Source organism: Salminus brasiliensis, chromosome 8 (genome assembly GCF_030463535.1).
Source record: "Salminus brasiliensis chromosome 8, fSalBra1.hap2, whole genome shotgun sequence".
Lineage (NCBI taxonomy): Eukaryota > Metazoa > Chordata > Actinopteri > Characiformes > Bryconidae > Salminus > Salminus brasiliensis.
Genome location: NC_132885.1, coordinates 4,511,465 through 4,799,822, shown reverse-complemented (window position 1 = coordinate 4,799,822; position 288,358 = coordinate 4,511,465). Strand labels below are relative to the sequence as shown.

Sequence of the window (288,358 nt, the reverse complement as noted above, 5' to 3'; positions counted from 1 at the left end):
CCAGCCAGCATAAAAGAGCAACCTACACAGTCCTGACTGGTTCACAAAGCCTCTTCCGATTCCAAATGCTTCATCAAAGCCCCGGCACCGCACATGGGCACCAGGCTCCGCTTATCTAAGGCATTCCTTGATTTCTTTTTAAGGAGTGCATTGATTGGAAACACATTCCTGAGTTATCACCAGCTTTTCACTGAGAAACATATGACAAGGTGGTAATATGGCAGGATGGCTTAACTTCAGAACAGTACGATCTAAATCCTATACAAGACAAATCCTTCTTTCTATTCAATCTGTCCAAGTTGAAACACATGGTTTACAGGCTGTCCTCAATAAGGTAATAGCATCAAACGTGACTTGGCCTATGACTCACTCCAGTGTGCAGACATTTCCACATAAACTTGTCTGGCATGGGAAGGATGGACACCAGTGTACGATCTGGAGCACAGCCGCTTCGTTCTAAAAAGCCCAGTCTTATAGTCTTCAAATGATTCCACCAAGGAAAAGTGCTTGAGCTCGTGTCGGGGCCCTATTTTTTAGCGGATGTGTGGGATTTGACACCTGAAGCTTTTGTATACTGTCCTGTAAAGCCCTGTCCAGATAAGACCCATTAAAAATAACACACCCAAAATGACCTGGTTTGTCATTTTACAACATTCGTTTGGGCACCCAGCCCACTAGTGAAAGCCTTTCGAGGCTAAACGCTGCTCCTACTTCAGGAGAATGTAAAAGAGAGGTTAAAATGGCTAAAAGCTAATGCTAGCCAAGCAGATAAAACACAGGTCGTAGTCGCAAGTCATGCATCACGGTGTAGAGCAAGCAGGGTGCTATCCAGGTGGTAGGCTAAAAGCTAACCCTACCAGATCCTACTACAATCTCTTTAGCTAGCTTTAGCTGCACACCTGGTCAACTGGACACAGAGAGGACACAGAGAGGACAGCAATACTATCTGGTAAGACTTGGTGACCAAAAAATGATTGCAAAAAGTTCTTGTTGCAGTCTTAAAAGCTGTGCATGGGAAAATAACAGGGTGGTAAATAGGTCTAACACTGCATCTTAGCATTTTTCACCCCAATGAAAATCACTGTCTTACTATTTGTACATCAAAGAACAACTTAAATACTCAACACATGCATTATATGCAAAATGATGGTTAATTTTCTTAATTTTCACTGCGAAAATCAAGACAACATGGGGGCCCAGGGGGCCCTAAAACAACCAGCTCTACCTGTTTATATGTGAAAACCTCAGAAATGGCTAATCTACAATAACACGAATTTCACTGCTTCCCTAACCTTTATATATATATATATATATATATATATATATATATATATATATATATATGATTTTATAACATTTTACAGATGTAATTGGAAAGGACACTGGGAGAACTGTGTCCTATTAGACACTGGCAAAGTTAAAAGCCATGTGAATTAACTGGGTTGAAAAGCACAGTCTGCGACCCACGTTACTCTTGTGATCTGTATCCAAACACAGTATCACTTCATCTAGCCATGGTATGAAAGTCTGAGTCTTTTATCACACTGTTCCTAATAGGGTTCCATTCCTCATATGAACAAAGGCCATGCTGTAGCAGATGCTGAAAAGAAAAAAGAAAAAAAAGGAAAATCCTTATATGGAACAGTAAACCACAGCCATCTAAGCCATGAAGTCCACAGGAACTCAAACCACTTTTTAAAACAAAACCCTCCCCAATATATTCCACGGATAAAATGTTATCCATTAAATCCAGCCCTGCTTGTGTTATTTTTTGATGACAGTGCAGTTTGACCTCAAGTAAGTATTTCCTGGTTGCATTAAAGAGAAATCAAACAAATGTGGATAATATGAACGATAAGAAGTGTGTTTCAGCTTAGTGTAAGAGTGCAGATTTTGTATGAACTGATTGGAAGTCAGAAGTTTACAGACGTTTTTGATCAGTTTTAAGAAATGACGGCTGCCTTTCTAGCTAATTGCAGTCTTCAGTCCGTTCTGAGGGTTGTGGGTTCTCTCAGTGGTTCTTCCTCATGATTTTAGAGAACTTCTCTTTTTTTTAAGTCTTGGTTCCTCTTAGTCTTAATTCATGATCTTCAGGAGTTTCTACTTTTGAGTCTTGGTTCCTCCCAGTGGTTCTTCATTGGTTCGTAGATTCTTCCTCATGCTCTTCAGAAGGTTCTTCTTCTCAGTCTTGATTCATCCCCATGATCTTGAGGGGTTCTCCATTTGAGTCTTGGTTCCTCTGAGTCTTGATTCATCCCCATGCTCTTAGGGGTTCTCCATTTGAGTCTTGGTTCCTCTGAGTCTTGATGCATCCCTATGCTTTTAGTGGGTTCTTCTTTAGAGTCTTGGTTCCTCTGAGTCTTGATTCATCCCCATGCTCTTAGGGGGTTCTCCATTTGAGTCTTGATTCCTCACAGTGGTCTTTCTTTCTTTTAGAGAGTTTCTCCTTCTAAATCTTGGTTCATCTCAAAGATTCTTCCTCATGCTCTTCAGAAGGTTCTTCTTCTCAGTCTTGATTCATCTCCATGCTCTTAAGAGGTTCTCCATTTGAGCCTTGGTTCCTCTCAGTCTTGATTCTTCCCTATGGTCTTAGGGGGTTCTTTTTTCGAGCTTTGGTTCCTCTCAGTCCTGATTCTTCCCTACGCTGTCAGGCAGGTTCTCCTTTTGAGTCTTGTTCCTATTAGTGTGGATTCTTTGTTGTGTTCTTAGGGACACTTTTCTTTTCTTTTTTATTCTTGATTCTTGATTCCTACTCAGGTTCTTCTGCTCCTACTCAGGAGTTTCTTCTTTTCAGTCTTGGCTTCCCCTCTGACTTAATTCTTCCTCAAGCTCTTTGGGGGGCTTCTCCTTTTGACCAGTTCTTCCTCTTGCTCTTGGAGAGCTTTTCCAGACACTGTTTTCCTCAGCAATGCTCATTTGGGTCATCTGACCCAGATTTAAAACTACTTTGTGATGATGTCAGAGACCAATAAAACTGAAGTAAGGTGAATAATACTTAGGTTTATATTTAGGACTAGTGTGGACTTTTAATTGGGTATAGAACTGTAGAGGTTGCCCAAAAGAAAAGCATTACAATAAAAAAAAGAAATAAGTGAATTAGGAAAATAAATCTGTGTATCATTAAGTTGTATGGTTTAGAGGGACAATGGGACTGGACCCCCACCCCCCAAAAAAATAGAATATGATGAGGATTTGAATGATTTGCACGTTCTTTGTCACGTCAGCCTACGGAAACTGTCATCATTCCTTAAACATGCTTCATAAGAGAGAAAGATGGAGCACATGAACCTCCAGAGGGCACTGGGAGCAAGCCAGTTGTGCTGACTCATGCCTTTCCTCTGTGCACGCAAGGAGCTCGAATCTGGCATAATTATTTTCTAGACATTCAGTTTTTATTAAAGGCTGGATACATTTCAAATCTGTTTTTTATTTTTATTTTTAGGGCAAACAGGAAAGTGGTGGCTCATGATAAGAGCTGGTTTTAAGGTTTGAATTTGTGAAAGAAGTGAATATCAAGGCATTACAGGGAGTCTCAGTTAGTCTGCTGAGGAGGTTCTGCTTTGAGCTAATTACACTGTTACAAGTAGAAGATCCTTGAGGAACTTCAAAAGTTTAAAACTGTGGAGGAACCTCTTAAGGAGCTTTGAAGAACCTTCAAGAAACCTTTTTCTTTTAAAAGAACTTCTCTTTATAGAGAAGCAAGGCAGTTCGGAAAAGTCTCGGAACATCTCTACCTTCTGAACCTAAGCAGTCCGCCTCTGGCTACACTTCTGCTAATAACTCGCCTGCAACACGCCTCAAAAGCATTGTATGAGGTCTTCAAGCTCAGGCAGTTTCCAGAACTGACACCAGAACAAACCAGTTAATTGACGGCAATCAAACACAGCCTCTTACTTAACCATCGTGGGGCGCACCGGGGTAATGCGCAGCATTATCAGGCAGCTAGATACGGCTAATGTACTCCACAAGGCAAGCCCGCATGATCTTCAGACAAATGGAAGCAGCTGTATAAACACACAAATCTTGGAAAACGGTTCAAGAGGGCTTAGCGTCAGTTTGTCTTCTGCCCACCTTTGCGTGTTTTGTACAGGCATGCTTACCATCTGTTTCAGAGTGTTATAATTCCACCAGGTTCTGGGCTTATTCCCATGGCTGTCCCTCCCACACCGAGATGGGAAGAGAAAGAAGATGGATTAGCTTCTAGCTTTTTTGGAATTTAGTTTCTGGCTTATTTGGAGAACTTGTTCCTTATAAAGGAGAGTAACGTGTTCAGCTCGTCCCTTTTGGCTGCTTACGCTACGTGCCCATGTTTTGCATGTTCTCTCAACAGTCGCTGTTCACTGACATGGTGTTTCTAACGTCAGCGATAGAACTTCCTCTATAACAGCGTTCCAGCCAAGGTTTGTTTTAATATTTTCCGAATACTGCCAAAGCAACCAGTTTCACATCTGGAAGTCATCCCCCGGCCCTGCGTTTGCTGACTGCCGTCATTTACTTTATAAGTAGTTCCCATGGAGAAGTCTCATGAGCAAGACCAACATTAAAAATCTATCATCCAAATTGCCCGTGCCGTTGAGACGTCGCGGGGTATCTCTGCAGGCTTGAGTAGACGCTGTGGATTGCACATGAAACGTTTTCCAGTTCAGGTAGAAGTAAAGGCTGTCATGTTTTCCAGACTAGGAGGCTTTTTTTTTTTTGGTTTGAGGCTGAAAGGCATGTCATCAAGTCACTGCTCAAAAATGCAGCACATGTTTTCCATCAACACACTGCTGCAAACCTGCTTGAGTTCACATATTTGGACACTCTGCCTATTTGTTGCAAAGGAACTGATATTACAACAACGGCTTTCACCAAGTTAGAGGGAAAACTCAAGGGCTGTCTGATATGTCTGTCTAATATATCATGAAAGCTGGAAACACTGTAAAGAATATTTGTAAAGAACAGATTTAAATTATATGAAAAACTGAAGTATGTCAAGAAAATGGAGATATCCCAATCTATCCCAATCTAACTCAATTAAAAGAGCTGAAACTGTACTATAGTGAAAGTATGGTACCGTATCCCAATCTAACTCCATTAAAAGAGCTGAAACTGTACTATAGTGAAAGTATGGTACCGTATCCCAATCTAACTCCATTAAAAGAGCTGAAACTGTACTATAGTGAAAGTATGTACTGTATCCTAATATAACTCAATTAAAAGAGCTGAAACTGTACTATAGTGAAAGTATGGTATTGTATCCCAATCTAACTCAATTAAAAAGCTGAAACTGTACTATAGTGAAAGTATGGTACTGTATCCCAATCTAACTCAATTAAAAAGCTGAAACTGTACTATAGTGAAAGTATGGTACTGTATCCCAATCTAACTCAATTAAAAGAGCTGAAACTGTACTATAGTGAAAGTATGGTACTGTATCCCAATCTAACTCAATTAAAGAGCTGAAACTGTACTATAGTGAAAGTATGGTACTGTATCCCAATCTAACTCAATTAAAGAGCTGAAACTGTACTATAGTGAAAGTATGGTACTGTATCCCAATCTAACTCCATTAAAAGAGCTGAAACTGTACTATAGTGAAAGTATGTACTGTATCCTAATATAACTCAATTAAAAGAGCTGAAACTGTACTATAGTGAAAGTATGGTATTGTATCCCAATCTAACTCAATTAAAAAGCTGAAACTGTACTATAGTGAAAGTATGGCACTGTATCCCAATCTAACTCAATTAAAAGAGCTGAAACTGTACTATAGTGAAAGTATGGTACTGTATCCCAATCTAACTCAATTAAAGAGCTGAAACTGTACTATAGTGAAAGTATGGTACTGTATCCCAATCTAACTCAATTAAAGAGCTGAAACTGTACTATAGTGAAAGTATGGTACTGTATCCCAATCTAACTCAATTAAAGAGCTGAAACTGTACTATAGTGAAAGTATGGTACTGTATCCCAATCTAACTCAATTAAAGAGCTGAAACTGTACTATAGTGAAAGTATGGTACTGTATCTCAATCTAACTCAATTAAAGAGCTGAAACTGTACTATAGTGAAAGTACGGTACTGTATCCCAATCTAACTCAATTAAAAGAGCCGAGAAACATGGACAGACTTTCTCTACAGCTTTACACTAAAGTGCCTGATTTTAATACATACTGTGTGCTCTGTGGTTTTGCTTTGTTAAGAGGCCAAAAGGTACAAAATTACATGTTTCCCCACACAGATCAAGCAAACCACTGCAGAAGATGAAGAGCCATTAAAGTAGTTGTAAAAGCCGTTGTTTAAAGGGTGGGGGAGTGTTTGCGCTGGTCCTCATGGGTTTCTTACTCTTAGAGCACATCCCAGAGTTTGCTAGATGGATTAGAATTCTTTCTTTTCTCATGGCCATCCCCCAAATCACTGCATGATCAAGCTGGACTATGGCTACAGTAGTACTGCTGCTGCCAGAAGAATGTTACATGGCCCAACTCTTTCTCATAAGCAGTCAAATTGCACAGCAGATTGCCCAGAGTGAGTCTGTCTTTTCCAGGCATCGTGATGAAGCCTGGAACTGGAAGTTAAAAGCATGGATAATGAATACAGTGCGAGTGCCAAATAGCAAAAAAAAAAAACTTCTGCATGAGACACTGTTTCTGATTAGGGATTCTGGTTCTATCACATGTGACATCAATCTAATAGCTGAATCAAAATAAGGCATCCAGCATATGCCTGAACAGGCTTCAGTGCAGCAGACTGCAAATCCTACGCCTATTCCACAAAAAAGCTCTCTCAGCATTTATGGAGAACACAAATGCCCACAAAGCCATTTTTTACTGGGCTGGCTTTTTTTCCCAGAACACATAAATGTTACTGTTGTGGTCCAACTTCTCAACAGCAGCTGCTGGCAGTTCTATGCTTTCGCCAACGTGGAATCAAACTCAGTTCTCGTATAAAGGCTCCGTTACTAACTTGGGTGAGAAAAGTCAAAGTCAAAAATAAAGGGGCTGCAAATGGTTCTTTGAGGGATTCCATAGAAGAAACATGTTTGTGATAGAGAAGAGCGAGTGTGAAGAACCTTTGAACTGGTAAAGACCCTTTACATCAAGTGCTGGTTCATTGGACCTTTACAGTCATGTATCTCCTTACAAACATGGTTCTCTATGGAACCAAAAGTGGTTCCTCGATGGCATCACTCATAGAACTATTTGAAGCACCACAATTTCAACTGGCATCACTTTATTATCTGTTGAGAATCCTGACGGTTCTAGACAGTAAAAGGTTCTAGATTAGAATGAGCTCAAACAAACAACAACTTTTTGTTAAGTCATTTGTCCTGCTCAGTGCACAGACGAACCTCTCAATTTGCAGCAGCTACTGAGCCAAACAGTGGAAACTGTTGAGCAACAATGGCCCTACAAGGCAGCACAGACCACGATATCATATATCACCCTCTCTACTAGTGGAACTGTGGCACTTAAGACACTGCTCTGCTTTATCAGTTCCTGTCTGGAATGGTAAAACAGCCTGCTAACATATCTGATAAATTGGATGGATGTGCCCGTGAACAGTAGGGCCTTCAGAGACACTTGATTAATGATGTACCACATAGTTTTTAGACACAGTAAAAGTGAGTAGTTCTTTGAAGAACCTCATGGCTACTCCAAGAACCTAGGGGCTCCTCCAAGAAATGTTTCTCAATGCTTTTACACTGGTCAAAGCACTTTTAAGGTGCTTTGAGGAACATTTAATTAAACCTTTTCTTCTAAAAACCTTTTCTTGAAGGTTCCTCCTAAGGTTACAGCACCTTAAGAGGTTCTTCCACAGTTTCAAATTGTAAAAACTCTAAATGTTCCTCAAGGATTGTATAATTTTAACAGTGTAGAGGTGCCTGTCAGACATTTTGGGATTCCTCAGTATGAAGCTTAGTCTAGTTCTACTATATAAGCTACTATATTTGGATCCAACTATGAGGAACTTCTTGAATTTGTCTCACAAAAGAAACATTTACAATGGATTTATTGTAAAGAATAGGTTCTTCAAAAGTGAATGTATCTGGTCCTTGTAACAGTGGAGTTGGCTCCAAATTAGTAGTCTAAAGATCCTCTGGACACCTAATTCCAATGTTTCCTTGAGAACTTTATTGCATACCGAGAGATCCCAAAAGTTCTAGCAGGCACCTCTAAAATCATTGAGGAATGTTTGAGGTTCTTCAAGGAACTACTCATTTTTACAGCATGGAAGGAAAGATGTCTTCAAGAACAGATGCATGACCCAAAAAAGTGCATACTGTATCTGGTACATTTCCTTTTTTTAATTAGCTCTCTATTTAAGTTCACCCATGCTAACTGACCCCCATTATAGCCATTAGCCACAAGGTGGCACACTTTCTGCAGTTCCCTTGCAGTTCTCTTCGGCTCCAGTGAACAAAACCTACAAATGGACCAGTGACTACAATTAGCCGTTAGCTAACACTGCACAGCACTACAGCAGAAACGTCAGTAAAATTTCGATGGGAATTCATCAAAATCCCAAACTCTGTTTAAACAGCAATGTTAAACCAAATGACATCAGCTAGGGAAAAGATGATGTCATACGTTTCAAATCCAGCAAAACACACAGTGTGACTGAGGTAATGGTGTTCAGGTGTTCGGGGCCCAGACATTTTTTTCCCCCCAACTTGCATGTTCTTATACAGCGCCTCCCCTTCTAACATCTGCCCTGAATTAGGATGCAAGCTGCGATCTCTCACAGACACGTGAGCGCAGTGTTGAAAGTGACTCCACAGATGTGAGGGGAAAGTGCTGGGAGGACAGGGATGTGTGTAGCTAACGCTTACAGGGTCTAAGAACAATGGAGAACATTGCATAGCCATGAGCACGGAGAGCGTTCCTCATCAGCCTCAAGGTGACACTGGCAATCGTGGGCAAATGATGCTACAGCAGGAGGAAGCTCTAGGAACTCACTCAGGAAACTTTAGCTAAAGACCAGAATCCCTGGTAGACCCCTGGTTGTGTCCTACAGAGATGTAAGCTCGTTTACAGTCGATTATTAATAAGGAACCAACATTAACCCCTTGAGCCCCTGTTCTTGATCAGAATGCTGAAACTATTATAAAGTATTTGGCAATATTTAGCATCTTTTGTGGAGTCCCACAGGGGTCTATTGTAGGGCCTATGATACTGATGTTAATAATGGTGGTAATGTGATTTTGAGGGTGAATACCTAAAGTCTGGGCCTATATGCAGGGATGCTTTAAGGAGTTAAAAAGAAGAAATCTGCCCAATTTTCTAACATTTCTAGCCTCAGACTTGCAAGTAGGACTCCAGAAAAGATGGCAAAACCTCACATTTCAAATTGAACCAACTTTATGAGAAGAACCAATCATTTGTCTCAATAAATTTTTTAGCCAGTGGAAATGTCTAAAATGATTTGTTAAACAATTGTCACATAAAACATCAAGTCCCTCACAAGTTCTACCCAAAGTTGAAAAGCTCCATAAGAGAAGGTCAGAGTTGCAATGTCTCAACATCTCACATTACGTCTCACAAGTTTCCTCAAACAAGGACCAGAAAGAAAACAGCAGCATTTTATCAGCTTCACCATCAGCACAATTAACAGCTCGCACTGGCTCGACTTACCACTGTTTCCGTCTTGGCATTTTGCGAACAGTACTTGTGTCAGGGATACAGCCAGAAATAGGAAAATCCTGGAATGCAGAAAGGTCATCATGTCTATATTGAAGACATGAGCCTTCTTCCGAGCAGTGTAGGGGAGAGAGGGTAAAAGAGGGTAAAAGAGTCCACAGTTATCGCTGCACCATGAAGACAGACTGAAGCTTTCCTGCTTTGAGCAGCAATCAGACCCAACCCTACTCCACTGCCTGCCTCCCTCTCTCTCCCTCCCTCTCTCTCTCTCTCTCTCTCTCTGTCTCTCTCTCTTGCTCCCTCTTTGTCTCTCTCTCTTGCTCCCACTCCCTCAGCTAACAGCTCTAAAAAAGAAGAATGCTGGCTACCCTAATTTTCCTCCCCTTTTTGTCAGTGCTCTCTTATAAGAATGCACTCAGACATGTGCAGTTGCACGGAACTACACCCATGTTCACAAAGCAGCTCTTCCTCGAGAAACCATGAGCTCTGGTGATTTATCTTTTTTATCAGTTTAAAGAGCTGAACACTTGTGAATGTTGTTTATTCTAATAGATTAGACTAACTGGAGCATTGTGAAGAGTGTCTGCTGTTTTTGAGACGTCCCGTACTGGGACGGTTGCTAAGCAGGACTATAAACTGGTTTTATGACAGTCCTAATGGCACCCACCTCAGTTGTTGTCGACAGGCTCTTTTTACAAGGGACTGAGAATAGAGTTTATGTTCCATTTGTCTTAGAGTTAAGCTAAAAAAGTTGGTGATAAAAGTGGATAAAGAAAAAAAAATTATCGGACGCTCTAAAAAAATGAAGGGGCTTTGAATGGTTCCTTGAGGGATGCCATTCAGAAAGCCTTGCTGGTTCCATATAGAAGCATATAGACACTTACAGGGTCTAAAAACAGTGGAGAACATTGCGTAGCCATGAGCACTGTAAATGTTTCATGGAGAGTGTTCCTAATCAACCTCAAGGTGATATCAGAGACATCAGGCAGGGGTAATGGGTATTCATGAGCAAATGATGCTAGAGCAGGAGGGACTACAACAAGCTTAGTCTAATTTCCAGAGCTCTAGGAACTCACTCAGAAAACTTTATCTGATAAAAAAGAAAAAAATAATCGGACGCTCTAAAGATAAAGGGACTTTGAATGGTTCATTGAGGCATACCATACAAGAAGCCCTGCTGGTTCCACATAGAAGCATGTTTGTATAATGGAGATGTGTGGACACTTACAGAGTCTAAGAACAATGAAGAACATTGCGTAGCCATGAGCATTAAGCATGTTTCATGGAGAGTGTTCCTAATCAACCTCAAGGTGACATCAGGGACATCGGGCAGGGGTAATCGGTAATCATGAGCAAATGATGCTAGAGCAGTAGGGACTACAACAAGCTTAGTCTCATTTCCAGAGCTCTATGAACTCAGAAAACTTTATCTGATAAAAAAAAAATAATAATCGGACGCTCTAAAAATAAAGGGTCTTTGAATGGTTCCTTGAGGGATGCCATACAAGAAGCCCTGCTGGTTCCATATAAAAGCATGTTGGTAATGGAGACGTGTGGAGTGTGAAGAACCTCAGTTGTTGTCGACAGGCTCTTTTTACAAGGGACTGAGAATAGAGTTTATGTCCCATTTGTCTTAGAGTTAAGCTGAAAAATTTGGTGATAAAAGTGGATAAAGAAGAAAAAATAATCTGACGCTCTAAAAAAAATTAAGGGGCTTTGAATGGTTCCTTGAGGAATGCCATTCAGAAAGCCTTGCTGGTTCCATATAGAAGCATATAGACACTTACAGGGTCTAAAAACAGTGGAGAACATTGCGTAGCCATGAGCACTGAGTGTTCCTAATCAACCTCAAGGTGATATCAGAGACATCAGGGTTGGTAATCAGTAATCATGAGCAAAATATGCTAGAGCAGGAGGGACTACAACAAGCTTAGTCTCATTTCCAGAGCTCATAGAAAACTTTATCTGATAAATAAGAAAAAAATAATCGGACGCTCTAAAAATAAAGGGTCTTTGAATGGTTCCTTAAGGGATGCCATACAAGAAGCCCTGCTGGTTCCATATAGAAGCATGTTGGTAATGGAGACGTGTGGAGTGTGAAGAACCTTCACTTGATGAAAATGTCTATTACGAGCATTGTTCTTAAAGGAACCAATTGCGGTTCTTCTATGGCGTAGCCTAACACCATTTAAAGCACCTTTATTTTTGAGAACGTACATCACAGATTAGAGAGTCTGACTTTACTCCAGCTTGTTTGTTTGCCCCAACTGTTCTAAAGGAATTGTTTCCATCGTCTGTTTTTGCCACATTTCTCACACATCGTTCAACCAATAGAAACACAGTCACTGATGGTTAAAGTTTGGGACATCATTTCCCCCGAGGACAAAAAAAGTGTAGGTCTTGTTCTTGATTTTATTGACCATATCTCACATGTGGAACAGATGTCCATGTTGATGTGTATGGTCCAGATGGAGATCAAGCGTGTAGCTGAGTTTGGTTGACCATGTGTGTGTGATTTTGTGGAATGTAGGAGGTATTGTTCCAGTTGACTGTGAAAGAAATACACAGACAAGCTGGAAAAACGTCCACTTTTCTGGACTTTAATCAAACCTGATGAAATTAATATTCTTTACTCTTAGTTTTGGAGAAGATTAACTCTGGTTAAGTTTAATTTAATTAAATCATTGACATCTAAACAAAGTCATTCAGAGTGGAGTCTGGTGTGAAATGGTTCATTGTGGAGAAATTGAGACCCTGTTCACACCTGGTATCTTATTGCGTACTGAGTATCGGGATTGGGTCTGGATAAGGCCGAGCCACATAAAATGCAAGTGAACATTAACATTGATGGCGTTTAGCGAACGCTCTTCTCCAGAGTGATTTCCAAAAGTGCTTTACTGTTCACTTTTAGAAAATACCCTTATCTCGTTTATATTGGCTAGAATCCAGAAGATCCCTCTAATCTTAGACTCTACTAAATACAGAAGTCAGTCTGAGACTGGAGCACTCTCAGAAGAGGAGGGTCTTCAGTCTGGGTTTGAAGACAGCGAGCGTTGGACTCTACATTTACATTTACATTTACGGCTGACGCTCTTATCCAGAGCGACTTCCAGGGTTACGTCAATGTAGTGTTCAAAGTCTTGCCCAAGGAACCCCAGTCTCCCACATGGGAGCTGTGGTAGCTTAGTGGCAGGTAGTGGTGTTATCTGTTGCGCCACACCAACCACAACTCTGCTGTTTGAACATCCAGGGGAAGTTCGTTCCACCACTTCGGTGCAGGACAGTCTGGACGCTCGTCTTCCTGGATCTTAAAGGATGGCGGGTCGAGCCGAGCCGTACTTGAAGCTGGAACAGATTGATCTCTTGGCTTTTGACCATCGCTATCAAGTACGGAGTGGCTGGTCCAAACACCCAAGACTCATTTAAGCCAGATACAAATCCAATCACTCAAACCACTTCAGGATGTGGTCTTACACACCTTTGAACCACATGCTATAGCAGTGTAAAGCATCCGTGTCTCCAAGATGCATTCCCCAACCAAAACTCCTCCCATGTCAACCAAAACACCAGTAATAATTGCAGTGAATCGAGCGAATTTTCATGATTTCTTTCCACTGGTAGTGAATGGAACCAGGGCTTGCCATGACACACAAATATAGGCATTCTATGTACTCTCCAAACCCACATGTGACACACTTTCACACGCCTTCTGGGTTTTATATGTAATGTTGTTGATGGTAAATCTAAGAACGTCTTGGAGGGCTACTTTTCCAACACACTTTACAACACCATGCATGTATCCCTCCACCATGTGTGGCTTTTTTAAGGGCGTTTTCACACTTGTCCCAACTACACACATTCCCACCCAGGATTGTTTGGGGGAGGAGCTCATTATCAGTGGTTTGCTTTCACACAAAAGAATTCCATATGACCGTGGATCGATTGCGCAATTCCAAACGTCACTTCTCTGCAAAACAATAGGACCTACGTTCATCCGTTTTCACTGAGCAGGAACTATTGTAAGCAATGAACCGCTCTCATAGTAAAGGTTTTTTTTGCCATGCAGGCGAAAAGTTTAAGCAGTTACATGACAAAATGAACCAATCACAGAACCCTACGCCTGAGCCATTGTAATTGATGACATCGGCCACTGGTTAAAATATGATTGCCAATTCTCTCAACACACATGTGGTTGGTGTGGCGCAACAGATAACACCACTACCTGCCGCTGAGCTACCACACCATGTGGGAGGCTGGGGTTCGATTCCCGGTCTGGGTGACTATGCTGCGCTACACCAATAAGAGTCCTTGGGCAAGGACAGCAAGGTCAGCTAAATGCCATAAATGTAAATGTATGTAAATGTAATGAATGTAAAACACTTAGCATGGTGTCAGTTTATGGATAAAGTCCCACCTTTCAACAAAATGAGCCAATCAGCTTGCTGGTTATGAGTAAAGAACCCCCCCCCCCCTTCCACATTGCTGTGGACATCTGCGCAAGCACAGTAGCCAGAACAAGCGGGAAAATCGTGTTTTTAGTGCATTAATGAGCCAAACTCTACAAACTACTGATGAGGATTTGATCAGAACGGTAATCTGACCTTCAGTTTCCAGTATTTTGGTCACTCCCTTTCCATAGAGATAGAAGCCTGGTCTCGTATGACTGGAAATAACTGCCCGGCGGCTTGAATCACACCTGCAGCAGACTGTACCAAAGTCCGCCAACTGTGAACCCCATACCACTGATTTCAGGAGGACCAGAGATTGGTTCTCTGGACCACCCCCAAGCTCAAAAACAGCTTTCCCACTTGACCAAACGTGGATTGGGCAAAAAACAAACAAAAAAAAACGCTAGTCTGGAAAAGCCCCAAAACTTTCTGAGAACTGTAGTCAAACAGTGTCTCAGGCATCAGGCAGTGTATTAGAAAACATTTGGTGTAATTACTGTCTGTGAGGGAGCTTTTAGAGGCATTAAGCTAAGTCTAGTTGGTTGTTTACTATCACTGTGAACAATTCTGAGAAGTTTATGGACGGATTAAAAAATCCATAGAATTTCTCTTTAATTTTTAATCCATGTTGAAATCTAAAGCTAAGCTTCACCTCAAAGCCAGTGGAGCTCATTCAGTTGCTGTTAACTCTGACATTGTGTCTCAGGTTAGTCCAGAAACATGCAGGCATGATTTATGGTTTACTACAGAGTTCAAAGTTTAGCTCAGAACGTGACTTATATTTCCTTTTGCTGGTGATTCTGCTGCTCTACAATGCGCAATGCTTCACAGTCTACCTGTAATTTATTCAATATAAACGGCTCAGATGGAGCACTGGATCAAACAGCCTGGATCAATCCTCCAGTAAACTGCCAAACGTGTGGAACATCTGAGCTCCCCCAGAAAGCAAATGAACACCGTGATGAAAAATCTGTATTTTTTCTTTTTTTTTTTCACCAGGAAAGCGAGCTATGCTAAATTCTCTCCCTCCCGTTCCAGGTCTTTGATGAACTGTGTGGTTGTAAGAAACACATGAGACTATTTGAATCCATTACTGTGACATCTGTGTGTGCCTGTCCAAACCTGCAGAGCTGACTTGGAGCTAACTACTGCAGTGCGGTCAAGGGCAGTGCTTTTAGGTTGGAAGTGTTGGGGAGGAGAATGAGCTGCAAAAGCACTGTGCATTTTATGACCGGTTGTTTTCTGTGCACCACAAGCAAGTGTGGGCAGTCTTGCAGTTTGTAAATTGTGGTCTCTAGTTCTTCCTTTGAGACGGCCATTGTTCTCTTCTGATTGGAGAATCACAGCTTATTATTCAAATATACAGTGTTTGTCAGTGCTTGTCTGGAAATATCTGGGTTGATTTTATTAGCAGTATTGAAGACATTTAGCAGATGCTCTTCTCCAGAGCGACTTATTGGGACTTATTCCAGAGCGTTTGAATTGGCTAGAATTCAAAAGATCCCTCAAAAGATCCCTCAAAAGATCCCTCAAAAGATCCCTCTGGTAGTATCTAAGAAGCTTAGATACTACTAAATACAGAAATCAGTCTGAAATCAGTCTCCTCTTGGACGAGGAGGGTCTTCAGTCTGGGTTTGAAGACAGCAAGCGACTCTGCTGTTTGGACACCCAGGAGAAGTTCGTTCCACCACTTAACCAGTCCTCCTCTTCCAAGAGTACTTAGGCAGAGTGTAGAGTGTGTAGAGTATTGTATCTCCAGACTGATTTCTGTATTTAGTAGTATCTAAGCTTAGAGGGATCTTTTGAATTCTAGCCAATAGAAGCGCTCTGGAATAAGTCGCAATAAGTCGCTCTGGAGAAGAGCATCAGCTAAATGCTTTCAATACTGCTGATAAAATCAACCCATGTTTCCAAAAGACAAACACTGTATTTGTATGTGTTTGTCTTGGGGACTACTTTTCCAACACACTTTACAACACCCTGCATGTATCCCTCCACCATGTGTGGCCTTTTCAGGGTGTTTTCACACTTGTCCCAACTACACACATTCCCACCCAGGATCTGGGCTTGTTTGGGGGAGGGTCTTCAGTCTGGGTTTGAAGACAGCGAGCGTTGGACTCTGCCGTTCGGACACCCAGGGGAAGTTCGTTCCACCACTTCGGTGCAGGACAGAAAAAAGCATGAATGCTTGTCTGCTGTGGATCTAGTAGAATATTAGATTAGTAGATCATGAGTTGACACAGCCATTTTTCCATTGGCTTAGTTTATCAAGGGGACATCTGTAATAAAGAAAATAATACATGTCTCCCCGGTGAAGTAATGCTCCAACCAAGTAGAAGTCCATTCAGGACTGAAAAAAGTCTAGATGCTTGTCTTTGGAGCATCTTAAAGCCGAGCAATGCTTAAAGCTGGCAGGCCTATTGGTACAGATCGGCTTTTGACCATCGCCATGGGGCTGGTCCGTTCTTGGCTTTGTAGGCCAGCGTCAAGGATAAACACAGACATGGTCGATCTGACCGGGAATAAAATCAACAAGGAACTCCACTGTAAGAGGGAATTACCCCAGGACCTCATGTGAATTTAATCCTATCCTTGTTAGCTAATATAACTTAATTAACCGTTAGCATTGTCCTCAGAAGTACAGAGATGTAGGGTCTGGTTTCACATGTCTGAAGGTTCCAGTGGTTCACACTGATAATACCTCTTTAAGAAAGTGTCATTAAACATCTTTTAAACATCATCTCTCTCTAATTATCATCTTATGAGAATTAGGCCATTACCAAACACTAATTAGGATGCGTTCTTTAGTTAACACCTACAGCAGGGTTCCTCAGTTCCAGTCCTGGATGGCCAATCTGTAGCACAGTTTGATGGGTTCTCTGGTCAAACAAACCTGGTTCAGAGTAGAGCTTTGAAATAACTGGATTTTAGGAGAAGGAACATGCTTGAAGCTTTTCTTGCTTCCAATTTAACGTCCTATACATGAACTCCATCTTTACCTTGTTCACATGTTCTGGACAAAGGCTTCACAACCCAACACCACCCGTCACCTCCATTTGTTTTGGCCATATCTCGCAGTCCTAGCTCCTCTTACCAAAGTTGCTTGACCTTCTACCATAAAGTGAAAGCCCAAAGTGAAAGCCCAGAGTTCCCACCATCTCTTACAGGCTCCTCCCATATGTATCATATGCTGATGGCGTGGTATGAACTCACAAATTATCCATTAATTACCCAAGTACCTGGGTGTGGGGTGTGCTTGAGCAGGATAATGACCAAACTTTGCTGGACACCAGCCCTTCAGGAACCAAATTGAGGACCCCTTTACAGGAACCACTGATCATAATCATAGCGATTTAGAAATGAAATGCCTATGAAAAGCATATGGTTCTGATCATTGTTGACAAACTTGTTCAGCGGTATCCCCAGTTTTCCTTTGCTTTTTGCCAGATTGCATTAAGCTCCAGTAGCAGAACAGAAACTTGACTTTAGGTTGCGTTGGGATGCTTCAGGAAAGCTTGTGTAGTCAGTGATTGATTTCAGTAAAGGATGTATTAAGTCCTGATGAATCACACAGATTCACATTGTGAATATATTCTAATCTCAGAGGTAAATGAAAGGAAACAGCTGTGAAGCATGTTTTCTGGAACCCCCGAGAGTCAGGTGATTTACTCCCGACCAGAGTGCTAGAAGGGCGTACGGGGGGAGGGGAAGGAGAGAGGGGGAGTGGCTGTGAAGAAAAAGGAAGGGAAGGGGGGGGCAGTCTAAGTGGAAAGCCAGCTGTGCTCTTGTAGCCTGCCCATAAATGGTGTGGCCTATGGCCAGTCCAAGCCTCTCTACAACATGGCCTGCAAGGAACAATCGCATTTTCTGTCTCTGCAGAAGAATGGGAGGTCGTTATTAGGGTGCTTTAGAAGGACTGCCTGGGACGGTGTCATCCGAGAAACGGCTAGAGGGCTAGAGGGCCAGAGTGCCAGAGGAAAAGTAAAGGCCATAGAGGTGGACATCAGAATGAGTTATGGAGCTTTCCCTGCTCTTCCACACGTTTGTTTGGTCCCATAGGTCACTGAAATCCAGGGGCCAGATTCACAAAGGCATTCCTAATAAAAAACAAAATCTTAGGATCAGCGTTAGACTGATGCAGTTATCAAAAAAAAACCAAACAAACAAAAAAAAAAACCTTGACAATAAAAAAGTCTCTTAAGAAAGTCCTAAAAATATATAATAAATTTATAATCCAGCCTTTTTCTAGCTTATCATAAACACTCATTTACAGCGTTTCACTGTTATCCTTATTCAGAGTGACTTACAAGTTTACTCGTATTACAGAGGTGAGTCCATGTAGTGTTAGGAGTCTTGCAAATGGACTCTCAGTCGTGTAGCATGGTGTAGTTACCCAGACTGAACCCATCTTCCACAGGGTGTGTTAGCTTGCTGGCAGGTAGGGGTATTATCCATTACGCTACACCATCAACCACTTTAGGTTTTCCTTTATTCAGTTAAATCTGTACAAAATGTAAGAAAAACAGAACCCAACAGTGTTCAGAAGTTCAGGAAACAAGATCTAGAAGTGATGGTGGAGGAAACAGCCAACCAGACATTGGATCCTCCTTGGAACACATGATCATTGAAAGCCATTATTTTTCTATTGTGGAAACTAACAGTACTTTAGGAACAATCTTCACTTTAAGACATTAATTCTGTAATTTAAACTGGATAATTTTTGAGGCTTGTCTTCTGACCTCTTACAGATATTAAGAACAAAGTTAAGAATAGGGCTGCAAGAAATGACTATTTTTGATAATCGAATAATATATTATGATTATTAAAATGATTATTCATTTTATGAATTACCAAATAATATTGAACAATGAAGACAATTAAGATGAATAACATATTCAAAAACTTTCCTGCTGATATTAAATACTCGCACCAGATTCAAAACCCTGACTCTGGCCTACAAAGCCAAGAATGGACCAGCCAGCCCCTCCGTACATGATGGAGATGGTCAAAAGCCATCTACCAAGATGTGCCATGTACCAAGAGCCCTTTCAGCTTCAAGTACAGCTCGGCTCAACCCGCCATCCTTTAAGATCCACGGAAGACAAGCATCCAGGCTTTTTTCTATCCTGGCATCGAAGTGGTGGAACGAGCTTCCCCTGGGTGTCCGAAAAGCAGAGTCGGTGAGCCTTTGTTCATAACTCGCAAGTTGATTCTCTTGTTTACACTCAGCCATTTAAGACTTCCACACCTCACACTAACAAAACTCTGCTCTTCACTCAAAATCGGGGGTAAAGATTGTGTAGTGTAACCCCAACTAGTCGCTTAGTCATTCACCCCTAACATATTTTTATAAGAATACCAAATTTTGCTGATTAAATTTTTTCTTGTTTCTTAAGTTCAGAAAAAAAACACATCTAAGAGGAATTCCTTTCTGAAGACACTTCTGAGACTTCAGCCCCAGGTTCTTTGTGAAGCTGCCATTGTAAAACCATGGTCAGTACAATGCTAATAATTCATCTGTCCATTTCTTTCCAGCCATTCTACCATATCATTCCTAAACTACTACTCAAAGTGTACATGCTCTTGGAAAATGCCAGCTGTCCTCCTAAAATTACAATGGTATATGTAGGTGTGAATACAAGCAAAGCCTGTCGGGACCCGAACCAGCCTGTAATAAAAAGCAGCGCTGCTTTATTTGTGTATACCATGGGCTGAGAGCTGTCCTGTAAAATGGCAGCAATGAAAGGATTGATGAAAGACAAAAGAAAGCCCGAGCAAACATCTACAGGCGGAATTGGGATCGGTGACAACTCCCGAACCCTGCATTGCAAAGCTCACTCTGACACAATGAAGGATTTATGCAGAGGAATGCCTCATCTGGAGAGTAGCCAGACTCGCTCAAGTACTGACTAGTTTCTTGAGTTTCCCACAGTAAACAGACAGAAACGGCGTACGCAAGCAGAAGCTCGGAAAGTGATACTGGTTTGATTGAGCTGCTGAGAGTGAGATCCAGGACTCAGCTGGAGAGGTTCGAAATCACAGTTGGAGGGGACTCAAAACAAACGGTCCTGGACTCGGAGCGCTGCACTTATGGCTCGAATGATCCATTATTTCCATGCCTGTTCCCCCCGGAGACCAAATTATTCTTAAGCAAAGTTTTAAGATAAGATAAGATAAGATAAGATAATCCTTTATTAGTCCCGCAGTGGGGAAATTTACAGTGTAGCAGCAGAAAGGGATAGCAGGACACTCAGTTACAAAAAATTTGGATAAATAATTTACACTATATACACAATATATATACACAATATAAATAAGAATTAAAAAAAAAAAAAGCAATAAACAATAAACAATATTATTTACAGTAAAAGACTCTTAATTGCACATGGGGATGGGATATTGCACATAGTATTTATCTTTGTTATTAGAAAGTTCTCACATCTTGTTCTGTGGTCTCCCGTTGTTCTGCTGAGTTTGTTCTCACATTTTTAGCACGGCTCAAACTTGTGAAACACTCTCCAACCCGGTTCATAAATATTTGAGATAAATGATATGTAGTAGATCAGTGTGACTCCTAATAAGACATTGATTGATTTTTCATATTGGAATTTTTGAACCTCAGAAATGTCCTAAATACAATTGTTTGGGCTCCAGAGCTTCGACAGTAATCAGCAAATATTCGAAGCTTCACCCTGGGGGGTGGCAGGGGTGTTTTGTGGAATTTGTGGGGGTTGTGCAGAGCATGACTAAGGAAAGACTCAACCAGGCGTTTTTCCGTTCTAGGCTCATTCGGCAGAAACGGATGAATTTCTGCCATCTCCTTAATGCAACCAACATGACGTGGACTGCTGTAAGGGTGAGCAGGCCATCAGGCAGCCCAGTTAAGATGGTTCTTTAAACGATGCCCTAGAAGAACCACTTTTGGATCCATAAAGAACCATGTTTGTAAAGGTTTTGTGTGAATGTAAAGACTTTATAATGCTTTAAAGAACCTTCACTTGATGTCAGTCAGTTTAAAGGTTTTCACACTCATCACATCTCTATTAGAAACATTGGGCCTCTTTTACTAGATTTTTTTTCCCAAGATATTTTTTAAATTTGTTTGTGAGGTAAGTTCAAACCAAAAATCAAACCGATTATGTGTTTTTGAAGTGCAGGATTATTCACAGCTCTGCTCTTATGATGAAGAATCCCATTGTCCTTGTAAACTGAACAAATCCCAAAAAAAGGGAAACACTGAAAAATTACAGATTTTTTAACAGAAATTTACATTTGGTGAATAAGGCCCATAGTTCTTAATGGAACCAAAATAGCTCTTCTATGCCATTACTTAGAAAGCTTTAAATTAAATTAAAAAAGCTTAAAGAACTTAGAGAAGAAGAGTGTTAAAAAAATGAACCAAAAATATGTAATAAACAATAATTGTGTTGACAAAATCTAAGATAAAGACATTTTGTAACAAATAAATCAATGCTATCATACATAAAACATGTATTTTATGTAGCTTTGAATAGAAATCAAAGTACAATAATAGTTTATTACAAGTAATCTAGAGCATTTATGTTGGTCCATTCATCCAGAATTTTTTGCACAGTGTACAGAAGCAGCTACAGGGTTCAAACCATGGCAAAAACTAAAGACGGGCAAAAATGTAGATACATGGTTTTAACTGGACAGCAGTGATATATGTGTGATATGTATTTTTTTATTTAAGTTTATTTGTTTTTCAGCTGTAACTTCTCAAACCCAGGGCATATGTTGGTTAATAATCCTAAAGCGAAAACTATTGTATAGCTCTTTAGTCCCACAGGGTTCTATTTTAGGGCCTCTGGAACTGATGTAAATTATAACAGTAATGAAGTATGCATGAATGCAGAGATTCAGAATTAAACTACTCTATCCAACAACAGCATACTGATAAAATACAGATGCAGAATGCATATTTTCATATTTTACTGTGGGAGTAATGAGCGTTAGTTAAAAAGGTTTCTAAAAGCCAAATCATAATATTCTTATTTTTCATGATTAATTCAGGCATCATTGTTTTAGATCCATTTTCATGTGAATAACTGCTTGAGTTTTTAAATTGTCAGCCAGCTGTTGTTCATCCAAGGTATAAAAACAGCCAGAGCAAAGCAGTAGGTTATTGAACCTCAAAGAACCTCTAAGAGAAAAGTCTTTTTGTCTGCAGGACGTCTTTGTTTGCTCTCTCCCAAAATGTGAAACAAACACAGGTCCCATGCTTGATGTGAAATTATAACTCAGCCTGGCATTTTGTTTATAGGCTGCCATGATCATCATCATTATGGCTAATGACAGAAGAGCTCAGAGAGATGTTTATGCAACAGAGGAGCAGAGAGTATACAAACTTCTTAATTTGCTGTGCACCATAAGAAACGTCCCCGGGAATGAGTAAGTAAATCAGAAAATAAATAGCTGAGACAAATAAATAAAGAGTAGTAGACTACGGTTTTGGTGAGCTTGATGGATTGGCAAATTAACTACTGAAAGTTCTTTCCGGTGGATAACTGTAATAGAATGACTATCTGATTGAACTTCCACCAGTGAACCTGCAAATACAGCTTACTGAGTCAGTCGGGGGCCAAACTGCTGATAAATCAAGGCCTCAATTCTTGAGGTCATGAAATATTTTGCATGAGACAAGGGCTTCTGTTTGCACCGTGCAGTTTGTGATAGCTTTGGCTTTGTCGGTATGGTGGTGATTCCAGGTCATCAGAAAGAGCCTGTTTTGGTCTTTAAAGAAGAGGCACCTGGGACGCATGGTTTGGATGCGGTTTAGGATGTTGTGATCTGGGGTTCCAAGAAGATCTAAGCTGTAGGACCACTGGCATTGGGTGTGTGTGTGAGGGTGGGAGGGAGTTGAATACAGTGCCTTAGGAAAGTATTCCCCCTCTGCTGCCTTTGCATTCTTCCTATTTTCTTGCCTTACAACCTGGAATTGGATGGAAATTGATTTTTGGTGGCTTTAAATCAAGACAAAAAAAACATTTGGTAATGATGGATTTAATGGTGCTCTGTGGAATGTTCAAAGTTTGGGCTAGTTTCTATATTGGGATATATTTCTATAACCCAAACCTGATGTGTACTGAGATCATGAGACAGATCAGGTGACACTTAAATTGTAAACAGGTGGACTGATTATGTGACTTCTGGGGGTAATTGGTAGGGGCTTCATAGCTATATGTATATATTTTACATATATGTAAAATATGTCATATATATATATATATATATATATATATATATATATTTTTTTTTTTTTTTTTTTTTTTTTTTTTTTTTTTCACTTCACCAGTTTTCTGTAGGTTCATTCTCATGAAATCCAAATAAAAATCAATTTAAATTCCAGGTTGTAATAAGGGGGGTAAATACTTTTGTAAGCCATGCAACTATGCTAATAAACATGAAAACATAAACATTTACATTTTACTTTTACCACCCTGTTACACAACATTTTTGATGCCTATATATCAATTCACGATTTCATTGGGCACTGTTCAGTCCTCCTGGTATGTCTGACCACTTTGTTCCACTGCGTTGAAACCACAGGATTTTTATCTAGAACTGATTGTATTTGGGCATTTAGGCTGTGGTCAAACGCCATGTGCTGTGCTTGCTAAACACACTCCTGCTCTCTCTCTCTCTTTCACTCTCTCTCTGGGAAGCAGTGTGACCAATGGCTGCACATATATGCAGGTATTATACATACAGAGTCGGTTAACACCTGGCATTAGCATGTGTTTTGGATCAGGAGAGAACCTGGATCTACTTTGACCAGATTCTGTTTACACTTGTCATTAAAATGCGTCTCCATTAAGAGCCAGTTTTATTTTCCCAGACAAATATGAACATCATTTCCCTTTAACTTTCTGGAAACAACGGTTTCTAATCAGAACTGTCCTGCTCTGGGAGACTGAGAACAGTGTAGCGGAAATGGTGGGGGTTCTTCTACATCACTGTAATTCTCACATTCCTGTAACGGCTCTATCAGAAAATGCCACAGACTATTTAAACTGCAAGGGAACAAACTCTATAATACAGCCATCATCTACCATATGACATAAGCACAAGCATGAGCGAGACAGAAGACAAGACAATTTGTCCTCAACCTTTAACCCATCTGTGCAGTAACACACACACATACACACTAGTGATCAAACTCACCCAGTAACAGGGAGCATACATGCCCAGAGCGGTGGGCTGCCATCACTGCGGTGCTTGGGGAGCAGAGATGGTGAAGGGCCTTGCTCAAAGGCAGAGGCCAACCGTTGTCGAGTCCAGGTCTCAAACCCACAACCCTGTCATCAATAGCCTGGTGATCCAACTGATGAGCCACCACTGCCCCCGAGATCCACCGTAATTATTAACGTTTTCTCAGACAGACGTATTTCCACTTGCCTGACGAAATCCGATCACAGTAAACAGGCCCATAGACTAGGTGTGGCAGTGGGAAGGCGGGGCTTAAAGAGGCCTGTTTAAAGCTGTATAAATTCAGATGCGGACTGAGTGGCGACTGTAGAAACAAACGCTGATGTGAAATCAATGCAAAATCCTGGATGGTTTGCGTTGGAAGCAGGACATGTACATGAAAAGATGACGTTGGTCACCCTTCTTCAAAGCTAACACAATTAGAATGACTATTATTAGTGACTATTGATGTTGTACAGTTACTGTACAACATCAGACTCCCAGGAGCCTCAGAATTACATGCACTGCAACACAGCTCAGTGGTTGTTTGCTGGTGGTGCTCTGCTCAATCACACAGCTTGTGCCCCTCTGCAGATGCTTTCTGCAACAAGCTTTTCAGAGAATGGAAATAATTAGTAAGGTCTAGGTCTCTATGGGAACAGCTGCCAAATATCGCTCTAAACAATTTCAGCAGCCAGAGCTTGCACTCCATTATATGGTGAAAGTGTCCTCCAGAACTGCTGCAGCGCCTGCTGTCCAGAACTCTAATTACTTTCAAATGCAGCGTCTGCAGTTTTCTCTCAAATGCTCTGTTCCTACAGTCCCTTCCTGGAAAGAAGACCTGAATGTCTCTTGTTTGTGTTCTGTCTGCAGAACTTCGGACAGAAGTGTAGGAAAAGAGAAACAGTGGCTAAATATAAAAGTGCTGGGTGAAATTACTGTAAATGTGATGATTCATGGAAATTCTTCTAGTGTAGAGGACAGCAGGGCTCAGTGTATCCATCCTCTGCTCTGCTTCTTCCTGGTCAGGGTCATGGTTCCTGGTCCAGAGCCTACCTGGAATCGTTGGGCGCAAGGTAGGAATACCACCTGGACAGGGCTTCACATTGCAGGGTACCACAAACCCACACCTAGGTGGCAATTTAGCATTATAAGCAGTGGGTGGAAACCATGGTAACCAGAGATTTTTACACTTTCAAAATTCGCAAAACCTAAGCAACAAGCAGTGACCAAAGCAAGTATTATTGGTCTTCACATTTGGCTTTAGATGCAGACAAGTGAAATCCCAACATGATCCGATCACCAAAAGATGCTGCTAATGCCAGGAGTAAACAGGCCCATAGACTAGGTGTGGCAGTGAGAGGGCGGGGCTTAAAGAGGCGTGTTTAAAGCTGTATAAATCCGTACGTGGACTGAGTGGCGACTCTAGAAGCAAGCGCTGATGTGAAATCAATGCGAAATCCCGAATGTTTTGACGTTGGTTGCCCTACCTTAAAGCTAATGTAAGACTAAATCTGGTGAAGTAAGTTGGTTGAAAGAGGGAGGTTTTCCTTGGAGGGAGGTTTTCCTTGCCACTGTCGGCGTTGGCTGCTCACTGGGGGTCCTGGATCCTTCATGTCTTCTTACGTTATTTCTTTTTTTTTCTGTCTTTTACTAATTACTGATTATGTAAAGCTGCTTTGTGGCAACAACAGTTGTAAAAAGCTATACAAATAAATTTGACTTGACTTGACTTGACCTGTAAGTGACAGTATTAAGGATTGAGAACGAACTACACTAAGAATTCAGAAATACACTAACACAGTAAGAATGACCATTAATACAAGTTACTAAACCCACCAAGTCTGTACAACATCAGACTCCCAGGAGCTTCAGAATCAGAATTACATGCAGTTACTAGGATATTGTTCAGGATTTGTCTGAAAGACCGTTGCGTTTGTTGTTGTTATTGTTGGTGTTTTTTTTTTATTATAAAGCTAACTTTTCATCATATGTGTTTTTTTTAGTTACTGAGTTCTGAGTTACTGAATTCACCCGTATACTATCCTATCTCTTACTATTGGCTATATATCACTGTTTTGCAGATAAGATAATATGTTTGAATGCTGGTTCCTAACATTGGAAGCAATGATGCTGAATATACTGGGACCAGTATACCTGACCGGGGCCGTTACAGTTGACCAGGAGATGTGACAGGGGACTCAAAACCTCAATCAGGCAATTGCAATAGACCCAAATGAACATTTACAGAAAACTCAAAGGCTTTATTGTCATTTCAGCTATATACAGAGTACACAGTGAAACAAAACAGCGATCCTCCAGGACCAACAACACACAACACAGTGCAGTACAATACATAATACAGTGTAGATGAGACACCGAGTGCAGACGAGACAGTGACAGTGTAACAGGCAGGATACAATAAACTCTAGCTGCTACTAAAAAAATGCCCAGTATATATGCAATATGTGAGTCCAGTGACGTGAGCAGGAACTGCTCTGAAGAAGGAAGAAAACATTGCATAACATAAAAATGTTATATTTCTGAGTGATTATAGGTAACTCATATCAGTTCTAACTGAAAATGTAATATTTTAAAGCACAAACTAATTTACCTTTACATTAAACTTCAGCTAAATGCCTGGCGCTGAGATTTCAGCTAGCTAGTGCTAACTAGCATGTCCTCAGCTGTTAATGAAAATGTATTACTTTTATTGCCTAGATAATGTCCGGCTTTTTTTCATGGTTAGTGTGGATAGTACGATTTGAATTAACACGAGGGAAAAAATAAACGAGCTAGGTAACATGTGGCAATGATGATCTGATTTTAATGGTTTCAACATTCTCAAGCTTCACATTTAGTTAATTAATGTAACTGTTAATGTTTGTATGGATAACTGTTTGTATTTATGCTTATATGTCAGCAAATGTTTTTCTACTGTGCTGATGTTTATTGATATTTCTAAAATATATTTTTGGACAAATTTCTTTTATTCATTTAACAAAGTTTCATTTCACTATTCTTTTTCCTATGCTGAGTTTCACAGTATGACCCTTGCTGTAAATAAAGTAGGGCAGATTAACCGTATTTTACTGCAGGAAGGATTTACATTTACATTTAAGGCATTTAGCAGAGGCTCTTATCCAGAGCGCCTTACAAAAGTGCTTTGCTATTTACCCAAGAAAAACCTCAGCTAGTTTAAATAGACTAATAATTCAAAGATCCTCTAATCTTAGACTCTACTAAACACAAGCCAGTAAGGAGACCACTCTACTATTCACCCAAGTCCTCTCAGAAGAGGAGGGTCTTCAGTCTGGGTTTGAGGACAGCGAGTGTTGGACTCTGCTGTTCCACCACTTTAAGGGGGAACAGCCCTGAGGGGAAAAAGGACGGTGGACTCAGAAGTGGTCCGCATGTGATGCCTTCCCGCCCCTGTTAGAGTGGTGGTCCCAAGAAGAGGGAAGAGAGGTGGGTGTGAAGTTTGTTCGGACGGGGATAGACTGTGAGGTTGACAACCTAGAGAAGGTGGGGTTGGGGGCGTGGCAATAAGTGACTGCTATCCATCCATGCAAGCAAATGCAACGACAGCCTTACCACACAAAACCGATCAATTAATTGATCAACTAAATCTGATAAATCTGACAGTGTGAACAAAGCCTGATACGATTAACCCCAGCTAACATTTGCAGACACTATATTTTTAGTCAGAATTGTTTATAAACACCTATGTATGTGTGTTATATGTGTTATATATGAATCATATGTAGTACAGTTGTGAGCGCTGCTTGTATTTAAGGTTTATTGGTCTTGCTCAGTCTGGCCTTGTGTGTTAGCTTGAGCTCTCCTCTCCTGTAGTTGGTGGACCATGTATTATCACCTATATTGTTCTTGGCTATTTGATACAAGGCTAGGTCTGATTATTTTGAACCATATTGCCAAAGGGTTTCCACAATTCTCAATGGACATGTAAGCTGCACAGAACCTTCCTCCACACTGAAGCCCTGCAGTGCGCCTCAAGATCACTTCCACACTAAGCTTTTCCGCACATGGTGGAGCTCCCCCACCAAGGCAGTTAACCATCCAGGACTGAAGCCTTTTACTCTGTTGCTCTGTTAAAGTCATATTCAGGCCAGCTTCTTCTGAGGGCAATGAAACTGCGGCCTAAAAGACAAAAAGTAACACAAGGAGGTGTTGGTGCAGGCTTCTCATGTTTTTCTGCACCAGATATACAGCCAAAGTGATCTTCATTTTAGCACTGTTTGATTAGCACAAAGCGCAGCTGAGAGTTAGGAACTTACTGCGAAGTGAAGAAGTGCAGCTCTGACACTAGATCATTTGTTCTGACACGACGTCTTAATCACAGAGATTACCAGCCATCCCAAGGCTACTCATGGCCTGTGGGCTGTTCTGTAATTTGCTGAAGCTTAGGTTACTTTTCACCCTGACTAATTGAAGACTTGCATCATGTGACCTGAGGACTGCTAGGTTTCACAGAATTGTTGTCTTTAACTCTAGGCATGTCACTGTGAGAGGAAGTTCTTATGATGTATGGTGGTTTGCAATGTCCGCATATGAACACCTTGGGTTTGGACTTGGTTCCTGGACGGATAACCCTCTTGTGCAAATTATGCTGTAGAAACATCACAATTAAAGGATGTTCACCATCTCAAACAACAAAATCCAGTCTGTGAAAAATCACAAATATTATCCTATGTTTATGCTAAAACAATATATGACTTAGATACACAGTTAGATATTTACAGTTAGATTTAAATATATAGCATACCAAAAAATATTGATGCTTTAACCTTATGCTCTACTAAAGTTTTCATTATATCTTATCATATATCGCTGTTTCTGTTTTCGAGATATGAGTGTTTTTTTGGCATATCACCCAGCCCTACTGTATGCTGTAAAAAGCCATTAATGGCTTTTTACTGTTCCCACTGATCAGTTATTTATCTCAGTGTTCAGGAGCTGAGTAGACTGATAAATCACTGTGCTGATCAGTTATTAATCTCCGTGTTACTGAGCTCTACTAAAGCTTGAGTAGACTGATAAATCACTGTGATCAGTTATTTATGTCAGCGTTACTGAGCTCTACTAAAGCCTAGGTAGACTGATAAATCACTGTGCTGATCAGTTATTTATCTCAGTGTTACTGAGCTCTACTAAAGCCTAGGTAGACTGATAAATCACTGAGCTGATCAGTTATTAATCTCAGTGTTACTTAGCTCTACTAAAGTCTGAGTAGACTGATAAATCACTGAGCTGATCAGTTATTAATCTCAGTGTTACTTAGCTCTACTAAAGTCTGAGTAGACTGATAAATCACTGAGCTGATCAGTTATTGATCTCAGTGTTACTTAGCTCTACTAAAGTCTGAGTAGACTGATAAATCACTGAGCTGATCAGTTATTAATCTCCGTGTTACTGAGCTCTACTAAAGCCTGAGTAGACTGATAAATCACTGTGCTGATCAGTTATTTATCTCAGTGTTACTGAGCTCTACTAAAGTCTGAGTAGACTGATAAATCACTGAGCTGATCAGTTATTTATCTCAGTGTTATTGAACTCTACTAAAGCCTGAGTAGACTGATAAATCACTGTGCTGATCAGTTATTTACCTCAGTGTTCAGGAGCTCTACTAAAGACTGAGTAGACTAATAAATCACTGAGCTGATCAGTTATTTATCTCAGTGTTACTGAGCTCTACTAAAGTCTGAGTAGACTGATAAATCACTGTGCTGATCAGTTATTTAACTCAGTGTTACTGAGCTTTACTAAAGCCTGAGTGGACTAATAAATCACTGTGCTGATCAGTTATTTATCTCAGTGTTACTGAGCTCTACTAAAGCCTGAGTAGACTGATAAATCACTGTGCTGATCAGTTATTTATCTCAGTGTTACTGAGCTCTACTAAAGCCTGAGTGGACTAATAAATCACTGTGCTGATCAGTTATTAATCTCAGTGTTATTGAACTCTACTAAAGCCTGAGTAGACTGATAAATCACTGTGCTGATCAGTTATTTATCTCAGTGTTCAGGAGCTCTACTAAAGCCTGAGTAGACTGATAAATCACTGTGCTGATCAGTTATTTATCTCAGTGTTCAGGAGCTCTACTAAGGAATACTGTAGCAATACTCTAGCAAAGAATACTGTATCTACCCCTCAATTAGGTGTACAAACCGATGCAAAGCAATGTTCTTCTTTTTTTGCTGTTACCTCAAAACCTCAAAGAAAGTAGATGTTCTATCTATTGAAATGTGCATGACATTACATTTACATTTACAGTGTTTAGTTGAGGCTTTCATCCACAGTAAATTACATGTAAATCATATCACACCAGAAGGAGAATGTATACTGTTAAACATATAAGTTCCTGAATGAGTTTCAGGTACTTTGAGGAACCTTCAAGGAATTGTTTTCCTTTTTATGAAGGTTACTTAAAGCACCTTAAGAGGTTCCTCCACAGTTTCAAATTGAAGAACTTCAATACTTTTAACAGTGTAGAGTCAGGAGCCTTGCCCAAGGTAGTGTGGTGTGTTTTCCCAGCCAAGCAATACATGATTGGAAACCCAGCAAATGAGGTTCAAACTGAGTATTACCAAGAGCAAATGAATTCTACTGGAATTGGATTGAAATCCGAACAATTGTGGAAGACCCCTACAGCGAAAACCCAGTCGAACTCAGCTCTGCTTAATGCTGGAGGGTTCATTGCGAAACAGTATGCAGTGCTCAGCTGGAAAATAAAGGAGGAGGGGGTGAATTCCTCTGAGGTTTGTGACTGAATAACCCGCAAGTGAAATTGGTTTTACATGGTTAGGGGAAATAATTTGCACCTACTGGAAAATGTTAGAAGAAGCAAGACGGCTGCCTGTGACTCACTGCTGAGATATCCTCGGTTGGGGGGAGGACGGTGGTCTTCTGGTTGAATGTTGGGCTTTAGACGTTTGTTTAGTTTCCAGACAGTGTGGACGAGAGGCTCCGAGAGGGGAGTGTGGGTGGGGGTCATGACTTTCCAGAGCATTTGAATGAAGGGAGAGGTGAGGTCAGGGGTGAAATACAGTCCTGGTTTAAAATGGACTCCGGAGACTCTGGAAAGATTACGAAAATAAGACAGAGGCTGCACGCAACGCCATGATGGCACATTTCTTCTCTTTTGACACTTATACAGCGTCTGCTGATTTCCATCCGCCCGCTGCATGAGTAGGAAACAGAGGTGGACCTTGAAAGGAGAGTGTGTGTTTCCCAGACAGACAAATAGTGCACGTCATGCACTGAGACACACTCACCGCAGAGTTATGACTAAGAGATGTGTCTCAGGATATCAACCACATTTTCACTCAGATGTCTGCAGCGCTTGTGGACTGGAAAATGTGAAGCTACGTGGATTAGCCTAGACCACTGCAGCATTGAGCCCCATTATGGCCTCTATAGAATAGCCTGTATAGAATGTGTGTCAGTTTCAGGCTAAGTGATTGAAGATAGTGGCTGAAGAACCAGAAGATGCATAAAATGCAGAACTCAAAGCAACAATTTGTAGCATTTTAACCTTAAAATAGCAGCTTTAAATTCACGCTGATTCTTCACTGGCTTGCATTAGGAAGCTACTCCTGGCTCAGCACACTGCTAACTGCACTGAGGATCTCTGGTGAAGTGTGCAGGACAACACTTCTAATTTCTGTATGGAGTGTGCAAGTAGGGAAGAAGACTTTCTTCAGGATTTTAAGGGTTAATTGCTGTGAGAATTTGACTGCATTTAGCAACAAGATCATTAGTAAGGTCCAGAAGATGGATGAACACCACCCTACCTCATCTGGTGTCCTCAAGGCACCATTAACGGACATTTCCTCCAGCCGGCTGCAGCAGCAGCAGTGTGGACGTTCTCAGTAGGTAAATTAAGGAGTTGAGGTTCTGTAGCAGTGTGGAGCTATTTTACAGTGGAACCTGAAAACAGATCATAATATCTGACCCTTTATAAAACTCTCACTGAAACGCTCTGTTTTACCAGCGGGAGAACCACAGAACCGCTCACTCACCTTTCTCTGTTTATAAACCAGCACTGAAGAACCCATTCAGAACCGAGTGGAGGCTAACGCTAATGCTAACACACACACACACACACACACACGCTATAGAAACCCCAATCACACACAAACAGCACATTCACCCACTATAAACCAGTTATTACACACCAGTAGACCAACAACCACAGATACCAGTACAGAGTGTGTACCACTACAGGAAGTGATCAGACTGCAGTGTTGTAAAGGAGCTGGGAGCTGATTGGTCAGGGAGGAGATCAGACTGGATTATAAGATATTAAACACTATAAAACATCATTTTAAGAAAAGTCTCGACTAAACTAAATCAGTCAGTCCAGAAAGTCTGATTATAGAAACTGAGACTGAAAATAAAGGATTTTACTGAACCCATTAATCAGCAGCTCGTCTGATCTAAACTGTGGAGTTGATCAGATCAGATCTGTATCAGCTGATACTCAGCGTTAATAGACTCAGATTCAGTAGGTGAATGGTGGCAAAATAACTAGATACTGTTTTACAGTTTTTCAACATATACAGTAAAAATAAGTCCTTTTTTGAAACATTAGGAAATTTGAGATTAAATTTTCACTCAAATTAGAGGAATATCAGTTTAGCTAGTCGGTAAATGTTGTGTTTATGTTTATTAAAGTGCCACAGCCGACTTTCTTTGCTATGAGTTATCAATCGCCATTTTGATACTTACACTCTTATAAATAAAGGTGCTACAAATGGTTCTTTGAGCGATGCTATAGAAGAACCCCCTTTTTGTTCCATAAAGAACCATTTTTGTAAAAGAGCTTTGTAATAATAAAGAACTTTTAAGGGCTTAAAACACCTTTTCTTGATGTAAAAGTTTAGTAAAATTGTCATTTGTAATTGTAAATTTTAACTTCACCAATCTAAACTCACATTCACATTTCTCTATTATAAAAACGGTTCTTTATGGAACCACATATGGTTCTTCTATGGCATTAAAGCACCTTTATTGGGGTCTACATTTTTACGAAGTTGAGTAACTTTTGGTTGAGCATGTGTTTCTTGCGCCAGCAGTGCCAGTGGGCCTAAATCCTACAGCCTTGAAGTAGTTAACAGTATTAACTGTGTGCAGTGGAAAAAGCACTGCTAGCAGCTCTGGTGTCCCTTAGGCCTCAAATTGAGCTTTGTCAGGGAATTGGCAGCCGGTTTGTTCTCTAACTCAGATCTTGAAAGAGACAGTGACGTGTCTCCTGAAGTAAAGATGAAGAAATGCTTGGCCTCAGATATTCTTCACCCTAATTTGACAAAACACCCCGGAGTCAGGGATGCAAAGGTTCAGTGTGCATGCAGAGACTCGGAACAGTTACATTTTCCCGTATGGAACCTTAAAGAGGAAAATTCCACTGATTCTCCACTGAATCTGCCAGTCAAATGCTTGGCGTGTAAGCAGTCACTCAGAGTGGAGGTTTGGTGTGAAATGGTCTATTGTTGAGAAGTTTAACAACTCAGATTTCTTTATAGTGCTGGCGAACTGAACAAGGCCTCGGTCACCATGACTACAAAACAAATATAGCTATATTATTTACTATCTCAAGCCACCAGTGAACTTAACACTGAGTATCAGCTGATACAGATCTGATCTGATCAGCTCCACAGTTTAGATCAGACGAGCTGCTGATTAACGGATTCAGTAAAATCCTTTATTTTCAGTCTCAGTTTCTATAATCAGACTTTCTGGACTGTCTGATTCAGTTTAGTCGAGACTTTTCTTAAAATGATGTTTTATAGTGTTTAATATCTTATAATCCAGTCTGATCTCCTCCCTGACCAATCAGCTCCCAGCTCCTTTACAACACTGCAGTCTGATCACTTCCTGTAGTGGTACACACTCTGTACTGGTATCTGTGGTTGTTGGTCTACTGGTGTGTAATAACTGGTTTATAGTGGGTGAATGTGCTGTTTGTGTGTGTTGGGGTTTCTATAGTGTGTGTGTGTGTGTGTGTGTGTGTGTGTTTGTGTGTGTGTGTTAGCATTAGCATTAGCCTCCACTCGGTTCTGAACGGGTTCTTCAGTGCTGGTTTATAAACAGAGAAAGGCGAGTGAGCGGTTCTGCGGTTCTCCCGCTGGTAAAACGGTCAGAGCGTTTCAGTGAGAGTTTTATAAAGGGTCAGATATTATGGTCTGTTTTCAGGTTCCACTGTAAAATAGCTCCACATTCCTGCTGGCTGGGCAGTAATGTCCGATAATGGTGCCTTGAGGGCACCAGATGATGTTGATGATGGTAAAACAGTTTCTTCTGGAACTACTTTTCCTCAAAACTCCCATCATGAGTGCATTAAAAGTACATTATGTGCAATAACCTAATGACCATTTGTTTGTTTGTGATGTAGAGGCCTGTTGAAGTTTCATTCATTTCTCAAGTCTGACTGGGTAAGTTTCTCTACACTGGAGCATTTTTAGACCAAACCACACATGGTTAAATTCCTTGTTTTATCACACAACAACTTCCACAGTAACTGAGAGCTTTTATATTGTATCATAAAATGAGCTGTAGACCCAGTGGAAGGTTTCAAAGATGGCTTGGTTTGGTTTATGGACCTTGGTATACAGTAGATAGCTTCTTTCAAAGGAAATAGAGGGAGATAGAGGGAGGCAGGGAGGGATTTGCGCTTGCATTGTGTAGAAAACCACACGACTCTGAACTTGCAGGAGGGAGAAAACAAACCCCAGGCTAAAGCAAAAGGTCTCTCTCAATAATCCGGATTAATCACAGGTTATAAAACAATCCAGCGTGATGCCATGATGCTGATGTCATGCTTTTACAGTGGAAGAACTGAACTAGTAGGCTTTTTTCCTCTCCCTCCCTCTCTCTTCAGGAAAACGTGGACTGCTTTATCCCAGATGCACCCCCTGACCGCCTCCCCACATGTCTGATGAGGGCGGAGAGTGTGGTTGCATCCCATTGGAGCACTGGAGTCGGGGTATGGTTAATCACTCAGAGCGGTATGGGGTTTTAAAGCAAAAAACAATATGCTGGGCGTGGCGCCATGGCATTACTGTCCACATCCCCCCTCCACCAACTCACCCTCCTCGCATCTCTGTTAGGTGAACTGAAGATTTATTAACCCATGGGAGGGAAGGAAAGGAAAGTTTCTGAATTAGATTCCATATGGTTCCAGTATAAGCATACATCAAACCAGGGGCCCAAGCATTCTGAGCACAACTTGTTCATGTACTGCTTCAGATGTTCCTCAAAGTCCTCATTTCTGGCCTGGTCTTATCTGAGCTGATCTTAAGGTTCTTTGGTTACTTTGACCTTTCTGAACTCTGCACAACCAGAGCTCAGAGCTTGATGTTTATCTCCTGGAGTGTCTTACATGTCTCTACAGACACGCCTAATGCATTCAAAAATGTGACTGTCTTCAGCTATCTAATGTTGTTTCTTCCTGCGATGGGCTGATTGATGGGCTGATTGCGTAGAGACGCAGGAAAGGTGGCCCCGAGCAGATTATCTACAAATATCTGATGGCTGAGTAATGGCAGCCAAGTGTAGCATTATTTATACAGGTTTGCACGGCCTCTGTTTCTACAAGTTAAGCATGTCAAAGTACGCTGGCTCTAGCAGGGGCTCTTTCTTCTATCTTCAGGCCTGTTCTGTGAAGTTCTGCGTGACCGATTTGGCATAAAACAACAGAACTTGTTTTGCAATTGCCCAGAAAATTAGCATTTTTTGGTTCTTTCCTGTTGCTTGAGCTGGCCTTCCATGGACCTCTGTTCTGCTTCTACGGGGCTGCTTGACATGTAAGATGTAAAGTGTTTGAAGAGGCCTTCACTGCTCTTCTAATTGCAAGAACATGGCAGAGCTATTCACTTCCAAACATTCTCAGTGGTGGGTGAAACTATTGCAAGAAAATGAAGTGAACCATATGCTTCTGGTTCTCTCAGTATGTTCTGCCCTTTTACTGTTATTTTCTGGTTTATATCATGTTCAAAACCTGTGGTCTCCTTTAGACATCGGGCTCTTCTCCATTGCGGGGCCAAATGGTCCCTAGGGCCGTTCTGTGTCCAGGAACAGAAAATGCTCACTTGCCATCTCTCATAGTAATTAAGCGACAGTTTCGTTACATAGTCTTGCACTACAACTACAAGGCTAATGGAGCTAGCTAGTGCTAGCTAACTTACTAAAGCCATAATTTGTGGCCGGGCCGTACTAATGGCTTGCTAGCAGGTATTGGACGAGTCTTGCCTGTAAAATAAGCCACCGGAACGGTTAACCCAATCATGGCCACTGTTTGCCCAATATCCAGAACATGGAGGGATGGCCTACTTAAACAAGCACAGCACAGAGTTTGGCTTTTTGTGTTTTCAAAGGCTGAATAGAATGAAGACTTATGTGAAATGGCCCTTCTGGTCATCCTTTATTAGATACCCCAATCATAAGTCATCGGTACTGTCACCAAAAATCTCGTATCTCCATTTCTGCCGTTTTTCAGTTTTTAACATAATGTGAATCTGTTGTCCAATAGAAATGCTCCAAAATGACACATTAAAAGTTAAGAAGGTTTTTTTCCTTCTCCTGTAAAGCTGCCGTTTGTTTTGCCTTACAGCAACGCTGTGCTCCTTCTCCCTCAGCATTGGAGTAGGTGGGGGGTGGGAGGCTGGGCCAGGCGGTCTTTAGGCTGCGGGTGGGGTGTAAAAGGCTGCAGCCATGATGAATGTCTGAAAGGATGACCTCAGCGCTTGCTCAGATCTGCTCTGCACATTGGGCTCAAGATGTCGGCCTAATTAAACTGCTTCCTGGAAGACGTGAACTCTCCTCATGGGCAAAAAGAGGGCCTGCAGTGCAGGGTGGTGCTGCTAAAATATCACATTAAATATGTCATAGAAGTGTAATTAATAAATTCATTACTATAAACAGAGACATTAGTGACAGCACAAATTGTTCTATGCTGTTGATGCATTTTGCTAGTTTAGCCCTATTAACTCTATGTAGTTCCAGACTGATCCACTGCTTGTGCTTTTGTGTGATTAACTGCAATCAACCAAACCAAATAATGTGATTAATTGTGATTAAGCAGCACAATGTAATTAATTGTGATTAAGAACATGTAACAATGTGATTCATTGATATTAACTAAAAACAAATTATTCATGACTATTATTCAGTATACAAACTAGTGCAATAAATCATGATTAACTAAAAAAATTAAATTTATTTTATTTTATTAAAATTATACTTTATTTTACGTAATGCATCATTATTAAATACATAATACAGTCTGATCAATTGAATTAGGTCTGTTAAAATGTTTGATTAATTGAAAAACTGCACAAGTCAATGATATTAATCATGACTAAGTACACAAAACATGTGATTTCCCGTAATTAAATACATAAAGGTTTGTGTACACAAAATACTGTTTGTTTACTTGTCAGATTTTGTTTACTTTTGTTTACAGAGTTTGTTTACTTGTTGAATTCTGAATTCTCAGTGTTTAAAAGGACATTCAATTACACCACCTCAAAAGTTGGTCATTAATGTTTTCAGTAAAATACACTCAGGCAGCTCAGAATCTGAAAAACAGAAACAGATGTGTTCAATATGATGAACAGAGCAGATAACAGTTCATTCTAAAATGACTGAGAAAGAACATTAATGAGAAATAATTTAATAAATTAATATTCAGAATTCATGTTTCAAAACTAGTGATCCAATCCTGAGGCACAAAAATGTAGCTAAAGCAGTAGCAATGTTTATTGTAGTATATTGTTTAACCCCTTCTCCCCATTACTTTTATAACACACTAAGGATTACTAATCAATAACTACATGCAAAGCAATGTAGCAATGCAAACTGCAAAGCTGAGTTGGTCCTAACTTATAACAGGGGTTGAGTATAACAGATTATGAGTTGATGTTCAATATAAAATAAGAAACATAATTAACCTCTTAAACAGTCTATGCCGAAAGTGTTATTAAAACCTTCTATTACCAGAGAACAGCCCCACCAGTTAGTATAGAAGTCCCTGTAGTTACTGAGTAATACACCTTAGTGTGTAATAAGCTAACGTGCCAATGTTAAGAGGTTAATACCTTAAGTAATTCCACATTTCTGTAGAGTGAGTCATTTCATCCTCACATCACTGCATGACTATGCTTCTGACTGTTTATATGCATGGACTTTATGATCTCACTCACATTTTCATCTTGTTTGGCTTGATGCCACATTTACCATTTTATTTTTCTTAATTAATTTTTATTTTATTGTTGTTTTTATTGCTGTTTTGATTTGTATTATTATCCAGTGTCAACCTGAGAAGGATTGGCTCCTCTCAAGGTTTCTTCCTCTCGACCCGAGGGAGTTTTTCCTTGCCACTGTCACCACTAGCTTGCTCAAATGAGGCTCGAACCTGGATCTCCAGCCTATATAAACTAATTTTAATTGAACTGAATTGTATTAAAATGTCTATTAACATTTTCCTTCACCTTTACACTGTCCCTATACTTTACCTGAACCTCAACCCAGGGCATAACTGTAATTCTAACCCAAAACCTGGTTATACTCCTAACTGTACCCCTTCTTCTTTGAACTATCCCATAGAAGAACCAATATTGTAATGTTTAAAATGAACGAGACATAACTCCCGCTCAAAGAACCCTTGGGAGCACCTTTATTTTGAGAAGTGCAACCCTAAGACTGTTGAGAATCAGTTGAAACATCTAAAGATCATCCGTCAAGGCCTATCGAAACTGTGGTCTCAACATTTCCTCTTGTGAACTATACAAAGCATAATGCTGAAACAAACACCGCTGCACCATGCCACCTATAGCGCTAATGAAGGAGCCAGCCGGGTCATTTACTGTGTTTAGATGTGGTATCCTGTTACAAACACTTACAAACAAATAGTGATGATGAAAGAAGGAAACAAGGGCTTTTACTGCAGAGCAAACCCCAGTATTTATCTAGAGCCCTCTTATTGTTTTTCTAAGCCATACCCCCCTCCCATGTAGCCACGTCTTTCTAGGTGTTTACGCAAGGCCAGCCGCTTTCTGTTGCTGTCCTAATAAAGACCTGTCAATGGCCAAACATGCAGACTTGATCTATGGTCCACATGTGTCAAAATAAAGCACTTGTAAACTGACAGACACCTACATGCAGCTGCTGTTTACTGAAATAACAGGATGCAGAATGTGAGCTCGAACTGGTGTCACTGTTAGTGAAGGCAAATCACTAAGATACACAAAATCAAGAGCTTGAATGGTTGTATATTCAGGGGTGGACGAAGTCCAACAGTTCTGTACTGCACTGTTGGCAAAATAGTACTTGAGTAAAGGTTAAAGTGTTCTGTCTACAAGCAGTGTAATAGGAAGGCCTGTACCCTTACGTATCCATGCAATTATCTGATCAGCAGTGCAGTGCATAAAGGAAACAGATATGGACCGGCAGCTTTAGGTAATGTTCACTTTGACCATCACAATTTGCTTAGTGTTGGTGTCAGAAGGGCTGGTTTGGGTATTTCTAGAACTCAGAATGGTCTAATAAGGAAAACACACCCAGTGAGCGGCAGATCTACAGTTCTGCATATGGAAACATCTTGTTTGAGACAGGCCAAGAAAGCCTGACAGAAAGGCTACAGTAACTCAGCTAAGCACTCTGTGCTATTATGGTGAGCAGATAAGCATCTCAGAATGACCAACATGTCCAACCTTGAGGAGGATGGGCTATAACAGAAGATTGACCCTGTCGGGTTCCACTTCTGTCAGCCAAGACCAGAAAGCTGAGGCTGCAGTGCCTCAGCACAGGCTCACCAACACTGAACAGTGAATGTTTAAAGACCAAATTCTTCACAAGTGGAGAACATTTAAAATTACTGCCAACGTGACCAGATCAGGCTGTCTCAGCAAGTCTTCATCAAACCTAAAGTGTCATCATGGGGCCTATAGGTAGCTCTCACCACAGCTCTTGTCAAGGTACAACATCTACCATCAGATAGAGGCCAAACAAGTTAATTTTTAGGGGATGGATTTTCTTCAGGGCTAGCCTAAAGACTCATCTGTTCAAAGCCCATCGTTCAAGAAGTCCTGGTCCTTGTGTAGGGGTTCTCTGGCAAACGTTAGTCTTGCCCTGATATTTTTTTGACAGCAAGGGGTTTCTCCTAGTGACTGAGTGACACCATGTAAAAATTGACAAAAGGCTGCCAAAACTGATCTACTACAGCAGTCGAATGGAATCTGTGTGGTTGTTGTGGCATGTGGAAGCTGGAATCATTTAGAACGGTCGTGTTCAAAGTCTGTTATCCTGGACTTGGAGCGAGCTGAAGTGTGTTAGTGTAGCTCTCATGTGAAGCACAACCCCTAGGGTACAAAAGTTGTTTTCTCTCTTGGCTTGTATTGTTGTGGTTCGTCTGCTGCTGCATCTCTTTGCCTTTTCATTTCCCCTACATCTCAACTGGGAAATTTCTTCTTCATCATGTGGCCTTCACCTCATGTTAAAGGGTTCTTTCTTCAAGCAATATGTAGATTATATATATCCTCTAACATTAAAGAACTATCCTAAACAAGGAGCTACATATTTTATATATTGTTTAGCATTGTTCTTTAATGTTAGAGAATTGGTGTTTTGCCTCATCATAGCCTGAAGGACTACTTTAGTCCACAACAGTCAGAGCGCACCCTTCATTTATTTGATTTCCTGTCAAAACAGTCATTAAGTAAGTTCTTCATTTTCCAGAGATGTTTCTGAGGAGATCTGACTTATACAATGCAGGAGAAAGTCAAAGCAAAATAAGTGAAAAATTAAGAGTTTCCAAAACTTAAGAGTTTCCAAAAACTTCAGCAACTGATTTAAAAATACAGGAAGGAAATAAAGGAAATGGGATCCCTAACAACCATGCAAGATCTGGTAGACCACCAACACTGCCCCATCAGATAAACAGCACTTAAAGCTTGCATCTTTTAGAGAGAGAGAAAAATCAAGCTTTGCTCTCACTTCAGATCTGAAAAAATCGACAGGTTTTTGTGTCCGCCCTCATACTGTGAGAAAGGACATGGAGATGATTAACGATCATAAGCTCTTACTGAAATAGGAGAAGAGACCAATCAAGCTGCCGAAGCTGATGATGTTTCAGAGTCCAGACCTCAATGTCTTTGAATGTGTTTGTAAGAACTTGGGTGCTGAGAAGCAGACAATGTTCTTAAACCTTATTGACTGGTCTTTTGATTTGTGGATAAATTAACCTGAAAGTGCAACATTTTATTAAATTTGTTCATATACCTCTAAAATGCACCCCAAGAAATCTGTAACATTAGCATGAACATGTACTCAAAGAAGAATTGAGAAAACAGCAGGGCCTGTCACTACCCAATTTGGAACCGAGATCCGATTTGGACTACACATGTTACTGCCCAACATTCTCTGCCCTCCATAAAATTCCTCTCAGTACTAACTCTCTCTTTTTACCTTCTCTGAGTAAATGGCCACCCAGCCCGACCTGCTGGAAGATTGCCCGCTGAGGTCCCCTCTACCTGCGTCAAACCAGCTGCCACCTACCAGTACAACCAGCAGGCCCCCCACCCACCACCACCCATAGCAGACCAGCGGCTCACCCGCCTACCACTGCTACTGCTAGATTTGACCTATCTGCCACTATTTATATCACCATTATTAACTATCTGTTGTATCTGGTTTGGTCATTTTTATCATTAATGTTTAAATAATTCTGATCAGAGGATGATGGGTCAGGTCCCCCTTGTGAGTCTTGGATCCTCCCAAGGTTTCTTCCTCCAGCTCTGAGGGAGTTTTTCCTTGCCACTGTTGCCGTTGGGGCTCACTGGGGGTCTTTGATCCATCATGTCTTACGTTATTTCTTCTTTTTGTCTTTTATTAATCACTAATTATATAAAGCTGCTTTGTGACGACAACAGTTGTAAAAAGCTATACAAACAAATCTGACTTGACTTGACTTGACATGTTCAGCTAAAGTACGTCTATCCTTCTTCAATCCTTGTACAACTTTCAGAACATGTTTATGATGCTGTAAATAAAAACAGTTGTTGCAGCCAGTGTGATGCCCTTAAGGCATTTAGTTCATCTTTTCATTTTTTCTTTCTAGTATTTAAAGATTTGTTGTTGCTTATGTTTGTCTTAAGTTAGACAGAAAAGTTAATAGATAATCTTAAGTTTAAAAAGCTTTTTTTGTAAAATTAATTTTGGTGTGTAATTTGAGGTGCTGTCACTTCCGGTTTGGACTTCCATGGTTTCCAGGGGTTATGCGGCCAAACAAAACAAGGCTGACATGAGTGAATGTTCTGAAACTAGTCTCCTAGTATCTAGAAGCATCAAAGAGGCAATGTCGTAAATTCATCTAGAATTAAAACATAATACAGTCATAGATTAGCAGTTGAGAATAAAATATATTTTAAGTTAGTTAAGAAAAGAGAAGAAACTGTTTACAGTTGTGTATCAGCTAATATATTTTAGCAGCCATGGTAACTTCTACCTACCTACAGCAAATGTTTACAACTAAGCACATTGTATTATAAAATAACTCAGATGCTGAACAAGTTTTGCTTTGTTTATTTACAGTATTTACCTGCATGCTAATGAGGAGGAGTGACAGTAAATGGTCAACCTTACTATGACTCTGTCTTCATTGGATGGTTTAGCTTGGTGTTCAGTCAGAGTTTCCACACACTGCACGAGAACACTACAGCGAGGCTGGAGTATTCACCAGCTTCTTACTGGAACTTTTCGTCCAACCTTAAATGGAGGCCGAATTTTTTGTCTTTTACACCACCAGCACTGCTACTGATGCAGGGCTGTTTGTGTTGCCATGGTGATTGACACTGCAGATTATTCTGCAATCAGTTCTTACTGAATTATTAAGAACATACATCATTCAAATAAGTGATAAATAAATATAGCTATATAACAAATGTGCAGTCAAGGCCCTAAAGGGCTGCAATGTCCATTTTCTGCAGTTCTGGTGTGATCTAGAACCGTCTCACACATGCCTTGTCTAAATCTGCAGCAGCCGTTAAACAGAAGTGGAAATAACATAAATTTAAGTGCTTGCTCGTCCAAATCAGGTGTCTGATTTAAATCGGGTCCTGACAGCACCACAGCGTTCTGCGCTCTCCTTTATGGAGCTGAAACTCCTGCAGAAACAGTAAGAACTTCACATTCTACTAAGGGATATGTTTAGGGTTAAGGTTAAGGATTAAGCCTTTAAGCATTTAGGTCAGAATTAGATTTTAGGGCTAGTAGGTTAAGTAGTAGGGTTAAATTGAGGTGTAGATTAGAATTAGGTTCAGGTGTAGTAGGTTAAGTTTAGATTGAGGTTAAGGTTAGAATTAGGTTCAGGTGTAGTAGGTTAAGTTTAGATTGAGGTGTAGGTTAGGTTTAGTTTAAGTTAAGGTTAGAATTAGGTTTAGGTGTAGGTTAGGTTTAGGTTGAGGTGTAGGTTAGGTTTAGATGTAGTAGGTTATGTGTAGGTTGAGTTAAGGTTAGAATTTGGTTTAGGTTTAGTAGGTCAGGTTTAGTTTAGGTTAAAGTTTAGGTGTAGTAGGTTAGGTTTTTGTTAAGGTTAGAATTAGGTTTAGTAGGTTAGGTTAAGTGTAGGTTAAGTTTAGAATTCAATTTAGTTGTAGTAGGTTATGTTTAGGTTAAGGTGTAGGTTAGAATTAGGTTTAGGTGTAGGAGATTAGGTTTAGATTGAGGTGTAGGTTAAGTTTAAGTTAAGGTTAGAATGTGGTTTAGGTTTAGTGGGTCAGGTTTAGTTTAGGTTAAGGTTAGAATTAGATTTAGGTGTAGGTTAGGCTTAGTTTAGGTTAAGGTTAGATTTAGTAGGTTAAGTTTAAGTTAAGGTTAGAATTTGGTTTAGTAGGTTAGGTTAAGTTTAGGGTGTTAGAATTAAGTTTAGGTTTAGTAGGTTAGGTTAAGTTTAAGTTAAGGTTAGAATTAGGTTTAGGTTTAGTATGTTAAGTCAAGTCAAGTCAAATTTATTTGTATAGCAGTTTTTTTTTTACAACTGTTGTCGTCACAAAGCAGCTTTACATAATTAGTAATTTTATAAAAGACCAAAAAAATAACATAAGAAGACATGAAGGTGTTAAGTTTAGGTTCAGGTAATAAAATCTCACTGGTTGCTTTGTAATATTCTCTGTTCAGATGGTTTGATTGCTGTGTGTCTGGGTTGTGTGTCTTTCTTTAGTACAGACTGAACGAATCTCAAAATGCTCTTTTTGTCACCAATGTAGAAATTCCTCTTGAGGCCAGTCTGGACAGTGAGTCTCCTGAACATAATAGAGGCTGTAAAAAGGTACGGTTGGAGCTCTAAACACTCAAACATCTGATATTAGAGTTAGTTGGTGCGTTAGTATAATATTCTGTTAAATTTGTGTTTTCTGATTTCTTTCCCAGACACTAAAAAAATGAAGAACTTGGACATAAGAGCTGTTTTGACTGGGATGAAATAGATGAAGGCTTTCTGACTTTTACATTGCACTGAAAATATGTTGGAGTTATAAGAGCAGCTCTTTGCCTCATCCTTTTTTGCAGCATGTAGAATCGTCCCAGTTCTCGAGGGACATGTTTTTTCAGCGACTGCACATTTGCAGTCAAACTTGCCAATTTTCCCCAAAAGAAACTGGCCTCGTCCTTGTTTTCCCTGTTCGTCCACCGAAGGCATGTTCTGTACTTTTACTGCATTCTACTGTGTTCTAGCAAATGTCAGAGCAATGCATTGTACCTAAAATACAGTATACCTTTATATCTCTACACTTAGAATGCACTAAATGTCCAAATGTTTGTGGACACTTTTAATGAATGTGTTCAGCTACATGAAGTTGCAGCCATTCCTGACACAGATGTGCACCTGGCTCATCTAGTCCCTGTAGAGAAGTATTGCCAATTGCCTTTGGACTCTCTGGAGCAGATAAACATGAACCTATTGGCACCATGCCACCTAATGCCAGGCCTAGACGGATATAAAGCCCCCCAGCATTGTGGAGCTGTAGAGCAGTGGAAGAACTCTTGTGTTCTCTCAAATGATGGTTGGAGCTCCATCCAATACTTTTGGGATGAGTGGGGGATGATGAGGTGGGGTGGTGATTATCCCCCACATCAACATCCTGAGCTCAGTAACACTTTACTGCTGAATGCAATCAAATCATCACAGCAATGCTACTCCAAAATGTGGTAGGAAGCCTTCTTCTCGGGGCAGCTGAGATAGTTAGTCCAACAATAGCTGGATAAACCCTTTTTTGACAGTAAATGAACAGGTGTCCCAATACTTTTGTCCATATAGTGTATGTCATTATACTTTCTCTCTCTTTAGGACTTAAAGGTGCACCAAAGCATTCTTTGAGTGATCCCATAGAATATCCAGTTTTGGTTCCATACAGAACCATTTGGGTTGAGGAGCTGTGAGTATGAAGAACCTTTACATTGAGGGAAGAAGGGGTTCACACCTGTAGCTCTTTTATGAAAATGCTACATATGTTGAAATAATAGTGGTTCTACTGTCAATAGCATTTCTTAATAAACCTGTAAAGACCCAAGAACAGGTTCTTCACACATCTCCTCTCCAAAAATGAGTCCTCCATGGCAAGAACCCTTTGTACATGCTCAAAAATAAAGGGGCTACAAAGGGTTCCTGCCTTAGAAGACCCATCTATTGAGAGGAGATGCGTGTGAAGAACCTGTAGGACATTTAAAGAAGTCAAAGTAAAGGTTCTCCACCTATTGAAAGGTTCTCCACATTCACAAGTTGCTTCGTCTTGTTGGTAAGTTCAGTAAAGGAGTAATGGAGGCTGAGTACAGTACTGCACAGCTATGTTTGAGCTTGTTACAGAAGCTGTGTTGAGGCTTAGCGCACAATGGACATGTTCATGCTCACACAAAGACACTCTGTGATAATGCAACAGACTTCCTGGGATTTCTGTAAATGCTATGGGGGACTACAACTTCAACACATCCTGCAGCTCGTGAATTCTCAAAGTTCAAGAATGTGTCTGTACAAGCCTCCCTCTCCCAAACGCTCTGGAGGCCATCCTCTAGATCATCTGAACTGCTAGAAGGAGATAGTTCAGCCTCCTGGAATATTAATGCTGTGACCAAATTGTTGTCATAGATGTGTTCTGTAGTCCTGAAATAACGACACTGTAAGACAACACCAAACTACGCCCATGAGATCCTGTGGTGTCTAAAGAGCAGCGTGAAGCCAATGCTCTCCTTTAACCCAGCGCCCTCCTGGTGGTCTTTAACCAGCATGTACTTTGTGAGACCTGTAATCAAGACAACCACTGGATATCCACACATCCCACAGGACAACCGTACCTCATAGACCAGTGACCGAGGAGGTTAAAAGGTAACGTGGATCTGAACTGCGCAGAGTGGTGGTGACTGGAACTGGCTGTCTTCACTATATGTCCAAATATTTGTGGACAGCCCTTCTAATTAATGATTGCATTCAGCTGTACTCATTGCTGGCACAGATGTGCAAATACATACATACATACATACATACATACACAGCTTGTCTAGTGCCTTTTCCAGTGTAGAGAGTACTGCCAATAGATTAGGACCCTCTGGAGCAGATCAACATGAACCTATTGGCACCGTGCTGCCTAATGCGTAGCTAAGGCGTGGGCAAGAGGAAGGGTATAAAGCCCCCCCAGCATTGTGGAGCTGTGGAGCAGTGCATATGCTATTGGCACCATGCTGCCTAATGCATAGCTAAGGCATGGGCTAGAGGAAGGGTATAAAGCCCCCCAGCATTGAGCTGTGGAGCAGTGGAAGAACTGTGTTCTCTGGAACTTTGGGCGCTTTTGGGATTAAAATCCTGACTTTGCTAATGCTCTAGTCGTTGAGTGCAATCAAATACTCACAGCAGAGGTCCTCCAAAGTAGACATCTAGTAGACAGCTATACCCTGGACTGCAGAGACAGTCACTCCAACATAAGTAGGATAAACTCTTTTTAAAACCCTTGATTTAGGGAAAAAAACAAGGCATGGTGTGCAGGTGTCCCAATACTTTTGTCCATATAGTGTAACTCCCAGAAAGTTATCACTGTCTGAGGCCTGTACTAGGCACTATTCTACCAGTTTCCAGAAGCTTTTGGCCTAAAATTCATGTCATTCATGGTGGAGGGATACATGGAAGGTGCTATGGGGAAAAATAGTCCCAGGAGAAAACTCTATTTTACCATCTTTAACATCACAAATAAAACTCAGAAGACACGTGGAGGTGCACTGGTGACCCTTGCTCTTATCACCACCACTGTAAAGAACTCGGGAATTGGTAAGTTGCTTCACAGTGACCCATTTCACACCAAACCCCACTCTGTATGACTCTGTTTATATCTCCAAGACTGAATTATGGATAACTGCTGTAATTCAGAGGAATTCCCCTTTAAATCGGAGCACAGGAATTCTATCAGGATGATGTTTCTGCTGCATTAGTAGAACCAAACACATGCAGCTAGATACTTTCCACCTGCATGGGGGTTAATTATACTAAAATACAGTCTCGTCAAGGAGTTTCTTGCTAAGGCATGCCCTAGATTGTTTAATTGGCATTCAAACTGAAGTATGCTCACTGCATGTCAATGTTTTTTCCATCCTTTTAGGACAACCCTCCCCCATCCCTCCTGTCTGGCTCTGCTCAGAGTTGGCCTGGACATGGCTTATGTCATACCTTTGGTTCGTGTAGTGGGGAAAGGGAAGGGGTCTGGAGATTTACTTACATGCAGAGAACCCAAGCTTAAACCAGGGGTTCTGGTGATGATGGGCTTGCTAAGCTGTGACTGGACAAGATTGCTTATTAACATGTCTACCATGTTCCTTGTCCCTGAAACAATGAAGGGGGGGGGGGGGGTTCTCTTCTGGCTAAAAGAGTACTTTCTGTCCAGAGGAGAACAGTCTAAGATGAAGGATCATGTTTCTTGGAGGAGTGGGAGAACATGGTCATAGCAAAGGAAAAAAGCCAGGAAATGTTCTGAATTAAAAAAAAAAAAAAAAAGGTTGAGTTTAAAGTCTCTCTCTCTCTCTCTCTCTCTCACACACACACACACACACACATACACACACACACATTCAGCAGCTGTAACCCATTGAATGTTCAACATATCCCTAGTGGATCAGATCAGGGTCAGCTCACCTGATAGCATCTATTGTATTAGAGCGCCTCCTAGTGATTTGTATGAATATTGTGCCGTGGAGAATGTACAATGTTTCTGAACTGAAAAGTGAACTATTCACTTATTAGATTAATATTATGTTCATATTTTCATGTTTCATGTTCATGTTATTTTATGTTATACAAACAAGAATGTATTATTATTATTATTATTATTATTGCATACTGTCAGTATTTATTGACTTTATCTATTTACAGTATCTATTTAATGTTTTGTCAAATTGTCTTAAGATGTAATCACTTCTGCTACAGTAGCAGTAGTAGTAATAGTAGCTGCTTTGCAACATCATTCAGTGGTAGAAATGGTGGTAGTTGTAGTAGCAGCAGCAGTAGTAGTAGTAGTAGTAGTAGTTAGTAATAGTAGCAGTGGAAATGGTAGCAGTAGTAGCAGCAGTAGTTAGTACTAATAGTATTAGTAATAACGGATAAAAATGTTTGCAGATGACTAAACTACTAAAATCACAGTCTACCGCCATCCTCTTATCCACTGCTTCCTGATCAGGGTTGCAGTGGGTCCAGAGCCCACCCGGGATCATTGGACGTAAGGCAGGAATACCTCCTGGACAGGATGCCAGAACATCACAGGGTACCACACACAACTATTCACTCACACCTAGGGCCTATTTAGCATAGCCAAGCACACCTACCATGTTTGGCTATGCTAAATTGGCTCTGGGTGTGAATTGCCCCTACCATGCATGTTTGGCTATGCTAAATATTCCCTACATGTGAGTTGTACCCTTTGATGGACTGGCATTCTGTCCAGGTGTGTCTTTTTGAGAGCTCAGAGGATACTAGATCACCCGGAGGGAACATAAGGATAAGAGACCAAACCCCTCACAGGCAGCGACCGGAGTGAGGATTGAGTGTGTTAGTCCTACCAGGAGACTCAGCATCACCTGTCTGTAGCCAATCACGGCCTCCACCTGCTTAAAAGTATACTCTAATTACACATGGATTTTTTACTGCTTTCAGAAGTAACTCCACATCTCTCCCTCCTTCCTCCTCACTGTCACCAGTTTGGTTCCGATGGCAGCCTGGGGATAGGCTCCGCCCCTTATAGGGTTGCAAAATTCCAGGAATTTGGGAAATTTACCATGGATACCATGAATTTTCAATTATTATGGGAATTAATGGGAATAAAATGGAAATATTAGAAGCTAAATGTGAGAAACTTATATATAGTTGGTTAAAAAATATACAGAAGCAGAATCTTGGCTAAAATAATGAGATAAGATACCAAAACAGTTACACAGCAAAGCTGCTCCTCAATCCCAGACACATGGCCCATTACACACTGCAGGGCTATTGCGAAGACCACACCCCCTGCATTCAGGTATTCTTTTATATGTCCAGATGATTTCTAGAAACCGGACACTCACCACTACTGAAAGCACACATTTGGATCGAAGGACTTCCTAAATTTTGGTAATATTTTGACGAGATTTATATTTTTATTGACAGTAATAGCACTGAAACATTAGTTACTAATGCAATTATTAATGATTTTCAGTAATGTAGAATTTATTATATAAATTGTTTATTCTCTATGTATTGTGATTAGTTCATTCTTTTATTAGACCCTTAGTAAACCTCTAATTTGCATTTCTTAAAATTAAATGTTACCAAGCAAAGCTATGTTGCTTGGCAACCATTGCCTACTGTTATTGATCAGAATTACTCGGGGGAAGGATTGATTATTGCCGATACTGTTATTTATTAAATGTTAGCATATTTATGATACCATTTTATAACATCAGCTATCTGGTATATCTGGTAAATGAGCAATTTGGCTAGCAGGCTAGCAAGAGGTTAGCTTACCAAGGCTAGCTTAGGCTAGCTACCTATATATTTTGCCTCAACCTTGTAACCATGAATTAATACTTATTAATACTAACATTAATTAATATGAATTATTTATTTAACATTTTGAAGACCATAAGAATGCTCTTTTTATTGTTCAATAAAAGAATTAAGCATTCATAAAATTCTGCTTGCAACTAACTATGTGCCTTTTATGCTTTCATGTCTGCTGTTGACAAGAAAAACAGTACATTGATGACAGGGTATGATATAGTTCCTTTAAATGATCTAATACTTCCTATTAATTCTAACACCTTCCTATGGAACGTTTACATTTTGGAATATTTCCAAAGTTTCAAAGCTACTTCCCAAGGTCCTACATAAAAAGGTTACCAGTAATTTACTGGATATTCCTCCCCTTTGCAACCTTAGCCCCTTGCCTCTAAGTTCGGCAGGATCTGCAAGAGTCCCGATGTTGCAAGACCTGGGCTGACGATGGGGCCTACGTCAAAGATTTTACCTATCTGCCACTATTAATATCACCACTATTAACTATCTGTTGTATCTGGTTTGGTCATTTTTATCAATAATTAATAAATAGTTCTGATCAGAGGAGGACGGGTCGGGTCCCTCTTGTGAGTCTTGGTTCCTCCCAAGGTTTCTTCCTCCAGCTCTGAGGGAGGTTCTCCTTGCCACTGTCGCCGTTGGGGCTCACTGGAGGTCTTTGATCCTTCATGTCTTACATTATTTCTTTTTTGTCTCTGTCTTTTATTAATTATTAATTATGTAAAGCTGCTTTGTGACAACAGTTGTAAAAAGCTATACAAATAAATCTGACTTGACTCAACACAGTTTTAACCTGCTAACATCGATCCCATCTCAACATTTCTCAAGATTCAATTCACACTTCGGATGTTTCCCAGCATTAAATAGATTTGTTCCAATCCACCATTAGTAGCATCTGATTTGAATTGTGTTACAGTCAGTTCTTGAGTCAGGAGACTAGAGATACATATATTAAAGAATATCCATCAAACCTAATGAAGAACTGATGAACCAAACCAGATTCAGCAACCCTGGACCTTCTCCTGGAGAGGTTTGGAAATACTACCTGTATTAATAAAATTTGTATTTATGTTCAGTGATGTTATGAAAGACCAAAAAGGTGGGAGAAGGAACATGTCTGAAGCCCCGCCTCCCAAACTAACATCCTATAAATACCATCTCTACCTTGATCATGTGTCCACCACAAGCCTTCAGCCTCTTCCCAAACCACCACATGCTGAGGGCACGGTGCGATCTATCAACTACGTCTGCTGGCCAGATAAATCTAAAATGTGTCTGAAATGTTTACCAGTACGATACAAACACAACCAGGTACCAAAAAACGTGTTTATTAAAAGCTTTAGTGGTGTTTATTATTAGACATCTGCTCCTCCTGAAGGTCCACAGCACACAGAGTGCATAAAGAAAAATGTCTGTAAGTTAGAGCAGGTTCTCGTGGCAGCTACAGCTCATCGTGCTCATAGACGTTATACTCCTTTACAGACAGAGTCCCGTCCTCGTCTTGGTCGTTCCTGCGGAACACATCAGTGACAACATCCTGGAAGTAGGACTCTTCCTTCTTCACGTTTAACTTCTTCGCTTCCATCTTCAAGTGCTGATACACCTGGACATCAAGAACAAGAGGACAATGAGAACAACTGCCATTGGCAAGACGCTCACATTCAGTCACTCACATGTTTTGGAGTGAAGGAGTGTAAATGTGCACATCGCAGAAGCTTAACAGCTTCTAAAACTTCTTAACTTTCAATGGACATTTTATTCCAGTCATTTCGGAGCATTTCTATTGGTCCACTCATCATAAAAAAAACACCTGACAAATTATATCCTGTTAAAAAGTGTAAAATAACAAAAATAGAGATATATATAACAAAGCTTGGTTCCAGGTTTCTCCTGGACGCCCCCCAGTCCAGCCAGCACAGCGTGGAGGATGTGTTCAACTCCATCATCATCATCAGCAGCAGCAGCAGCTCACCTGATTTACCATCATTAAGTCCTGATTTACCACCAAACCAGGTGTTGATCTGAGGAGAACTCTAAATAACACTAGACTCCATGAGACAGGAGAACTTTGGAGATGTTCTAATGATGAACACAGTGATGGAGAACCACCACCACCTTCTGTAGGAGTGTTATTATTAGTGTTTATTCTAATATGCTATTATTCTAACTGCCTGTAATTATGCTTTAGATGTGCAGGTGTCTAAACCCATTTCTCTACAGCCAGCCAGACACCAGGTGATTTTCAGCCCAATTCAGTCCAAATTTGAGCTAGATTGGCTGATGTTTGGCATGCTGTGTGAGAGGGGAAGCAATGATTAATGCCTAAATGAGCTCCCAGTGAGCAGTCGGACAACCTGATGGACTTCTGACGTCACAAATCTTGGTCTTGAGGGCCAAGCAGTCTCATAAGATGATTTTTTAAGCTGCACGCTGTAGGTTGTATTGGTTACAGACAACTACACACACACACACACACACACACACACACACAGATATATACACACACACACATACATACATATACATATATATAGCCAGTAAATGAGTGTATATATATATATATATATATATATATATATATACTCATTTACTGGCTGATAACCCCCATCTGAGAGTCACAGACTACACAGAGGGAGCTTTAGTCTTATTGTTATTGCTTTTTTGATACTGGTGACTGTCCAAAGTGTTAATGGATGTAGAATATCATTTGGGGTGAAGAGTAGAGTATTGTGGTCTCCATACTGACTAGTGTTCAGTTATTAGTTTAGTTTAGTATGTAAGCTTAGAGGTATCTCTGAATTCTAGTCTATTTAAACTATTTATACTGTGTCTATGTTGCACCATGGTCCTGGAGGAACGTAAATGTAATATTTGTGTAGTTCTTTCAGACTTGTGTTATTACTCATGCAAAAGTGGTCCTAAGAATCTGAGCCCAAATGTCAGCAATGACTGTAACCGAGACCATTGTGTGACCTATATTACCTCATCTTTTGTAAGTGTCCGGTCATTATTGAGGTCCATTTCTTTAAAGGCTTCAATGCTGCGAGGTCCTCGTCTGACATGCAGAAGCTCCACATTAAAGATGATGGTTGCATTGGGTGGCACGGGATCTGTGGCATCAAACAGAAAATGATTGAGATGAGTGAACGCTTGGAGTTTAAAAGCAGTAATGAAAGAAGAAATGTAATAATCTCTCAGTTTCACCAAACATTTATTCATTTATTTAACACTTTCCTTTGCCAGCCAACTGTGGTTGCTTTCTAGGTGCTCAACCAACGAACCTTGACCTCAATTTCAATCCTAAAACTGCCCTTACGATGCTGAGAACCAACTAAGAAATTGAGGCATTTGGCTGATGCTCTTATCCAGAGTTATTTTGAGGGAAGAATAAATGTACACTGTTATATAAGCTGGTGGTAGTGGTTGGTGTGGCGCAACAGATAATACCACTACCTGCTAGTGAGCTACCTCACCACGTGGGAGACTGGGGTTCGATTCCCAGTCTGGGTGACTATGCTGCGCTACCCCAACAAGAGTCCTTGGGCAAGACTCCTAACACTACATTGGCCCACCTCTGTAATATGAGTAACCCTCGCTCTGGATAAGAGCGTCAGCTAAATGCCATAAATGTAAATGTAAATATAAGCTGCACACAGACGACTTTTCATTGTGTCAAAGTGTCATTTTGTCAGTGTTGTCCCATGAAAAGATCATCATTATCAACATCATTCATTTTTACATCATTCAGCCCATTTTTACATTTCCCAACCTCGGGTTATCAACTTTATTCTCAAGGTTATTGCAAAGGAGGCCATTCAACTAGGCAAGCTACACCTGGTACCCTTATTACACCAGCAAAATGACATTTTTCAAACTAACGAATGAGAGAAAAAACTCACACAGTGAGTCTGGACACAATTAGCAGCTCAGTTGATTGCAAAAAGCTACATATCACTGGAGAAGAGCTTTGGGAAATACTCAAGTAAGTACTCGCCCATCTTTGTCTCATTTTAAACAGCAGGACTGCATTCACAAATAAATCTGCTGGGGTCAGTGGGATCCTACCATGACTAGTTAAGCTGGACTGTGGTAAACTGCTATAGGATGAATGGGGGGGGGGGGGGGGGTTGAATCATTTATTATATAATAAATTATTATATTATTTAATCATTTAAAGCAGCTACTGAATACATGTTACTGGATACATTTGCAGTAGTTACTGAATAACTAATAGCAGTCACAGAATTGTTGACAGTAGTTATTAAATAATGTATAGTAGGTCTAGCATATTATGATGATATCATCAGCACACCTGAGCAGTAGAACAGTCTTACGCAGTGGTTTAGTGACTTTTATCAATACTTTATATAAATAGTTCTGATCAGAGGAGGACGGGTCGGGTCCACCTTGTGAGTCTTGATTCCTCCCAAGGTTTCTTCCTCCAGCTCTGAGGGAGTTTCTCCTTGCCACTGTGGTCTTTAGCTGCTCACTGGGGGTCTTGGGGTTTTGTTTCTTGCTGATCTCCTGTCCTCTTAATGTTTACTGATTCTGTAAAGCTGCTAATGCCAGTGATAATGCCAGTAATATAAAAGCTGATATACAAATACATTTCATTTACGTAATTATTTACAGTAGATACTGAATCTTATATCATCACTGAACATTTATAATAATTATCTATATGATTTACATTTAAAATAAGCCTAGGGTTCAGATAGTTCAATCTAACATGCCTGGACTCAACAAAACGAGCACAACAGCTCCCCTCTCGACTGGGAGACAGTAGGCTAGTATAAGGCTATAAGTATCAGGCTGGTGTGTTGTGTGTGTGCTAATTATAGGATCTGGATTGGGCCTAGGGCTTCAAATGTACATTTCTGAGGTTTTAAACAAAGGATCCTTCACAATCATGCAGTTATTTTGGGCATCTATAAAAAAGGCAGGCTAGAAAAGCTGTGTTTATTCTTTTCACAGTTTAAATGTGAATTTAACTGATAAGTTATGATAAAGAGTTCACACTGAAAGCCACTGTACTGCAGAGTAACGTCACACACTCCTGCTGCTACTCTGAGCCAGGCGTTCGTCTAGGGTGAGGCAAACTTACGCTTCCCCTGTTCTCCGAAGGCCAGAGAGGGAGGTATTGTGATTTTGCGCTTCTCGCCAGGACACATGTCCTTCAGCCCCAAGTCCAGACCTTTGATCACCTCTCCAACACCCATGACAAACCAGTGGGGTTCACCGCTTTTAGCAGATCGGCTGGAAAAAAGAGGAAGAGGTGGAAACGTTAGATCCTCTAGCAGATTATGACATTTTCTCAATAACGTCCACATTATTACAGACAGATCATAATATTTTATCGTATCGTGATAACAATAAGCTTCTCTAAGTGTATGGAGGAGACTTTTGGTGCTTAATAAACACTGATCAGCTGTAGGTTTCATTACTAACAGTGTAATTAGACTGGATTAATTAGATAAAGAGCAGCAGATGTTGAGTAGAAATCACTGTATTCAGTACAGGAGAGGATCTGAATCTGTCCCTGCTGATGTATTTAGTCTGTGATTACATAAATATCATGTATCATGAAAAAAAAAATCTTTAAATATCGTGATATAGTATTTTTACCATATCGCCCAGCCCTAATTACAGAACTCTGCATTTGACTGTACATAATATGTACATACTTCTATACATCTATATAACATTCAGTACTGCACATCTGTGGAAATTAGAGAATGGAGAGCTGCTGATCTGGGCAGTAAGTGTTTATATCCTCAGTAAATCACTGATATTAGAATAAACACTAATAATAATAACACTCCTACAGAAAGTGGAGGTGGAGGTTCTTCATTACTGTGTTCATCATTAGAACATCTCCAAAGTTCTCCTCTCTCATGGAGTCTAGTGTTATTTAGAGTTCTCCTCAGATCAACACCTGGTTTGATGGTAAATCAGGGCTTAATGATGGTAAATCAGGTGAGCTGCTGCTGCTGCTGGACTGGGGAGGGGGCGTCCAGGAGAACCCTGGAGGAGCCAAGCTCTGTTCTTCAGACTAAAGATCTCACAAGATCTCACTACTTTCTTTCTTCAGGATATATATTCATGTTCTGATGTGATCTGGAGATTTTTACAGTAATTATAAGTAAGTACAGTCATTGCTGAGAGACATGGCTTTAAATAATGTGGTTATGTGCCTATACATATACATGCATATATGCATATTTGATTCTGGTAGTTGATCTTTATATTATGCCAACATTTCTTGCAGAATGGACCAAAAGAAATGCTCCAAAATTAAAACAACTGAAAGTTATAAAGTTTTTTTTTTTCTTCTCCATTAAAATGATAATTTTTAAGGATATTTTGCATGACAACCACCCTATACTATCTAATATCTGAAATGCTGTGGGTTTGCAGACTACAGCTTTACCTGCAGTAGAACTGAGAGCCGTCCTTGGCGAGATATCCATCATAGTGTGCATTCAGCAGATCTCCTTTTTTGGCTTTCTGGGTGCAGTTCTCGGGTTTGAACACCACCTGAATCTTAACCTCATCGTTTGATTCACTCGCATAAATGAAGTCAAAGAAGGAGGCGAGGATTTGAAGGTAAAAGATGAGGTAAATGATGGACCTCTCAGACATCTTGAGCGTCGGTCTGTCTGCGTGGCAAAACTCTCCAAGCCTGGCGCCGCCCTGTTCCGGAACACCCCAAAGTTTCAGCCTCCAGCCTGGAGCGAGTCGCGAACCAACCGAGTCCTTCCTTTGAACCGTTATTTTACTTCGTTTCGCTGGAACCGATTCCCAAGTCTCGCCTGAATCGAAGTTGTAGTTACTAGCTACGTCAGCGGTCACCAACCCTTTAAACCTACTCCTCCTGCAGTTTTACCTCCAACCCACCAACCCGGAGCACCACCCCAAATATTTAACCTCCCAGTCTGGAGCGAGTCGTGAAACGAATGATTCTTTTCATCTGAGTCGGTTCTTTAACTGTGTATCGTTGGAACCGATTCCGAAGCCTCACCTGAATCAATGTTGTCACAACTACGTCAGCGGTCACCAACCCCTCAAACCTACTCCTCCTGCAGTTTTACCTCCAACCCCCCAACCCCTAGCACCACCCCAAATATTTAACCTCCCAGTCTGGAGCGAGTCGTGAAACGAATGATTCTTTTCATTTGAGTCGGTTCTTTAACTGTGTATCGTTGGAACCGATTCCCAAATCTCACTTAAATCGATGATGTCGCAACTAAGTCAGCGATCACCAACCCTTCAAACCTACTCCTCCTGCAGTTTTACCTCCAACCCACAAACCCGGAGCACCACCCCAAATATTTAACCTCCCAGTCTGGAGCGAGTCGTGAAACGACTGATTCTTTGAACCGGTTCTTTAACTGTAAACTCACAAGTCTTACCTGAATCGAAGTTGTAGCATCTACGCCAGTGGTCACCGGGCCTCCTCACGAGTGATTTAACTGACTAACCTGAAGCACCCCAAACATTTAGCTCCCACCCTGGACCGAGTCGTAAAACTACTGATTCTTTGAACCGATTCTTTAACTGGCTATCGTAGGAATCGGATCCACAATCTCACCTAAATCGAAGTTGTAACAACTGTCAGTGTTCACCAACTCTCCAACCCTCCAGGCCTACTCCACCTCCAATCAGCAGCACCCCAAATATTTAGCCTCCCAGTCTGGACTGAGTCTTAAACGACTGATTCTTTGAACCGGTTCTTCAACTGTATCGTTCAAATCCGTGTATTCAAGGTTCACTTAAATCGAAATTGTCGAAACTACGTCGGTGGTCTCCAACCCTCCAACCCTGCTTTTGCAGTTTTTCCTCCAACACACCAACCCGGAACACCCCAACATTTCTAATACTACCCATGATCTGAATCTTTTGAACCGGTTCTTTTAGTGAATTTCAGAGTTACTGTGCATAAGTAAAAGGTTACGATGTAGAAATGCTCATTCCCCCATTACTTTCCATCTTTTACCATTATTCAGCTTCTGTCCATGTGCTCAGTTTAACTGCTCCATCCAATACTTTTGAAGTGGTGATCATCATCCAACATCCTGACCTCACTAACACTCTTGTTGTTGAATGCAATCAAATCCTCACAGCAATGCTTCTCCAAAATCTAGTAGAAAGCCTTCTTACCTGGACAGTAGAGACAGTTCCTCCAACTTCTTTTTAATACCCTTGATTTTAAAAGAAATAATAAACGAGCAGGTGTCCGAATACTTTTGTCATTATAGTGTATGTATATATATATATATATATATATATATATATATATATATATATATATATATATATATAATGACAAAAGTATTCAGACACCTGCTCGTTTATTGTTTCTTTTAAAGTAAATGAGCAGGTGTCTGAATACTTTTGTCAATATAGTGTTTTTTTTATATATATATATATATATATATATATATATATATATATATATATATATATATATAACACTGCTTATGTACTGCTTATGTACTGTATATATATTTTCAGTCATACCAATATTTTATATATATTTAAATATATTTGTACATATACATATTTAGTGCCATTGAGAGTATCTCCTTAATACTGTATCAGACAAAATTCTTTATTTTCCATTTTTATTAGTTCAGTTTTTCCTGCAGCTCATTTAAGCTCAACATCTGGAGGAGAATAAGGACCAGGCACTTTCATGCAATTTACATTGACACACTGAATAAAGGAAGGAGTGCAGAGTTGCCTGTGATACATGGTGTACAGATACTGTATACAGTAAGTAACCCATGCTTTGGGTGAAGATGCTGCAGTATGTCAGTAGCATGTGCAGTGTGTGATGCAAACATCTGGATGCATTCATTTGAGGTGTAGCCTTGTCGTTTTGGTTGAGTGCCCCACATTACTTCCTTTAGGTTCTGACCCACTGAATAGAGAACCAGAGTGACCCAGAGTGAACCACCTTTTTAAAACTATCCTTTTTTAAATATATATATAAATACATATCCTTCAGCAGACGAGGCGACCTATGAAGCCGTAGATCCCTGCAGACACAGGAAACATTTCTTTTAGGATTTTGAAATTGATGGTTGGTCATTTATCTCATCGTGAAACACACTTACCTGGACTCTTGTCCATTCAGAGCTTGTGAAGACGTGAAGAGTGTGTGTGTCTCGTCTTAATACAACCATGTTTTCTGTTGTAAACTCTGACATATCCTCCTCATTGTCCACAATATAGATCTGCTGCAAGATCAAATGGAGCACTGTCATGGAGGAGATGTGAGCATTTATGAAAGTCTACAGTGATATAAGCTTAAACAAGTCAGAACTGGAGGCCAATCAACCAGTCCTTCGTTTATAGAATTACTAATATCTATATTTACAGAAAACAACATTCATAACTAACAAAATTTAATGAGTACAACGCTTCATTAGTCTAGCCTTTCAGTTAAGAGTCCGATCAAATATGACCATCACTGTAAAACCTGATGAGTTATCTGCGTCAAACCATTTCAGTTTAATAAGTCCAATCATCCGAGCTTAAATGAAACCCTGATCTGAGTAGAAACAACATACTTGTTAAGTATTAAAAGTAATTAGGTAAATTAAGTGAGTTGTAATTACTCTCTTCAAATCTGAACTGCAGAGATGGGCGTCTACTGATCTCCAGTCTACTCCTCTGCGCACCATCAGACCCCTGCAGCTTATCCAGAATGCAGCGGCACGGGTCGGGTCGTCTTTAACGTTCCTAAATTCAGCCATGTCTCTCCACTGCTGCGTTCTCTCTTCACTGTAGCTTCTTGTAGCTGCTGCCCAGGTCATCAGATTCAGACCCCTGACTCTGGCCTACAAAGCCAAGACTGGACCAGCCAGCCCCTCCGTACTTGATGGCGGCGATGGTCAAAAGCCGATCTGCACCAAGAGCCCTTCCAGCTTCAAGTTTGGCTCGGCTCGACCCGCCATCCTTTAAGATCCACGGAAGACGAGCGTCCAGACTTTTTTCTGTCCTGCACCGAAGTGGTGGAACAACCTTCCCCTGGGTGTCCGAACGGCCGAGTCCAGCACTCGCTGTCCTCAAACCCAGACTGAAGACCCTCCTCTTCTGAGAGTACTTGGGGGAATAGTAGAGTGGTCTCCTTACTGACTTGTGTTTAGTAGAGTCTAAGATTAGAGGATCTTTAAATTATTAGTCTATTTAAACTAGCTGAGGTTTTTCTTGGGTAAATAGTAAAGCACTTTTGTAAGTCGCTCTGGATAAGAGTGTCTGCTAAATGCTGTAAATGTAAATGTAAATGTACAGTCAACAGACCCTCTGAACCTGCCAGTTAATAGATTTGTTAAATCAGGTGTTTGCCATAAATGGCGAGTGCATTGTGGGAGATTGTAGGCCCCTAAAAGTCACGCCTACTTTACAATTCGGACACTCATCCAACCATTCAATTCAATTTAAATATATAAATACTCAGTAATGCCTACATAAGGAGTCATTTTGGTCACAAGTTCTTCACACTCTTCACACTGATTACATGAAATCGCTCAAAGAATGACTTTATTTTAAGCCCCATTATTATAATAGTGATATTTGGTTGACTGTCATTACGTGAGCATTAATAAAGCATGTCGTTATATTTGTTACACATGCAATACTTACAGGTACAAGTTCTGCATGCTGTGCATTCGTAGTGGGATTTCGCTCGATGAAATTCGGCCAGGAGCAATTACATTCTACAGATGGCCCCATCACTCCGTTTTCACCTTTGCGTCCAGGTAATAAATATACTTGAAAAATGAAACACAGAATTTCACAAAAAGTTCTAGTACTGATTCACTACTTTAGACACTACCTATTCAAGCAGTGGCTAGTTTTCCAGAGATATCACCAAATCATTGTAAAGGGGTAGAGAAGTATAACCCCAGTGTGTTGTGAATAATAAAGAGGACCTTCTCCTGGTTCTCCAGGTTCTCCTGTTACACCTGGCCTTCCCATTGTACCCGGATAGCCAACATGTCCTGGTCGTCCAAAGTTGCCCTTTATCCCCTGTTTGGATTTGGAATAATAATAATAATAATAATAATAATAATAATAATTATCATCCATTTTCCTATTATTCACAAACAGCTGATGTAGGTGCTAAAAGCTTGGCTGCTAACTTTTATTGGTTTGTGAGTTGAATAATAATGAAATATTTAGAAGTGACATACGCTGGATTGAAAAGAAAATTCAGCAGAACCAAAAGAAAACGAACTGTAAAACGGGTCAAAATCCAAACACCAACTGTTACATCACAGTCTTGACTCAAATTGTACATAAACCCAGCCCACTAGAGAAAGCCTTAGCCAAAGCTGGTGATACAGTCAAACATGACGGCGACTTTGGGAGAATATAGTGTTGTTCATACTGGAGAGCAGCTCATCACCTCCATACATTGCTAGTTATAGGAATACGGGTTGCTACGGGAAAAAGGCCTGGTGACCACTGCTTTTCCTGTGCTACTTTCAAATGCCACACTGGGGAGATTGGGCTAAGATTAGCTTAGCTGCTATCGACCAATCAGACGGAGAATATGGGTAAATATGTAATATCCTTATTCTGCTTGAAGGAAACTGTGTCATACTGTGGATTACTGTAGATTAGGACAGGTAATAATACTTATATATAATAAAATAAAATAATAAAAGTATTTGGACGCCTGCTCATTCACTGCTCATTCACTGTTTCTTCTGAAATCAAGAGTATTATAAGAGCTGATCTTGCTTTTGTTGGAGTAACTGTCTCTACTGTACAGGGAAGAAGACTTTCTGCTAGATTTTGGCAAAAGCCAGGGAAGCATGCTAGGCTAAATGCTAATGCTAGCATAATAGCTTTTACAATCTCTTGTAAACAAGCTGGGCTACCTCAGCTGAACCAAACTGGAGCTAAAGTCACATCAGAAGGGAAAGCACCAGCTCATTTTCTTACTGGTAAGACTCGAGAAAGACCAACCCTGAAAGGCAAAAGGGTGCGAGGCTAAAGGTCAATCACTTCAGCTGGCTAACAGCACACCACAATGTGAGGACACAATGAGAGGACAGCAGCACTGTCCAGTCAGACTAATTAAGAAATAATTACAATGCACTTGTCACAGTGCTAAAAACAATGCTATGCTATAATATAGTATCCCATGTGGTTCAAGTGAGCTCTTACAGTGTCTCAGTTAGTCAGTTAGCATATATTGTTTTCACAAGGTCTCAGAAAAAGGAAAATAGGCATGTTTAGTAGATGTCGACAACCAAGTTCAGCATTCTACCCCAACCACAGTCACATAATTATATCTAAATTAAATGAAATATATACACATATTAATATATATATATATATATATATATATATATAATATGTGCTCCAACTTTAAATACTCAATAAATGCACTTTGCTACTTCTTGAACCCACATCAGCCCTTTATGGAATAAGCTGCAACACCTGGTTATTTATGACCTTTGTCTATTTCCACCTCCAAAACATGACTGGAACTCACTATTTTGCCTCTTGTTCCAGGAACTCCTCTTAGTCCATCCATGCCCTTCAGTCCTGCGGACCCCTTCGGACCCATTTCACCCTATAGAATGCTCTGATTAAAGTAACAATCCACCATAAAAGGATTATCGTTTTAGCCATGAAAAAAAATGTGTAGTCACCTTTTGTCCTTCCTGGCCAGGGTAGCCCGGTGTTCCCTACAACAACAGACATAAAGACAGACCCAGTAGGCCATTCAGCCTGTAATTCTCTCAAGGGAGAAGGAAGACACACAGTGGCATGGCCAATCTAGACAGAAGTAAAATCACAAAGTAGCTCCAGTAAAAGTTCACATTTCTGGCGTTTTCACACCTTCATATTTTAGTCCGGTGTGATTAGTTCTGGATTAGTTCTGAGATGTGGAACAATACAACTGCACAAGACCCTCTTGAGAGGAGGTAGCCTCGGTCCAGTCCCAAGTGAACTCTGGAGAGGTTTGTTTGTGGTGAGAATGTGATCTGACCTTGATCTGACCAAATATCAGCTGTTGCTTTTTTAAGTTTGAGCTAAACGGCTCCTTTTGCCAGGTGTTAACAGCTGTGAGCAGATGCCATCTCAACCTTTGCTTCATGTTAAATGAACAGAAATCTGGACTAGTCCAGAACACAGGACCTTCTATTTACTTTCTTGCTCCTGCCCCAAACAGACCTGACCAATCAACAGAGAGATCGTTCTTACATGGTTTGTTGTGGCGCATTTTGGAGCGACCTGATTCTTCCCTGTGTAAAAACCAGAGCAAACCAGGTATAGCTGTGAAAATGCCCTCAATCCTATTCAAACTGGTGCAGCACTACCCAGCTTAGCCTCTAACCCAATGTCTTGACAGACATATCCAGTGGGCTATCCAGACGCTTCATTACTCACCTTTTCACCTGCAGCTCCTGGGTCACCCTTTAGCCCTTTCTCTCCCTGTGAACATGGTGTAACGAAGTTGACAATGCATCAAATCTCACAAATATGTTTCCATATTAAATGTGCCAGGTATTCTAGTGATGGACAAACTTACTTTAGTGCCTCTGTGTCCTCTGACACCCTGGAAAAACAACATTCAGTAAGTATATATAATAAGATAATACAATTCAAAGTTTAAAGCAATTTATGTAAACATTATGTAACATTAAGCTCACGAGCTCCCCCTACAGATGAAAAGTGTCATACACACATTTTGAGCCACCCTTGAAGGACATGCTTTACATGTGCATTTCTGGACAAGCTGAGCGATGCAGAGGCTTGATCTGAAGGTAGAGAAGCATGTGGATGACTCGGGTTACGCAAACCCTGCCTATCCAGCAGGAACAGAGCAACACCTTCATACCTTTTTATGCCTTTATAATGTTCGGCAGTCTCTCCGCGTCCAAACACCCCACCAGTGTTTACACATGTGTCCGCCCTCGCCTGATCTGAGAACTTTTTGTTCAGCTTTTATTCATCAGATCTTTTTCTTTTTGGCATCTCTCCTTCTGTGCATGAGCATAAACATCCCATGTTGCTGATTGGTTGGGATAGTGCTGTGTTTCTTGGTCTAAGCCACTTTGTTAGTTTCTCATTTGCCGAGTCAGGCTGCGTACAAACACCAGACTTTTTCCCAGCATGCAATCAGAGCGGAGAGCTAGCGAACTGTGGTTTCGTACAGAGAAACAAAACACTACATCAACCAATAGCAACAGTAAAATTCACTGAATTTGACTTTAATGTACTTTTAATGTATGTTTAAATTAAAGCTTACTGATTGATTTGTTAACTGATTGATTGATTGATTGATTGATTGATTGATTGGTTGATTGATTGATTTAAATAAGACACCACAGCCAGTTTCTTGTGCACTGCCTAAGGCAGAAAACAAGGTATTTAACATATTAATCAGGGTTGGCTTGGCCTCCTATGTCCCAAGCCTCCTCATTAGAATTATACAGCCCCCTATTTGAGTAGCTGAAAACCTAAGGACAGAAAAACAGGTACAGCCACTCTGGACAGAGCTGTTTAGACAGGGTAAGAAGGGGACTGTGGTGCTGGATCCTCATGGTATATTGACCAAAGCATGAAAAAAAAGACATTAAGACCTCAGGAAACCGTGTTAAACTGACTCACTTTGTATGTCCCAGGCATCCCGTCCTCACCAGGAGCCCCCATCCAGCCCCTTGCTCCTTTGTCACCCTAACAAAATCACACAGGAACTGAAACCTCTTCACATAAAGTGTGTTTATAGAAGTATACTACGTGCTCAAGGGCATTATCTTAATGTCTTGTTAACCTTTTGTCCTGGTTGACCAATGACACCAGGGGATCCTGGAATTCCCTGCGGTCCTATTTCACCTGTTCGGCCCTACAAGGAAAAATTCAGTCAGTATGTATTTTAAAAATCATGATGATTACTGTTATAGTTCTTGCTGGTTAAATGCTCTTACCATCTGGCCTTTCGGTCCCTTATTTCCCTTTGAAAAGACGACACAAATCATATAAAATTAATATTTGATATGGTTTTACTGTATTTTCTTTTTACAAAGTAAAATTACTACCTTTTGACCTTTCACTCCAGTTAGAAACTCTGTCAGATTCACCTGGGAAATGTTCAGAGGCTTTAGGGACACAGCAGGGATTCTTTATGAGCAGCTCTACAGAACTCTTAGTAACGTTAGTACTATTACCATCAGTACATCCCTCTGACTGAATGGTGGAAAGGGCGGAGGTGGAGGTGGAACGCTGCATGTTCTGTAAATCCGCACTTTACAGGCATAGTCTTGTTCTGAGCAAAATAAAATAAAATTCAAGTATTTTAGAAAATACAGCAAATCTTATCCAGTAAAATTCTTTTTTTTTTTCATTTTCAAAATGATGTACAACTAATAAGATACTGGGATTACTGAGTAAATTTGTCAACCCTGAATAAATAGCAAAGTTAATTATAACAAAAACCTTGTATCTTAATTTTTGACAATGTAAATCTGGCAGTTGTTCCATTTCATGATGAATGGACCAATAGAAATACTCCAAAGTGACCCATAATTTTTTTACATTGACTTCCATTGAAAATCAAAGCTTTTTTCTTCTCCTGTGAATGAAATGCGTTAATATATCGCTGCCGTCTCTCCATTTTAGTTCTGTACACTGTGTATGTAATTCTAGATTAATGGACAAATAGAAATGCTCTAATATCTAATCTAATCTCTTATTTTAGCCTTATTCTGTAAAGTCATCATTTTGGAGATACGTGTTTTTTTTACTGGACAATGACAATATGCTTTCACATCAATAAACAATTTATTTTGTGACCTACTAATCATTAAATAATATAATTAATAAGAAGAATTATTATTAATAATTTGTCCATAAGTGTAATAATTACTCATTAATTGGACCCCTGATATACAGCGGCAACAAACATTTTCTTTTTTTTTCTCCCAAATATTTTGACTGGAAAATACAATACAATATTGCAATAAAAAAGACAAGTTTTAAAAAACATATGTATACATACATAAACACATATAAAAACAAAAATAACCAGATAAAAAACAAACATTCCAAATTACAATTAATTAGATGATAAACACAGCAGTGGAAGCTGAATGCCAACACCTTTTATACAAAGATTACTTTCGAATAAACTCTTTTTTTTTTTAGATATGAAGCAACTCCTAAATCTGGGCCTGGATTCACAAAAGCTTTTATAAGAAAAAAAAAAAAACCTATGAAGACTCTTAAGATAATATTTAAATATTCTTTAAATTCTAGTTGTTTGTTTTGTTTCTACCATACAATAGGTATCCAGTATGACTTCAAAATACATTAACTCTTAATGAATAAATAACGAAACCAATGTCTTTATTACACTGAAAAAATGTTAGTTCACTCAATTTTAAGGAAACAAGTTTTATAGCTATCACTACTTTATAAAATATAAAGTTTTATCCATGTTATTTTTTTTTACATATTTGTTATATTCACATTGAATGTCTTTAATGGCTTGTACATTACAATTTGAGGAAACATAGTTAATGTTCAGAGTGCTCGGCAGCTGCTTAGAGGAGCCCATGGCTGCTGATTGTCAGATTGTTAGTTTGAAGAGTCAAAGTTTTTTATAAAGGTTTGGAATTTCTTACCTTATCTTTCCTAATGATGACTGTGAACAAGCCATAGACCTAACAAGCTTCTTAAGATTTGAGACCTTGTTAAAAGTTATCCAAAGGCTAAAATCTCTCCAAAATGGTGCAGAAACGTTTGCATGATGCTTTTTTTTCAGTCTAAAATTAGACAAAACAAAAGAATAAGCTAATCCTGATTTCATCTTTACCTTCATGTCTTTTGTGCACAGTTAGCATTGTGTAAATGGGAGTCTCAAATATAGATATATTATATATTTTACTCACCATATTTGTCCAAATATCAGGGGGAATTCAGAGAGGAGAATAAATGTGAGGTGAGTGCAGGACAGGCATTGTGTTTTGCTGATGTCTAAAGCAGCTCTGCCAACTGCAGAACAATTTAGGGTTTCATTGGCAGCTATTCTAAAAAAATCTGCAGATCCTGCTTTCTGAAAGCAGCCCAGTTCATTTCTCCAATAACAGACTGTCCAGTACAATCAAAATCTAGATAGACAGACAGACCGATAGACAGACAGTGAGGTAGACAGATGTATACATTAATTAATAGATGGATAAATAGATAGTTATATAGATAGACAGACAGTCAGACATGCATATAGACTGATGGACATAGAGACTTATATTGATATATAGAGGAACAGAAAGGTAGATAGACAGACAGACAGGCTAACAGACAGACAGCTAGATAGATAGACACAGACAGACAGACAGATAGACAGACAGACAGACAGACAAATAGATAGACAGACAGATAGACAGACAGATAGATAGATAGATAGATAGATAGATAGATAGATAGATAGATAGATATACAGACTGACTGACTGACAGACAGACAGACAGGCTGACAGATAGACAGGGAGGTAGATAGATGTATACATTAATTAATAGATGGATAAATAGATAGTTATATAGATAGACAGACAGACATGCAGATGGATTACTATGTCCTATGACCTATGTTGATGTATAGATGAACAGAAAGGTTGATAGATAGACAGACACATATATACTAACATATAGATAGATAGATAGATAGATAGATAGATAGGCAGACAGACAGACATATATATATATATATATATATAGAGAGAGAGAGAGAGATAGATTGATAGATATACAGATGAACAAGCAGACAGATAGATAGACATAAATAAACAGACAGTCAGTCAGACTGATAGAATGAAAGACATAGAGATTTGGATAGATAGCCAGACAGACAGACAGGGAGAGAGAGAGACAGGCAGACAGACAGACAGTTTTGTAATCCAATGGATTTGCACACATGCCGACAGCCCTCCTGTTACATACCTGTTGTAGCAGACAGCTGTTTACTGAAAATCACTGCACCTGCAAAAGTGATCTGCAGCATAACTACAACCAGTCCGATCATTCTGTCCTACAGGTGCCAGAGCCAGCAGCAGGAGCAGTTTAGTGTATGGTGTCTGTGAACGAAGCCAGACACTGCAGTTAAGTACTGAGATTTCTTCGCCCTATATATCCAGAAAAGGTACAGCACCACTTGCCAGACATCCCCCACCCGTACAGTCAGTGTGTAAACATCAATGGTTAATCATTTAGTTCAGTTTTCGCATGGACTAGTGGCTTACCTCGGTCTGCTGTGTTGCTCTCCTCTGTTAAGCCCCTCACTGGATCCCGTCTGGGATGAGAGTATTTAATGCATTCATTAAATCTCGAGAGTGCTTACTAGGAAGAAACCACTTTGGCTCGTGCTGATAATGACAGAAGTGCAACTCAGGCGGTTTCTTGAGGACATAATTAAATAAGGGGGAAAGCTACCTCAGAGGTGGAGTTTGCAGATTTATGGCTTACTTGTTAGTCATTCGTTAAAGGTGAAGAGGATCACTGTACAGTTTGTGGAGGATCATATGGTTGATCTCATTATACTTCACTTATATAAAAAAAATCATCAGTAACTCTTGATAATAACAGGCCCTAATAGATAGCAAATATGCCAGGTTAATGGTTTGCTAGTGATTATTAATTGTGCATACCATCACTGTCACTATATCAAAAATCCATTTTCTCTCAAAATTTCATGATGAATAGACCAATAGAAATGCTCCTAAATGACTTTTTATATTTACTTTCATTAAAGGTTTGGGGATATGAAGTTTGGATCAATTTACATCATGTAGAAATTAAAAATACTCTATGAACAATCTCCACATCTAATTTGTTAAATTAGACTAGATAGCAATTATATATATATATATATATATATTATTATTTTTTTATTAGTTAATTAATGATTATTATTTTTAGACCTATGTATCCTAAGCTTAAAGTGTAGAAAATAACTTACTGACAATTAGCAGCCAAAACGTACTATAATTAAAAAAATGCTCAGGTATTTTTTTTGTACCTGAGGGTTGAGCTATTTATTGATTGATTGATTAATTGAATGATTGATTGATTATAGATGACAGATTAACTGACTCATTGATTTTTTTCTCTTTTTCTGTCACTTTTGTACCCAGCATGTAGATAAGTAGTGTAAACCAGTGGTTAGGTTACCTTTCCCTACATTAGCTACATTAGCTACATTAGCTAACTAACTAATGACAAATTTAACAGCTATAAGGTGAGTGTTTTACATACTACAAAGTTAATTTATACTAACTTTATACTAACTTTATACAAAGTTAACTAATACTAATAAAGATGGATTATATGACTGAAATCACATCAAACACAAACAGTTGTGTTTGGTTAAAACTGTTAACTACAGTTTTCCTTTGGCTCCATCAAGTGAGGCAGAGCCTCTGGCAAGTTGCACATCTGTGTCAGAAATGGGTGCAACTTAAAGTAGAATACCAGGCATATACATTAAATTGATGTATGAATATCTGCCCATCTAGTGGTAAAACTTGTAGTGAAAATTGTAGTGGAGATGTGAAAGTCACAGTTATTTTTGTTATATATAGTTGTATAGGGTATAGTTGTATATTTGTATGCTGAACTTTAGTAAATGTTTATTTTAACATCCAGTTAAACATCCACATTACTCAGATATATGTCTGTGACATTACTGAATCAATGTTAGGATGTGTTCCTCTTTTCTCACATTATTATTATTATTATTATTATTATTGCCCCAACCTAAAAAAATCAGCTAGGTTGTGGACTCACCCACTACTACGTGTAGACTGGTGCTTCACATCAGTGACACTGCGTGTCCTTGTTTGATGTTTGAAAGCACTGTCAATGCTTTTTAATAATGTGTGATGTTTAGGTAATAACTATTTCAATATATTTACAGTTAGATTAAAGTTTGCTGATTTTTTAAAGCATATAATAACATCATTAGAATTAAATATAGACAAGTACTAATTAATCATTCATTATAATTATGACATTTTGTTTATAAATGCTTAATATATGAAGTATTTAGCATAGTAAGATTATTATAGCTATTAGAATATTAAATAATGAACAGTTATTTATGATTACATTTAATTTAACACACTTAATGTTTAGTATATCATTAAATAATTGCTTCATTTCAATTGACTATTTATTTATATTTTTATCAATATGTTGTTAAATAAATGGGTATAAATTGAAATGTAAGCCTGTATTAACAGGTTTATAAAGACTAGGCCTATGTAATTATTAGCACTCACCACACACGGACACAGCCAGAAGACCATATCGTCCACTGTCCAATGAAAAACATGTCTCCAAAATGGTGACTTTACAGGAAAAGACAAAAATGGTCTTAACTTTGAATGGAAGTCAATGTAAAATAAGAGCTTATTCCACGACATTTAGGGCATTTCTATTGGTCCGTTCATCCAGAATTATTTACACAGTAGACAGAACAGCTACAGGGTTCAAACCATAAAAACCAAAAAAAAAAACTAAAAAACAAAAAAAGAGACATTTTTCATTGGACAGCAGCGAAATGCTGCCTTTCATCCTGGACTCGTTCTTTTGGACTCTATTAAGACAGTATTCATGACTATTTGACTACATCCATCCTTGACAATAGAGTATTCACATGCAATGAAAGCCAGTCCAGCTGTTACTGATGTTTTACCACTTGTGGACATGGTGTGGGTGAAGTGTTTAATGAAGTTAGAAGTTAAGTGAGACATGCTAACAACTGTTTTTGTCCTGTATTAGTGTTAAGAACAGTATGGTAGCTGTTAGGCTCAGTTAACCACAAAGTACATTGAAAATTATGTCTATATGCCACTATTAATATCACCGCTATTAACTATTACATTACATTACACCATGATTATTATATTATTATTATGATCAGAGCAGTTTAACAGTATTGATGGTTTGGTAACTTTTTTAATCAATAATTTATAAATAGTTCTGATCAGAGGAGGACGGGTCGGGTCCCTCTTGTGAGTCTTGTGTTCCTCCCAAGGTTTCTTCCTCCAGCTCTGAGGGAGGTTCTCCTTGTCATTGTCGCTGTCGTTGGCTGCTCACTGGGGGTCTTTGATTCTTCATGTCTTCTTATGTTATTTCTTTTTTGTTTCTGTCTTTTACTAATTACTAATTATGTAAAGCTGCTTTGTGACGACAACAGTTGTAAAAAGCTATACAAATAAATCTGACTTGACTTGACTTGACTAGATTAAGAAAATTTGGTCAATGTTTCCGAAAAAAATAAAAGTCAAGAACGACACCCACTAAAGTTAATTGTGCATATCATCACTGTTACTATAGCAAAAATCCATTTTCTCTCAAAATTTCATGATGAATGGACCAATAGAAATGCTCCTAAATTACTTTTTATATTTGCTTTCATTAAAAGTTTGGGGGATATGAAGTTTGGATCAATTTACCTCATGTAGAAATTAAAAGTACTCTGTGAACATCTAATTTGTTAAATTAGACTATATAGTAATTACATTTCTTTAAGAGGATGAAACAAGTGTGTGGCGATTTTAAGATTAAGATCATATTTTAAAGGACAAATGAAGAGAAATGTAATTTATATTTTTAAAAAATTATATATATTTTTTTTTATTATTTTTTTTACATTGTTTCCGAAAAAAATAAAAGTGAAGAACGACACACACTCTAAAGCTTTATGGTGCTGAAATCATGCTTTATTAAATCAGAAATTCATAAAACTCAAGGAGGCTGAATATATAGATGATGCTACATAAATGAATTGCTATTAAATCAAAGTGCAGGGCATTACCTTCATGTATTTTAGTTTTCTTTGCACAGCAGATGTAGTCGCTGTGGTACACTGCTTGACGATTACCCTGACTGCTGACAAGGTGAGAATCTAAAGCTAACACACGCACTAACACACAAACACACAAAATATAACCTAGCAATCCTCCAAGAGGTGGCGCTTATTCTGCAAAGAAGCGCCTGAGCTGATTTAGGAATTCATGGCCAGGTGATGTTACTTTCATCAAATCAGATTCAGACGGTCCTTTGCCAGAAACTGCGCACATAACATTATTCTCAGCTCAAACTGCAGGCCGCTCGCACTTTGAGCATGTCATTAAAATAGTGGTATGACATAGTCAGTCTGAACACAAGGCCTAGTCGTGCTGCTTACATGAGGGTAAATGCAAACAGCACTCAGGGTCTTATGGTCAAGTTACAAATTCGTGAGTATCGCTTTACTCCCTGCACAGATGTACAGTGCATAATGTTGTCACTCGGATTTAGTAGAACTTCAACAGGGAGCCTCTCTACCTGTTGAGGCGATCTTAGGACTTCAACGTATTGTTGAGGCACATAGTTTCGTTTCAGGTTTTACAGGGTATTCGTTCCACGAGAAACTTTCTCCTGATAAACATTTAGTTCCATTTTTTCAGTTAAAATTGTCATAAATAACAATTCATACATTTCCCATAACCGTTAAATTCGGCTATATACATTATGTACATGTCACAGAAAAATGGTTCAAAAATCCTAGTCATAATTATCCAATATGGCACATTTTATAACAACTTTAGACTTTAGTCTAGTTTGGCATAAATTAATGTCAAGTTTGGTATAAAAATAGTTCATATTTACAGAGATCCAGGTCTTTATCTAGAACAGAGTATCTTTACTCATTCAATAAATAAAACGATATTGCAGGAAGGAAAAAAGGGGTATAGGTTGGATTACTATTATATATTTTTTTCTTTACATAGATCGAATGCTAACATTGACAGTAGCGGTATCAGACCCAAGCTCGTTGGAAAGTCTGAGGGTGTACGCCCCAGCGTCGTTCTCCTTTACTCCACTAATGATGAGTGTAGTAGTGTCCTCCGCAGTTGCAATCTGGAACCGTCCGCTCTCTTCACTGGACAGCACCCTCCCGGAATGGGACCACTCGACATTGGGCACTGGATCTCCAACGAAAGCACAGGCCACAGTCAGAACCTTCCCTGACTCAATGCTGATAGCCTCAGGGACAGCCTCAATCTTTGGTGGGACACCTGTGTAACAAAACGGACGACGTCAGGACGTTAACGTTGGTGGCATCATTGGTAGGTCTCTACAGAGCATGGCACTATCAGAGGTTGCAGAGGTACGTGTAAAAAAGAAAAGCCGGCTATGTTTCAATCTCACCTTTGCGCCCGCGAGTAATGGATCTGACGGAAGATCCCGCGACATGTGAGTGACTGGACATTTCCATCATGCTGCTCGAGCTCGTGGCTACCATTGTCTGGGATGTCATGGAGGTCATGCTAGATGCAGACATGCTTTCAAATTGAACCTGTGCCATGCTGGAGCTGCGGAAGGCTGCCTCCTGCATTGTCGAAGCCATTTGAAAGGCAGAGTAGCTGCCTTGTAAGCCTGTAGCATCTGAGCTTTTCTCCACTACTATCATTTTGACCGGTTCTTCAACCAGAGCTGTGAGAGTATAGCAAACAGTGACCACGTCATTCACACAGTCTTACAGGCAAGTCATTTGGTACAGAAATATTTCACCCAAAAGTCAAGTTTTGCAGATTTTTGGCGAAACTCTACATGCATTTGACTATACTGGCTGTACACAGTATTACCCATGCAAACTAATACTGTACTATAGTCAGGAGATCAGCTTATTGTGATAACATGAACATATAATGCATAACAGCGATCATTTAAAAACAACTTAATCCAGTGAAACAGTGCATGATGCAGGTATGCTGATTTCAATCATTTGTACATTTGTACACAAGGAAGCTCATTGCACAGTCGTGCGAGAACAGATGTCACTTTATGCAAGGGGGTGGGGATAAAAGGGAAAACACTTACCAATCACATTGAGAGATGCTGTTACAGAACTCTGTCCAAACTGGTTCTTGGCTTTGACTGTGTATTTTCCACTGTCTTCAACAGCAGAGTTCTGAATCTCCAGTTTGTACACATTCTTAGAGCGGCTCAATTTCATATTTGATGTCAGGGTTAGCTGAAAATGAGGCAAACACAAGAGCTTGTTTTTAATTCCAAGTAATTAAGTAAATATTTGCCACTCACATCACTTCATGCTAGGCTTGTCATGCTAATATTTTTTTTTGGATGATGAATTGTCCCAGAAATAATAATAATAACAATATTATTCTCAGTTTTAGACCATTGTACACCACTGATATAATGCTAATATAATAGCATAATAATACAATTTTACAGAGCAATGGACTTTTGATAATTAGGAATATTCAGAAATTGCAATTGTCATGAAAAATATTGATTAATTATTGTAAATAAAGAAACATGATTTAAATAAAATCACAAGTCGACATAACGTCTCGTTCATGTTAATGGGCTCTGCTTGCTCATTCTGCATAAAGCCAAAATGTTTGCACACTGTGAAAAGATCCTAGAGGAACGACTCGGCTAAAAGAAATGCAAGTAAACACAATGGGCAATATTAAGGTCTCGACTGAGAGCAGGTGACAGATCAGGACAGTGCAATTGGCTAAAATGAATGACTCTGCTAAAATACATGCAAGTCAATATCAGTGGGCAATATCAATATGAACATCAATGGGCAATCAGTGTCAACATCAATGGGCAATATCAAGCTACAATGGGCAATATCGAGATTGAGATCAATTATCATGTATCAAGTATCATGACAGGCCTACTTTATACACCACTTTAATAAGAGCCCATGGTGACGTGTCACAGAGCCTTTATAAGATGTCCCTAAGTCCCTAAGTGACATACACTCAACATCCAGGATGCTTCACAAGACACATGTGACCACAAAATTTGCTTCTAAGGGATCAGTTCCAACCCATCTAACCAATCAGACTCTCTAAAATGTCATATATGACATATAACCAGTTCTAAGCCCATTTCTAGAACCAAATGATGAAATGCAAGTTCTAAAAATGTTGTGACATATATGTTACATCTGGATTTTAACCTAATACTCGATTCATTTAACTTTTTCTTTTGAACAGTATTTAAAACTACGTCTGGGTTATGGGTCAATACTGATAAACTTGTAGGGCTACTTACCACTGCATTATCCTTGAGCCATTCGATTTCAGGAGTAGGTTCTCCTGTGATTTCACATGAGAATACAACATCCTGTCCCTCATTAACATTCTGGGAATGTGGTTGCACTACGAAGGTTGGTGCGTTTGAGCGCTTCTGTTTAATCACTGTGTCGAAATGGCACTTGACCACTCCATGTTCAGTTTTTGCCTCACATGTGAGGATTCCACTGTGTCGAGAGCTCACACTCTTGATCGTCAAAGAGTGGTCGTTCCCAGAAACGCCATATCTGTAGTCCTCTGAATTCACCAGTTCCACTCCGTTCAGAATCCATTTCACGTCAGAAGCCCCAGGGATGTTTGCTTTCAGTGAGAAAGACTGACCCTCGGTTATTGCCATTTGTGTCTGTGATGCTTTGATTTCTGTAAAAGACTGGACTTCCTCATGGACAATCTCCTTTTTTACTATGTGTTCGGTAAGTTCTGATTTGCCTTCCACAATAGCTGCTGCTGCTGCCATTTTTATTGATTCTGAAAGAACAGACATTAATTGAGTGTCATTAATAGCAATTTTTATAATGCACAATATTTTTTATAATCTGAGGAATTCACCCACAGTAATTAAGAGAGTTAAGCATACCTTTAACAGTGACAGTGCAGCTTGTAGTAACTGATCCAGCGCTGTTTGTGGCAGTGCACTTGTACACTCCACTGTCTGAGACATCGGAGTCATAGATTTCAAGATGTGCAGAACCCTGTTCCTCAAATATTTCAAATTTGCCTCCCTGAGACAGGCTCTGAAATGAGAACATTGAACATAGAACACCATCATTAAAATGTCGGTGCTTGTTTATAATATATATATACCTAAACAATGAGTCATTCACTTTGTAAACATTTACTGTACCTTTCCATTCTTCATCCAGGAGATCACTGGTTTCGGCTCACCAGTCACTTTGACTGTCAGCTTGATAATTGTATCGGAAGAAGCCGAGATGTCGTTCAGTTCTGCTTTGAAGGTAGGCTTTGCTGTTTTCTCTTTCGTTGGAGTTGGTGACTTTGCTGTCAGTGGGGACTTAACCCTCTGTGGTGACCTGATTGGCTCAGGCGACTTAATTCGTGGTGGGGATTTAATTCCTGCAGGTGACCTTAAACGAGGAGACTCTGGAGATTTCACTCTTGGTGGAGAAGCAAGGACCTTCTTAACTGGGGTTGGCTTGCGAACGGTCAGAGTAAACTGTGCCTCTTGTTTGCCCTCTGCGTTCTCCACAATCACTGTGTAGCTGCCTTCATCTGAGACTTCAACTTTGGTTATCTCAAATGTAGACTTGTACTCTGTTGATGTTACAATGTGACGGTGAGATGACACAATAGCTTTTCCCTCCTTCGTCCATGTCACACTGGGGGCTGGTTCACCGTCCACATCACATGTGAATTTGGCTGATTCACCCTCAGATACTGTAAGTGACTGTGGCTTAGTCAGAATTGTAGCTGTAAGGGTTGGCTTCTTTTTCTCTACTGGTTTCTCTTCCTTTACTTCCGCCACTGTAACGACTTCTTCACGTTTCAGCTCGGATGATGCATATTCTTTATGAACAATAGTTTCCGTCGTCTCCATTTTGATTTCTGCCGTTCTGATTTCTGCCGTTTTGATTTCTGCCGTTTTGACTTCTGATGTTTTGATTTCAGTAACTGTCTCTGAAACCTGTGTTTCAGAAGTGGCAGTTGCCTTTGCTGATGAAACATGATAAACGTCACTTTTTGTCATTTCTGGTATAAAGGGAGTTGGAGGCTCCTCGTCTTTACGCTGAGAAGCAAATGCAGAAAATCCACCTCCAGAAACATCAAGAGTGGCATAGTCGGAGGCTTCTCCCTTTGCGTTTGTGCAAACCACACGGTATGTGCCGCTGTCTTCTTCTTGGCAGTCAAAGATTTGGAGAGAAAGAACTCCACTCATGTTATACATGCGGTACTTCTTGCTTTCGTGAATAGGCTGGCCATTGTGATACCACTGGATTTGTGCCTCAGGCTTAGATTGGACATTCAGCGTGAATTTCGTGTTCTGACCTACTGGCACACGGTGAGAGCGCATTCTTACAGTCACCCTTGGGACATGGTCCAGAGTGAATGGCTGCTGAGTCACAACTTCAACCTTTGTCTTAGATTTCAGAGCCTTCTTCTTTGCTTCGTACCTTTGCATGTAATCAACCTTGGTGGTCAAGTCTTGTGTGGAGGCTGCTTTCTCAGTTGAAGCGGGGCTCAGGGAGCGTGGACGAACCTGCTCTGGTGACGGAGGTCTGACTGTTGTGGGAGGCTTCTCAGACTTGGGCCGTGTCACTTTAACATAGCCAGGAGAAAACGTCATGGGTACGTCAGGTAGGTCAACTGCAGCTCCTTCAACCACTGTTGACACTGAAACTCTTGATTTTTCTTTTCTTGTGACTTTAGTTTTTTCCTCAAACTCGATGTGTTTCAGTTTACTCTTATATGAGGCTAACTTTGTGGTGGTTGTGACTGATCTGAGCAGCTCTTGTTCCTCCTTTTCTTCATACAGCCTTTGCTTCTGTCTGGGTGGTCTGTACGTTGCCTTTTCATGTCGCTGGCGTAGATCAATGTAACTTGGACCAGCCTCATACTTTGAGGGAATACGATAGGAGTCATATGTTGGAACCTCCTCTTGTTCTTCATCTTCATCATATGCAGTTCTCTTAGGTGAAGGGTGACGCAGAGCAGAGAGTTCAAAGCGTACAGGGCTCAGGCTTGGTGGAGACGCGGAGTAACCCAGTTCCAGTTCCTCCTCAAGCTTAATCCTTTCCTCCTCAGTTCTCTTCATTGACAGGTATTCTTTAACAGGAAGAAGCAGCTCCTCATCAGAAAGATCTCCAAGGGAGCGGCGTCTTATTCTGTAGTAAGTGTCCATTTCTGGAGAAGGTGTACGGTGCCTTGCCGGTCTTACAGTTTCCAAGTCGTCTTGTGAAACCGGAATACGCCATTTAGGCTTGTACTGGTCTTTAATTCTTGGCATGGGCACTTCATAGAATTGGTCCCACCTTGAAAGTCTGATACGCTTAAGTCTCTTCTGAGGAATCTTGTCCATTGGCTCGGGGAACTCATACTGGTCCCGCAGTTTCTTGTACCATTTCATATCTGATAATGGTTTAAAGTGTTTGATCTCCATGTCCTCCTCGAGAGCGGTAGGAGCATAAACACGAGGTTGAGGAACGTCATACGGCATTCTCAGCCTCTTTTCCTCTGCTCTCTTCCTTTTCTCTTCCTTTTCTTTGGCTTCTTCAGCTTCAGACTTTCCTTTCTTGGGGGTAACTGCTGGCTTGAACATAGTTGCAGCCTCTCTCAATGCCTCCTGAGCAACAGGAGTAAGTGGAGTCACATCTGTACCAGTGAGAATCTGCGTTAGTCGCACCTTCTTGTCAATCTTTTGCTGGTCGAGAGCTTGTTTCTTCTTCTTTTCTTCCTCACTCTCGAAGTCTTTCTTGACATGTGTCACACGCTCAACCTTGAGTGTGGCTTGGCAGCTTGCAGAACCAGCGGAGTTGGTTGCAGTGACTCGGTATGTGCCAGAGTCCTCTGGTAGAGTGTCTCTGATGTGCAAGACAAAGTAGTCCAAGCCTTCGTGAACAACTTCAATTTGTGGACCAAATGCCAATGGCGTGCCATCTTTCTCCCATTTCAGTGCTGGTACTCCTGATACTCTGATCTCGAAACGTGCACTCTGGCCCTCTCTGCATTCCAGGTTTGCCAGCAGGCGTTTGAACATGGGTCTCAGTGTGTTATCAGCAGGTGCAGGACGAGGAACAACCGTGAGGCGAGCTTTGCAGCTGTCATCTCCATATCTGTTGCGTGCCACAACAGAGTATTCAGCATCATCGTCAGGGTCCAGGTTGTGGATCACTAACTGATACAGGCCCTTGTCACTGATGAAAGTGTATTTTCTATCATCATCTCCTGGAGAAATCTTCTGTCCGGATTTTAGCCACATGACACGTGGCTCAGGGTGCACTGTGATGGTGACACCAAAACGGACGCTCTCTCCAATGTAAGCAGTGCGGTTGCACAAAGGAAGGGTGAACTCTGGAGGTCTTTGAAGAAGTCTGGCCGTGTCCACTCTACGTTTAACTTTCTTCACAACCCGTGTCGTATAGAAGCTGCGGTACTCTCTGACACCCCTGACGAAGAGCTCTGCATAGGCACTGTCCTCTCCATACTCGTTGACAACTTTGCATCTGTATGTTCCATCATCTGCTCTAGTGATGCCCTTGATGGTTATGGTAGCAAGCCCCTCGTCATAGGTGATTTCATACCTAGCACCTTCCTCGAGTTGTCTGACCCCACAGTACCATGTAACCTCAGTACTACTGTCATAATTCTCAATGTTGCAAATGAACTTGAGATCATCGCCTTCATCAACAATGCCATGCCTGATCTGCCCGGCAAGTGGACCATGTTCAAATGGTGCAATCTTTGCTTTGGCGACTGTTACACCTCTCTGACTTCTGATAGCCCCGCCGCTAGCAACGCGAGCGGATGAGACAACAGTGTTCCATTCTTTCTTCACCATAGCTTGGTAGTATCTCTTGTGACGTGTGGTCTTGATTGACTTAGTGCTAAGCTCCTCTGTGTTCTTCGTGAGCCAGGGATGATTTAAAGCTTCGGCAGCAGTCATACGATGTTTACGGTCTTTAGTAAGTAGACGATCCACAAAGTCTAATGCCTCGACGCTTACATCTTTGAAGGACTCGTCTTCGAAACTGTATTCAGCATTGGAGATGTTGTCAATCGTTTGCTGATTGGTTTCAGCGATGAAAGGATTAAGTCCGCTGAGAAGCACATAGACCAAGACACCAACAGACCACATGTCTGTGACAGTGCTGACCATCTCATTCTGATGGATTTCAGGTGCACAGTATTCAGCCGAGGTGTACTGTATTTTGATTTGGTCTCCGGGAGTGAGATGTCTAGCTTGTCCCAACTCAATGATCTTGACAGTGGTTCCCCTTCTTGTGGTGTACACAATGTTCTCAGGCCTGATATCAAAGTGGCCATAACTCTTGCTGTGTAGATACTCAAGAGCTTCACACACTTGCCTGATGTAGTTGACAATCACACGTTCGTTGAGCTCAAAGTTAGCTGTACTAATGCGCTCGTAAATGTCAACGCCAGAGATGAACTCATAGATCATGACCAGTTCTTCAGGACTGTCAAAAGACTCATGGAGTATGAGGAAGTTCTTATGACGTGCCAAATTGAGAGTTGCAATTTCTTTCTTCACTATCGCCTGGTCGGCACCTCTCACTTTGACAAATTTGGCCATGAATGTCTTCTCTGAACTGACCTCAACACAGCGATGAACGATGCCAAACTGCCCACGACCAAGCTCTTCAGCAATCATGTATTTGTTGTGCAGATTCTTAGCCTCTGAATGTGGAGCTTTACCCGCAGACACAGAAGCGCTTTCATCAACTTCCTCGTCATAGTTAAGAACTCTTGATTTGTCTTCCTTTGTCACTACGGGTCCACTTGCCTCGGATGGTGCACTTTGACCAAATTTATTCTCCGCTATCACACGGAATTGGTAGCTTGTCTTTCCAAACAGATTGGTGACAGTGTAACGAGTATCACGCGACTGGGCAACACGGATCCATCTCTCTGCTGTGGTGGCGCACTTTTCTATAATGTAGTTAGTAACCCTGCTTCCGCCATCGCTAGCGGGTGCCACCCAGTCCAGAGTAACAGAATCTTTAGACACGTCACCGGCTTTGATGCCACGAGGTGGATCGGGCACATCTGCAACATCGAGCTCGACGGTTTGCTGGTCAATGCCAAATCTGTTCTTTGCGCAGACAATGTAGAAACCAGCATCTTTCCTATCAACTCCATTAGGGAACAGTAAAGATGTGAATGATCTTGTGACAATGACTTGATAATATCCATTATTGTCAATAAGGTCTTGTCCCTTCTGCCATGTGATAACTGGATCTGGTTTTCCACTGAATGGAATCTTGATGTTCACCACTTCACCACGTAGAGCATGAATGGCCTCTTTGTCTTGTAAGTTCTTAGGTAGATGAATCTTCGCAGGTACTGTAAGAAACAGAACACAAAACAATACTTTTGTTAAATATATTACTTTTGGCTTGTTTGTTTGGTAAATGTTTCCCTTTTTCTCCCAGTTTGGTTCTGCCAATGAACCCACCCGTTTGTAACACCCTCTAGCCACCCTGAAGCCAGCCACCGCTAGGCAGCCAACACACTCAGAGGAAGGCACCGAATCTTCACCACACCAGCTAACAGACACCTGTGCCGGCCAATATCGCTTAAGAATGATGATGGGAGAGAGTGCTGTCCACCCAACCAGAGAGAGCATGGTCAATTGTACTCTTTTAGACTCCAGCTGCTGATGGCAAAGTGGCACGGCTCTGGTTTTTCGAACCATAGTAGTAGGGCATTAGACCACTGAGCCCACCTTATTTATTCTTAACACTGATTTACAGAAGTAAACCAAAACAATGTTGTTGTTTTTTTTTCCGACTTACTTTCAACATCCAGAGAAACTGTAGCAGAGATAGATCCTCCCTGGTTTGTTGCTCTGATCTGATAGACAGTAGAGTCTTCCTCTTCAGCATTAGCAATAACAAGTTGATGATAACCGCCCTTGAATTCTTGGATCTTGAGTTTGGTTCCATCAGCCTGGATTTCTTTGCCACGCTTGAACCATTTGATCACAGGTTTAGGTTGTCCTGTTATCTTGCAAACAAATGTTGCATTGCTCTTGTACTTCACACTCATGCTCCTGAGGTCTTCTCTGAAGGCGGGTGCTTGTACTTCAACTTCAGTCTTTGGAACAATAGGGTCAGACTCTTCACTGTATTCGCTCTGTCCACCGAGATTTTCACATTTCACGCGGAAAATGTACTCCACGCCTTCCACAAGCCCCTTAACTGAGTAAACGGTCTGGTGGATCTCATCTGTGGTAACAGCAGCCCATTCGCCCTTCTTCTTTTCTTTCTTCTCAAGACAGTAGTTCTTTATCTTGGAACCTCCATCACTGAGAGGTGGTTTCCAAGACACGATACATGACTTTTTGGTCACTCCAGACACAACTGGTTTCAGCGGAGCTCCTGGCTTATCTGTAAAATATTGAAACGCATTAGCGAATGGTCCTAAGATCGTTTACTTCTGCGAGCATTTCTTAATTCTTAAGATTTCTTAACTTACCTAACTGACTCTTGATAAGAATAACAGATGGCGTCTCCAGTGTTTCGCTGATGCCATAACGGTTCTGTGCTGAAACGCGGAAGAAGTAGCCTTCATTTTCTACAAGGTTGGGAATACGGCATGAAATGCCCGTGACAGATGATGACACAAGTTGCCACTCTGCGCCTTCCTTGTCTTCACGCTTCTCCACAATGTAGTTTGTGATCATTGAACCACCATCATCTGTTGGTGCCTTCCATCCGATGATGATAGAATTTTTCAATAAAGCTTCAACAACAATAGGACCGGTTGGCATAGCAGGCTTGTCTGTGGACAAAAATAGAACATGTTATTTGTGTCCGACAATATTATATCAAATGGATAAGGTATTAAAAATATTAAAAGAAGTAAATATTAAAAGAATGTTTCACTGAGAGAAGAAAATACCTAGAATTTCAAGCTCAGTTACTGTGTCTGCAGAGCCGAAGTGGTTATTGATCCTGATTCTGTACTTCCCACCGTTCACCCTGCGTTGAACGTTCTTCAAAATCAAATGAGTGTAATGCTCTGTATTCTCAATACTGACGTTCTCAGAGGGCTCAACAGGTTTGGCCCCATGCAGCCACATGATCTTAGGCTCAGGTCTGCCTATGTACACTGCATGAATACGCACAGTGGTGCCACATCCTGCAAAGATTTTGTCCTTCAATGGGACAGGGAACTGTGGTGCAGCTTCCAGAACCAGGGTGCCACTGGTCTCACAGTCTCCAGCTTCATTCACAGCCTTGCATGTGTACAAGCCCTCGTCCTCCTGTTGGTCTGTTGAGATGGTCAGCGTGTGGTTTCGGCCATCGGAGGTCGCAGCATATTTGCGTCCCTCTTTGATTTCCTTGCCACCTTTGTACCATTTGATTTCCGGAACAGGCCTTCCGATGATCTGGCATTTGAGGGTGGCGGTCTGTCCAAGCTTGGCGGAAACTTCATCCATTTCTTTTCTGAGGGCTGGTTTACTTCCAGCTGATAAAAGATGGAGACAATGTATCATTTACTTTTTATCATAAGATAAAAGTTAGTAAACTGTGTCTGACCTACACTGCAAATGTAAACTGCAGCAAGAACTGTACTTACCACTCAGTTTGGTCTTGATTCCAGTTGCAGTCCTACGGGGTCTGCTGATTCCGGTTTCATTTTCAGCAAACACTCTGAATTCATACTCGGTAGCCTCTTGCAAACCACCCTGAGTAAACTCTTTGTCCTTTGAGCGTTCTCTGTTGCACTTCTTCCAGGTGCTCTCTCCTGATTTTCTGTACTCGACCCAATAACCAAGGACGGGCTTTCCACCGTCACATTCGGGAGCTTCCCAACGGACAGTAATGTAGTCTTTAGTTACCATCACAGTGTCAATCTCGCCTGGTTGGCTTGGTTTGTCTAAAACAGAGAAGAGAAGAGCAATGGCATTTTAAATGATAGTTATGAACACAGTAGTTTTCAGAAATATGAATCTATTAAATTGACCGTTAAATTGAGGAACAGCAGCAAGAACTATCGCCTTACCAAATGGATCTTTGCATGTGACAGACTCCGATGCAGGTCCAGGTTCACTCTCTCCAATGTCATTTACAGCAATCACACGGAACTGATATTCTGCATCAGTAGTCAGTCCAGTGAGGGTGTACATGCTGACAGTAACCTTTGTCTCGTGACGAACCCACTTATCAGATGACACCTCCTTGTACTCAATGAAGTACCCAGTGATCGGGGAACCGCCGTCATCTTTAGGCTTAGTCCAAGCCAAATTAGCAGAGTTCTTAGTGACATCCATGACCTCTGGTGGTGTTCCTGAAGTCTCTGGGACACCTTTTAATTTAGAAATACAAGATAAATTTGTGAGTTTGGGGTTGATCTTTCACATCGGATGCATTTTGTATAGGCGATGAAAAAATACTTACAAATGGGGGTCTTGGGTACAACAGGCTGGTCAGATTTCAGAGAACTGCTGATGCCAAACTTATTCTCCGCTGTTACCTTAAAGTGGTACTCGGCACCTTCATGTAGTCCTTTAACCACCAGGGATGTGTCAACCACTCGTGAGTCCACAGTATACCATGCTGCCTTTTGTGCTTCACGTCTCTCCACAATATAGCCAAGGATTTCCGTACCACCGTCATCTTTTGGTGGTTTCCAGCTCACTCTTACGGAATGAGCCTGAATGTCATCAAATGCAAGAGGACCTTCAGGTGACGATGGACGGCCGATAACCTTAACTTTGATCTGCAAAATTTTTTTGCCACATTTGTTTTCAAGATGAAGAACGTAGACTCCAGAGTCTGACTTCTCAGCCTGCTTGATAACAAGCTCAGTTACATCTTCACTAGTAGCAATCATTGCACGGTTGGACACCTCAGATCCATCCTTTGACCACTTGCAGGATGGTGTTGGTTTGCCTTTGATTGGAACTGAAATCCTTATGACTGCTCCATATCTTACAACATAGACATCCTTGTACTTAGCTTCTAGGTCAAGACTTGGTGGTTCTAAAAATGAAGCAGATTTTCCAGATTAGTTTAAGACCAATTAGCTATTTACAATAACGATAAGAATAGACAGTAATAGATAGATGTAATGTTCAAGTGAGATCTTACCAAGCCTCTCTGTCACAATGACCGATCCTGGCACTTCAGCAGGTTCGCCTGGTCCACCAGCATTACAGGCCATTACTCTGAATTTGAACTCTTCTCCTTGAGGCATTTTTGTCAAGGTGTATTCACAAATCATGGATGGTGTGGTATTGCACTTGGTCCAGGCTACAGAACCAGCCTTCTGCATCTCAATCAGATAACCAGTCACCTTAGAACCACCTTCTTCATCAGGTGGATTCCAGGCCAGTGACACAGAGGTCTTTGTGGTGTCTGTGACTCTTGGGTTCTGAGGTGAGCCAGGTGGATCTGGAGAGATTGTCAATAGATAATAAGAATGACTTAATAATGCTTCATCACCTGAAGATTTAATACTGTGAAATATCCACAGTGAAAAAATAGACTTACCAACTGGATCAGTTGCCACAGCTGGCTTGGAGAGAAGACTGGGTTTACCAACACCTCTAGCATTGATGGCTGTCACTCTATGCTCATATTCAAGGCCTTCAATAAGACCAGTGGATCTGTATCTTGTCATTGTCACAGGGTTCTTATTTGCACGCACCCATCTGTCAGCTCTGACTTCTTTGCGCTCAATGATGTAGCCAGATATCTCCAATCCACCATCCTCATCCGGTGGTTCCCATGCAACTGTCATGCCATCACGAGACACGTCAAACACTACTGGTCGGCCTGGTGGTCCAGGAATAGCTGTGGAAATAGGAGTTATGTAAGTTAGCGAGACTAACACACATATAGTTGCAAAGTTTTACCGAAACATAGAAACAAGCTCATTGTCCTTACATTTGGAACTCCTGCATTCCACAATGTCCGACTGCAAGAACTCTCCGGTGCCGTAGCGGTTGACTGCTGCGACGCGGAAGACATATTCAGCACGTTCTGTCAATCTCTCGAACTTAAAGATTGGTCTGCTGACTGATTCAGAGACAGGTACCCATCCAGGACGATGAGCATCACGTTGCTCAACAACGTAGTTACTGACAGGGGCACCTCCATCTCTTTCTGGTGGGTTCCAGCTTATTGTAACTGAGGTTGCCTCAATCTCATCAAAGTTAATTGGTCCATTAGGCTGATCAGGTTTGTCTGTGAATAGAAATACGAAATTCCGTGTTATTTTCATTTTTATTTTATTTTATTTAAAAAATAAATCATTTGAGATGACTAACGGGTTGGACATCGTCTTACCGAGAATGATCACTTTGATGTTCTCTGTAGTTGTTCCTGTGATATTCTTCACTTCGAGCATGTATTCTCCAGTATCATCAATTGTGGTGTCAAGAACAGTTAACTTGGTAAACTTGGCAGTAGACTGAATCTTCACACGTTCCTGTATCTTCAGTTTATTGTCATTGAAGAACCAAGAGCAAACTGGAGGTGGTCTTCCAATGATTGGCAAATGAAGTTCAAGGGGTTTGCCAGCCAAAACACTGATCATCTTTTGTGGAATGCTTGCCAGATCGACCTTTGGCATAACTGGGAAAAGGAAAGATACTTTTATTACAGTTTCTGTACACATTATTTATAGAGCTGGTCTTCCCACCAGAAAAAAAAAAACAAATATTTTTTTTAGATTGGGTAATGAAAAAGACTCAATTGGATGGTGAATATTGTATATTCCTATTTTAATACTTATCTATAATTCAAGCATCTTTAATTACCAAATAATCATTAGCAACAACTTCTATTTATATCTATTTAAATTATACAATAAATCATGTTGAAAAGTGTTATAGGTAACACATACCTCTCTGTTCTTGTACTGTCACAGCAGTGACAGTTTCTTTGGCTTCACCCATTCCTCTGCTGTTGACAGCACGTACCCTGAATAGGTACTGCTCTTTTTCATTCAGCTTTTCAATAGTGAACTCATAGTCGGTTAATTTCAGAGTGGCGACCTTCATCCATTTGTCTGTGCCGGCCCTGCATGCTTCAACAACGTATCCAATAAGTCTGCTGCCTCCATCATGTTCAGGTTTCTCCCATCCAAGAGTTACAGAAGACTTTGTGACATCTACAACTTCGAGCTTCGCTGGAGGCAGTGGCACTTCACACACCAACACAGCATCGGGTGTCTCACGAGGTTCCCCTACACCGTAGATGTTCTCTGGCAAGACTCTGAAGTAGTAGAGCATTCCCTCTTCCAGGCTTGTAATTTTGTATGATGTCTTGCTGCATTTGGACGTCACCGTTTTGTAGGCTCTCATTGATGTTTCTCTTCTCTCAATGATGTAATTGTTAACAGGTGCTCCACCATCAACCTCAGGAGCATCCCAGGTAATATGAGCGGAGTCCTTTGTGAGCTCTTTGAATTTGATTGGACCTGCAGGACCAGGGGTATCTGAAAGAAAAGGCACAGTATTAAGAAACGATATACAATATCATACCACTGTTTGGCGAGCATATTCGAAATTCGTACATAATATTTATGGTTTTTAAAACGTACCATAGATCTTCACAAGGATGCTTGCATCCTTCTTGCCAGCTGAATTGGAAGCTTCAATGGTGTATTTGCCAGCATCATAGCGGTGCACCTTATCAATAATCAGGGTTGTGGCAGTGTTGGTCACTTCAATGAACCCACGGTTCTGAAGATCCACACCAGGTTTGCTCCAGGTGATAGCTGGGAATGGTCTTCCAGTAATAGCAACGTGAAGACGCAGGGAAGCTCCAGCTCTTAAGCAGATAGTCTTCGTCAGATCATCGGGAAGCTCAATATCTGGAATTTCTGAGAAAATAATTGTATTTGTTATTGTAGCGCCAAAACAAATTCATGCAAACATTCACGTTTGACATTAAATGTGTGAGTTTTTTAAACCTACCAATTCTTTCCACAGGCTCCACTTCGGCACATGGGTCACTGAAGTCACCTAATCCATTGACATTGACTGCAGCAACTCTGAAGCAGTACTTTTTGCCAGCAGTAAGACCAGTCACTGTGTACTCTGTGCTCCTAATATTCTTCTCATGGGTCTTGGTCCACTCCTCCGCACCTTGTTCTTGCATTTCAAGAACATAACCAATGACATCAGCACCTCCATCTTCCACTGGTCTTGCCCAGGCCAGACTAATGCTGTCCTTGTGTGTGTCTGTCACACGAGGAATTGAAGGAGCATCTGGCTTGCCTGTTGTGGAAATGGATCATAATTACTTAAGTTTGAGTATGTAATTTTATTTACTTCTAAGTACTTCTATTGTGTTCCCCCTATCACTAGCAATGCCCCCAACACTAAAAGTGTAAACACTTGCACGTCTCCCCTGACATATGTGAAGCCGGACTCTTTACGAACTGCCGCTGATGCAGCCTTGCTAGGTAGCCAGCGCCCTCTGAGGAAAGCGTGGCTCCCCAGCACCGATACATCAGCTAACAGACGTCTGTGGTGACCAGTATCACACCAGAAGTGCAAGGCCAATTGTGCCGCTCTGACTCTGCTGGCTGCTGATGGCAAGCAAGCAGCATGACCTGGGAATTGAACCAGCGATCCTCAGATCATAGTGGCTTAATGTATAATGTATAATGTACCTGTTGGGACTCTGCAGACAGCATACATGGACACCTCACTGGGCTCGCTGTCACCAGCAGCATTTATGGCTGTAACACGGAACTGGTAGATGTTGCCCTCCTGCAGATCTGTAACCTTGAAGGATGTGTCCTTAAGTATAGAATCTCTGTTGACCTTGACCCATCTGATGCTCTTCCTTTCTTTCTTCTCAATCAGGTAGCTTGTGACTTCACTACCTCCATCACTCTCGGGTTTCAGCCACTCAATTGTTGCAAAATCTTTTCCAACAGCAAGTATTTCTGGGGTTCCCGGGGGCGATGGGACAGCTAGAGACAAACGGAAGGCTTAATCGGCAACCCTTTGGAAGATCATTCCATGCAAAGTTATTTGAAGTTAAATGGTTTACTTACTGAATGTGTTTCTAGCAATGATGGGTGAAGACTGCAGTGGCACGCCCGATCCATACTTGTTCACACCTCTCACACGGAAGATATACTCATTGTTTTTGAATAGTCTGGTAATGTCACATGTGAGGGCCTTGCATTCGGCATCCATGATGACCCAGTTGAGTCTGTTGGTGTCCCTCCTCTCCACAATATAGTGTGTAATGGAGTCACCACCATCCTCTAGTGGCTCCTTCCAGGACACTTTACATTTCTCCTTAGTCACATTGCTTACTGTTATATCCTGGCATGGGCCTGGTGTATCTGGTGTAAGGACAGAGGTGACAACAAGGTTAATGGACATTCACGGCTTTTATTAATTTAATTGGTTACTCTTTTGAAGGACTGAAGTTATTCCACTTACCAAGCACCTTTACGTTGACCTCAGCTGTTTTTGTTCCACTGGCATTCTTCACTGTCAGGACATACTTTCCAGTGTCGTCTCTATCACAGAACTTGATGATTGCCAGAGCACGGGTGTTAGAATACTGAAGAGAGTATTTCTCACAGTGGTCCAGTTCCTTTTGTCCCTTGGCCCAGCTGACTTTTGGATCGGGCTTGCCACCAACAGCAGCATCAAGAACAAGGTCTGAGCCAGCTCTGATTGTAACTGTGTCTGCAAGAAGTTTGCTGTCCAGTTCTGCTTTTGGAGGAGCTGCAAAATATAAAGGGATCGTTATAGATCTGTCGGCCACAGATACGGCACTGGCAACATTTTGCAAACGAATATGAAGACTTACTGTATTCTGCCTTGCAAGTCACGGCTCCTGTCGAAGCTGATGGCAAGCTGAACACGCCGTTTGCATTCTTGGCAATTACATGGAACTCGTACACCTCTCCTTCTCCCAGTGCAGTAATGGTGAAGTTGGTGTCGGTAACATTAGTGTAATTGCACTTCAGCCAACGACCTTCTCCAGAGATGGTGTATGGCTTACGCTCAACAATGTAACCCACAATTGGGCTTCCGCCATCATTCAGTGGCACAGACCATTTAATGGAAACTGTCGATCTTGACACATTGGTTACATCAGGCTTTCCTGGGGGATCTTAAGACATACATATTTGTCAGCATTTTGCGAGAAATACATTTATTTTTGAGCTAAATTAAACTTTACTGAACGCAACTTACCAACTGGATTTTGAGCAACAGCTCTCTTTGAGGCTTCGCTTGCTTTGCTGAGACCAGCAGCGTTCATTGCATACGCTCTGAACTGGTACTCAAGACCTTCAACAAGGCCATCTACCTTGTAGTAACAGTCGAAGCATGGGATGGTATTCTCTCTGACCCAGAGAATAGTGTTGCGCTCCTTCTTCTCAATCCAGTAACCAGTGACCTTACTTCCACCATCATGGAACGGCTCTTCCCAACGAATGCTCATGCTGTTGGCAGTCACAGCAAACACTTCTGGCCTGGTTGGAGGCCCTGGTGGAACTGTGACAGAAAAACAGGGAATAAAATTAGATTTTAAAGAGTATTAAATAATAACAGTGACTATTTTGCTTCCATTTTATTTAATTGCTCACCAAATGGATGCTCTGCAACGATGGTCTCAGACTCAGTTGGTTTGCTCACACCGAATCTGTTTTCAGCACAGACACGGAAAGTGTACTGCATATACTTGGTCAGATGTGCGACAGGGAAGGATGTGCGTTTCACGCTGGAATTAACAAGCTGCCAGGCAGTGGAGCCAGATTCACGCTTCTCAACGATGTAGTTGGTTATGTCAGTTCCACCATCATCTTCAGGCACATTCCATGACAATTTGCAAGATTCTGAAGTAATTGAGGAAATCTCAATAGGGCCCTCGGGAGGACTGGGTCTACCAATGACATTGACAGTGACAGTGAAAGTCTTAGCACCGGTGACATTCTCAAGGGTAAGGAAGTACCGTCCTCCATCACCTCGCATGCTCTCCTTAACTGTCAGAGTAGTCCTGTTCTTGGTGGTCTTGATTGAAACCCTGTCAGTTTCCTTTAGTCTCATTTCTTCAAGCTTCCAGATGACCTTTGGAGCTGGTCTACCACTAATGGGGACATCGATCTCAAATGAACTGCCAGTCTTGCAGGTTATGAGCTGATTGGTAATGCCACTAAGATCTGCAGTTGGCTCAATGCGGGGCTCTTTAACAATAACAGAAGAGAATGCTTCCCTAGGTTCACTGAACCCTGCATCATTCTTTGCTTTAACACGGAATTCATATTCTGTGCCTTCTTTTAGGCCCTCAACTGTGAGGGTCAAGTTTTTGGTCGTGCCTCCAACAACCCATTTATCTGTTCCCTTTTCTTTGGCCTCAATGCAATAAGCTGTGATGCGGCTGCCGCCGTCATGTTCAGGCTTCAGCCAAGCAAAGGTGACGGATTTATCAGTGGTGTCAATAATGTCCAATCTCTTTGGTGGAGCTGGTTCAGCTGTGGCAACAACTGGTTCAGTCAATTCGTTAGCTTCACCAAGGCCGTACTGATTTTCTGCCATGACTTTGAAGAAGTATGGTACTCCTTCCAGGAGATCAGCAACTCTCAAGCTTGTTTGAGTACACTTGGGTGCTGCCTCTGTCCATGTACGCCGGCTGGCCTCACGCTTCTCCACTAGATAGTGATGAACACGTGCACCACCGTCATTGACTGGAGGCTCCCATGTCAGGGTAAGGGCTCCTCTTGTAACATCCTTAATTTTGAAAGAACCTGGAGCTCCAGGTGTGTCCAGCACTTTAACTGTAAAAGTAATAGATTTGCTACCGCTGTTGTTCTCAAGCGCAAGAGTGTATTTTCCACTGTCATTTCGTGTGCAGTTCTCCAGTGTCAAGCAAGTGGAGTTGTCTATGGTAGTTACATCTGCCATAACACCAAGTTCTCCGTCCACCTTTGTCCATGAAGCAGTGGGTGTGGGCTTTCCTTTAAAGGCAATGCGGAGACATACGCTGCCTCCACTCCTCACAATGTGTGTCTGTTGGAAGCTTGCATCAATTTCAATCTCTGGTGCAGTCAGTCTGTCCACTGCTTGTACGGGTTCAAGGATCTCTTTGGCTTGACCCTTTCCAATAGCATTGATGGCACTAATGCGGAATTTGTACTCAGCAGAAGTTTCCAAGCCAGTTGCGGTGTACTTTGTGACGGTGCAGAGATCCTCGTTGACTCTGCGCCATTCTTGTTCAGTTCCTTTGCACATCTCAATGATGTAACCCTGAACCTCCATGCCACCATCATAGCCAGGCCTGGTCCATTCCAGACTCACAGATGTGTTGGTGGTGTCAGTGACGTTTATAATTGAAGGACCATCTGGCTCTTCAGTTGGCTCTGCACATTTAATAGGTAGGGAAATATTGCTGGGATTGCCAACTCCGGCATCATTAACTGCATAAACACGGAACTCATATTCCACGTTCTCAGTTAGATGGGTTATTCTGTGTGCAGCCTCAATAATGGGTTTCCTGGTAAGGACCTTTAACCAGCGACCAGTCTTCTTCTCACGTCTTTCAACAATGTAATGCTGAATTGGATTTCCACCATCATTTGTTGGTGGAGCCCAGCTGATGGTAATACTCTCTCCATCCACATCTGTTGCATCAGGGGTACCAGGAGGGTCTGGGACAGCTGTGTGAATGAAAACAGATCGTTTACTGACTTTTTAATGGCAACAATTTCTATTTTATCTTCCAATATATCCACTAAGGATGACAAGTGAGAAACTGGGCTAAACTTAAACTTACTGTACTGCATTTGGGCGATGACAGGGACTGAGTCCAGTGGTCTACTGACACCAAACCTGTTGACTGCAGAAACACGGAACTGATACTCATTGGTCTTGATCAGCTTGGTGGCGTTGTATGTGCATCCCTCACAGTGATCTGTGACTAGTGCCCAGGAAATTTTGGCAGTCTCACGCTTTTCAATGACATAATGAGTGACCTCAGAGCAGCCATCATTCTCTGGTGGATTCCATGAAAGTGTTACTTTGCCCTCTGAGATGTTTGTGAAGACAATTGGTCCAACAGGCTCTCCAGGTGTATCTAGAAAAAAACATCAATATAATCAGATGTAATAGAAGAAACAGTTTTAAAAGGCTAGGGAAAGTATAAAATAACTTAATTTAGTTTTTTAACATAATTTTCCATACCAAAGACTTCAACTTTCATTGGTTCCTTCTTGGTTCCACAGAGGTTCTTGGCTTCTACAGTGTACAGGCCACGATGAGAGCGGTCGGCATCTCTAATGAAGAGAGTGCTCAGTCCACCAGCTGTTGTGATGTCTACCATCTTCTTGGTCAGTTCTACATCATCCCTGAACCATGTGACCTTGGGTGTTGGTCTTCCTGTAATTGTGACTTTAAGCTTGAGGCTTTCTCCTGCTTTGATAGCAACTCCCTCAAAGTACTCCGGACCAAATTCAATATTTGGACTGACTGTAAAGGAGGAAAACAAGATAATGTTATTTTGAAGAAAAGATGGGTGTTTGTGCTTAAAGTGGGAATTTCTGTACATACACAGCAACTACTTACAGCTTTCGTCTCTGATGAGTACATAGCCAGAAGACTGGGAAGGTGGGCTTACGGTGCCAATGGCATTTCTTGCTATAACTCTGAATTCGTAGCGCTCGCCGCAAGTTAGACCAGGCACTATGAACTCGGTGTCAGTCACATCCGTGAAGTTGGTCTTCAACCAGCGACCTTGTCCTTGTCGCTTCTCAACATTGTAAGCAACGATTTTGCTTCCACCATCTCTTTTTGGTGCATCCCATTTCAGCTTCACAGATTCACTTGTTACGTCAATGTAGTCAGGAGTACCAGGAGGATCTAAGTTGAACATAACGTAAACAGTTTAGGAATAATTCGCAAGGATTTACACACATTGGTTCAGCGTTTGTACTTTTAGAAAAAATGAATTAATGAAACTCACCAACAGGAGAAACAGCCATCATTGGTTTGCTCTCATCACTCATACGACTGTGTCCAGCATCATTCTGAGCATATACCCTGAACTGGTATTGCAGACCTTCAATGAGTCCAATAATCCTGTATTCCTTTACAGTGACCAATACTGGATTGACCTTCTGCCACATAATGCTGTTTGTTTCCTTCTTTTCAACATGGTATCCGAGTACTGGACAGCCACCATCAAAGATTGGTGCCTCCCACTGAATGGTCATGCCATCGTTGGTGACATTGTAGACAAATGGCATGCCTGGTGGACCTGGTGGTCTGAACTCATGCTTGGCGATGACATTTTGGGAAACGAGAGGCTCGCTCACGCCATACCTATTCTCTGCACACACTCTGAACTGATACTGAGTTCCCTTGATTAAATTGGGCACTTTGAATGACGTTCCAACCACGCTTGAACAAGCCATCTTCCAGTCTGTCTGGGAGGTGTCCCGTTTTTCAACGCTGTAGCAAGTGATTTCTCCACCTCCGTCATCGTTTGGTTCATCCCAAGATATCATAATGCTTTCTGCTCTGACCTCATCCAAGCGAATGGGTCCAATGGGTCTGGAAGGTGGTCCGAGGGTGATGACTTGTATGTGGAACGATTTCCTATTGACATTGTTGTCAAGTGTAAGTGTATATTTGCCACCATTCTCTTTTTCCACATTCTTGATCATAAGGGTTGCCTTGTTCTCTGTCTTTTTGAAGCGGATCTTTTCACTTTCTTTCAGCGGCAAGTTGTCCTTCAGCCAAAGCACAGCTGGCCGTGGTTTACCTTTGTATGGCAACTCAATATGTACATTGTGGCCAAGGCGCACACTGATCTGTCCATCAGGGAAGCCCTCAAGGTTTGCCTCAGGTGGTATGATATATTCCTTCACTTTAATTGGACCAATCTCTGTAAAATCACTGTTGCCCTTCTCATTCGTGGAGCAAACTCTAAAGAACATCTCTGTGAGCTCCTTAAGTTTCGTGATCACATGTTCGCAGTGTTTGTTTGTGCCAGCAGGGGCCCAGTCTTCTTGACCTTGAAGCCTCTTCTCGATGATGTAGTCAGTAATAATGCTACCACCGTCATAGTCTGGCTTGTTCCACTGTAGTGTCACTGATGTCTTTGAGGAGTCTTTCATAGCTAGATCTTTAACAGGACCTGGCTTCTCAGTGGCTTTGACAGACTCTGTTGTATTGCATCGATCACCCACTCCGTACTCATTTTCTGCCGATACACGGAAGAAGTACGATGTCTTCTCGGAGAGCTCCTCAATGACATAAGTGGTCTCTGTGCATTTGTTTGTTACAGAAGCATACATGCGTTTCGAAGAGTCTCTCTTCTCAACAACGTAGTTAGTGATTTCAGCACCACCGTCTAGGAGAGGAGGTTCCCAGGAAAGTGTCACCTTGCCACGAGTGACGTCCTTCAGGGTCAGATTTCTACATGCCGAAGGAGTGGCTTGTACTTTTACAGATAATGTCAATGACTTGGGCTGGCCGACTCCGTTCGATATCTCAATTGTGTATTTACCAGTATCGTTTCTAGTTACTTGTGACATTGAAAGGCACGATGATGTTTCTGTGTTGTGGATGATGTAATTAGCATCATTATCAATGTTTTGCTCTCCTTTTTTCCAGGAAACACTTGGAGCGGGTCTACCCTTGAGAGGCACCATGATCTCAACGTCTTTGCCAGCTTTCACAATGTAATGAGTTCTCATTGCAACATCTGTGTCAACCTGGGCCTCCTCTGCAAAAAACACATTAAAATACGATTACAAGTTAAATATTACTGTAACAAGAACACATCCAATGCATTGCAAATACATCAATTAATAAATAAAATACATTAATTTGTACTTACCAAGAATATCCTTAGCTTGTGTTGGTTCCTCCATCTCTATTGGGTCTCCACGCCCAGCACAATTCACCGCAGATACTCTGAAGTAGTAGTCAACATCTGGTTTAAGACCTGATGCAACATACTCAGTAGTTCTGACTTCACCCTTATGACTGATCACCGTCCATTCTCCTTCCTCACCAACCCGGTTCTCCACAACATAGCTAGTGATTTCACTTCCACCATCATACTCAGGCTTGGACCATCCAAGAGTAATCGATGTCTTTGTTGAGTCAACAACCTTCAGCTTAGTTGGCTCAGAAGGTATATCTGTAGAGAGGTTTACAAGCCATGTTTAAGAGGCACTGCAGATGCTGTCAAATGCAATCACTCAATTCAACTGAATAATAGTCATAATAACAATAATAATAATAACAATAATAATAATGATGGTGATAACACATACCGACAGGATCAGCTGCTTTGTAGAAATCAGACAAATCTGAGAATGGACCTTCTCCAGCTTTATTGATTGCACACACGCGATATTGATATTCATTTCCTTCAGTCAGGTGATAGACACTTGCTGTCGTTTCACTTATGGGGTCTTTGTAAACCTTAATCCAGCGTAGACTCTTCTTGTCACGTCTCTGCAAATAGTAGCCTGTAACCGTGCTACCACCATCCACTCCTGGTTTATGCCATACAATCTTCATTGATGTTCTGGTTATGTCCGTTGCTTCTGGTGTGGCTGGCTGTCCAGGAGTCACTGAACAAAACAAAAATAATTATAATTCAGTATTTAACCTTTTTTTTTTTTTTTTTGTATCTGATTGAGTTGTGTTTTTCAGCAATAGCATCTAAAATGTCTTACCAAAAGCATTCTTGGCAATGACCGGCTCAGACTCCAGAGGTTCTCCAGCTCCAAACTTGTTGACTCCTCTCACACGGAAGACATATTCACTTCCGCGAATCAGCTTCTGGACAGAGACTATGTGCTCCACCATACAATCCGAAACGGCAGACCACACAGCTCGGCTTGTCTCTTTCTTTTCCACTATGTAGTGGGTGACCTTGGAGCCGCCCTCATCTGCCACTGGTTCCCAGGCAATGACTATGTTTTCAGCAGTCACTGATTTGAACTCAATGGTTCCAGCTGGAGGTCCAGGTTTATCTAGACATTGTTAAAAGTTAAAGAAATTCATTAATTGCCACTGAAGACATGGGACAAGATATTAAATTAAAAAATAATATGTCAGGTTAGCAACACAAAGCTTTACATACCTAGAATCAATATTCTGATAGAGGCAGATGCTGTGCCAAACACATTTTTGATCTTTATTTCATATGTTCCAGTGTGCAGACGAGTGGCATCCTTGATAAGTATGGCAGATGAATCAGTGCTGCTCTCAATTGAAAGTTGTGAGCTTGTCACTAATTCCTTTCCATCCTTCAGCCATTCAATTGTGGGTAAAGGCTTGGCGATAATTCCCAGTCTTATCTTAACAGATGCCCCAGCTTTGTATTGTACAACATCCAAGTACTCAGGAGGCAAATCTATTGCAGGAGCACCTAAAAGGGCAAGTTTAAAAAAGACATTTAAGAGGATGTCAATGAAGTATTTCATTACTTCACTAGAACTAGGAACCAAGAAAATGAATTCCGTATGAAAATAATACTCACCAGAAACATCTACACACGTTGCTGGTCCAGCAATAAGAGATGGATTGCTTACAGAGCCAACTGCATTCTTGGCAAAGACTCTAAATTCATATGACTGATCCTGTGTCAGACCTGACACTGTGAAGTTTGTCTCGATTACATTGGTAAAGTTAGCCTTTGTCCATCTTCCATTTGGTGCATCTCTTCTCTCAACCATATAGCCAGTGATCTTGCTTCCGCCATCAAATGGAGGCTTCTGCCAGACAAGGCTAACTGAGTTCTTTGTAATCTCAGAGATCCTCACGTTTGCCGGAGGTTCTAAAACAACAGAAGAATTTAACATTTAGCAACAATGTTAAATTTGAAATGCTGTAAAATGTCCTACACATACAATAGATACACAATCTCAGGAACATACCACAGGCGTCAATGGCAAGTACTTCTTCTGATGTCTTGCTGAATTTTCCAATTCCAGCAGCGTTTTCAGCAGCAACCTTGAATTCATAGATCATTCCTGGGCATATGTTTGCCACTCTGATCTGATTGGCAGGAGTAGCTGTCTTGTTGACCTTCTGCCACAGGATGCTACTTCTTTCCTTCATTTGGACGTGGTATCCAAACACTGTGTTTCCTCCATCCACTACCGGTTCATGCCAGCAGACAGTAAGGCTTTCTCTCGAAACAAAGCTCACCCATGGTGTTGATGGTGGCCCAGGAATTGCTAAAATGGAATTGAAAGTGTATCGTTTAGATCTGAAAGTGTGGATTACTGTAGAAACAGAAATAGAACGCATTAAATGAAAGTGAAAACTCACTGTATGGAAGTTTCACAGTGATCGTCTGAGAGTCGATGTGATCGCTGATGCCAAAGCGATTCTCTGCTTTAATTCTGAACTGGTACTCTTCACCCTTTGTTAGCTTGGTCACCTTAATTGCACTCCTGGCAACTGTGGGGGTCACCTCTACCCATGCTGGCGTGCTTGTTTCGCGCCTGAGTACAACGTAGTTCGTTACCGGGCTACCTCCATTGTACAGAGGTGGGAGCCATTTCAGACTCAGGCTTGTTTCTGCAATATCGCTAACTTGAACTGGACCAACTGGAGGACCAGGTCTATCCAACACCAGTATGTTGATAAACATTTTGGTTGTTCCACCGAAGTTGGAGGCAACAATATCATATCTTCCAGCATCACTTGAAATGCTTTCTTTCAGATTAATATTAAGACTATCAGGAGTTACTTCAAAACTAAATCTCTTTCCACACTTGACTGGAGCGTTGTTTCTTGTCATTGCCACCTTTGGCATTGGTTTGCCAGTGAGAGGAAGCTCGAACTTCAGATTTGATCCTGCTCTCACGTAAACAGTGTTGTGTGGGAAGTTCTTCATATCGAATTCAGGGGCATCTATGGAAAAACAAATAATAACAAAATAAGATTTTGGATCTGGACGTCAATATATGGACGTAGAAGAAGAAAAAAATAATGTCACTCACCAACTTGATCTTTTACAACCACAGGAATAACCATTTCCTTTGGATCACTGAGTCCTGCGTGATTTTCAGCACGGACTCTGAAGAAGTACTCTGCATTTTCTCTCAGGCCTTTGATAGTATGGGTGTTGGTCTTTACAGAAGCACACTTCACCCACTTCTGCTGACCCTTCTCCAGAGCATCGATAAGGTAGCTCGTAATTCTGCTTCCGCCGTCATGCTCTGGTCTTGACCATACAATCGTTATGCTGTCTTTTGTCACTTCAGCCACTCCAAGCCTGGCAGGAGGACTTGGTTTTTCTGTTTAAATAATGGAGAGAAACAGTTAATAATGAACAGATTGTGTAAATCTATAAGCAAATATGATTAGTCTAAAAGAACATGGATAATTCTGGCAAAATTGATAATGATAATCAAAATCAAAAATGATAATGAAATTACCTGTTATTTTGGTTCCATCCTTTGTCTCGGCAGGTACGCCCATTCCAAACTCATTCTCTCCAATCACTCTAAAGTAGTAGACTGCCCCCTCCTGCAAGCCCTCGATCTTGTAGACGAGATTGTGGCAGTTATTCGTTACACAAACCCATGCCTTTTTACTTGCTTCACGTTTCTCAACATGGTAAGCCTTCACAGCGTCCCCTCCATCATTCTCTGGAACATCCCAGGTAACTGTGGCGGAGTCTTTTGTGACATCCTTGATCTTCACATTAATTGGTGGACCAGGGGAATCGAGAACTTTGACAACCATTGGCAATGATGCAGTTCCAACACCATTGTCCAGCGTAACAGTGTATTGTCCTGAATCATTTCTTGTTGCCTTTTCAACGGTCAGTGATGTGTATGTTCCAGTTGTTTCGACAGTAGCTCTTGATTTGAGATCAACGTCTTCCTTATTCCATGTGACTGAAGGCACAGGTACTCCTTTAAATGGTGTCTTCAGGGTAAAGGAATTGCCATGCTTGACAATCAACATCTTCCTCATCTCAATGTCAACATCAAAGACTGGTTCCTCCTTCCTGTCTGTTGCTGCCTGTGGCTCAGAAACTGGAGAACGTTCACTCAAGCCAATTTTGTTGATTGATTTAACAGCAAACACATATTCCACATCGGCCGTGAGACCAGAGACAGTGAACTCTGTGCTCTTGGTCATCTGGATGGCAACAGTCCATTCCTCGTCCGCTGTTTTCTTGTATTCCACACTGTATCCAATGATGGGAGTGCCACCATCCGATAAAGGCTTGTTCCAGACAATAGTAATGGAGCTCTTTGTGTGATCCAGGATCTTTGGTTTAGTTGCTGGGGATGGCACAAGCAGTGCATCCTCTGCTCTTGCTGGAAGTGATGGCTCACTGGGAGGACTTAGACCTGCAGCGTTTTCTGCGAAGACTCTGAACTCATATTCACATCCTCTCCTTAGTTTAGATACAACAGCTGTCAGATCTTTCACAAGCTCCCTGTTCACTCTGACCCATCGAAGACCTGTTCTCTCACGCCGCTCAATGACATATCCAGATATCTCAATGCCTCCATCATAAGTAGGCTTTGCCCAAGTGAGAGTCATCTCTTCACTTGTCACACTTGTGATTTCGACACTTGTTGGTGCAGCAGGGAAGGTGAATGGATCTATGACCTTGACCGTTTCACTGTCAAGTGCTTCCCCAAGTCCAAACTTGTTTACAGCCAAAACTCTAAAGATGTATTCATTGCCTTTGAGAAGTTTTGTGACTTTGCAGGTCTTTGTTTTTACTTCTGCATGTACAACTGTCCATGCCAGACTGCTGGTCTCTCTTTTCTGAACAACGTAGTGAGTGATATCTGCCCCACCAATTTCCTGTGGTGCTCCCCATGACAATGTGCATTCTTCTGCTGTAAGGCCAGTGACTGACAGTGGTCCAGCTGCAGGGCCTGGTTTATCAAGGATCACACATTTCACTGGTGTTGTTACTTTTCCAGCAACATTCTGTAGTGTCAGGATGTATTGTCCAGAGTCACTCCTTATGCAGTCTTTAACTGTTATCATAGTACTGTTGTCGGTGGACGAAATCTGAATTCTTGCTTTGAGTTCAATCTCCTTTCCGTCCTTGGACCACGATGCCACTGGAAGTGGACGTCCAGCTATGTCAGCATTAATCTTCAGGGTCTCGCCTGCTTTCACAACCACAGTATCTTTGAATTTGACGTCCATCATAATCCGTGGTGGATCTACGTCATCTTTCACTGTGATAGGGCCTGTGTTATCAGATGGTTCACTAAATGACCCAGCGGCATTCTTTGCAGTGACACGGAAATCATATTGCTGATCTTGAGTAAGACCAGTAACGTCAAAGTATGTTTCTGGAATATTGGTGAAATTGCATCTCATCCAGCGACCCTCTGGAAGATCTCTACGTTCAATGATGTAACCTGTAACTTTGGCTCCTCCATCATACTCAGGCTTTGTCCAGGAGAGAGATACAGAGGATCTTGTAATGTTTGTAATCACTGGTTGACCAGGAGGATCACAAGGATCTCTTGCAGCTACAGCCTCACTGACTTTGCTGACCTTTCCTATTCCAGCAATGTTTTCAGCGTACAAACGGTACTCATAGAACAAACCCTCTTCGACACCAGTTACTTTGAACTGGGTGTCTTTGATTAGAAGCCTGTTCATCTTTGCCCACAGAATGCTACTCCTCTCCTTGCGTTCCAAATGATAGCCAAGAACAGTGCTACCACCATCATTGACTGGTTCATTCCATGTGATAAGCATGAAAGACTTGGTGGCATGAGCCACCTGGGGGGTAGAAGGTGGTCCAGGTGGCTTGAATGTATATTCTGCTGTAATTCCAGGAGAGTCAATAGGCTTACTCTTTCCGTAGCGGTTCACTGCATATATACGGAACTGGTATTCAGAACCGTGTGTCAGTCGAGACACCTTAATGGAATTTCTGGCAACATTTGTTGACACAATCTGCCACACTGTGGTGTTGGTATCTCTCTTCTCAACAATGTAGTTATTGATGGAGCATCCACCATCATATTCAGGGGGAGTCCATGACAGCGTAATGCTGTCAGAAGTCACGGCATCAACCTTTACTGTAGCTGGGGGGCCTGGTTTGTCCAGCACCACCACGTTGACGTCTGTGGAAATGGTGCCTGCTGTATTGGCAAGAGTGATTTCATATTTTCCAACATGCTCAATTGCAGCTTCCTTGATGACAATCTTGCTTGACACCATGGTATTAATGATGGTGAGGGAGGATGTTTGCTTGAGAGGAAGAGCATCTTTCTTCCATGAAACCACTGGCTTAGGCCTGCCTCTTACAGGAACTTCAACAGTAAGGTCATCTCCAGCCTTAACACTAAAAGTATTAAAGAGGAGATTAACTGAGGGTTCGATCTCTATGTCTTTAGCACGAACCGGCACTCCAAGTTCTTGGGGCTCACTCTTGCCTTTCTCATTCAGTGCAATGACCCTGAAAGAGTATGTTTCTCCAGGGGTAAGGTTAGCAATGGTAGCCTCAGGAACCTTGGCTGTGCAGACCACGCCCCATTTGTCCGTGCCTTTCGGCTGCATCTCTACGTTGTAACAGATGACTTTACTTCCACCGTCATGTGCAGGTTTCACCCAAGTGAGAGTTACACTGTTCTTGGTTACATCCACAAGAGTCACCTTACCTGGTGGCATGGGTACTTGAGCAACTTTGATAGGATTCTTTGTTTCTACCATGACTCCAAAGCCATACTCGTTAACAGCGCATACTCGGAAGTAGAAGATTCCTCCCTCCTGCAAATCGTCTATCTTAAAGAAATTCTGTGTGCAGTTACTTGTGACAGTTGTATAAGCCTTTCTTGTCGATTCTCGCTTTTCTACAATGTAGTTGGTTATTTTGGCTCCACCATCAGTAAGAGGAGTGTCCCAGCAGACAGTCACTGAGTCTTTCTTAACATCTTTGATTTCCAAATTTTGGGGTGCGCTTGGTGTGTCGAGCACTCGGACATTCACAAATGCTGATTTTGTGCCGCTCTTATTCTCAAGAGAAAGGTTGTATTTCCCACTGTCGAATCTGTGCACGTTGTCTATCACAAGCATGGTATATGAACTAGTGGACTCAATTACCGCACGATCCGTTAGAGTACCCTCTTCCTTCTCCCATTTGATGGACGGTTCAGGTCTGCCTCTGATTGTAATAAACAGACGGAGTGAGCCACCTGCACGGACAGAGACCACTTTCCTAAGGTCAGCATCAAGTTCGATCTCTGGTGCTTCAACCTTTTCAGCTGCAACCACAGAGCCATGAACATCGGCAGGTTCACCAACCCCCTCGGAATTAATGGCACAGACACGGAAGTTGTACTCTGCATTTTCTTTGAGGTTTTCCACAGTTAAGCGTGTTGCTTGTAAGCCGGTTGGAGGTGTGCATATGGTCCATTCTTCTGCAGACACCTCTTTCATCTCAACAATGTAACCTTTTACAAATGCACCGCCATCAGTGGCTGGTTTACCCCAAGCCAGAGACACCGATGATTTAGTGTGATCTGTCACTTTAGGGTGGTGTGGTGGACCAGGGGGAGTTGTGGCATTTATTGCTCTGTAAAACAGAGATAGGTCACTTAGTTCTCCCACACCTGCTTCGTTCTCCGCTGCCACTCGGAACTCATAGAAGTGTCCCTCTGAAAGACCAGTGGCCTTGAAGTACAAGTCGGTCAGCTTTTGTCTGTTACATTTGGTCCATCTTACACTGTCTTTGTCACGTTTCTCCAAGTGGTAACCAATAATTTCCGTTCCACCATCATTATCTGGGGCAGTCCATGATAGAAGTATTGAGTCCTTGGTTATCTCGGTTGCTTCTGGTGCTGAGGGTGCACTTGGTGGCTTATAAGGGTTGCGAGCAATTACTGCCTCAGACTCCAGAGGGTCACTAATGCCAAATTTATTAACAGCTCTAACTCTGAAAATATATTCATCACCTGACAAAAGCTTTGTGACTTTGTAACCGGTGGACTGAATATTGGATTCAACCAGACTCCATGACAGCCTGCTTGTTTCTCTCTTCTCAACAACGTAGTGAGAAATGTTAGTACCACCATCCTGAGAAGGCTCAGCCCAGAACAGGTCACATCTATCCGACATAACGCCAATTACACGTAGTGGGCCGCTGGGTGGCGCTGGTCTATCAAGAACCCTTACAGTGATTGGGATTGTTTTGGTTCCACCACTGTTGCTTAATACAAGATCGTAGTGGCCGCTGTCTAATCGTGTGCAGTCCTTGATTGTAATAGAGGCACGTTTTTGAGTTGTTTTTACTTCAATACGCAGTTTCTTTTCCATTTCCTTTCCTTCTTTCAGCCATTGGACATCAGGAATGGGCTTTCCATGAATATCTGCATCAAGAACTATATGATCTCCAGCATTTACAATAATGACGTCCTTGTACTTAGGATCCATTGAAACAGTTGGAGGTTCGATTTCATCTGTGGCAGTGATTGGTCCAGTGCTATCAGATGGCTCACTGAAAATACCAGCAGCATTTCTTGCAATTACTCTAAATTCATACTGCTGGTCTGCAGTCAAGCCAGTAATTGCAAATTCGGTCTCAATCACATTTGTGAAGTTGACTCTCATCCAGTGGCCTTCAGGCAAGTCTCTCTTCTCAACAATGTATCCAGTCACTTTGCTTCCACCATCATATTGCGGCTTCGTCCACTGAATAACCACGTGGTTCTTTGAAACAGTAATAGCTTCTGGAGTACCGGGTGGATCACATGGGTCACGAGCAACAAAGCTTTCTGAAACCTTACTGGCTCTGCCAATTCCAACAATGTTCTCAGCATACACCCTGAATTCATATCCAATGCCTTCCTCAAGGTTGCATATCTTAAACAGGGTATCGGTAATGAGAGTTTTGTTCAGCTTCGTCCACAGGATGCTAGTTCGCTCCTTGCTTTCTAGGTGGTAGCCAATCACTGTGCTTCCACCATCATTGACAGGCTCATTCCACTCAATGATCATTTGATCCTTAGTGGCAGTCTTGACGTATGGCGTTCCAGGTGGGCCTGGAGGTTTATACGGATACTGAACAACAATTGACTTCGACTCCAAAGAGGCACTCTTGCCATATCTGTTTTCAGCAGTGACTCTAAACTGATACTCCGCGCCAGTTTTCAGTTTTGTTATTTTGAGAGATGTTCTGGCAACTGATCCGGCTACACTTTCCCATGTCGTTGAGGTGGTATCTCGCTTTTCAACAATGTAATGCTTCACCTGGCAGCCTCCTGTGTAAGATGGAGGTTCCCATGAGATAGATACGAAGCTATTGCTCACTTCATTTACCTTAATAGGGCCTGTAGGTGGACCAGGCTTATCAAGTATAATGATTCCAATTTCTTCCGTAACTGCACCAGCACTGTTTGTTGCAGTAATTGCATACTTTCCAAAGTCATCCTTACTGGCCTCAGTAATCTGTAGAATTGCTGAGGTTGGTGTGTTTGGAGTACTGATTCTGGATGTCACTTTAAGTGGCTGTCCATCTTTCACCCAAGTGACCTTTGGTTTAGGACGTCCAAAGACAGGGATTTCCAGTTTGAGATCCTTGCCAGATTTGACACTATATGTGCTAAACTGTACTTTCAGGCTAGGCTCAATTGTTAAATCGCTGGCAATGACAGGAGCAGCAAGGGGCTTCGGCTCACTCTTTCCTTTTTCGTTGTATGCAATAACACGGAACAAATATTCATGGCCAGATGTTAGTCCAGTGACTGTGCCTTCGCATGTTTTGACAGATGTTGCTACACCCCATTTATCTGTTCCCTTGGGCAGCATTTCAATCAAATAACCCACGATCCTGCTTCCACCATCATGCTCTGGTTTTTCCCAAGTCAGAGATGCACTGGCTTTTGTCACATCAGTTAGCAAGACCTTTCCAACTGGTAGAGGTACTTCAGAGGCTTTTGAGGCAGTCTTTGTTTCAACTGGTAAGCCAATTCCAAATTCGTTTTCAGCCATGATTCTGAAGTAGTACATGGCCCCCTCTACAAGGTTTTCCACTTTGAAGGTGGTCTTGCTACACTTTGTGGTGACACTGGCATATGCTTTCCTTGTGGATTCACGCTTATCAACAATGTAATTCTTGATTTTGGCACCGCCATCAGTAAGTGGTGGGTCCCACACAAGCGTAATGGAGTCCTTTCTGATATCTTTAACTACTAGGTTCTGCGGGGCTCCAGGTGTATCTAATACTTTCACTGCTACAAATTCAGACACAGTGCCGCTGCTGTTTTGCAGGGTGATGGTGTATTTTCCAGAATCCCTTCTGTCACAAGAGTCAATTGAAAGTTGCGTGAAGTGCAGGCCTTTCTCAATCACGGCCCTCTCTGACAACTCTCCTTCATCTTTAGTCCACTTCATCTCCGGTGTTGGTCTCCCCTTGAAAGGCACATTAATTCTGACTGATCCTCCAGCACGAACAATGATGCCCTTCCTCAGTTCTGAGTCAAGATGAATTTCAGGAGCTTCAAGTTTGTCCTCTGGTTTGGCAGTTCCAGGAATAACCGCAGGCTCACCTACACCAAGTTTATTAATGGCGCACACCTGAATCTTATATTCTTGTTGTTCTGTTAACTTTGCGATTTCAAATTTGTTAACACGCAGGCCTGTTGGTGGAGTGCACATAGTCCATTCCTCCTCCTCGGCTTTGCAGACTTCTACGATATATCCCTGAATCGGGCTTCCGCCGTCATTAAGAGGCTTTCCCCATGCCACTGAAATAGAGCTCTTGGTTGTGTCAATCACATGTGCATTTGTGGGTGGGCCAGGTTTATATTTAGGATCAGAAGCTTTATAGTATGATGTTGGCAAACTGGGTTCACCAATTCCAGCTGCATTTTCAGCTGATACTCTGTACTCGTATTCATGATCCTCTATCAGGCCTTGCACTCTGAAACATACGTCAGTCACTTTCTGTCTGTTGCATCTGGTCCACTTAATTCCTGACCGATCTTTCTTTTCAATGATATAGCCAATAATTTCACTTCCACCATTACTTTCTGGGGCACTCCAGCACACGGTCATAGAATCCCGAGCAATGTTAGTCACCTCAAGAATCTGGGGTGATCCAGGGGCAACAAATGGAATCTTCATTATTACTGATGAGGAGGTTATTGACTCGCTAGTACCATAACTGTTGACAGCCATGACACGGAAGATGTACTCGTTGCCTTCAAGAAGGTTCGTAATTTTGTATACTGTGGTTTTACAATCGCTAGAGACGACAGTCCAAGCTAGACGACTTGTTTCCCGCCTTTCAATAACGTAATGACTGACAGTGCTTCCTCCATCATGTTGCGGTGGTCGCCATGACAGCGTACATTTATCGCTTGACACTCCTGTGATATGAAGAGGTCCTTCGGGTGGACTGGGTTTGTCTAGTACTTTCACGTTGAATGAAACAGTTTGTGATCCAGCGACATTGGTGAGTTGAAGAGTGTAGTCTCCACCATCATGTCTAAGTGCGTCCTTAATGACGATCATAGCTCTGGTGACGGTGTTCTTGATTTCACATCGCATTGTGTTTTCAATTTCCTTGTCACCCTTAAACCACTGGATGGTAGGTGCTGGTTTGCCATGGACATCTGCATCCAGTTTGAAGGCATCTCCAGCATTCACAACAAGAGTCTGCGTGTATTCAGGATCGATAGAAAACTTGGGTGGCTCTACCTCGTCCAGGGCGGCAATAGGTCCACTGTTGTAGGATGCTTTACTAATAGTGCCAACAGCATTCTTTGCAATGACTCTGAAGTCGTATTTTGCTCCCTCAGTAAGGCCTGTGACAGTGAATTGGGTTTCAATCACGTTTGTGAAACTTGCCTTCACCCAGCGCCCCTCTGGCAGATCACGCTTCTCAACAGTGTAACCAGTTATAACACTGCCTCCATCGTATTCTGGCTTTGTCCATTGGATTGTTATGGAATTCTTGCTAACATGGATAGCTTCTGGAGTGCCAGGTGGATCACATGGATCACGAGCTATATAGCCCTCTGAGATTTTGCTGCACCTACCAATGCCAACAATATTCTCAGCATAGACTCTAAATTCATATTCAATGCCTTCCTCTAAAGGACTGGTTTTAAATTTGGTTTCTTGGATCAGTGTCTTGTTAATCTTCGTCCAGAGGATGCTGTTTCTCTCTTTCCTTTCAAGATGGTATCCAATAATGTTGCTTCCTCCATCTGAGACTGGTTCATGCCACTCAACAACCATATGATCTCTTGACAAGGATGACACAAATGGAGTTCCAGGTGGACCTGGCTCTCTGTATGGGTACTGGGCCACAACAGTTGGAGAGTCTAAAGCAAAACTCTTGCCATATCTGTTTTGGGCGATAATTCTGAACTGATACTCAGCACCAGTTTTCAGCCTGAGTACCTTTATTGTTGTTCTAGCCACTGAGACAGAAACATTCTCCCATGTGGTGCTGGTTGTGTCTCTCTTTTGTACAATGTAGTTTGAGACAGAGCAACCGCCAGTGTATTTTGGTGGCTCCCATGATAGTTTAACACTTGATACTGTTACCTCATCAAATCTTACAGGGCCGGTGGGTGGTCCTGGCTTGTCAAGGGTGATGATTTCAATTGTTGCTTCCTTTTGTCCAACAACATTGGAAACGTTAATTCCATACATGCCACCATCCTCTCTGGCAGCTTCCTTGATACTAAGAATTGTGCTGTATGGTGTATTAGAAATGTTCACCCTTGTTGTGAATTTAAGGGCTGCACCGTCCTTCGTCCAAGTGATCTTTGGTTTAGGGCGTCCAGAGACTGGAATTTCAACTTGTAGGTCCTTTCCAACAAGAACACTGTAGTTGCTAAATGCAGGTCTAACATCTGGTTCGATGACAAGATCCTTTGCTTGCACAGGGACGGCAAGAGTTCTTGGATCACTCTTTCCCTTTTCATTAATAGCAATCACTCGGAAAATGTACTCTTCTCCAGGGTTCAAATTACTGATAACAGCTTCTAATGTCTTCACATTAGCACAGCCAGACCACTTATCATTACCTTTCACTTGCATTTCAACAAGGTACTGAATAATTCTGCTGCCACCGTCATGCACAGGTTTCTCCCAAGCAAGAGAGATGCTGGTTTTGGTGACATCGACGATGCTTAATTTTCCAGGGCACTGAGGTACCTCTGATACTTTCAGTGGATCTGTAATTTCTGCAGGCAAACCAATACCATGTTCATTTTCTGCAAGAACTCTGAAATAGTAGCTACAGCCCTCCTGAAGTGGTTCGATCTTCCATGACAGTTTATGGCAATTTGTTACAACAGCAGAGAAGGTTTTCCTTGTAGTTTCACGCTTCTCAACAATATAATTTTTAATTTTAGCTCCACCATCCAAGGCTGGAGGTTCCCATGAAAGAGTGACAGACTCTTTTGTAATTTCTAGCACTTTGATGTTAACTGGAGCGCTGGGTGTATCAAGAACTTTGACACTGATTGTTGCAGTCTTTACACCTGAAGAGTTTTCTGCAATCACAGTGTACTTTCCACTATCCGATCTGTTGACTTTATCGATCACGAGCGAAGTGTGGCTACTTGTGACCTCAACTTGCACTGTCTCTTTGACAGGGCATTCATCTTTCTCCCATTTAATTTGTGGCACAGGACGGCCTCTGATGGGAATGAAAATTCGGAGAGATCCTCCTGCTTTGATCACGACAAGCTTTCTGAATTCAGTGTCAATATGAAGATCTGGTTCCTCAGTCTTGTCCTCTGGAAGAACAGAATCAGAAACATCTGCATGCTCACCAACACCAACCTTGTTCACTGCACAGACCCTAAATTTGTATTCCTGCTTCTCTTTCAGGTTTTCCACTGTGAAGCGTGTTAGCTTAACACCAGTTGGTGGAGTGCACATTGTCCATTCTTCAGCAACCACGGCATCCTCAGCATCTTCCTTTTTCTGCTCCACTGGTGCTTTTACCTCACATAACTCAACAATGTATCCTTGGATTTCACATCCACCATCATGGACAGGCTTTCCCCATGCAAGTGACACAGATGATTTGGTTGTGTCCGTAACTTTAGGATTATTTGGTGGTCCAGGCTTGAACACGGGATCCAGAGCCTTGTAGAATACTGTTGCTGAGCTAGGCTCACCAGTGCCAACAGCGTTCTCAGCTGCAACTCTGAATTCATAAAGATGTGCCTCAAGGAGCCCTGTAACTTTGAAGGTTAGATCAGTAACTGTCTGTCTGTTGCATCTGGTCCATCTCACACCTTCCTTGTCATGTTTCTCAATCACATATCCAGTAATAGGAGTGCCACCATTACTTGTGGGTGCCTCCCAACTTAGGACCATTGAGTCTTTCTTGACATTGGAGACTTCTATAGCCTTTGGAGCATCTGGGAGTGTGAATGGATCCTTAATAACAACAGGACTAGATTGAAGTGATTCTCCAACTCCAAATTTGTTAACTGGCATGACTCTGAAAATGTATTCATTGCCTTCAAGGAGTTTTGTTACTTTGAGATATTCCGTTGGAACCTTGGGTTCAACAAGAGTCCAAATTAGTCTGCTTGTCTCCCTTCTTTCAACGATGTAGTGAGTAATCTTGCTTCCACCATCCTGTTTTGGAGGTTTCCAAACAAGGGAACATTGTTCACTGGTAACCCCTGTGATGGTAATGGGACCCTCAGGTGCTCCAGGTTTATCAAGGACACTGACGTTGACTTGAACACCTTTTTCACCTCCTGGATTTCTTAGCAGCAGAGTGTACTGACCACCATCAGCAAGTTTGGCCTCCTTCACAGACAGACATGCATAGGTGTCAGTGGTTTTAATTTCACGATGAATAGTGTTTCCAAGTTCTTGATCTCCCTTCATCCAGTGGATTGTAGGGATTGGTTTGCCATGAACATCTGCATCAATTTTGAAGTTCTCTCCTGCATTTACAACAATGGTTTGTGTGTACTGTGGATCTATGCTGATGCGAGGTGGTTCAATCTCATCCTTTGCCGTAATAGGTCCTGTGCTGTAAGAAGGAATACTGAAAACACCTGCTGCATTTCTTGCAATGACGCGGAACTCATACTTCTGGTCCTCTGCGAGACCTGTGGCAGTATACTCTGTCTCGATAACGTTGGTGAAATTTGCCTTCAGCCAGCGTCCTTCAGGCAGTTCTTTCTTCTCAACAATATATCCCGTGACTTTGCTTCCACCATCATACTCAGGCTTGGTCCATGCAATTGTGATTGAATTCTTTGTGATTGTAACCGCCTCCGGTGTGCCAGGTGGATCACAAGGATCTCTAGCTATATAGCCTTCCGAAATCTTGCTAGCCTTTCCGATACCAACAATGTTTTCGGCGTACACTCTAAATTCATATTCAAGTCCTGCCTCAAGTGCTGTGGTCTTGTATGTTGTGTCCTGGATAATGGTTTTATTGAGTTTGACCCAGAGAATACTGTTTCTCTCTTTGCGTTCAAGATGATATCCCAAAATGGTGCTTCCTCCATCAATAACAGGCTCATTCCAGATCACAACCATACTGTCCTTGGTTGAAGTATGGACGAATGGTGTTCCGGGTGGACCAGGAAGCTTATATGGGTATTGTGCAACAACACACTCTGAGAGAAGCAAAGGACTCTTTCCATACCTGTTCTCAGCAGTGATTCTAAACTGATATTCACTGCCTGTTTTCAATCTTCCAGCTTTAACTTTAGTTCTGGCCAGATTTGCTGCTACAACAGCCCATGTTGTTGTAGATGTGTCTCTCTTTTCCACCATATAGTTGTTAATGGTGCAGCCTCCATTGTACTCTGGTGGTTTCCATGAAATAGTAACACTGTCAGCTGTTACTTCTTCAACTTTCACTGGGCCAGTCGGTGGGCCAGGTTTGTCAAGAACCACAACTCCAATGTCCACTGATGTCTCACCGGCAGTGTTGGAAAGTTTGATGCCATACCGGCCAACATCATCTCTACTTGCCTCTTTAATCACAAGATTCAGAAGGTTGTCTGTGGAAGAGAAGTTAACTCTGGTGGTTCGTTTAAGTGGGGCACCATCCTTTATCCAAGATACAGCAGCTTTAGGACGAGCAATATATGGAATATCTATGGTCAAATCCTTTTCAGCAAGGACACTAAATGTTGAGAATAGCAGCTTGGCAGATGGTGCAATAACAAGGTCCTTGGCTATCACCGGCACACCAAGTTGACGAGGGTCACTTGTGCCTTTTTCATTTCTTGCAGAAACACGGAACATATACTCCTCGCCAGCAGTGAGCCCAGGAATAACTGCCTCCGCAACCTTAACAATCACAGCTTGAGTCCACTTATCGCTGCCTTTAGCCTGCATTTCTACAACATATGCGACTACTCTGCTTCCTCCATCATGTTCTGGCTTCTCCCAAGACAGAGTGACACTTGTCTTTGTAACATCTTGAAGTGTAACCTTGCCAGGGGGTTGTGGTTTTTCTGACACTTTGACAGATTCCCCTGTTTCAATGGGAAGACCGATTCCATATTCATTCTCAGCCAGAACTCTGAAGTAGTAGTTGCAGCCTTCTTGAAGTTGATCAACAGTCCATGTTGTTTTGTGGCAGTTAGCATTCACAGTGGCGTAGGCTTTCCGTGTGGCCTCACGCTTTTCTACAATGTAGTTCTTAACCTTTGTGCCACCATCATTTAGTGGAGGATCCCAAATAAGTGAAACTGATTCTTTGGTAACCTGACTGATTTTGAGGTTTTGTGGTGCCCCTGGTGTATCTAGAACCCGAACTGTTACAGAAACTGTCTTGGATCCAGAGCTGTTCTCAACAGTCAAGTTATATTTGCCACTGTCAAATCTATTCACATTTCCAATCACTACTGATGTGAAAGATGATGTATTCTCAATCGTCGCTCTGTCCAAAGGTTCGTCGTTCTCTCTTGTCCATTTGACTTGTGGAGTTGGTCTTCCTCTGATTGGTACAAAGAGTCTTAGTGTGTTGCAGGCTCTGATGTTCACAACCTTACGGAGGTCAGCGTCAAGGTCAATTTCTGGTGGGAGAAGTCTTTCTTCAGCTTTAGGTGAACCGGGAACAGCTGCGGCTTCCCCGACACCTTCACTGTTCATGGCTGAAACATTGATTTTATATTCCTGATTCTCCTTCAGATTTATAATTGTAAATGACGTTCCTTTCAATCCATCTTTAGGAGTAACAATGGTCCATTCCTCCTCTTCAGTTCCAGGGAGGCATGTCTCAACAATGTACCCTGTGATTTCAGAGCCACCATCATACACTGGTTTGTTCCATGCAAGTGTTATGGAGGAACTTGTTGTGTCCAAGATCCTTGGGTTACCTGGAGGACCAGGTTTGAAAAGAGCATCTGAAGCTTTTGTGAATGGACTTGAGGAGCTTGGTGCACTGATTCCAGCTACATTCTCAGCGGTAATTCTAAATTCATACTCGTGCCCTGGAACAAGCCCGGTTACCTTATAATGCAAGTCAGTGACCTTCTTCTTGTTGCATTTTACCCAGCGCAAACTAAGCCTGTCTCTTCTCTCAATGCCATAGTTGGTAATTTCACTTCCTCCATTACTGGCAGGAGCTCCCCAGCAAACCACCATTGAATCCTTGGTGACAGCTGTGATCTCAGGAGTTTGAGGAGGATCAGGTGGAACGTAAGGATTGTCTGCAATAGTAGCATCAGACTCCAGAGCTTCTCCAACGCCATACTTATTAACAGCCATGACTCTGAAAATGTACTCATTACCTTTGAGCAGCTTTGTCACCTGATACTGGGTAACTTGCAAGTCTCTTACCACGGATGTCCAAGCAAGTCTGCTGGACTCACGTTTTTCAACAACGTAATATTCGATGTTTGCCCCGCCGTCGTCTGCAGGTGGAGCCCAAGTAAGCACGCATTTGTCTGCTGTAACATCTGAAACCTTAAGAGGTCCTCCTGGTGGTCCTGGCCTGTCAAGCACCTTAACGTTGAAGATATGTTTTGCAAATCCACCCACATTCGTAGCTGTCAGAACAAATTCACCACCGTCTTTTCTAATAGAGTCCTTGTTGACCAAATTAGCACTGATGTCTGTCATTTTTATCTGTAGTTTGCTTGTGTTTTCAACATCTTTTCCGTCTTTGGTCCAAACCATGGATGGCAGTGGCTGTCCTGCAACATCAGCATCCAGTTTGAAGGATTCTCCTGCTCTAACAAGCACAACATCCTTGAATTTGGCATCAACCATAATTCTTGGTTCTTCAATATCATCTTTACAAATGATTGCATCTGATGGCTCTGACGGGTTGCTAAGAGCACCAGCCGAATTTCTTGCAAATACACGGAATTCATAGGACTCATCCTTTGTTAGGCCACTTACAGTGAACGTGGTTTCGATAATGTTTGTGAAGTTAGCCCTTATCCAGCGTCCAGATGGTAGATCTCTCTTTTCCACAATGTAACCAGTTATCTTGAACCCACCGTCATATTCAGGCTTCGTCCACTGAATTGTGATCACATTTTTAGACACATAAATTGGGATAGGCTGACCAGGTGGATCCACTGGATCAAGAGCAAGCGTTGGTTCAGAGGCCTTGCTTGGTTTCCCTATACCAGCTATGTTTTCAGCCATGACGCGGAACTCGTATGCCGATCCAGGCTCCAGTCCAGTTGTTTTGAACAGGTTGCCCACCACGAGAGCCTTGCTGATCCTGTGCCAGACAATGCTGTTCCTCTCTTTCCTTTCAACGTGGTACCCAATAACTTCACTTCCACCATCATTAACTGGCTCATTCCAGCCAACTGTCATTGTGTCCTTAGTGAAGGCAACAACCTTGGGAGTACCTGGTGGTCCAGGCACCTTAAATGGATATGCAGCAACCACAGCTTCTGAAGTAATTGGGGGACCTACACCATATCTGTTTTTGGCCTTGACACGGAATTGGTATTCCACTCCTGTGGTTAGACGAGTTGCTTTAAAGGTTGTACGAATGATCAGTGAAGACAGCTCTGTCCATGTTTGGCTGGTGGTTTCCCTTATTTCAACGACATAGTTGTTGATTGGCACGCCGCCATCATTTTCAGGTGAATCCCATGAAAACTCGATGGACGTACGAGATATTTTGTCCAATTTAATTGGTCCCTTAGGTGGTCCTGGGATATCGTGCACTTTGACGATGATGCTGTCAGTAAATGAGCCAACTATGTTCTTTCCTGTCATTGAATATACTCCACTGTCGCTTCTCAGACATTCATTTATGGTCAAAATAGTTGATGTAGATGTATTTTCAACGATTGTCCGTTGTGTTAATTTGAGGGCTTGATTGTCTTTCTGCCAGGAAACTGTTGGCTTAGGACGTCCAATTACAGGCACCTCAACCTTGATGTTATCTCCAGCCTTTGCGATGACTGTCTTCTGACAGACACCACGCAGATCGAATTCTGGTGCTGTGCTTTGTTCTCTAATTACAACATGCTTGCTTTCTCGTGGTTGGCTTCTGCCAGATAGATTTACAGCCATTACACGGAATACATACTCCTCATTCTCATTTAAATTCTTTACTGTAAAATCTAAAGACTTCACAGTGGTCACATGACTCCACTGGTCTGTTCCTTTCTTCTGAGCCTCAAGAACATACCCAGTGATTCTGCTTCCACCATCATGTTTGGGTTTGGTCCAGGCAAGACTCACAGAGTTTTTGGTAACATCAGTAATTGTAACCATTTGAGGTGGAGTTGGTGCTTGAGATGCTCTGATGGGATCTGTGGTTTCAGCTGCCTCCCCGATTCCAAATTCATTTTCAGCAGATACTCTGAAGTAATACTCAGAGCCCTCTGACAAATTCGGGATGCGGATAGAACATGAAGCACATTTTGTCACCACGGTCGCGTATGCCTTGCGAGTAGCTTCTCTTTTTTCTATGATATAATTAGTAATCTTTGAACCACCATCAATGAGAGGCATCTCCCACTGCAGTGTAACACTTTCTTTGTCAATGGCCTTTGGTTTCAGATTCAGAGGGGGTCCAGGGGAGTCCAAAACTTTAACATTCACATAGGCAGTCTTCTTCCCAGCAGCATTCTCTAATGTCAAGTCATATTTCCCAGCATCACGCCTGTTGCAATCAGGAATTACTAAAAGACTGTATGACTCTGTATTGTCAATAATTGCACGGGTTTTCAGAGCAGTCTCCTCCTTTGTCCAAGTGACTGTAGGTGTTGGACGTCCCTTGATTGGAACGAATATGCGAATGGAATTTCCAGCCTTGACGACCAATGTTCTTCTTAATTCGGCATCAAGTTCCAGATCAGGAACTTCCTCACGCTCAATAATTTCGACAAGGTCTACTGTTTGTGCTGGTTCCCCAACTCCAATTGCATTCACTGCAGAAATTCTGAAATGATACTTAGCTCCAGCCTGCAGCCCTGGCACAACAAACTCATTGATCCTCAAAGGTGAAGTTGTATCCTTCACCCAGGCCTCTTCTCCGTCCTTTTTGTGTTCAACAATATATCCAGTCACATCCATGCCACCATCATCAAGAGGTCTGCCCCAGTGGAGTTCTGCTGTGGTTTTTGTTGTATCAGTGACTCTTGGGTTGACTGGGCTTCCAGGTACAGCTAATAGAACAAGAAAGCATATTAGAAAAATAAGTACTGCTACACAAATGTTAGATTGTTTTTAGCATTCTGAGATTAAAAGATAGAGAGGATTCATTGAGTTTAACAACTATGTACAGTATGTACATCATACCCTGACTTTACTTACTTGCCATGACCTTTGTTGTAACAGGTTGAGATGGCTCACTGGGATCCCCAAAACCAGCCTTGTTCTCAGCAGATACTCTGAACTGATATTCAACTCCTTCAGTGAGTCCTTGCACTTCAAAATGAAGGTCAAGGATGGCTTTCTTTGATGCTCTTGACCACCTCATGCCCTTCTTTTCCTTCTTCTCAACCATGTAACCTGTAATATCACTGCCACCATCATCAGCTGGTCTCTTCCATGTAATAGTAGCAGTCTTTCCTCCAACATTTTCCACATCTGGTCTTGCAGGAGGACCCGGAGGACCTACAGGGAGCAATGTGTTAATTTCGAATGCAGATACAGATAGAGAATGTACATTATTTTTCCATCAGCTCGCAATACCACTTACCATAATTGTCCACCATCTTCACCGGCTCTGAATGTGAGAAATCGCCAGCTGCAGTATAGTTGACAGCTGAGACACGGAATATATATTCATTCCCTTGGATTAGTTTAGTTGCTACATAGTGGCAGTCAATAACATTTTCGGCAAGAATGGTCCAGAGAAGGCGGCTTGTTTCCCTCTTTTCTAGAATGTAGTGCTTGATTGGAGATCCACCATCTTCATGAGGTGGTGTCCAGGTCAAAGTGACTTTTTCAGATGAAATGCCACTTGCTTCAATTGGTCCTGGTGGTCCAGGAACATCCAAAACCCTTACTTTCACATTCTCTTCCTTGACACCAAACGGATTGCTTGCTGTAATGGTGTACTCCCCAGAATCCTTCCTGCTAGCGTACTTGATGAAGAGAGTGGAGGAGGTAGGAGTAGTTTCAATCTGGCAGATATCAGATGGTTTGAAGTACTTCCCTGCTTTTGACCAGGCTGAAGTTGGTGTAGGTTTGCCTAAAATGCTTGTTGCTGTAATGATAATTGTGTCTCCAGCTCTAACAGTTAGACCTTCCTTTACAGTTGAATCGATAATAATTGTTGGTGCCGCTGTGGGAGTAAAAAAATAAGAAGAATTTAAGTAAGTAAACACATGAATACAATACAAATCAATCTGACTGAATCAACATAATTCCAACAGTCCATTTACCATATTCATCCATGCACATGAGAGTGTCAGTTTGTTCAGAGGGTGGACTTATTGCTCCAGCTGCATTCTTGGCTCTGATTCTGAACTCAAACTTGCAACCTTCCTGCATGTCCATCACAGTATATGCACACTCCACAACGTTCACAGGGTTGGCCTTCACCCAGACTTTGGCAGGGAGGTCACGTCTCTCAACAATGTAGCCTGTAAGCCTGTGCCCACCATCATACAGGGGTTCAGTCCACTGAAGTGTAACAGTGCTTCTTGTGATGCTGATCACATCGGGTTTACCAGGAGGAGCTAAAATACGGTGCAAAAATAAATAAATGAATAAATAAAATGATGATGATGAAAAAGTCATGATGAATTTTCAAACAATGCATTTCAAGTATGAATAGGTTTCACTCACCAATAGCATCCAAGGCTACCAATGGCTCAGTTGGAGGACTTGGCTTACCAACACCAGCCAAATTTATTGCCATTACTCTGAACTCATACTCTAGGCCTTCAGTTAAACCCTTGACTTTGAAATCTTTCATTTTTAAAGGTGCTGGGTTAGCTCTCTTCCATAACATGCTGTTTCTTTCCTTGAATTCAACATGATAACCTGAAAACAAACAAAAGAAAACATGTAGTCAAATATAAATTCATTTTTTTCTGCTTTGCATTTAGCATGGCTCTGGAATGTCCCAGCACCTGTAATTGGTGAACCTCCAGTTTTCCTTGGATCTGACCAAACCAAGGTTGCTGAATCATGGCACATGCTCATGATTTGTGGTGGTGGTGGTGAATCTGGCACATCTGATAGAAAAATATAATATGCATTAAGAATACATATTGCCTCTGTGTAAATATTTGTGAAGAAATTTGTCTGAAGTGAACAGTACTTACTGAATGGATGCTTAGCAATCACAGGTTCAGATTTGAGACCCTCGCCAACTCCATATTTGTTTTCTGCAGAAACTCTAAACATATATTCTGTTCCCTCGTGAAGGCCGCCCACTCTGTGGGTATTTGTTTCCACTGCTGATGAGACGGTGACCCACATATTAGTAATGGAGTCACGCTTCTCAAGAATGTAGTTAGTAATTTCTGATCCTCCATCATCTTTTGGAACGCCCCATTTCAAGGTAGCGCCATCAGCTGTGACTTCCTTCAGCTTGATAGGTCCTGAACATATTCCTGGTTTTCCAACGACTCTGACGAAGATAGTGGACTCCTTTGATCCCGCGCTATTGCGAAGTGTGATGGTGTATTTGGAGGCATCGCTCCTTTGGCAGTCTCGGATCAACAGAGTTGTATGAACAGCAGTAGATTCTGCACAGACTCTTCCTGTGTCAGTCAAATTTTCATCCTCGCCCTTCTTCCAGGAGACTGTTGGCGCAGGTTTGCCAATTATGGGAATCTTGAGGCGGACGTTGCTTCCCTCCTTTGCAATGTAGTTTAAGTTCGGCAGATCCCGTAAATCACATGAGGGATAAACTGCAACAGATATGTAGATATGTTAGTACATACATATATCTCTGCCTGGCCAATAAAAAAAGTCTACTCCTTTGATCACCTAGACTTAATAATGTGCTCTTAACTCATTTCCAGTCATTTCTTTGCTTGATACAGGACAATAATGTAACCCGTTTGACACACAATATAATTTTCTCATCCCCAAAAGTATTGGATGGAGCTCTACCACCCATCATTCCAGAGAGCACAGTTCTATCACTGCTCCACAGCTCAATGCTGGGGGGCTGTATACCCCTCTAGCCCACGCCTAGCGCAGTTTTTGTTTATTTGCTTCAGAGAGTCCTATTCTATTGGCAATTCCGTTCTAGGACCAGGCAAGCTATGTGTAAGCGTGCACTTGCACATCTGTGTCAGTAATGTGTACAGCTTAAAGTATCTGAATGCATTCATTAGAAGGGGTGTCCACAAACTTTCGGACATAGTGTAGATGGATATATAAGTAGACAGACAGATTGATAGACAGGGATAGAAGTGAAATCTCACCGATAACATCCTTTGCTACAATAGAGAGCTCCTTCACTGGGCCATCACCCGCATCATTTGTAGCCAATACTCTGTATTTGTATTCCCTTCCTTCAACAAGATCTTTGGCACTGTACTGCATGTTCTTTGATCTTAGAAGCTCCTTCCACTTGTCTTCACCGTTAAGAACCTCCAGCACATATGCAATGATTCGACTTCCACCATCGCTAATGGGTTTCTTCCAAGAGAGAGTGCATGAATCTCTGGTTACGAGCAATGGCTTGAAATCCATGACTGGCCCAGGTTGTTCTGAAAAATATTGGAGTGATTTTTACTGTAGGCAGTCCCATACTGGAACTCTTATTACACATTCAATTTGTAACAAACTCCACTTACCAGAGGCTCTGACAGCATCTACTGTTTCACAGGGCTCACCAACACCATACTTATTTTGAGCCGAGACCCTGAAGCAGTAAGATCTTCCCGACTCCAGGCCTTCAACCTTGAAATATCGCTTGTCACAGCTGTTTGAAACTATGGACCATGCTTTCCGCTCTGCGTCACGCTTTTCTACAACATAACCTGTAATCTCACTTCCACCATCAATCCGTGGTTCGTCCCAAAGGATGGATGCACTGTCCTTTGTTGTCTCTTTCACCATTAGGTTCAGTGGAGGGCCAGGAGTATCTGCATTGTGGTGAAAGAAGAAAATAAAATGAAGATTGTTTAATAAATGAACTCATAAATTGACTCATAGATTCATTAAGGATAACCAAAATCACACAATAACTTACCAAGAACTTTGACAACAACAGTGTACATCTTCATTCCACTGATACTGTCAAGGTTGAGAATGTATTTTCCTGCATCATAACGATTCACTCTATCAACGCGAACCGTCGTGTCACTGTCGGTGACTTTAATAACGATTCCTTGTCTGTCTTTGATGTTGCTGTTCATCTTGGCCCAGGTGACTTTTGGAATAGGTCGACCTTTAATTTTGGCATGAAGTTTCAAATGTGCGCCAGCCTGTAGCACCACTACATCCTTCAGCTCTGCATCCAGTTCAGCTTCAGGTGCCACTGAAATGAACAATCACATGCAGTTAGGTTAGATTACAGTATGTGCCTAGCATGAATCCTCCTAGCAATTACCCATGTTCATGTTGGCCTCACATATGGATGACCACCAGGGCCAATTGATGGGACCTGAAGGGGTAAACCATGGACCCATCAGGGTTGTACACATCACACATGGGGCCTAGATGGGACTACCACTAGCAGCCAGTGAGCTATTACACCATGTGGGAGACCAGGGTTCGATTCCCAGTCTGGGTGACCGTATGCTGCGCTACACCAATAAGAGTTCCTGGGCAAGACTCTTAACACTACACTGGTCCACCTCTGTAATACGAGTTACCTTGTAAGTCGCTCTGGATCAGAGCGTCAGCTAAATGCCATAAATGTAAAAAAAAAAAAAAAGACGGGACCCATGTGAGATTAAGGTGTGTTGTAATGATGGGGCCCATTTGGGAAGCTCAACTGGGTCCCAGTAACAACACATTACAAACCCACTCAAAGCCCATGCCTACCTGGAACCCACCTAGCCCATGTTCCACCCATGTGAGCCCCACATGAGCATGCTGGCAGGGTTTATAAGAATATAAAAAATGGGTATATAAAAAATCTCATGTAACACATTAATTTTAGATTAGTATTCATACCAAACACATCCTTTGCAACATGTTTGTCTGGGACTTCACATGGCTGACTGAAGCCAACTTTGTTTACGGCGCTGATGCGAAGTTGGTACTCTGATTTCTCCAAAAGTCCAGTGACAACGTAGTGTGTGTCCTGTAAGTTCTTTGGGACGTTGCATCGGATCCAGTCGGTTGCATTGGTTCTCTTGCATTCAACAAGATATCCCAAAATTTCACTTCCTCCATCATTGGCCGGCTTAGTCCAAGACACACTGATAGTGCTGTTGCTCGTGTTAGTGACTTGAGGGGACACTGGTGGGCCAGGAGGATCTGTAGACGAAATTAGTCATAGATATTAGCTTTATATATCAATGTAATTTTTTTTACGATGTGCAGAAGACTGATAAATATACTCACGAATAGGATCAGCTGCAGAAGCAGCATTTGATGGGTCACTGGGTTGGCCAGGGCCAGCTTTGTTGACAGCAATAACTCTGAATTCATACTGAGCCCCCTCAGAGAGACCTCCAACTTCAAGTGTTCTTTCCAGCAAAGGCTTTCTATTGAGTTTGGTCCAGCTCACTTCTTTGGTCTCACGCTTCTCAAGCATGTATCCAAGGATAGGAGTGCCGCCGTCATCAGTGGGTTCTTTCCAGCTCACTGTCATTTTCTCTTTTGTAATGTTTGTGATGACTGGTGGATCACATGCTCCAGGAACAGCTGTTAAAGATTAGCACAACACAGCAGATATAAAAGACCATTCCTGGAAGGATGAGTAAACAAATATCATCAAAAATGAGGATGAATATCTTACTGAAAGGATCGTGAGCAACAACTGGATCTGACAAAGTGGCATCACCAGCTCCATAGCGATTCTCAGCACGGACGCGGAACTGGTACTCATGACCTGTGATCAGCCTCTCCACAGAGAATTCCAACACATCACCACTGATTTTAGAAGACACCTGGGCCCAGTTTGCCCTGCTTGTTTCACGCTTATCCACAATGTAATTTGTAATTGGAGAACCACCGTCAGCAAGCGGAGCTGTCCAGCTCAACTTCACACGATCAGACAGCACCTCTTCCAGTTTGATGGAGGCTGGAGGACCAGGTATGTCTACAAGAAGAAAAGAGGTTGAGTTTGGCAGCAGAAATGATATTTCATATGCAAATATACAACACAAGCAAGTCATGAGTCGTCCTGTACGTTTAGAAATTACTCACCCAAAACTGTGAGCTGTATGTCTGCAGTCTTAGAACCACTGGCATTCTCGGCAAGAATAGTGTACTGTCCTGTGTGGAGCTTTGTAACTGCTGTGAGGCTCAGAGAGAACAAGTGTCTCTTCTGCGCCAACTTCATGTCTTTATCATCCTTCAGAACCTTTCCATCTTTACTCCACGTGACCTTGGGCATGGGTTTGCCAAAAACTTCAGCTTCAAGGCAGACATCTGACCCGGCTTTCTTTGGCAACATCTTCTTCATCTGGATTGTGAGCTCTATTCTAGGAGGTACTGTTAACGACAGAAAGGCTACGTTTAAAACCTGCAAAACTTCTATGATGGTGAACATGAAATCACTGTTGATCAATCACCAAGTATCAAAAAGTAATTACCATTCTCTGCGGATATCAGGATGGGGTCAGTGACTTCAGATGGCCTGCTAAGGTTAACTGCAGTTTTTGCAATAACCCTAAACTGGTACTGAGCGTCTTCATCCAATCCAGGCACAGTGTACTCTTCCCGAGGTACGTTCTGGCTGCTTGTGTTGCATCGTACCCATCTGTCTCCAGGAAGCTTCAAGGCCTCAACGTAGTATCCAATGATCTTGCTTCCGCCATCATTCTTTGGTTTGGTCCAAACCAATGAAACTGCATTCTTGGCCACATCAAGTACCTCTGGTTTACCAGGTGCATCTGTTACACCATGAAAAAAAAAATATTTTCAGTATGATGCAAATTTAAGACACAAATTCAAACCAGCAAGTCTTTTGCACTGACTTACCGACTGGCGTTCTTGCGGTTATGAAGTCCGTCTTCTTGCTGGGTTTACCCTGTCCTGCCCGATTAATGGCAGACACTCTGAAAGTGTATTCCAGGCCTTCAATTAGACCAGCACAAGGATATTCTGTGGTGCGAACGACCGAGTCATTAGCCTTAACCCAAAGGAGGCTATTCCTTTCTTTGCGCTCAATGTAGTACCCAGTAACAGGACTTCCACCATCAGACTCGGGCTTATCCCAAGCCACAAACATGCAGTCCTTGTTTGTCTTTGTGATGCGACAGTTCAGAGGTTCACCAGGAACATCTGGGGAAAAAAACATGACGTGTTGTGATGCTTGAGGTAGAATAAAGGTTTTTAAGGTGTAAAACATGTCTGGTTTTCATCTTACCGAAGGGGAATTTAGCGATCATCCTCTCAGATGTAATCGGGTCTGAAATGCCAAAGCGGTTCTCTGCACGGACACGGAAGATGTACTCCTTTCCAGGAATAAGTTTTCCAAGTCTGCAACCAGTCTTGCCACAGCTGGACAGAGCAGTAACCCAGTCACCTCTGCTCACGTCACATTTCTCAACCACATAGTTGGTGATATTACTGCCACCATCTTCAAGTGGCTTGTTCCAGGAGAGTGTGCAAGCATCAGAGTCAATGTCACTGATTTCAAATGGAGGCTCAGGAGGGCCGGGGATATCTGCCAAAAAAAAGAGGTCATGCTTATTTGCATTCTGGTATCATGTTTTAGATCATTCTCATAAAAAATTTAATTGTAAATAATTAAAATATCACAGTACATAATTGTGAGTCAAGGTTTTTGTAAAAAAAAATAGTAGTTTTGTCATTAATTTAATTACAGTGTACTTCTTATAATATACATGCTGATCTAGAATCAGCTCAGAATACAGACAGCAATGAAAACTAACCTTAGATCATTGTCCTCACTCTAAAACTCTTGATAAATAAGGCTCATTATTCGTTTTGTATAATGTGAGCATGCTATAACTACTGTTTATTCTTAGCAAATCAGAATGAAGAATGAGGAAACAGAAAGTCCTTGTAAGAAGCAGGAGAAATAGGTCATTTGTGTCAACTATGGAGTTTCAATTTCAGAATTCATTATAATCTTTGGTTAATATAGCTGGCAAGTATGGATTGCAAATGATGAAGTTTAGCATACTGCAGATTCTCGATTTCATATAGAAGAAGGATTAGGTAACCTGAGGCTTACAGGAAAATTTGCTAACAAATGGTGAAATCCACAATTAATTTTAAATATTCAGCTCTATAGTGTAAAATGACTTAGATATAAAAAAAAAAAAGTATAAAAATAGGATAATTACTCACCTCTAATAACAATTTTCATAACTTCTTCCACTTTGGCTGAGCTGTTTTCTGCAACAAGGCTATATTGGCCACTGTCTGTTCTGGAAACGTCCTTTATGATGAGCACACACATGTTCTGGGATTTGTGCACAGCAAGGCGGCTTGAGGAAACGACGTTGTCTTCCCCTCGTTTCCACTGGCACACAGGTGCTGGCTTTCCAGATACAAGTGCTTCAATTCTGACTTTAGCTCCGGCCTTTGCAGTGACAGTCTCAGGCAAGATAATCTTGGGCTCCACTGAAAAATAAGGAACACAAACGACATTGAACCAAGTAAAATAATAATAATAATAATAATAATAATAATAATAATAAACACCACTGGAATTAATTAATAAATGATAATAATAACATACACATTTGTTCTTTAATCTCATATGCTTCTCTTGTTTCGGTAGGAAGACTAGCTCCCATGGCATTTCGTGCGGCGACTCTGAAGCGGTATTTCCTTCCCTCTTTCAGCCCAGCAATGGAGATGCATAAATCTTTGACAACAGTATATGATGTCCATTCTTCTTTCTTTTCTTGTTTTGGTTCTTCCTCCTCTACCACTGCTGGTGGAGGTGGTGGCGGCACAGGTTCAGCAGTAGGCTCTGCCTCACCTTCAACCACAACAGGTTCCTTGGGTGGCTTGGGTTTAGGAAGCTCAAGATAGTCAATTATGTAGCCATCAATCTTAGATCCACCATCCCTCATTGGTTTCACCCATCCTATCTTTGCACTGTTCTTAGTAATTTCCAAAACATCAACCTTCTGTGGTGGGTCAGGTTTGCCTATAAAGAAAAACAGGACGTCAGATTAAACCATTCCAGACACCCTTTCTAATTTCTCAAGCTCGTTCATTGTATGCATTCTTACTGATAGGATCAGAAGCCAGGTAGGATCTTGGTGTGGGTCTTGGAACACCTGGACCATACTCGTTCACAGCTGTGACTCTGAAGTAGTATTCTGTTCCTGGTACCAGATTGCTGACTTTAAGTGTTGTTTTGTCCACATTGGCTTTAACTGTCGCCCAGGTCTTGCGATCAATTTGACGCTTCTCTACAATGTAATGAGTTACTTCACTGCCGCCGTCAATTTCAGGTGGGGACCATGAGAGGTTGCAAGACATCGTTGTGATATCCGTGACTTCCAGGCCAATTACTGGTCCGGGCGTGTCTGCCAAAATCAAAAACATTTGTATGAAAATGTGAAATGTGACCTCTTAATGGTACCGTTGTAGTACTATGAAACAAAATATGGCCTGTGTTGTACTTACCAAGCACTTTGACATTGACAAACACTGCCTTTTCTCCTGCTGGGCTTGAGACGGTCAAGGAGTATTTGCCTGAATCGTCACGGGTGGAATCAGAGATGACAAGGAATGTCATCGTATCAATGAGATCCACATGACCCTTTTTCACAACATTATCAATTCCCATTCTTCTCCATTGAACTTTAGGTGGTGGTCGTCCTCGGACAGTTGCAACTAATCTTATTGGGCATCCAGCTCTAACGGTCAGACCCTTTTTCAGCTCAGCATCCAAAGTAACTTCAGGACTCTCTGTTTATGGGGAAACAAATATGAAAATATATGAAACGTGAAGATCTGGGCACTGCAATGCTTTGCATTGTTAGCATCTGTTCATACCAACTCACCAAAGATATCCCTTGGTGAGACAGCTCCCTCAAGATTAGTGGGTTGGCTCAAGCCAATCTGATTTTGTGCAGAAACACGGAATTCATATTCAAGTTTCTCGTCCAGACTTGTGACTGTGAACTCTGTTCCCATCAACTGGGCAGCAACATTGCACCTCTTCCATCCTTCATCTCCCTTCTTGCCTGCACCTCTGACTCGGAGCTCAACCACATATCCAATGAGTGGAGCACCACCATCGTATGTAGGCTTTGTCCACCCAAGAGTGATGGATGTCTTTGTACTGTCAGTTACTTTCAAATTTCCAACAGGACCAGGAGGGCCTGCAACCAGACAAGAGTTAGTGTTGGCAGAACAGTGACAGGAAATCAATGCATGAATTGTAGGTGTAAAGTGGTAAGTTCTCATACATACCAACTGGATCTCTTGCAGTGTATGTTCTGGAAGGTTTGCTTGCATCGCCAATTCCTATCTCGTTCTCAGCCTTGACACGGAACTGGTATTCATGGTTAGGCAAGAGTCCCGTTACAGTCATGTGGTTGCCAGCAATTGGGGATTTAGTAACTGGAGTCCACCTAACTCCGTGCTCTTCTTTCTTCTCCAGAATATAACCAGTGATGGGTTTTCCGCCATCAAAATCAGGAGAGCACCACATAACTGTCATTTCATTCTTTGAAATTTTGGACACTTCTGGAGCATCTGGTGGTCCAGGTCTACTGAACTGGGTCCTTGCAACAACTGACTCTGTTTCCACCGCCGGACCAGCACCCATTTTGTTCTCTGCTCTCACTCTAAAGATGTATTCATTTCCTTCAATTAGACGAGTTACATTAGCAGAGTTGGTCACAACAGCAGAGGAATGGACTGACCAGACACCTCTCTTTGTCTCACATTTTTCAATAATGTAGTTATAGATATCACATCCGCCATCATCCTCAGGCACCTCCCATGCTAACTTGCATCTGTCAACTGAAATGCCGGACACCTTCAGGTCTCGAACAGGTCCAGGCCTGTCGAGAACGTTCACTTTGGCTTCAGCAGCGCTGGTTCCAGCGGCATTTGTTGCAGTGATGATATATTTTCCGGTATCTGTACGCTTAGCATTTGTGAGCAGGAACTTAGAAAAGTTCAGACCAGTTTCCACTTGAAGTCGAGGGCATCTGCTGATATCTTCCTTGGCACCGTCTTTAGACCATTTGACATCTGGTTGTGGTTTGCCTTTAACCTCTGCCTCAATTGGAATGGAGTCTCCCGATTTAACAACCAGGACACCCTCCAACTTAACCTTTACTTCTGGAATTGCAAGTTCTTCCTTTACAAGGACTTCGGCTGTCGTCACCCAGTTACTCTCCCCACCTTCGTTCTTCGTTTGGACTCTAAATTGATATATCTGGTTCTCAATACATCTGTCTGCCATGAAATATGTTTCTTTAATAGCACCTTTGTGGAGTCTTTCCCATTCCTCTGCCTCCTTTGGCTTCTTTTCGACGTGATAAGCAAGATTGCGGCTGCCACCATCATATTCTGGCTTCTTCCACTTGAGGAAGACAAAAGTCTTTCCGATTTCACTGATGTGGAAGTTCTCAGGCTCGCCAGGTTTCTCGACTGGATCCACGGCAAGAACTGGTGATTTGGTTTCGGTTGGTGGTCCAGCGCCAATTTTGTTCTCTGCACTCACTCGGAAGAAATATTCACAGTTCTCCACAAGTGGAGCCTTCACAAGACGCTTAGTGCAGTCAGATGAAACCACCGTCCACCCTCTTTGATTAGGCTGACGGCACTCAATGATGTAGTTTGTAATTTCAGTGCCACCGTTATCCTCTGGATTTTCCCAAGACACCATGCAAGAGTCTTTGGTCACATATGATACCCTCAGGTTCTGGCAAGCTCCGGGAATATCAAGCACATTAACAATGATTGTAGCCTGTGCCTGGCCACTGCTGTTCTTAGCCTGAATTGCGTATTTTCCATAGTCTCCTCTTACAGCGTCTTGAATTACTAGATCAACATGTGGGAAGTTGTTGATCATCTCTGTGCGTTTGTCTCTGCTCAAAGCTCTTGCATCCTTAGTCCAGGTGATTTCGGGATCAGGTCTGCCTTTAACCCGGGTCACAAGGTTAATGATTTGCCCTGCCCGGATTGTTACAAGGTCACGGCATGCAACATCTACAGTTACTTCTGGAGGCACAAGGATGTCCTTGGCAAGCACCTTCTCTGATAGCTCTCTTGGCTCTCCGTCTCCCACCTTGTTAGAAGCTCTAACGCGGAATCTGTACTCTGTACCTTCAATAAGGCCTGGCACTCTGTATGCGCATAGCTTGATGAGATCCTTATTGATTCGGCTCCACTCTGCAGAACCTGACTTCTGGCACTCAACAACATAGCCTAAGACAGGGCTTCCACCATCTCTGTTAGGCTTGGTCCATACTATGTCCGCATATGACTTGCTCCAATCCTTCAATTTTAGGTTACTTGGAGGTCCTGGAGGAGTAATTGGGCGTGTGGCTTTTATTGGGTCGGAAGGATACGATGGCTCACTTACACCAGCAATGTTCTCAGCAAAAATTCTGAATTCATAGCTGTTGCCTTCGAAAAGACCAGAGACTCTGTACCTAACATCCAGGACTGGTGTTTTATTCACACGAATCCATTTACCAGTCATCTCCCTGCGCTCCACAATGTAACCACTGACTGGACTTCCACCATCGGTTTCTGGTGCAGTCCATGAGACTGTCACAGCATTTTCTGTGATGTCCGAACATGTTGGTGAGCCTGGAGGGCCTGGTGGATTAAACATATGCTTAGCGATAGTTGGAGGACTTTCAAGAGAAGCACCGATGCCAATTTTGTTCTCAGCACGAATGCGTACAACATATTCACGACCCTTCTCTAAACGTGGAACCTTAGCTTGTGTGCTTAAGTTTCCAGAACTCACAACAGACCAGGGCTCCCAAGGCTTCTTGACATCCTTCTTTTCAACAATGTAATTCATCAGTGGTGTACCACCATCATCTTTAGGTGGACGCCACTGGATAGTCATGTGGTCGGGCGTGACTTCAAGGATGTTGACAGGGCCAACTGGAGGACCTGGGAGGTCAAGTACTGTTACGTGAAGAGCGACTGACTTGCTTCCTGCAGGATTTGAAACGGTAAGGATGTATTCTCCACCGTCCGTTCTCGCGCATTCACTAATGCTTAGGACTGTGGAAGTTCCTGCAGACTCAATCTTGTATTTGCCTTCAGTTTTGAGCTCATTGCCATCACTTAGCCACTTGGCTGTTGGGATTGGTATTCCTTTCATGACTGCAGGGAGCACAATAGTGCTTCCAGCTTTCACAATAAGACCCTCAATGAGTTTCACATCCACTTCAATAGATGGCGCCACTGTAAAGAAACCATGAATATATGCGTTAAATATATTGTATCTGTTAGGTATTAGGAGTATTAAATGGTATATAATAGTAAAGAAATCTTACAAGTCTTCTCCTGGCACGTTATCGGCACGCTGGTGTCTGGTCGGCTAATTCCGATGGCATTTTGAGATTTTACTCGGAATCTGTAGGTTTTTCCCTCTTCAAGTCCAGTGACATGACACTGAGCATTGCTGACAGTTTTGAAGGGGACCCAGTCAGTGGCTCCATCTTGTTGATACTCTACAATAAATCCAGTAATTTCACTTCCGCCAGTGCGTTCAGGCCACTCCCACGCAAGCCATACTTCCGTTTTTTCAGCATCTACGTGGTGTAAATTCTTGGGAGGGCCAGGAGGATCTGCAGATCATAAAACATTAACATATCAGGTTGGGGCACTCAACAAAATTTAGAAGTAGTCTGGAGAGTTCAACCCAATGTGGAATTTTTTTATAGCTTATCCGCTAAACTTCAACTAAATGAAATGAAATAAAAGGTACATCATCAATACTTACACAGAGGATCAACTGCCTTGATGGGCTTGTTGGTTGCAACATATGCACTTCTGCCAAACTGATTTTCAGCTGCGACACGGAATAAATACTGAGTTCCCTCCATCAAGTAAAGAGCCATGAGGCTGAGCTTCTTGCATGAGGCACAGACTGGGACCCATTTTTCAGCAGCAACATCTTTCTTCTCCACAACGTAGTGAGAAATGACAGCTCCGCCATCGTCTTCTGGCTTTTGCCAGGTCAGGTAAGCTGATTCACTTGTAATCTCAGAGATAGTAAGATTACGAGGTGGTCCAGGTTTATCTGGGTCACAAAAAGACAAATTAGCACACACACACATACAGATTTGTATATATAAAATATAATATAGATATAAGATATATATTGTATACATACCAAGAACAAGCACTGTGCATGTCGCCGTCTTTGTTCCAGCAGCATTTTGAATGGTTATGGAATAGTTGCCACAGTCAGCACGGGTGCATTTCTTTATATGCAACTTACTACCTCTTGCGGTAACTTCAATCACACAATGAGCAGGAACCTCTCCATCATTCTTCTTCCAGGACACAGTGGGGATCGGCATACCTTTAATCACAGCACTTAGCGTGATGTCAGTTCCGATCATAGTAAGATGGTCACGTGCCATATTGGCATCCAGCAGTAGCTCTGGCTCCTCTGCAGATAAAAAAAAAGGAAAATGCACATAATTAAGATTAAGTCAAACTGCTAGCCATAAATCTAACTTCTGAAGATAGCAGCATAACGATAATTACCGAGTCTGTCATGCACTTTAACAGGTTCTTTCACGTAAGCTGGTTCAGATTTTCCAGCCGCATTCACAGCCATAATCCGGAAAGTGAACTCTTCACCATCTGGTAGGTTTTTAACAACAAAGTTGGTGTCTGGGCATGATTCAGGAGTCTCATTGGCCTGTATCCATTCAATTGCACCAGGCTTCTGATACTCGATAAGATATCCAAAGATTTTTCCTTTGCCATCATGGCGAGGAACACGCCATGCTAAACTGACAGAATCCTTTGTTTTGTCAACGGCCTCAGGCAGCACAGGTGGACTGGGCAGAACTGTAAAAGGAGAAGTGACAATATATTGTATTTAATGTATATAATTTAATATAATAGCTTATTTTAAACATACTGTATCTAAACGTTCCATTTATTATGCAAAGTTAATAATACATATGCATATATTTATACAAACAATATATGATAACATAACTGTTAATCTGTTGTGACTAAAAGTATTTTTAATTTAATAAAATGTGGATATTTGCAATTAAATGTAACAGAAACCATTAAATAAATCAGTCAGATAAAAATTTGGTGGGCCTAGCTCAGCATGTTCAAGGGACAAGAATAACCTACCAATGGGATCCTTAGCTAGAATGGGGTTCGATGGAGGGCTGGGGTCTCCAGTACCAATTTCATTCTCTGCTGTTACACGGAATTCATATTCACATCCTTCAATAAGATCCTGCACCTTATACTGGGTAACAGGGTAGATATGATCCCTAGTTACACGAGACCATCTCTTCGCCGAGGGCTCCTTCTTTTCCAAGATGTAGTTAGTAATGGGCTTGCCACCATCACGAGGACGGTTCCAAAACACCATGGCTGAATCATGGTACACTTCTTTAACTGTAGGCTGCTCAGGTGCCTCAGGTACACCTGGAAACACGATAAGACAACCCAAGTATAAATGACTAACAATCGGACGTTTCAGGATATACTTTCCTTCTCTTTGAATAGTACTTACGGAAACGATCCTTAGCCTTCATTTCTTCAGACTCCAGTGGGTCACTGATGCCGTACATATTCTCAGCGCTTATTCTCATGATGTATTCACGACCTTCCACAAGCTTGGGCACCTTGCATGTGGTCTTTGTGCTGGCAGATGTTACAGTGGTCCACATGTCTCTGTTTGTGTCTCTCTTCTCAATGATGTAGTTGGAAATTTCACATCCACCATCATCAAGAGGAGGCTTCCAAGAAATGACCATATGATCTCTGTGAACATCCTCAAAGACCACTGGACCTTCGGGTGGTGATGGGCGGTCTGAGAGTACACAAAGAACAACAACAACAACAATGTAAGAAATCAATAATGACATTCTTGATTAATATATATATATATATATATATATATATATATATATATATATATATATATAAAGACTTGACAAAAAGGATTGAACGAATTTTTTATGAAGCGTACCAACAACAGTGACGTTGCAAACGCCTTTGCGTGCACCGGTGCTGTTCTCGACTGTAACACAGTATCTTCCACTGTGTCCACGCTGGGCTTTGATAATCCCAAGGCACATTGTGGTTAGAGTATTCTTAAACTGAACATGTTGATCTGCTTTCAGCTCCTCATCATCCCTTGTCCACGTGACAGACGGAGCTGGCTTTCCTGAGTAGCGTCCCTGGAGTGCAAAGCTTTCACCAACACGGATAATAACTTTGTCACGGAAATCCAGCTCAATAGTCGGAGGTTCTGAAAGAAAGATACAACATCCATTGAGCTGGTTTTGCAAATGTGACTGAAATCAAAAAGTTTATAGTTATGATTTATGTCATTTTGAGGGATAAAAAAATAGATTATCATACCAAGCTCATCTCTGCATGTTATTGCTTTGGTGCTGAAGGATGGTTTGCCCTGACCAATTTCATTTACTGCACTGACACGGAATTCATAGGTGTCACCCTCTCGAAGACCATCGTATGTGAACTTCCTGTCCATCAGCCTGTCTTTGGTGACTCTAATGAATTTGTCCTTGCCAATTGGACGTGCTTCCAAGACGTAGGATGTCACCTCGCATCCGCCATCATTCTTTGGTGGCTTCCAGGTTACACTAATGTAGTCTTTAGTAACAGCAGTGACCTCAATCTCCTCTGGACGGTCGGGTACACCTGATTAAAAAAAAATGTAAATTATACACATATACATTTAAGTAACAGTGCTAGAGCTGGCTGCCTGCTTATAATATGAAATAATGGCTTTGCCATAAAAAATAAAAAAAAACGCAGACTTACTAAGACGTTCCTTGATGACGATTTCACATGCAGTTTCCCGGAATGGCCCAACTCCAACTGCATTTTCAGCTGCAACTCTGAAGAAGTATGCTTTTCCTAAAGTCAGATTACTGACCACACCGCTTTGTCTGGCAGCATTGTAGCAGCATGCCGTCCAAGCCTTGCGTTCAGCTTCGCGTTTCTCAATAATGAAGTTAGATATAGGAGAACCACCTTCATCTTCAGGGAAGAACCATGTCAGTTTGCATGAGTCGGTGCTAAGATTTTCTGCTGTAAAGGGTACACCCACTGGTCCAGGGACATCTAGGAAAACAAAATGAAATGAGTTATGGGTTATGAGTTATGAGTCATGTAACCGTGCTTTTGTCTTGTATTCATAGCATACTGATAGTAAAGTCGATGAACCTGAGTGTTCCTACTTACCTAGAACATCAACGATGACAGTTCTCTTGATCTCTCCTCCAGCATTATTGGCTGATAAGCTATAAACACCTTGTTGCTTTCTGTTGCAGTTCTTAATTACTAACGAGGTGCTGATTGATGTGGTCTCAACAACAGCCTCTGGGGGAACAGCACCTCCATCTCTGTTCCATGTGATTGCTGGAGTAGGCTGGCCTGACACATAGGCTATGATGCGGATGACGCCACCAGCATGGATAACCATTCTCTCTTTCATCGAGACGTCCAGCTCGAGCCCAGGAGCAACTGGAAAATAAAAACAAATACGACGTCATTGTTAGTTATTTTAAGACGTAAAAACGCTTGCAGTAGTGTTAAATACACTGACAGTGCTATTAAGAACTTACCTATTTTATCCTTCATTTCAAGAACGTCAGCAACTTCTCCTGGCTCGCTCAGCCCAGCAGCATTAAAAGCCAAAACTCTGAACTTGTAGAATCCATTCTCTTTTAATCCACTGATCACATATTTGGTTCCTCTGACTTCTGTTTCTCTGGCCTGTAAGCATAATAATTAAGTACATAATAAAGAAAATACAGTACCCTGGCATGACCAATCGCAAATAATAAAGAACTTCATCAAAAATATGGACGTAATTGAAAAAATATGGCATACCTTAACCCAAGCTTCTGTGCCTTCCTCTTTGTATTCAACATAGTAACCCATGATCTTTGATCCCCCATCTTTCAGAGGTGGAATCCATTCCAAGTCAGCTGTACTCCTTGTCCAGTCAGTGACTTTGGGTGTTGGTGGTGAAGGTGGGGCTACATGAAGCAGGATTTGTTTAGATGTTTGATTAGATGCTTGATTAGATGTTTGATTAGATGTTTGATTAGATGTTTTCACTATAATAACATTTTGTATTTTACTGTTGATGCTCACCAATTGGATCTCTGGCAAATGTTGGGTCCGATGGCAAACTTGGAGGCCCGCACCCTGCTGCATTGATAGCAGTCACCCGGAACAGGTACTGAGATCCCTCAATGAGGCCTGTGACATTGTAGGACACACCAAGAGGCATTGGCCTGATTGGATCACGGGTTACTCTGTTCCAGCGCTTTGATGTGGTCTCTTTGCGCTCAAGCCAGTAGCCAATAATGGGACTACCGCCATCTGATTCTGGTTCCTCCCAGTTCACAGTAATGGCGTCCATTTTGACGCTTGAGAGGGTTGGCTTCTCGCACTGGCCAGGAATAGCTATGAAGAGGACATCATTCATTATATCATCTACTTTCACAGAAACAAACAATCTAGAGTAATAAATGACTACGAATAAACCAGTGAAGTAGAGTAAGTACTTATGGAGTACTTACTGAAGATATCCCTAGCAACCTCCGGTTCGCTGTCAAGCGGCTCACCAACACCATATTTGTTCTGAGCCCTGATGCGGAATACATACTCATGGCCTGGCATCAGACCCTCAATTGTAAATACACGCTCTTTTGGTGCACCAGGGATAGGAATCCATGACTTCCTACTGACCACACGCCTCTCAATGGTATAGTTGGTGATTTTGGAACCACCATCATCAATTGGAGGCAGCCATGACAGTGTAATCGACTCTGCGTGAATCTCCTCAAATTTGATTGGTGCAGAAGGAGGTCCAGGAAGTCCTGATAAAGTGAAAATACATGGAGTTGAAATAGTATTAGCCAAAAGTTCATTCACAGAACTAACAGAGTTTATATCAGGACCAAGTAACTTGCAGCATTTACCTAGAACATTGAGCCTCATCTCCTTAGACACTGTGCCTAGACTGTTGCTGGCAGTAAGTGTGTAGAGACCAGTGTCGCCACGCTTGCCCTGCTGGATCAGCAGGGTACAGCTATCATCAGACACAAGCTTGTTGATATGTTCATCATACACAATGTCAACCCTGTTATCACTTTTGTGGGGTGGGGCCTTCTGCCAAGTAAGGGTGGGGAATGGACATCCCTTGATCTTAGCGACAATGTTAATATCGCTGCCCTGTTCAACCTCCAAGAACTCATCAAGCTCAATTGAAGGAGCTCCTGGAAGAAAGTCAAAAGTACAAATGTGAAAACTTGTAATATCAACAGTACAAAGTGATCCTTTACATTCACTGTATTTTACTCACTTGTCTGGTCCTTAATGATGACTGGTCCAGCAGTAGAGGATGGTCTGCTGGCACCAATTTCATTTACAGCCTTCACACGGAATTCATACTCAGCACCCTCATGGAGGTCCTCCACTTTGAAGGTGGTGGTATCAATGTCACGTCTATTGCATTGTCTCCAAGACTCTTTCTGCTCTCCACTGGCGTCCCACCAAAGACGTTCAACAATGTAATGAGTTACAGGAGAGCCTCCGTCATTCTTGGGTGGCTTCCATTTCAGAGTCACCGTACCCTTGGATACGTCAACAATTTTGACTCGTGTGGGAGCATCGGGAGGATCTGCAAATGTAACAATTGAACTGATCAGTCATCAGTTAAACTACATTTTGGCTGTTTTGATGAATGTGTGATGATTAGCCGGTTGTACTCACGGAGAGGATCCTTTGCCCTAGTTCTCTGGAACGTTTCCAGAGCGGGTCCAATACCAAAGCGGTTCTCAGCTCTAATGCGGAACAAATAGTCCTGCCCCTCAATAAGGTCTGGAACTACAAGGGATTGACTGGCACAAGCTGGGTTGACCTTTGTCCAGGCTTTTCCCTCAACTGTCTTCTTCTCAATGTAGTAGCTCTTTATCCTTTCACCTCCATCATTATCTGGGGGCTTCCATGTAAGTCTGCATGTACTTCTAGTGATGTCACTGATTTTCAGGTCCTTTGGAGGTCCAGGCAAATCTGAATGAAAGGTTAAAGGTTAATGTATACATTTTTCTTTATTGATTTTAGTTCATTTTTTTAGGTCAGGTTTACCAAATGTAGTGTGTCTTACCAAGTACAGTCACACGGACTTTAACCGATTTTGTGGAAGCTTGGTTAGAAGCAGTAATGATGTACCGTCCCGAGTGACTGATCTTACACTCAGGGATAATGACTTCTGTTGTGGTGTCAGTTGATGAAATCTGTTTAATGAAATTTAATACAGTTTAATACAAATTGCACCATACAAGAACCCCTGATATTGAGATATTTTAAAGATAAAACCCTAAGGCACTTCACCTCTGAATCCACTGGAAGAGTATGGCGCTCATTTTTCTTTTCTGTTGCAGCAGCTCCATCAAATTCCCATGTGACCTGTGGACAAGGTCTGCCTGAAATGGTGGCTGGGATTCTAATTGTTGATCCAGCACGACACAGTTGAAGGTCCTGAGCCTTGACTTCCAGTGTAATAACGGGATCCTCTGTGGAATTGAAATGGACCAAAACTGTTACTGAGCAGACAATGAAAAGGCTATCATGGGGTCAGTGAAAAGAACCTTCAATGGATATGTAGGTATTAAAGAAAAGTGCAATATGTGAAGACAATTACCTAGGATATCCTTTATAATGGTATCAGCAGTTCTGGGACTTGGTTCTGACTCGCCAGCAGCATTGACAGCAACGATCCTGAATCTGCATTTCTTATTTTCTTTGAGCCCTGTTACGGTATGTGAAGTACTGAAAATCAGCTTATCAGGCTGATTCACTCTCTTCCATTCTAGTGAGCCCTCATCCTGGACCTCAACGATGTAACCTTTGATTGGGCTTCCACCATCCTTCTCTGGTGGGGTCCAGCCAAGTGTCACACTGCTTGCTGTCTTATCTTTAACTTCTGGTGCGGGTGGTTGGCTTGGTGGATCTACAAAACACCCAAAAAGCACTGTTAGCTTCAGGACACTGAGTTTTCACAGTTTTCTAATACAACCAGTGTAACAGCATAGCACTTACTTCTTGGATCGAGGGCAAACACACATTCCGTTGCTTCACTTGGCGGGCCAATGCCGGCCGCATTTTGTGCCATCACCCGGAACTGGTACTCGGTACCTTCGATGAGCCGCAGCACATTGTACTCCAAGCCTTTAACTGCTGGCTTTGTGACAGGAGCCCTGTTTACACGACTCCAGTACACAGCTCCCCTTTCTCTCTTCTCAAGCCAGTAGCCTTGAATGGTTGACCCACCATTGTCTTTTGGAGGCTCCCAAGTTACCAGCATAGATGAGGAAGTGTGGCCAATGATTCTTGGTCTCTGAGGTGGGCCAGGAAGACCAAATGGATCCTTGAGGACAACCTTCTCTGATTCACACCCATCGCTCACTCCGAACTTGTTCTCAGCTTTGATCTGGAACTGGTAAGTGCCATAGGCCTCCAGCTTGTACACCTACAATAAAAGACAGCCAAGATGAGCCAAGTGTTTCATAATCACTGGATCAGTGCTCCAAATACAGCAGTAACAGCAGGACTACAGCACTAACCCCATAGCGTCTGTCAATGACGCAGCATGTCAGCTGATCCCAGTCAGACTTTTTCTTGCTGGCGTCTCTCTTTTCAATAATGTAGTTAGTGAGTTCGCTTCCTCCATTGTCCTCAGGGGCATCCCAAGTAAGGTAGCAGGACTCGGCTTTGATATCAGAGACCACAATGTTCCGTGGTGGTGTGGGCCGATCTGGAATAAAGCAAATGACAATGTAGCAATGTTTCACTCACATCAGTGACTTATTCCCTATACTCATAAAACATCTGAATAAACAAAAATAGAAGTCATACCCAAAATTTCTACTTTGATGATCTGTTGACCCGTTCCACGTATGTTTGTAGCGGCCAGCTTGTATGTGCCTGTGTCTTGTCTTACAGTTTCAGGAATAGCGATCTTGGTCTGTATTGTTTGTCTGTTGATCTCCTCTGATTCGAGTGTCATGGTCTCTGTGGGTTTGTCGAGAACAACTCCATTCTTGGTCCACTCAAAAGTGGGCAAGGGGAGACCGATAATTTCAGCTGGAATATCAATAGCTGCTCCTTTCCTGACAATGATTGCATTACTCTTGATGTACTTCAACAGCGTCACAGTTGGGGAAACTAAATTGGGATTGAGGAAACACAGATATTATCAAATACGCAATACAGTCTTGATCAGGTACTCATAATGTTTCCACACGAAAGCATAAAAAAGAAGACTCATACATACGTTCATCATCTTGAATGTGGACACTGATTGGTTTGCATGGTGGGCTATCGCCCACCTCATTGACAGCCTTCACTCTGAAGTCATACATCATGTTCTCATTCAGATTTTCCAGCGTAATTGTGAGGTCTTTGCAGATCTGACGATTGGCAACATCAAATTCATCACTGTCTTGCCTCATCTTTTCAACATAATAGCCTCTGATTGGAGAGCCTCCGTCACTGCAAGGAGGCTGCCAAGCAAGGGTAATAGTGTTCTTGGTCCTCGCGGTGTAGTGAAGCTTCTCTGGGGCTGATGGAACGCCTGGAATTTCGAAATATCAACATTGTTCAGTGTTCATGTGTGTTAGCCTAAAATATTAAAAATTCACGAAATATAAGTTACCTTTAGGATCCACAGCAAGAACGGGTCCAAGTTCAACAGGGGTACCAAGGCCAAACTTGTTCCTTGCAACCACACGGAACATATATTCTTCACCAACAAGGAGACCAACAATGTCACATTTACAAGAAGCAGTCTCCAGAGGTTGCCTGTATATGTGCATCTTGGCATCCTTTCGTTCAACAACGTAACCCATAATATCACTTCCACCATTATCAAGAGGATCAGACCAGGTAAGAGAGATCATCTTCTTGTTGACATGAACGGTTTTGAGATCGACCACAGGTCCAGGAACATCTTGTGCACAAACAAGACACAAAGACAAAGTTAGAAAGTGTGGACTGTGGAAACCAGCCAATAAGAAGACAGCATTTCAGATATAATTAAATAAAAAAAAATAAAAAAAACTCTAACATACCCATTACATCAACCTTGATGGAAGCCGATTTGGTTCCACTGGAGTTTGTTCCTGTGATCTCATATTTGCCGTGATCAGTCCTCAGAGCATTCTTGATGCTTAGAGTGCTGCATTTTCCAACAGTTTCAATAACAACACGCTCCTTGTCAGGTTCAGCATCATCTTTTGTCCATTTCACCTCTGGTATGGGTCTGCCAACAACATAAGCTGGTATACGCAGAGTCTCACCAGCTTTAATGATGACTCCATTTCTTACAGAGATATCAAACTCAACTCCTGGGGCCACTGTTGCAGTATAAAAACACGAGATTAGAAAAAGTCATGCTATTTAACGAGACATTTCTCAACATTTCCAAAGTGCTTTTGCAACAGCTTACGTTCAGGCTCTTTAACTTGAACAGGTTCAGTCATTCCCGGGACTCCATGGCCAGCTTCATTTACAGCATACACGCGAATGTAGTAATCTGCTCCCTCAGTCAGTCCGGTCAGGGTGTACTTGCATTCCTTGCATCTAAACTCAGTGCTGCGAACCCATTCCTTCTCTCCCACAATACAGCGTTCAACGTGATACCCAAGAATATCTCCCCCACCATTGTATAAGGGAGGAATCCAGTCAATATCAACTGTTGTATTTGTAGTATCGACAATTCTTGGCACAGGTGGTCCAGGTGGCACTGTATGAAAACAAAAAGCAATATTTAAAATATCCACTTCCATAACAGTCACTTCAGATTTATTGATTTATAGATTTACTGCACTCACAGATTGCATCCATTGCAACCACAGGGTCAGTTGGGACACTGAATTCACCAGGGCCAGCAAGATTCTCAGCACAGACTCTGAAGACGTAAACCAGGCCTTCCATGAGACCTTCAACCTTGGTTGCAAGTGAACTGAGAAGGTTGCGATTTACTCTGGTCCAGTATTTGCTGTTAACCTCACGTCTCTCAATCCAATAGCCCAAGATGGGACTGCCGTTGTCTTTAGGCTCATGCCAAGAAAGAGCAACAGTGCTGGCAGTGACCTCTCCGATTCGTGGCATGTTAGGAGCATCAGGAGGATCTGGAAAAAAAATATTATTCATAGAAATAAAATTATACACTCAGTATAACTGTCTATATGCACAGAAATTGGTATAAGGTGTGTCAACAATTCATTTTTTACCAAATTGATTCTTTGCAAGAAGTGGCTCAGAATAGCACGGCAGTCCACAGCCAAACTTATTTTCAGCCGTGACTCTGAAGATGTACTGCTTTCCTTCAATGAGTTTGGTCACAGGATAGTTGTATCCTTTATGGGTTGAGGTAACAGTGACCCATCCGATTTCATCAGTGGTGTTGTCTTTCTTCTCCAGGATGTAGTTGATGATCTCACTGCCACCATCATCAAGGGGTGCATCCCATGTGCAAGTGACAGAGTTGTTTCTAATGTCGTCAAATCCAAAGTTGACTGGTGGGCCGGGCTTATCTACAGAATACAACATGATATGTATGAACACAATCTGCTCATTATGAACAATGTGGAAAAGTAACAACATAAAAACTCAATCTTACCTAAAACATTGACTTCACAAGATGCAGTTGCAAAACCATGGGCATTTTCAACCCTGATTGTGAAAAGCCCATGGTCATTTCTGATGGCATCACGCACCATCATTGCAGTCTCGCCTCTCTTGCTCTGGTCAAATGACAGACGGTCTGGAAGTGGAGGGTGGAACTCCTCTACAGGTTCAGGGTGAGTAGCCTTGGTCTTCTTCTTTCTTACAATTGGCTCTTGCTTCTTTTTGACAATCGTCTGGACGTTTTCGTCATTCCTAAACCATGTTACTTTGGGATATGGAGATCCTGAAATGTGTGCATCTAGTCTAATCTCTTCACCCTTCCTGATGGCGAGGCCAGATGCAACACGTGCATGTAGTGAAACCTTTGGCGGGTCTGAAATAAAGGAACATACAGTTATTTTTGTTACATTGGCTGAATTTATTTTGGAATATATATGGAATGACTCATAACTTCAGTGTCTTTGGACATACCGACAGGATCAGCAGCTTTAATCAGGGGTGTACTGCGGGATGGGTCGCTTTCTCCAGCAACGTTCTCGGCACGTACTCTGAACTGGTATTCCTGTCCCTCTTTTAAACCGGTGACAGTATAGGAGAAACCAGGAACCAGGTTTGGAACACATCTCTCAAATCTATCACCGTCCTTCTCAATCTTCTCAATTATATAACCAGTAATTGGGCAACCACCATCAGAAGGTGGTGCTTTCCATGTAATAGTAATGGATGCAGAGGTAGGGTTGTGTCCCTCAACCTCAACTGGTGGGTCAGGTCGCTCTGAAATATTTCATAGGGAAAAACAACAAACAATAAATGAATAAATCAAACTAAACAACAACAAAGCAACAATTTGATTTGATACTTAATGGAATTTTACTTACGTTTCTGCTCCTCTGAGATAACAGGGTTGCGAAGGTCAAGATATTCACCAGCGCCAATTCTGTTAACAGCCTTTACTCTGAAGTAATATTCCCCATTCTGCATCAGGTCCTTGGCCACAAACTCTAGAACATTGACTCCAGACATCACAGGCAAAAAGGTCTTCTTCTGAGCCTCTCTGCGCTCCAACACATAATGCAGAATTGGGCTACCGCCGTCACTTTCTGGTGGTTCCCATGTGATTTTGCAGGAGTTCTTGGTGACTTCACTTGGAGAGATGCTCTTACATTGTCCTGGCAGACCTATTGGTGAAAGCCATTGAATTAGCAACTGTTATCTGCAACAGAAGTATAGGAAATGTGTGTGTGTGAGGGATGGCCTTACCAATCACTTTAACATTAACTGTTCCAGTGACTGAACCCAGACTGTTTTCCAAGGTCACAGTGTAGACACCAGCATCTTCATGCTTGCTCTTGAGAAGCTCAAGCTGAACACTGTTGAGTTCACATGTCAAGGTGAGCCTGTCGCCACTTTTCAGTTCTGTCTCTTCCTTCTTCCAAACCATTGCTGGCTTGGGAATTGCTCTGTATGGGATCTTCAGATATAACTTCTCGCCCTCGACAACCACAACATCTTGGGACTGCACATCGATGGTTGGCACACCTAAAACATTCAGGAAAAACATTAATATGAAGGTAATCATTTGTAATAATTTTACAATATTAACAGTGTAACCAATATAAAAGGCTATATATTCGGTAGTGGACTTTAAGTATACTTACAGTCAGGGTCTTTAGCAAAGACCTTGTCAGAGATTTCAGAGGGATCACTGACTCCAACAGCATTGATGGCACGGACTCTAAGGACGTATTGTTTCTCAGGGATGATGCCATCTTCTGCCTTGAATTTCAGCTCTTTGATGGGACGAGCATTGATCCTCATCCACTTCTCTGTATCAGCCTCAGCCAGCTCTACATGATATCCAGTAACAGGACTTCCGCCATTCTTCTCTGGTGCCTTCCATGTGATGTTTATGAACTCTCTGGTGGCATCAACAATCTTAACCTCAATTGGAGGGGAAGGTGGACCTGAAGACAAGGTGAGAGTTTAAAAATAATCATCAGAGTCATGTCATGTAATGGTGTGGCAAATCATTTTCCTTTGATACTCATGTAATTTGAGACATGCCATGGTGCAAACGATGGCAACATACTTATCGGATCCTCAATGGTAATAACTTCAGTGGGTTCACTTGGGTGGCCAACTCCAGCCTCGTTTTCAGCACGGACCTGAAACTGCACCTCAGTGCCTTCGTCAACCTCAGTCACCCTGTACTTGCATTCGGGGCCTGCTGTCTTTCCAGACTTCAACCAGCGGGTGCCCACTTTCTCCTTCTTCTCAATAACATATCTGGAAGGGAGGTCACTAGTTAAACCCAGTAAAAAGTTTGCACTTCACTATATAAGCTGTAAATAAAAGAATAATGATTGCGTACTTTGTGATTGGTCTTCCACCATCGCTGTTGGGAGGCTCCCATTTCAGATCTACATGTCTCTTGGACACCTCGACCACAGTCAAAGCATATGGAGGTCCAGGAGTGGCTAGAGAGGGACAGAGAGTTGTCTGTTACCTAAACTGCTCACTGCTCGCCCTTAAAGTGAAGATGGAGGATGAGGAAAACACAAAACCTCTACACTTACTAAAAGTGTCCTTTGCCAGAACAGAGTCCTCCAGCTCGTAGAAATCACTGATACCCACAGCATTCTGAGCTGCCACACGGAACACATAGAGAGTTCCTTCATTAAGTGGAGTGACGGTGTATTTGGTCTCCTTCACCGTGGTGTCCACAGTCTGCCAGGACCAGCGTCTGACATCTCTCTTTTCAACCACGTAGTTGGTCACTGGAGAGCCACCATCGTTGTCTGGTTCTGTCCATTTCAGCTCACAGTCGATCTTTGAAATGTTGACCACCTCAAGCCAGCGTGGTGGAGATGGAGGATCTGTTTGAATGTAAAGGATGACCAGTTAGTTTCCCTTAATACTGCCAACTCTAACGGAAAGAGATGCCACTAGTTAGCCTTCTGAAGACTGGGAACTCACAGAGTCTTTCCTTGCACACGACAGGATCGCTTGGATCACTGGGCTCGCTCTCCCCAGCGACATTCACAGCTTTGACACGGAACGAGTACTCCTGCTTCTCCATCAGTCCCTTCAGCACGTGTTCTGTGGTGGGGATATCTTCAGCTACACGGACCCATTCCTCAGTTCCACTCTTGAGGAGCTCAATGATGTAGGACTCGATTTTAGCACCGCCATCATGCTCTGGTCTTGTCCATTGCAAGGAAGCAGAGGTCTTTGCAATGTCTTTGATATATGGCTTGCCAGGAGCCCATGGAGGATCTATGAAGGAATTTTGTATCATGACCAAATAACTCAAAACATGGAACTAATTTCATTTAAATGTACAAAATAAGTAAAGTCATTTAAATACCCTACATGTACAAAACTACTGGAGCACTTAAATAGAGCTGATCCTGCTTTTGTTGGAGTAACTGTCTCTGCTGTCCAGGGAAGACGGCTTTCTGCTAGATGTTGGTGTGCATTGCTTTGAGGATTTTATTTAGATTCTCTTTCATTCAGAGTTAGTGAGGTCAGGGTGTTTGATGATCACTACCCCACCTCATCCCCAACTCCCCAATTCATCCCCAACTCCCTAACTCATCCACAACTCCCCAACTCATCCCCAACTTCGCCCCAACTCCCCAACTCATCCCCAACTTCTCCCCAACTCATCCCAATTCATCTCCAACTTCTCCCCAACTGCTCCCCAACTCCCCACCTCATCCCCAACAACTCCCCAACTCATCTCCAACTTCTCCCCAACTCATCTACAACTTCTCCCCAACTCCCCACCACATCCCTAACTCCCCAACTCATCCCAAAAGTATTGGAAGAAGCACGATTATTCCAGGGAACACTAACCAAGGTGCCAATAGCTTCAGAATGATCTGCTTTCTATTGCTGGTTGGCCTGCTTTCAGCTGTATTGTTGATAACAAGAATACATGAGACTGTACTGACTAGTGAGCTGTAATGCTCTGGTGCAGTAATAAGGTTAATCGGACTGCATTATATGGCATTATAAAGAATGTGCTCACTTTCCAAAAAGGCTTACATTTTTTAAGATAACCACTCATTGCTGACACTCTTAGACAGCCTATTTAAATGAACCTTTTATGCTACCTGATATGATGTTTTGTATAAGTGATGTTAAAACTCTGTAGTACTACAAAATAAGATTCTAAATTAACTAATAAAATGTATTGATTAGTCTACAACAAATCCTACAAACCATATCATTTATTAATAATAGTTCAGAACAGGAAGAAATTATACAATAAAAATATCCAAGATAATGTCCGCTAGTATACTAATATCTGAAAATGGAAAGATTTTAATGTTATGTATGACAGTGTATCAGTGGTTATTGACATAGTTATATTATGACATAGAGTTATTGACATACCAATTGGATCTTTAATCAAGACAGGATCCGTTTCAGCACTTGGCTTTCCAAGTCCTGCAAGATTCTCAGCCAGAACACGGAATTTGCACTTCTTCTTCGTCGGCAACCCCTTCACCCTGCATGACACATAAACAGTGGTGCTAGCTTTAGTATTTATAAAAAACTGACCACAAATCAATGCTATGGTCCTCTTAGATGTCAGAGGCCTACCTGAGTGTAGTGTCCTTGACGGGCAGTTTGTTGCATTTGATCCATTTGTCGCTTTCTGGATCGAACCTCTCAACCCAGTAGCCAGTGATGGGACTTCCACCATCCTCATCAGGCTCATACCAGGTCAAAGTTACAGCATCCTTTGCGATATCGGAGGGTTGTACTCTTGTTGGAGCACCAGGAGGTTCTGTACAAAAGAGAGGGAAATGGTTGCAATTACACCTCATTTTGGCTTTAGATCATGAAGACGAAATTTGTAGAGGGAATACCTACCGAAGGCATACTTGGCAACAATTGGAACATGCTCTGCGGGAGTGCCAATGCCATACTGGTTCTCAGCAGATACCCTAAAGACATATTCTTTCATAGCCACCAGTTTACGGGCCTTGAACATGGTTTGCTTGACTGTGGCAGACAGCTTCTGCCACTCTTCTTTTTCCATGGGTCTCATTTCTACAATGTAGTTGGTCACGGGAGAACCACCGTCATCTCTGGGAGCGTTCCAAGCCAGGCAGCAGGACTCATTTGTAATTTCAGATATATCAAAAGCAGCTGGTGGGCCAGGCTTGTCTGTTTTACAAAAAAATGAACAATTCCCATTGAGTTTCAGGAAAAATACAGTCACTGACCAAATTAATTATGGTCATCTTAAATCTAATGTGATTTATAGCAGTACTCTACCAAGAATGTTGACATCAACAGTTGCAGTGGCACGACCGCAGGTATTCACTGCCTCAATGATGTAGGTGGCTGTGTCAGACCTGGTCGTCTTCGCAATAGACAGTGTGGAGTGTCCAGGCTTTGTTTCAATTGTGATTCTCTCATCTGGCCTAAGCACAAGGTCAGCCTTTGTCCATTTGACTCTGGGCTCTGGCTTTCCGAGCACGTCTGCTGGAAGGTCAATCTTAGTGCCAGCCTTGGCGGTCAAGCCAGCTAGCAGTTTTGCATCCAGCTCAATCACTGGAGCCTCTGTGACAATGAGAAGAATAGTACATTTTAAGCTTTTGTTCGGCAAATCAAATGTACTGCATATACATGGGCTTGGAAATTAATGTATAAAAAAGCTTACCTTTGGGATCAACAGCAAGGATCTCATCTGTAGCCTTGCATGGTCTGCTATCTCCAAGTCTGTTCACTGCCCTCACACGATAGGCATACCACTGTCCCTCAATGAGGCCTGTCACCTGGAACCTGAGGAGAGAATTTATATACATATTTAAATACATATTTAGATATTAGTCACACAGTATGAGCCAGCACAGATGGGCTTCATTTCTATATAACTATATAGAAAATATAAAAATATATACTACATTTATTTCTATATAAAAAACGTATTAGATTTTAGTTTATTAGAAATTAGATATTAGTGATTCTATTAAATTCTCAAAACCTCAACTTACTTCAGCTCAGGCACTGGATCTCCACAGGGCACCCATTTGTCTGTGCCACGTTGGCACTTATCAACAATGTAGCCCTTAACAGGAGCTCCGCCATCATACTTGGGAGGTTCCCAGAACAAGAAGATACCCTTTGCAGATTTGTCTCTCCATTTTAGGTTCTCCGGTGGGTCTGGCACAGCTGTAATTCAAAACAAATCCCACATTCTCATCCAAGCTATTGGCTAATTTGTTAACTATGAATTATCATTGCATCTCGCAGCACCATGACTTACTGGCTGGTGAAGATACATTCACTGGGTCTTCAATATATGCAGGTTCACCAGGACCACATTTGTTACAGGCTGATACACTGAACAAGTATTCCTTGCCCTCAATTACATCTGTAACCGTGTACTCAAGGTCCTGCACGCCTGACATCACCTGAAAAAGACAGCAATGTTCTTCACCGCTGGCTCAGCAAGCTGTTTCGGCTGATTCAGTGTAAGCTGTAGATGTCTAAGTCTCTGATAACTATGCTAATGTACGAACCTTGACCCAGGTCTTCCGAGACACTTCTCTCTTCTCAATATTGTAACCAGTTACAGGGCTGCCTCCGTCGTGTTCTGGTGCCTCCCACATGAGGTGAACATGATGCCTGGTCACCTCTGCAACCTTGAAGTCTTTGGGTGCACTTGGAGATGCTGAATAAATTAATGGAAGAAATCAAATTGGATTGATTTCTTGGATTGAATCAGGACTGGATTTGCCCACCCTTGGCCTAAAGTGTGTATAAGTTTACTAATGCTTGTTACACATATAATTCTATACGTTTCTATTTCAATAATTATGAATTTACTTAGTGTAATAATATATATATACATTATATCATATATATATAAAAATATTAAAGAATAAATAAACTGGACAAGTGTATTCATATGTAAGAATTGTGCCAACTGTACAATTAATAACAAACTATTCGATTAGATTAATTAAGATGAATTAAGTTACTGTTTGAGGACATTTGAGGTATTATGAAGTGTCACTAATACTTTTTTTGCTAGTTTTAAATATTTGGCTAGTTTTAAATATAGGTAATTTAAAGATGACATACCAATTACATTTACTTCAATCTCTCCAGAGACTGAAGTCACATCATTCTCCAGGTGAAGGGTGTATGTGCCTTTGTCTGGACGGACACTTGGGACGATCACTAGCTCAGTGTAGGTGGGCTTTGTGACCATAGACACACGATCTTCAGCAGTGAGCTCCTTATCTCCAAACACCCACTTAGGTTTGGGTGTGGGGTATCCAGTAATGGGTACACGGATGGTAAGAGCATTGGGGACAATGACTTCCAGACCATTTTTGAATCCGCTCAGATCCATTGTGGGACCAACTAATGACGATAAGCAACAAATAAAAGACCAATGATTTAAATTAATATATTCAATAAACATATTACATTTTAGGTCTTATGGTAAATATTTATTATTTCTCACCATGTGGGTCATCAGCTAAGAGTGGTCCGATCTGTTCAGATGGGTCAGAAACTCCAGCTGCATTTTCTGCAGATACTCTATAGTGATACTTCTGACCAAACTTCAAGCCAGACACCTGCAAGAGAGAAATAAATGAACTATTCTATCTGCTCAACATGAGCAGAACATCAAAAAGGGTCATCAGAGTCCTACGTACCCTGTAATAAAGGTCTGGGCAGAGCCTGGCATTGCATCTCAGCCAGTTGTTTGTGCCATCTTCACATTTTTCAATAATGTAGCCTGTGATCATGCTACCACCATTGCTGAGTGGAGTCTCCCATGTCAGCTGAACAGAGTCTCTGTTTGCGTTCGTGTAGTAGAAGTTCAGTGGTGGGCTTGGCCTCTCTGTAACCAGAACATAGAGAAATGAGGAGAAAGTTCTTGTCAAGCCATGTCAATTTTATGGAACAGCTGGAGTATGACCCAAAGGACATGACCCAGGGAGAATATACGTACCAATGGGATCCATGATCTTCACTGGATCTGTGGCAGCGCTGGGCATGCCGATTCCAGCTTTGTTCTCAGCTCTAACACGGAAGATGTACTCCTTATTCTCAACCACATCATTAAGAGTTGCTGTGAGATCTTGAGCCCGGACCACCATCGCAGCCTCCCACTTCACAGAGGTCCTGTCTCGGAGCTCAATTATGTAGGATGTAATTTCAGATCCACCATCGAATGAAGGTGGTTCCCAGGTCAAAGTGGCACCAAACCTGTTGACATTTCCAATCTTGACGTTCTGAGGTGCGTCAGGAACATCTGTAACGGAGAGAAGAAATGTATTACATTATGTTTCACTGTAGCATTGTGCAAAGACCTCAGATCTGCAAATAAACAGATATATTACCAAATTTATTCTTGGCTTGGACAGCTTCATCGGTACAGACAGGCTCTCCATTGCCGACTCTGTTACGAGCACACACACGGAAGAAGTACATGTTCTCCTTCTGCAGTCCACCAACGCAGTACTCTGGAATATCAGCCCGATCGGTGGCCAACGTCCAGGACTTGCGCTTGACTTCGCGTCTTTCTACCATGTAGGCCAAGATCTTGCTGCCGCCATCGCTCTCAGGCTCATCCCAAGCCAGGCTGACCTCACCGTCAGCAGTGTCAACCACTCTGAGGTTCTTCACAGGCCCAGGAACATCTAGAAATCACAGTCACGTTAGAGGTTTGCAATATAACACCTGGAGATGATAATACAATAAAACAAGGGTCTCGTATCCAGCTATTTTCCAAACTGCAACAATATTGTCAGCACCAACAGGGTCACCTAATTCATGAATGAGTTTTGTTGCTTGCCAGCTTACCAATAACATCCAGATTGATGAAAGCCTCTCCCTGCCCATGCTTGTTCTTGATGACAATCTTGTAACGGCCTTGGTCAGACTTCTTAGGGTCTTTGAGCCTATACTCTGTCTTCTCAGCAGACGTGTCAATGTTTTGCACCGGAAGACTGATTTCATTGTAGAACCATTCAGCCTCTGCTCGAGGATAGGCATCATAAGGAACGGTCATCACGAAGGGCTTTCCAGCATCTATTACAAGGTTCTGGTCTGTGGTCTTGATCTTTGGCACAGCTGTAGGCAAAATGGACATCAGTGTGAGGTACATGTATGACAGGAAGCTCTTACACATAAACCCAGATTGAAGCTACATTTAGATGACAAATCTAAAACGTACCTGCAAGCTCAAGCTTGGCTCTGGCATCCTTATCCTTGGCTACGACTCTGTACTCGCCCTGATCACGTGGTCTGATCTCACAAACTTGGAGGCGGTGAATCTTGCCCTCACTGATCATCTGGTATTTGTCGCCCTGCATGATGATCATGTTGTTCCTCATCCATTTAACCTCAACTCTGTCTTTGTTAAGTTCAACTTCAAACACAATATCTGAGCCTGGGGGGTCGAATACATCTGTGGGTGGCCTGATAATCTCCACGGGGGTCTCTGAAAATGGAACGGAGAAGTAAATGAGTACAACAGTGTAACTTTAAGGACATGTACTACATGTAGTAAATGGTGGTGGTAAAATGGTAGACCTTCAACAAAAAGCCGGGCCCTGGATCTTTTGTCGTCCACTCCACAGGCATATTCACATTCATCATCAGGTCGGCACTCCTTAATATACAATGTGCACGTCTTTCCATCTTTTTCCATATGATATCTAGAAGAATCAATTAGGAAAACCATCAATAAGCACATAGAAACGCAACCTATGGACTGCAGATGGTCATGATGAGAGAAAAGAGATGGAACCCATCATAAAAAGAAGCATACCTGGGTCCTTCTCTGATTTCACGGCCATTTCTGTACCATTTAACAGAGGCCTTCTCCTTAGACACCTTACAAGTGAATTCGGCGTCTTCAAATTCAGTGACAGTCTGGTCTCTGAGCGGAGCGGAGAAGTCAGTGGGTGCCTCACTGATGATTAGCTCAGCCGAAGACTTGCTTACACCAGCAACAGCAGTGTATTCACCCTCGTCATCCATGGTGCAGTCTTTGATGATCAAGGTGTGCTTGTTCTTGTCCGCGCGATACACAACGCGCTTGCTGAAGGTGATCTCCTGACCTGCCTTCAACCACTGAACCGTCACATTGGGTCTGTTGACTTTGCAAGTAAAGCTAATTGTCTTCTTCTCCTCTGTTTCACAGTCTTCCAGTGGATCTGTGATCCTGAGTTCCTCCTCTGTAGAGAAGCCCAGCCATGTTAGAAATCCAACACTACAAAGAGATCAAAAGATCAAACCAAAACCAGTAAGGACTTACCCAGTACGCTGACTGTCCCTGAACATTTGGCCTGTTCACCACGCTGGTTGGTCAGCATGATGGTGTAAGTACCCTCATCTGATTTCTCAGCAGCTTTGATCCTCAGGGAGAAAACGGTGTCTCTCTGGACCATGACAAACTTGCTACTCTCAAACATGGTTTCTTCATTCTTCAACCACTTGGCTTTGGCTCCCTCGGAATTAACCTCACAGTTAAGAACGATTTCTTGTCCTTCCTTCATTTGGACGTCCTTGATGGGAGTGATTATTCTCAGTTTTTCTGGAGAGAGGAAAGAAGGATATCACTTTATAGCTCTAAGCATATGGAGGAGACTGTTAGTGCTTAATAAACACTAATCAGCTGCAGGTTTCATCACTAACAGTGTAATTAGACTGGGTTAATTAGATGAATAGCAGCAGTTGTTGAATAAAAATAACTGTATTCAGCACGGGAGAAAATCTGAACAGTCTCTAAATATCGGGATATAGTATTTTTACCATATCCCCCAGCCCCACTTCTAGTTTCACATTCAGTAAGCTTTAGAAAGACCATGCCCAATATAAGCAACACCTACCAATCACAGTTAGGTCTGCAGAGGCCTTAACAGAGCCAATGCAGGCAGTGAAGGCACCCTCATCCGTCAACTCGCAGTTCTTGACAATAAGGGCTCTCCTTTTGCCATCGCTGACGATCTCGTACTTGTCTCCAGTTTGAAGCTCTGTGTCACCTCTGAACCATTTGACCTCATATGTGTCTTTGGACACCGAGCATACGAATTCAGCCTTTTCACCCTCAACTGCCTCCTGGCTCTGGGGCCTGGCAATAAACTCAGCTGCCAGCTCTGAGGAAACATAAAGAAACCATGTGAATGACCAAACAAATGACTCGGATTTAAGTCTCAAGTCATCACAAGAAGATCAAGTGTCAATCTTACCGTTGATCTTTAGTGTCGCAGATGTCTTTGATTTGGGTAGTGCGCAGTTGTACTCTCCAGCATCATCCATACGAAGGTCCTGGATGATGAGGATCCTCCTTCTGCCATCTGCAATTTGTTCATATCGTCCACCCTCAGGCAGTTCTTGATCACCCTTATACCATATGACATCTGCACTAGGTTTGGAGACCTCACAGATGAGCTTAATACTGTCAGTTTCAGTGCCCTCAACGTTGGAGAGGTTCTTGGTGAAATTGGCCTCCTCCTCTGTAGGCAAAACAATAAACAATGGTCACTTTTGTCAGTTGCGCTTCATTTTGATCTAAATATTGAAGCTATGAGGGAAGTGAAACTCACCGACAACGGTGAGCATGCCAGAGGATTTGGAGGTCCTTGCGTCACATTCATATTCTGCTTCGTCATCGAAGACTGACTTGCTAATGATGAGAATGCGCTGCACTCCCTTGGCAATAATCTCATATTTTTTGCCCTTTCTAATCTCCATGCCATCCTTGTACCATCGGACCTGGTAAAACAAACGACCGTAAGTCATTTCCACTTTCATGTATGCTTATATACAATATTAAAGGCCGAACTCGGATGCTTGCCTACCTTGGCACTTTCGCGGGAAACTTCACATTCAAACTTAGCGGACTCTTTCTCCTTGACCTCGACATCATGAAGAGGCTTAGTGAACTCAACATGTGGAGCTGATTGAGGGAAAGATATATAGAGAATGATGGGCTGAACATTGCTTAAAGTATAAACTGCTTAAGCATCTAATAAAAAAATTATATTTGCTTACGCTCAACATTCAGGAAAGCAGAGGTCTTGAACTCCTTGGCATCACAAGTGTACGTTTTGGAGTCATCAAGAGTACAGTCTTTAATGATCAGTTTCCTCTTGCAGCCCTCAGCCACCATTTCATACTTCTTCGTTTTACGTATTTCCTGTCCATCTCTGAACCACTTCACATCAGCCTTTTCTCTGGAAACTTCACACTCCAGAATAGCCGTGGCCTCCTCCTCAACAGTCTGGTCCTCCAAGGGCTTGGTGAATTCAACTGGTGGCTCTGCGAAAGCAATTTGTAATGTGCATTTTTTCAGAAACAGCACTAGAAACAATCTAGAAAGCCATGCTATATGGACAAAAGTATTGGGACACCTGCTAAACCATTGTAGAAATCAAGGGTATTAGGAAATGTTGGAGTAACTGTCTCTACTGTCAAGGGAAGAAGGCTTTCTACTAGATTTTGGAGGAGCATTGCTGTGAGGATCCCCAACTCCCCAACTCATTCCTCAGGCTTTGGATAGAGTACCATCATTATATATCTCTAGCCCACGCCTGCCATTTGCCATAGTGCCAGTAGGTTAATGTTTAGTCCTATTCTATTGGCACTACTTCTTTACAGGGACTAGATAAGCTGTGTGTTTGTGTGTGCACTTGCACATCTGTGTCTGCAATGGGTGCACCCAAAAGTAGCTGAACGCATTCATTAGAAGGGGTGTCCACAAACATTTGGACATATAGTGTAATTAAATTTCTGTCATTTTCAAGGTGCTCACCATTGACAATAAGTTTGGCCTGAGTCTGGAAGTCCTTTGCAGTGAGCTTCACATTTCCAGCTTCTGCCATGTTGACATTTCTCAGAGTCAAGCTGTGCAGTTTGCCCTCAGCTCTGGTCACCACCTGTGTAAAAATACAGAAACAGAGATTTACTATTTAGACTCTGTTAGAAATGAATTATGGCATATGCTGGGCAATCATATATGTTATTAAGGTCTGGAAATGTGATAATATATGACACACACACATTGTCCAACAGCAGAACATTAAGGCCAACACTTCAACAGACACTCCTGATGTAGATAAAAATAGCCTGCAGGGCTGACCGGCTTACAGTGTTATCTCAGAACCTCTGCTGTATGTCCTTAAAAGTTCTGCTGCCGGTCTTTATGAGACGGAAACACTTTTTATGAGGCAAATCATCAAGAAATTCAAAGGGTCTGGCATTTAATTAAATCAACAACCTTTAATTTGACATATTTACACTTCTAAAGATGTCTATATGTACAGCCATAGGGACATATTGTACAAAAGTCAAAAAAGTATCTCAACATATATTAATATATATTGATATATTTGTTAGAAGAACACATGAGCCCCAGAACTGCATTTGAGTTCCACCATCAGTTCACCTGAGTTACCTAAACTAGGTACATAGGTATATATATATATATATATATATATATATATATATATATATATATATATAAAAATAATAAGGCCTTACCCTGTCACTTGGCTCCATCTTTGTAGATCCGACGAACCACTCAACAACGATACCCTCATACGAAAGCTCGCAGTCAAAGGTTGCAGTCTCCCCAGCAGTGACAGTAACATCCCGAAGAGGTCTCAGGAGGCCAATTGTGCGTGCTTCAGATCGAGAAGAAGACATTATTAGTTTTTCCAAGAAACAAGAAACACTACTCTCTGTTCAGATCCTCCATTTTACCCTAACCCCTTAAAATAGCAAGCCTGTTGGCTTCTACCAACCTCAGAGCTTATCAGTGGGAGGAGCCTGTCATTAGCATAGAGCAATTCTCTATAACACAATTGGTCAGAGGGTAGCATCACAGGACAGCAGGCATGCTACAGTTCTGCCTGTCCCCCACCACTTTAGATAAGACTTCCAAAATAACACCAGTTCCTGATTGGCCACTAGCTAATCACTGCCAAGATATCTGGTGCTGTCAATCAAGCTATAAGAATTGCCAGTAAAGAACATGTTTGGTTAGGTAGAACAAAAAAAACAGCCAGCTAGGTTGAAAGAATCAATCATTTCTGCTGATGTTTAGTGCATCTCTAAAAATGTGATGTCATTTGAATTCATAATTTCATTAAAAAAGATAAACGGTCAAGGATTTTAATGTATTTGGCATATATATATATATATATATATATATATATATAATGAATTATTAGTCATATTTTTAGATTTCATTTTAGATCTCATCATTATAATATTTTGTATTTATGTATATTTTATTACGTTATGTAAATAATGTTATTTTACACATATTTCTGTAATGTTTTACTGAAATACTGGAAATAAATCAAAAATCCAGGATCTCATTCAAACATTATCACAGTTAAAACCAAACAGGCCGAAAATTCCTGATGTTTTAATTGTGATCAGAATTCTCACCTTTTACTCTGAGCTGAGCGCTAGATTTAGCATTTGCAGCACTGAAGTCCACAGCACCAGCCATGTCCATCTTCACATTGTATAAAATCAGTATGTGTTTGGTGCCCTCTTCCTTAATCTCACAGTCCTGTTGAGAGGAAAATCAGATGCTTAGTGCAAGAAGCAGAAAAACGAAGAACAATAAAGTGAACGTGTCTTAAAGCAATAAGGTTTTATAATGTCTATCTTTCTGTGATGAAATGCTCACAGGAGACTGGTGCAGGGCTTCCCCTTTGAGTTTCCAGTGACCATGCACATCCTCCTCAGAGATCTCGGTCTCGAACCGAGCACTCTCAGTCTCTTTGACCTCCACGCTGTACAGTGGACGGACAATCTTAATGTCACGCTCTGTGGTGATAGAAAGGAAGATGATACAGTGAGACATTTTGATTGAGGTAATAATTAATTATTAATTAATTAGACTATGTCAAATTATAACAATCAACAGAATTACCTTCAATGTTCAGCTTAGAGGCAGTTTTGTCAGAGCCGCAGTCACAGACGTATTCCCCGATGTTGGTCTTCTCGGCCTTCTTCACTGTCAGAATGCGCTTCTTTCCATCAGCCTTGATGAGGACATTCTTGGACGGGGTAATTTCATTGCCATCTTTAAACCATTTCACCTGAGCAGAAGATTTGCTCAGTTCACACACCAGCACGACCTCATCCTTCTCAACAGCTGTGTAGTTCTGCAGCTTAGTGGTGAAGTAAGCTTCACCCTCTGGGGGAAAAAAAGACCAAATCTGTTTTAGAGATTCTTTAAAATGTCATTTTTATTCCATTAATGAGGTTAAAATGAAGTGAGTGTATTTACCCAGCACAGTGAGCATGGCCTCAGAAGTCTTCCCAAGAGCTTCTACTCTAATGAGTGAGGTGTCATCAATTGACACCTCCTTGAAGGACAGAGTGTGGACCTTGCCCTGTTCTGACATGTGCACCACTTTGCTTGGATGCAAGCGTACATCATTTTTGAACCAGGTTACTTGGATTTTCTCATGAGAAAGCTCAATGCTGAACTCCGCCGTCTCGCGCTCCTTCACCGTCACATCCTTGATGGCTCTTACAAATTCCAGACGGATACCTAAGAGGAAGTAAATATGGGTGAGATCACACCTGGACCAACATAAAGTGGTTATATTGATACATATGAACATAATATGGACCAATAGAAATGCTCAAAGCTAAGAAGGGTTGTTTTTCTCAGCAACACTCTATATATATATAGTACTGTGCAAAAGTTTTAGCCCCCATGAAATTTAAAATGTAAAGCTTTTTCTCTCCTCAGCAAATCACTGATATTAGAATAAACACTAAAGTGGTGGTGGTTCTCCATCAGTGTGTTCATCATTAGAACATATCCAAAGTTCTCCTCTATCATGGAGTCTAGTATTAGAGTTCTCCTCAGATCAACACCTGGTTTGGTGGTAAATCAGGGCTTAATGATGGTAAATCAGGTGAGCTGCTGCTGCTGCTGCTGCTGCTGATGGAGTTGAACACGCTCCACGCTGTGCTGGCTGGACTGGGGAGGGGGCGTCCAGGAGAAACCTGGAGGAACCAAGCTCTGTTCTTCAGACTAGCTCACCGACAAGATCTCACTACTTTCTTTGATCAGAATGAGAAGCTCTTGTTTCTCCTTTTTACTGGATTTATGTTCACCTGCTTTATCTGTTCTGATGAGATCTGGAGCTTCTACTGTAAAAACTCTCTCACTGCTCAGAGACATGATTAGGATAATAGGATAATGGGTGTAAAACCTCTTCATAGCATGGTGTGTATATATATATATATATATATATATATATATATATATATATATATATATATATATATGTGTGTGTGTGTGTGTGTGTGTGTTTTGTTTTTTTTTACCTTGGATGATGAGTTTGGCAACACTTCTCTTGTCCTCAGCCTCAAAGATGTACTTAGCCTCATCATCATAGGCTGCTGCTTTGACAACCAGAGTGTGCCTTCTTCCCTCTACGAAGATTTCGAATTTCTCATCAGTCTTAAGCTCTTGAGAGCCCCTCAGCCAACGGTAGGTCTTAGTTTCTCTGGACAGTTCACATTCAAATCTGGCCTCGTCTTTCTCATACACTTGCACATCACTCAAACTTGTAAGGAAGGTAACCGGCAGTTCTGTAACACAGAAGGTTTTAGGTTTTAGGCACATTTACGCTCAGCACACAGCTGGTGATACACTATATGTTAAAATATTTATGGACACCTCTTGTAATGAATGCATTCAGCTACTTTACGTTGCACCCATTGCTGACACAGATGTGCAAATGCACACACACATATAGCTTGCCTGGTCATGGCAGAGAAGTACTGCCTATAGAATAGGACTCTCTGGAGCAGATCAACATGAACCTATTGGCATCATGCTGCCTTAATGCAGCATTGAGCTGTGGAGCAGTGGAAGTACTGTGTTCTTTGGAATGATGGATGAGGGATGAGGTGGGGTGGTATTTTTAAATATCTTTGATTTCAAAAGAAATAATGAACAAACAGGTGTCCCAATACTTTTGTCCATATAGTGTATCATAATTAAGTGTGTAAAGACAACTATTACCTTTTACTTTCAGGTTTGCAGCACATTTAGCATTTGCTCCCTGGAAAGCCACCTCTCCAGTTTGGGCAACTCTGCAGTTGTACAATGTCAAAATGTGCTTTGCTCCATCCTCAATGATCTCAACGTCCTGGTTTTAAAGAAAATGCACATGATATCAGGACAACAGAAAATAAAACAATGGTTAACTATCAAAAAAATGTGTGGTTAAGAGGCTGAAGCAGCAGAAGCAGCACAGACGTGTTCTGCACGCTTACGGGTGAAGGAGTGAGGATTTCCCCATTCAGTTTCCACTGGCCATGGACATCATCTTCTGAGATTTCCGCTTCAAAGCGAGCAGTCTCACCATCAAACAATTCCACACCATAAATAGGCCGCACCACCTTGATGTCACGAGCTGAATTTTAAAAGATGTGATATATTTAATGCTAGAGAACCATATAATGTATGCAAAAGAAACCCCCGGCAAGAACATCCTGATGATTATTACCTTCAATGTTAACAGTGGCTGAGGTCTTGTCGGTTCCACAGTCGCATACATACACTCCCTTGTCTTTCTGCTCCACCTTCTTCATGTGGAGGATTCTTCGTTTGCCCTCGGTCTTCATGGAAACCATCTTGGAGGCTTTAATTTCAATCTCATTGTGGAACCACTTCACAGGGACGTCTTTGCTCAGCTCGCAGTCAAGGCTGACCTCGTCTTTCTCAACTGCGGTGTAGTCCTGCAGCTTGACAATGAAGACTGCATCTCCCTCTGCAAAGATCAGTAAGCAATGTTAGGAAAACGTAGAGGGGCACTCAACACGGAGGGATAGCGGCAATATCGTAGTTCAACCCAAAGTTGGCTTAATTTTTATTTAATTTTTATAGTCTATAATCTTACCCAGTCATTACCAGTTTTCATTCATTATTAGTATATTAGTATGTATCACGATTGGTATAATTAGTCAGTGTAGTGATTTATAATGAATTATACTTCAACATTTCATTATTAAATGAATTATATTTAATTAAAACACTCAAAGGGACACAAAGGGATATAAAGAGGAACAATTACCTATAACCAGCAGCTTAGCCTTGGTTGTGATTCCTTTTGCCACTGCTTTTATTTGGCAAGTATCATCTAGAGTGACTTCCTTCATTTCTAATGTATGCTTTACTCCTTCAAAATGGGTTACCACTGTTCTGCTTGGATGCAGTTTGATCTCATTTTTGTACCACACCAACGGGACATTTTCATGAGAGAGCTCAGTCTCGAACAGGGCAGTTTTACCTTCCTTCACAGTTTGGTCCTTTAATTCTGAGATGAACTTCAGCCTCATACCTATAAGGTTAGTTTAGTTCGTAACAGATTTCACTTAGATAGAATATAACTGCAGAACATCACCACCATTCGACAAGTCAAACAACTATTCCTCGTGGCCTCATTAAGGACAACGCACTTACAGGCCAACCAGCAGGTCTACAATCGATACCACAATGAATAATGATAATGCCAACTTACCCTCTACCGTTAGTTTTGCTGTTGATGTTTTGCCCAAGACCTCAATCGTGTATTCTCCCTCATCATCAAATTCAGAGTTATTTATTATCAAAATATGTTTTTTTCCATCATCAATGATTTCATATTTATTTCCGGGTGTTATAATTTCAGAACCCTTCAACCACATCACTTTAGGCACGTCCTTATTGACGGAACACTCAAATTTAGCCTGTTTACGCTCAGGTACAGAAACATCCTTCAGAGGGACAGTGAAGTCCATTTCCAGCTCTGGGAGGTGTGACATAACATTGTCCTCGGTTTAATACATTTGTATCATGGGTAAAAAAAGAAACGCCACCCATTCTTCTGAAAAAACAATGAAAAAAAAAGCTTCAGCCTTTGCTTACCTTTGACTGTGAGCATAGCGCTGGTCACAGCATTCAGAGCTTGGTATGTAACTTCACCAGCTTGATCAAGCTGAACATTTTTCAAAGTAAGGAATCGCTTGGCGCCCTCAGCTTTGATGTCACAGGTCTTAAAAGAGAAGGAAGAAAAGAAAAATAGTATTAACACACACACACACACATATATATATATATATATATATATATATATATATATATATATATATATATATATACAGTACTGTGCAAACATTTTAGTCCCCTGTGAAAATTAGAGTGAAAAGCTGCAATTCTAAACACTAATATTAGAATAAACACTAATAATAACACTCCTACAGAAAGTGTTGGTGGTGGTTCTCCATCACTGTGTTCATCATTAGAACATCTCCAAAGTTCTCCTCTCTCATGGAGTCTAGTATTATTTAGAGTTCTCCATAGATCAACACCTGGTTTGGTGGTAAATCAGGGCTTAATGACGGTAAATCAGGTGAGCTGCTGCTGCTGCTGCTGATGATGATGATGATGGAGTTGAACACATCTGTGCTGTGCTGTGCTGACTGGACCTGGGGGCGTCCAGGAGAAACCTGGAGAAGCCAAGCTCTGTTCTTCAGACTAAAGATCTCACAAGATCTCTTAGAAGCATCTGTTTTAATGAGATCTGGAGTTTCTACAGTGAAACTCTCTCACTGCTGAGGGACATGACTTTAAATAATGGGATTAGGAGACTAAAATGTCATCACAGTACTGTATCAAAATCTCACTTTTTACACTTATTGATATGATTTGAACTTGGCAGCTGCTCTTTCAGGACTTACCGGAGATCTTGTAAGAACCTGTCCTTGAAGTTTCCATTCACCAGGAACATCATCTTCAGAGATTTCAGTTTCAAAGTTGGCCTCCTCTTTCTCAACCACCTCCACGCTAGCCAGAGGTTTCAGGATCTCGGCCTCACGCTCTGTTTAATTAGTAATAGAACAGAAATAATTAGATTAACATAAACATACACATTCATAATTAAGGTTAATACTTTATTTCCCCCAAACCAATACTGAGAGATGAAATATCATATTAATATCATATCACACACCTCCAAGTGTGAGTTTTGCTGGATAACGTTTGCCCTCGACTTCCATGGCGTACTCGCCGACGTCGCTTGGTTGGGCGTTCTTAATAGTCAGAGTAATACCTTTTCCGTCCTTCGTCACCTCAGTTTTATCTGTGGGTTCATTCGGAATTTCATCATTTCCCTTATACCACTTCCAGTTCGGAGTGTCTTTGAAGAGCTCGCACTTGAAGGTAGCAGTGGCCTTTGGTTTCACATGCTGGTCCCTCAGAGGTTTAACCAACCAGTCTCTGATGATTTCTATAAAATGTATGGGTACAAATCATTACAATTACATTTGGTCATCAAAGGCTTTTCAAAAACCTTTCATTTGTGATACGTAAACACAGATATATGTATCTTACCAATAACTTTCACAGTGGTTTGAGTTTTGAGATTCTCACACTCGCACGTATAGACACCAGCATCATTGTCATTTGCATCTTGGATCGTCAGGGCTTGCTGCAGTCCAATAACATTGATCTGAATCTTGCCGGCAACTGACTCAAGCTCCTTGCCATCCTTCTTCCAGACCACATTTCGGTCCTTGCTCAACTCGCAGGTCAAGTACATGGGCTGTCCCTTGAGTACAGACGCCTCCTCCTCCAGAGTCTTCGTGAATTTGACAGGTAACTCTGATGAAGATAAAGGAATACATTGCTTTTTAGGATTCATACAGCCAAGCTAACACAATCATCAATCATTTCACAGCCTGTCAGAGATCCTAGCGCTCACCTTCTACAATAAGTTTGGCAGTGGAGGTCTTCTCCTTATTTCCAAGCTTGGCCACACATGTGTACTCCCCTGTGTCGGACAGCTGGACGTCAATGATGGCCAGTTTGCGGTCTTTGCCATCAGAGGTAAACTTGTGCTTTGGACTCTCCCTCAGGTTGCTTCCATCTTTCATCCATGTGGTGATGGCAGTAGAGGGAGAAATCTGGCACTCGAAAACAGCTGAGGAGCCTATCGACTCAGCTTCCTGCAACACAATGTTCTGGAGCTCCTTCACAAACTTCAGAGGAACAGCCTTGAGCTGGAAAGCAAATGGTGACTCTCCAGGAGGCTTGTCGCCTCCACCTCCAGGTCGTCCTCTTCCACGCCCGGCATCACCAGGAGATGGAGTTTGTCTTGCTGAAAGGTGTAGAGAGAAGAACTTAGAGTTATTGTACTAGTCAACAGCGTGCTGATAAGATCTCAAGGCTTGTCATTTGTGCTGCATAGTGTTCTTACGTTTAAGTCCTCTGCCTCTGCCTCCGGCTGCTTCTTCCTTTGGTTTTCCATCTGTGGAAATTGTAGTAGTGGGTTCGTGAACAACGGTTCGAGACTGCAGTCATCGGTTAGAGCATGTTTATTCAGTACAAGTTCAGACATATATATACGGGAAGATGTTGGCAGGTTACTCAAATGGATGATGCAAATGGAAGGTGAAGACTACGACAGTCCAAACTAATGGACAACGGACGACAATGGACGACAGCAGAATGACAGGACCAACCAAAACATATGACTGATGATCCACAAAAGAGGACAGAAATTAGGACATCACTGAGGGACGAGTAGCTGTACAGATAATGTGAGGACAGACAAAAAACCGACAACACTGACAAACATGTAATACATAAAAGATGGAGATTTGTTAAAAAGATGAGTTTGAGGATGGGTATTATTTGAGGTGACTTTCTGGGGATGATGGTTGGGCATGAATACCACTGGTGAGGTCTTGGCTTCCTTCTCACCTCTCTTGTCACCCACGCCTCCCGGAGTTTCAACAGCCCCATCCTCCAGGGAGTCATCAAACTCTTCTGATCCATAACTTTCAGAAGGAGCAAGCTCCCATCCCCATGCTTCTTCTTCTTCTTCTTCTTCTGCCGCCTCATTCTCAACCTCTTTCTCAAATACTTCTTCTTCCTTCTGTGTGGGAATCCTCTCCAGCTCCACAGCTCCGGGCGATAACTCTTTCATTAATGATAGTTTAGTTTTTTCTGGTTTTAAAGAGCATTCGAGGCTCGTCATGTCCTCCTGGGGCGAGGTTTTCTTCGGTACCTTTTTCAGAGTAACAGACTCGACTGAATCCTTAGGAGACAGTTTTTTAGGTTCTCTGACACTAGGCTTCCTCTCCACTCGAATGGGTTCAGCCTTTGGCGATGGTGATTTTTTCAGCTCTGTTTCTTTTTTGGCAAGTTCAACAGGTTTCATTTTTATCTCCTGTTTTTCCTCCGTCTTCTCTGGTGGACCACCAGTCTTTGGTACGATTGTGGGCTTATCTTCTTCCTTTGGACTCCTTTTTGCTTTGCTGATAGGGCTGATTACAGGGGGGGATGGTTTCTTTTCTGTAGGTTTCTCAACCTGTGGTGAAGGAGTCTTTTTGGGTGCTACCGGTTTTAGCAATACCTCCTGTTTTTCGTCCAATTGCTTGGGAATATGACCACCCTTTTTGATGATTAGGGGTTTCTTCTCCTCCTTTGGACTCGGCTCTGACTTTACTTTCGTGGGAATGTGTTGACCTGGTTTTTGCTGTTCGTGCTGTACATCGGGCTTCTTGATTTCATCAAGCTCTTTGTCTGCCTTTTTCTCTGTTTCCTTCAGCTTGATGTCACGCTCCTGATCTGATGTTGATCTATCAGGGAATTTTATACCTGAAGGTTCTCTATCAGCTGGTGCCTGAGGAACCTTTTCAGATGGCTCATCAGCTTTAGGTTCCCTTGAAAATGGTTTAAGCTGTACTTTTTCCACCTCTTGATCCTGGGTTGGAGTTCTCTTTGCTTTTGTAATCGGCTTCATGGGCTCTTTGGAGGTTTTGTCTTCCTCAGCTAGAACCACAGGTTTTGACACCACGGCTTCTTCGACTTTTTTAATTGTGGGTGTCTTTTCTTTTGTCTCCACAGATGGAGCACGATCGTCCAGCTGAATTCTTTCATGTGTAGGAAAATCAATGTTTTCTTTCATCTTAGAATCTTTTTCATCTTTCTTTGGAGCTGCATCCTCTGCTTTACTAGGCTTTTTCACTGGCTTCAGCTTAACAGTTTCCTGTTCCTTCTCTGTTGAAGGTATTTTTGATGCTTTTTTGAAAGTTAGGGCAGGGGTCTTAGCTTCCTCCTCCTTTGGTGTCTTGATTTTCTTGAAATCCCCCTTTCGATCTACCCCTGGAGCTTCAGTATCAGTATCATCTTTCCGCTCCTTTACTTTCAGACATTCTTCAGTTTTCGTTTCCTGATAATTCAGGCTCTTACGTCCATCATCTGTTACTTCATAACTACTAGTAAGCTCAGTAACAGTCTTTGAGTATATTTCCTTTTTCTCAAAAGTCTCAGATTTTTCAGTTATCTGAACAGCTGCTCCTGCCTCTGTTGATGGTGCCTCATGTTGAATCTTGCTGACTTTTGTCAGCGACACATTTGTCTGCTCTTTTTCCTCATCTTTACGTCTCCTGCTGACTTGTTTTAAGACTGGCGTCTCCATTTTTGTCTCTTCCTCAACATGAATCTTGGCCTTCTGTTTAAGATAAGCTCGCGTGGAGCTAGATTTTTCTAAAGCAACAAATGTCACACGATAACATCACAGACAGCACAAGAAGACAGCCATACAACCGCAACACACACGATAGTTGGTGCCGAGACCAACAGTGGCCACACAGCTAAGTGGACCTTCTCAGAAAAACTGGATTTGATTCATTTACGGAGGCAAGTGACACAATGATCAGTTTAGAGAACAGTAGAACAAAGAGAACAATAATTATTTCTGTTGAATTCAATAATAACTGTAATAAATAGAGACTAGAAGTAAGCTGCGTTCAGAAAGTATCTGTCACTGCACTACATACAGCGAAATGTGTCCTCTGCATTTTACCCATCTGTGGTAGTGAACACACATTCACACACTAGTGAACTAGGGGCAGTGAGCACAGACAGCCAACTTTAGCGCCTAGGCAGCTTGCCGAGCCCGGGTATCGAACCTACAACCCTGTCATCAATAGCCCGGAGCTCTAACTGCTGAGCCACCACTGCCCACAATATAGGCTATTTCTAGTGCTGGCATGGTCCATATACTGGGTATTTAACCAGTGATCCTCTGATCATAGTGATAGCGCCTTAGCTTGTTGGACCACCCGGGGTGGTGCATCGCAAGATAAGGTAATGTATAGACAATGCCAGCTAGAATGGTCTAATGTATACAATAAAGAAGGAGTGTCAGACCAAAGTCTTTAGGATATATTTGCTCAGGCGGGAATACACCTGAAAGGCAGGAATACACAGATGGCCCATTTACATGTTTAAATTAAATATTAAATTTTTATAAATAAGTTTATTAGTGAACTGACGCAATGGTGCCTACTTATTATCCCATGAGAAAACCATCAGAATGTCAACAAATAAAAAACAAAAACAAACAAACAAATTAATTTAATAATTTATCCAAAATTGTGTAAACATCCTAATTACAGCATGTTCTTTCCAAACCTGCTGCTCATATAAACTGAATACGCAAATGAGTGAGCCATTCTGAACGCAGCTATAGACTTAGATGCTTGCACAAAATCACGAAAAACGTAATTAAAAAGGACAATAATAACAACACAATTCTATGCTAAGCAAATAATAAAATAGCTACCATACCTTTCTGAACAGGTCCAGGGGTTTCGACAGGGCCTTTGTCTGCAGAGATTAAAGCATGTAAAACAGAGGAACAGGGGGAGGCACAGTGAAATCAGACCAAAGGGAAGCTGTATTATAAAAGCTCTGAAAATATTTGCTTATGTGTTTTGAATGAAATGAGATCTTAAATAATTGACCTGAAACCAAAGCTGTATAAACCAGAAGACCAGTCAGACAAACATAGTTGATCAAGCGGAGGTAAGTGTAAGTTTTAAGATGTACAAATGCAATGCAAGAGTTAAACACGTAAGACCAAGTAAACAAATGTAATATTTAAGTAAAAGTAACAACAAACATAAAATAATACAATACAATACAGAGAACAGACGAAGAACAGAGCAGACGAGACTGAAAAGCAGAGACACAGTAACAGAAACTCTACCTTGAGGGGGAGATGCTTTTTGTTTAAGTGGTACTGCTGCAGGCTTTGGTGCCTCAGGTGATGGCTTCCTCTCCACAGTTGGCTCTTTAAATAAAAGCATGTCACAACGTCACAACAATGATATTGTGCATGGAAAGATATACAGTGTTACTCACTAGACAAAACACACAAGAGGGAAGGGGGACAGACAATAAGGAAGTATGGCCTGGTATGGCAAATAATCTCACGTTGGACCAAAGACACATTGGCGAAGACAACAGTAGTGAAACGAACAGAAACAGACAGAAGACATAGACTGGAAACACAGACTGTACCTGGAGGGGGAGAGATTTTTTGTTCAATTGGTGCCACTGTTGGCTTTGGTGCTTGAGGTGTTGGCTTTGGTGCTTCCGGTGATGGCTTCTTCTCCACAGTTGGCTCTTTAAATAAAAGCATGCCATTGTCACAACCAAGAAGTAATACTGTGCATGGAAAGAAGTACGGTGTAAAAGCACAGACAACATACATATGTGTGAAAATGAACATAAAATAACACACACACACACACACACATTGTTCAGGTCGCTTCTGAAGAGACATAAGAGATTAGTTGTGACGAAAAGACGTGGACAAAATACACAAAAATACAAGACGAGACTCTACCTCGTGGAGGAGAGGGTTTTTGTTCAGGCAAGGTGACTGTTGGCTTTGGCGCCTCTGGAGTTGGCTTTTTCTCCACAGCTGGTTCTTTAAATAAAAGCATGCCAATGAAACAATCAAGAAACCATACAAACCGTAGAAAGTGAACAAACAACAAACACACAAACAAGGAAATCAACATAAAATAACATGTAAATTTGCATTAGCAACAGAACAACACCGAAGCACCGAAGCAAACTGTGGGCTACCTCTAGGAGGAGACACTTTTGGCTCAACTGGTGCCACTGCTGGTGCAACTGGTGCCTCCGGAGCTGCTTTCTTCTCCACAGTTGGCTCTTTAAACAAAAGCATGCCATTGAAACAGTTCAAGAAACGATACAAAACATAGAAAGACACTCTGTGTTAAGGAAACAAACACAGTATCCGTATGAATCAACGGAAGCCAACAGAATAAAAGTGTATTAGTAACATAAAAAAACACAGAAGCACAATTTGTACCTCGAGGAGGAGACACTTTGGGTTCAACTGGTGCCACTGTTGGCTTTGGTGCCTCAGGAGTTGCTTTCTTCTCCACAGGTGGCTCTTTAAACAAAAGCATGTCAACGTCACAATCAAGAAAGTAGACTGCATATGGAAAGAGTTACTGACAAAGACACAAAGACACGTAAGTCAACACCAAAACTGTGTTAAAGCCACTGAACTCAGAGATCAGTGAAGACAGAAGGACAGAAGACAAGCACAAGAGACTCTACCTCTAGGAGGTGAGACTTTTGGTTCAACTGGAGCCACTGTTGGCTTTGGTGCCTCAGGAGTTGGCTTCTTCTCCACGGTCGGCTCTTTAAATACAAGCATGCCATTGATACAGTCAAGAGACGCTAGTATGCATGGAAAAATACATGTGCAAATGCAACACAGAACATGGGAGACACAGCAGCAGGGAGTGTACCTCGGGGAGGAGACACTTTTGATTCAACTGGTGCCACTGCTGGCTTTGGTGCCTCCGGTGTTGGCTTCTTCTCCACAGGTGGCTCTTTAAATAGAAGCATGTACTTGTCACAATCAAGAAAGTAGACTGTGCATGGAAACAGAATACATACAGACATCGAATACGACACCACTGACAAAATCAAGAACATTGGACAGTGTATTGATTACAGAAGAACAGAAGACCCAGCATTAGAGACTCTACCTCTGGGAGGTGAGACTTTTGGTTCAACTGCTGCCACTGTTGGCTTTGGTGCTTCGGGAGTTGGCTTCTTCTCCGCAGTCGGCACTTTAAATAAAAGCATGCTATTGTCACAATCAAGAAAAGACATTGGGCATGGACAGAGGTCTAAACATGACAGACATAAAATACAGTCCCGAAATCAAGGACACAACTGTATGACAGCCACTGAACAGATCAGTGATGACAGAAGGACAGAAGACAAGCATAAGAGACTCTACCTCTGAGAGGTGAGACTTTTGGTTCAACTGGAGCCACTGTTGGCTTTGGTGTTTCGGGAGTTGGCTTTGGTGTTTCGGGAGTTGGCTTCTTCTCCACAGTCGGCTCTTTGAATACAAGCATGCCATTGATACAGTCAAGAAAGGATATGGCAAACCAATCAACCTCATGTTAAATTAAAAGAGCAGAACTGTGGTATCCAGTTCCTCCAGTTTAAAAGGCCCTTATTAGCCTTTTGAAGGAAGGACTTTAGACATTTTTGGGGTTTTAAAGCATGCCATTGTCTCAACCAAGAGATGCTAATATGCATGGAAAGAAGTACTATGTAACAAAACAGAGAAAATACATGAACATAGAACATGGAAGACACAGCAGCAGAGAGTGTACCTCGAGCAGGAGACACTTTGGGTTCAGCTGGTGCCACTGTTGGCTTTGGTGCCTCAGGAGTTGGCTTCTTCTCAACAGGTGGCTCTTTAAATAGAAGCATGCCATTGTCAGAATCAAGAAAATAGACTGAGTATGGAATAAGGTACTTTTTTCCAGAATAAAAAAGTAAATACACACAGACATTAAAAAAATACAGACAGACATACAGCCACTGAACAGATCAGTGATGACAGAAGACAAGAAGACATAGCGGAAAAGACTCTACCTCTGGGAGGTGAGACTTTTCCTTCAAGTGATGGCACTGTTGGCTTTGGTGCTTCAGGTGTTGGCTTCTTCTCAACAGTTGGCTCTTTGAATACAAGTATGCCATTGATACAGTCAAGAAAGGATGTGACAAACCTCAACAATCAATCTCATATTGAACTAAAGACTCAAGAAAACGAGCAGGAATGCTTCCAGTTTAGCTTTGTTTGCCCCTGGAGGAAGACCTGGATTTGATTTTGACTTTTTGGATAAAAAAATTAAGAGGTATGACAAGAGTAGATCAAGAGTAGACATTGAAACATTTAGACAAACACGAGTTCCTGCATTTAAAGATGATCAAGACAATAAGACTGCCTACTCGGCAGGTTTGCAAGACAGAAGCAGAAGCAGCACTCCAGACAAAGTAAGTAAAGAAATGGAGACTAGAATTCCATCTGAAATGTTAAGTGTATCGCCGAAATACCTTTTTCAAGCATTTTAAGCTCTTTCTTCACTTCCTTGTTTGGTATTACTTTTTGTTTTGCAGCAGCTTGTGGTGAAGTTTGCTGGGTTTCACTAAGCAGCTTCTTTGTTACATTCATTTTAGGAGCCACAGGCCTAGCTTCAAGACCTTTCTCCAAAATCTCCTTTTCCTTCTTACCAGCATCATCCTTAGTGATGCTGGGCTTTTTCTCTTGCTGTGGCTCAGCTTTTGGTGCCACCATTTTATCAGCAAAACCTCCATCTCTCCTCATGGTTGTCCCATCCATCACCTGGGTAACTGATTTCATCTCAACTTCAGGGACATTTTGGACAATCTCCACCCTTGAAATGGTCTCTTTAGACATAAGACCGTCTTGTCTCAGTGAAACCTCTGGTTGAGTGCTTTCTTCCCGAGAAACCTTCTTTTCCACACAAATGCCCTCAGCTTTAAAAGACAAAGTCTGTTGGTGTTGATAATGGACGGCTTCACTTTCGTAAGTGACTTCTCTCGATGGCGCTTCTTCTCTCTCTTCATCCATCTTCGCCGTTTTCTTCAAAAAATCCACTTTATGGACTTTTTGTTCAGTTCTCTTTTGAGCTAGCAACAGCAGAAGAACATTTTACAGCACACACAATGCTGAATATGCATTATGGACACTAGTATGGACAAAAGTATTGGGACACCTGCTCGTTCATTGTTTCTTCTGAAATCAAGTTTTTCCTGCTTTTGTTGGAGTAACTGTCTCTACTGTCCAGGGAAGATGTCTATCCACCAGATTTTAGAGGTAGCAAGAGTCAGTGAGGTCAGGATGTTGGATGATCATCACCCCACCTCATCCCCAACTCATCCTAAAAGTATTAGATGCAGTACTATCCATCACAACACAGTTCTTCCACTGCTTCACAGCTCAATGCTGGGGGGCTTTATACCCCTCTAGCCCACACCTGGCATTAGGCAGCATGGTGCCACTAGGTTCATGTTCTGTTGGCAGTACTTCTCTACAGGGACTAGATAAGCTGTGTGTGTGCAACTTAAAGTACCTGAATGCATTCAGGGGTGAAGGGGTGTCCACAGACATTTGGACATATAATGTATATAAAGTGTAGATGCCCCTTCAAATGAGCAGATTTGGTAAGGAGCTCATTACTAAGCTCCAAACATAGCACAAGGTTTATTTTGGCCAATGGTTTTGGAACGAGATGTTCATCCAAGTACATTTAGATGTAATGCAAGGGTGTCCACATACATTTGACCACTCAAGTGTGTGATACTAAGCGTGTTACACAATGAGAAATCCTTTCACTAAACATACCTTGGGCAGAAACCATCTCTAACTGTTTTTCAGATTTAGCCACAGGCTTTTTCTCAGACAGCACTTCTTCTCGTGTCACTTCAGCCACTTCCAGCACCGTCTCTTCAGGCTGATATGGGATGTGTTCTACTGAAACCACTTCCTCCATCACTGAAATCTCTTTGGTTTTCTTAGAGAATTCCACTGTTTGTTCATATTGTTCATCTCTCTTTGAAGAGGCTATTTCATTAAAGATGAAAGATGTGACGGGACGGAGATGAGTATTCAACAACACAGACATTTTAACATGAAGGCGAGATACTAGAGATCACTGTTTCCAGTGATTAGTATCCATTTATACCTCAGAAATCTCAAATCTCATCAAATGTATAAAGAATAGGGTACATGTCCAGGGGTACAATGCAATAAATTTTCAGGAAACCTTTAGTCTTAGGGCTAGTCTTAAATTTGTTAAATTATTTTATTTGGGCTCATTAATTTTGTATTACTTCAGCTTTACCTAGGTTAAAATAATGCTCTGCTTTTTATGCTCTGCTTCAATACATTTACATAAATTATGCTTTGCATTCCTAAGCATTTACTACATGGCAGCTACTGCAAAGTATTTTTAAACTTTCTTGAATTTTTACTTAATTTTCTCTTAAATTTCTCTGATTTCTGTACTTAAGCTTAATTATTAATAAATACATAAATATATTTTTCTCTTTACTTGAAAGGTCCATTATAGATGCCTCGTAGATGCTCACCAGACATTTAACCAACATTCAACTGAATATAGATTAAATGCAACTGAACTCTAAGCTGAATAACTTCATCTTACCCTTGAATCAACTCTAGACCCTAATCCTAACCCTAAAGTTAAACCCTAAACCTAAAATCTAGGGTTAGGTGCAGGTTTACATTCAATAGCATTTAATCCATATTCACTTGAATGTTGGTTGCATGTCAGGTGAGTGTCTACGAGGCCTCGGCACGGACCATAAAGTAAGTGTTACCTACATATTTTTTGGTGATAAAATGTGGGTAAATGTTCATGTATAAAAACAGGCTCCACGTTTATACCAAAGGTTTAAGTTGAACATGGGTATATTAAGCAGTGTACCGTAGAGGGGCAACCCTCAAGACCAACCAAGCATACCTCTTGTCGAAGCCATTTGCGCTTCCTTTCGAGGTTTAGCTACAGTTTTTCTTTCAGGCAACACTTCTGTAGTTTTAACTTCAACCACTTTCACTGACGTCTCTTGGGGTTGATATGGCACCTTCTTCATTTCTTGCATGATTTCTTCTCTTGAAATCGATTCGCTCCTCATTACGATCTCCTCTATTTTATCGAATCGCTCCCCTGTAGCTGGAGCTACGAAGACTTTCAAGACGAAAGAATTTTAAGATTTAAGATTCTACCAAGATATCAACAACACAGACAAGATACACTCATTTACTCAATCTAGGGTCTGGAATCCTTCAAAATTCCAACCAAACATACCTTTGGTAGGAGAACTCTCCAACTTCTTTTGAGGTGTCACCTCCATTTTTTTCTCAGATGGTACTTTGGTAGGTTTAACTTCAACCACTTTTAATGAAGTCTTCTCAGGTTCATAGAAGGTACTCTCCTTTTCATAGACTTCCTCTCTTAAACTCACTTCCATTGTCACTGAAATCTCTTCAGTTTTATTCGATATTTCCATTGCATACTGGTTTTGTTCAGCTCTCGCTAAAGCTGTGAAGACTTTGAAGAAGAAGGAATTTTACGACTTTACCATGTGCCGTATAAGAACACAAAATGTACCACACTGCAACTAAAACCATGACTTTAGAGACACCCACGCATGCCATTTCTAAGGCGAACTGGACTGTTGATGGATCATTTTTTTAAATGATCCATACTTTTCAGTCTTAGTCCTTTAAGTCTTTAAGAGATCTCACACAAGAATGATTAGTAGAGCACATAAACCACACACAGTAGAGAGCCACAAAGAAAGCCCTCCAGATTAACCAAGCATACCTCTGCTCGGAGCCATTTCCATCTCCTTTTGAGGTTTAATCACAGGCTTTTTCTCAGTTGCCACGTCTGCAACCACTTCAACCGCTTTGTAAAATTAGAAATGAGACCACACAAAACGAGATACATGAGTGGACACACAAATACAAGGACAGACCCAAGCTGTAAGAATATCAAGAACATTCAGACGCAGCATGCAGAAGATCCGACACTTAAAACATGTCTGCAAAGCTCATAGCAGTGAGGTAAGGTCAGAACACTGCAATATGTTAGATATCAGGGTGATGATACCTTTCTCTGTTGGCTTAGGTGGCTCTGGGGCTGCAGCCGGTTCAGCCTTTCTAGATGGTTCAGCTTTGTGAGCTGCCGGAGCGATGGTTTTTGGCTCTGCTGCTGGCAGCTCTTTCGAGATTCTGGGTTTTAGCTCAGGCTTTCTACTCAGTTCTGCCTTTGGAGCTTCTCGGGGTACGGGTATAGGCTCTGGACTTTTAGCCAGTTTTACTTTTACCAGCTCTTTAGAGGCTGGTGTAAGCTCAGGCAGTTTTTCAGACAGCTTTGCCGTTGGCTTTTCGGTGGAAACGAGGACGGCCTCCTCCTTTCTTGCTGGCTCAGGAAGGGCACGTGCAGGCTCTTGTTTCCTAGATGGCTCAGGCTTCCTTGATACAGGCGCTTCTTGTTTAGATGGTGTTGCCTTTGGTGCCTCAGAAGCAAAAAATGCAAGGTCTGATTTTCTGTTTGGTTCTAATTGTGGCACTTCTGCAGGTTTTGCCTCCTCAGGAGCTTTAAAAAAGAAACACGCCGTTATACCCTGCGACTACCACTGAGAGGGATCAGAATAGCACTCATCTGAGGGCAGCAACCCAATGCAAAGATTGAAGAGATTGGCATTACGAAATTAAGATCAACAAACAGACCACACACATTTCAAGAGCACCTATTACGGTTGAAAAAGATTTGCTGGGAAACAACAGCGACAAAAAAGGCAAGTTTTAGAAAATCGAAATATTCACAAACTGCAGCTTTACAGTCAGATCTTTTGAATTTCCATTAAATCATGGATGGATTTTGGTAAATATCTTTTGTTTTAGTAGCTAAATGTGGTTGAGGTGCTGTTTCCGGCTTCTTGGCAACATCAGATTTTAAAAGAACATTCAAATGTAAGAAATATGTTATATAACATTGTACAAAGAGGCATTAAGTGTGGAGGCAACAAGACATTACTTCTTGAAAGACGTCATCTTGATGAATGACTGACAGACAGACAGACAGACAGGCAATTACACCAAGACAACAAAAGAAGGACAGAGAGACTCACAGACAGCTGTCAAATACAATACCTTTGACTGGAGGAGTCTCTGGTTTCTTTGTAACTGCAGGCTTGGGTTCAGGCTTGGGTTCAGGCTTGAGTTCAGGCTTGGGTTCAGGCTTGGACTCTGCCTTTGGTTCTGGTTTTGCTGCAACCTTTGTTTCAGGTTTTGGTTCTGGTTTAGGCTCAGGTTTAGGCTCTGGCTTGGGTACAGCCACTGGTACAACTTTAGGCTCAGCTGACACCTGAGGCTTTGGCTCAGGCACCACAGGCACTGGTTTTGGGACATCTTCAGGTAAGACAGAGAACTATTAGTGTCTAATCTTCTAGTGTCTAAAGTTCTAACAGCATGCTGAAGACTTTGAAACACAGAAACACTTAAAAGAATGTAGACCACATAGATAGAGAGGTTTTAGACAGTAGGAAAGTCACACATTTAAGACAATTTACATACTTTTACATAAGAAGTTTTTTTTGGACTTTAACATGAACGTTTACAGGTTCGAACAGGTTCAATCTCACAAACACAGACTGCACAACAATGGAGAGTTTGAGAGTCTGTATGTCAGCACGTCCAACACTTGACAATGACAATACCTGTAGATGCAGGCTCTTGCTTTCTCTCGGCCACCTTTACTGAGGGGACTTTTTCTTCTACAGGAATCTTGACTTCAGGTTCTTGAGAACATCATTAGCACAATAAGAATGAAATTCAGTTACAGACAGCATGAATTTAGGTTCAGTAATGGGTAAAGGAAGCATTGTAGACATATAAACATACCAACATACAAAGAAAAATATATGCAAATATAAGGGACACACGACTAAACACTGAGACACATGTATAAGGGAGACAGATGCAGACACAAATACCCATAAATACCTTTTAGTAGAGTTTCCACTTTCGGTGCAAATGTTTTGGGTTTCTCCTCTGGTTTCACGGAAACCTCAGGTGCTTAAAACACATATTGTCCGTTAAACCACAGCTGCCGAGCATATATTCGTTGAGCTTTGGCAAGACATGCATGAAGCATGTTGGCAAATGCATTAGAAGAAATGCAAAGATACATAAAAGCACCAGTAAAAGCCAGTAGGTAGAAACCTAATTCTGGTGGTAGCATGATATTAGTAAAAGCATACACATACTGTACATACATACATACACACATACAGATGTACATACATACGTACAGATATACTGACAGGAAGCAGTGTACACATACATTCAGAAATATACAGTCACAGGGAGACAGAATGGGTTCAAGAGAAGAGGTTTTAAGAGACCTAGCAGATAGCTTTAGTCTTTAGTCTTGCCATTTGTAAACATTAATAGCAGTTAAAGCTCATGACAGCCATGGGTGACAGCCAGGCACAAACACATGGTGTTCTCTTAATACCTTGCTTAGGCTTCTCTTGTGTCTTCTCTGCCACAGTTTTAGGGACGATTTCCTCAACTGGCTTCTTGGGTTCTGATGAAAAAACAACAACAAACAAATGAGGAAATAAGGAGGAGATTAGACTGAAATGCTTTAGTCTGGACACAGTACAGCACCTCTGGATGAAATGTGTGGGGGGGGGGGGGTAAAATTGTGGGTTATTAGTCAGTGGAGGACAACCAACATTTAATTATTACCAAAAAACAATGGATGATCAGGACAGACAGGTGTAAAAGGTATTGAGAGGATGAAGGACAGTGGTAACACACAAGGTGAGCTACACATTAAGCTCTGAATTAGTACTGAAGACTAATAGCCACAGTATACCTTCATGAACTACTTTTTCTTCTTGGACCGTCCAACTCTCATAACCCACTGTACGAATGCAAATGGGGCCAAAATAAGAAGTCAACATTGGGATAAAAAGAAATGTAGAAGAATTAACCCAAAACACAAACACAACCAAACACGCTTATCTGGGTTACTAAAGATGTATTAGTTTTTTAATTGATGTGATGTTCAGCTGAGGAAGTTTTAGGTTGTCATTATTGTAATTAGAAATAAAATCACAATACAGGCAGATCTGATTAAATTATTATTAATAATTTGTTTTACCTAATGAGTTTTTTTCCTCCCCAATGTTGCCCAATCCACTCGTTAGTACTCTCCCCATTACATGTAATGCTCCCGATACTGGAAGGGTGACGACTGACACATGCGCAACCAGCCACCGCCTCTTTTTTTCGAACTGCTGCCAATGCAATGTCACCGATAACCAATGCGCTTGGAGGAAAGCACTGGGTACCCAGCTCTGATGCAGACAACCTCATACAGCATCATACAGAGGTGATGTGGGGAGAGATGAGAGAGGGAGAACCATCTACCCACCCGGAGAGAGCTAGGCCAACTGTGCTCTTTCAGGCTCTGGCTGCTGATGGCAGCCAGCATGACCCGGCAATCAAACCATAGGTCATAGTGGCAGTGCCTGATCTGCTGGATCACTTGGAGCCCATAAAATTAGTTAATTAATTCCAACACATAATCTGCTCAGTATCACTTCCCAGCTTTTTAAGCGTGAACATAGATGACGGACATTAGAAGAAATTAGGCACCAACAAATGAAGATGAGATGTGAGATGGTTGCTTGTTGTCTTCATGGTTATTAAGATAGTGTTGGGTTAAAGTTCCAACAAACATGACTTGTTGATGGACGGGATGGATGGATGGAGAGCTTATTAGAACGCAGATTAGAGTAAACTGTGAAGAGTAAGTTGGTTGCAGGTGGAATAAAATTAGAAATAGTACCTGATACTTCACTCTTTTCTTCATAATAATAATGTTCAGATGACTCCTCTTTCAGAGGTAAAACATTAAAAAGAGGTCATTATTATTAAAACTGCATGGTTTAATAAATTATATATAATATAGCTTTCATCAGTTTTACAGTCTTACCTTTAAAACTAATAATAGATGACATCTCAGGTACTTGTATAGTTGTATCAGGGACATCTACACATATAGAGAGTAGATTTTGTTGTGTTATGCTTCTCCAGATTGTTCAGTGCTGTGTTATTGAGGTATACTAATACTATGCAAATAAATCTAGCCAATTTTAAAGGGACTTCCATTTCAAAATACTCACCATAAGACATTATTCCTAGATCAATTTCTGTAAAAGGAGGCAAAATGTTGTTACTGGGATTCAGTACTCATATCCATTAATGTGTCTAATTTTAATATTACTCCGAAATTGAATTAACTGGTACCTTTGCCTGACAGGTAAAGCTCAGCAGTACTCGTAGCTTCACCATTGGGCTCCAGCCGTGCAATAACTGAGTATACGCCTAAAAGATTATGAGTGAAGATAGCTGAGTATCTCTAATTACAATGCAAATCGAAAAAAAGAAGAAGATTTCTTAATGTACACACCTTCATCCTCAGATGTGACATTACGGATGATCATAAAGTGCCGTCGTCCCTCACATCTGAATGTATATTTTGGACTCTCTCTAAGCTCCCAAGAGTCTTTATACCATGTGACCACGGCATTGTCAAAGGACAGCTCGCATTCAAACGTAGCAGTCTGGCGTTCCTTCACCATAATGTTTTGGATGCGTTTGGTGAATTGAATTTGGTCAGCTATAAATCAGATACGGTTTCAATGATCAACGTGTGGCTTAAAATGCATATTTCAGGTATTTCCACACAATTACAAATCAAGACACCCAAGAACATTCATTGTTCGTGTATTATTTTGCTTCAGACAAGAATTACGGCCACTAGGACCAAGCAAGTCAAGAGCATTAAGAAAGAGAAAGGGAGGTAGGTGGTGTTTATTAGTGAGAAGACAAAAAGAAAAATCACTTAAGAGGTTAGTGACAGCCCAAGAACAATCATGTTTGTCAGCTTTTTAGTGCTAAAAGTAACCTTATCATTAAAACCATACAAAAGATTTGAATGTTTCTATGTAACAGTGAGAAACCACTGCACCACAGGCAGCTTTGCCTTCTTACCAGGTGCAGGCTTCTGCTCATACTCATCAATGGTGGCAAATATGTCTCAGCACACTTGAAAAAACCATAGGTTAACACAGAAAAGTAAAAGAAGGACTGGAGGGAGGACTTACCCTGCACTGACAGTGTGGCACTGGAGATGTGTGGGCCGCATACCACACGGTAATTTCCTTGGTCGCTCTTCTGACAGTTCTTGATCTTCAGCACGTGGCGGTCGCCCACTACTTTAATATCGTATTTACTACCGCTTTCAAGCTTCTGGGTGTCTTTGTACCAAGACATTGTGATTTCTGGGTAGTTGATCTTAATTTCACACTCAAACACTGCCTCTTTATTAACTTGGGTGGTTTGATCTTTGATGTCATTAAGCAGGGTGATGGGCTGCAAACAGAAAAGAGGTGCACACGTTCAAGCCATCAGTCAATTTCTCAACATAAGAGCTGAATTTGCTACAAGAGAGTGGTTTTTATGTTGCTGTGGCTGCTTTTCAAAAAAGAGTCATACTTCAGTTTGCTCCATTCTTCTCTGCAAATCAGACACGAGATTAGCCAGATCTTCATCAGATTCTCTGCTACGTTCACATTCCTGATTTTAAAGAAAAGAGCGTTAAAAAAATATGACGACATTTTCTACAAACTATTGATTCACACCCAGTGATGGTGGAAGAAAGCAGAGTAAGATATGAAACAAAAGAAAGAGAAATCTACCGGTCTTCCACTTTCTTCACCCTTCTCCTTTTTCAGCTGCTCGATGGCCTGAAGGAGGCCACGGTAGTCAGTGATGCCGTACATGCGAGCATATTTCTCATACTCTTTTGGATCTACGTTTCTTAACAACTCAACAATGTCAATGTCTTTGTCCTCCTTTGGACTTTTCTGCTTCGACGGTGTCCTGAACATAGCAAAAGGGGAGGCCAAATGTCAATCGTTAAGGTTTTGTCCTTCTTAAAAAACAAAATTGAATAATAAGCATCACATATAACTCACTTCTTCAGTTTCACCATTTCAGGTGCAGTCTCCTGTTTCTCAGAAACGTTCAAGTCAGTCTGGCACTCGATTTCTCCATGCTTGTTAGATGCTAAACATCTATACTGGCCAGAGTCAGATTTGGTCACTTCTCTAATCTCCAGTTTGGCCTCTTGGCCCTTCTGCTCAATACTGACACGACCGCCATGGGTCATTTGTCTCCACTTGCCCTTCATCCATTTGACATTAGGAATGGGATCACCGCCAACCTTGGCGATGAAGGTTGCAGTGCCCTCTGTAAGTCAGAATGTGATACAATAAGCATTAAAATGAATAACATCTCATCTACACAACGTCCACAAAGGGAACAACCACTTACTCTCTGTGACGCGAACACCCTTTGGTACATCAATGAAGAACAAGTTGTCCAGTTTCTTAACTGGCAGAGGCTCTGCTGGGGTAGCCTGACCTGGCGCAGGAGCTGCTCCTGCTTTTTCTGAAGGAGGCAGGCAGCCAAAGAGCAAAGAAAATATACATGCATCAAGAGATTAAAAGGAATGCTTGGTTCGAATCGCTGTCCCAATTTTTAGGAGACCTTGCACCTCCACAATGAATACAGCACTGAGCAGTGAGGCAGTCAAGTTTCATGAAATCAAAAGGCAGCAGCTATCAGTGATGAGCAATGCTGCAAAGACGAGTACCTAATATCTGTGTATTATGTAATATGATGGTTTGCAATATGTATTAAATGGTCAAGTAGTTGGTTTCATCCAATGGAAGGGCGATAATAAGACTAAGCTACTGTATGACCCAAGCATTAATTGTGTCTGGACTGTGGAATTGTAGAAATAAGACAAGATAAGATATAATAGAGATAAAAGAGAAGTAAGCATGCACTGTTCACAGTCTAGGATTCACAGCATACCTTTGATGGTGACTTTGGCCTTGCAGAAATTGCTACCAGCATTGTTGGTTGCCTTGCAGAGGTAGTCTCCTGCATCAGCTCTGGATGCCTTTTCGATCACCAGACTGGCAGTACCATTGGTAAACGTGATCTCAGTGTTGGCAGAAGAGGCCACCTCCCTTCTGTCCTTCATCCACTGAATGTTCAGTGGAGGAGAGCCGCTGACTTTACAGCTAAGGCTGAGTCTCTCACCCTCACCCACGGCCATAGGCGTAAGGGTGGTGTCAAAGGTTGGTGGCTTTTGTTGCTCTAAACAATGAAACAAAAGAATCAGCACTGTGAAGCTGGACATTTTAAGATTTTAAGAAGAAAGGCAGTCAGGCTAAACTAACTAACTAAGCTCAGTTCTCCAGCCAGGCTCTGAGAGAACCTCTGAGATCCCAGAAATCTCACATCCCAGATAACATGCTTATGTGGGCCCTGTATGGTTAGTTTTGTCCATGGTTTTCATGTTGGCCTCACATATGGACATCCATCAGGGTCCCACCGAGGTCAGTGATGTGACCATTAAGGGGTTAAACATGGGTTGTACACTGCACATGGGGGCCGAGATGGGACCCATGTGAGATTAGGGTGGATCTGTAACAATGCAAATGGGAAGCCCTAATGTTACCCAAACCCATCCATAGCCCATGCCCACCTGGAACCCACCTGGAACCCACCTAGCCCATGTTTCACCCATGTAAGCTCCACATGAGCAGGTTACATTTCAGGTAATTAAATGCTATAGGATGCTAATTACCTGCCTTAGGAGAGAGGGTAAAAACTAAATGAATCTACTATGTACCTGTGATGTTGATCACCGTCTGGCAGGAGGCAGAACCAGCTTCATTAGTGGCACTGCAAGTGTATGTGCCACTGTCTGAGGTTTGGGAATTCTTAATACACAGCACAGCCACGTTGCTCTTGAAGGAAATTTCACAGTTGTTGGAGCTGAAGATCTTCCCGTCATCTTTGTACCAGCTAACAGACAGCGGCTGTGATCCAGAGATGCGGCCCTCAAGCTTCACCAGTTTGTCGGTGGTGTCGTCAACATGTTCTGGGAGTGTTTTAGTGAAGGTCGGTGCGATTTTCCTCTCTGAAAACAAAACACACATTCAGATTAGTTGCCGTATTTACACATACACAGTCCGTCACATAACGCGAAACTGCAGAGAGGCTTTCACAAACATCTGAGAAGAACAGTTGAGAGTTTTTTTTTTACTAGCATTGCTAACATGGAAAGAGTACCAGCCTGATTCTACCTGATCTGCCTTCAAAGCTGTCAGACACTGGCAATTATCCACACAAGATAACTGATAAATGACTATCTTTGCCATTCTTTCCACCAGGTCATGAGGCACTTTAGCTCCACAGTAGTGCCCCAAGTTACAGCCATAGGGAAAAGCTTTTTTACCAAAGTTGGTAAACCCAGAGCAAAAGACAAAGCTGCAAGTATAAAGTTCTACAATGGCAAAAGCAGTTCCAGCACTATTTAAAGTAATGCAAGTATATTTCCAGCAGAGATTCTTTTTATTTGATTGTTATGGTCCCAGTATCTTTAAATATTTTGGATTAGTTTTCAAGTTCCTGCCAAATCAGGAAATATGCACAAAAATGTCAACTTCTAAAATTGTATTGGTCGCCCCTTACTAGCTTTAACACTACAGATTTTCTTAGTAAAGACTGGTGGGGTTCTGTCTTGAACGCTAGTTGCTTTACCACAGAAGATTGGGGATTTCCTAACGAATAGACTGAAGAGCAGCGCAAGAAATCCAGTGATTGATTGAGGTCCGTCCAATCATTTTAAAGATTTCACTGCCCCTATGTTGACTTGTGCATGACAGATATCAGTTCCATCATTATTTGTTACTTCACAAGAGTATGATCCAGCAGTGTCTCTGTCTCGCTCCTGAAGATATTCCAAGATACAAGTATTTCCATTGATTTCGGTGGTGTATCTGTTGCGTAGAGCTGTGGATGAGCGTTCAAGTCCCACTTTTTGGCTCTGAGGTTTGAGGGACTGGTCTGACAAGCAGGTCCTGAGAGCATCGGTATCAACCCATCACACTGTCCTTTGATAATATGCTCAGAATAACAATCGTAGCAAATATATACCAGGAGATATCCATCCCAGTTCCATTTAATATTCACCAAAGAAGCCACTATTAGAAGGATAATACATCCAGAGGCCTACTAACCAGAAACTACGGTCACTTGACCATGACTGATGTCTGTTCCAAAGGTATTTGACTCCACAAGAGTATTTTGGATGTTTTGGTCTTGGATGTAGACAGAGCAAGAATGCTTGATTTTGTGTGATATTGTCATGGCAATTTTAATATCTTACAAAATATCATTACTTTGGATCATTTTGGGGAAAAGAAAACGCTAATCTTCAATCTAATTCTGTCCGAACTAAACGTGAAGACCCTACCAGCTGGTAAAAAATAAAATTCTACGGAAAAATAAGGAATCCAAAGGGATACAAACCTGTCACTGTCGTCACATTGGCATGACAGATATCAGTTCCCAAGGCATTCGAGACCTCACAAGAGTATTTTCCGGGAGTGTCTTTGTTACACTCATGTAGGCATTCCAAGATGCAGGAATTCTCTGTCATTCTTGTGTTATATCGGTATGAGGCATACAGTTGCTTTCCATCTTTGTACCATGTTACAAACAACTTTGGAGCTCCGGTGAAAGTACACTCAAGCCTCAGTCTGTCGCTCATTGGGAAAACTGTGTCCTGCAACCTCTTCACAAAGCGAGCAGGTTCTGAGGGACAGCAGAATCATGAAATTACTTTCGTCACAACGGCAAGCACCAGTCTGAACAACATGCCACGACAAAGCATTCCACTTCTTGATCTGTTCGCTGTAGGGTATCCAGCTGTTGCTTTTTTAAAACCCGTGCAGACATGACGACAAACGGAGCCAATCAAGACAATCCAGTCAGGACTTTAAAACAAGCACCACAAAACCAGACTCGTGAGACACATGCCTTCTATCCCTGCCGGCCTGAAAACTTTTGAGAGTAAAGAGTGATTTCAATTGAGATAAAATCAATTTCCAAACTCCAGACTTCCAAAGCTCGTGCATCCCCTGGCAGTAGCATCACACCAAACCCCTGTAGAAAACACCAGCATGAACAACAGCAACATCATCCCAGGCACCATGCTGTCCAACCCTGCAATATCAACTTGCTCTCTTGTAAGGTACACAAATGTAAGACTTTACAAGGGTACGATAGGTGACATTTTCTCGAAAAATGCAGGCAAGCATCTCCGGGAGTACTGTGCGATTTGCAAAAACCTGCAACTACAGTCACTTGACAATGGCAGGTATCAGTTCTGTGTGCATTAGAAACTTTGCAAGAATTATTTTCTTTGTTGGAGGCACTCCAAGATACTTGAGTTGGATGTGACTTTGGTATTGTATCTATAAGAGCCTTGGAGCTGTTTGCCATCCTTATACCAAGTGACAAACTTTTATGGTGCGCCAGTGAATGAGCACTCGAGTCTTAACGCCTGGCTCATCGGAACAGAGATATCTGTCAACTTCTTCACAAAGTGGGCGGGTTCTGAGAGAAAGAGGAGGACTGAAACACTTTAGGCCTCTCCCATATCCTGATCTGTGTCAGAGGTACTTTAACACCATGCTCCACAAAACGTCCATATCAGTTAGCGAGAAAAGAAGGATGTGCGAAAACAAGAAAACCGATGCACAAGCATTGTTGCCGAGGTTTACAAACCTGTGACTGCGGTAACGCTACAGTGACAGACTGCGCTTCCATATACATTCGAGACTTCACAAGAGTATTTTCCTGTGGTGTCCTTGGAAGACTCATGTAGACATTCCAAGATGCACGAGCTGTCCGTCACTTTAGTGTTGTATCTGTAAGAAGCGTAGAGCTGTTTGCCGTCTTTGTACCAGGTGACAAACAACTTCTGGGCTCCAGTGAATGCGCACTCAAGTCTCAGTTTTTGGCTCATCGGAATAGAAATGTCCTCCAGCTTCCTCACAAAGCAGGGCGTATCTGAGAAGATTGGCATTGTGTCAGGTCAATATGCTGATATACGGTAGAAACGGTAAGTTACACCAATGTCAGTGTAGGATCCTTTGAGAACTATTCGTTTGGTGGGAAAAACACTACAGTAGATGTTATATTAAACACTGGTGGGAATGCAAAATTGCTTCTTTGACAGTTTGAAACTCCACCAGAGGCCTAAGCTGATCAAAAAGTGACCATGTTTAGCAAATTGCAATAAGAGAAGACAAGAAAAGATCCATTAATACAGAAAATATGACAAGAATATCTTCCAATGAATGAGCATTGCAGGATTGCTCTTAAGGTGCATATATAAGATGCATCTGCAAGACATCATCTTCCTTCTTTTAGAAATCGAATTCCTTGAACTTTTCGGCTCTTCGTATTCTTCTTATTCCATGGCTCTTCTTATAGATCTAGTTGAACAAAGAGATGGCTGGTAGCGTCCAAAAGATAGTCGTCCATTTGGCTCAATGTGGCAGAAGAATGGTAAGGCATTGAGGATCGGTAGGTAAGTGTAAAAGAACTTGCTCTCTATGATCTCCTTGGATACGATCCATCACTTTGGCATTTGGAAAAATATGAAAAAGTCCAAAGATTTGTGGCAAAGGAATGCAAGAGGTGGACAAAAGTACTCCACATAAGCACTGTGACCAAACAACTACACACTGAATACACAACACGCAACTTTCCACAGGTGTATCACAGTCATACACTGACAGGCAACACTGAAACTGCATCAACACGCTACGTCCTACCATTCATCCACTAAAAAACACTGCAGTATTCTATCATTTATTCAAACCTGATTTCATTATTCATTATATGCATAATTAACCTCACAGTTTGTAACTAAATTCTCATAATTTGTTGAATAGAGGAATTCTCATTCTCATTCTGAGAAGGAAAAGGAGAGAAAAAGGCTGCAATAATGTAAACAACTGAACTGTGATCACAAGAACTGAGACTTAAAAAAAGTGGACAAGAATTCGAAGATTTGATAAATATGTTGTAATAGAAAATTACACAAAGCCATATTTACGTACAAAAGTTTGAACACCCCTGTAAAAATAAGTTTACAGTCACCAAACACTATTGGAAACACTATACTAATAATAATATTGGACAGGGACTCTCAAAATGCTCTCAAAAAGTCTGATTGGGCGTTGATCTCTCTGAATAACAAAGGCATTTCTGTCTGCAGAACTGCCGCTCACTGGACTCTCTTTATTGCACCATTCTGGGTAAACTCTAGAGTTGCATTCACTGATTGTAAAAAAATTAAATAATATATATATAACATAAAAAGAACCCTAATCTTTGTACAGTTTGTACAAAGCAATTAAACAGTTATTGTGCATTGGAGTGTGCAGAAGTGTGACCTCTGGAAAGCATAAATACTTAATTACACAGGCCATGTAAACAGGGGTGTACAAACCCTTGCATACAACAATAGGTTTTTAAGCTGATATTATAAACAGATGAGATCCGATGTTCATAAGTCGACCTTTCACCATGAGAGTCTGAGTAAATCAATAAACCATGATCTCCAGGGGCAGAAATCATCATAGCCCAAGTTCAGAGTTCTTCACTTGTTCGTTTATCTTATAGTTCTTAGTTATATGTTAATTTTGAGTGATAACTAATCAATGAATTAACAGGATGTCCCATTTCACCCAAATTGCAGGTAGACATGGCAATGAGAGCACCAGGAGTTTGATCATTAACTTCTGATTTTTGTTTGAACAAGCAAAGATGAACAAGCAAAGATAATTATTCAAAGATGAATATTTTTGATATTGCAGATTGACCACAGTAGCACTGATCATTTTGGTCATGCCAACATCAGAATTCCACAACTTGCCCAAAGCTTGGTTAGCTGTTCAAAGCTTGAAACTACAGCCCAGGCTGCATGTTAGTTGCGGCACACTTGTTAGTGGTGGGGAAACCAGCATAGGCTGCTTTTTCTCTGACATACTAACCTCTCAACTCAGCAACTGACTCTGAAGGGATCTGTCCAATTGCTTTTGATAAACAATAGTGGTATTCCCCAATATCTGATTTCTCAAACGAACATCTTTCCAAATCTGCAACTGAATCTTGAAAACGAAGACCTTGCTTTTTATCCAAAGTGAGTGGTCTTGTGGTATTTAACAGGTTAACTCCAAATAGGCCAGTGCCAATAACCTCACACTGAAAGACAGTACTGGGTCCCTTCTCTACATCCAGCATTTGTAATTCTTGTGTGATGGAGGAAAGTTCTGAGAATAAAAATGAAAATTTTGATCATAATCATGATCGTAGGTCCCATGGACATTAACATTAATGTTTAATAGGGCCGTCATAATTCTTTTACAAGCAATACTTAATGCAACTTGTACAACCAGCCTAACCTTAGCATTTCACTAAATATGAGCTAAACCTTCATAATTATGAGAGAACAATGACCATAAACTCCCTAAGACCTCTCACAAGACCTTCCTCTGAAAGTTGCAATACACTATTACAATGTCATTCATGACAACATACGAACATGGGAAGTGAAAATATTAAATAGGGGACACTGCATACTGAAATTTACTTTCCAGGTAATTCACATCTGTAGACAAACTACACAGACACAAGACGTTATACACCACAATACACAATACTTCACAGAAAGGAAAAAACGCTGTATACATGGATTACAAACATTACTTACCTCGCTCTGTTACAACAGAGGACACCTTTCTGTATCCAGAATAATCTTTACAAAAGCTTTACTTTGAATTTGAAAGGCTCACTACCATGTTTTCAAGGATAGTCTACAGACCACACACTAGTGGAGTTATCCACTACACACACGACATGTAGTAAGGTTCCCACTCAGTTCCACTCAACGCATTAAAAATCTATACAAACTTAGATTTGTCTACAACATTGATATCTGAGCTGCACAAGGCTGCACCAACACTATTCCGTACAAGATAAAGACTCCAAGAGTGTACGTGTTCTTATCAGAAGATTGTCTTCAGTGGAGAAGATCCTGGTATCACAGTACCAATATTTCCAGGATTTTCAGTAAAGAAAGTTTTTGCTTCTGACTTGGTTAAAAAAGACAGACGGGAAGAGTGTCACAAAATACGCAACACAGAAGACAACAACCTTTACGTTACACAGAAAAATAGAGAGAGAAATCCTAAAGATCCTAAAGAACCTCCACCTTCACTGCATGTCCTGCAGCACAAAAATAAAAGACTGTGTGCCAACATTAAGGCAAAACATTAAGGCTGCATGTCCTATGAAAACTCACTTCCACTCTTTGGTATTACAACACTATTCACTCAAAACACTGTGGACAGCAGATTAATGGTCTACAGGGTGACATGAAGACAGGACAGATCAGTTGGAGACATCAGATTATCAGATTATTTGACTCTACAGTGGCTAATTAAAAATCCCTCCACCAACTCACCACTTGACAGCACTTAAATCAGATACATCAAACATCCAAACTATGGCTGTAACACTATGAGCTTCCATATTCCTGCAACCTGAGTAAAGTACTTTCAGTAAAATCATTTTTCAGCAGCCTTGAAGAAGCGAAGCTTTAAAGGATAAACCCCATTCACTTACCGGTGATGTTCAGTTTAGCAGCGCAGGTATCGCTACCATGCTTGTTGGAAGCGCGGCAGCTGTATTCTCCACTGTCAGTTTTGGTTGAATTCAGGAGCTCCAGGGATGAAGTGGTGAAGTGGCTGATGATCCTGTACTTGTCGCTCTGTCTGATCTCAGAGTCCGACTTGAACCATTTGAAGGTCACGTTGGGTGCGTCTTCAGTCTCGCATTCGAACTTGGCGGCGCCGCCAACGTTAACTTCAAAGTCATGGATTTTCTTCTTGAAAACTGGAGGCACTGAATTGTGTGAGATAAAACATGCATATTAATAATCAAATAAATGATTATTAATCGGTAGCTAGACTGTGGTTGGAAGGAGGTAGTATGGATAAGGGGAAAACGGTAGTAGTCCTCAAGTGACTGTGAAAAAGAAATGAATGGAATGTGAATGTTAGGTAAAACTGTTTTTCATGAGGAGTTGATGAAGAGTCACACCATGATATGAGGTAAGAACTGAGCAGTGGGAACAGAAATAGGCAGTTTATAGGTTGAAATAATGTAAGAAGGTGACTGTTGACTTTTGCACACATGGAAGAAGGAGAAATTCCCTCCAAAAAGGTTTCGTGAAAAGGTGAAATGATGGCAATGTCCCAGCCAGCATGCTCATGTGGGGCTCACATGGGTTCCAGGTGGGCATGAGTAGGGCTCTGAGTAGGGCTGTACATGTGTTCTTACTTGGACCCAGTTGGGTTTTCCAAACTGACCCCACCATCACAGCCCACCCTAATCTCACACGGGTCCCATCTAGGCCCCATGTGCAGTATACAACCCAGAGGGCGCCCATGGTTAACCTATCCTGGTTGAGCATCCAAATGTGGGCCAACTTGAAACCCATGGACAAAACTTTCTGGATCCCAGTTGGGCCCCACATAAGCATGTAATCTGGAATGCTAGTGATACAAGTAGTGGTTAATTAGTAATGATCTGAATCGTCAACACCTAAACTGAAAACTGTTAAAGATTAGATGGCTCGTTTATGGTGGGAAAAAAAAAACATCCCCATAATACAACCTCTTGAGACCACCGTGAGCCTTGATGATGTTGAGGCCTTGGCAGCTTCACTCACAGCCTCGCATGTGTATTCTCCTTCATGTTTTTCCTTCATAGCTTTCTTGATTACTAAAGTATATGTGTTCTGGTCTTTGGAACATTTGAACTCTTTGCCAGATTTGATCAATTTGCCATTGAAATACCAGCTAACTTGAATCGCATGTTTAATTTGGACGTTAAATGTAACCACAGAATTCTCCACCACAGCAATATCTTCTAACGGCAGTTCAAACAAAAGCTCCTGATGTTCCGACAGCTCTTTTGTTTCTTCCTCTTTAAGAAAGATGAATTCTGTTCTTTCTTTCTGAATAAGACTTTCTGAAATAGACTCTTCAACTGGAATCGTTGCCATAGGTATATCAGAAGTGATGCCTGCAAGACCTGCATCCCTCTCATAGCCCTTCACTGCTAAAGATGTGTGGTATTGTTCTGCAGTCTGGATGGACCTCTGGATGTCCAGTTTTCCCTGAATCATCTGATGTGTTGACTCTCGTACAACGATCTGTTCTCGATCTGATAAACACTGTAAAGCAGCTTTACTTTCAGTCCTCAAAGCAGCAGTCTGAGTTTTTGCTGATGTCAGCACTTCTACTCCTTCTGCTAATTGCACAGCTTCCACCACTGGCGACAGTATTTCCTTTGAAGGAGCCAAACTAAGCTGTCCTTTCTGCTGCCTGAAAACATGCACTGTGTCCAGCTGTTCTGACATGAAGGTCTGTTGTTCTTGATAAACGATGGAGCGTAAGGCTGCCTGAAGTTCACACCTGAGATCAGCCGTCTGAGGATATTCCCCCTCAAATGCAACTGTTATTTCTACGGGGGCAGATGTTGTCGTAATAAGATACGAGAACATTGTATTCTTGGGTTCTTTATGGACTTTGACCGACTTCACGTCAACAATGTCCAAGCTGCGTACAACATCTGCCAGGAGTACTGGCTGATCACAAGCCACGGCACACTGCAGTGCACATTTCAGCTGGTGTTTGATGTCTAAACTGTGTGATTTTGGTACGGGGATCACAAACGTGAATTCCTTCGGAAGAGCTTGGCTGTCTTGGGACTCTGTCACTAGAAGAGGTCCTGTAGGCTGAATGACGCTACTTATTGTTGAGGTCTCTGGTTTGATAATCTCCTTAGATACTTCGCTTGCCAGAGGTTGCTTCTCTTCCATTAATACTGACCGCCTCAAGGACTGGCCCTCATGAATTTGAACGGCGAAATCCTGCTCTGCAGCCGCAAGAGCGATGGAGCTTTCTGTGGAGATGGCCTTCTCCTCGATGTGAAGAGGCTGCATGGGAAGCTTGGGCTCTACATTTAAGTTGCAAGTAAACTTCTCAGTTGCCTTCAGATTGTCTGTGTGGCCCTCCTCTAAAGTGGGCCTGTCTGACACTGACATTGCATGTAATACATTCCAGCGGTCCTCCTTTTGAACAAGTGCATGCTGCTCCTTCATGCTAGCTGTAAAGGGACTTTCCTTTGGAAGCTGCATAGGCTCTGAGACCATGTGAAGGATGCTCAAGGGTCGGGGCTCTTTTTTATGTTCTGGTGTGACCCCTTGGACAGAAACCTCAAGATATTTGGTATAATCTGCTGTCAGCTCTGTTTTCTCCTGTGTGGTGACTGCATGTGTCCGGGCTTTTTCCTGCCTCTGCACTGCCATCTGCTGGTCTGGCTCTTGTACTAAAAGAAGGCCTTCCTTGGACCAAGTAGGTTCGGACTGCACGGACGGAAGATGCAATCTGGCAGCAGCCTCTTCCCACGGTTTGATGGACACCTCTGTAGCATCTGTGGAAGAAATCTCTGTTTCCTGCTCACACCTAACAGTTGTCTGATCATCCACGGATGTTGAGTATAAAAGATTGGGGCTTTTTCTGGATTCAGCTTGTTCTGATTCGGGTTTCTCACTGCTAAATCTACCCTCGGATGGAAGAGTATTTTGATCACTGATTACCTGTAAATGGAGGACCTGGTCGTCTTCTCTCTGAGACTGCACTGAAACAGCACTGTCTAAACCTGCTATTGCTGCAGTTTGGTCTGCATTAACTTCATACGTGTCCTTGACAACTAGGGCAGATTTCAGCACCATGTCTTTGGACAGCTCTGCAACCCTTTCCACTGGTTTTTGTACCTCAAAACCAGTTTCTTTTGAAAAGGTGTGTTTCAATTCACTGACAGATGTAAGTACTGGTTTGGGTTGCTCCTTTCCTACAAGACCTTCACTGCACGCTAAGGATGGTATTGTTGAAGAATGAGGCTCTGTAAGCTGCAGATTCTCTGAAGTTACTGAAGAATGTAAGATTTTAACTCCTTCTTTTATCCTGAAGGCTTTCTCCTTCTCAGGGAATGGGATGCTCGTATGTTCTTCTTTCAAGATGACCAACTTAGTCTCAACTTGATGACTACTGCTGGCATGTTTCGGTTCTGGAACAGCATGCATCCGTTCACCTTCCATGCTAGCTAAAGGTGCAGCTTTCACGATTGTAAGAGGGGTCACGCTCTCAGAAATGGCAGACATCACCTTTGAGGGCTGTTCCTCAGAGATCTTGGGCTCTATGACCTCGGGACTCTTGATACGATCAAAGTGCTGCTCTGTGAAGCCGTGGCTCTCTTGAACAGCAGAGGTCATTGCAGCCATGTGGAGCTGCTTCAGAGGCGTGGCCACAGCTGGTTCTGGCTGAGTGGTGGCTACGCTTAATCCCTCTTGAGTGTCGTGCGACTGTAGAATTGCAGCTTGGCGAGTTACTTGCTCAACATGCATAGCTGCAGATGAAGCCTTCAACTCAGAGAGAGTACCTACGTGTTCGTATTCTACAGACTGCCTGTCTTCGGTGCCAGTGCTATAGATCATCTGCTGTCCCGTCTGCAGACTAGCTGTGGCGGAAAGATTTACACTGTATAAGCTGGACTCACTGGTTCGTTCGCACACGGACACTTTGTAAGTTGTTTGTTTCAGCTCTTGCTTTTGGGAAGTTGAGACCGTTTCAGGGAAGATAATCAATTCAGCACTGCAAGAGGCTTCTCCCAGCGGGTTGGAAGCTTTGCAAGAATAGAGGCCACTGTCACTTTGCTGAATGCCCATTATCTTAATGAAGCCAGAGCCATCTGCATTATTAACAATGCTACAGTATTTACTAGACTGAATATGACGGGCGTCTCTGAACCACTGAACGCTGGGCAGTGGAACCCCTGCAACCTTGTATTCGAAGACTGCATTGCCCCCAACTGTGCACTGTACAGACTCAGCTGCCTTGGTGAAATATGGCGGCTGTCTAGAGGATTGCTCCACTTTCTTTGTGTCCTTCACTTTAACATGAAGATAAGAGGTACAGGTTGATTTGCCAAGCCTGTTGCTGGCAGCACAAGAGTACTCGCCCTCTAATTCCTTTGTAATGTTGCTTACAACCAGAGTGTATTCGTCCTTCTCTTCGACGAATGTATAAACAGAGGAGGAAGTTATGACCTGGTCATTGTGGTACCACTGCACGATAGGTTTGGGGAACCCGGATATAACCACAGTAAATTTAGCTGTGTTCCCAACAGTTGCGATTGCTGAGGAGAGTTTGGTTACAAAAACTGGTTTTTCTATTTGTCTGCTCAATGTTTCTGAGTAGAATTTGGATTCTGGCTCAAGTTCAAAGGTTTTGCCTTTGTCTTTTATGTGAAGGCTTGTTGTGTAAGAGTCCTCTTCTGTAGAGACAGCCGAGCTAGAAAAAGCTGAGCACAAAAAGTACATTTTTATGGATTATAGAATTTGTGCTGAAGAAGAAGAATCAGAGTTCATTTTGAGCCCAGCGGTGTTTTACGCTGAGCAAGTACGAAAGTCACTAAATTAAATAGTCATTAAATTGATCTGATAGGCTGAAATAAAGCCAAATTGACTGCTTTTCATTATTCAATATATATTTAATTATTTATTATATAAATATATTGTATTATATTTGTAATACATATAATCGATTGGTGATACTTACTTTTTTTACTACTTAATTATTGTGATTCTATATGAATTATTATGGATTCTATCATTTATTATATATAAACTTAATAATACTTATAATAATATCATTTTGATTTTATTTATTTATTTATTTTATTATTTTACCTCTGGCTTCCTCCACCTGTGGGGGCTCCTCTTCCACTTTCGGCACTGTGAAATGAGAACAAATGAAATGTAAGAGGTTGGAAAGCAGATTCTGTGTCGTCTCTGTAAAAATACAAATCCATTTTCTGCTCAAAACATATGAAAATGGACCACATCTCCCTAGAAGAACATCCTTGAAGGATGTCCAGCATAGTCCCAGTGATAGTCACTCCCTACTAAGTGATCTTTTTCCTTTTGTTGCAATTTTCCGAGAGATGTCAGATTCTCTTTATGTGATTTATGTGGCATAAGAGTGAGCCTACTCAAAACATTGAAATTACCCGTGAAGCCTGATCTACAGAAGAAGATAAGGACCAAAGCATGCAAATGCAAACCTGTCTCAAGTCTGAGCTGGGTGCTGCACGCATTATCTCCAGCAGCATTGATAATCTGGCATGTGTAAGTGCCTCCTTGCCTGGCACCAATATTCATTACATTTAAGCAGCACAAGGGCCCGTCATGTTTCAGAGAGTATGACCTTGACTCTTCAAGAATCAAGTGGTTATTCAGCCAAACCACATGTGGAGAGAGGATTCCTTTGATTACACAATATGGAGACACATTCTCTTTTTGCTTGGTAAGGATTTCTGGGGGCAGTTTCACAAGAAACTCGGGCTCGACTGCTGCATTTCTACCATGCTCCACCAGTGGCACAACATCTGGGAAGTAAGGTCGGCATACTGGCCACTTTGCTTTCAGGGAGGAGGGATGAAGTGGTCCAATGTTCTGTATGGACTCCTGTTTGTCTTGCTCAGAGGCCTTTGTACTGGTCTCACATTCACTTTTAGAAGATTTACTGACAGATTCAGAAGTGATGGGGGTTTCTGCTTTGGGGGTTGCTTCCTTAGCTGAGTGAGAATAAAGTTAAGGACATTTATTAGGGATTATTCATCAGTAAGAGGGAATTTTAGCATTGATCAAGGTGTTAGTGGGATGGGAGGATGGTGTTAGGCCAGGCTTCTGAAAGATTAACCAATTAACAGGATTAAAATTAATTACATGAAATATTACATTGTAAATTACACTTTGTTACATCCTTATGGGAAATTAAACGGCAGCTTTAAGCAGGATGGGATGGAATGAACATCATAGAAAGTACAAAACCTGTAACCACCTTCTACTGTGAGCCGTGCAGATGTGTGATTTTCACCGTGTCTATTTTTTACAGTACAGCAGTAACTTCCCTGGTCCGCAAGTTGCACGTTCAGTATGACAAGGGACAAGACCTCTCCGTGATCCAGACATTGCACTCTGTCTGTCTTCATAAGCATCTGTCCATTATGGTCCCACACAATTTCGGTAAGAGGCTGCCCATCAAAAGAGCAGCTAAACTGAGCCATTTCACCCAGACTGACTATCACGTCATTCATTTTCACGAGCACAGCTGGACCCTTGGCACACTCTTCCACCAAAGACATCTGCAGCTGGACATCGATGCTTTTCACGGAAGTTGTGGACGTTGCCACAGTGGACACCATTTCAAACGTTTGAACGGAGGAAGAAGAATAAGTCTCAGTCAGGGTGTGCGAAGTGACCCTCTCCGAAAGAGATACTCCAGTGCTTGACACACTACTTACAGTTTTCACACTGAGATCTGAGCAATAAAAAATATAATTAGAGTAAAATACAGTATGTCAATCTCAAAGTCCACTCTGTGGAGGCAGTTGGAAAGGTGAGGTGTCGCAGTTCTTCAACAAAGATCTCCATGCAAGTAGTATTTCTTTAACGGTATAAGAGTATAGATCTCTTCATTCATTCAAGAATATATATTTCGGGATTTTGAGCATTAAGACAGATCTAGTAATCTGAAGAAAGCCATCAATGACCAAAAAAGTGGAAACTTCCCGATCTATAAGTGGTGAAAAGCAGGTTTGGTAGATTTGACAGGGCAAAGAAACAAAGATGGGTAGTTATTTCTGAAGTCTGCATAATCCTAAGAGCTTTTACACCTAGAGTTGAACTGCTGAAGAATACTTTAAGAGTTTCTGGAGGTTTAAAAAATCACATTAAAGCAAACTAATAGGAAAGTAAACTTCCTTATATGAACAATTACTGAGAACATCAATATTTTAAACTTAAGCTTATATTACATTTGCACATCCTGCTTTATCATGAGCAATTGACTGACATCCAATGTTGTTAAAATAAAATAAAATAAAAAGAAACTGACCGTTGACTCTCAGAACTGCAGAACATGAGACCATTCCTGAGGAATTACGAGCAACGCAAGTGTACTCTCCCTCATCCTCAGCATATGCTCTGACAATCTCCAGCTGGAGGCAGTTATCATACTGAGACATTCTAAAGGTGTCAGACTGCTTAAGCTCTTTATCTTTGCAGTACCAAGTAACTGTCAGATCTACAAAAAAAATGAAAAAGAAAGAGGAGGTTTAATGGAAACTGATTACTAATCAATATGCATTGATTTATTATTAAGGTTAGCTGAGAACTGAGACTTACCCTCTCCAGAGACATTGCACTGGAATCTGGCAGACTCTCCCTGTTCAACACTGACATCATGTATAGAAGACAGAATCACAGGTGGTGCCAATGGAAGTCCAACCTCTGGAGAAACCACCTCTGGAACTGATTAAAGTGGGAAAAATGGTTAGTAATCTATACTCTGTGTAAATAATTTATTGCTCTCACGCAAAATCCTTGTATTTCCTTGTATTACATAATGTAAATCTGGCAAGTGTTCTTTACATTGTATCAAAATTTCATGAAAACTGGACCAACGGAAAATTCTCCTTGCCATCTTGGAGATACAAGGTTTTTGTGTTTCCGTGACGATATTAAATGTTTGAACTACTGGATTTTTTACTTAACTTCCAACTGCCATCCACAGACTTACCTTCCACATTCAGCACAGCAGAACTGGTGGCTTGACCAAAGTCATTGCTTGCCTCGCAAGTATACTGAGCTGCATCTTCTGGGAAGACCTCAATGAGCAGCAGAGTGTATTCATTTCCCTCTCTGTGGAACTTACACTTGAATCCAGAGGATAGCGCCTGAGAGTCCTTGTACCAGGTGGCCTGAGGCTGAGGGATGCCGGTCACTTCCACAGAGAAGCGTGCAGGTTTGCCAGCTTCGACGGACAGAGGCTCCATGTGCCTGATGATCTGAGGAGGCTCAGGGACTTTATCAAAGAAAAGAACATTGATTGAGACAACTGGAAAGAGTCGATGATCTCCACACACTTATCCGAACAAATATTTGAAACACTAAGAGGCCTCTGATCTTATCCAGTGGGCCTAGATTGCTACCAATAAGCAGTAAAGGACAGTGTCCAGTGGAATGTACATGTACATGGGACGCCTGACTCACTCTTGACATGGAGGTTCACGATGCTGCTGTTCTTCCCAGCAATAAAGGTGTATTCCCCAGCGTCGTTCCTGTATGTCTCGGTAATCGTCAAGCGATGCACCTTTCTAATAGTCACATAGTTGAAACGGGTCTCAACAGAGAACTGAATCTCAGCGCCATTTCTTAGCCAGCGGCCCTCGATTTCCTCCTCACTGACTTCAAACTCAAACGTGGCTCTCTGCTTCTCAACCACCTGGTTTGAGAGAAAATGAGTTATGAGTAAAACGATCATGTCAATTCCATGTAATATCATTTGTGTTAGTGATGAGAGTGGGAGGAGAGATAATTACAGTGATGTCCTTCTCAGCAGGCTTGGAGATGTGAACATCCTTGCCCTCTACAGTGAGGTGAGCCTTAGACATGCTGGAGCCAGCAACCACAGAGTACTCGCCGGCATCCGACATTCGCGTGGTCTGGATCATCAAGCGCTGCGTGTATTTGTCCATGGTGGCCTTGAACCTAAAATATTGAGAAATTATATTTTTGAGCAACATTTATTGTTTATTATTTATTGTTATGTATTATCAATAAATAGCAATATTTATTGATATTTTTACTTTTTGTATTTTGTTTTATCTGGATGTTACACTGTTCTCAAATTTCCAAAAGACCAATAAAAATGCTCCAAAAAGACTTTTTGACATTTTCCCTTCTTATGTAAAGTGGCTATTTTGGAGATACAAGGTTTTTGTGTGACAGTAATGGTGTTATTTATTATACACTATATGGACAAAAGTATTGGGACACCTGCTCATTTACTGTTTCTTACTGTACTGTAACTGTCTCTACTGTCCAGGGAAGAAGGCTTTCTGCTAGAATGGAGGAGCACTGCTGTGAGGATTTGATTGTATTCAGTGACAAGAGCATTAGTCTCCACAGCTCATCCCAAAAATATTGGCTGGAGCTCCAACCATCATTCCAGAAAGCACACTTCTTCCACGGCTCAATGCTGGGGGGCTTTATACCCCTTTAGCCCCCCCCTGGCATTGGGCAGCATGGTGCCAATAAGTTCATATTTATCTGCTCCAGAGAGTCCTATTCTATTGGCAATACTTCCCTACTTAGACTAGACAAGACATAACTGATATGAGGGTTTGCTAAAAAGTTGATAAAGAGTACCTGTCAGATAAGTCCAGTTCCTGCCCATCTTTCATCCATGTGACTTGAACATTGGGCTCAGACAGCTCACATTCAAAGATGGCCTTTTTCTTCTCGGTGACTTTGATGTCTTTGATGTGTTTGGTGAACTCAATGACACGAGCTAGAAAAGAAAATATTACAGCATGATCAGAATAGAAAACCTCTAAATTCTGCACAAGATTCTTTTGTAGGAGGTTGAAGAAGAACTTACCCTCCACAAAAAGCTTAGCTGATGTCTCGGCAGATCCAGCCACAAACTTGTACTCTGCACTATCGCCAAAGTGCACGTTACGGATGGTCAGAGAGTGAGTGAGCTGTTTAGATCGGACCTGGCATCTGTCTGTGGAGCGAATCTCCACACCATTCTTCAGCCATTTGTAGGTGATGCCCTCATAGTTGACCGTCACCTCAAATGTGATGGTGTCCTTCTCTTGAGCGTTGAGGTCTTTGAGCATGGAGGTGATCAGAATGGCTGGAAGATTCGAGAAACAATGCAAGTGTATATTATTATTATATTGGTGAAGACCAACAACCATGAAGAAAATTCACACGGACAAACTGACTTACGGCTAACGGTCAGAGTAGCGGAGACTCTGTCATTTCCACACACGAAAGTGTACTCTGCAGCATCATCTTTGCTGGCGTTAATGATCTTCAGTTGGTGGAGCTTGCCTTGCACCACAATACTGAACTTCTCACTCATCTCAATCTCGACTCCATTTTTCAGCCAGGTGGACGGGACATTGAAATGTGAAACCTCACACTCGAATGTGGCCACCTGGGTCTCTGGAACCTCAATGTTCTTCATGGGCTTTGTGACCTTCAAAGCTGATCAATGGAATGAACATTCACATTAATATGCAATACATGTCCAAATATATCAGAGGTACTGTCTACTACTACACAATAGCACATAGGAGGTTTCTGCACTTACATTCAACATGCAGATGTGCACTGCACTGCAAATGTCCGAACATAGCAATGTATTCTCCTTCCATGTTGTCTTCCACGCTCTGGATGACCAGCTTATGTGCTTTCCTCTCTGAGAGGATCTTTATGTTAGAGCTTGGCTTAAGTTCTTGGTTTTTGAACATCCACTTAACTGGAATGTTATCATGGGATAGGCTCAGCTCAAAAGAGGCGGTGTCACCCAGCAGTGAGGTAACATCCTTAGGCTTCTTCACTATTTTGATAGCTACAGGATAGAAGCCAGGAGTTAAAATCAGAGTCTAAAGATTGATTTGACATTAATGTGAAAGAATTCCTTGGTTGAATACTTACTCTCAACGTTCAGTCTGGCATTAGCAGACAGCTTTCCGAGCTTGAATCCGTAAACTGATTCATCCTGGGTGTTGCAGTTATTGATTTTTAGGGTGTGGATCATTCCGTCGACTGTGATCTCATATTTATCACTTGGGACAATCTCCACTCCGTTCTTGATCCACTGGGATCCTTTTACATCCAAATGAGTGAGTTCAAGACTGAACACTGCCTCCTGAGTCTCAGTGACAGTCTGGTTCTTGATGGTCTTTTTGATCTTAACAGCTAGTAAAAGATAAAAAGAAAAAAAACAATAACAATTATTCAAATTCATAAAGAGAGACCAAATACACCAAATGGACAAAAGTATTGGGACACCTGCTCATTCATTGTGTCTTCTGAAGAAGATGGCTTTCTACTAGATTTTGGAGGAGCATTGCTATGAGGTCAGGATGTTGGAGGATCACCACCCCACCTCACCCCAAAAGTACTGGATGAAGCTCCACCACCATCATTCCAGAGAACACAGTTCTTCCACTGCTCCACAGCTCAATGCTGGGGGACTTTATACCCCTCTAGACCAATAGTTTTATGTTTATCTGCTCCAGAGAGTCCTATTCTATTGGCAGTACTTTTCTACAAAGACTAGACAAGCTGTGTGTGAGTATGTGCATTTGCACATCTGTGTCAGCCATAGGTGCAACTTAAAGTAGCTGAATGCATTCATTAGAAGGGGTGTCCACAAACTTATTGAACAATAATAAGGTATGCAGACTATAGGAATGTACCTTCAACTTTTAGGTTGGCAGATGTTTTGGAGTTTGCCACCTGGTAGGTGTACTCTCCAACGTCCTGTGGCCTCGTGATGGCGATGACAAGGCGTCTTACAGTGCCTATATCTTCACTCTTGACATTGTCACTGAAGTCAACGTGCTGTCCATCCTTAAACCACTTTCCCTCAGCAGAGGGGTTGGCCACTTCACATTCCAGCTCAGCAGTCTGGGACTCCGCCACTGTCAAATCATGCAGAGGTCTACTTATGGCACCACCTAGTGGAGAAGAAATTAATAATCAAATTAAATGATTCACATCCCTCAGAACTGTGTATCATTGCCCAAGGGTAAAATAAAATAAAATAAGCCATCAGATTAAATTACAGTGGCTCATAACAACTGGTCAAATATACTGTTCATATACCTGAAACGACAAGCTTTGCACTGGAAGTCTTTTCTCCTGCAGCAAATGTGTACTCTCCCTCCTCATCCTTCATGGTATTCATGACAGTGAGTCTATGCTGAGTACCCTTGGCCTCAATCTTGTAGTTGGGGCTAGTTTTAAGAGGCTGATTCTTGAAGGTCCAAAGACCATCAATACCAGGGTGAGACACTTCAACCTCAAAGGTGACATTCTGGGTCTCAGTGCAAACACAGTCCTCCATGTGCTTCACAATTGAGATTGCTGAACAGAAAAAAAGTGCCAAATTAGCATAACACTGACAATAAAATTCAAAAAATCACCTAGAACCTAGATTATCTAGAACATACCTTCAACTCTCAGACTGCAGGATGATTCAACTCTACCAACAACCAACTTATATTGGCCTTCATCAGAAGCAAAGGTCCTACTCAATACCAGGCGTTGTTTGGATCCCTTGGCGACCATTTGTACTCTTTCGCTGGGGACCACCAGTTTGTCATTGTGGTACCATTTCACTGAGCTGATATCAGCAGCAGTGATTTTGGCCTCAAAGACAGATTTTGTGCCCTCCACTGAAGAGATGTCTTTTAATGGTGTCACGAAGTCAATGGCTATTAAAGAAAAAAATAAACAAATAAATAAAAATATAAATTCCTGCTCACACAACTATTAACCATCAATAAAGACCAGCCAAACTTAAACAGCTGCTTAAAATATCAAACAAATATCAAAAGCTTACTTTGAACGGTAAGCTTTCCAGCTGTGGAAATGTCTTGGGTGGGAACAACGAAGGAGTACATCCCAGCGTCATCTTTTTTAGCATCTTCAATGAGAAGCTTGTGGGTCTGCTTGTCAATCACAATGTGAATTCGATCTGAGGCAGAGATGGCCTGACCACTCTTCATCCAAGTTCCCTCTACGTTCTCCTGAGAGAATCGCACCTCCAGTTGGGCGATATCACCCTCACAGATCATCAGGTCAGAGAGGCCTTGCATCAGCGTAACTGGACGCACTGTAGTAAACAGAATTCCACATGAATCAAAGATCAACAGTTGTCTTATGCAATATAAAAATTACAAGTAAAGACAAGTCTCGTCCTTGATATTTCAAATATGACTTTTGATAAATGTAAGAGTTCCATTAGATATACTAACGTTTCATCTTCAGGGAGGCACTTGTCTTTAGATCGCCCACTTTGAAAGTGTATTTGCCTTGATCCTCTTTCTTCACATCTTTTACAGACAGGCTATGGCGACCACGACGTGAGGAGACGACGTATTTGAGGCTGGGAGTGATCTCTTTGTTCTCGAAGTACCAGGTGCCCTCAGCATCCTCACGGGATAAGACACACTCAAACTCTCCAGTGTATGTCTCAGGTACTTCTGTGTTCTCAAGGTTTTTCAAAATCTCAAGAGGTGCACCTTTGTGAAGAATAACAGACAATTATCAACACTGCAGAGAATGCACAGCACCATTAATTCCCATGAATGCATTTGGACATGAAATTAGTAATGAAGGGGCAAGCATGGATGCTAGTGTTTCAGAGTGTGCCCATGTCTGTGTTACCTTCTGGCTCCAGCCTTTTAATAAGTCTGTTATACTCAGATCTGCCAGAGTCGTTAGCCACACTCAGCTAATGATAACATTTCTCTGTACTCTGTGAATCCAATCAGAACTAATTGTATCTCTTGAGACACTGACACTTTGTCCGGTCTGACACAGATAGAAGACTGACCACTGGGCTCCCCTGCTACTTCTGCTATCTAATTATTTTCTTCTATTATTATTATTACTATCATTATGTATTTGGCTTGCTCACCGGAGTCTTTATGTTTTATGTTTTGTTCATCTATGATTACTGTATTTCTGTGAAGCTGCCAGTTGTTACAAAAATTTCTGTAAAATGCCAGAATTTGAAGGAACACTGTAGGTGCTGTAGGTGGTAGCATAAGATGCAAAGGTGGATAGAAAATATAAGCTGAATACTATTTATTACCTTGACCACCAAATGGACAAAAGTATTGGGACACCTGCTCATTCATTGTGTTTGGAAGCTTTCTACTAGATTTTGGAGGAGCATTGCTATGAGGTCAGGATGTTGGAGGATCACCACCCCACCTCATCCCCAACTCATCCCAAAAGTAGTGGATGGAGCACCACCATCATTCTAGAGAACACAGTTCCTCCACTGCTTATGCAATATAAATATTACGTTATTAAGTTTACAAGTAAAGCTGCAAGTTGTTAAAAATTTATGTAAAACGCCAGAATTTGAAGGAACACTGTAGGTGCTGTAGGTGGTAGCATAAGCTGCAAAGGTGGATAGAAAATATTAGCTGAAAACTATTTATTACCTTCAACATAAAGTCTTGCACTTGTTCTAATGTGGTCGTCCTCTGCAACAACACAGCTGTACTCTGCCTCGTCGCTCATGGCTATGATCAGCACAGACAGGAAGTGCACCTTTCTGTCAGAGTGCATCCTGTACTTATCTCCAGAGAAAATCTCTGCATTGTTCTTCAGCCATTTGACCTTGACAAAAGGCTCATTTGTCTCACATTCAAAGGTCACCATGGTGTCCTTCTCTTTGGCACTTTGATCTTCAAGTAATTGTGTATAGGAAATAACTTGTTTTGCTGAAAAAAAGAATGGAGGTAAAGGGATGGAAAGGGTTAAAACTGAAAGAAAGTGCTTCAGGGTACATTCTGTAGCTTTTTACTGAAAAACAAGTATTTATTTACCTTGAACCAGCAAGAATGCATGGCTAGAGGTCTCTCCTGCAATGTTCATGGCTTTGACCATGATGCTAGCTGAATCTTCAGCAGATACATCCTTAATGACCAGTTCGCAGACATGATCTTCAGGCCAATACCAGCTAATGTGGTTGGATTTCTCCATCAAAACTCCATTCTTGAACCACTGGCATTCTGGATCTGGCCTACCGGTAACTCTGACGCGGAAGCGCACTTCATCGCCCAGAGCGACGGTCTGACTCTGGATACGTTCGGTAATCTTAGGAGCTTCCATACTTGGTGAAAGGATCACTCTGTCAGGTTTAAGTTTGGTAGCAGTGACTTTTCGCTCCTCCTCTTTTTTCTTCTCAGCTTCGGTTAGTTCTTTGGTGTGGTGAAGGAGTTCTTCTTTCCTCTTCCTAAGCATGTCTTCATAGGACTCGTCCTTCTTGCGGGACTTGAGCTCAACGGCGGTGATTGCTTCATAGTAGCCCTCCTGAGTCCTGCGCTTAAATTTGCTCCTCAGCTCTTCTGTTTCTTCTGTTAACTTCTCATGGATTACCCTCTCAGCTTTCCTCAGTCTGACCAACTCCTTGATCTCTTTAGAGACGTCTGACTGCTTCTCAGGTTTCACGACCTCAAAGGACACTCTGCCATGCTCTTGTAAAGCAGGTGCAGGAGCCTTAATCTCAGGTGCCCGACGCAGGACAGTTCGGAAGTCCTCCTTCTGCTGGATCTCAAACTTCACAACATGCTCAACTGGGCCTTCGGGGTTTTCGGCCACAACTTTCACATCACCGGAGTCGTAGGATTTGCAATCTACGATCTCTAAGTAGTGAATGCCATCATACTGTAGTCTAAATCTCTTACTCTTGCGGATAAGCTGTCCATTAAGGTACCAGTTAACCTTGGGTGTTGGGTATCCAGTAACTCTGCAGCGGAATTTTGCTGTTTCCCCCTCCAGTACTCTTACTGGCTCTGGAAGCAGGACGATCTCAGGTTTAGTTTTCTCTGATGTGTCATCTCCAGTAACTCCTGAGGGACCTCCCTCATGAGCAATGCGCTCCATTTCGTCTATTCTCTGTCCCCTCCTACCCTCTGGCAACTGACTTTCCTCAACTAGACTCTTCTCGTCTTTCACAATCAGAGTAGCGGAGGTCTGGTCAACACCAAATTTGTTAGTAGCTCTGCAAGTGATGACACCACTGTCTCTGGCATAAGCAGCTTCATAGTCAAGGCTGCAGTATCCAAACTCATTAACCATACGTAGTCTGTTAGCAGCTGCCAGAGGTTTCCCATCATGCAACCACTCAACAATCATTGTGGGGTCACCAATAGGGGTCAGTCTACATTCAAAGTGCACAGGGCCAAATTGCTTGAGCCTGACTGAAGTCAGTTTCTTTTTGAAGTGAGGCTTCTGCTGCTTCTCCTTGTCATAAAGGTCACCCTCCTCCCATTGTTCCTGACCATAGCGGAGGTGCAGTGGCTCCAACTCTGGTGCAGCAATTTCCTTAGCCTTGTAAGTTCCTTTAGGAATGATCAGTTTTCTCTCTCGCTGAGGCTCCACTGCTTCTACCTCAACGTTGACTCTGCAGCGTGTGGTATCTCGGCCAGCTTTGTTTATAGCTGTGGCTGTGTACCAAGCGCTGTCAGAACCAGAGCTCTGGGGGATCTTAAATTGACCCTCGCCCTTGCCACCTTCAATCCTAAAAGACAAGCATAATTTCAGTTATGCCACATTGATATTGGTCAAAACAGATCATAATATCGTCCATGTATTGTACACTACATCATGGGCAATACATCTGACACTATGGTGACACTATTTACTGCCAGAGTAAGTACTTACTTGATATTTGGGTGCTTATGTGGGGAGACGATATCACTGTTCTTCAGCCAGACAATGTCAGGAAGGGGGTTGCCGATTGCTTTAACAGCCAGCTCAACCAAACTACCCTCCTTAACGCTGATGTTCTTCAGTTTCTCAATAAACTGAGGCTTCACCAAGTTTTCTTTTGCTAAAAAAATAATGTTCAAGTTATTGTTATATGTAGTTTTCTGAATTGCTAAACAACAAATCATTCGTGACACTAAACTACATATTTGATGCATACCTTCTACTGTAAGAGTCATAGAAACAGAGGTTTTTCCAGCTCTGTTCTGAGCAACCACTGTCCATTCTCCAGAGTCATGAGGCATAGCAGGAACCACGATCAGCGACTGTGTTCCATCTTCCTTCACCACAATCTTGTGTGTGTAGTCATTAACCACTTGGTGTCCTAATGAACAGAATACATATTTATATCATCTTGAAAACCAGAATTCCCCAAAAAAAAAAAAACATCCACTTGAGCAACTGTAGGGTTACTGTAGGGCTCAACTTACCATTATGGAACCAGAAAGTTTCAGGCATGGGTCTACCAACAACCTTCAGATCAAATCTAGCGGTTTGGCCCTCAGAGCACCTGAAAGATGATGGCTTTGTAACAAATACTGGTTTGTAAAGCCTCTCCAGCTGGGCTTCATCAGTCTCATCCAGCCTACGAGCAGGTGAGCGTCCAGGCGAGCGGCTTGTGGAGCGTGGTGAGGTGGACCTGCAGGATATTAGAAGCACAATTCATCGGTGAGAGTCGATCGTATGCATAACAGCTTACATACTACATAGATTCAGCAATATCAACTGATACAGAGCTCATTCTTGATTTATTATCTCGTAAGATAGCAGTGATGATGGCATTGGGAATAAGAGAACTTCATAAATCTTAGAATTTTGGAAGTCAACAACAAGAACCTGACAAGAGATGGGAGTGTTTGAGAGAGTGCTGTTTGGATTAGTAAGAGCTTATTATTGCTACTGCTGTCACTTTTCATGTGTTTCACTTTTCAAAACTTAGCGCTTATTAAACTTATGGATTGTAACTTTAGGTCATTAATGGAAAACTGTGGATATAATGGTAGAAAGAGGTATGTTATTATGTCAGGCTTAATGTCTTAACAGTGCTATTAAGGACTGTTAACTTATTGACACTCTTTTATTATTATTAATATTGGTTGTGCTTTGTTGACAAAGTGTCTGACTTGGCCCAGACACTTCTAATTATTAACCCTTTCAAAGTATATACAGTAAACCACTGTTGGGTGAATGCAGTTAGTATTTGTAAAGAGTTCAAGTCTTTAATCTTATCAGTATTAGGCTTCAAAAATGACCCCTTACCCCACTGCACAGATCTCATAACCATAATGGAACATACCTGATTCTCTGAACTGCTTCTGGCTGAAGGTAGGGTGTCTGTGGACCGGATGCTTCCACATATATCTTCCCAGAGCTAACAGCATTACCCTTCATGTTGCTAATCAAAGCAGTGTAGACACCCTCATCTTCTGGGTACACCACAGGAAGGCGCAGACTGGCTCTACCATCTTGAAGAACCTCTATCTGATAATGCTCTCCATGCTTGATACGCTTGCCATCTTTGTACCATGCAATCTGTAAATTAAAGAATAATTTTTATAAATATTTCTTCTGGACGCCCCTTCCATCACCAATTCCCCAGATTTAACATCATTAAGCACTGATTTACCAAACCAGGTGTTGGAGGAGCCTAATATGTTTGCACCTACCTTAGGAAGTGGAGTTCCTGTCATTCTGAAGTGGAAAGTAGCACTCATTCCTTCCCTGAGTCTGTAATTTTTCACAGGAATGTTGAAGACTGGGGACTCAGCTTCATGCTCGGAAACGCTCAAATCCATTTGCTCCCCATCCTCAGCCACAAGTTCCTGGTAGGTAATCTTAAGAAGGCGTAACTCAGTCTCATAGATAAACCTCTGCTCAGAAGCAGATATTTGGAACTCCTGTAAAACAGAGTCATGCAGTGAGACATTAGACAAACAATCAAGAGCTCTGTTTGAAATGATGGGAGAACCGTAGGTCTGCTTACTGTCTCAGATGTAAAGGACTGCATCATTTGCGCCTGCTGAACCATCCTCCTCTGAATGAGTATTTGTTCTTTTTCAGTTTCACTTATCAATACAGGTGCCACATCTGCCACTGTGGGCTCCTGCACCACTGCTGTGGTCACTTCGGTCTTGTATGTTAGTTCCTGTTCCTTTATGTGAGCTTCATATGTTTCTGTAGAGCATGTTGTAACATTGTTTTTGTATATTAGTTTCAGTTATTAAAGATATTTAGTTTATGTATGTATAAATGAATGCATATATGCTTGTGTTTCTGTGATATTACAGTGTCAGTATGACCAACCTTCGTCAAGCAGCATGGCTGAGGAAGACACCTCTCCAAGCTGATTCCTGGCAAAGACTGTGTATTCTCCAGCATCATCGGAGAACGTCATGGAGATCTCCAGTTTGCACTGGCCTGTTTCCTTATTGTAGGCTACTCTATATCTAATGAATCAAGAACATAAACAGAACAGTTTTTTAATTATTAGAATTATTGGGTACCAATAATAACACCAATAATTAATTTAACTAAAATAATTAAATAAATAATAAGCTCATCAGACAAAAAAAACAGTCACCTATGACTGAATAGTGTGACCTAATAGAATGTTATACCTCCATGAGCCCGAATTACAGCTGCGAATTTGATTGGGCATGGACTGGACAAAGTTCTAGATATAGGTGACATCAGTGTTCAGCCACTCTTGCAAATCCTCAAACAATTGTGCAGATTTCAGATGTTCGGCCAGATTTCGTGAATACCTTCCCTGTCGTTTCACTCATTCATTTTCTGTAGACCAGGATTTTTGCCACTGCTAGTAGACCCATATGACCGTAAGCTTCCATACACCTGCATATTCAGCTACTTCCTTCCCGCTATGGTCTTTACCATGACAAAATACAATCACTTCTCTTAGCCAATCATTAACTGTATCTGCATTGTGACCCATTTTCACACATCCAACAAGACTCATGGCACTGTACCACCTCTTCTCAATCTATGAATCTTGTCACACACCCCACAGGTATTTATAGCCTGAGCATCCTCATTCAACGCCATCTGCAGGAGCCTGAAGTTACTATTCCCTTAAACACGCAAGGTGACTTTTTTTTTGGTCCAGGGAGCATATTCGCCTATCAAGGGACTGCAGATGAAAATTAGCCATTGTGGCTAACTCCAATTTACATGATGAAGTAATATCCCTTTTAATTAAATAAACAAAGTTAAAATTACATCAAACGTACCTATATCCAGTGGTTAGTGGGACTCCACTCTTCTTCCAGTAGATGTGGGGTTTGGGGCTGCCTCCGATCTGACATTCAAAGACAACGCTGCCACCTTCTACCAGTTTCTGGACTGTAGGCTTCTTTATAAAGAAAGGAGCCACAGCTCCTCCAGCTTCCACAGACTCAGATACTGCACTTATTTCTGACATGGTGTCTTCTTTCCCCTCAAGGCTGGAAAGATATAAATAAATATAAATATAAATAATTTAATATAAATAAATGAGGAGTTAATTCAAATTTTAATGCAAAAATCTAAATCTTATTGCCCTTTCAAGCTTGTGTCTTCATAAACTACAACATAATTAAAGAACTAAGCAACACAAGTAAGAATCCAACAAACGCAGAGTCCACTCACTGTCTTTCTTGTGTAGAAATCTCAGTGTGTTCAGAGACAGCAGTCAAATACTCCCTGCTCTCAATTTCCTCAGAAACTGCAGAAAAATGGGAAAAGAATTAGGTAAAATTGTGCAAAAAAAAAACACATTTGCTGAAGTAATAAATGACGTGATTCTTACCTTTGACGAGAAGGTAGCAGGAAGTGCTTATAGTTCCAGCCTCGTTGGTAGCGGTGCAAGAAAATCGACCACTGTCCTCAGCGAAGGCCTCACGTATCACTAAGCGGGCATAGCTTTTCTCATATGTGATCTGGAAGTCAATGGAGCTCTCAATCCTGTAGTCTTCCCTGAACCACATAATACTAGGGGCAGGATAGCCTGAGATCTGGCACTCCAAAGTTACAGACTCTCCTTCAGTAACGGTCATGTTCTTCAATCCCTGAAAGAATTGTGAGAAAATCTTAGTATACCTGTGATTACAGGTACTGCTGTATGTACTGCACACCTTGTGGCACCTAAGAGCCAAAGCAGGGTATAACAGCAGGGGCAGAATTCACAAAAGCTTTCCTAGAAAAAAAGCTTGCTAAGGATCTGAAGGGAAACACAGAGATGTTCATAAGAATGTTCTTAAATGGTTTCCAAAAAAGTGTAAATATTATTAAATATACTCTTACAAAAGTCTTAATTTTTTTCTTAGAATTTTCTTTAAAAAAATTCTTTGTAGTTTTTTATGTAGCCTTATATGCTGCATTTCTCACCTTTTCATAAAGGATTCATAATACCTTTTTATTATTTATATTTTGTTTGTCTAATTTTTCTCCCAGTTTACTACTGTCAATTAACCCACCCCTTCATAGCTCCCCCATTGCATTAGCAATGCTCCTGACACTAGAAGGGTAAGGTCTCCTCCAATACATGCAAAGCCAGCCACTGCCTCTTCTCGACTGTGCTTTCTCAGACTCCGGCTGCTGATGGCAAAGCGGCATGGCTCGGGATTCAAACTCATGACCCCCGGTAGTAGTGGCCACGCGGAGCCCCTCAACATTTTTCAGTATTTTATTAAATCTATGCAAAATGGATCAAACTAAAGAAACAGGTCCTACTTAAAAAAACATACGGGAACTGCGGCGTGACGTCGGAAAGCGGCTACTTTCCCCATGTAGAAACTAACAGTACTTTAAGAATGATCTCCACTCTAATCCTGTTAAATTAGACATTATTTCTGATAATGTGGCTGTTTAAACTGTTCAATTTAGAGACTGACCTTCTGACTTCTTACAGTCTGAAATCAGTGTGAGGCTGTCGTTACATTACGAAGAACATTTTTTTCAGAATTCCAGCTGTTCTTAGAATGTTTCCTTAAATTAACATTAAAAAATCAAAGGAGAAAATTAAGAATAATCACTTATCTTAACTTTTTTAAGGCAGATCTAAGAAGAATTTCTTTCTTAAGTCACTTCTGTGAATCTGACCACAGCTTTAAGAAAAGAATTTAAACTGAATACGTACAGCAACAATGGTTGGTGGCATCACTTGCTCTTGTGTATGTGAAGGGACCACCGGAGCCTCAACCACCTGCAAAACACTTAGCATTAGTATTTATGCCAGATGTCGTGTCATCCAGAGCTTCCCAAACCTCAAGGACTCACAGTCACTCCACATTTTTTGCTTTTTGCTCTTCTTCAGCTCTGATTAGATTACCTCCGACTTGCTGGGAGTTGTAATAAACCAAAAACATGGACTGGCTGCTCCGCCTCCGCCTCCCCACCCTTCCCTCCACCCTCTCCCAAGGTTACCATTCTTGCAAGCCATGATGTACAAGATTTTGAAGAGATGAGAGGGAAAAGAAGCATGGGGTGATTATGTTTTTTACACCGGCAAAGACTGATGAGCATGACTCCTCATTGGAGCAGATGAGATCTGCAAGAGCGAGGACTCAAAAGTGAAGTGGGAGCGATCACTTCAACTGATCTACTCAACCGAAGCTTTGCTGTTAGAGCAGTTAGTCAGTGTGTTCAGTACACTGTAGCGCCCAAGTCCACACAACAAACCTGAGTGTCCCATTCGCCGTATGACCGCGCAAACCCCTTTGTAAGGGAGGTTCCTATATCCTTTTTTAACTGGACGTCATAAAGTGACTGATAACTCTCAGTGTCTCTAAACGGAGGGACGGACGGCTGTGGAGGCACTTTCATTTCCACAATCTCATAAGCTGGAGGCTTGACGGGCTTGATGATCTTTTGAGCAGCAGAGGTAGAAGAGAACTCTTTCTGTAGAGTGGCAATAGCAGAGCCTGCTATTGAAACCTGACCAACCCAAGGAGAGCAGTGTTACCACCAGGAAGCAAAAGGACAGGGTTCATATACAGTTTGGAACAGAAAAAAAATGGTTACTTAAAAAATATGAAAAAATATGATGTTAATGAGATCAGGAAAGAAGTCAAACAGGCTTTTCCAAAGGTCCTACTGGAGGTGCAGGCTATAGTTTAGCAGATCAAGCATGTCAAGCAAAAATCTTGCATCTCAAAACTGGATGAAAATTTAATATTGAGATTTATGAATATTTGGCATGAAATTCTGACACAACATGAAGAACAGCTACCAGATTTACATTATGCCAAGAACTAAAAATGTCAAAATAAATGGAGATACAGGGTTTTTGGGTGACAGTGATGATGTACACCTTCGGACAAAAAATTAAGAGACCATCCTAACTGATCAGTTTCTCTGGTTGTACTATTTATAGGCAGTGTGTTTAGGGAAATTAACAATTGTGTCATATTTCACAAACCATGGACAACATTTCCCCCAAATTGCAAATACAATATTACTATTTAGAGCATTTATTCATTTGCAGAAATGATAACTGCATAAAACAACTGATCAAATAATGCAAATAAATGATTATAATAATTATAATGCAAAGAATATATTATTCAGGTTTAAACAATACAGTACTAATATCTAAACTTTGAGAACATTCAGAATCACTATGGTGAAATAACCTCGACTGCCAATCACAGCTCTCTTGTCTTGGCAGGCTCTCCACTAGTCTTTCACATTGCTGTTGGGACTTTATGACATTCATAGTCTGTAAATTCAGGTAACTCAGCTTTGCTTGATGAAATGCCTGGAATAAACGTAGAGATGCTAATTTAAGGGAAAAAAATTAGTGGTCTCTTAATTTTTTTTCAGAGCTGTGTAAGTTAGAGTATTACTGATTTGCATAATACTGAGATTAAAAAGATATAATCAAATCAAATAGTTATTAATACTTAGAAGAAAAGGCAAGCAGTGACCCATGTCTGTAACCTCTCAACATATCATTCTATTATAAGACCATCACATGACATCTGCTATCTCTAAACCGAGTGCCTAGCATTGTGCCAATTTATCTCCTGTTCACTTATAAATAACACACTACTTACATTTTTTACATTACTGGTATAAAAATATCTGCATATAATTTAATGAGATGTATGGGGTATTTATTTAGTAATAGCAAAACCTTACAATTATTTAAAAAGGTTGACGGTGTGTCAAAATTAGGCAACCTGAAGGCAACCTGAATAAACTAGCCTACTAAGACCGTTCCCTCGACTCAGTGATCTCAGATATGAGGCTTTATCCTCTAAACAGGTGGATTTGAGCCCCAAGAACCTGGAACACGGCCTGTGCTGTGGTGTTCAGCCTGCTAGCTAACATATCTAAGCCTTGATAGTCGGCTACGAGTCCTAACCCAGCAGAACCGGCCTCTCAGTTCACCTTTCTGTTCCTCCCAACATCAGTCACTCAACTTTGCTCTCTCAGACATCAGCTTTTATGGGCAACACTTGTGTCGTGGCTCCGCAGTTAGTCAGCAACAGCTGCTCTGGGCCTTCTGGTATTCGCTGGAGCCGTAGCTGAGCTAGGTAAGTTACGGCTAGCTTAGCGACAGGGCTACAGATCCAAAACCATGAGGAAAAAACGCTCAATGTTTAGCGTTCTGTCATTTCAGTAGAAGCTCGAGCTGAGTAGTTCTTGTCTAAATGCTTCTAAATAATATAATGGTGGTGAGCAGACTGTTATACTGCTAACTCAGCAAATGGTAACCAGCTTCTCTCTCCAGATTCAGAGCCGTTTGTTGTCAGACTGACGTAAAAGTGGACACCGCCCGACCCTACTTTCACAACCTATCGAATGGGTGTTGTAAAAGTGTTGAGTTGTACAGCTGCTTGCTGGAGACCACCCATGCTTACCTCATGACTATGGTCTGCTTTAGGAACAGTAACTTTTGAGACTGTGAAATGTGGAACTGGTGATGGGGCAAGGCCAGTGTACACCTGGGATGCAATCTCTTTAGTTCTTTGAATCTAGAGAAACCCACAGGGTTAATATACGACCACATAAAACTGTAAATTCCATACATTAAGAAAGCAGCTTGTTATATTCGACTTCTCAAGATCTCTAACCTGAGAATCGTGGTCCTTGGTGGCTGCGTGGGTAGCAGTGGACATATGCAAAGCCTTGGTTCGTACAGTCTCAGAAGCACCCTCTAGTTCGGCTTGTTGTTTAAATTCGGATTTTAAGAGCCTTTCTTCCACGTGACCACCCCCAGCATGCACAAGGCTGTGTGAAAAGCCTCGGCCACCGGCAGAAAGCACTGTCGCCACAGCGGATGTTCTCTTTCCAGCCTAAGACAAGAAGCCTTAATTGATAAGATGGAAGTTCAAGAAGCTACGGTGGAGAACACTGAAGTTGCAGGAAGAAGAAGTCAGGATTTTGCAAAGACATCGGCAGAGCATCGGCAACAACACTGTAGACGTGAGTTTTAGCGCTATGGTGCTATGGTGAAGTGGTGCTCAGTGGTGCTCAGCCGTACAAGCACTCTCTGATGAGTGCCGTACTTAGGTGGAGGAGTTATTGGGTTGTGCTGAAATGGCTCAATACACCCTCACAAAAAGGTGATAGACAATCCATGCTTAGCGTCAAGGCAAGGCGATATATGTAAATACAGTATGTGGCAATTCCATCAGTGGTGTGCTTAAACAATGCATGAGCAGTTTGTGAGCACAATGCCATTCGGCAGCAGCTCTCCAGAGATGTGAAAACGTGATAAACCAGTGCCCGCATGACAAATCGGCCTTTCTACCTCATCCTGAAAAGCCCACTGTTCTGTCTCAGGGCTGCTGTCATGCTCATCATTCTCATTAAACTGCTCTTCCTCTGGAACCGTCATGGCCGTAGTGTCCTCAACATCTGACATCATCTATATTTACCAAATATTTGAAGCATAAAGATGGCTCAGCTGACAAGACGCCAAGTTACAACAGGCCAGATATTTAAAGGTCTAATAAAACTATGGACTGGTGTACCTCCACCTCATCTTCACTCAGTAAGGTATTATTACAAGTGGTCATCTCTCCATTGGAGAGCTCCAAGAGTTCAGCACTGCTGTCAGCATCGTCAAGCTGTTCATCAGAGCAATTCTCAGTAAAAACTATGCCTGCATGTTCACCATCCATGCAAGTTTCACCACCAGCAGTGTTTTCACTGCTGCTATTCCTAAAGATGTCCTGTTCAGAATCACTCATGTCCTACAGATGTATGAGGAGAGACAGAAACAACAGAGCGTACAGAATAATAGAATTTAAGTGACCAGGATCAAGTATGAAAATGAAGGGTAGTGATGAAAGGGAGCGATGGAAACATGGTGTTATGAGAGAGAAGAAGACATCCAGAACATGATCTGTACTGGAGGTACTAATGAGGTGAGCAGTGGGAGGGGAAGTGCACAAACCAGCTCAACTACCTGCTCTTGAAAAGACATTAACTGTTCAGAAGACCAGGTTGCCTCTGCACTGGACAGCTCAATAGTATCACAGTGTGGCTGGCGACCTCGAGCCTGGTCCACTGCTGCTACCACAGTAGCAACGGCAGTAGACTTGTCATCCATTTCATGCTGGCCCTGTTCACATCGTTAAGAAGGGGATGCAATCAAACAACCTCCCACAACCTTCTATAAATAACCGTTCAATCCAGACAGCGGCAATTTAGAAAAGTCAATATAGACAATTATTATACAGAACTTTACTGAAAAGACACCTACACATCACATAGGTGCACTTCCCTTCTTTGAACACTAGAGGACAACCTCACCTCTTTGACAGCAAAGGGGCCCTCCCATGGTTCCTTCTGAATAGACATGTCCTCTGAGACGCCTTCTTGTTTCCATGGAGGCAATACATCAGCACCTGGTGTGACTACCTTGCGTGTAGTTACTGGAGACTTCACTGGCCTAAAGGAACACACAGACAGTTTAGAAGTTACGGTCTACATCAGAACTTTGCAGTAATTGTAGGATTAAGTGGAGCACTTTCAGATGACATTTGCTATATTATGATATTAATTCTGAAGATGATGATGGTTATTATTATTATTATTATTATTATTATTATTATCAGTAGTAGTAATAGTAGTAGTAGAATTGTTGCTGGTATAATAAAAGAAGAAGAAGAAACTAGACAAATTAAATTGATATTTATTATTTAAAAGAAAAGTATTATTATTATTATTATTATTATTATTATTGACCAGAAAAAAAGACTTGTCATATTGTTAAAATATATAAGAATATACATTTCTATATTATATGTATTTGTTACTAATATTGTTTTTTTAAGGAAAGGGTAATGTCATAATATTATTACAAATATATTGTAATATATATTAAGATATATTATTAACAAGAAGAATAATTATTCTTGAATAAAATAAATTATACATAATACATGATACAAATACATAAATAAATGTATTATTATTATTATTATTGTTGTTATTATTATTATGAAAACTTCTGTACTTTCCACCTTTTAATGTATTGAATGTGACAATACGTTCACTGTGTACTAAAGGATCCTGACAAAAAAAACATGCAAATGCAAATTATGATTAGATTGTAATTTATAATATAGTATTATTATGTTTAAAATTAATATGAAAAATATTATGTGATCACATGATCAGGATGTGTTGTATTAATATGTTCAGTGTTTGTCTGTAGCTCTTATTCAGAGCTCTTACATTTAAATCACATTATACAGAAGGACTCTTAACTCTTAACTCTTAAAGTGACAGAGCTACTCCGACCACAGTAGTACAGAGACTTAGTACAGGTCCCTGCACTGTACTGGTCATGAGTTCACAGAAACAGAAAATCCAGCAAACACAGAAAAATAAATACAGCATATACAATAACATCACTTTACCTAACAGGTGTAGGGGTGGGAGCCTTCACATGTCTGACGGGGGAGGGGGACTGGTGGCGAGCAGTTGCAAACTTTGACACCACTGACGAAGGTGTCGGGGACTTGGAGGTGGGTTTTGGAGGTACACGAGGGGGTGTTTTGTGAGCCAAATGCTGAATATCAACACCTCCCACAACTTCCATTTCCATGATGGCTGTCGACTCGAAACGAGCTTCCACTTTCTGTGAATGAAACGCAAGACTCTGCTACTTGAATACATTCTGAGGTGTCGATCTGACACCCTACCAGGCCACCAGATCAGCTCTGAACTGTGCTGATCCTTAACATTTCCCAGTAAAATCCAATGTTCACCCTTAAATAAAGGTGCTCCAAATGGTTCTTTGAGAGGAACTAGTGTATTTGACCAATTTAAAGGTTATTCACAGTCACAAAAATACACTATAAGTTAGACAAAAGTATTGGGACACCCGCTTTTTCATTGTTTCTTCTGAAATCAAGACTAGTAAAAAGAGTTTATCCTGCTTTTGTTGGAGTAACTGTCTCTACTGTCCAGGGAAGAAGGCCTTCTGCTAGCTTTTGGAGGAACATCACTATTAAGTATTGGATGGAGCACCAACCATCATTCTAGAGAACACAGCTCCTCAGCTCCACTGCCCCTCTAGCCCACGCCTGGCATTAGGCAGCATGGTACCAATATGTTCATGTTTATATGCTTTAGAGAGTCCTATTCTATTGGCAGTACTTCTCTACAGGCACTAGACACGCTGTGTGTGTGTGAATTTGCCCATCTGCGTCACTTAATGAGCTAAATGCAATCATTTGAAGTGGTGTCCACAAACTTTTGATAAAATTTGTCATATTATTCTACGGTATTTCTCAAAGATCCCTTTGTAGCAACTTTCTTTTTAAGAGTTTTTTGTAGTTGTGTGGCTTCAATGAAACCCTAAACATCTGAACTCTGTCCAAAAATGTCCTAAAAAGATCAATTACCTTTTCAACTCTGGTTTGGCGAGTCTGTGAAATCTCAGATACAACTGTCTTGGTCTTCTTGGCAGGCACAGCGACCTCTTCACCTGAAAATTAAATATATATATTTTTAAAATGATTAGACATGCTTTCCCACACTTTTTAAATCAGACTTGGAGACACAATACGTAAATAAACACCAAATAATCAGTAAATAAATGGAAAACGTCCATCAACGTACTCTGGACCAGCAGTTCAGCAGTAGAGGTGGCACGTCCACTGCTGTTAGATGCATTAACAGAGTACGTTCCAGAGTCTTCAGGGAAGGCCTCTGCAATCAACAAGCTGTAAAGGTCTCCATCCTGAAGGATCTGAAAGTCAGCGGAGCTCTGAATCTCGGCTCCCTCTCTGTAGAACTTCACCACAGGTGTAGGGATTCCTGTTACACGAACATCCAGTCGCACTTGGCTTCCTTGTCTCACGATCACACTTTGTAGTCTCTGAATGAAGGTTGGTGGCGCAGTTTCCGCTGTGGAGAACACACAGTGTTAGATCCCAGCTGCTAATGCCTGTCATCACCACATAGGGGTGTTATAGAGGGGTGCTACCCACCTCCAGTCCTGCAGGCCCATTTGCACTGCACTTTTGTGGTGTCCCTGATCGCACCGGCTAATTAACTGTCATATTCGAGGGACTAGTGACTGTGTTTACATGAACTGCTGCTGCTTTTCCTGTTATACACTACAGAGATGCACTTGTGTAGATACACAGTTAGACTGTGGACAAAGGTTGGATCAATAACACTGTCATTGAGTTTACTGACCTGTAACCAGCAGTTCGGCTGTGCTAGTGGCTTGTCCAGCGCCATTGGTGGCTCTCACAGAAAATCTTCCGCTGTGTGCGGCTGTCACGGCGGGGATCCTCAGAACAGCGCGGCCTTCGCTGAACGAGATCTGAGCGCCGGGCAGAGCGGCAGCTGAAAGAACCTGGCCATCACGAAACCAGCTCACCTCAGGAACTGGAGTACCTGGGAAGGAGCAGACAAGGTCATTAATGTAGTTACAGATATTCTGACGTATGCATATAATGTAATATATGCTGGTCTGATCACATGCTTTGTTGACTATGAGTAAAACAGGGCAGATTTAATGCACAGTTAATAAATATACAAATAAATGTAGCATAAAATGTAGCATGAGCAAAATTAATGGCACTTGTCTAATATGTTGGATTAAGGAAATACATAGACATTGTGTCAAAGGTTTTTGTAGGGGATATATATATATATATATTCATGTATTGCAGAATCAGAATTGCTTCATTTGCAAGTATTTTATGAGGAATTTGTCACAGACTGCTGACAAGTATTTAAACTAGAGAACTAAAGGAAGATATAAATATGGAAATTAAACACAGTAAATACTGTAAATACTAGTCAGAAAGTTTTAAAATCCACTGTAAAAATAGCTAGAATAGAATATATAAATATAGACATACTATACAGATGATGAAACAAATAATTAATAATACTTATAATAATAATTGTATAACAATAATAATCATACAGTCATAATAAATATAAATATAATTCAAATCTATCTAAAATAGATTACAATTATAATATATATAATATTATAATAATAATTGTAATTATAGTTTGCTTTGTTCATTATAGAATTGTATTATTATTTTTATATTTATTATTATGACTGTTATTATAATTATTATTATTGCCAGAGAATCTCATGTGTTAAATGTTTGTTTTAGAGAATTTGTTTACTTATTTTCACAACACATCATTTGGCAGGGTGTCCATAGCTTTCCCATAAGACTGTTTAATGTAAACTTTCACACTGCTTCATTTATTAGACCTTTAAATGCTTCATTTATTTTGTAACACAAAAAAGTCTCACCATTTGAACTATTTACTTTCTGTCCATTTACTTTTCATTTATTACTTTTCATCATTTTGGTTAAATGCAGGTTTCTCTGAGTAAGTACTGACCATAAATACACATTTATACAAACAAACACACAAACAGAGAGTGAACAGTGAGCATGTGAGCTTTCTCCTTACCACTAACTTGAGCTTCGAACGTTGCAGCACTACCCTCAAGTGCCACAACGCTCTGAAGCGGCTGTGTGAATGTTGGAGCTTGCGTTGACATGGTGGTAGGCACCCTAGAAAATACAAGAAGGGTTGAGAAATGAACAATCGGTGGTCCGGCTGCCATAAGCTTTAAAACAAACACTGACAAAATATTAAGAACAACTGCCAGATACTTCAGATACAAGGTCCTTACATGACAGCAGCGATTTACTTCTGTGACTTTCCTGCCTGACTATTTCCAGTTGCAGGGAATTTAACTGACTAATCACCGAGTGTCCTTCCCCCCCTTAACGCCCCACCCTGCTTCCACCTGGCTCTAGGCAGCCTGTCATCTGAGAGATCAGAGGCTCCAAAGGGTCTGTGTGTCACACCAAGCACCTAGCTGACAGCTTACAGACATGCAAGTACAACTGCAGGCCGTTATTTCAAGCTGTCGGACAAATCACCTTTCCAGATGCAATTACAGAAGTGCTAACGAATAACAAAGGCACACCTGACGGCACAGAGTACTTCAACTAAAACAGTGTATCCTGAGAACTCCAACAGGACCACCAAACAGCACAGTCCCAGTGACCAGGCTACACATGTCAATCATCCTCTTTGTTTGTAACTATGCCCTTAAAACAATAGAGCAACAACATGTAGTGTCAATCAGCTGAATAAAAGGGCAGCTGTCGTGAACCCTTATGAACTACTGTTAACTACTCTCAGATCTCTATTTTATTTAATTACGTTGATTATGAATTAATACAATGTAATTATCAGAAATATATAAATGAGGGTTGATTGAATTTTTTATAATTTTATCACATTTATATTTTTTATTGCACTGATTTTTTATTGTGTTTAAAAATATACATGTTTTTTACTGCACTAATTATATTTTTTTATTGCACTGATTTTTTATTGTCTTCAAAAAATATACATGATTAAAAATGCATTACTTGCCGATTAAAAAATATATATAGACCTATATTATTTATTTATTCATTTAGTCAATTTTTTCATTTTTGACATAATGTGAATCTAGCAGGTGTTATTTACATTATGTCCAAATGTCATGATGAATGGACCAATAGAAATGCTCCAAAATGACTTTCCACATTTTTTACACTGACTTCCATTGAAAGTTAAGGTGGTTTCTGTTATACAGTGACAAAACCGACCTCCAAACACTCTCATACTTCATTTCACCCAAATAAATATATAATATTCAAAATACACAATTTTCAGTTAAAAAAATATTCAGTATTACTGCAGATTTGACGTACCTCACATCAAGGCTTAAAACTATCAAATCAAATATACTCTAAAATATACGCTACACTTCAAAATACTAAGCCTGTCCACACTGAAGATGACCATCTCCACACACTTCCCAGATCATCAGTTAGATTCTGACACCATAACAGAATCTCTCTGTTTAATGATTCAGACAAATCTATCCTTGGATGTCTGTTATTTAAATGTAGGACCGTGTGGCTGTGGGGATGCTGTCAGTACCACTCACTCTTTATCACTTTGTACATTAAGTTCTTATAAGCTGTATGAATATAATATAACTTTTTTAACTTAATTTATACAGTAAGTTACTGTTTTAGGAGCTCCTTTAATGCAGTTACATCCAGAAATTCTCTTAACTCCACCGAGTATTCCCTATTCACCATTATGGATATCTCTGTCTTGTATCAGATTGCAATCAGACTGCTTAGGACACCAGAATCTATCCCTGCACTGTATCCGTCACTCAAAAATATCTGGAGGCCCATAGCCTGCCCTAGTCACAGTGGAGAAACTGCTTCATTGGAAAGAAAGGGTGAATTTACTGGGGGGGAAACAAAATCTATTAAAATCATAGATCATAGTTAAAAAAGTATAACTAAAAGCATATCCCTAGTATCAACTATCAACCAATCAGCTGATTCATTATTAGATAAGATACTTAGGATTGGTTATTCTCCTTACCACAATGCTGCTGGCACTGTAAATTAGGAAGTATGAATGAAGTTAATAAATTAAATGAATGATATTTAATACTTTTTATATATGCAAAAACCTCTAAAACATACATTCACAGCTACAATGTGATTTTTCCATGAGAATTTAATAAATTCTGAAAATAAATTCTGTAATTATTGAATGATTTCTTCCTCTTTTTTAATCAGTAACCATCTGCTAAGGGTCAACAGGTGAGAACAGGCCTCCTAGCATTAAAAAAAAAGAAAAGAAAAACAATCACAAGGTCAAAAGGGGTCTTTTTTCTAAATCTCCATGAGACAGCCGCTGAAATCTGAAATCTGAAATCAAAAAGAAGTCGACAGTAATCTCCAGGAGCAGCTCTCGCATATTAGAACTGACATCCCATATGACAGAAATGGCAATCTCCAAAAATAATCGGTCCCTTAGCATGATTGACAGTCACCATGTGGCACATAGCTGGAGGTGCAACTGATAGCCCTGCTGCTGATTCCCTTAAAAAGACATTGTGGCCCAGCTGGAACACCACTCTAATGCTATCACAGGCTATTCTTGGCTTTTCTGAAATCATAGCAAGCATATAGTAACATCCAAGGTTTGAAAAGAAGTCATTCTCTGCAGAAACTTTTGTAAAAGCAACGCAAACCCTGCGCAACCATCCCGCCCAGTCTCGCTGAAAACATCTCGCCTGAAACACTGTACAGAGAGTAACAGCCATTCTGTCAGGCTTCAGAAAGGCAGTGGTATCATGCATCATTAAGAAGTAAACGGCACATAATATGTCCTTCCACAGAGTAATCTGGCACTTACTTGTATCACAATGGTGCCTATGATTGATGGGACTGCGCCCAGAAGGCTACTGCCTCAGCAACAATCCTCTTATCCAGTATGTTTCCAGAATATCCAAGGTGAGAACGGTTGAGCCTCAAAATGACCCCCCAAAAAACAAAACTACACAGGTTCTAATCCGTGTAGTTTTGCTTTTTCCTTGCAATCCCTACACCCGAGGCAAGGCTGGGAATGCTCCAACTGCTCAGAAGTGCTAACATAGTTGTTTTACTTTATATACCCCTAGCCTAGCCTGCATCGTCACTCCCAAGCCACTCCCCATTGGTGCCCATGCCCATGGAATCATGGGAGAGTGATGCACTTTATGCAACCTCACAACTCACACCGATCCCTCACGTCTACACAAGTCAATACTGGTGTGATTTGCCACAGCTATGTGTGGGGGATATCCGCTGCATTAGCTTTGCCTTCAAAGACAATACTTTTCTTAAGGCCTTATTCAAAGATGTGACACACTGTTCGGGCCAGGCCCGCATGGCAGGCATTAACCTGTCGATGACCAAAAGGAGAGAGTGGCTGTCCCTGTCACTCAAACTGAAGGCAACCCCCCACAGGAAGGGTCAGCTGTGACAAGTACAGAATACCTACTCACAGAGCTTTTTCGTGTCATTTTGTCCCAGGCAGAGGGACTCTGACGCTGTACGTGTTCAGAATGGCCTGGAGAACTTTGCTTATGATGTACTCTGTTACTCAAACATTGTATAGACAGAAGTAATGGGACACCGGCTCATCAAAATCAAGGGTATTAAAAAAGAGTTTACTCTGCTTTTGTTGGAGCAGCTGTGAAGATTTGTGAAGATCAACAGTTACGAGGTCAAGATGTTAGCTGATCACCATCCTACCTCATGTCCAACTCCTCAACTTGTCCCAAAAGTACTGGATGGAGCACCATCCATCCATCATTCCAGAGAACACAGTTCTTCCACTGCTCCACAGCTCAATGCTGGGGGGCTTTATACCCCTCTACTAGCCCACGCCTGGCATTAGCAGGCAGCATGGTGCCAATAGGGTCATGTTCATCTGCTATGTCCATCTGCTAGTCCTATTCTATTGGCAGTACTTCTCTACAGGGACTAGACAAGCTGTGTGTTTGTGTGTGTGTGTTGTAATTTGTACATTTGTGTCAGCAATGGCTGCAACTTCCAAGTAGCTAATTGCATTCATTAGAAGAGGTGTCCACAAACATTTGGACACATAGGTTAGTATTAGATCCCGAATCAAAGGCCGCTTTTCCACTGCAGGGCAAAAGCTCAAACGTGAGCTGCGGAGTTTCTGCATTAAAAGTTGATGTTTGACAGCAGAGCTGGACTGTGTTCATGATTTTGTGACTGTATATCATCTTTTATGTCCAAACCATGGCTATAGCTTTCCGTTAGCATAGTGCTAACTACATGCCGAAGTCGCCACACACTCGCATCAAACCCCACTGACTTAGTATCAAACAGACTGGTTTAAGTGAATTCCAATATTATTTGGGAACCTACAGATTACACAATGCTAACAGAGGAATTACGGCCTCAGTGAGTTAGCTAGCATTGGCTAGCTAGTGCTCCATTAGTATAGAAGTTGTCGTGCTAAAGACTAAAGAGCGAAACATTTTAAAGAAAATGATTACGAGATACTGTGAGTGCGCACTTTCTGATCCCAATTTAGAAACACAGCAAATGGAAAAAGAAACCGGTCACGGGTCAGTACCAGCGCAGATCAGTATAATAACCATTTGGGCCTGCAGTGAAAAAAAGAGGCCAAAATGTTCCCATCCACAGTTTTCCTACATTAGCTATATTTTAACTGCCAGTCTTTCATGGCACTGCCACCACTGTTCATGTTTCTATGCCACAGCACAGATTTAATCATCCTTACAGATAGCACAAATGATTAGCAATAATTCTAATAAGACCAGTATTAATGTTCTAAGCTAGGCCGATTTCATTTCGCTCTCTCTGTTTTCCCATTGTACCTCATGATTTATGCTGCATTAAATAAGGCAATAAACACGAAATACACATGGTCGGTGAACTGGCCATGCTACAGTGCCCCTAGGTGTGAGTGAATGGGTGTATGTGGTATCATGCAGTGAACTGGCACCCTGTATAAATCAACTGCATTCCCTGCATAATAATAATAATAATAATAATAATAATAACAACAACAATAATATAAAAGGCTTATTTGTGGCACAGCCAGTCAAGCACTGGTCCTATTGTCAGGATATCATGCGAAGTGTGGAGTATTATGGTCTCCATATTGACTTGTGTTTAGTAATGTCTAAGCTTAGAAGTATCTCTGAATTTTAGTCTATTCTAACTAGCTATGGTTTTTCTTGAGTAAATAGTAAAGCACTTTTGTAAGTAGCTCTGGATAAGAGCGTCTGCTAAATGCCTTAAATGTAAATTCCCTGTGATGACAAAGTAATTCCTGGCTGAGAGACCAACAGAGCAATTTTTGGCCTCTTTGCTCCCATTCCACCCCCACAGCTAACAGGCAATTGGCCTTGACTATAATCAAAATAATAATATTAATAATAATAATAATAATAATAATAGAAGTAGATTTGAGAGCTGAATGACTTCTTTCTTCTTTAATATTTTAATTAATACCTTTTAATATTCAGCTTATAGAAACACATTTCTTACCCTCCATTCTACTGTCTTTAGGCACCTTGTTTCCTCTGTTGTCTTCACTATGTCCTCTTCCTCATTCTTCTTTTTTTCCTCACTGTCTGTTAAAGCTGAAAGAACACAAATATTCATATTCTGCATGTTACCAACAGAATGCAATGTAGAGTAGTTTACTTTAGATTATTAATTAAATTAACTAGAATATTCTCTTCTAAAATACACTCCAGTCTAGATATTTATTATTATAGATATATGATATTATATTATATATCTTATATTATATATAATATGTAAAAGGATATATATTATTTATTATTAAAAAACATATACTTTATTACCATGTCAGTCTGTTCACCAAAATGAATATGCATGCAATTGCCCTATAAAACTTCATAAAATACAAAGCAATTGCACTTTATAATAATATTTCAGCGTATTGTGATTATTGTTGTTACTGTAATACATTTTTTTGAGCATATTATGGATAACATCAGTGCCTAAACTGCATGCTGAATTATGCAGTGTAATTAGTCCTGTTTAACTGGATGCAGTGCAGCACAAGTATGGGACAGTATTCGGATAGGAGCGTTAATCTGCCGCTACTGGTGCATTCTGTCTGCATGCTAAAATATCCCGGTAAATCATCTTTAAATATCTTGATATTATGTTTTTACCATAAAAACAAACACTAGTTGAGAACATAGTCTTATAAGGACTTTGGTATAATGTCACCAAAGAGCTTTTTTGGAGGTACTGTCACAGTGAGTGGTTCTGTGCTAATGCAGTGAAAGTAGTAGAGACAAACATACTTTTGTAATGGTTGGTATTAGAGTTGGGCAATATGATGATATTTTATCTTATCGTGATAAATGTTGTTATGGTGATAACAATATGCTTTTCTAAGCATATGGAGGAAACTGTTAATGCTTAATAAACACTGATCAGCTGCAGGTTTCATTACTAACAGTGTGATTAGACTGGGTTAATCAGATGAAGAGCAGCAGTGTTGAGTATAAATCACTGTATTCAGTACAGGGGAGGATCTGAATCAGTTGCTACTGTTGTTTTTAGTGTGTGATTACATATATTGTGATAAATATCAAATATTTAAAAACAAATTTTTAAATATCGTGATATAGTATTTTTACCATATCGCCCAGCCCTAGTTGGTAGTATCAAAAGCAATAAAACTGCAGAAGTAAAAGCAAAGTGGAGCGATACACAAACTCAGCAAAATTTCAGGGACAGATATTTGGATTAACAGTCATCTGATAACAACACGGATCCAAAGAACCTGACTGCAAAAAAAAGGTTGATAAACTGACTCTGATTTGCTGCCCCAACCTCATACTTGGATATGACCAAATATCTTACAGTGTAAAGATGTGTACATGTGTACAGTTATCAAACTAGGCTGTAAAACCCGCAGACATTTCATGGGTGCAGGATTTTTGACAATTCAACTGAAGGACTGTGACGTCTCAGTCCTAAGCGTTACAGTAATTGGTCCTAACAGCAAAGGTAAACAGGCTATAATCAAAGAAAGTGGTGCTTAGCACAGAAGCCTTCACTTATATACAATTTTTCTTCCATTAAACCAACATATTACAAATATATTACAGATTTATGCTGATACAGTGCTAAAGTATAGTTATAAAGTAAAGACACATTGCAGAACAATGCAAAAAAGTTCAACTAGAGCTGGGCAATATGACGATATGTTATTGTATCATCAGAAATGTTGCTATTGTGATTTACAATATGTGAATATTTTCATATGGAGGATACTGTTAGTGCCTATTAAACACTGATCAGCTGCAGGCTCATTACTAACAGAGTAAATAGACTGGATTAATTAGATGAAGAGCAGCAGATGATAAGTATAAATCACCGTATTCAGTACAGGAGAGTATCTGAATAGTAGTTTATAAGGATCTGTTGCTACTGATGTATTTAGTGTGGTTACATGTATCATGATAAATACTGTGTATCACAGTCTTTAAATATCATGGAATTGTATTTTTATCATATCACCCAGCTCTATGTTCAACCCTTATAAATAAATAAACAAGAGCATGCCATCATCATAAAACAAACCAACGTCCTAAAGGAAAGTGGACTTCATCAGATTTCACCTGGCTGCTTTAGGAGCCCTTCCAGTGGCTTGTTTTGGAAAACCAGCCACTCCTGACACTGATCAAGCAGACTGACAGCCAACCTCTGCGAGAGAACCAATCAAAATCTCCATTTCAGCTGAGGGGGCGGGCCAACTTCCAGGGACGAGCTCTATGCTGTTGCGTGTCCTCTGGAGAAGTGATAGTGCGCATGCGCGTGTCACTGACTCCCGTTATTACAGGATAAGCTACAGTATGAGCTGATCAGTCATTTCATAAACTTTTAATTTAATGAGCATTATTCACATTAACAGACCGAAACAGCCGTGTAAGAACTTTCTATTTCAGTCCAGGTGTACAGTGTTGTTAGCACCAAGCTAGCTAGCTATGAGACACAATAACATTAGCTATAATTTAAGCTGTAGCTGAAGCACAGAGAATTACTATTTCATTTCAACTGTATTTTTTAACATTTTATTTACTGTTTTTTATGGTGGTACAACATACAAAGTGATTCATGCAGTGCTGTAATCTTACTTTCTGTCTCTGCGGCTCCTAAATGTTGTGCTGAGCAGGTAAGAGGTTCCTGATAGATCAAATGGATCAGAGAGATCCAGCAGTGATAGTTCAGTACAAACCAACAGAATTCAGTTAGCCAGCGACTACCAGCAGTGGAAAACAGAGCACATGTGTAACAAGTATGAGTATCAGAAATATGAGAAATATGAATATGAGAAATATGGTAGATACAACAAGATACAGGTTACTATAGATAGATAGATAAATAAATAGATAGATAGATAGATAGACAGAGAGAAAGAGAGAGAGAGAGAGAGAGAGATAGATAGAGAGAGAGAGAGAGAGAGAGAGAGATAGATAGGTGGGTAGATAGATAGATAGATAGATAGATAGATAAAGAGATAGATAGATAGATAGATAGATAGATAGATAGATAAAGAGATAGATAGATAGATAAAGAGATAGATAGATAGATAGATAGTTGGGTATATAGATAGATAGATAGATAGATGGATAGATAGATAGATAGATAGATAGGTGGGTATATAGATAGATAGATAGATAGATAGATAGATAGGTGGGTATATAGATAGATAGATAGATAGATAGAGAGAGAGAGAGAGAGAGAGAGAGAGAGAGAGAGAGAGATAGATAGATAGATAAAGAGATAGGTGGGTAGATAGATAGATAGATAGATAGATAGACAGAGAGAGAGAGAGAGAGAGAGAGAGATAGATAGATAGATAAAGAGATAGGTGGGTAGATAGATAGATAGATAGATAGATAGATAGATAAAGAGATAGGTGGGTAGATAGATAGATAGATAGATAGATAGATAGTTGTGTAGATAGATAGATAGATAGATAGATAGATAGGTGGGTATATAGATAGATAGATAGATCGAGAGATAGGTGGGTAGATAGATAGATAGATATACAGATAGATAGATAGATAGATAGGTGGGTATATAGATAGATAGATTGAATCAATTTATAAGGAAACATAATTACAGAATTACAAGTGTTGCTTTGTTCAGTTGTATTTACACTAGTGTAGTCCTGTCTTCATAGTGACTCTGAACCCCATTTTTCCCCAAAACAAAAGTGAATGTTAGCAGGCTGTTGGGATTGTCACTCACTTAGCTTTTAGCTTTCAATTTTAGCTTTGAAACCTGTGTTCCCTTAACTAGCCGAGTCTAAAGGTGAAGATCTGCTCACCAGTATCAACAACACAGTCTTCTGTCACAGCGCTTTACCACTTTTACCACTGCAGCTTTAACTAGGGTCTTCTGTAGTGGGCGAGGTTAATGTAAATGTTGGGGGTGTAAATATAACAAGTCAATTTTTTGGAATTGGTCTGTTCTACAGCTCTGTTGCTGTTCTTCTGTTCTGGTTGTGGAGGATTGTGAGAATCATGATTAGTCACTTCAGTGTACTGTACTCTAATTATTCAACCTTACCAAGTTTATCATTCTACATGGTTAAAAGTATAAGATCCTTAAAAAACCTGTAGAGGTTCTTCGGTTTGAAACTGGATGTGCTTTGAGGAACCTCCAGGGAACCTTTTTCTTCTAAAAACCTCACCTCAAGAAGTTCCTCCACAGTTCTAAATTGAAGAACCTCCAAAAGCTCCTCAAGCTTTCACACATCTTATTCATTGCAATGGAAAACATGGACATGATGGGTTGTGGCACAGCAAAATCTGCCTTGGCCAACAACTAACATGCTAGCTAGAACAGATGACTGATGTACATTCTGAAAATGTAAAAAGCAACAGGTCTACTTTTAAATCAGATTCTAATCATTGGTGTAACATTGAATGAAATATAACAGAAATATTGTTTACCGCTCCAGTTTTATATGATTTCTCCTTTCTGTATTTCCATAACACCACCAGCGCAGAGCAGAGAGACCTAGTACAACAGAATGCAGTAGACTGAGAGCGTGGCATTAGAGCTGCAGCTAAGGAATATTGCGGTAAGTGAAAGTGTTGCTGCAGCACTACTCTGGTAATGTTTACTTCAATGCCAGAATTAATTTTAATATTACAAACCCTACAAACATTCATAGGCAGCCAACAGATTCAAATATCAGATGCATTGCACAAGGACTGGGGGATACAAACTAATTACATTAATTACATAATTACATCAGTAGCGACAGATTATTATTATATATAAAACTACTACTACTTCAGATAATCTCCTGTACTGAACACAGTGATTTTTATTCAACGTCTGCTGCACTTTATCTAATTAAACCAGTCTAATTACACTAATGGTAATGAAACCTGCAGCTGATCAGTGTTTATTAAGCACTTTTTGTTGAATTTTCTGAAATCAGGGTCAGACTTATACAGAAAGGGTCCAAAATATTTGGTTAAATGTCCCTGAGCCAGGTACTTTTAGTAACATAAAGAAGCTTCTGGTAGAAAACTTTGTTGGTTTCCTAACATAGACAAAAGCTTAATATTAGCCTGCTTATTCAATTCCACGACCCCTTTTTGAAGTGATTGGGGTAATTTTTCTGTTGAAACACTCAAGTGTCCAAGTTTCAACCGTCTTGCGGATGGTTGTTTGGGGTTATTCTGAAGCATTTTGAGCCAGTCCTCCTTTTGCCTCTTATTCTGTTTGTGCAGTGTACTAGTTTCACTGACAGCAAAACAGCTCCAGAGATTGCATGTCTAACAGATAGTACAGTGTTCTCTGGGTGTTGATTTTGGGGCGGGGCATCCTTTTTGGAGAGCAGCCTCTCAGACCATGGCGATGTAGAACTTGCTTGAATGTAGACAGTGACACTGGTGTTCCAGCTGCTTCCAGCTCATAGCAGGCCTGAGGCTTGGTGGTTCTTGGGTTGTTCCTGACCATCCAAACCAATCTCTTCTCGGCTGAGTCTGACAGGTTCTTTTAGACCTTGGGACCCCACATTTTCTTACATACAATTTCTTACACTGATGATTTTGGACAGTTGTTTAGAAAAGGCTCCAAGAGACTTTCTGGCTTGTATAAATCTATGATCATGCTTCTCAGACCTGCATTAAGCTTCTTGGGCTTCCCTGATCACTGACAGGAAGTTAAGAGCTCTTGACCTTAGCAATTAAAATAGCTTTCAGCACCACTGAATTGATAATAGAAGTGAGTGCATGTACTTACCATCTAAATATCCTGAATTCTGGCCCCTGGCTTTAGTCTACACTGACTAATACCTTCATTGCTGTAACCATAGTCTTGTACAAATTACTGAGTGTGTTTACAGGCATTTCCTAATCCTGTACCTGCAGAAAATCAGATTTTGTCCAGGCAGTTATCACTTTGCAACCAGCCAATAACCTCATTGAGTAACATGCAATGTAAACATCAACACAAACATAATGAAGAATATTTAAATCCTTCATGCTCAGCGTGGCTTCAGAAGTGTTTTTGTCGCTGTCTCACAGGACTGTGCCAAACACTGCTTGCTTATTTCCACTACCACAACCTGTTTTCCTGCATGTGCAGACTGAGAAATCGGAGAATATGTCGGTTAAGAGTTTCTATGCACTAAGACATCAGATTACTGAGCTAAAATCTAGCTCTCTGATTTCTTAATCAGCTTTCTAGACCTTATTCTAAACTATGAAATGAGAGTATGCTGTTAATATGACCTCAATCAGATAACTGCTTTCATCCAATTACGAACGTAATATTAAGTGCCTGGGAATGCACTCATAATGTGCAGTGCTAGCTCATGTGCATAATTGCTCCTGAACCTAGATCTGACTAATACATGCCCTTCCTTGTCATAGCTTACTGATAGACTAGCTAAACTGGGTAGCACTCAGTGGTAAATATAGGGTCAAACCATCCAGGATCTCAGACTGCCTTCAAACGTTCAAGCCAAATCAGTGGGCCTTATTCACCAACCGTTCTTAAGAAGACATTTCCTCTTAAAACTCACTTTCACAAAGATTCTGACATTTATCAGTGTTTTCTTATTTGTGATTTCTTCAGTTAAGAAGGACAGTGGGATCCATCGTTATAGGAGCAGAGCTGTGAACAAGCCTGTACTTTAAACAGCATAAATCTGACTTTGTTAGGACTCTGTTCTTAAGTAGAAGTGTAAATGAGGCCAGTTTTTCTTGAAAAGGCTCTAGGTCTGCTTTGTATGATTGGCGCTTCACAACCTCTGTGAGCCTGTTTACACCTGGCATTAACACAATGCATTGTGATCAGATTATGATCAGATCCCTCAAACCCCCATGCAGAGAAGGTCAGAGACCTCGTTTAATACAAGGGTAAACAGATTGTATGTTCAGTGATTGGATTCTGTCCGGCAAGCGGAAATACGGCTGTTGGGAAAACGCTAATATGAGAAATAATTACTGTGGCTCTCGGTTTCTCTCAACCTCTCAACAAGTACGGCTCAGCTCGACCCACCATCCCTCAAAATCCACGGAAGACGAGCAGCCAGACTTTTTTCTGTCCCGCACCAAAGTGGTGGAACGAACTTCACCTGGGTGTCTGAACAGCAGAGTCCAACGGTCGCTGTCCTCAAACCTAGACTAAAGACCCTTCTCTTCTGAGAGTACTTGGGGGAATAGCAGAGTGGTCTCCTTATTGACTTGTGTCTAGTAGAGTCTAAGGTTAGAGGATCTTTGAATTTTTAGTCTATTTAAACTAGTTGATGTTTTTCTTGGGTAAGCCATTACGGAAGTGCGAGAACCATCTATTGTTCTCCAGTGTTGTAGAAGAACCCCCACTGTCCCTCTACACTGAAGCAGGACAGTTCTGAGGAGATGCTATTGTTTACAGGAAGTCAAACAGAAATTATGTACATATATTTATATATATGGGAAAGTAAAATCCGATCTCATCTGATCACACTAGGGACGCATTTTAATGACCAGTGTAAACAGAATGCGGTCAGAGTAGATCCAGATACTGTCCCAGATACAAACCGCATGATCATGCCAGGTATAAACAGACCCTTTGTGTGCTTGACCTAGCTAAGTCTGATCTCTCAGACCCATGATAATATGACAATAAGCTGCCTGTGCAATAGTCAGTATTACAGTACAGTACAGTACAGTAGTCGTTGCTAAGCCTGGCTTGGTGAGCAAGTTGTGGAGAATGAGAGTAGCTCAACAGTGTCCAACAGTGTCCAGAAAATCCAGCATTTTAGAACTTGGAAGTACAGGACAGTACAGTATGGCTGCTAAAATTAAAGTGAAGTGACATTTGTCAAGATCTTAAATTCTGGGCTGACCTTTTAGACCATTATTTAAAGTCATGCTTATGATTCTTTATGGGACATTATGTTTATAGAACACATTTACACACATATTCATGTATCTAAGGATTTATTTTTAGTATTTAATGAAGCATTCAACACTGTGATTCACTCTGTATTCCACTCAGCAGGCTAGAGCTGATCCCGTTTCTCTTCGCTGTAGCACAGGCAGATGAAGAGGGTAATTTTAGTAGCTCAGCACTGGAGACCACAGATGTGATTTACATGGCAGCCATTTCAGTCCAGCTCACCAGTGTCCTGCACTGGAGTAGAGTCTCTAGGACAACAGCTCATGTGTCACCCAGGGACAGCTGCAGCCTTCTCAATCCAAGTTTGGGAAGCTTATAAGTGTCACACTGGCTTTTTTCCTGGGGAAAGGGATGGGGGTTGTCTTTCACATGCACGCCAAACCACACTTAGCCTTTAGGAGGAGGAGGAGCGTGGAGGCAGAAAACGCCTGAGCTTTTGTGTCAAATTAGGGTCATTATGGCCGTGAGCACCTGTATTGAGCATTCTGTGAGATGGGCAGCTGCCTGATCACGTATATACTCTCACCTCGGAGCTCTGGCGTGATAGCTGTGGTGTTAAAGCGTCATTCGCATAAGACATGATTTGTTTAAATAAAGACTTTACAGATATTTAATTAAATTAAATTTGTTTATGCAGGCTGGAGCAAAAAATGATCAAATCGCAAACTGACTAAATGTGAATAAGATGGCCAATATTGCCGGGGAGAAAAATGGCACTGCAGGTGAAGCTTTGGGGAAAAAAAATAATCAATAATAATCAATTAATTCATTAATATTTAATTAAAGCACCCATTCATTGCAGTTGTTTTGTGTTCAGCCCATGCTTCCATTCTCTAAAGCATATTATCTCCTTACATCAAAATAGCATATCCTCAGACAGGCATATCCTCTGACAGGCAGCAGCAACTGCAACTACTTAGGTGTCAGCATGTTTACTCATACATATTCAAATGGAGTTTCTAGCAGCTGTAGAATTAAGCTCACGAAAAGAAAAGGCTTGACAATAATAATTTATATAAATTTACTACTAATAATGTTCATGTACTCATTTTATGAAGGTGAAGTACTTTCAGGTAGTGATTATTTTTATATACTACATAAAACATCAAATTAAGGAATGTTTACAAATGTTCCTTAGTCAAATACATATACTGTAATAAACAATAAACAATAATTCACGCCAGTGTATACATTTAAGATGTGTTTAGTCCATCAGATCAGCATCAGGTAAGAGGTTCTATAATTGCATATAAGTGCCATCTCCTGGACATTTTATGAAGTGAGAATGTGAAAGAAAGCATGGAAAAGTGAGTGCGTTCACACTGCAGACAACGCCCTCTAGTGGTGATGGAAGGAGTTAGCCCTCAAATATTACTGTTATTTGCCCACTTACAGTGTAGTGACCTGTACAAGTACTCCAGTGACCAGTAAATGTATAGAGTCTTGTCTTCTACATCTGCAAGTAGTGTAAGACGCACACCAGGAATGACAACATTAACCTCTTATACTCCTTAACTTTTATTAGACAAGACAAGACAACCATATTAAATATTTTAAAGATGAAATTTGGCCTCTGCCTTTTACCCATCCATACAGTGAACACACACACACACACACACACACACACTTGTGATCAAACTCACACAGTGAGTGGACAATGAGCACACATGTCCAGAGTGGTGGGCTGCCATTGCTGCAGTACCCAGGGATCAGAGAGGGTGAAGGACCTCGCTCAAGGGCCCAACAGTGACGGCTTGCCGATCCCGGGTATGAAACCCACATCCCTGTCACCCTTGCTCCCTAATTGGATTACTAATCAATAACTACACGCAAAGCAGTGCAAACAGACTGAGTTGTTCCTAAGTTATTACAGTGGAGGAGAAAAGCCAGGTTCCCAAGGTGTGTAAGAGGTTAAACAGCTGTCTAAACATTTAAGATCAGACATTAGAAACAGTCTGTGGAGACATTTCATGTGCAAATGTTCCAGCTATACATCCTTAATTAGTTGGAATAAGACCTGGAATGATCTGACTTTGCCAGTGTTTGTAAAGCGACCACATCCTAATTGAGCCAGGGCATATTAAAGCAACGGAAAGTAGCATTTTACCATAACCTCCTGAGATCCAGACTTTTGCTTGCTGTGCATTTTTAAATGTCCTAGCTAATAAAATAACAATGTGAGAACATTCTATTTTGCAGAATTTGAGCAGATGGCATAAACAGCTTTTTTTTCTTGGTGTTCTCTTATTGTTCCAGGAAGGTCCCTATGGTACTATAGGAAAGGTCCCAGGACGTCTTTCCAAAATGTTATTTAGCAGCCCAAAATAATACATTCCTAATCTTATGATCTGTTGTTAGCTGGGATCTTATGAACACACAGTAACGTCATTGGGAATGTTGCCATTATGCCTATACACTGCTCTTTGTTATAAAGAGCAGACCTCTATGGCGTTCTGAGCACCTAATCTATAAACAGAGCTTTTGCTTGGTGTGCATTTTTAATTTCTCATCTTTGGGGTTAGAAGGACCTAACAAGAATAAAACTAAACTTAGTCTTTGTCCAGAAAGACATTTTTGCAAAAAAAAACAAACAAAAAAAACAATGTCCTCATATGAGGCCAAAGGGTCAAAGTTTTTAAAAATTAGGTATGGTGCAGAAAAGCAGAAATGTAACGTCCCCATAAGAGGACGCAGGGTCTCAAGAGGATATAATAGCTCCTATGAGGAGCCAGGAATGATAGAAGACAGGGTTGCAAAGACTTTGTCTTTATCTTTGTCTTTATTAATCAAGATGAAGTACCTAGTTTTGCTTGGGTACCAGCAACTGTACCCCCTTCACGCCTTTACTTTGTGCTAGCTACTCATGGCTGGATCACCTAAGCCTGCCTCAATGGGTTAGTTCTGTTGTGGCGGCACAAGGGGGACCTACTCAATATTATACAGGTGGTGTTAATGTTATGGCTAATTGGTGTCTATATCCTGATGTGAAGATCAAAGAAAACAGCAATATCTTAACCAGACCATATTCAAAATTAGGAAGCATAGCTAGACTTGGCATAGTTAGATTAGGCATTAGTTGGTACATTAATACATTGGTATCTGTCATGCAAATTGATAGATGCTATTAATTAAATGACAACTTCTAGTCTTCATCTCAACATCCAAAGTCTCCCTGTCACTTAGTGTAATGCCAGTGTGTTAGCTGACATAGCAGAGTGTCTGCTAGCTGACAAATGCTAACCTTCACATCACATAGCAAGTGAAAATTGGGGAAGGTACTGAGTATTGTTGGATCATATGTATTACTTTATTAATGTCTGGCCTTTACTTGCTGTGTTTTTATACATATGTCCCAAAAGTAGTGCACTCTAGTGGTGGTGGAAGGAGTTAGCCTTCAAATATTACTGTTATCTGCCCACTTACAGTACATTGACCTGTACAAGTACTCCAGTGACCAGTGAATGTTTAGAATCGTGTGCTCTACATCTGCAAGTAGTGGCCTTGATGTTTATTAGACAAGATAAGACAAGACAACCATAGGACTTCATTAATGTGCCATGCATTTTATATGGTGTATCATAAACACTGTGTTTTTATAAATATGTCTCAGTGTGTCAATAACAACCCCTCAAATGTCCTAGCTAATAAAATAACATTATTTTGCAGAATTTGAGCAGATGGCATCAATAGCTTTCTGTCCTGGTGTTCTCCCATTGTTCCAGGAAGGTCCCTATGGTACTATCGGAAAGGTTTTCATCCTTACTTAGATATGGTAATTTCCTTTAGCTCACATTCTGTTTGAGAACATTTAAAACATACATACTAAACATGATGTGTATGTAGATTTGTACATCATTTCTGCAAATATTTAAAACTAGAATTGATGTCCCAGGACGTCTTTCCAAAATGTTATTTAGCAGCCCAAAATAATACATTCCTAATATTATGATCTGTTGTTAGCTGGGATCATATGAACACAGTTACATCATTGGGAATGTTGCCATTATGCCTATACACTGCTCTTTGTTATAAAGAGCATACCTCTATGGCGTTCTGAGCACCTAATCTATAAACAGAGCTGGACGTAAGGGTAAAAAGGTAAAGGTGCACATATTTGTTACTGTACTATATACAGTGAAATGTGTCCACCGCATTTAACCCATCTGTGGTAGTGAACACACTCACACACACACACTAGTGAACTAGAGGCAGTGAGTACACACACACCCAGAGCGATGGGGCAGCCAACTCCAGCGCCCGGGGAGCAGAGAGGGTGAAGGGCCCTTTAATAACAGTGGCAGCTTGCCGAGCCCAGGAATCGAACCCACAACCCTGATATCGATAGCCTGGTGCTCTAACCCGATAGCCTGGTGCTCTAACCCCCCCCCCCCAGTCAGCAGCTACCATTATTTGGACATTGGATCCAGATGTTATCACTGAATGATGATTACAAAAGGCAAACTTTCTGAGTGGCAATAAAGTAGTTATTTGATATCCCAAAAAAGATCCCATTCAACTGAATACTTTCACTCCTTGCGGTCTGTAATCTGTAATCTAGTCTAGAGCACCACATATAGAGAACACACAGACAGAATTTAGTGCTGAAAACATGCTTTATTGAATCAATTATAATACTCAAGGAGGTTGCGTTTATAAAGAATACTACAATTCTAAATAAAATCAAACCAAAGCGTAGGGCATGTAGTTGAAGGACTGATCTGTTACTTTACACAGCAGATGTTTTCGCCGTGGTACACTTGCTTGATGTTTGCCCTACCACTGTCGAGATGAGTTCTAAAACTAACACACTAACACACAATGCAACAAAGCAATCCTCCAAGAGGAAGCTCTGCATCTGCAAGGAAGTACGAGAGTGCCTTCCCATATTGGCCAGGTGATGTTACTTATGAAGTGCAGTCAAGCAGTCCCTTGGCAGAAACAGAGCACATTTAACATTTTAGCTCATCAAGTGCAGGCCGCTCGCACTTCTAATGAGCATGTCATTAAAATGGTGGTATGACATAGTCAGTCTGAACACAAGGCCTAGTCGTGCTGCTTACATGAGGGTAAATGCAAACAGCACTCAGGGTCTTATGGTCAAGTTATAAATTCATACGAGTATGGTAATACTACTGCATGTGCACACATACAGCGTAGAACTTTTGTCTCTCAGATCTAGTAAAACTTCAACAGGGAGCCTCTCTACCTGTTGAGGCAATCTTAAGTCTTCAACTTTTTGTTGAGGCACATAGTTTAGTTTCAGGTTTAACAGGGTATTCGTTCCATGAGAAACTTTCTCCTGATAAACATTTAGTTCCATTTGTTTCAGTTAATATTGTCATAAATAACAATTCATACATTTCCCATAACCGTTAAATTCGGCTATATACATTATGTACATGTCACAGAAAATTGGATCAAAAATCCTAGTCATAATTATCCAATATAGCACATTTTATAACAACTTTAGACTTTAGTCTAGTTTGGCATAAATTAATGTCAAGTTTGGTATAAAAATAGATATATTTACAGGAACAGATATCCAGGCATTTATCACGTAAATAGTGTCTTATTTGCTCATTCAATACATTAAAAGGCACAACGGGGAGAGATTTGATCATTATTAATTTTACAGCGATCGAATGCTGATGGTGACAGTTGCTGTGTCAGATCCATGCTCATTGGAAAGTTTGAGGGTGTACACCCCAGCGTCACTCTGTTTTACTCCAGTGATAATGAGTGTGGTCAAGTCCTCTGTGGTCTCAATGTGGAACCTTCCAGTCTCCTCAGCAGTTGGAAGCGTCTTTCCGCCACGGGACCACTCAATATGAGGTGAAGGCTCTCCGGAGAAAGCACAGGCAACGGTCAAAACCTTGCCAGTTTCAATGCTGATGTCTTCAGGAAGGGCTTCGATTCTTGGTGCTAAACCTTTGAAGCAGAGGCACATCCAGGAATCATAAGTAAATCATATTAATATGTACTAAATACGAATATTTATTTGGGAATATCTTTCGGAATATGCTGACTCACCTTGACCGCTGTGCAAAATGGCTCTTACTGAGGATCCCTCAGCATGTGAGTGACTTGACATCATACTACTTGAGCTCATAGCATAAACGGACTCTGAAGTCATGGAGGACATGCTTGACATAGACATTGTTTCAAATTTCATTTCAGCCATGCTGGAGCTGCTGAAGGACGACTCTTGCATTGTGCTCTCCATGTGGATGGATTTTGAGGAGAAACTTTCTTGCATGCTACTGACAGTAGCACTCTCTCTTACAAGCATCTCAGCGCCCTGGATCTTGGAGGATGTTGATTCTGTAATGTGAGAAAACATTCCATTAGTACTTGCATTAGGGTGGTTTTACATGGGTTTGTTTTTTTCAATATTACAACAATGTAACATACCTTTAACAGCCATATGTGTGGACACAAAAGCCTTGACTTTTGTGTAGATGGAGTGGAACACTTGGCCAACCAAGGAGAATGATGTTTTTGAGATGGCTCCACTCTCTGCAATCACTTCACAGGAATATTCACCCTGATCACTCTCGGACACATCAGAAATAAAGAGACAGCAAGTGCCATCTGCAGAGGTATGCATCTGATAGCGACTACTCTGGGTCAGTTTCCTGCTTTCTTTGTACCACACAACCTCCTTCACAGAGCTCTCAGCAACACAGATCATCTTCACCTTGTCTTCAGAGGCCTCAGCTTTGAGTTGCTGGAGGATCTTCGGGGGTGCCTCCTTTAAAGGAGTTGGTGATTTCACCGTAAGTGGGGATTTAACCCGTTTAGGGGATGTTATTGGCTCAGGAGACTTGGCTGTTGGTGGGGATTTAAGCCTTGGCTCAGGTGACCTCAGACCTGTTGGAGATTTAACCCTTAGAGGAGAAGCAGCTGGCTCTGGAGATTTTATGCCTGTTGGAGATTTAATTCTCTGAGGTGAGGTTAATGGCTCTGGAGACTTGAACGGAGGTGGAGATTTCACTCTTGGAGGAGATGCCACTGGTTCAGGAGACTTCAGGCCTGTGGGAGATTTAACTCTCAGAGGAGAGGTAGGTGTTTCAGGAGATTTCAGTGGTGTTGGGGACTTAACTCTTGAAGCAGCAACACCTGGCTCAGGAGACTTTACTCTTAGTGGGGATTTAATACCCTGAGGTTCAGGGGACTTAACACCAGTGGGCTCTGGTGATTTCACTGATGGCTCTGGAGACTTAACAAATGGCACTGGAGACTTAACAGATGGCACTGGAGACTTAACAGATGGCACTGGAGACTTAACTGATGGCTCTGGAGACTTAACCAATGGCTCTGGAGACTTAACTGATGGCTCTGGAGACTTAACTGATGGCACTGGAGATTTTACTGAGGGTTCTGGTGATTTCACTGCTGGCTCAGGCGATTTAACTTGTGGGGATGGGGTAACAACCTCCTCTTTTGGTGCTGGTTTGGAAATGGTCAAGGTAAACTTTGCCTCTTGCCTTCCCTCTGAATTTTCCACCACTACTGTGTAGGAACCTTCATCAGAATACTCCACTGAGGATATTTCCAGTGTGGACTTGTACTGTGTTGTTGTTACGTGCACACGTTGGGAAGTGACAACTGCACGTCCAGCAAACATCCATGTGACACTTGGTGCAGGCTCGCCATCGATGTCACAAGTAAATCTGGCAGATTCACCGACAGAAACTGTTAGAGATTGTGGTTTGGTGAGTATTTTGGCTGCCAGAGTGACCTTCTTCTTTACTGCAGTTACCTCTGCTGTAGCTGTGGACTCAACTGTTTTAGTTTTAGATTCAGCTGCATATCGTTCTACGGAGGAATATGAAGTCGATGAAAGGTATTCGGTAGATGCATGTCTGATAGGTGAAGATGCAAGCCTGTCAGACTCATATCTTTCAAAAGCAGAAACCTCATGCCTCTCAGTAAATTTTGTCTTTGTCTCGGCGATCTCCAAGTGTGTCCTTGAGGCAGAAGAGGCTCTTATTGATGTTGTGTGGTAATAGTCAGTCTTTGTTATGTCTGGAACAAATGCTGCTGGAACTTCATCATCTCTGCGCCTTGAAGAATATGTAGTAAATGCTCCTCCAGAGACATCAAGAGTTCCATAGTCTGAGGTTTCGCCCTTTGAGTTTGTGCAAACAACACGGTATGTGCCAGTGTCATCTGCTTGGCAGTCAGTAATATGGATAGTCAGAACACCACTCATATTGGTAAAGCGATACTTGCTGCTTTCCTGAATAGGTTGTCCATTGTGGAACCACTGGATTTCAGCTTCAGGCTTTGACTGGACGTTCAGTGTAAACTTAGTGTCCTGTCCGCTTGGTACACGGTGTGAGCGCATTCTTACTGTAATGCGTGGGGCATGGTCAAGGCTGAAGGGTTGCTGTGTCACAACCTGATACTTGCGCTCAGATTTCAGGGCAGCTTTTCTTGCCTCATATCGGGACATGATGTCAAACCTTGCAGATCTTTCAAATCTAGATGAAGACCTTGAGGACCTTCTCTCAGGGGACACAGGACTAGGAGAGCGTGGACGTGTCCTTTCAGGTGTTGGAGACCTTCTCTCTACTGTCTCGACTTCGGCCTCCACTGCCACGTATGCACGGGGTGGTCTGATCAGTTCGGAGACAGGGCGCATCAGTTCAATATATGTTGGAGATAGAGATCTTCTCCTTCTCAGGAAATGGGAAATGGGAGGTGGGGAGCCACGAGGTTTTTCTGTCACCAGTACGTGTTTTGTTTCCTCTAGGTGTTTGACTTCAGCTTTATGGATGACTCTAGGTGACGGACGACGCAGGGCTGATAATTCAAAGCGAACAGGGCTACCACTTGGCGGGGATGCAGAGAAGCCAAGTTCAAGCTCGTCCTCAAACTCCTGCCTCTCCACGTCGGTTCTTCTCCTTACCATGTAGTCCTCTTCATCTGAGAGATCACCCAAGGAACGTCTTCTCTGTCTGAAGGAGATCTCTGAGACAGGAGATGGTGAGCGTCTTGCTGGTCTCACGATTTCGAGATCATCCAGTGTAAGCTTTGGAATATGAAACCTTGGCCTGTACTGATCAGTGATTCTGGGGAGAGGCATGACATAGAATTGCTCCCATCTAGAAAGACGGATGCGCCTCTGTCTTTTCTGCACGATCCTTTCCATGCGTTCTGGAATCTCATACTGGTCTCGAAGTTTCTTATACCACTTCATGTCAGACAAAGGCACGAAGTGTTTAATACCCTTGTCCTCTTCAAGAACAGTTGGATCATGTGCACGGGCCTCTGGAATTTCGTAGGGCATTCTGATCTTCCTGCCTTCTTCTTTAATTTTCTTGATTTCTTTATCTTCTTTATCAGAGATATCAAACTCGCCCTGCACGTTCTTGGTGCTTACTGCAGGTTTGTACAGTTCGGCAGCTTCCTTCAGTGCTTCCTGCGCCACAGGATTAAGTGTGATCACTTCCGCTGTGGAGAACTGTTGTGCCATTTTCAGCGTCTTTTCTATTTGATGTTGTACGTATTTCTGCTTTTCTTCCACACTCTTGAACTCCCTCCTAGTGTACGTGAGACGTTCAACCTTGAGTGTGGCTTGACAACTTGCCGAGCCAGCTGAGTTTGTTGCAGTGACCCTGTAAGTGCCCGAATCCTCAATGAGCGTCTCCCTTATGTGGAGAACATGGTGGCCTACGGCTTCCTGAACAACTTCAACTTGAGGTCTGAACTCGAGAGGCTTGCCATCCTTTTCCCATGCCAGTGTTGGTGGTGGAGTTCCTGACACTCTCAAATCAAAGCGGACACTTTGTCCCTCGACACAATCGACATTTGCCAAGAGGCGTTTGAACATTGGTCTCATTGTGTCTTCAACAACAGGGTGAGGTGTTACTGTTAGGCGGGCCTTGCAGATGTCTTCACCGAACTTATTGTTGGCCACAACAGTGTATTCACCATCATCTTCAAGCTCAACATTGTGGATCATCAGCTGGTAAAGACCCTTGTCACTTGTGAATGTGTATTTCTTAGGATCAGGCTTGATTCTGTGTCCTGCCTTCAGCCAAGTTACTTGTGGCTCAGGATGGACGGTTATAGTTACACCGAAGCGTACATCCTCACCAATATATGCTGAACGATTATACAGTGGCAGAGTAAACTCTGGTGGCCTTTGGAGAAGTTTTGTTTTGTCAACCCTGCGCTTGGGTTTCTTGAGGGAACGTCCCAGGTAGTACTCACGATGAGACCTCACAGTTTCCACAAACAGTTCGGCATAGGCAATATCCTCCCTGTCTTCGGTGACAACCTTGCATCTGTAGAGTCCGTCGTCACATTCCTCGATGTCTTTAACGTAGATGCTTGCAACTCCGTTGGCATAGCTGATTTCATACTTATGACTGGCTGTCAGTTTACGAGAGCCAAAGTACCAGGTCACCTCTGTGTTTCTGTCGTAGTTTTGAATGTTGCATACGAATCGAACATGGCCACCTTCTTCAGCAGAGCCATGCATAACTGGACCTGCTCTCAGGCCTTGTTCTGGGTGTGCAATTTTCACTCTGCCAAATGAAACATTTTTCTGGTTTCTGTAGCCACCGCCATAGGCAACCCGAGCTGCTGAAACGACGGTGCTCCACTCCTTCTTGGACAGGTACTGGTAGTACCGTCTGTGTCTCAAGGTCTTTATCACCTTCGAACTGATGTTTTCTATTTTCGTCTTAAGCCAGGGATGTTCCAACGCCTCAGCTGCAGTCATGCGATGTTTGCGTTCTTTAATTAGTAGCCTGTCAACGAAGTCCATGCCCTCAAGACTGGTCTCCTTGAAAGCCTCGCTGTCGAATACATATTCAGCATTGGAGATGTGCTCAATCATTTTATGAGTTGATTCGGCAGCAAATGGATTGAGGCCACTCAGGAGCACATATGCAAGAACACCAACTGACCACATGTCTGTAGCGGTGGTAACAAAGTCACTGTTGTGGATCTCCGGTGCATAATACTCAGGAGCAGTGAACTGAATTCTGATATTTTCACCAGGTGTCAACAACCTCGCCTGGCCCATTTCAATGATCTTGATTGTACTGCTCTTCCTTGTGGCGAATACAATGTTGTCAGGTCTTATGTCAAAATGACCGTAGTTCAGACCATGCAGGAACTTGAGAGCCTGACAAACCTGCCTCATGTACCGGACAATTTCTTGCTCAGTGAGATCGTAGCTTGTTCCAAGACGCTCAAAGATGTCCATGCCAGATATGAATTCATAGATCAGCACGTATTCCTCCAAGCTATCAAAGGACTCATGTAGGTACAGTAAGTTCTTATGTCTTGCAATGTTGAGTGTTTCAATTTCTCTTGCCACCAGTTCTCTATCGGCACCTTTCACCTTAACGACTTTAGCCAGGAATGTCTTCTTGGAGCTGATTTCCACACAGCGATGAACAATTCCGAAGTGTCCATATCGTGCAAGTTCTTCTGAGATTTTGTAAAGTGAAGGAACATTCTTCACCTTAGAATGAGGTGCTTCTTCTTTCGTAACCTCTCTTGTCTCATCTACTTCCTCATCATAATTTCTGATGGCGAATTTATCCTCCCTTGGCGTAACAGGTTCAGTCGGTAGAGACGGGTCACTTAAACCAAATCTGTTTTCGGCAACAACTCTGAACTGATACTTGGTTTTTCCGAACAGACTCATCAAAGTGTACTGTGACTCAGATGTCTGACCAACACGGATCCACCTATCGCCAGAGGTAGGGCACTTCTCTATGATGTAGCTGATGATTTCGCTTCCACCGTCATTTGGAGGAGTCCATGTGAGTGTGATGGTGTCTCTGCCGACGTCACTAACTTTAACATCCTTAGGTTGTTCGGGTACATCAGCAACATCAAGTTCTACTGTTTGCTTATCAACACCGAACCGGTTCTTGGCACAAATGATATAGTAACCAGAATCCTTCCTTTCAACTCCCTTTTGGAACACAAGGGATGTAAAGGATCTTGTGACAATCACTTGATGTCGGACTGTATTGTTCAGTATTTCTTGTCCCTTCTGCCATGTGATTGCAGGATCAGGTTTACCACTGATTGGAATCTTAATGGTAACCACCTCACCACGAACGGCGTGAACCGCTCCCATACCTTGGAGATGTAGGGGCAAGTGAACCTTGGCAGGAACTAGAAAAGAGGGGGAAAACCGTGTTAGCAACATAAACCTGTACTGTAAAAATGACTGCAGTGTTTTGTCAAATGCCACAACCAGTATTATAAACATATCATGTATTTACTTTTCTAAATAATGATGAACCGAAGGACAGCAAACATACCTTCAACGTCAAGCGATACAGTAGTAGAGATGGATCCTTCTTGATTAGTGGCTCTGATCTGGTAAACGGCTACATCGTTCTCATCAGCGTTACTGATAACAAGCTGGAAGTATCCTCCTTTGAATTCCTGGATCTTGATTTTCTCTCCATCTGGTAAGATTTCTTTGCCACTCTTGTACCATTTAACCACTGGTTTGGGATGACCAATAACCTTAGTGACAAATGTTGCATTGGCTTTGTATTTGACACACATGTCTCTCAGTTCCTCTCTGAAGAACGGAGCACGAGGCGCCATGTCTGATTTTGGAACGACTGGTTCTGAAATCTCACTCCAGTCACTCTCACCGCCAATATTCTCGCATTTGACACGGAATTCATACTCAAAGCCTTCAATCAGGCCTTTAACTGTATAATGTGTCTCATGAATTTCCTCTGTTGTGACAGCAATCCATTTGTTCTGTCTCTTTTCTCTCTTTTCCAGATAGTAGCTCTTAATCTTGGCTCCTCCGTCACTGGATGGTGGTTTCCATGACACGACACACGAATCCTTTGCGACGGCGCTGACAACTGGCTGTTGTGGGATTCCAGGTTTTTCTGCAAGATATGATTAGAACAAAATACATTCAGACTAGGGGTGCATTGCTAATTTTTGTTTTCCGTAGCCATATCCATAATCCAATACAACTAAAACTGTCAATAAAATATGCCTGTTTACCGAATGGACTCTTGATAATGAGAACAGAAGGGATCTCCAGGGACTCGCTGATGCCATATTGATTCTGTGCAGAAACACGGAAGTAATATCCTGCACTCTCAACCAGATTGGGAATGCGGCAAATGGTTCCCGAGACAGATGATGACACAAGATGCCACTGCTCGCCCTCCTTTGCTTCACATTTTTCAACGATGTAGTTTGTGATCACTGATCCACCATCATCCTTAGGTGGTTTCCAGCTAATGATTACAGAGTTCTTCAAGAGAGCATCAACGACAATTGGTCCTTCAGGAATCAGAGGTTTATCTGGAATGAGAGTACAGGCGTTATTATCGATACACCACATGCCTGATGCTAGGTTTCTCAATTTTAGCAATATTCATTTGAGCTTTATTTAGTTTTAACTTACCTTGGATTTCAACACGAAGCACTGTCTCAACCGTGCCAAATTTGTTGCTCATCTGCACTTTGTACCTGCCAGCATTTGTCTTGCGCTGCACATTTCTGACAACCAGATGAGTGTAATTCTCAGTGTTTTCAATGATCACATTCTCTGATGGATTCAGAGGTTTCTTGCCGTAGAACCACATGATTTGTGGGATAGGACGGCCGATGTAGACCACATGAAGACGCAGACTTGTTCCACAGCCTGCATAATATTTCTCCTTCAGTGGGAATCCAGGATGGAACTGCGGTGCGGCCTGCAAACGGAGCTTGCCACTAGTTTCAATCTCACCAGCCTCGTTGATGGCTCTGCAAATGTACAGACCTTCATCTTCCTGTTCATCAGTTACCACTGTTAGAGAATGATTTCGGCCATCAGAGCTCATCTTGTATTTACGACTCTGGATCAGTTCCTTTCCATATCTGTACCACTTGATTTCAGGAAGAGGCCTTCCAATAATCTGGCATGCCAGTGTTCCAGATTCTCCAAGTTTGGTGGTAGTGTCTTTCATCTCTTCCTTCAGAGTGGGGGCCTCTCCAACTGTACAAGAGACAAAATATGATATAAGATATATGTCTGCACCATAGATCTGCTGACAAATAAAATACACAATCCATCTCATCAACGTACCACTCAGTTTGGTTTTGATGCCCATGGCAGTTCTACGGGGTCTGCTCAGTCCTGTTTCATTTTCAGCAAACACTCTGAATTCATATTCTGTTGCCTCCATGAGACCACCCATGGTGAACTGCCTGTCCTTTGAACGCTCCTTGTTGCATTTCTTCCAGGCACTTTCACCTGCTTGTCTGAATTCAATCCAGTAGCCCAGGATTTCTTTGCCACCATCAGTTTCAGGACGCAGCCAGTGAATAGTGATGCAATCCTTGGTAACGGAGATGATGTCAATATCGCCTGGTTGACTTGGTTTGTCTATTAAAGTGAGGGAAAAATGTATATTTATTAATACAGTTAAATATTTGCACTGTTTAATATTTAAGTGTTTTGATCTGTTTTGTAATACTACTCACCAAATGGATCCTTGCATACAACTGCTTCAGATACAGGTCCAGGCTCACTTTGACCAATGTCATTCTGAGCAATCACTCGGAACTGATACTCTGCATCAGGGATTAGACCGGTGAGGGTATACATTGTTGTGGTTATGTGAGTCTTATTGTGACGGACCCACTTCTCAGTGGAAGTCTCTCTTCTCTCAATGTAGTATCCATTGACACGAGAGCCACCATCATCCTTTGGCCTTGACCATGAGAGACCAATAGTGGTCTTTGTGACGTCCATAATTTCTGGAGGGAAGCTGGGAGGCTCTGGTGGACCTTTTTGTAAAAAGAACATTGATGGAGGTCAGAAATGAAATGAGATGAAACGAGATGAAACTATAGGATGCAATTAAAATATATGTAAATGTACTTACATAGAGCAGTCTTTGGAATAACAGATTCATCTGATTTCAGGGATCTACTGATTCCAAATTGGTTCTCCGCTGAAACCCTGAAGTGGTACTCAACATTTTCCTTCAGTCCCTTGACTACCAGTGATGTGTCAACCACACGAGAGTCCACAGTGTACCAGGCTGCCTTTGGTACCTCACGTCTCTCCACAACGTAACCAAGGATGTCAGAGCCACCATCATCTGAAGGTGGTCTCCAGCTTACTCTTACAGAACGAGCCTGTATATCATCAAACTCCAGTGGACCTTCAGGTGGATCTGGGCGTCCAATAACTTTAACCTTGATGTATACTGCTTTCTTTCCACATTTGTTCTCCAGCACAAGATCATAGGTGCCAGTGTCGTCTCTGTGGGATTCCTTGATCACCAGCTCTGTGCGCTCCTCACTGGTGGCAATCATAGCTCTGTGAGAAATATCACGGCCATCCTTTGTCCACTTACAAGTTGGGTATGGTTTTCCCTTAATTGGCACAGAGAGTCTGACGGCTCCACCTTGCCTGACAATATAGCCCTCCTGGTATTTCTTATCCAGCTCATAATCAGGATATTCTGAAACAAACATATATATGATGTTAGCGCACCCATGCACAGCAAGTATGTAGATTCGAATTAGTACATAATGCACTCATGTGATGTGATGCTTTAATTCTTACCAAGCATTTCTGTGACTTTGACCACTCCTGGAATCTCAGCTGGTTCTCCAGCTCCACCAGCATTACATGCCATGACGCGGAATCTGTACTCAGCACCCTGTGGCATATGTGTCAACGTGTATTCGCAAATCTTAGTTGGTGTTGTGTTGCATTTGGTCCATTCTACCTGGTCAACCTTCTGCATCTCAATCAGGTAACCACTGACAATGGCTCCTCCCTCTTCCTCTGGAGGAGACCATGCCAGTGACACAGATGTCCTGGTGGTATCTGTGACTCTTGGGTTCAGTGGTATGCCTGGTGGTTCTGTTGAATGAATAGAAACCAGAGATGTTTAATATTTTTAAACACTCGTATCCTTGACAAGTTTATGTGCTCCAGCAGTGAATAAATATTCTTTGTGTACATACCGATGGGATCCATTGCAATCACTGGTTTAGAGGTCATGCTTGGTTTGCCAGTGCCTCTTGAGTTGATAGCTGTCACTCTGTATTCGTATTCAAGGCTCTCAATAAGTCCTGTAGATCTGTATCTGGTCATTGTTACTGGATTCTTGTTGATGCGCAGCCATCTGTCAGATCCAGCTTCTTTACGCTCAATGATGTAGCCAGCCACTGAAGAGCCTCCGTCAGACTCCGGTGGTCTCCAAGTAAGTGTCATGCCATCATGAGACACATCGAATATTTCAGGCATGCTTGGTGCACTAGGAACAGCTGTAAATGAACATGTGTTTAATTCATGTGCGTCTCTATTATTTTCAAAGTATCTATGACATATGAAATTGTATATTAAGAGCTTACTCTTATCACTCTTGCACTCAACAACTTCGGACTGAAGGAAAGCACCAACGCCAAAGCGATTGGTTGCAGCCACGCGGAACACATATTCTGTTCCTTCAGTCAGTCTCGTAAACTTGAACGTAGGTCTTGTGACAGACTCAGAAACGGGCAACCATCCAGGACGATGAGCGTCACGCTGCTCAACAACATAGCCACTGACATTGGCACCACCATCCTTCTCTGGTGGCTCCCAGCTGCATGTAACAGACGTGCCATCAACTTCATCGATTCTCATTGGCCCAACAGGGATGCCAGGTTTATCTACAGGGAAAATATGTATGGTCACTTTCAATCATACTTAAAACTTTCATTTATGCCGTAAAAAAAATAAAAAAAAATATGTTTGAATAACTTTGGATGAAATCTCGTACCAAGAATGATGACTTTGATGATTTCTGTAGCCATTCCTGTGACATTCTTAACTTCGAGATTATAGTCACCAGTGTCATTCAGTGTGGTTTCACGAACTGTCAGTTTAGTGAATTTAGCAGTTGTCTCGATCTTGATGCGGTCAAGCGTGTCCTTCATCTTAATGCCACCGAAGAACCATGAGCAAACTGGTGCAGGTCTTCCTTTAATTGGAATGTTCAGCACAATTGGCTTGCCAGCAGGAACGTTGACGATCTTTTGAGGAATGCCAGCTAGGTCGATCTTTGGCTTATCTGTAGAAAGAACAATGACGTGTTTATTTATATATACAGAACATATATTTGTTTAATATAACCCACAATATGATTTTTTTTTAATACTGCCTAAAAGTAGCCTACCTCTCTGTTCTTGAACAGTTACAGGTGTCATCAGGTCTCTGGGCTCACTGAGGCCTCTGCTGTTCTCAGCTCTGATTCTGAACAAATATTGCTCATTCTCGTTCAGAGAGGTTATGGTGTGGTGCAAAACTGATGGCTTTACAGTTGCAACATTCATCCATCTGTCCGTTCCTGTCTTGCAGGCTTCAATAACATAGCCGGTAAGTCTGCTACCACCATCATGAAGTGGTTTCTCCCATCCGAGGATGACAGTGGATTTTGTAATGTCAATGACATGCAAGTCCTGAGGAACAGAAGGAACTTCGCATACCAGCACCGATTCACTGATTTCACAAGGTTCTCCAACTCCATATATGTTCTCAGGCAATACTCTGAAGAAATAGTGCGTTCCTTCCTCTAATCCAGTTATTCTATACAATGTCTTCTTGCATTCAGTTGTCACTGTTTTGTAAGATTTCATTGATCCTTCCCGTTTCTCAATAATGTAGTTGTTGATTGGAGCCCCTCCATCAATAGTGGGCACTTCCCATGTGATGACAACAGACTCTTTTGTGTAGTCCTTGACGTAGACCGCACCACAGGGTCCAGGAGTATCTGCAATACAGAGTAGCAATTTATTTTAGATGTTAATTTCCACTGTTGATTTGGTCAAACTGAAAAGGCTGTTGATAAGTAGACATAATGGCTTACCGTATATCTTGACAAGAATGGTAATCGTCTTCTTGCCAGATGGATTTTCAGCCTCAATTGTATATTTTCCAGCATCATAACGGTGCACCTTCTCCACTGTCAAAGCTGTAGTGCTCTCTGTTGTTTCAATGTATCCACGGGACTGGAGGTCTATGCCAGGCTTTCTCCAGGTAACAACTGGCAGTGGTCTTCCCAGTATAGCTGCAGTCAGGTGTAATGTGCTGCCCGCTCTCAGGCAAACCGTTTTCCTCAGTTCTTCAGGTAATTCAATATCAGGAATTTCTAAGAAGAATAGATTAATAATAAATTCAATACATTTGCTGGTAGCGAACAGTAATTAGTTGTGCTACTTATAGAGTAATCAAGCTTTGGATTAAAATTAGCCTGACACTGAGAGGTTCTTAGTTTGCAGACCCATGCTAATTATATAAACCTAGCGTAGTCTTTAACATTGATACTGATGATAAATAAAATATGATAGACCATGTGCACATCTTACCAACTCTTTCTGATGGTGCAACCTCCACACTTCTAGCACTAAACTCTCCAGTGCCCATTGCATTCACTGCAGCGACTCTGAAACTATACTTCTTGGTGCCGGTCAAACCAACTGCAGTATACTCAGTAGTGGTCAGGATCTTCTGGGTGGCTCTATACCACTGTCCTGTTCCTTCCTCCAGAATCTCAACAATATAGCCTGTGACATCTGAACCGCCATCATACATAGGTCTGGTCCAAGTCATAGTGATGCTGTGCTTGGTGGAATCGGTTATACGAGGAGTTGACGGAGGAGCTGGAGTATCTGTTATGAAACAACAATGGCATCATCAATGATGATATAGTAAATAATAATATGACTGTCATCACTGTTTGCTGTTGCAGTGAACAGTTACTCACATGTTGGGTCCCTGCAGAGGACATAGTCAGATGCTTCACTTGGTAGGCTGGTGCCAGCTGCATTGACAGCTGCCACACGGAACTGGTATTCACTACCCTCTAGGAGGCCGGTGATCTTAAGCCTGGTGTCGTAAATGGTGAATGTTTTGTTCACTCTTGTCCACCTCACACTGCTCTTCTCACGTTTATCCACAAGGTAGTTTGTGATTTCACTTCCACCATCACTCTCAGACTTCAGCCATTCAATAATAACATGTTGCTTTCCGACAGCAAGGATGTCTGGTGCTCCAGGAGGTGTTGGGGCAGCTATGGGAGAAAAAAAATGGCAATTTTGATGAATATAGTCTTGGTTACATGTATGTATGTTGTATGAACGACTGTGAGTTATGTACGGTACTTACTATATGCATTTCTTGCAATAACTGGCTCAGACTCAAGAGGTACACCAGGTCCATATTTGTTGACACCTCTGACACGGAAGATGTATTCGTTGTTCTTGATTAGCTTTGTACTGACGCACGACAGAGTCTTGCATTCAGTTTCCATGACAACCCAGTTGAGTCTACTGGTCTCACGCCTGTCAACAATATAGTGAGTGACACGGTCTCCTCCATCTTCAGCAGGTAATTTCCATGAGACTGTGCATTTTTCCTCCGTGACCCTGCTAATTGTGATTGTACCCTCTGGGGGTCCAGGTGTGTCTGTAATTGAATAGATGGTAGAAGAATTTTATAAGGTGGTGAAAAGTTATAAAAAAAGTTGTAATCCAAGTGAGATACATTCATAATGGCAATTTCCTGAATCATTAGACTCTTACCGAGAACTTTAACAATAACAGCTGCAGTCTTGGTTCCACTGGCATTCTTCACAGTCAGGATGTATTTGCCAGTGTCATTTCTGTCACATGACTTGATGATTGCCATAGCTCTCGTGCTGGTATAAGTCAAAGAGTATTTTTCACCAAGCTCCAGCTCTTTGTCACCCTTGGACCAGAAGACCTTGGGCTCAGGTTTACCTCCCACTGCAGCATCAAGAACAAGGTCTGATCCAGCCCTGATAGTGACTGTCTCACCGATAAGTTTGCTGTCTAATTCAGCCTTTGGTGGTGCTGAAAGAGATACATAACGGATATTAGAACAATTTCATTTTGCCATATGGTGGACACGTATTTGTGTATTTGCCAGTATGACATCTTACTGTATTCGTCCTTGCATGTGATAGGCCCAGTTGATTCAGATGGCATGCTGTGGACTCCTGCACAATTTCTAGCAATGACACGGAATTCATACACCCCTCCTTCCTCAAGCGATGTTACAGTGAAGAAGTTGTCGGTTATAGTAGTGTAGTTGCACTTCAGCCAACGAGATTCATCATCATCAGTGGATGCCTTGCGTTCAACTACATATCCCACAATCCTGCTGCCACCATCATTGAATGGTATAGACCACTTAATGGAGACTGAGGATCTTGAGACATCGTAAACTTCAGGTTTGCCTGGTGGGTCTGCAAAAAAAAAAAAAAAATCAAAGTTCGTTATCATGAAACAAACCATTTTTAACCTAATCTCTTCATGTTACATCTTTAGCATAGTGATTAAGACAAAAAGACAAAAAAAATCAATTAGCATAATACATACCAACAGGGTTCAAAGCCAGTACTGGTCTTGAGGCTTCACTGGCTTTACTCAGACCAGCAATATTCATGGCATACACTCTGAACTGATATTCAAGTCCTTCAATAAGATTGGAGACCTTGTAGTGACACTCAAGGCATGGGATTTTGTTTTCCCGAACCCATAATATGGTGTTGCGCTCTTTCTTCTCAATCCAGTATCCAGTCACCTGGCTTCCACCGTCATGATAAGGCACATCCCATTTAATGCAAATGGCATTAGCAGACACGGACACTACATCTGGGCGGGTTGGTGGACTTGGTGGGACTGTGAAATGGACGCAATCGTCATCACTCGTGCACAATTTCAAAAACATATGGAGGAAAATATGGGAATTAATCAAATGAAAACGAAAACAGTGAAGGGCACTTACTGAATGGATGCTCAGCTACGATGGCTTGTGACTCAATGGGCTTGCTGACACCAAATTTGTTCTCTGCACAGACACGGAAAGTGTACTCCATGTATTTTGTCAAGTGGGTCACCTTGATGGTTGTGCGTTTCACACTCGAGTTGACAACTTGCCATGAGGTTTGACCAGATTCACGTTTCTCAACTATATAGTTAGTGATTTCTGTTCCACCATCATCTGTAGGCTCGTTCCATGTCAACACACACGACTCTGATGAGATTCCTGAAATTTCAACTGGTCCTACTGGAGGGTTAGGTCTTCCAAACACAATTACTGTTATGTTGAATGTCTTTGATCCAGCAGCATTCTCCAAAATGAGGTAATACTTTCCACTGTCACCTCTCTTGGCATCTTTGACTAACAGGGTGGTTCTGTCCTTGGTAGTTTTGATGGAGACTCTGTCTGTTTCCTTGAGTTTCATTTCCTCAAGCTTCCATGTTACTTTTGGAGCTGGTCTGCCGCTAATTGGAATATCAATGGCAAAGGAGCTGCCAGTCTTACATGTAATAAGTTGCTTGTTAATGCCACTAAGGTCGGCAGTTGGTTCAATGCGAGGTTCTTTGATGATGACAGAACTGAGAGCATCTCTTGGATAGCTCACTCCAGTGTCATTCTGGGCTTTGACACGGAATTCATACTCGGTGTTCTCAACCAAGCCCTCAAGGACCATCTTCAAAGACTTCGTCTGACCACCAACAACCCAGCGATCAGATCCTTTCTTTCTTGTCTCAACAATGTACCCTGTGATGCGGCTTCCACCATCATGTTCAGGTTTCATCCATACCAAGGTGGCTGTTGAAGATGTGGTATCAATGACATCCAGTCTCTTGGGTGGTGCTGGCTCCTCAGTGGCAATAATGGGCTCTGCCATTTCATAAGGCTCACCCATACCATACTGATTTTCAGCAATGACTCTGAAGAAGTATGCTACACCAACAGCAAGATTGGTTACTCGAAGAATTTGACGGCTGCACTTGAGACTGACTTCTTGCCAACTCAGGCGACTTGCCTCACGCTTTTCAACAATGTAGTGATGGACACGGGCACCACCATCATTTGATGGAGCATCCCACATAAGAGTCAGAGCTCCTCTGGTCACATCCTTGAATGATATCGGTCCGGGTGGTCCAGGTGTGTCTAGCACTTTCACAGTTAACGTAATTGCTTTACGACCACTGTTGTTCTCGAGAGAGAGCGTGTATTTGCCAGCATCGTATCTGGTACAGTTTTCAATTGTCAAGGTGCTGAATGTTTCTGTAGTATTAATGTCTACCATCACACCCAGTTCCCCATCTGCCTTTGTCCATGTAGCCAGGGGAGCAGGTTTTCCACGGTAAGGAATGTGAAGACTAACTGTTCCTCCACTCTTGACAATATGTGTCTGTTTAAAGTCTGCGTCGATGTCAATCTCTGGTGATGTTAATCTATCTATTGTTTGCACTGCATTTGGAATCTCAGACGTTTCTCCCTTTCCAGCACCGTTAACGGCGCAAACACGGAATTTGTACTCTTCACCTGGTTCCAAATCCGTAACTGTGTACTTGGTTTGAATGCAAGTTTGGGTGTTGACTCTGTGCCATTCCTCAAGACTTGCCTTGCACATCTCAATGATGTAACCAATGATCTGCAAACCACCATCAAAGACTGGTTTGGTCCATGCCAGAGTAACAGACGTCTTTGTTGAGTCAATGACCTTCACCACTGTTGGTGCACTAGGAGCACTTGTAGGTTCTCTGCACTTAAATAATCTGGAGGTGCCACTTGGAGGTCCAACACCAGCACCGTTTTCAGCCATAACACGGAATTCATATTCATATCCTTCAGTCAAGTGTGTAACTCTCTGCCTCAGCTCGGTGATTGGCCTCTTTGCTGAAACCTTTATCCATCGCAAGCTCTTCTTCTCTCTTCTTTCAAGGATGTAGTGCTTGATCTCATTTCCACCATCATGTCTTGGTCTTGTCCAGCATAAAGTAATGCTGTCTCCTGTTACATGAGTGCAGTCAGGTGTTCCTGGAGCATCTGGTACAGCTGTAACGCAGTAATACAACAATTTAGAAAACTGTTCTTTTTAATCATAGTTGGAAAACACAGTTGATCACAATTAAAAAGAATGTATGACGTTACTTACTGTATTGCATTTTAGCAACAAATGGATCTGATTCCAGAGGTTTGCCAACTCCAAACTTGTTCACAGCAGAAACACGGAACTGGTACTCATTTCCTTTAATCAGATTGGTGGCGTTGAAAGAACAGGCTTCGCACTTGGATGTAACAAGTGCCCAGGAAATTCTGGAGGTTTCACGCTTCTCAATCATGTAGTGGGTGATGGCTGCACAGCCGTCATTATCTGGAGGACTCCACCACAGTGTAGCCTTCTCAGCAGAGATATTCGTGAAACGAAGTGGGCCCTCAGGTGGTCCAGGTGTATCTGAATCCGTCAGTAACAAAAAATTAGCTTTGTTGTCATTTGATAAATTTTTTTCAAACACAGACTAATCATAGATTTGCAAATGCAAACAAACCTTGCACTCTGACAAGAACATCCTCTTTCCTTGTTCCAGAGCTGTTCTTGGCTTCAACCGTGTAGATTCCACGATTGTCGCGATCAGCATCTCTAATGAACAGTGAGCTTGATCCAATAATGGTGGTGATGTCAACAAGCATCTTGTCAAGTTCTTTTCCATCCTTATACCATGTAACTTGAGGTACAGGGCGACCACTAATAGAGCAACCCAGTTTGATGTTTTCACCAGCCTTGATTGTCAGAGTCTTTTCGGCGCTGAACTGAATCTCAGGAATGACTGAAAAATAAGAAGACACAATCTTTCTGAATGTGCATACAGTGCCAAATATACTGACAAACATATGCAGATCTATTTGTACAGTATATACTTGTGTTGTACAGCATATACATACCACTTTCATCCTTGGTCATAATGTAGCCAGAGGACTGTGATGGTGGACTGACTGTTCCAACAGCGTTTCTGGCAATTACCCTGAATTCAAAACGGTCACCACAAGCAAGGCCTGTCACTGTGAACTGACATTCACTGACGTCGATAAAATTACACCTCAGCCAGCGTGCTCTTCCTTGGCGTCTCTCAACACTGTATGCCACGATCTTACTGCCACCATCGCGTTTGGGTGGCTCCCACTGAAGAGTGACTGAATCTCTTGTGACATCAATGCAGTTTGGTGTGCCAGGAGGATCTAAACAATGAAACAGATGAGAATAAATGGTTAGTGTTGATATTCTCTTGTGTATTGGTGAGAATTACTGTAAATGTATATCAAAAAAATGAAAAGCGAGACTCACCAACAGGAGAAATCGCAAGTTTGTGCTTGCTTTGTTCACTCACTGGACTCATTCCAGCATTGTTCTGGGCATACACTCTGAATGAATATTCCAGGCCTTCAATGAGACCAATTGCTCTGTATTCCCTTCCAGAAATGACATTGGAATTGACTTTGGTCCACAGAAGACTGTTTCTGTCTTTCTTCTCAAGATGGTATCCAGTAACTGGAGAGCCGCCATCAAAGCTGGGTGCTTCCCAAGATACAGTCATGCCATCGCTTGTGACATTAAATACGACAGGCTTTGCTGGGGGGCCTGGTGGCATGTACTGGTGTTGAGCAGTAACATCTGAGGAGGTAAGAGCCTCGCTGACTCCATATTTGTTCTCTGCACGCACTCTGAATTGGTACTCAGTGCCCTTCACCAGGTTGGGTATCTTAAATGTGGTCCTGACCACACTTGAACAAACAATTTTCCAAGCTGCTTGAGAGGTTTCCCGTTTCTCCACACTGTAGCAGGTGATTTCTCCACCACCATCTTCCTGTGGTTCATTCCATGAGATAATTATGCTCTGGGCTTTGATTTCATCAAATCGGACGGGGCCTACCGGTGCAGAGGGTGGCCCAAGAGTGATGACTGAGATATCGAAGAAGTTCTTGACGAGTCGGTTGTCAAGGACCAAAGTGTATTTGCCTGCATTATCCTTTCTTGCATTTCTCACAATCATACAAGCTTTGTTCTCCGTCTGTCTGAAACGAACCTGTTCACTCTCCTTCAGTGGAATGTCATCTTTCATCCAGTGAATGGTCGGTTTGGGTTTACCCTTGTATGGTAGTTCAATGTTAATATTTTGTCCAATACGGACACTTAATTCACCATTAGGATAGTCAATAAGGTTAGCTTGAGGTGGGATAAGGAAGTCCTTCACAGTAATGGGTCCAATTTGAGAGAAGTCACTGCGACCCTTTTCATTCTTGGCATATACTTTGAAGAAAACTTCAGAGAGTTCTTTAAGATGTGTTACTTCACACGTGCAGCGTCTGCAAGTGCCACCAAGGGTCCATGTCTCCTCATCTTTGGCTCTTTTCTCAATGATGTACTCAGAAATGTGACTGCCTCCATCATGGTCAGGCTTGGTCCAGGTCAAAGTCACTGATGTATTAGATGAGTCTGCCAAAGCAAGGTTCTTCACAGGTCCAGGAGTCTCAGTCGCTCTAACAGGCTCCATGGTCTCACAGGTATCACCAGTGCCATTTTCATTTTCAGCAGATACACGGAAGAAATAGGCGATCTCTTCACACAGGCCTTCCACCTTGTATGATGTGTTGGCGCATTCTGTTGTTACTATGGAGTAAGCCTTCAACTTAGCATCCTTCTGCTCAATTATATAATTGGTAACAGGAGAGCCACCATCGATAAGGGGTGGTTCCCAGCTCAGAGTGAGTTTACCGCGTGTAACATTTTTCACTACCAGCTTACTGCAAGCCGAAGGCGAGTCCAACACCTTCACAGATATAGTGATGGTCTTTGGCTCACCGACTCCGTTTTCAATCTCTAAAAGATATTTGCCTGAATCATCCCGAGTGACCTTTGGAATAATAAGCGTTGTTGAATATTCTGTGTTATTAATGGTGTATCTGGCATCGCCACCGATATTCCTGTCTCCCCTTCTCCATGTCACATTTGGTGCAGGTCTGCCCTTGAGAGGTATCATGATTTCCACATCCCTTCCAGCCTTTGCAGTGTACTGAGTTGACATTGAAATATCAAGATCAACATCAGCCTCCTCTGTTGGATTTGAAGAGAAATAAAACATTTGTTTAGATTCTTCACCAAATCTGAAAATATCAGGATGACATGTTTATCATTATGTTTAAGCACAGACGCAACACAAACCTAGAATATCCTTGGCTTGCACTGGCTGAATCATTTCAATGGGACGTCCAACTCCAGCACAGTTAACAGCAGAGACCCGGAAGAAGTAGTAGACTCCTGGTTTCAGATGTGACACCACATACTCAGTGGTTCTGACCTCACCCTTAGAACTAATGGTGACCCATTCCTTCTCATCAGCCTTCATTTGCTCAACTACATAGCTTGTGATTTCACTGCCACCGTCATAAACAGGCTTCACCCATCCAAGGGTAATTGATGTCTTGGTTGAATCAACAACCTTAAGTTTTGTTGGCTCACTTGGTGGGTCTGAAATAATAATAAACAATAGATTTTGGAATGAGAAATGTGAACATGCTTTGCATATGTTATTGGAAGAATGTCAAAATGCTGATTATCTTACCGATGGGATCATATGCTTTGTAGAAGATGGATGCATCAGAGTATTGGCCTGCTCCAGCTTTGTTAATTGCACAGACACGGTACTGATATTCATTGCCTTCTGTGAGATTGCTCACTTTCTGTCTAGTATCACGAATTGGATCTTTGATGACCTTGAACCACTGAAGACTCTTCTTTTCTCGTTTCTCCAGATAATATCCATCAATATCACTGCCTCCATCCAAAGTTGGCCTTTCCCATACCACAGTCATTGTTGATCTGGTAATCATGGTGACCAGAGGTTTGGAAGGTTGGCTAGGAGGTACTGCAATGAGAAAATTAGAAAATTAGTGTGAATTCATAAGTCAAAAACATTAACACAGCTAATCATAATAATGGTTAAAGAATTCCTTACCGAAGGAGTTGCGAGCAATGACTGGCTCAGATTCTAAAGGATCTCCAACTCCATATTTGTTCACTCCACGGACACGGAAGATGTACTCATTGCCCTTGATCAGCCTTGGAACTGAGACAATGCAGTCCTCCAGTTTCTCCGAGATTATGGACCACATGATTCTGCTACTTTCACGTTTCTCCACAATGTAGTGAGTGACCATCGCACCACCCTCATCGGCCGGAGGATCCCACATGATAGTTATGGTATCTGCTGTGACTTTCTTAAACTGAATTTCTCCCGCAGGGGGTCCGGGTTTGTCTAGCGGAGACAAAGCATTTATTAAAATATTAATACAAAACATCTATTTTTCAGCAAAAGTCAAATTATCTGCCAAATGGTCATACGTAACATACCTTGAATAAGTAGTCTGATGGCAGCATATGCTGAGCCCAAAGAATTCTTTATCTTTAGTTCATATGTTCCAGTGTTCAAACGTGTAGCATCCCTGATTAAGATAGATGCAGAATCTGTGGTGCTTGAAATACTGGTCTGAGCTCCAGACTCAAGTTCTTTTCCATCCTTGTACCATTCAATTGTTGGCTGAGGTTTAGCAATGATGCCAACTTTGAGTTGAACTGTTGCTCCTGCTTTATGTTTTACAACATCAAAGTATTCCTGAGGAAGTTCAATCTCAGGGGCACCATAAGTATCCACACATGTCACTGGTCCAACAGTAGCTGAAGGGTTACTGATGGAACCCACTGCATTCTTGGCCAAGACTCTGAATTCATAAGATTCGTCTTGAGTTAGACCAGACACAGTGAACCTAGTATCAGAAACCTTCATCAAATTGGCTTTTGACCATTTGCCCTTTGGACTGTCCTTCTTCTCGATTATGTAACCGGTCACCTTGCTTCCACCATCATATGAGGGTTTCTGCCAAGCAAGGCTGATTGAACTTTTGGTGATATCAGTGACACGGACATCAGTTGGAGGTTCTGAAAAAAAGAATACCATCATTAATGTCAGAATTATTATTATAAGTGGTATGCTATTATCTACAAATACAGAAATTTTCACATATGCTTACCACATGCATCAATTGCCAGCACAGCTTCTGAAATCTTGCTGATTGGACCAATGCCTGCTGCATTTTCTGCTGCAACCTTGAACTCGTAGATCAAGCCAGGGCTAATGTCTGTAGCTTTGAAATGTGTGGCACGGATAACAGTTTTGTTGATCTTCTTCCAGAGGATGCTGTTTTTGTCTTTCATTTGAAGGTGGTATCCAAATACATGGCTTCCTCCATCAGAAGAGGGTTCTTTCCAGTTAACAGTAATACTTTCTCTTGTGACAGCAGAGACCCATGGTGTTGAAGGTGCCTCAGGAATTGCTGAAACAGAGTGCAACAAGTAGTTGTTAATATTCGTCATCTAATCCAAAGAAAATTAAAATAATCCTGATGCAGGAAAATAAATGTTACTTACTGTATGGAAGACTGACTGTGACAGGTGGAGAATCGATGTGGTCACTGATACCGAAGCGATTTTCCGCCCTGATTCTGAACTGATACTCAACTTTAGTATTCAGTTTCATAATCTTGATCGTGCATCTCGCGACTGCAGATGAAACCTCGACCCAGTTTGCCGTCGTTGTTTCACGTTTGAGGACAACATAGTTAGTGATTGGGCTACCACCATCGTATGCAGGAGGGAGCCACTTCAGACTTACGCTGTCTTCTGTGATATCACACATCTCAACTGGGCCAAGAGGTGGACTTGGTCTGTCCAGTACTACAATATTAATAAAGGATTTGGTGGTTCCACTGGAATTGGAGGCTGTAATGTCATATCTGCCTGCATCAAGAGCAACACTCTCACGCAGAGTGATAAGAAGAGAGTCAGCAGTTACTTCAGAATTGAACCTCATGGTTGATTTCAGAACATGGTCATCCTTTGACATGGATACTTTAGGTAGTGGTTTACCACTAAGAGGGATCTCAACCTTGAGATTTGAACCTGCCTTGACATAGACAGTGTTGTGTTGGAAGTCCTTCATGTTAATCTCAGGTGCCTCTGTTGATACAGAAGAAAAAAAACTGATTAATTATCAATGCATTTACTGAAACTGCCATGAAGATATTATAAATATGTAATATTTATATTCATCATATAGTTAAAAAAATTTAACTTACCTAGCTGATCTTTAACAAGGACTGGCATAACCATGTCCTTAGGGTCACTAAAACCAGCGTGATTTTCAGCCCGAACTCTGAAGAAGTATTCAGCATTCTCTTTCAAACCATAGACAACAAAATGAGCTGTCTTAGTGTCACCACACTTTATCCACTTCTGCTGTCCTTTTTCTAAAGCATCGACCTGGTAATTGGTAATCCTGCTGCCACCATCATGCTCAGGTTTACTCCAAGCAAGGGAGACACTGTCTTTAGTCACATTGGTTACCCCAAGCTTAGCTGGTGGACTTGGTTTTTCTGAAATGAATGGTGATGTATGGATTAATACAAACAGTAAAGGCTAATGCACATGTACATGTACATGATTTGATCTAGTCATCATTAGCCATTAATGGTTCTTAAGTAGTACAATAACATACCTGTAATCTTAGTTCCTTCTTTGGTTTCAAGTGGTATTCCAACTCCATATTCATTTTCACCGGTGACTCTGAAATAGTAAACACCTCCCTCTTGAAGATCAGTTACCTTGAAGGTAAGTCGAGGACAACTATCTGTGACCCTGCTCCATCCTTTTTTGCTTGCCTCACGCAGATCAACAAGATAGTTCTTCACAGGAGCACCACCTTCATTTTCTGGCATGTCCCATGTAACAGTTGCAGAGTTCTTGGTCACTTCCCTAACTGCAATACTGGAAGGTGGTCCAGGTGAGTCAAGGACCTTTACACTCAGTGTTAGTGTAGCTGTTCCAGCAACATTTTGAAGAGTCACAGTGTACTTGCCAGAGTCATTTCTTGTTGCTTGCTCCACTGTGATTGATGTGTAAGTATCAGTGGTATCCATGGCTGCTCTAACTCTAAGATCAACATCAGGTTTGTTCCACATTACATTTGGCACCGGTTTCCCCTTGAATGGCACTCTTAAAGTGAAGGAGCTGCCGTCTTTGACAATCAGGGTCTTTCTCATTTCATTACTGATGAGGAAAACAGGCTCATCTTCTCTGTCCTTTGCTATTTGTGGATCGGTTTCCGGACTTGGTTCACTTGGTCCAATTTTGTTAACGGATCTGACCATGAAGACATATTCTTCTCCTGATGTCAGCCCCACAACTGTGAACTCAGTGTTCTTTGTGTGTCGGACTCCAACGATCCAGTCCTCGTCGTTGGTTTTCCTGTATTCAACTGAGTATCCTGTGACTGGAGAACCACCATCAAACAATGGCTTGTTCCAAGTGAGTGTCACTGTGGTTTTGGTAGAATCGATTATCTTTGGTTTCGCTGGTGGTGATGGCAAGAACAATGGGTCCTCTGCCTTTGTCAAAGGACAAGGCGCACTTGGTGCACTCAATCCTGCTGCATTCTCTGCATAGACGCGGTATTCATACTCACATCCTTCACGGAGATTGGAAGCTTTGACTCTCAGGTCATACACTGGCTTTTTGTTGACGCGGACCCAACGGAGACCAGATTTTTCCCGTTTTTCAATTACATAGCCACTAATGCTACTGCCGCCATCAGAGACAGGTCTTTCCCAGCAGATTGTCATTGCTTCACTTGTAACACTTGTGACCTCAACATCTGTTGGTGCAGCAGGTACAGTGAATGGGTCCATGGCCTTTGCGGGATCACTCTCCAAAGGCTCACCTGTTCCATATTTATTCACTCCTCGAACTCTGAAAATGTATTCGTTGCCCCTAAGCAGTTTTGTGACTTTGCATGTTGTGGCCTTCATATCTGCATAGACAAGGGTCCAAGCAAGACGGCTTGTCTCACGCTTCTCAACGATGTAGTGCTGGACTTCAGCGCCACCATTTTCTTGCGGTGGTCCCCAAGTCAATGTACATTTTTCTGCTGTCAAACCAGTAACTTCCAGTGGTCCAGATGATGGACCAGGTCTGTCAAGGACTTTGCAGTTCACGGCTAAAGATCTGGTACCGGCAACGTTCTGTAATGTGAGGACATACTGTCCAGAGTCTCTTCTAATGGTGTCTCTAACAATCAGCGTGGTTGATGTAAGTGTTGAAGAAATTTCCACTCTTGCTTTAGCTTCAATTTCTTTTCCATCCTTTGACCATGAAATCACAGGTATTGGACGGCCAGAAATGTCAGCATCGATTCTCAGGATATCGCCTGCTTTAACTACAACAAGCTGTCTGAGTTTGTCCTCAATTGTGATACGGGGTGGATCCATGTCATCTTTCACTGTCACGGGGCCGGTACCCTCTGATGGATCGCTGAGTAAACCGGCGGCGTTCTTTGCAATCACACGGAAATCGTATCTCATATCTTCAGTAAGGCCTGTCACATCGAAATATGTTTCTTGGAGATTGGTGAAATTGCACTTCAACCAACGACCATCTGGAAGTTCTTTACGCTCAACAATGTAACCAGTCACTTTGGCTCCACCATCACTTTCAGGTTTTGTCCAGGAGAGAGAAACAGAAGTCCTTGTTATGTTCATAACAATTGGCTGACCTGGAGGATCACATGGGTCTCTTGCAGCAACAGGCTCACAGGCTTTTGTGCAAGGTCCAATGCCTGCAATATTCTCAGCATATACTCTGTACTGATAGAGGAGACCCTCTTCTAGACCTGTTACCTTGAACTGAGTATCAGCAACAAGACCTCTAGTGATCTTTGCCCAGAGAATGCTGCTCTGGTCTTTGCACTCCAAATGATATCCAATGATTGGACTTCCACCATCACTGGCTGGTCGTTTCCATGTAACCAACATGCCTGACTTTGTGGCATGAGCAACTTGAAGATCAGCTGGAGGGCCAGGTGGTGTGAAGGAGTACTGTGCAACTATTGGGGCTGAGTCAACAGCATGGCTCTTGCCATAACGATTTTCAGCAGCAATGCGGAACTGATATTCTGTTCCCTGTGTCAAACGAGACACTTTAATAGATGTCCTTGCCACTGTGGCCGAAACAATTTGCCACGTTGTGGTGGTTGTGTCTCGCTTCTCGACGACGTAGTTGTTGATTTGACAACCACCATCATAAACTGGAGGATCCCATGATAATGATACATAGTCAGCACTTACTTCATCTACTCTGATGGCACTTGGTGGGCCTGGTTTGTCAAGAACAATAACTGTTATTTCAGCCGATTTAACACCGATGGAGTTGCTTAGTGTGATTTCATATTTTCCAGCATCTTCCCTTGTTGCATCCTTAATTACAATCTTAGAAGATGTTTTAGATGTCAGAACATTCACTCTGGTTGTTTGCTTAAGTGAATGGGCATCTTTCTTCCATATCACATCTGGATGAGGTCTGCCTCTAAATGGAACATCAATTTTTAGATCATCCCCTGCCTTAACACTGTAAGTGTTAAATAATAAGTCGATAATTGGTTCGATAGTAATGTCCTTCGCTACAACAGGTGTCATTAGGGGTTTAGGATCACTCTTTCCTTTGTCGTTAACGGCTGTAATTCTGAATGAATACTCCTCTCCTGTTGTAAGTCCTTCAATCGTGGCTTCCAGTGCTTTGACTGTAGCGCATACAGTCCACTTATCTGACCCTTTCGTTAGCATTTCCACAATGTAGCCCGTTATTTTGCTACCACCATCGTGGTCTGGTTTTTCCCATGACAGACTTGCACTATGGCGAGCTACGTCTACAAGTGTAACCCTACCAGGTGGTAAAGGTGCTTGAGAAACTTTGACTGGCTCTGTGGTAGTTGCGGGCAAGCCAACACCAAGTTCATTCACAGCTAGCACACGGAAGTGATAGACACCTCCCTCTTGGAGATCGTCAACCTTGTACGAATTCCTGACACAGTTGTTTGACACAGTTGTAAATGCCATTCTCTTAGATTCACGTTTCTCCACAATATAATGAGTAATCTTGGCTCCTCCATCAATATGTGGTGGCTCCCACTGTAGCTGAACGAAATCTCTCTTGACATCTTTAACCACAAAGTTCTCTGGAGCACTTGGAGAATCCAGGACTCGGACATTGACGAAGGCAGATTTGGTGCCGCTGTTGTTTTCAAGAGTCACAACATATTTACCAGTATCAAATCTGTCAACGTTGTCAATGACAAGCATGGTGTAAGAGCTTGTGACTTCAACTTGAGCACGCTCTGTGAGGGTACCTTCTGCCTTTGTCCATTTAACTTCAGGCTCAGGTCTTCCTCTGATGGTTACAAACAAGCGCAATGTTGCACTCGCGCGAACAGTTACAATTTTCCTCAGATCAGCATCTAACTCAACCTCAGGGGCCTCCAGTTTCTCCGAAGCAATAACAGAACCTTGAACATCAACATGTTCTCCAGCACCTTCGATATTAACTGCACAAACGCGGAAGTTGTATTCTGCATTTTCCTTCAGTTTCTTCACCGTGAAGTGTGTTGCCTGCACACCAGTGGGTGGAGTACACACAATCCATTCATCATCACTGGCTTCTTTCTTCTCAACAATATATCCTGAGATTGGTGCACCACCATCATAAATGGGTCTACTCCATGCAAGGCTGACAGTTGTGCTTGAATGGTCTGTCACTTTGGCATTGCTTGGAGGGCCAGGAGGATAGATTGCATCACAGGCTTTGTAATACTCAGATGGTTCACTTGGCTTGCCAACACCTGCAGCATTTTCAGCAGATACTCTGAACTCATAAGTGTGTCCTTCTGTTAACCCAGAGGCTCTAAAACGCAGATCTGTTAGTCTTTTCCTGTTACACTTTGTCCATCTGACTCCCTCTTTGTCACGCTTCTCCAAGACGTAGCCCTCAATTTGTGAACCGCCATCATCCTCTGGTCGTTCCCATGTAAGGACCATTGAATCTCTAGTGATTGCACTTGCTTCTGGTGTTGAAGGTGCACTAGGTGTCTTGAAAGGATTCTTTGCAACAACTGGATCAGATTCAAGGGGTTCACCAATACCATATTTGTTCACTGCCCTGACTCTAAAGATATACTCATTTCCTGGCAAGAGTTTGGTGACTTTGTAACTGATAGCCTGAATTTTGGGCTCCACCATAGTCCAAGACAGCCTGCTGGTTTCTCTCCTCTCGATAATATAATGGGAAATACCTGCACCACCATCATGTGTTGGATGGCTCCAGTGTAAATAACATTTCTCTGCTCTGACACCAGTCACCTTTAGAGGCCCCTCGGGTGGACCAGGCCTGTCCAAAACTTTGACGTTTACAGGTACAAGTTTTGTTCCACCGACATTGCTGAGACTTAGGACAAAATGTCCACCATCTACTCTTATGCAGTCTTTAACTGTGAGAACAGTGCGTGTAATAGTAGATTTAATTTCCATCCTTGGAGTAGCACTGTCAATTTCCTTTCCATCCTTTAACCACATTATATCAGGGAGTGGTTTGCCAGTAATATCTGCATCAATGGTAAATGTCTCACCAGCGTTCACAATTATGACATCCTTGAACTTTGATTCCATTGAGGCTGACGGCGCTTCAATCTCATCTTGTGCAGTAATTGGTCCAGTGCTTTCAGAAGGTTCGCTTAAAATACCAGCTGCATTTCTTGCAATTACTCTGAATTCATATCTTTGTCCTTCTGTCAATTCTGTGATTGTAAATTGAGTGTCAATTACATTCGTGAAACTGGCCTTCATCCAGCGACCATCGGGCAGCTTCTTCCTCTCAACAATATAACCTGTGATTGCACTGCCTCCATCATATTGTGGCTTCGTCCACTGAAGAGTGACAAGGTTCCTTGTGATAAGAATAGCTTCAGGAGTTCCAGGGGAATCGCATGGGTCGCGTGCAACAATGCTTTCTGAAACTTTGCTAGCCGGACTTAATCCAGCAATGTTTTCAGCATACACTCTATATTCATACTCGATGCCTTCCTCTAGACCATTTGTTCGGAGTCGAGTGTCCGTGATTAGGAGCTTGTTGAGTTTTGTCCACAGGATGCTGTTTTTCTCTTTGCGCTCAAGATGATACCCGAGAATAGGGCTGCCTCCATTATTGCTAGGTGGTTTCCATTCAATAACCATATGATCCTTTGTCACTGAGGATACAAATGGCCTGCCCGGGGCTCCAGGTTGACTGAAAGGATAACTAACAACAACGGGTGTTGAGTCTATTGATGTGCTTTTTCCATATCTGTTTTCAGCAGAAACTCTAAACTGATATTCTAAACCAGTTCTCAGCTTAGAGATCTTGATTGTTGTACGTGCAATGGTTGCTGAAACAATCTGCCAGGCTGTGGTCGTGGTGTCACGTTTTTCCACAATGTAGTTGTTGATCTGGCAACCACCAGTGTATACAGGTGGCTCCCATGAAATGACAACATAGTCAGCACTTACTTCTTCAATTTTAACTGGTCCAGTTGGTGGACCTGGTTTGTCCAGGATGATTATGCCAATTTCTTCAGAGACTGTGCCCACATTATTTGTAGCTGTTACTGTGTATTTGCCACAATCCTCTCTATTGGCATCTTTAATGGTAAGGACTGTGGACGTTGCTGTGCTTGACACATTTAATCTAGTTGTTTCTTTCAGCGCTTGTCCATCTTTAGCCCATGTGACCTTCGGTGCTGGACGGCCCTTAACTGGGATTTCTACTTTGAGGTCTTCACCACATTGGACGTTGAATGTGTTGGAAGCAATTTTGAGGGATGGTTCAATTGTAATATCCTTAGCTGTGACTGGAGCAGCCAGTTGCCTTGGATCACTCTTTCCTTTGTCGTTGTAGGCTGAAACTCTGAACAGATACTCTCGGCCAGCGCTAAGTCCGGTAATTGTACCCTCACATGTTTTGGAAGTTGTTGCTACTACCCAGTCTTCTAATCCTTTGGACTGCATTTCAATATAATACCCAAGAATCCTACTACCTCCATCATGATCTGGTTTCTCCCATGACAAAGAAGCAGTGGTTTTAGTCACGTCTGTCAAAGTGACCTTTCCCACAGGTAGAGGAGGATCTGCTGTTTTCACAGAGTCCTCTGTTTCTATTGGCAGACCAACACCAAACTCATTCTCAGCCATGACTCGGAAGTAATAAATGCCACCTTCAGTGAGATCACCAACACGCAGGCTTGTCTTGGTGCATTTTGTAGTAATGTTAGAGAAGGCCGGTCTAGTTGACTTACGCTTGTCCACAATATAGTTCTTTATCTTGGCACCACCATCAATGAGTGGAGGCTCCCAAAGAAGAGTGACATAATTCCTTGTGATGTCCTTGACAGTCAGGTTTAGTGGAGCACCTGGTGTATCCAGTACTTTCACTGAAACAAAGGCTGACTTGGTTCCACTGCTGTTTTCCAGATTTAATGTATATTTTCCTGCATCATTCCTGTCACAGATGTCAATTGAGAGCTGGGTGTAATTCAGACCTTTTTCAATTTGGGCTTTACTTGGTAGATCACCATCATCCTTAGTCCAGTTAATTTCAGGAGTGGGTCGGCCCTTGAAAGGTATGTTAATTTTCATAGATCCTCCAGCACGGACCACGATGCCCTTTCTTAATTCGGAATCGAGTTCAATTTCAGGAGGATCCATTTTATCAACTGGCTTCACTGTGCCTGTGATGGCAGCTGGCTCACCAACACCAAGTTTGTTCAGAGCACATATCTGAACCTTGTACTCTTGGTGTTCTGTAAGTTTGGTAATTGTGAATTTGGTGTCATTCAGCCCAGTAGGTGGAGTACATGTTAGCCATTCCTCTTCATCAGCTTTGCAGATCTCCACAATATAGCCCTGGATCTCCAAGCCACCATCATAAATTGGTCTGCCCCATTCAATGGTCACTGAGTTCTTTGTGGTGTCAACAAGGTGTGCATTAGTTGGTGGTCCTGGTTTAAATGTGGGGTCACAAGCTTTGTAGTACACAGTTGGTGGACTTGGCTGTCCCACTCCGGCAGCATTTTCTGCAGATAGTCTGAATTCATATTCATGATCCTCTGTGAGACCCGTCACTCTAAAACGAAGGTCTGTGACTCTGCGTTTGTTACATTTTGTCCATCTGACTCCAGCTCTGTCTCTCTTCTCTACAATGTAACCAGCGATCTCACTTCCACCATCAGTCTCGGGGCGAGTCCAGCACACTGTCATAGAATCTCTTGAAATATTTGTTATTTCAAGTTCCCGAGGAGGTCCAGGAGGAACAAATGGATTTCTCATAATTACTGGGGCAGATTCCAAAGGTTCACCATCTCCGTATTTGTTAACAGCCATGACACGGAAGATGTACTCATTTCCTTTAAGAAGCTTAGTGACCTTCATCATGGTTGCTCCACAGTCGCTAGAGACGACGGTCCAAGCAAGACGACTTGTTTCTCTCTTCTGAATGATGTAATGAGAAATACTGCTACCACCGTCATGTCTGGGAGGAAGCCAAGATAATGAGCACTTCTCACTTGTTACATTGGAGATTGTTATAGGTCCTTCCGGAGGCCCAGGTCTATCAAGAACTCTTACATTGAAGGACACAGATTTAGTTCCACCGACATTAGTAAGGTGCAAAGAGTACTGTCCTCCATCAACTCTAATGGCATCTTTGACCACAAGAACTGCTTTGCAGTCAGTGTTCTTTATCTCAGCTCTTGCAGAATTTTCAACCTCCACGTCGCCCTTGAACCACTGCATCGTTGGAACTGGTTTTCCCAGTACAGAGGCCTCCAGTATAAAGGTGTCTTCTGCATTTACAGTAATGAGTTGGCTGTACTTTGAGTCAATTTCATAATTTGGTGGTTGAACTTCATCCTTGGCTGTGATTGGCCCAGTGCATTGAGAAGGTTTGCTAACTGATCCAGCGCCATTTCTGGCAATGACTCTGAAGTCATACTTTGAGTCTTCTGTCAGACCGGTCACTGTAAATTCAGTGTCAAGAATGTTGGCAAAGCTTGCCTTCATCCAACGACCATCAGGAAGGTCTCGCTTCTCCACAACATACCCAGTAACCAGACTGCCTCCATCGTATTCCGGTGGTGTCCACCTGAGCTTAACTGAGTGTCTTGTCACAATTACTGGCACAGGAGTACCAGGAGGATCACATGGATCCCGTGCCACACAACCCTCAGAAACTTTGCTGCATTTTCCAATTCCAACAATATTTTCAGCAGAGACTCTGAACTCATATTCAATACCTTCCTCCAATGGTGACGTCTTATATCTTGCATCTTGAATAAGTGTTTTATTGATCTTTGTCCACAGAATACTGTTCTTTTCCTTTCTCTCAAGATGATATCCAAGAATAGCACTGCCACCATCTGAAACTGGTTTGTGCCACTCAACAACCATAGACTCCTTTGTGAATGCTGACACAAATGGAGTTCCTGGGGGACCTGGCTCTTGGAAAGGATACTGAGCAACAACTGGCTCTGAATCTATCGCATAACTTTTGCCATATCTGTTCTCAGCAAAGATCCTGAACTGGTACTCGGCTCCGGTTTTCAGATTTCCGACTTTAAGTGTTGTCCTTGCTACTGTTGCTGACACAACTACCCAGTTGGTTGTAGTAGTGTCTCTCTTTTGTACGATGTAATTTGATATCTGACAGCCACCAATATAGGTTGGAGGATCCCATGACAATGTAATACTCTCTGCACTTATTTCATCAATCTTGACTGGACCCGTCGGTGGACCAGGTTTTTCAAGTATGATGACTTCAACTGTGGCCTCTTTTTGTCCAAGCAAATTGGCCACGGTAATGTTGTACATACCACCATCATCTCTTGTTGCTTCTTTAATGGACAGAGTTGTGTGGTGTGCAGTGTCTGCAACGTTAACTCTTGTGGTCTGTTTCAGAGCTGCCCCATCTTTAGTCCATGTAATAGTTGGTTTTGGATGACCAGTGAGACGGGCTTCAATTTTCAGGTCATAGCCAACTTGTACACTGTAAGTACTAAGCTTTGTCCTCACAGATGGTTCAATAACAAGGTCCTTTGCCAGAACTGGATGTGCTAGAAGTCTAGGATCACTCTTTCCTTTATCATTAACTGCGATTACTCTGAAATTGTACTCTTCACCTTGGACTAAACTGGTAACGATGGTGTCAAGAGATTTAACACTTGCACATAGAGACCATTTTTCACTGTCCTTTGCTTGCATCTCAACTTCATAGTGGGTGATTCGGCTGCCGCCATCATGTTCTGGTTTTTCCCAGGACAAAGAAATGCTCTTGCGTGTAACGTCCATGACACTGATTTTTCCTGGAGGCTGTGGTACTTCTGAGATTTTCAGTGGCTCTGGAGTTTCAGCAGGTAATCCAATGCCATGTTCATTTTCAGCAAGGACTCTGAAGAAGTAATTGCGGCCCTCTTCAAGTTGTTCAATCCTGTATGTCATTTTGTTGCAGGATGCAACAGCAGAGTATACTTTTCTGGTGCTTTCACGCTTCTCAACAATGTAATTTTTGATCTTAGCTCCACCATCCAGCAATGGTGGCTCCCATGTCAGGGTAACTGAATTCTTTGTTATTTCCTTCACATGGAAGTTTGCAGGTGCATCAGGAGTATCAAGCACTTTGACACTAATAAATGCAGATTTAGTTCCGCTTGCATTTTCCAGAGACAGTGTGTATTTTCCACTGTCGAATCTGTTGATGTTTTCAATTACAAGAGAGGTATAGCTGCTTGTGATATCAATTTGTGCTGTCTCATTAATTTCACCATCAGCTTTTCCCCATTTAACCTCAGGGGCAGGTCGGCCTCGGATTGGAACAAACAATCTAAGAGATCCTCCAGCTCTGACAGTGATCATTTTTCTTAAGTCAGCATCAAGGTCGATGTCTGGTGCCTCCAGTTTATCTTCCATAAGTATAGAACCCTTGATGTCAGCATTTTCTCCAACTCCAACCTTATTTATGGCACAAACCCGGAATTTGTATTCATGTTTTTCCAACAATTTCTTAACTTCAAATCTTGTTTCTGTGATTCCAGTGGGTGGTGTGCACATTGTCCATTCATCAGATATGCCCTCACAGGCCTCAACAATGTAACCTTGAATCTCACAACCACCATCATAAATGGGTTTTCCCCACTGTAGTACAACAGACGTTCTAGAAATGTCGATGACCTTGGGATTGTTTGGTGGACCTGGTCTGAAGACAGGATCCAGTGCCTTGTAGAACATGGTGGGGGCACTTGGTTTGCCAACTCCAGCTGCATTCTCAGCTGAGACACGGAATTCATAACTGCGGTTTTCAAGAAGGCCGGTCACTCTAAAGCGCAGTTCACTAACAACACGCTTGTTGCATCTTGTCCATCTGACGCCTTCTTTATCACGCTTTTCAATTACGTATCCTGAAATTGCATTTCCTCCATCGTTAGTAGGTCTTTCCCATGTAACAACCATCGAATCCTTTGTGATGTTGGAGACTTCGACACCAGTTGGTGGGCCAGGTGTGACAAACGGATTTGCAGCAATGACTGCATCAGACTCCAGAGGCTCGCCAACTCCATATTTATTCACAGGGATCACTCTGAAGATGTACTCATTTCCTGGAAGAAGCTTCGTAATCTTCAGATTCAGGGTTTGCACTTTAGATTCTACAACAGTCCAGACTAATCGGCTGGTCTCCCTCCTTTCAACAATGTAGTGAGATACCTCAGCACCACCATCGTGTAAAGGTGTTTTCCAAGCGATGCAACATTTCTCACTTGTAACTCCATAGATTGAGATTGGCCCATCTGGTGGCCCAGGCCTGTCCAGAACTTTGACGTTGACACTTACTGATTTTTCTCCACCAACATTTTTTAATAACAGTGTATACTGGCCTCCATCAACACGAATAGCCTCCTTCACACTTAAAGAAGCTGTGAAGTCTGTGTTCTTAATCTCAAGTCTTGCTGCATTTGCAAGTTCTTCACCAGCTTTAATCCAATGAACGGAAGGAATAGGCTTGCCAAAGATTCCAGCTTCAATCTTGAAAGATTCTCCGGCATTAAGAACAATAGGTTGAGAATATTTTGCATCCAAGTCAATCATAGGCGGCTCAACCTCATCCTTTGCTGTGATAGCACCTGTACTGTCAGATGGAACACTGGAAACACCTGCAGCATTTCTTGCAATGACGCGGAACTCATATTGCTGGTCTTCCACCAAGCCACTGACCACAAATTCAGTTTCTATGATATTAGTGAAACTAGCCTTCATCCAGCGACCATTAGGCAACTCCTTCTTTTCAACAAAATAGCCAGTGACCCTGCTGCCACCATCAAACTCTGGTGCTGTCCATCTTAGAGTTATAGCACTTCTGGTGACAATTACTGCTTCTGGTTTGCCTGGAGGATCACAAGGATCTCTTGCCACCTGGAGTTCTGACACTTTGCTGACTTTGCTTAGACCAACAATATTCTCTGCATAAACTCTGAACTCATATTCAATGCCTTCTTCAAGACCACCAACTTTGAATCTTGCATCTGGGATGAGTGTCTTGTTTTGTTTTACCCACAGAAGGCTGTTCTTTTCCTTACTCTCGAGATGGTAGCCCAGAACCTTGCTTCCGCCATCACTGCCAGGCTTGTTCCAAACAACAACCATACTTTCTTTGGTAACAGACTGAAGAGTAGGAGTTCCTGGTGCACTTGGAACCTCGAATGGATACTGTGCAATGACAGCCTCGGAAAGCAGGATTGAACTCTTTCCATATCTGTTTTCAGCCGCAATCCTGAATTGATACTCACAGCCGGTCTTCAATCTTGCAGCCTTAATTGTCGTTCTAGCCACTGTCGCTGACACAATCTGCCAGTTTGTAGTAGACGTGTCTCTCTTTTCCACGATATAATTATTGATTGAACAGCCACCCTCATACTCCGGTGGTTGCCAAGAAAGTGTCACACTCTCTGCAGTCACTTCATCAATTTTGATTGGACCAGTTGGAGGACCAGGTTTGTCTAGCACAACAACAGTGATGTCAGTTGTCGCCTCTCCAGCCGAGTTTGTAATTTTGATCGTATATGTACCCACATCATCCCGGGTTGCCTCCTTGATGACAAGATACAAATGCCTATCAGTTACTTCAGCATTTACTCTTGTTGTTTCTTTGAGAGCAATGCCGTCTTTGAGCCAGGTGACTGCTGCTTTGGGCTGAGCGACATACGGGACATCTATCTTCAGATCATCACCTGCAAGTACGCTGAATGTACTGAATAAAAGCTTGAATGTAGGGGTGATAATGAGGTCCTTTGCCACCACAGGTACACTGAGTGGACGAGGATCACTTGTTCCTTTTTCATTTGTTGCTGATATACGGAATGAGTACTCCTCACCTTGAATCAGACCAGCAATAACTGCCTCTGTTACTTTAACAGTCATAACCTGAGTCCATTTGTCACTGCCCTTTCCTTGCATTTCCACAATATATCCTGTTATTCTGCTTCCTCCATCATGATCCGGCTTCTCCCAAGACAGAGTGACACTGTTGCCTGTTACTTCTCGAAGAGTTACTTTACCAGGAGGAAGAGGTTTTTCAGAAATCTTGACCGGTTCAGGAGTTTCCACTGGGAGGCCAACACCATATTCATTTTCAGCCAGAATTCTGAAGAAATACAAACTACCCTCTTTCAGATCACCAATTCTCCAGCTTGTTTTGGGGCAGGATGCATTTACAATTGCGTATGCCTTCCTTGTTGATTCACGCTTTTCAACAAGGTAATGCCTGACTCTTGATCCACCATCAATTATGGGAGGATCCCAGATTAGCGAGACTGAATCTTTTGTGATTTCCCTAATTGTGAGGTTTTGTGGTGCTCCTGGAGTGTCAAGCACCCTGACGTTCACAAATGCTGTTTTGCTTCCTGAGCTGTTTTCCACAGTTAGCATGTATTTCCCACCGTCAAACCTATCAACATTCTCAACAACAAGTGATGTGAATGATGATGTAACTTCAATGGATGCTCTGTCCAGAGGTTCTCCGTTCTCTCTAGACCATTTAACCTCTGGTGCAGGTCTTCCTTTGATTGGCACAAATAATCTCAAGGTGCTGCAAGCTCTAATATTGACGACTTTGCGAAGGTCAGAATCAAGCTCAATTTCAGGTGGAAGATATCTATCCTCTGCTTTCGGGGACCCAGGTACAGATGCAGGTTCTCCAACACCTTCACAGTTCAGAGCAGAAATATTTATTTTATATTCCTGGTTTTCAGTTAGATTTGTTATGGTAAAGGAAGTTCTCGTGAGACCTTCCCTTGGAGTGACGATTGTCCATTCATCTTCTTCTGGCAGGCAAGTTTCCACAATGTATCCTGTAATATCTGAACCGCCATCATAAACTGGTTTGTTCCATGCAACAGTAATAGATGACTTGGTTGTGTCCAGAACTCTTGGATTGCCTGGAGGTCCAGGCTGGAAGATTGTGTCACATGCCTTATAAAATGGACTTGATGGGCTTGGTGCACTTAAACCAGCAGCATTCTCAGCAAGGACCCTGAATTCATATTCATGACCTTCTGTAAGTCCAGAGACTTTGAAGCGCAGGTCAGTGACTGTTCTTTTGTTGCATTTGACCCACCGAAGACCAGTTTTATCCCTTCTCTCAATGATGTAAGTATTTATTGGACTTCCTCCATTACTTTCAGGGTGTCCCCAGCACACCACCATGGAATCCTTTGTAATTGTTGTCACTTCAGGGGTTTGTGGTGGATCAGAGGGCACGTATGGGTTTGTAGCAACAGCAGGTTCAGACTCCAGGGGTTCTCCAACTCCATATTTATTTACTGCCATCACTCTGAAGATGTATTCATTTTCTTTCAGCAATTTGGTAACCTTGTAACGGGTGACTTGTAATTCTGTGGCTACATTTGTCCATGCCAGTCTGCTTGTTTCACGTTTCTGAATGACATAATAGTCGATCTTTGCTCCTCCATCCTGAAGTGGCGGCAGCCATGTCAGAATACATTTCTCTGTTGTCATGTCTGTGACGTGAAGTGGTCCTTCTGGAGGCCCAGGTCTGTCAAGGACTTTGACATTAAAGACAAACTTAGCAAATCCTCCAGGGTTGCTAGCAGTCAGAGTAAATGCTCCTCCATCTCTACGTAAAGAGTCTTTGTTGATCAAGCATGTGTAGAAGTCAGCGGACTTGATTTCCAGTTTTCCAGTATCCTCGAGTTCTTTTCCATCTTTCGTCCATACCAAGGATGGGATTGGTCTACCAATAGCATGTGCATCTAGTTTGAAGACATCTCCTGCTTTAACCACCACAGTACTACTGAAGCTGGCATCAACATCAAGTTTTGGTTCTTCAATATCATCTCTGCAGATTATGACCTCAGAGGGTTTGGATGGCTTACTGACAGATCCAGCAGAATTTCTTGCAAAGACACGGAATTCGTATGAAGCATCTTCTGTCAGACCACTTACAGTGAAGTTTGTCTCATGAATATTGCTGAAGTTAGCTTTAAGCCAGCGACCATTGGGCAGCTCTTTCTTTTCCACAGTGTACCCAGTGATTGGGAAACCACCATCACCCTCTGGCTTCTTCCACTGAAGAGTAACCTCATGTCTAGTTATATTAATTGCCACTGGTTGACTGGGAGAGTCTACTGGATCAAGTGCGTATTGCATCTCTGACGGCTTGCTTGGCTTGCTAAGACCTGCCATGTTTTCGGCAATAACACGGAATTCGTATGCAATAGCATCCATCAGACCTGATGATTTGAAGATGTTTCCAACAACAAGGGCTTTGCTGATCCGCTGCCAAAGGATGCTGTTTTTCTCTTTCCTTTCAATGTGATATCCTAAAATTGGGCTTCCACCATCTGAAGATGGTTCATTCCAACTGATTGTGATTGAGTCTTTTGTAAAGGCAACAACTTGTGGGACTCCAGGTTGGCTTGGCACTTCAAACGGATAAGCAGCAACAACTGGTTCTGATGTTATGGAAGGGCCAACACCGTATCTGTTCTGAGCTTTAACACGGAATTGATACTCAATTCCAGTTGTGAGGCGTGCAGCTTTGAACGTTGTGCGAATTACAGTTGCTGCCAGCTCCACCCATGAGGTGCCCGTGGTCTCCCTCATTTCAACAATGTAATTATTGATAGGAACTCCTCCATCATTCTCTGGTGCATCCCATGATATGAGTACATAGTCACAAGACACTTCATCAATCTTTATTGGTCCCGTTGGAGGTCCAGGGATATCATGTACTTGGACAGTAATGGTCTCTGTCACAGTTCCCAAGATATTCTTTCCTGTCATAGAATACTGTCCTCCGTCCTTTCTCTTGATTTCACGTATGTTGAGAATTGTGGAGGTTGCTGTGTCATCAATGTTGATTCTCTGTGTCTGTTTAAGTTCCTGATCTTCTTTTTTCCAGACAACAGATGGTCTCGGACGACCCAAAACAGGGATTTCTACCTTCACATTGTCCCCAGCTTTGGCCACTACCAACTGCTGGTAGACACTTCTAAGATCAAATGCTGGTGGTGTGGTTTGTTCCTTAATTACAGCTGGCCGGCTTTCACGAGGTTCACTTCTGCCTGAGCTGTTCACAGCAAAGACACGGAATATATACTCTGCATTTTCAGTTAGATCTGTTGCTGTATAGTCCAAAGCCTTGATTGTTGTCACATGGGCCCACTGGTCAGAATCCTTCTTCTGAGCCTCAATCACATAGCCAGTGATTCTGCTACCGCCATCATGTCTTGGCTTGGTCCAGGCAAGACTTGCTGTGTCCTTAGATACATCAGTAACTATCAGATTGTCTGGTGCAGATGGAGCTTGAGAAGCTCTGATGGGCTCAGGTGTCTCTGCTGCCTCACCAATGCCTCGGTCATTTTCAGCTAGAACTCTGAAAAAATATTCAACTCCCTCCTCTAAATCTGCAATTTTGTAGGAACATTTCTGGCAGTTCGTTGTGAGTGTTGTGAAGGCCTTTCGGGTGGCATCACGCTTTTCAATGATGTAATTTATGATCTTAGAGCCACCGTCAATAAGTGGAATCTCCCACTGAAGAGTGATACTGTTCTTGGTGATTTCTCTTGGCTTCAGGTTCACTGGAGGTCCTGGTGTGTCCACAACTCTGACATTAACAAACCCTGTCTTCTTTCCAGCAACATTTTCTAATGTCAAGACATATTTTCCAGCATCATATCTTGTGCACTCAGGGACAACTACTAAAGTATATGACTCTGTAATATCAATGTGGGCACGGCCTCTAAGAGGAACATCTTCTTTAAGCCATGTTACTTCGGGAGTTGGCCGACCTTTGATTGGCACAAATATACGAATAGAAGCACCTGAACGAACCACGAGTGTTCTTCTCAGTTCTGCATCAAGCTCAAAGTCAGGGAGCTCTTCACGGTCAACAAGTTCCACAACTTTCTCAATTTCAGCCGGTTCCCCGCATCCTTCTGAATTAATTGCGCTAACTCTAAAGTTATATTTGCCCCCTGGATGTAGGTTTGGAATTACAAGCTCAGTTATTCTCAAGGGATGAGTTGTGGCTTGAACCCAGTCATCATCTCCATCCTTTTTGTATTCAACAGTGTATCCTGTCACATTGAGTCCACCATCATAGAAGGGTCTTCCCCAGTTGAATGTTGCTGTTGTTTTGGTGGTATCACTAATTCTTGGGTTGGATGGAGGTCCAGGAGGATCTATAAATGAGGAAATATATATAAACCCTTTGAGTGCTGGAATTATTTTAAGACCTATTATTCATTAACATCAGTACTCAGTATCTACTATAAAAGGTATACAATATGCAAATTATTTGAAAACACAAAATGTAATAAGAACAATTTTATGTACTTACATGCAATATCCTTTGTTAGCACTGGCTGTGATGGCTCACTAGGTTCTCCAAAGCCAGCTTTGTTCTCTGCCGTTACACGGAACTCGTACTCGACTCCTTCAGAGAGTCCCGATACTTTGCAACGTAGATCAGAGATGGTCTTCTTTGAAGCTCTAACCCATCTCATACCTCTCCTCTCCTTTCTCTCAACACTGTATCCTCTAATGTCACTTCCTCCATCTATAACTGGCCTCTTCCATGAAATTGTTACAGAATTTCTGCTGATATTATCAATTTCGGGTTTGGATGGTGGCCCAGGTGGTCCTGTTATGAACGAAAAGACATTTGTAATAACACATCATATTAGAACAGTACAATAAACACACCTACACACAAACATGAACTTACCAAAGCTGTCAACCATTTTGACTGGACCAGACTGGGTTGCGTCACCGGTACCGTACTGATTCACGGCTGACACGCGGAAGATGTATTCATTGCCCTTAATTAACTTGCTGGCCACATAACGGCAGTCCATTACGTTTTCAGCAAGCTTTGTCCAAAGGAGGCGGCTAGTTTCTCTTTTTTCAAGAACATATGATTTTATAGTACTGCCTCCATCTTCTTCTGGTGGCAGCCATGTCAGCGTGCACTTTTCAGCAGAGACACTGCTGGCTTCAATTGGACCTGGAGGACCGGGTACGTCAAGGATTTTCACTTTCACCTTTTCTTCCTTAATTCCAAATGGATTACTTGCAGTAATGGTGTATTCTCCAGTGTTCTTTCTGCTGGCATATTTGATGGACAGAGTTGATGATGTGGGAGTGCTTGTAATCTGGACAATATCTGAAGGCTTGAAATCTCTTCCTCCCTTAGACCACACAGCTGTAGGTGGGGGTTTGCCAAGAATGCTTGAAGCAGAAACCACAATAGTATCTCCAGCCTTGACAGTGACACCATCCTTCATTTCAGGATCAATTGTAATAGATGGTGGCTCTGTACAAAAGAAGAGGTAATGATTAAAGTCTGATTTTGACAGTTGATGAATTAGAGATACTTGCACACAGAGTACACTGTAAAACACTGTAAAACGTACCATATTCATCTTTGCAGACAAGACTGTCAGTTTGCTCCGAAGGAGCGCTGATGGCACCCGCTGCATTCTTAGCCCTAATTCTGAACTTGTAGGTGCAACCTTCTACTAAATCTGTTACTGTGAAGGCACAGCTCTGGATATTGACATGGTTAGCCTTCATCCAGACCTTTCCTGGATGTTCCAGTTTCTCAACAATATAGCCAGTTAACTTGTGGCCTCCATCATATTTAGGTGCTGTCCAAATGAGTGTTACGGTGTTCCTTGTGACATTGATCACATCAGGTTTGCCAGGAGGATCTGAAAGGAATAATAGTAAAATGTAAATTATGCATTTTTATATGATTATTTGGCTTTATATGAAAGCTTATATTCAAAACAATAGTTCAGAACAATGACTTACCAATTGGATCAAGTGCAACAACTGCTTCAGTAGGTTTGCTTGGTTTACCAAGTCCAGCAATGTTTATAGCCAGAACTCTGAATTCATATTCAAGACCTTCAACTAAGCCAGTTACTCTGCACTCCTTCACTCTCAGAGGTGTCTTGGTGGCTCTCTTCCATAATAAACTGTTCCTGTCTTTGAATTCCACATGATATCCTGAATTCAAGATGAAAATTGATTAATTTACACAGTTTCACAGATTTAAAATTGTATAAGAAACATAATAGAATTTTTTTTTAAGTAGGGAACATTTACCTGTAATAGGAGAGCCTCCGGTATCCCTTGGATCAGACCATGACACAATAGCAGACTCATGACGAATACTCAAGATCTGTGGTGGAGCTGGTGCCTCTGGTGCGTCTTTTGGAAGAAGACAACAGTCACAGATAAGAGGCAGGCATTTTGTGTGTTTTTTTATCTTTTAACTAGAATTACTTTTATATCTTTTCTGTATGAACTGATTATAGGTATCAGATGATCTATATATGCAGTTCTTACAGTTGCAAGCAAAGCAACAGTTTGCTGTTTGGAGGAATTTTATATTTAGACTATTTTAACAGATTTGAAACGTTGTTCTGTAAATACTTGAAAATGAATCTCCCTGATGGAAAACTCAACCGTATAAGGGCCTATATCCTAAAAAAGTCCTTAAAGTCCACTTATAACATTTGTCAGATATTTTTTATGTGCCTTTTATGTAATTCTTTCCACAACCAGTTTCTAAGCTCTTTGTCCCTAAGAATTATTCAAGCTGTTTCTGTAACTGCACCTTTAGGGCTGATATAAGATGGAAAAGTCCTGTTCTGATTGGCTGCCCCACATTGTTCCTATTATAAAAAACACTCAGAGCTCAAACACTCCTGAGAGCTGTGATTATAAAAGGGGTGGAGCTAAATGGTAGTGACTGGGAATAGACTAGGATATGTACATCTTCATAATAATATAAATAAACTGTGATTAGTAGGAACACTTACTGAATGGATGTTTGGCCACCACTGGATCAGATCTGAGGAACTCTCCAACACCGTACTTGTTTTCAGCACACACTCTGAACAGGTATTCTGTTCCATCATGAAGCCTTGTGACCCTCATGATGTTCTTTTGAATGGCGGAAGCAACCGTGACCCACTTATTACTGGTAGAATGCCTCTTCTCTAAGATGTAGTTGGAAATTTCTGATCCACCGTCATCCGTGGGTGGGCCCCACTCCAAAGTAATTCCATCAGCTGTGATTTCATCAAACTTGAAGGGCCCGGTGCAAATTCCAGGCTTTCCAACCACCTTGATGTCAATGGCAGATTCCTTGGTTCCTGCAGTGTTTTTCAAAGTGATGTAGTATTTCTCAGCATCACCTCTTTGACAGTCGCGGATCAGCAAAGTGGTGTTTGTTGCTGTGGATTCAACAGAGATTCTTCCACTGTCTCCTAAAGCAACACCACTCTTTTTCCATGTGACTGCTGGCACAGGAATGCCACTAATGGGGATTACGAGGCGAACAGTGCTTCCCTCCTTTGCCACGTAACAAGAGTCTGGCAAGCCCTTAAGATCACAATCTGGCAGAACTGTAAGAGACATATAAAATGAGCAAAATAAATCTGAATACCAATATTATTGTATAGGATAGTGTAACTGGTCAGTGTTGAAGTAATTATGAAGTAATACTGAAGACGGATATTATAGACATACCGATTTGATCCTTAGCCACCACAGTGATTTCAGCTGGGGGGCCTTCAGAAGACTCATTAAAAGCTTTGACTCTAAATGAGTATTCTTTTCCTTCCTGTAGGTCCTTTACAGTGTATTGCATTTGCTTGGACTTCATGAGCTGCTTCCATTTGTCTTCGCCTTCACTGATCTCTAGAGCATAGGCGACAATATGACTTCCACCATCACTGATAGGTTTCTTCCAAGTAAGAGTGCAGGAATCCTTGGTGACGAGTGCAGGCTTGAAGTCTGTAACTGGTCCCGGTTGCTCTGCAAATGGGTCATGATTTGATTTTTTAGTGAATGTGTGTGCAGGATGAATATGAGCTCACATGACATGATTATAGGTCAAGCCACGTTGGGCACAAAAACAAGCTATTCTCACCTGAAGCTTTCACTGGTCCAGCTGTCTCGCAGCCCTCACCAATACCATACACGTTTTCAGCAGAGACTCTAAAACAGTAGGCTTTTCCAGCTTCTAAATTTGGGATTCTGAAAGATGTTTTGGGACACTCGGGAGCAACACATGTCCATGCCTTTCGCTCAGCCAGACGTTTTTCAACAACATAGCTCTTCACTGGACTTCCACCGTCAATTAGTGGAGCATCCCAAGTAATAGATGCGTGATTCTTAGATGTCTCTTTCACAATTAGATTGAGTGGTGGTCCAGGGGTGTCTACAAAAATTAGGATTTTGTTAGAATTACTACATATGAAACGCCATATCTGTTAAATACAAGTTATAGCTGTAATTATTAAAGAAATTTACCTAAGACCTTGACGACAATAGTGTAGGACTTGGTTCCACTGCCGTTTTCAAGGGTTAGTACATATTTGCCAGCATCATATCTGTTGATGTCCTCACAGTATACATATGTATCCCAGTCAGTTGTGTTGATTGTAAGACCTTGCCTCTCCTTCAAGTTGGCATTGACCTTGCTCCATGTCGCCTTTGGTGCAGGACGACCTCTAATTGGCACATAGATTCTCATTGTGACTCCAGCTCGCAGTACCAGTGCTTTTCTTAGATCTGCATCAAGTTCAGCCTCAGGAGCAACTAAACAATGGAAAATTAAAAAAAGAACAAGTTAGATAAATGGAAAAAAGTCTGGAAGCTAAAATGTAGAAACTCAGCTGAAGGATCCACATACTCAAAATGTCCTGTGCCAGATGCTTTCCAGGAACTTCACTTGGTTCACTGTAGCCAATCTTGTTCACAGCAGTCACACGGAACTGATACTCAGTTTTATCAATTAGACCACTGACAAGGAACTTTGTTGCCTGAAGATTCTTTGGCATATTGCACTTCAGCCATTCTTCTGAATCTGCTCTCTTTACTTCAACTAAGTAGCCCAAGATTTCACAGCCACCATCATAGGCAGGCTTGGTCCAGGTTAAACTGATTGAGCTATGTGTAGAGTCAACCACTTTGGGGAAAGCAGGTGGGCCGGGAGGATCTGTAGTGTGTAGAAAAGAGAAACATATTTAAAAACTGTCCAGATCTGGATAAAATAGGCTTACATATTGGGGCGTTACTTACACAATGGGTCCACTGCAAGTGCAGCTTGAGTTGCATCACTTGGTTTACCAAGACCAGCCTTGTTGAGAGCAATAACTCTGAACTCATACTCAGAACCCTCAGTGAGACCTCCAGCTTTAATAGTTCTATCAATGACAGGTCTTCTATTTATTTTGGACCAATTGAGTTCCTGAATTTCACGCTTCTCAACCATGTATCCAAGGATCGGGGCCTTGCCATCATCAGCAGGGGCTTTCCAGCTTACAGTCATATGGTCTTTGGTGACATTGGTAATGACTGGTGGCTCACATGGTCCAGGGACATCTGAATTTGGAAATGACATTGCAAGTACAAATAGGTTACTTCTCCATCTTGAAAAACATGTGTTCTATATGTAAACTATACATTTTCATTGGATTTGATGGACTTACCGAAAGGATTCTTGGCAATCACAGAGTTTGTGACAATTGGGTCACCAACACCGTATTTGTTCTCAGCACTGATGCGGAACTCGTATTCATGGCCCTCAATCAATTTCTCCACTGAGCAGTCTGTGAGTTGTCCACTAAGATTGGAAGTAACCTGAGCCCAGTTAGCTCTGCTTGTCTCACGTTTGTCAATAATGTAGTTGGTTATTTCAGAACCACCATCTGAAAGAGGTGGCTCCCATCTCAGTTTGACCCGGTCAGCAAATATTTGGCCTATCTTGACTGATGCTGGGGGTCCAGGTTTGTCTGTGGATACAAGAAGTTCGTCAATAGAGGTTCACACTATAGTTACTCACATTTTTGACTATTTATGGTTTGCAGCCACTGATGTTTTAGGACACATTTGTGGTTAACACTATAGATTTGCTATACGTTTTCTTGTTTAAAGACAAATGCCCACTGATGACCTTGAAGGTGGAAGGAATCTTATATTACATACATACATTAAATACCTACATCTAGAAGCCTTATCTCAGCTCAGACATTTTTCCTTGACTGAAATTGTTAGCAAAGCATGTCTCTGGCTTCCATTGTATTGGAAATGCATGACTTCTGATGTAGCTTTTAAAGTAAGTATAGCTTTCTCTAGTAAGCACTTATATAGATGATTTTAATTCAGAAAGGCAATACTGGCAGTAGAACACAGATGTCTCGTTTGAATAGGGAAGTGAACTATCATCAGAGGCCACGGGTGCTATGCAGGTTACTAGTATTGAACTGTCTATCAATATATTGATGATAAGAACGTACCTAATACTTTCAGCTTAATGTTGGCAGTCTTGGTGCCACTTGAATTCTCAGCAACAATTGTGTATTCCCCAGACTCCTTCCTTGTCACAGAGAACAACTCTAAGAGGAAGAGGTGTCTTTTCTGTGACATTTTCATGCCTTCAGCAAGAGTCAGTGGCACACCTTCCTTCTTCCATGTCACCTTTGGTAGCGGTTTGCCATAAACCTCAGCATCAAGGCAGACATTTGTTCCAGCTTTGACTGTGATGAGACTCTTCATTTCAAGACTAATCTCAACTCTTGGTGGAACTGAAATATGACACAAAAATATGTAATTAACTGGTAATGTTAATTATGTTAATTGTGATTGCTTGAAATTGAAAAGTAGGGGTGATCATGACTTACCATGCTCTGCAATCACTGCGATGACATCAGACTCTTCTGATGGCGGGCTTACATTAATTGCAGTCTTTGCAAGGATTCTGAACTTGTATTGGGCTCCCTCTTCAAGTCCAGTCACAACGTATTCCTCTTTTGGCACATTCTGACTACTTGCGTTGATACGAACCCATTTTTCACCTGGAAGCTTCAAAGCCTCCACAAAATAACCAATGAGTTTGCTACCACCATCATGTTTTGGACGGTTCCAGACAAGAGATACAGAATTCCTTGTTACATCAAGGACCTCAGGCTTTCCAGGTGGATCTAATAAAAAAGTGAACACAGATTTTAGATTTGTATAGATCAAGGAATTTTAGTAACAACATTAATATCCCCTTTATCACACATACCAACTGGGGTCCTTGCTGTAATGATCTCTGTTGGTTTGCTTGGTTTGCCCTGTCCTGCTTTGTTCACAGCAGAGACCCTGAATGTATATTCCAAACCATCAATAAGGCCAGAGCAGGTGTATTCAGTGGCACGAACAAGGGTCTCATTTGCCTTGACCCATAGAAGGCTGTTTCTCTCTTTGCGCTCAATGGAGTATCCTATAATAGGGCTACCACCATCATTTGCTGGTCTCTCCCAGGACAAAACAACAGACTCCTTGTTGATTTTGTTGACACTGCAATTCCTTGGTTCACTGGGTGGGTCTGTAATAACCAAAAAAAAAAAAAAATAATAATTTATTGTTACATACTTTTTAATATCAATATTTGACTAAACCTTTAATTCCTAAAAGATGTATACTGCAGATTCTATTGCTATTCAATCAGACCTACCAAATGGATGTCTGGCAATCATTTTTTCAGAGTAGATTGGCTCTGAAATTCCGAAGCGGTTCTCAGCACGCACTCGGAAGCCGTACTCATGGCCAGGGGTGAGTTTTGCAACACGGCAACTGGTCTTAGTGCAAGAAGACACAGCAGGGACCCAGTCACCTCTGGTTACATCACATTTCTCAACAACATAGTTAGTGATGTTGCTACCACCATCCTCTGTTGGGGAGTTCCATGCAAGAGTGCAGGCATCAACGTCCACGTCAAGAATTTCAAGAGGACCTTCTGGAGGACCCGGAATGTCTGGTGGAAGAATTGAACATTTTACTTGTCATGATTCTCAGGTCATGAGGACTTTTTGTACGCAAAACATTATTAATTATCTTTACAAATGACTTACCCATTATAATGATTCTAAGGATTTGGTTGACCTTCGAGATGTTGTTTTCAGCAGAAAGACTGTAATAACCACTGTCTTTCCTGGTTACATCCTTAATCATGAGTGTGGATGAGGATAATGTCTTTTGTACAGACAGACGGTCAGATGTTACCAAGTCATCGCTTCCTTTCCTCCATGTCGTGACTGGAATTGGCTTGCCAGACACAAGTGCCTCAACCTTAAATTTTGTTCCTGCCCTTGCAGTGACCACATCAGGCATTATGATCTTTGGTGCCACTAAAAAATGAGTAACAAAAAGGAGAGTGAATTTTAAGATGTACTGTAAGTCAAACTCTTAAATGGAAAACAGTTATTACACATTCAGTTCTTGGACACTTACTCAGTTGTTCCTTCACTTCGAAGATTCCTTCAGCTTCTCTTGGCAGACTGCATCCAACAGAGTTTCTGGCAGCAACCCTGAACCTATACTTTGTATTTTCTTTCAGACCAACAACAACAATGCTCAAGTCTTTTACAACTGAGTAAGTTGTCCATTTGTCTTCAGGTTGGCCAGCCTCCTGATAATCAACAATGTAACCGTTAATCTTAGCTCCGCCATCTCTCAGAGGCTTCACCCACCCAAGAGTTGCACTGTTCTTTGAAATCTCCAAAACATCCATCTTCTTGGGAGGATCTGGTTCGCCTATAAGGTGGACATTAATGAAGAGTTTAATTCATATTCAGTTGATAATAAACAATAATCTTTGTGTGTAGTATGTGATACACAATCACTTACTCATGGGATCTGTGGCCAAGTAGGATTTCGGAGAGTCCTTTGGTACCCCAATACCATATTTGTTAACTGCTATGACCCTGAAGTAGTACTCAGTTCCCGGTGCCAGGTTTGTGATTTTGAAGCTTGGCTTCTTTATGTCACTGGTGCAATTTGTCCATGTCTTCCTGTCTACCTCACGCTTCTCAACAACGTAGTTCAGGATTGGACTGCCACCATCATTTTCTGGAGGTAACCAAGAAAGCTGGCAAGAGGTCTTTGTGACATCTGTTGCTTCCAGTCCACCAACAGGTCCAGGAGTATCTATACAGTGTTACATGTTTGTTAGTACATTATCATCAACTCAATAACACACATATATTCAGATGATGGAGGTGGTAAAAAACAAGCACAGTATTCCTAAATATTGAATTGCTTCGAGACTTGTAGTGTATTAAATGATAATTGTTATTTAACATACCCAAGACTTTAACACGAACGAATACGGCTTTCTCTCCTGAGGGGTTTGAGAGCGTCAGAGAGTATTTTCCTGAGTCCTCACGTGTGCTCTCAGGGATCACAAGGAAGGTCATTGTGTCGATCTGATCAACATGACCTCTTCTGACAACGTTGTCTATTCCAATGCGTTTCCAGGTCACTTTTGGTGCTGGTCTTCCTCTGATTGTAGCAAACAGCCTTATGGGACATCCTGCTCTTACACTGAGTCCCTTCCTCAAGCTGGCATCCAGATCAATCTCAGGTATTTCTGTAATGAAAAAATACATTTAAGAAGATGGGTTTAGACATAGTGTACATATATTATATTAACAATATACTTTTAGGAATTTGGAGTAAAATGCCTTACCGTGAATCTCTTTGGGTGACACAGCGTCTTTAAGTCTTGCAGGACGGCCCATGCCAACTTGATTTTGTGCTGAGACACGGAATTCATACTGCTTCCTCTCATCCAAGTTAAGCATAGTGAATTCAGTGAGAACAAGTTGGCTGGTATTACATTTTTTCCAGCCTTCTTCTGGATCTCTCTCTTGTTCACCTTCCATTTCAATTTTGTCCCTCATCTCAACCAAATATCCTATGATTGGAGCACCACCGTCATACACTGGCTTCGCCCAGCCAAGTGTAATTGATGTTTTGGTACTATCAATAACTTT

At 41.7% G+C, this 288,358-nt stretch overlaps 4 protein-coding genes across 4 annotated transcripts in view; all 4 read right to left on the bottom strand.

The window, feature by feature from the left end:
- The window catches only part of col5a2a (collagen, type V, alpha 2a), a 57,739-nt gene extending 47,896 nt beyond the window's left edge, over positions 1-9,843 (bottom strand). The window contains exon 1 of the mRNA XM_072685442.1: positions 9,618-9,843. Within this exon, the coding sequence (XP_072541543.1) occupies positions 9,618-9,708 (91 nt within the window). The 5' untranslated portion in view covers positions 9,709-9,843. The remainder of the gene's footprint in view (positions 1-9,617) is intronic.
- A 41,842-nt stretch (positions 9,844-51,685) lies between these two features.
- On the bottom strand, positions 51,686-57,418 carry fkbp7 (FKBP prolyl isomerase 7). The gene is made up of 4 exons (XM_072684996.1): positions 56,804-57,418; positions 55,478-55,629; positions 53,356-53,483; positions 51,686-51,976 (listed from the first exon to the last, which is right to left on the bottom strand). The coding sequence occupies exons 1-4, from the start codon at positions 57,013-57,015 to the stop codon at positions 51,815-51,817; spliced, it is 654 nt and encodes a 217-aa protein (XP_072541097.1). The 5' UTR covers positions 57,016-57,418; the 3' UTR covers positions 51,686-51,814.
- A 15,748-nt stretch (positions 57,419-73,166) lies between these two features.
- On the bottom strand, positions 73,167-218,847 carry ttn.1 (titin, tandem duplicate 1). Its single transcript, XM_072686177.1, is given in 209 exon segments — positions 73,167-73,462; positions 74,268-74,421; positions 75,480-75,602; positions 75,684-75,707; positions 75,855-75,970; positions 76,098-76,254; positions 76,365-77,069; positions 77,127-81,556; positions 82,009-82,602; positions 82,691-82,996; positions 83,117-83,686; positions 83,798-84,097; positions 84,224-84,526; positions 84,619-85,203; positions 85,312-85,614; positions 85,714-86,016; positions 86,110-86,409; positions 86,512-86,799; positions 87,071-87,664; positions 87,770-88,051; positions 88,146-88,448; positions 88,847-89,152; positions 89,237-89,533; positions 89,634-89,924; positions 90,010-90,315; positions 90,399-90,701; positions 90,794-92,860; positions 92,977-93,276; positions 93,384-93,668; positions 93,765-94,058; positions 94,162-95,928; positions 96,043-96,348; positions 96,485-96,787; positions 96,893-97,192; positions 97,303-97,590; positions 97,702-97,998; positions 98,099-98,401; positions 98,496-99,083; positions 99,173-99,469; positions 99,611-116,764; positions 116,913-117,215; positions 117,301-117,888; positions 117,989-118,285; positions 118,395-118,592; positions 118,682-118,786; positions 118,877-119,467; positions 119,990-120,277; positions 120,365-120,655; positions 120,763-121,050; positions 121,692-121,997; positions 122,085-122,387; positions 122,482-122,784; positions 122,892-123,179; positions 123,281-123,580; positions 123,669-123,971; positions 124,057-124,356; positions 125,007-125,282; positions 125,401-125,563; positions 125,660-125,817; positions 125,903-126,202; positions 126,303-126,587; positions 126,683-127,003; positions 127,095-130,064; positions 130,157-130,450; positions 130,606-130,905; positions 130,999-131,280; positions 131,379-131,687; positions 131,988-132,290; positions 132,379-132,678; positions 132,838-133,119; positions 133,233-133,535; positions 133,659-133,961; positions 134,082-134,363; positions 134,465-134,615; positions 134,733-134,881; positions 135,000-135,314; positions 135,431-135,730; positions 135,833-136,129; positions 136,216-136,533; positions 136,626-136,925; positions 137,020-137,149; positions 137,247-137,428; positions 137,557-137,865; positions 137,955-138,384; positions 138,479-138,669; positions 138,771-139,079; positions 139,189-139,488; positions 139,570-139,863; positions 139,985-140,269; positions 140,362-140,658; positions 140,747-141,046; positions 141,149-141,451; positions 141,538-141,918; positions 142,017-142,319; positions 142,424-142,723; positions 142,806-143,084; positions 143,204-143,509; positions 143,635-143,831; positions 143,917-144,022; positions 144,122-144,421; positions 144,522-144,821; positions 145,947-146,062; positions 146,157-146,343; positions 146,430-146,726; positions 146,838-147,125; positions 147,226-147,347; positions 147,560-147,737; positions 147,832-147,979; positions 148,088-148,239; positions 148,653-148,937; positions 149,041-149,155; positions 149,237-149,424; positions 149,536-149,838; positions 149,927-150,226; positions 150,390-150,659; positions 150,763-151,029; positions 151,122-151,246; positions 151,360-151,768; positions 151,849-152,127; positions 152,423-152,689; positions 152,783-153,049; positions 153,140-153,308; positions 153,395-153,492; positions 153,588-153,854; positions 154,348-154,471; positions 155,076-155,218; positions 155,991-156,117; positions 156,238-156,377; positions 156,484-156,750; positions 156,844-157,110; positions 157,899-158,165; positions 158,602-158,728; positions 158,856-158,995; positions 159,089-159,352; positions 159,656-159,922; positions 160,103-160,369; positions 160,489-160,615; positions 161,301-161,440; positions 161,573-161,848; positions 161,953-162,222; positions 162,323-162,718; positions 162,818-162,868; positions 166,201-166,239; positions 168,013-168,096; positions 174,467-174,709; positions 175,033-175,113; positions 175,833-175,904; positions 177,177-177,224; positions 177,324-177,380; positions 177,638-177,715; positions 177,801-178,010; positions 178,498-178,765; positions 178,889-178,969; positions 179,092-179,275; positions 179,371-179,644; positions 179,729-179,845; positions 180,275-180,562; positions 181,101-181,389; positions 182,112-182,320; positions 182,786-183,070; positions 183,607-183,686; positions 183,688-183,874; positions 184,046-184,330; positions 186,457-186,603; positions 187,958-188,236; positions 189,011-191,920; positions 191,960-192,763; positions 193,152-193,196; positions 193,526-194,038; positions 194,305-194,784; positions 195,361-195,549; positions 195,651-195,776; positions 196,045-196,329; positions 196,518-196,749; positions 196,847-197,015; positions 197,676-197,817; positions 197,908-198,168; positions 198,264-198,524; positions 198,631-198,891; positions 198,978-199,241; positions 199,745-200,005; positions 200,154-200,414; positions 200,501-200,764; positions 200,893-201,165; positions 201,308-201,574; positions 202,508-202,789; positions 202,895-204,591; positions 204,735-204,903; positions 205,000-205,164; positions 205,271-205,479; positions 206,137-206,372; positions 206,507-206,737; positions 206,824-207,014; positions 207,144-207,286; positions 208,088-208,300; positions 208,470-208,560; positions 208,645-208,903; positions 209,974-210,039; positions 210,516-210,770; positions 212,702-212,815; positions 213,595-213,711; positions 213,818-214,039; positions 214,297-214,410; positions 214,602-214,775; positions 215,698-215,934; positions 216,704-216,786; positions 216,921-217,208; positions 217,503-217,706; positions 218,757-218,847. Coding segments are annotated over 209 exon segments (83,964 nt in total).
- Positions 218,848-237,794: 18,947 nt separating this feature from the next.
- The window catches only part of ttn.2 (titin, tandem duplicate 2), a 184,343-nt gene continuing 133,779 nt past the window's right edge, over positions 237,795-288,358 (bottom strand). Inside the window, 55 exon segments of the mRNA XM_072684995.1 lie at positions 237,795-238,093; positions 238,196-238,486; positions 238,577-244,315; positions 244,465-245,058; positions 245,180-245,485; positions 245,589-246,164; positions 246,255-246,554; positions 246,653-246,958; positions 247,057-247,641; positions 247,746-248,048; positions 248,153-248,455; positions 248,543-248,842; positions 248,953-249,243; positions 249,349-249,942; positions 250,039-250,320; positions 250,538-250,840; positions 250,936-251,241; positions 251,337-251,636; positions 251,753-252,043; positions 252,133-252,438; positions 252,572-252,874; positions 252,981-255,047; positions 255,148-255,447; positions 255,542-255,820; positions 255,936-256,229; positions 256,336-258,102; positions 258,211-258,516; positions 258,611-258,913; positions 259,004-259,303; positions 259,399-259,983; positions 260,076-260,378; positions 260,473-261,060; positions 261,180-261,476; positions 261,599-278,701; positions 278,860-279,162; positions 279,247-279,834; positions 279,935-280,231; positions 280,335-280,532; positions 280,632-280,736; positions 281,351-281,938; positions 282,063-282,350; positions 282,466-282,756; positions 282,849-283,136; positions 283,231-283,536; positions 283,620-283,922; positions 284,030-284,332; positions 284,837-285,124; positions 285,221-285,520; positions 285,607-285,909; positions 286,039-286,338; positions 286,436-286,711; positions 286,815-287,117; positions 287,211-287,510; positions 287,668-287,952; positions 288,052-288,358. The exon segment at positions 288,052-288,358 is cut by the window's right edge and continues 26 nt beyond it. Of these exon segments, the coding sequence (XP_072541096.1) occupies positions 237,795-238,093; positions 238,196-238,486; positions 238,577-244,315; positions 244,465-245,058; positions 245,180-245,485; positions 245,589-246,164; positions 246,255-246,554; positions 246,653-246,958; positions 247,057-247,641; positions 247,746-248,048; positions 248,153-248,455; positions 248,543-248,842; positions 248,953-249,243; positions 249,349-249,942; positions 250,039-250,320; positions 250,538-250,840; positions 250,936-251,241; positions 251,337-251,636; positions 251,753-252,043; positions 252,133-252,438; positions 252,572-252,874; positions 252,981-255,047; positions 255,148-255,447; positions 255,542-255,820; positions 255,936-256,229; positions 256,336-258,102; positions 258,211-258,516; positions 258,611-258,913; positions 259,004-259,303; positions 259,399-259,983; positions 260,076-260,378; positions 260,473-261,060; positions 261,180-261,476; positions 261,599-278,701; positions 278,860-279,162; positions 279,247-279,834; positions 279,935-280,231; positions 280,335-280,532; positions 280,632-280,736; positions 281,351-281,938; positions 282,063-282,350; positions 282,466-282,756; positions 282,849-283,136; positions 283,231-283,536; positions 283,620-283,922; positions 284,030-284,332; positions 284,837-285,124; positions 285,221-285,520; positions 285,607-285,909; positions 286,039-286,338; positions 286,436-286,711; positions 286,815-287,117; positions 287,211-287,510; positions 287,668-287,952; positions 288,052-288,358 (43,890 nt within the window).

Excerpts from the sequence above, each read along its gene's own strand:
- fkbp7 (XM_072684996.1), bottom strand. The coding sequence starts at position 57,015 with ATGTCTGAGAGGTCCATCATTTACCTCATCTTTTACCTTCAAATCCTC. Across the intron at positions 55,630-56,803 it reads GGCTCTCAGTTCTACTGCAG|CCGATCTGCTAAAAGCGGTG; the intron begins GTAAAGCTGTAG and ends TCTTTTTTCCAG. Across the intron at positions 53,484-55,477 it reads CTTCGGAGAACAGGGGAAGC|ATCCCGTGCCACCCAATGCA; the intron begins GTAAGTTTGCCT and ends TTGATGCCACAG.